This window comes from Poecile atricapillus, chromosome Z, assembly GCF_030490865.1.
Source record: "Poecile atricapillus isolate bPoeAtr1 chromosome Z, bPoeAtr1.hap1, whole genome shotgun sequence".
Lineage (NCBI taxonomy): Eukaryota > Metazoa > Chordata > Aves > Passeriformes > Paridae > Poecile > Poecile atricapillus.
In genome coordinates this window covers 108,641,756-108,930,113 of record NC_081289.1, presented here as the reverse complement: position 1 = coordinate 108,930,113, position 288,358 = coordinate 108,641,756, and the positions used below count along the sequence as shown (strand labels likewise).

General features: G+C 37.9%; 4 protein-coding genes across 9 annotated transcripts; 1 reads left to right on the top strand and 3 right to left on the bottom strand.

Moving 5' to 3' along the window:
• Positions 1–15,733: 15,733 nt before the first annotated feature.
• RASEF (RAS and EF-hand domain containing) lies at positions 15,734–49,103 on the bottom strand. The gene is made up of 17 exons (XM_058827914.1): positions 48,666–49,103; positions 38,394–38,540; positions 37,500–37,590; positions 34,594–34,689; positions 33,844–33,921; positions 33,244–33,359; positions 32,432–32,500; positions 31,464–31,548; positions 30,479–30,570; positions 27,390–27,624; positions 26,266–26,403; positions 26,020–26,167; positions 24,984–25,065; positions 23,375–23,489; positions 22,403–22,522; positions 21,340–21,416; positions 15,734–20,306 (listed from the first exon to the last, which is right to left on the bottom strand). Exons 1-17 carry the CDS (start codon positions 49,031–49,033, stop codon positions 20,198–20,200), a joined length of 2,166 nt encoding a protein of 721 aa, XP_058683897.1. The 5' UTR covers positions 49,034–49,103; the 3' UTR covers positions 15,734–20,197.
• A 39,294-nt stretch (positions 49,104–88,397) lies between these two features.
• FRMD3 (FERM domain containing 3) lies at positions 88,398–228,124 on the bottom strand. The gene is made up of 14 exons (XM_058827388.1): positions 228,026–228,124; positions 161,686–161,790; positions 149,090–149,132; positions 140,377–140,455; positions 127,313–127,410; positions 125,982–126,105; positions 113,924–114,011; positions 112,019–112,107; positions 109,699–109,762; positions 108,605–108,693; positions 105,253–105,327; positions 104,632–104,700; positions 101,259–101,380; positions 88,398–89,994 (listed from the first exon to the last, which is right to left on the bottom strand). The coding sequence occupies exons 1-14, from the start codon at positions 228,122–228,124 to the stop codon at positions 89,399–89,401; spliced, it is 1,740 nt and encodes a 579-aa protein (XP_058683371.1). The 3' UTR covers positions 88,398–89,398.
• Positions 228,125–240,723: 12,599 nt separating this feature from the next.
• Positions 240,724–248,214, top strand: IDNK (IDNK gluconokinase). Of its 2 annotated transcripts, XM_058865024.1 has the most exons (5): positions 240,724–240,881; positions 240,997–241,027; positions 241,380–241,466; positions 245,144–245,187; positions 247,180–248,214. In XM_058865024.1, exons 1-5 carry the CDS (start codon positions 240,841–240,843, stop codon positions 247,538–247,540), a joined length of 564 nt encoding a protein of 187 aa, XP_058721007.1. In that variant the 5' UTR covers positions 240,724–240,840; the 3' UTR covers positions 247,541–248,214. The 2 variants fall into 2 exon arrangements, with proteins under 2 accessions (XP_058721007.1, XP_058721008.1); XM_058865025.1 differs by lacking the exon at positions 240,997–241,027 and having other exon boundaries at positions 240,727–240,881.
• A 7,918-nt stretch (positions 248,215–256,132) lies between these two features.
• Positions 256,133–281,979, bottom strand: UBQLN1 (ubiquilin 1). Of its 5 annotated transcripts, none has more exons than XM_058865021.1 (11): positions 281,682–281,979; positions 270,030–270,181; positions 266,181–266,296; positions 264,552–264,814; positions 263,649–263,807; positions 262,797–263,040; positions 262,155–262,297; positions 261,177–261,260; positions 258,668–258,783; positions 258,186–258,354; positions 256,133–257,428 (listed from the first exon to the last, which is right to left on the bottom strand). In XM_058865021.1, exons 1-11 carry the CDS (start codon positions 281,835–281,837, stop codon positions 257,336–257,338), a joined length of 1,695 nt encoding a protein of 564 aa, XP_058721004.1. In that variant the 5' UTR covers positions 281,838–281,979; the 3' UTR covers positions 256,133–257,335. The 5 variants fall into 5 exon arrangements, with proteins under 5 accessions (XP_058721004.1, XP_058721001.1, XP_058721003.1 ...); XM_058865018.1 differs by having other exon boundaries at positions 256,133–257,409; XM_058865020.1 differs by having other exon boundaries at positions 256,133–257,406.
• Between the last annotated feature and the right edge of the window lie 6,379 nt (positions 281,980–288,358).

Genomic DNA, 288,358 nt, shown 5'->3' with positions numbered 1-288,358 from the left:
TAATTAGTAAGTACGATCGTTAATCAATTTAAGTTTCTTTCTTTTAAATAGTCTCTTATCCTGAAAGATTCCCCTGCATGTTGTGGAAGGTTATATTACCTTCAGCATTTCTTTCAGATGAAGGGCTTGTCAACTTACTATTAGGGACATGAAGTTCAAGCGCAGAAGCTCTGTAATAGCTCTTACATTCAAACATAGGAGAGCCACAACAAAGCTATTATGACAAACAAGGCAGTCTAGTGAGGTATCAGCAGATTTTGTGCTCTCAAAATCCTATTAAAAGAGCCTTCAAGTATATTACTACAAGTCAAATATATCAATGGATCATATAAGAGTAAAGCAATTAAATATTGTCATGTTAAATATGAAAAGAGACTACAGAGAGAGAGCAGTGAAGATTTTGACCAAGTGTTTCTACCTACAATACAGAATCTGTCAAGGGAATGGTGTTGCAAACAATCCATGTTTCAAAGTTATTATCACAGATGATCTGTTGCTCTCTTAAGGCCTGACTTGTTACTCATTCTGTTATTTTCTTGTAGTTGTCATCAGATATCACAATACTACACATTTGCTGAAAGGTTACTCTTCTCTGTACTTAGACAAATTAGAGTAATGAGAGAAGTAGCCATGAGCTGATCTCAATTAAATGTGTGTTTAGGAGTCTAGGATTATTTACCACACCAAAGATATGATTCACACTTGAAAATAAATCAATGCTTACACATGCAATCAGTTTTTCAACTAGAAAAACTTAATAAAATTAATATTTTTCAAACACTACTTGATTTTTTCTTTCATATTTGAGAAAAATAACCAACCAACATGGAATTTCTGCTCCAATGACTGCCCCAGCATGTGTTCTGCTATCATTGATTGCAACACTGCCCTATTTGCTAAAACATGAATTGGAAAATTTACCTCATGCCCAGCAGGTCCTTTCCCCTTTCATTCTTTTATTTATTTATTTATTGGGTCTTGCCTTTTAACACAATTCTGAACCACTGAATATGAGTGAGCTTAAGGTGTGATACTTTATGCCTTAGTTATCAGATACTTCTAAATTCAGGTCAACAGACATGCTTACATTTGATCCAAAAGGCTAAATCCCTCTCTCTTCAACCAAGAGATTTGAGCAAGAAAGCCACAAAAAGGATTATCTTGGCAAGAGTACGTAAAGCTTATGCTTTTACTTGATGAAGTAGAACAAAATTACCTAAAATCTCTGTCACTTAGCAATCTCCATTTAAAAACAAAAATACACATAAATAAAGAAACACCAGCTCTACAACTCTCATACCTAAGCAGAAAAGAATTGCACACATCAACCTGAGCTTTGAATGTCAAATAGCTTGGATTTCAGACACTTTTTGCCACAAAATAAACTTTTCTCCTTGATATAAACAGGGACAAAAAGGCCATAAAAATGTTAGAAAATTTGATGTCAAATCGATAGTTATACAATTGTTTGGCTAGAACTTGTATATTTCTCGTGACAAGAAAAAAGGATAGTCAGTAGAATCAGACACTGATTCTACTGACTAGATTTAATTCATTTATTAAATGACATTCCCATATTCTTAAAATGAAAAAATATTCACTTTCATATTCTATCATTTGCTGTCTAAAATTTGCTATCCTTCTCCTGTGAAAGATATTCTGTATGTCCTGTCAATGATGAGCATACTTCAAGCGTGGCTAAGGTCATTACCTTACCATTATGTATGGTCTTTACCATACATATTCTAGATAAAAGAATTATTCATTCAGAACCAAACAGAGTAGAAGAGAGAGATAATTTCATTGACTTTCCATCTATTTATGGATGGTCCTTAGTACTATATCTAGCTTGATTTTATGGTGTGTTGGGGGTTAGGTGTCCTCTCTTTTGTTCCGTCTCACCTATGGAATTTTTACCATTAATGGCGGGGAAACCCCTGACTGCTGGTACTTGAGAAAGTGGTGGGTGCTTGAGAAACACAAAGAGTTTGGCTGGGCCCTGGGGGGAAGTGGGACAGGAAAAGGGGAGGGCGAGGGCAGCTGGGGGCTGGCTGGCTTCTTCAGCTTCAGAGCGGAACTCTCACTGGGAGCTGTTGCTGTGGAGAGAAGGGAATTTGCCATCACCCAGACGGAGCTGCTGCTGCTGCTTCTCCTTCTTCCTTCTTCAGTGGTGGGCCTCACACCCCCTGTCCTGCCGGGACGTGCCAGTGCCAGGAACACCCAGCTGGAACAGCAGGGATGAGCTGAGGTCCTGGGCCGGTGGTTGAGGTGGATCAGCAGCTCCTGGCACTGTTCTCTTGATTGTTATTGGCAATAACAGTGGTTATTAGTGGTTAATAAAGTGGGTTCTGTTGCCAACAAACTTAGAAATTTTGAGAGTATGATCCATTGCCCACTGCAGGCTCAGGTCTCTGCTGTGTTTAAGGAACACAAATAGGAGATGAGGAAAATGAGGGAAGAGATGAGGACCAGTTCCCATATGGCACCAGTGTAAGTCACAAGCCCCAAAGTCCATGCCCAACATCCCTCAACTAGACAGAGAGTGTACACCCCATGAGCTGAGCTGTGGTTCTTTCTGCATGACCATGGGGATGACATGGGAAAGTGGGATGGTGATGTGGTGCCGGATTTTCCCCAGCCAGCTCCCCGCACCAGGCCAAGAGTGGACTGTTCCCAGAAAGCAGCACAGTCCGGGATACAGCTCAAGGCTTATGCTCTATGGCACAGGCTATCAAGCGTCAAAGGCAGGAGCAAGGACAAGGTAGAGGCCTTCCTTGTGGTTTCCAAAAGGGGCCTATTCTATTGAAGGCTCCAGGAATAAAAGACACAAAACACAGGCATACACCAATTTATATACGGGGAGAGGAGCAAGGGCTGTGTGCAAATAATAAACCAATAGGGGAAAGACTGGGGAGGAGCACAGGGCAGGTTTACAAAATACATAAACCAATGGGGACAACAAGGGGAGGAGAGTGGATAACATGGGCCAATGGGACTTCAAGGACTAGGGGAATTCCAAAGCGGGCAGTCCAGGCAGGAGGGTTGGCACAAGGGAGGACTGACAACTTAATGGGAGGGGGAACATTCAGGGGCAAGGAGCAGGTATCAGGGTGGATTGGCAACCAGGGTAGGAGGGCACAACTGGGACTAAACTATTAACACTGGGGGGCGGGGCGGGGGGGGGGGGTCGGGGGCAGGGGGTACAACTTAACAATACAGATATATATATATATATATATATATATATATATATATATATATATATATTCCATCCAGCCTGGGCTTGAACACTTCCAGGTGACCCAAATTCTCTTGACAGCCTGAATTAGTGTCTCAGCACCACATTGTGGAAAATTCCTTTACCTCATCTAAGTCACTTCCTTTTTGAAGCCATTCCCCCTTGTCCTATGATTACAAACCCTTGTAAAAAAGTCCATCACCAGATCTCTTGTAGCCTCCCTTTAGATACCAAAAGGCTGCTATAACATCTACTGGGAGCCTTTTGTTCTCCTGACTGAACTGTCACAACTCTTTCAGCCCATCTTCATAGGAGAGGTGCACCATCTCTCTCATCATCTTCATGGCTTTCCTCTGGACTTGCTCCAATGTTCTTCCTGCGACAGGGACCTTAGAACTGGATGCAGCACTGCAGGTGGGGTCTCACCAGAGCAGAGCAGAGCAGAGCAGAGCAGAGCAGAGCAGAGCAGAGCAGAGCAGAGCAGAGCAGAGCAGAGGAAGAGAATCACCTCCGTTGCCCTGATGGTCACATTGCTTTGGACAGTCCAGGACACAACTGATCTTCTGGGATGCCAGCTCATGTCCAGCCTCTCATCCACCAGCACACCCAAGGCATTTTTATCAAGACTGCTCTAAATTTATTCTGTGCTCAGCCTGTATTTGTGCTGGGGATTTTCCTGACCCCAGTGAAGGACCTTACACTAGACCTTGTCAATCTTCATGAGGTTCACACAAGCCCATCTCTCAAACCTCTCTCGGTTCCTCTCAATAGCATCCTTTCCCTCCAGCGTGTCAACTACATGCTTTGTGCTGTTCGGATGGACTCCATTCCACTGTCCATGTTGCCAATTGTGTTAGTTTAGCATTTAGGGAAACAAGTGGGAAGCACCCATGGAAGTGATTTCTGGGAGAAGCTGCTGGGAGCTTCCTCTGTGTCTGAGATCAGACCAATAGCTGGCCAGTTCTGAGAACTGACAGCATTTTGCACCACTGAAAAGTTCATCTCTGTGAATACCACCTTTTAAAAACCCAAGCCCAGCAGATTCTCTCTCATTCTTTCTGGCCTTGAAAGGCAGCAGAGCTCTGGTGAGGTTGGCCCCGCTCCCCTGTGGCCTGTGTGGCCTGAGGGGGTCTGAGCCAGAGCCCAGCGGCTCCTGGGCAAGGGATGGAGACTGTGGGGTTCCCCCCCCCAGGCTGGGACAGGCTCTGCTGCAGCACTGGATTCTCCAGGGAAGTTCTCTGGGTCCCATTCTGGTGGGGTGGCCAAAGCCCTTCCCAGGGGGACCCCCAACCCCAGGCAGAGCTGGGCCATGGCTACTGACTCCTCTGCCCCACCAACCCTACAGCCCTCACAGACCTCACAGGTGCCGAGCTGAGAGAAGCACCACCACAGCCTGAAATCAGACACTGTGACTACCTGCCATGGCCTGGGCCAGATTTAACCCTTTCACTACACAGAGAGACCTGCAGACCTGTCACCCCTACCCCCCTACCCCCCCCCCCCCCCCGCCTCCCCCAGGGAGAGAAAAGAGTAATCGACATGTAAAAAGACAAGATGAAACATCAAGGTCAGTAAAAGGAGTCAAGCCTCAAATAGAATGAGGAGATGCTCTAATAAGCTGAAATATTCTTTTGGTAGGGCCGCAGAGATAGACAATAATGTTCTAAAAATAACTCCTTTAATTCATGAAAGAGTATTGGGGGAATGAAGTATTCAGGCTTCTGAGCTTGATCTGAGCAGAGGTATCCATTGATGAAGGCAAGCAATTGTCAAGTACCTGTGATCCCATAAGATGCTTGAACAGATAGAGAAGTGAGAGCTGATGAAGACCCTTTGCCCCAGGGAGAGAAGAAGAAAACCTCTGTTCCCAGAAATGATCACAGAAGTATTTGTAAAAAATCTCCATAGCATGACAAGAGAAACTTGTCAATAAGCTGATGAAAAAACTATTGTATAATTAGTACTGTTTTAATGTCCCAAATTTTGTCTCTACATTGTCGGTTGGGAAAAGAAAAGTTAGGTAAGGGGAAGATAGGTTTCTAGAAGTTGTATTCTAGTTTCTTATTCTTGTAGTCCTTTTAATAATTTTTTTTTTTATTCCTTTTAAGTTTTAAGCCTGTTCTGCCCTTCTCCTAATCCATATCCCACAGCAAAAAAATGAGTAAGTACCCTGGTGATTTTAGCTAGCACTAAAACTCACCACACCAATAAAGCTGTTAAACAGCACTGGTTCCAATACCAACCCCTGAGGACTCAAGTCATCACTGGTCTCCTCTTCGACACTGAGCCATTGACTGTAATTCTCTGAGTGTGGCCATCCAGTCAATTTCATAACCACTGGCACATTTAACTAGCACATTTCCTGCTAGTTAAAAAAGTATGAAGCAAATCATCAGTGTAGATTTCTAGCCATTTTTTGCAAATAGTTACCTCTTATAGACTCTGGAGAGTACTCTGGAGACAATGTAATAACCATGATTTGTCATGTTTCTGCCAATAAGTTCTCTAACTGATAGTCATCTGCTTGTTAGGAAAAAAACCCTTCCAGGCACTCTTTGTCTCTTATTTACTAAATTCTGAGGGGATAAGCCAAGTAAATTTAGTAAACCCTTTAGACATTATCTAATAGGTCCTACTGAGTTCAGTATTAAAAAATAGTTGCCCAGATACCTGTCATATCCCTCTTTTCCTAGGTGCAGTCAGTTGTTTCAGGTCTGGATTGAATTCTAGGTTTGGAATTTCAGCTATTAGACTTCTTATGTATGGAATTCACTTAAAAGACAGCTCTGCTTTGCCATACTTGAGGAATTACTAACACCAGAGTTTGAGATGGAATTTCAGTGACATATGAGAGGACACTGCTGGTAAGACTCTCAGATTCAAAAACTACTTTCTTACTTGTTCCAGATCAGCCTTTATTTGTCACTGGAACACACTGAAAGTTATTGCTGAACTACAAGAACCTGCAGTAAAGAGACTGGAGAATGACCAGTGAGTTAGTTGAAGTATGGGGGCTACCCTTCTGATCTCCTGATCTTGATTAACTTTTGCCTGACGTAGTTTCACTCATCTGATAGGACAGCCAATTCTACTCTGTAAGTTTAATAATTTTGGAATCCTGGAAATATAAGGGTTAAACCTGGTCTTGTAGGCTAATTTAAATTAGCATCACAATGCTTTGTAGTAACTGTTCCACTGTTATCTTGTGAAGACTATGTAAAAGTCATATGGATATTTCTCTTCCTAAAATAACGTTCATATTAAATTCCTAAGATACATAATCAATTACTAAGATCCTATCCATTAGGATATTTTTTTCATTTTTACAGGAATTAAGATCTCTTCTTTTACAAAAACTATGTTTGGCAATAGTCCACATTTCATTGTACCACAATAAAAAGCAAATTTACATCAATTAAAAACAAGTGGTTTGGCCATCTATTTTAATATATATATTTAAACCTAATTAGCCTATTAAGTCAACCTGATTATGTGTTTTTAAATGCCTGCTTTTCTTTGCTGAAAGTAAGCTTTTAAACACAAAATATACTAAGCAGCATTTCATCTGAATCCTATCAAAAAAAGTTATTGAGGCATGAGTTCTATATAACCAGTGAAGCAGAAGACCATGCTATTACATGGATAAATGCTCCAGAACTACTGAAGCAACACAAAAACAATCATAGAAACATGACTTTTGAAACCTCATAAGCAACTAATTTTGAAAAAAAGTGTGGGTGGGTGTGTATATATATTAATAGGTGCATGCACACACACAGATATATAGATATACGTAGATAGATAGATAGATAGATAGATAGATAGATAGATAGATAGATAGATAGATAGATATAGATATATGTATGTTTTGTGTCATATATATATATTGTATATATATGACATTTGACATCAAATCTCCACAAGAGATACACCTGGACTTGCTTCAAAATAATGTTACCTCACTCAACTCCTCCCAAAAAACACTGAAAAAAAGCCAGAAATTAAAGCTTTCTATGAGACTTAAAACCAAAAGAAACCAAATAAACAAACAAACATACAAACAAAAACAAAACCCAAAACCCACCACAACCTTTTTTCTCAAGGTTTAAGTTCAGGCAAAGGAAAAATAGCAATTCACTATCCATTTTGTCTCTGGAAGCACCATCACCTCACAACAGCTTCTGCACCCACCATCTTACAAACTCCTTGTGGGGTCCAAGGGGTCTCTAATGCAACTTCTACTCCGTTACCATCTAATTTGGGATTAGACCCCACCTTTATACAATCAAGATTATGCCCAAATTTGTATGGTGTTTTGGCATTTGCTCCCCAGAGTGACTGGAGAGGTCTATGGGTACTTAAACCTGAATGCCCCAGCTCCCAGTCCCCAGCAGCTGCAGCCACCAACGTGTCCTTCAAAGAGGCAGATGATTTCAAATCTGGGCCTCTTCCAGATAGTAGACATGAAACAATCTCGAAATTCTCTGTTGTAGAAAAAGACCTCAAAACTTATGCAACCCAATGGCATTATAGATAAAACTGACCAGCAGAGTCCCATAGAAGGGCTGTGCCCTGCTCCACACTCCCAGATTGTGCAGGAGCTCAAGGCAGCTCCAGCACCCAACGTGTGGCAAGGACACATGCCATGCACAGCCTGGCTGAGCACAAGATATTATCCTTCTTTATTCGATTCACCTAGCGCTGCAGAAGAGCATGTTTGGAGTCTACAGCCCTGACATCCTCTCAAAAATAGGTTTTGTTGCAGGCTGTCCATACAAACAGCACTCTCTCAAGGCCTCCACTCACCCACTTTGTGGTTTCTGTTCCCATCTTTCCCCATGCCTCTGAGCCTATTCCCTTTCATTAATTATGAAATTATTTCATTCCTTTATATCATATTACACTGATTTCTCTCCACACTCACCATGGCCTCAGTATATGGGAACTGAACCAGCTGGGATAGATAGCTCAGGTGATTTGTACAGAAGGCATAAACCTGAAAACAAGGGAGGAAGGATACTGAAAGGATGGAAACTAGGATGCTACTGGGATCCTTTCATAATAGGCCATGTTTCTGGTTCTGGCTCTCAGTTGGTTCAGGACTCGTCACATATAAGGTCTGGGTGCATATTCACAACTGGACCCCTGCCCTCAGGTACCCCTATATATTGTTAAGTTCACCACAGCCCTTGGTCTTTGGAGCTTGCCCCCAGAACGTGTGGTTCCTGCAGTTTGTTATTTTACCGTCATTAATGTGTTTCAGGCAACTCCATCACTCCCATCCCTCCACTTTGCCATGCCTCCTAGGACCAGTCCCAGAGTCACAAGGAGCTGACTGTAGCATCACTAGTCTGCAACAAAGCAGTGTTTGCTCTCTGTTTCCCACAGAATGGGCCTCTACACACAATATGGGAGAGGGTTGGCTCAAAAAATATACCCTGGGCCTTATCCCCAGCAGTAGATATCAGCACCCACCACCTCACCACACTACTCAGTCCAGGGGACAATGTTTTATGCTAGCTGGGAGAATAGCCCTGTGGCTCCATCCTCCCCCTCCCACTCCCATTCAGCAGCCCCTCTGCTGAGGAGGAACTTTGGATGAGCCCCCAGAGCCAGCATCCTGCTTCACTCTCACTCTCCAGCTCCCAGCATCCTTAGCCCACCGGCACTGGCCAGCACCTTGCAGGGTTAAGACATTTTAGGTGCCCAGAAAGGTGATTTGGGCAGCTCCTTTTCTCTTGTATGGCATATGGAAATTTTTAATTCAAGGACACTATGATCCTGTGGGGGCACCAAGCTCCCCACAGGCAGTTAGCCTAGACCTCATTGTCAAGGGCTGTGGGAGCAGTGGTGAACTAGTTCCCACCTGAGCCCACAGCCTCCACAGGAAAGGCAAAAGCTACTGTAGCATCAGGTCAGTGTCTTTGTTCCAAGGTCAGAGGTTGACCACTTAATGAGTCATTTTTTCTATGTTTGCAAGTGTTTTCTATTGCACACAGTAAGGCTAGCATGGAGCTTATTTGTTTCCAACTGCAAACATTTGTTCATTATCCTAGGCTGATCAGCATGGTAAAGAACTAACACACTAAAATTTCTTCATTGATGAAATGAAGCAATGAATAAACAAATACCTTGTGACTAGCTAGTCTTAACATTTACAGCTGTATTAGTTGAGTTGAGTTAATTGTCAATTAATGCATGCCTCTACACTATCAAGAGCTCTAATCAAAGTGAATGTCTTCTACTTCTAACATTTTTATTAATTGCTTACTCAAAAGTAACATAGTCAGGCTAGCAAGATACACATATATAGAGATTCTTAGAAGTAATCTCTTAAGTCCACAAGATAGTCTAGGACACAAAATGCAGCACACATCCCTCATTCTATGAAATAACAGACAGAGGAGGTAGAATGGGTTTTTTTCCGTCCTTCAAAGCTATAATGAAATGCTTGCCATCACAGAAAATTGCCCTAAGCAGTGTTTTTTTCATAATAATAGTAACCAAAAAGACAAATGAAAGAAATCAAAGAATGAAATTCATCCAACCATTTTTGCAAGGCAGCAGCTGGCACCCATAATCACAAAAGTATCTGCCGCACCACAGACTCCAAGAGAACAGCCAAACCAATCTGTAGCACAAACCCGACGTGTTTAGGGTGGGAAGGAGGTGTAAGATTCTTGAACATGAAGTTTTAGCCCTGGGGGAGTTTTCATAAGCAAGTAATACACTACCCAGAAAGGCTGTTTTACTGAAAACAGTACTGAATTTAACTAACATAGGACAAATGTTCTGCTATACAAACCCACGTCTGGACTGTATGTGTCTCTAAAGTAGGGGGTTTGTGTGTTAGGTTTTGCAATACGAGCCAAACCTGAGGGATAAAATAGTTTTACGTGAGACATTGCTGCCCTCCAGCGACGACTCAGGACATGCAACTGGGGAAGATACCTTTTGCTGCAAAAAACTTCTTTGCTCTCAGGTAAGTGATCAGCTATCATTGAACTATGAGTGAATTTCATGAGACTAGACTGAAATCTTAATTAACCTTAGCTTTGAAATACAGTTTGATTAAACAAAGTATTTGACTGTAGATAAACACATATTTCTGCAAATGGAATGTGTAGTGCAATACAATTACAATCAGCAATACTTCTGTGTTGGAATAAAATTGTGCAAGACAAGCATTTCAGAAAAGCTGAAAGCAAGAAATCTATATTATATGACAGTTAAATAACAAATGGATCTAATTTAGCTATGAAACTTCTTATGAATGTGACAGTGTTTACACAACTGGGGACTTTCACAATAAACATTATCAAACATTTCAATAAAAAGCAGTGTAAAACATAAATGTGCATTGTGCACTTTTGCAGAATTGCCCAACGTCTCAGAGGGGACAAATGACTGCTTTAATTTTTGCTAAAAACTAACCTTAATTTTTTTCTTATATGGTGTGTTATAGGGTAGACAAGTTGTTGGATAGTCCTTAATTTTGTAGTTCCAAATTTCCAATATTTTGTGGCTTATTTTCTCTTTGTTTAGCTTATAGATTTGCATTCTGATGGGACCTTGTCCATATTGCAAAAATTATGGAAATCATACCCTTTGATGCAGTTTCTTGACACAAAATCTTAAACCTACCTGTTTCACCAGGAAACAAGTATGTTCCTCATGGGAAACATGATCAGAGCACACTCATAGGCCTTACAGATTAGTCAGCTGTGAGGACACAACATTCTTTTTTTATTTTGCAAACTTCTCTTCTGTAGCTGGCTTCAGTAAAATTCTCTTTTGAATCAGATTAATAGTAAAAAAAACATGCTCATGCAGTTTTAGTCTTTCAGTTTGCCAACAGCTTTTGGATTCTCATGCACTTGTGCCTTCACAAGCAGAAAACATTCCTTTTTTAGGTTAACTCAGGACTATAATGCTCCAGATGAATGCAGCAAACTATTTCCTCTGTCATAAACCTTTTAGTTCTGCAATGAACCTGGCAGAACAGAGTGTGCTAAATACTAAACAGCTATCTAACTTATAATCAATCTCTGGGACACATAAATGCACTCTCCTAGATTCCTGTTGCTGCTGGACATGAAAAAGGTCACACGAACACAGCTCAAGGTGTGGTGAAAGGAAGAGAGAGCTTTATTTCTCCTCTCAGAATTTATAGGTTTCTGACCAGGGCCAGGGATTGGATGGTCAGGATAACACTTTCCTAACTGCACTAGCCGTGAGAGATGTCTATCAAAGGACCTGTATCAGAAAGAATGTACACATATCTATGTTTACAGTTACTCTCCTGAGAAAGTCTTTAGAAACTATGTCAGCAAGCTCAGAAAACTGAGTTTTCAGGGTGACAGGTTCCTGCACTGCACTTTTCTACTTCACCAATAAGTTGTGATCTGAAAAGTAGTGATAAAAACACACTGCCTACAATATCTCTACCTAAATTCCCCTACCTGAAATTTCTCTGACTTACTACTACTTAGGCCCCCATAGCAAAGAAACTACCACAATTATCTGAGAATATTTTCTGTGATACAAGTCTGGAAGCGTCAGGAGACAAAGTCCTTGCATTGTTAAACAGAAGTGACGGATGTTTGCAAAAATATAGCTACAGGTGAAAGAAAATCCGAAAAGATGAATAATTGCATGTAGAGAATGGAAGGGTGTGGAAAAGCATGGCAAGAGTATGAGAGTGAGTATGGGATGGACAGACAGGTAGAGACACAGGACAAAGCAAAAGATAAAAATATGAAAATGAGAATGAGAAAACTCCAGGACTTGGGAGCAGAACAGAAAATCTTTTTCCATGCTCTGTGCAGACAGACTTTTGTTCTTCAAATATTTGCTTATATTTTTTCAATAAATGACTTTCCTTCAAAAAGAAAATATTTTAAATTCTTGATATATCAAGTACTCACTTGCCTAAATCCTAAATCTCAAATTTAAGATAAAAGTAAAAATGGAATTTAACAAAATATTATGACTTAATAAAATGTTTATAGAATTTGTCTTTAAAGAAAAACATTAAGGTTAAACCTGTTTATACTTCTTTCATTCAAAGTTATATAGGAATGTCCATGCTTCACTGGTTGGGTTTTAAGGTTCCCCATCTAGCTTCAAATGTATTCTTTGAAAGTAAAATTTTTCTATTTTTATTCCAAAAAATCCTATCAGTAAGTAAACTCCAAAAGTAGCTATTTGTTTCATTCACTTTAAATGTCATATTTATTTTGAACTCACTTAAAACCTTGATTTGTCATCATGCTCTCTGGGAAAACAACTATACACAGGCTGCATGACTCCTACCCTAGTACTTCATTATTTGTAAATATACTGAGAGAAAGAAAAAAAGACAGAGAGAGAGAGATGAAAAGACACAAAACTTCCTTTAACAGGAAAAAAACTCCAAAGCTATCCATTATGCACATAAAATGATCTGTGTATCTTCCCCTTTTAAGAAGGACAGGTTTTATGTCCATCACAACACTTTGAGGCTACAATTATTCATGTTGCTTTTCAAAAAGTTCTGTGAGAACTGTAATACTCAAATGGTCTATGAATTCTGTAAAAAAGACACAATTTGCTCCTTAGCACTGCCTTGCAATATTGATTTTCCATGTAAATCTTGAGAGGAATTTATTTTGAGGCATCTCTGTACTCAAATGTTGATACACATTCTCAGGTAAATAGAGAATGGGATACAAAAATTGTTACAGTAGCTTTGCCTTGGGACCTGGTTAAGTCAACCCTGGAAGGATTTAAAGGACAAGTAGATGTGGCACTTAAGGACATCGTTTAGTGATGGCACTGCTGGGTTTATGGTTGGACCAATGATCTTTAGGACCTTTTCCAACCACAATGAGCCTGTGATCCTATACACAAAGTGGCTGACAACACTTTGCAATGAAGCACTAAAAATTCTCTGGGTTTCAAAAGCAAAAGTTGTTGTCAGTACATGTTTAGCAAGACACGGCCTTAGATACAGATCAGACCTACACTGAGAGACAGACATGACAAGATTACTGATGTCACCATTACCTTTTATGAAAACCACTACAGGAAGGCTCCTGTGATCTAGGATTTTAATTTTTTTAAGGGCAAGACATTAGTCATTGTTTCGCATGCACATATGCATGCAGCATACATACGTATACGTGGCTGTATATAAACAAAAAGAAGAAAGAGTATATATTGTAATGTTTATGTGTATACAGGTATGTATAAGTATATACCTCCCTAAACCTGATTTTCCAGAACTGGAACATTGCTATACAAAGCAAGTTTACTCATCATTTCTTAGCCTTACACTATCACTCATGTTTGGTCACTTCTGATGACTTGGAAACAAATGTGGAAGAAGTGTATGTATTCTTGTGCATTTGCAGAAATCTCTTAGTAGAATTTATTCATCTATGCGACTTTGGTACAGATTGCCACCAGTTTGATCAAGTATAATGAATAAGAATTGCAAGAGTTGGCAAGGAGCGTATATAGCTCTGTTAGGATTCTTGCGGCCCAGAACTCAGCCACAGGCAAGTTTAATATTACTGCTCTGACAGTGCCAGAACAATGTTTTCACTTTAGCACAAGCGCTAGCAGAAATATGGAAAATATGAACAACTTCACAAACTGGTACTATAATTTACAGTTTGGGGTTTAGATTAATCTAAAACATTTCACTCAATTAATAGCTTCTATTTTTATTTTCATCACTTACACACATAGTTTAATACAGTACCATCTGTTCTCACAGACCTGGTTTTAGTTTGACATCTTTCACAGTTAATTTGCTTCCTTATTTTATCTTAGAAAATGCATCTATTCAATTTATAAATGTTAAGTGATTTTGTTTTGTGGAACTGTTGCAAATCTCAGGCACTTTGACTTATACAACTGATAAAGACAACTTTGATAAATTTACTGCAAAATGCCTGAAGATTTTCTCCAACTATTCCAATTACAGTTATCTCTCTAAATATATGTTTGTGACATGAAAAGAACAATTCCCTAAAAGCTACAAAAAAGAAACACTCTGCAGGAATGGATACAGACTGAAGTGGAAAGCTACTTTCAGGAAAAACAAACATGAGCAGTCAAGTATTGTGTACTAAATAGTCCTTGTCTTTTTTTCCTGTATCTTACATTTTGTCATTGTTTTTTTATTCTGGTAAAAACACTTCAAATTTTTGGCCTTGTGGAACTTCTCATTTGGCTCTGGGGAGCAAGAAAAATACACAACTCATAGAGTATTTTTTCCATTCTTTTAAGGACTACATGCTTGATTCTGTCTTTGATTTGTTTCCTATTTTTAAGTAAAACTTTTTTAAATACCTTTTTTTAAAGTCAAAAGAATAGCAAGTTCTTAGCAAATCTGTGATTTTTGGCAGAAAGTAACAGAAAGTGTCAAGAGAAAACTACCAGGTGTGTATTTTTGGTTGCAGTAAGCTTATGTTGCTCCACATCTAATTTTCCTTGGATTACACCACTAGTTCGTGAACAAGAACTCCCTGCTGACTATAATATCAGTAAAAAGGTATAGCCCCCGATGAAAGATTATAAAAGTTGTTTCTGATTACATGTTGATAACATCAGGTGTTAAATATGGCTAAATGTTTCCGTTTCAATGATAATTTTTAAATTGTGCAAATAATAAAGAAAACAAAAGCGTATTTAATTCTTAATTCTTTTGTGGCTGGTGAAGAATAGCTCACAATAATAAAAGGGAAAAACACCTGAAGAGCAAAAGGAACACGAAAATTAAATTTGATGTCTTAGTATCTTTGCATTCGAAAAGAAATCAAGTTTTGAAAAGGGCATTTCAACTGTGACACTCCTCACCCCCATCCCATTCTTCCACGGCTTACTGCGCTGTTTCAGAAAGCAGCACACATTCATGCAATTCCAGATCCAATCACCAGTGAAGTCACATGTGAGCTTAGAACAGGACTTGGTCTTACCCAATGAACCAATCTTGGAGGGCTTTTCTAACTTACATGATTTTGTGATTCCATGGTAACATTTAAATTGGCCAGTTTTACCTGATGCAGCTTTTAATTTGTATTTAGTGGCATTTTTTTGTCTTTGATATATGTACCCATATTTTTGGCTTGATGCCTAGAGTGCTATATATAGCGTATTTGCAAGAGACTGGTTATTCTGGGCTACTTACCTTATTTTCTTTCTTACTTTACCAAAATCACATCTTAGTGGTTAGAGACAGCACGGCTAAAGCATCTCTGTAAAGAAGTAGATCAAGATTTATTTGAGAATCACAGCAAGGGACATCTCTCAGCTCAAAGCTGATGATGTTTATTGAGGCTAAAACTTTGTAGGCAGCTATATACCAGTGGTTGTTTGCATCATTCTTGCATGCATTGGCTGCAGAAGTTGGTGAACCGTAACAACATTAAGCTGACAGGTCACAGATGCTGGACTGCTGTTCATAAGCACTAACAAAAAGAAAATACACTGAAGAAGAATGGCTATTGAAGCCTATTTTATTATACAGTAATTTGTAATACAGGAAAGGTGTCAGTTTTAAACGTATATATACAAACTTACAGTAAATGAAGTGATCATTTGTTTTAAGGAGGAACAAGCTGCACTCAATCCAGTTTTACTAGTAAACGGTGTAAAATTTTAAAAAACTTTTCACAATTTAGAACCTTATTTATAGAATATACAGACTTTTATTGAAAGATGAATATACAATGGGCACAAGTTCTTACTAATACTACTATGAAAATGCACTTATATTTCACATACTTCCTTTTATATTCAGTGGGAAACCTCCATAGCTTGGTTTTTTTTGTTACTCAGCCACTTAATGACTAATTTCCTATTAGTCCAGCTATCTGAAGCTGGACTAATCTCAAGGAACCGAATTGTAGAGAAAGAACTTCTTTGTATAAATTCAGTAACACTTTATATATTGAATCAGATTTTCTTTAACAGGAAGTTTTTTCAAAACAAGAGACAGTGTAAAAAAATTAATAATTACAAATATTGATATTACTAGTCCTAAGGAGACCAATAAGAAAGGATTAGGACTGATAGTGATACTATGGAAGTGGAAGATAAATAATAAAATAACTGGTACTCTAAAAACCTTCTCAAATCCATAAGTAGCCTAGGACAGGGTTAGAGAGAATTACACGCTCTATCAAGTCTGGCAGAGGTAGTGGTAAAGACCATTGGAAGTTTACATGAGATATTGGTCCATTTTTATAATTACCTAACACAGCCAGAAACACCTTGAAAATATGTTTCTTGATAATTCAATGAAGTACCATCACTGCATGAATTTATTTCTCCCTTTGGTTTATGAATTGGGGATCACTGACTGCAGTATTTTTACCTAAAATGCTACCCTACCATTGCCGTATAGCAGTGGATAGGGGAAAAATAAGAAAATCTCTTTAAAAGGATATATATATGTGGATTGCATGCACTAGCACAGAAGCCATTTCTTTATTTGGAGATCTGCATGTATGCAGAGCTAAATTATGTTCCTTGCAGGACTGGCCTACAGATATTTTTCTTAAACTACATTTTAACAATCTTATACAGATTTAGAACTGTAACTTTTCTTTTCCTAACAGAGGATTTTCTAATCAATGCAAAAGTAGTTACATAGAAAAATACTTAAGCCATGTAAGGCCATAACAGAGCTTAGAAGCTGCAGTTTGTCTTATGAAGCCACTAATATATGCTAAACAGGCACAAAGTGGTTTCAAGAATTTACATGATCAAAACATTTTTGGAGTGTGTCACAGAAATTATTGCCTTAGAAATGTGTAATAAATTACAATTAAAAAGGGTCAAAAATACAGGATAAAATAAGGTTTCCATGTCAACTGAATAAAAACAGTTTATTTACAGATCATGAGGAAAAACATAAAAGACCTTTCCTTTTCAAATAAATACATGTATTAAGGGAACACTTCTACTTACTAAAAAAATAAATTTGTGCGATTAAATGAATAGCTCTTATATACTAAACAAAACCATAAAAATATTCAAAGGACAATAGTGCAACCATGTCAGAGCATAAAACTGATGTTTGCCATTTTACCTCTTAGGCTGAAGACAAGGTAACCTTTTAAAGTAAAACAACAGGAAAATTTGTGCATTCATTATTTCCATGTATAAATACATGCTTTAATTTCTAGATTTAAATATTTTTCCAAGTTCTTTTGCTTTGACAATAATTCAACATGGTATTTTGTGAGCGTACAAGACATGATGAAGCTGACCATCACAGAATTTCTAAGATGAGCTCCAACTGAGCTACAGCTATATCCCCATTTAACAGTGCTTTTTTTGTCATCTAGACGTTGATCATAAATTTACCCCAAGGTAAAACTTTGTTAACAGCTAACAACCTTCGACCTGAATCTTATTTAGGAAACAACACTGTTTCTAATTAAAGTTGCTTTATATGACACAAAAAAATTACAGAACTTAATAAATGGATTTAGGCTACATAATTTGGCTAAATAACATAGGATAGATTTTGTTTATTAAAATAAACAAAAAACAAAAGTACCCAAAACATCAGTGGCCTGGAGACAAGGAAAAACTGGTGTGAAGGCAGGTCCCTGAACTCACATTCTTCAACCAGCTTCTCTACAAACATGTATATTCACCTGGCACCATCTGCATGATAAAAATATTAGATACGAAAGCAATTACTACACATGCACACATTCCACTGATTCTGGGATGTGGAACCCAGAGATACTTTGCAAGAGATACTCCTGATGTTGTTACACTGGTGGAGAGAAGGCCAAGGGAGATCTACAGATAATGAAAGGGAAGTCACCAAGTTTATAGAGAAATTCTTGTTAGTAGCAGGACATGATACAATGTGGGCAAACTGTTATAAATTTGTAGTCTTCAATCATCAATGCAGTAGGTTAAATTTGGCTTTTCTCCTCAAAGAAGCTATCTGATGCTGTATTTTTTTAGTTTTTTTTAGTTTTTTTTAAATAATACAGTGTTAACAGCAAACAATATGTATGTCATTAGGGATATTCCTGATACACCCGAGTGTCCTGCATTCCCTGTTACCTGCTTCAGATAAGTCTCAGAACTACAGTGTGGCCTCCTGTACTGCTGTGTGGGAAGATGCCACAACCCTGAAATCTCCTGCATGGAATTAGGTAGGCAATGAAGACTCTCTTAGTACTTCAAAAAACCCTCATCAAACATGTTTTGTCTTCTAGGGCTAACTACCTGAACTATTATGATCATATATTATATTGTATGATCATAATAGTATAATGTATAATGTATTGATTATACAGTGAAATAAAATGTTTTCTTCATTCTGGCATCAGATTTCTCTCTCTTGTGAAATTTTTTTCTGATAATTACCCACAGATTAGCTGCTCCGATTACAAGTTTGAAAGGATGCCTAAAAACAATACTTTTCCTAGTTCAAACCTTTTTTCTTTTTCGTAAATTATGAACCATCCTGTTTCTCAGACCCCATATTTTATACAAGAGATGGCACAGTACAGGCTGTTCACATACAGTGCTGATAAAATGCAGTGAACAGCTGCTACTCATATGGGTTTTCCATAAATTGATAAAACTTTATCTGAGTTTCATTTACTGAACTACGTTTCAGCCTGGAGATGTTTTATTAAAGGAAACAGAGGAGACAACAGTTTGCTGGCTCTGAAAATGCCCTATCCTATTTTGATCAAAATCAGTGAAAGTTAGTTTGACTGCTAACTGTATAAATGCCCAAAATTTTTTACTACGCTATGAAACTCTTGGGAACTATTTTAAGCAATAATAACTCAGTGTTTAGAGATGCTGACACCTAAAGCTACCACCTCCTTGAAAGTTTCTCATAACTTTTCTAAAATCAGATAAAGAAATTCTCATTAAGGTGATTGCTGTTCATTCCAGGGTTCTCTTTTAATGAAAAATTTATACAAATGCTTGTGCATGTGCAGTAATTCTTTCACCTGGCTGATTTAAAACTTACAAAAAATGCATTAAAATACCTATTAAATCTGACTCCTGTGTACTATTACAATCCTTCAATTACTGATTGCATAGAAGATATTTTTAAAAACAAGGGAAAAAGTACAACTCGTATAGCTCTGTAGTAACAATAATGATCTAGTCTAAACAGGCACATAGATATTGGATCATGAGTCATTTCAGCAATCCTGAACATACCACAATATGTTACATTCTCTCTGGAATTTTGAACTGTCCAGACAAATGTTTCTTTCAATCAGAGCTGCGTAGGATCAGATGTAAAGTTTACTTCTCAGTTCTTAGTCAAACCCCAACCACTCAAAATGAAGTATATTCTAACTAGCCAACTTTTGAGGAACTACAACAGAACACCATATGCACCTGCCATTGTCTTCTCCTGACAAAGACCATGCTTGTTCCCCTAAACTTAGGAATTACTTGGACCTAGGCAACCTGCAATGGCTTGGAGTTTTCTTAAGAAATGTTTAATCAACATATACTTACGGCTGTCAAAAACTAGATAAGCAGACATGATCAAAAAGAGATTAAACTAACTGAAGCTGTAATTTTTTGTTTACCTGTGAGTGATATTGGATATTACAAAATTCTGTATATAAGAAATACTGAGGCCATAAAGAAACATGCAGGTAGAGACAATAATATATATGACAATATTGTACGCAGTGGCTACTGTAGCACTGATTCTGAGCTCATTGCACTGAATTATATTACTTAAGAAAAGTGAAACCAGAGTCTATGGGGTGAAGTAATTTCACAAATTTGAATGAGTAGAAAGTAGAGTCTGGATTTTGAACATTATGTGTAGCTTCTAAATATACAAATGTATAAATCCATAAAAAGAAAACACTACTGAAATATTTTGGTTTGGTTGTTGGCTTGGGTTTTTTTTTAAATATGCAAGTTATTTAGTTAAGGAAAATTATCTGTCATTTAAACAATACAACAGTTTTTCATGAGTGCCGACTTTTTGACAGGTGTCCCAGCCAGGCTGGTTACTGATCTTGTATCATCTTGATTATCACTTCGCTTTCGCACCTCGCTGTAAAAAAACAAAAAAACTTGCACTCAATTAACATATTTCTATTCATGTTCACTCTTCTGTATGTTGCAGAGTTCATCACCATCCATTGCATGGCTAATACAGTGCAAATTAGCACAGAATCAACATGTCTCACAAGTTTCCAATTTGAGAATCATATTGATGTTTCTATGCAATTCATAGTGATAAAAATATATATTTTTTAATATCTAATAATTCCCCTGCATTCTGATTTATCTTCCATTCTCTTTTGAGAAGTTTTTTTATTTGCTTCTGTATTTTACCATAGAAAAAGAGCATGTTCATAGCTCTAAGTATAAAACCAAATAACTTCAGTTTCAAGTATAAATTTACTTTCATAGAAAAAAGGCATATTTTTGGATGTTTTTTAAAAATGAAGACTTAAAAGCTATGCACATATGACTGATTATGATTACAGACCACTTGCCTTTCAAAATTATACTTTAACCAGAAATAGTTTGAGAAGGTAGTAGAATTTTAATATTTGGCTCATATACTATCACAGAAATACCAGGGCGCTAAATTAACATAAACAGAATTTCTATCTTGTAAATTATTTAGAGATGGGGACATCAAAGAAAATATGTGTAATTAGAATGGTCAGTAATAAAAATGAATACATATTAATATGTGTGAAAGAATTAAAAAATAATTACACATAGAATTAATACATTTCAAAATAAATTATGAAAGAGTTAAGAAATGTGCACGTATGATTAAAATTACAATTCATTCAGCAAACTGGTGTTAAAGTTGTGGGCTCTGTAACTGAGTCCTGGTTTAAATATTAATCATTGAGAGAGCTTTGTAACATTTTCAAGAAAAAAATTCACTTCACTAAACTGAGAATATACCCCATCTTACACTTATCTATAATGATTTCACGGAGTATTCTTTTAAATTTTTGTTAACATTGGTACAATTTTAAAACTATATGTGCATCTTCCTATATATAGTCACATACAATGTCCTTTTTTATAAAATATACTCAGATGTGTACACAGTTACTTACCGGGCAAGATGAAGAACTGCTTCTACAATATTAGATCCATCTTTAGCACTTGTTTCACAGAATAGTGCATTATAAGTCTGTGAGTAAAAATAAAATGTTAAGCTAACTGATCTGAGATGGTTCCCAGGTGAATGGGTACATATAATTACAAATTGTTTCCTGAATAACACAAAGGATGACAGTACAGTTAAATGAACAGGATTTCTTCTAGTGTTCTTTATTGTCCAACACATTCTCTTTAGTACTGTGAAATAAAACAGTAATTGTTTTTTAATTATTCCTGGTTTATAATCAATATATTCTGAATTAATAAACTGAATAAAAGCCATATTATAAGCTTAATGACCAAACTCAACCTTCTTGTGCACCAGAGTGCAAAACAGTACAAAAGTTGCCAGGACAGGTTACTTCATTTAACTTGCTAGCTGCTGTAACTACAGCATCCGGTTATTGTAGGTTAACCAAAAAACATTCCAAAAGTAACACACGATACCTGCCCCAGTATAATCAATCAATCATGCAAGCACTCAGCCACTCAAGACCCTTAATACTCTTCCTATTATTCTACAAGATATGGGATTTGTGCATCTCTTTTAACCCATACAACTAAATGCAAAAAAAAAAATTGTGCATGCTTCTATTTATAGCAGAGAAATCCTTTTTATTTTCAGCACATGTGACAGGAATACAAGAGAGTCTGTTGAAGAGGAAACACTCCACACAATCTGGACAGACACAAATCAGTCAACAGTGTGCCTCATATTTGAACTGGCAACTTCTATTCAGCAGCAGAAAAAACTCAAGTCTTCCGTCCATCCACTATTTACAAAAAAAGACTGTGATGTCTTTCACAGCCAATAATGAAATTCAGCTCAGCAGACACTGAGATGTGTGAGCAAACACCATCAAAACACAATAGTTTACTGTAAAGTATCCATGAATCCTCATCACTTGACTCGGTCAAATGAGCAGAAAATTACTTTTGTTTACTAGGTTCTCACATGGTTCTCAGATTAAAATTCCTAAGACCATTTTATACTAATGAGGTACAGTTGGACCTTACCATAGCCAGCTTTTCTCCATAGTTTATAGGCACGCACTTCTGCCCTTGTTCTGTAACATCTTGACGGAGATCTGCCTTGTTTCCAACCATCATAATTGGAATATTCTCGTGAGTCGCATCCTGTAAAGAGAATTTTATTTCCTTATTGCTAGAACCCTCAGAATACAAAGAAGTGGCTAACATCATCATGTCTCAACAATTTCCCTTCTATAATGTCTTCTACACTAGTAGAAAAAAATTGACAAGTTATGAAAGCCATGCCGAGAACTCTTCATAAACCACTCAAAATGTAAGCAGTTGGCTTAACTATCAGCCTGCAAAGATGTGGTTCCATTCCGATAAGCCTTGTTTCCCAAAAAGGAATTTAATATGCTAAGTTACTCTAATGGAATTGGTTACTCATCCAAATGCTGTATGACAAAATTATTAAGGGAAAAGTAACCAACTCCTATACCATGACTAAAAGAAAATACTTTCACAGGAGATGAAGTATTTTGCTTGCCACTTTCCCTCTTATTAAGCATCCCCAGAACAAGAGAAAAATCCCTTGCACTAAATGCAGATTCACATTCAAATCAAAAATAAGAAGTACAAGTGGAAAGAAATACTGAAAATTTCACTTGAGCCATAGTTAATTTATGGAATCTAATATATTGGTTTAAAATGCAAAGACTCCAAGGAATATTCAAGCCATCCACAAGAAGGTATCTGAAATGTACTGCCACATTCATTTCAGAAGGAAGTGAATGGAAACAGTGTCATTACACAACATCCTTTAACACATGAAGATGTATCAGTGTGAATTCTAACCGAGTATGTCAGGATACATTTAGGACTTCTGTGAAGCTTTTATTTCAATGACAGCCTCCAGTCTGAATAATTACAATTTACATCTAATATAATTTTGTAAATAATAAGGCTAACAATGTGGTGAAACATAGCTTCTAAGTTGCATATATGTAAGGGTCTTACCTCAATCATATCCACCCATTCTCTCACATTAATAAAGCTTTTTTCACATGTTACATCATATAGTAGTAAGACACCATCTGCTCTTCTGAAGTATGATTTAGCAATACTTCGAAATCTTTCAGAAAAAAGAATATATTTGCATAAGGCCACATTATCAAATAATAGTTCAGTTTAACATCATTAAGAACACAGCATTATTTAATTTCACTACTGAGTGCAATTCTCTCCATGTAATACAATGAATTCTTGAAAACTGCTGATGCAGGTCTACAAATGCTCCCTAAGGATCAGTGGGATTCTGTCCTAAACAACAATGAATAGTTTGTATATCAAAACAATCTGCCAGGGGTGGCTGAGGTTAGATAATAAGAAAAATTTCTTCTGTAAAAGGGTGCTCAGGCATTAGAAGGAGTTGTCCAGTGAAGTGGCAGACTCTTCATTCCTGGAAGTGTTGAACAGGCATGTATGAATGTGGCACCCTGGGACATGTTTTAGTGGTAAACACAGCAGTACAAGGTTAACAGCTGGACCCCATGAGCTTGGAGGTGTTTCCCAACCTTAATGTTTCTATGATTCTATGATCCACCTACAATTAACTTCCTAAATTGATTGGCTCACTTTACTTCCTTTGAAAAAGACAGAAATCCAGTAAAATTATTCCAGGACTTCATGATCAATTACAGTCATCTTTGTCAGGAACTTTATACAATCTACTCAACCAAGTACAGTAACTAGGTATTTACACTGGATACTAAAATATTCTTCACAAATTTATTACATGAAAGGAGACTGACTGGATCATTCATACAGCCCAACACAAATCTTGGTCAATGAACATATTGAACTGACTTCCATGGCACTGAACCCAACCTCTTAAAGAGCCTTAAAAGCTGTTGGTAAAGAAGTAATGGCTCTCAAGCAAAGATGTCATAGGATTTTGAGGAAACTTTACACAATATTTTGAAGAACCTTAAATATAAATTCAGCAATATGCAAAGATATTTTTGGCAAAATTCCAAAGTCTTTGGAAAGAAGTTTTTATATATTAATATATATTTTATATTTATATAATTTATATAAATATAATTATTATTTATATATTTATATATTTATTTATATTTTTATATATATTTATATATATATATATATTTTATATAGTATATATTTATATATTTTTATAAATCAGGACCAGGATTTTCAAGGAAAGAACAGGAGATGGGAAAGAAGGGAAGGGAATCTCTAAGAAAAAGCCTGGTTAAAAATACAGGTGTATAAGAACAAAGATAGCTAAAGACTAAAAATTGAGGAAACCATGTGCATCTACTCCATCATTTAGTATTGCCAAGGAGGGACACATGGATTTAATCAATTAATCCTGTGGTGAACCTCAACTATTTCTTTCTATGCCGAGAAAAGGTTACCTCAAGCATCACCAAAGCTAACACAAACATTCCACCTGTCTTGAGGTCTCAGCAGAGAAAAACTGCATCTGTTTAAGGATATTTACATGTGGACAATACAATTAATAGGATTTTTTTCTGCTAGATGAATAAAGGCAAATTACTTTTACAAAATAATTCAAATTAAGTAAGTGCAGAGCATCACTAACCTCTCCTGCCCAGCTGTGTCCCACAGTTGTAGCACTGTAGGTTCTCCATCAACAATTAATCTTTTCATTTGAAAATCCACACCTGAAAAGAATCATGTGTAGAATCTAAAAAAAAACCCACCAATAATCTTAAAGAACCTACAGAAATTAAAGGTAGGGACTATCTACAGCAGTTTTTCTAAACTTAATCTCTTTTAATTGGTTGTGAGATTTCAGTCAGTCATGCACATACTTCTGAGCTGCAATAATCCCCAAACGTATTTTTCTTTTCCCAGAAGAATTGATTCAAATTGCCTTCTGAACAACAAATAAGATCTCTTACTACTTTATTTGGCCAAACAGTTTTATCAAAGAAATGAAAATGTTTTATAAAAAACTTGATTTCAAATACGAAGGAAGAAAAAGATAAATTAGAACAAAAATCGCGACGAGAGGAAATAAAGCAAACATATAAGTATGATTTGATTGGAAGACAAAATTCAGTCTTTGGAATCATTAACACTTAAGTTTGTTAGATGACAACTATTCTAATATATACAAGAAGTAAGTCAGAAATCCCCGAGCTGCATTTAAACCAAAGCTTCAATAACACTTTGAAGAAATCACAACAAAAAATGGAAAGACATCAAAGGATAGTATAAAATACTATGGAAAGAGGGAAGTATTGGGAAAACAGGAAAGCAATGAAAAATGAAGAAAAGTTCACACACACACTGAAAGTTCCTTACACTGACATTCCTTCTCTGGTGCTTTGTGCTGTTCAGAAAGAGGCTTTGTAAAGAAAAACTAAATTAGGCCAAAAAAAAAAAAATTAGAAAATTTTGTAAAGAAAAACTAAATTAGTACCCTACTGTCCACTAAAAATAAGTATTATTACTAAGCTTTAGTACTCAATTAGATCGCGCAGCCTGCATGAGAAACTGCGTGTGTATATCCAGAAAACTCTAGGAAGCAATCACAAAGGCAAGATTATCACTCACTTCACTGCAAAATAACAATGAAAGTCATTTAAATATATTAAGAACACCAACTATACCCAGAGTCGCACTGGTATTGCCTCGAAATTCATTCTTGCAAAGTCTCATAAGAAAACTGGATTTTCCCACTGCTGCATCTCCAGCAAGAACAATCTTGTAAGCCTTCTCTGAACTGGGGTATTTTGGAGCGAATTCAGTTGCATCTGACTGAAAATAAAAATAATCCCTCTATAATATAAAAAAACCCACCACTTTGGAAATGGAATGGAAAATCTTTTCCATTTTTCCCCTGAAGAACTGGTTACCTGAGGGGTGAGAGCAGATATGTGTCTCCTTGTTGAAGCAACTGAGCTGCTTCGACTAACTGGTCGCGAGGGTTTCCAGTCTAAAACTGCAGGGCTGTTAGCAGGACTATATGCTTCTTCATCCCTGATCTCTGGAACCTGAAAGTATGAGTTAGTTCTCTGGTGAGGAAAGTATGCTTCTTTGGAAAGGCAAAGCTAAGACTGATTAAAACATTTTAACAGTTTGGATTAAACACAGATGGATGACCAGATATGGCTGTACAATTCTAATCAAACTACCATGATTATTCTGTCCTCATTCATTTTTGCTGTTTACTATAATCTACATTTTGTCTTTTAACATTTTTATTGTTTGGCATCCATTCTTTCAGTACTCTAATAGAGCAAATTAATTTCTATATGAAAATTTTGACTTAAAACATAGTCACAATAAACAATTGTGACAACACTTCATTTCAAAGCTTATTTTGCAAGCATTAAGAATTTCCCCAAAGACGTTACTCTCTATGTTATTACTACTCAAGCTAAATTAAGTAGAGCATAGCTGTGAATAATCAACATTATTCATAGCAAAGTCTCCACAGAGATTAATATCTACTAAACGCACAGGAAATGGTTTACCTTAAAAAAAAAAAACAAAACACATATTCTGCTGTGCTTGTTGCTAGTTTTTGGTATGTAGTCCTCAGTAACTCTTTCAATATTAGTAACAATAAAAGGGATACAGTAACATCTTCTTAGATTTTTTTAAAACTCCAAGACTTAGCCTGTAAATCAATTGTGTGCACTGAGAGGAAGTGAATGGAAACCTATTTTACTTCCATCTGCTTTTTTATCATTAGAAAATTAGCTCTTTTCTACGTACAGTTTTAACAACCTTCAAAAAACCAAATAAACTTCCAAAATTAAGTTATTACCTGAAAAATGTATCAAAAAATGTAAAAACAAAACGAGAATTATTTATACAATCTCAAAAAAGTTTTCACAAATTAATTTAAATGTGCACAACCCAAATATTTTCTTTTAACTGGCCTGTGGACAAAGATGCATTTTGTTTTAAAAACAGGAAGCTAACTTTGTCTCCAATCAAATGCCTTTCTCAGAGGAGTAAATCTGGGACTTACATCTGTATCAGAAGCATCACCACCAAAGCCTTCTTGCATACACTGTGACCTTTGAAAAATCCTCTGATGCCTATATTCCACTTCTGAATCATACTCATTTGAATCTCTCAGAGTAGACAAACCACTGTCAAAACAGCTCTCAGGTAAGCTGTCAACTTCACAGTTTATCCTTTGCATTGGATCACAAAGGGCTAAAGAATCATAGTCTTCATCGACACAAGATGAATGAGACGATCTAATACGAAAATATTGGAGGGGGAAAAATAAATTATTCCACATAATAAATTCCAGTAATAAATGATTGCTCTCCCCAACAAAATCTGAGCCCTTCTGGAATAGACAATTCTTAGAAAAGTTAATGTTAAATTTAAGACACATGTCAATCCCTATCTTGGCTTTATAAAGAATTTCATTCTCAATCATATGTCTTGGGATGCTCAGAATAAGTTATTTAATCTATGTTACGATGATGACTTTCCAAGTCTCAATAATTATGACTATTTGTTAATTTAAAAAAGCCTATCCAAAAAAAAATTCAGAAAGTGAGGTACTATGAAGATATTAGAAAAATACATATGATGTTTTAGCTAATTTTGGCCTATTCTAAGACAGAAAACAACCCTGACATGCTGTATCTCATCTAAATGAATGCATTTTCTCACAGAGGCACACATGCCAACAAGAAACAGCTATAAATATAGAAGAGAGAGCAGCCAAGTTCAGGAGATCAGTACTGGCAGAAGAAGTTACTAAAAAACTTTCTTACAGCTTGGTACACTACGCAAAACCTAAACTTTTACACTGAATTCCTCTCTTTTCCCTTAACCTTCCTTCAAAGGTCTTTTTTTTTTTCTTTTTTTTTCATTCTGGATATTGTAATATATATAAATGTTTTAGTGAATGCTGCAATGCCAGTATGTCTTACAGAAAAAAAAAAAAAAAAAAATAAGATTTTATTTATGTAAATAAAACCACAGAAAAGGAAAGTTAATAGAATACATCTTAAAAAAAACTATCTTATAAAAAAGGTTACAATGGCTACAATCATTATCATGCTCCTTCAGCAAGACAGGGACAGGCATCAACTAAAGTGAGGCAGTAAAGGTCTCCAAGTCACAGCAGAGAAGATAGGGTCTGGCTTAGCCCTCTTGGGAATGGATGTGATGCACTTAACTGCAGTTCTGGTCTGCAAACCAGACAAGGTCAGCATCAATCCTTGCAATAACAGCTTGCTCCCAGAGGGGCTCCCCTGTGATGGCACAACACAGGAGAGTACCCAGGGGAAAATCACCAAATTACAAAGTTGTTACTGAATCGAGTACCTCCTTGCAACTAGCTAAATGGGGGTGACAGTGGCATCATTGTCCCATGCAGTAGCATTGAGAGCCATCTAAATTACACCCCTTCATGCTAACAAATAATCACATGAATGCATGTGATCTTTGCTGTATGGTATCAAAGCATACATGTTCTTGGTATTCATGCACCTACTAGCCTATACCAAATCACTGAAATACTGAGGAAAAGTGCATGCTACAATAAAGTTAAGCTTGTTAGGCATTCCCTGAAATAAAGCTATTTAGTAGGTAATTTTCAATTTCACTGAGCCATGAATTCAATGCTGGGAATTTCATATATGCTTAAAGCAAGTTAGACCAAGATGAATCTTACAGATGAAGAAAAAAGAAAAATCTAACCTTTTAGAACAAATTGCTTAAAACATGTTAGCATGCAAACCAATAGCTCTTAATGCTGATCTGTTGTCAGGAAATAAAGTGCTGAAAACAAACAGGTTTTGGGACAGTCACATCTCTTTCTGTCTTTTGACACTATCAAGTCACACATGTTCAGATCAAGCTTTACTCCTACCACATAAACTTTCTTCTAAAGTAGCTTGTATTTCTCACTTTTGTGGAAACACAAGGATTGCACCATGTGGCAGGTACTAATAAATATTGATAGAGAACAATATAACTAAACCTCCAGAGAGGTTTTAGTTACTCCCTCAGAAAATTACTGAATGTAATATGCAACTTAAGAGTGGATGTCTCTAAAAGTTTGCACAGGGTCCAGCAACAGGGAATTGGCTTTATGTGCATTCAGAAAAAGGAAACAGCTTGTGAAACCAAAACTTTACAGCCAGAAAACACATCTCACATAGAGACAACAGAATAAGTATGACACTACTGAATGAATGGGGATATTATAAGTGTGAAGCAGAAGTCAATTTAAGTCCAATCCAGATATTTTTCTTCCAGGTAAAAATGTAAAACTCAGACTACTAAGACCTCTATTAGAGATTCTCTATTTTGTGGTTTGGACCACTGAAAGAAAAAAAAAAAAAAAAACCAGGAAATGATCTATTAATTGAGCAAGGACACACATTTTTGCTGATGGATCTAACTTCTAAAAAACCAAGTGGGACAGCATAGCATGATTGACAGCACTCAGGGTTGCCTCCAATACCCACTGTCTTCATTGAGTCTCTGAAATGATGACAGGAAGTTCTGATCAATGATTTGTATCCAGTAACTACCAAAATAGACACGTCTGACCATCTAATTGCATTTAGATGGTCACTGGTTACTGATTTTGTACTCTTATCCCATTAATATTCAAGTGCATTCACTACTCTTGCACATCAGTGTGAGATGAGGTGGTTTATTCTTTTGAAGAATCAGGCCCACACTTGTCATAATTATTACATGGGAAAAAAGACATACAAGCTGAAGATAAAACCAAAAATGTTTTATTTCTCAAGTACAGAGAAAGGCTAACAAAGGCCCTCAGAAGAGTTTTATAGCTTCTTGGAGACAAAGAGTCTGAGAATCAAACTAGAATCAAAAGAGGCCAAGACCGCACAAGAAGCTGTCTGAACTCTCCATAAGTTTATGACTTCCACTGAAGAGGGTTATCCTGAGTTTTCTGAAGTAATTAAGAAGATTCCTATTGACTTCAGGATATTTTGGATCATATGCTATGGTCAGACGTTACTTCTAAATAAGACAGAACTGTTCTCTCTTACTTAACAGCAATCTACTCTTCTAAAACAAGTTATTTTCAAATTAACAAAAGCAAGCCTGGCTTACCTGTCATACCGTGGGTTTAAGGGAGAATGTTCACCATTAAATTTAGGACTGCTTCTAGAAATGGTACTTCCTGGTGAGGTATTTGCTAACCGCTGTAACAGATACATAATATATATATATATATATTTAGCTATTTACATTTAGTTAAACTTCATACTTTATAGATGACTGATGGTCAGAAGGCCTATAACCTATTGCATTCAGGCTTCACCACTGCCTTTATACTGAAACTACTAGACAAGTTCAGCCACAAAAGATTACAGAATTCCAACAGGATGATTTCATTGACTACACCTGAAAACTCTGAAATTCTGTTTTGAAAAGTGGTATTTAGATCATGTCATGCTGACTACTAAAAAAAAAGGGGAACTGTCACTAGCTTTCCTCAGTTTTAAGAGTTTTAACAGTTTTCACAGGATTGTAAAATAACAGTGTAGAGTAGTTTTCTTCTTACTTTCAAGCCTTTCTTTCTCTAGTTTGGAGGATGTCAGGTGATATTTGGTACTAGAGACTCCAATGTAGTTGTGAGAGCTCAAAAGGGTCTGACTATGGTCTATATCAGTAGTCCATGCTATTCATTTTCCCAGTGACTTGCCTGGACAAAAGTTCAAATTAGGGTAAGACCTTGCTACTAAAAAGAGCATTTTTCTGAGAAAGTGTGTTGTCAATGGTAGGCCACTCCCACACACAACACAAATTCATTCCCTTTACCACAAGAGAAACTGTTGCTTTATAAACCTCAATAAATATCACAACATATTAAAAAAATTGTTACTATTTTTTCAGAAAGCACCTACGCACTAACAAAACTTCCATTATTTAACAAAACATAAGTAAAATCTAACAAAACTACACAGGAGTACTCCCACAGTGAGTCCACTGAATAAAATTCAATTTTCTGAGTACCCACTGAGGTACCAATTTAAATTTGCTGTGCTAATTCTTACACCTTCTATGACAATGCAACAAAATCATAAATACATACCAATGATCTGTTGAACTTGCTGAAGCTGTTTTCAAGTGCACTTCTTAAACCATCATTGCTGTCATGTAATTTTCTATTAGCTGATCTAACAAGAAAACACAGTTTAACTTGCAGAACTAAAGAAAACATGAAAAACTATGTAACTTCTCAATAAGAAAAATTTTAAAAAAACTTGTAAAAGACCCATTTTTTTTCTTTAACTAAAAACTAAAGACTAACATGAAACTAGAAATATATTGACAGATACTCAAATTATCTGAAAAAATCACTGTGAATTTTACACTTCAGTGGCAGACCAGGAAGGCCATTTTCATTCATACAGCATGGTCTCTGTCAGCTGAGTGGAAAAAAAGATACTGTAGAAATGGTCACCAAAAGAAAAAAACCCACACAAAACCACACAACAAAACAACTAGTCCAGCTATTTCTGTACAAAACTACTATCCTTTAAATATGGCTGAAGGGATTCTGAAGACAAATAAAATTCATCTGTTTGAAAGAAAGAATTTGTTTAGGATAAGGAAATTAAATAAGGATGCAAAAAGATCTATTCATTGTGACCCTTCTTGTGCATCTACTGTATAATACTGTACACTCTTAGTGCTTTCCAGACAATAACAAGACAGGGAGTTACTGGAGAAGCAAAGCCAACAGTAAAAGGAGCCAGGCAATAATTTTTTTGACAGGATGGATAGACTCAAATTGCATTCAGCATGTAAGAAAGAAATAAAAGTTAGTGGGACTAAGAAAAGAAATGGAAAGAAACCAACTGAAGTGGTAGTGGTTCATACTACAGTAACATTTATTACAGCTGAGAAAACACCTTTTATATCAATTTAGGCCATTTCAGTATTTTCACTAGGCACTTTTTCCCGAATTTGAACCTGATTGTTTGCATACAAAAAAATTTATCCCAAATATGCTGGGACAAAGTTTGACAATAAAAAACTGAATTAGTAAAAACTTACTGAAGTATTTCAATTTGTCTTTCCAGATTATCTCTGTCTTCAGTATACTCTCGGATAATTTCTAGATCTCTGGGGAAAAAAAACAACCAAACAAAACCACCAAACTTAAATGAACTTATATTTAACACGATAGTCTTATATTTTTGCCATACTGCCTTTGGCAGAGTTTACATTTATGCTGAAATACACTGAGAACAGTTTAACGCAGAGTAAGATCACTTGGTGACTTCATTAAACTTTGAAATTATAACGCAACAAAGACTGTGAATGAAAAATGAAAGATGTACAAAATAGCCATAGGAACTCCTTTTCCCTTGAAATACAATTTGTATTATCTGAAGACAACCGCAGAGTGAAACTGCCTTTTATGCTCCCGTAAAAGAGTAACAGTAAGTAGTTTTCATTCACTTCAGAAAAACAAAAGGTTAAGATAGACATAAAAGGCTTCTAAAATTATTCTCCTTAATATACATACAGATGATACTCATGTGAGTGCAAGCCAGGAAGAAAAAAAAATGCCTGATGCTGTACTAGTGTTTTATTTCTAAAAGTCCCACTAAAATCAATGGATATTCTTGCAAGATTGTGAGAGTTTGCATCATAACCAGAACTTGCTCTTTCAGAAACCTGAAAGAACAAGAGAACAAGAGCAAGAGAAGTGAACAGCATAGATGACACAATGTCAAATATGTACCTACTCTTTAAGGCAAATTTAGAAAATAACAGTTGCCAACTGCATACATAATAATTACATCAGAAAATAGATTTTATTTCTTCCCTGGTGAAAATATTATCATGTGGAAGTAACTTACCTCTCAGTGTTCAAAGACTGATCTGCATACTCGCTCTTCAAGGTATCCAATTCACTCTGTAGAAAAGCTATATTTGTCTGCGCTTCTAAAAGATCTTTCTTAAGTCTCTGATTTTCCTTCAAAAAAAAAGGAAGATGTTAGATGTTAGCTGTCATAGTCACCTCCACAAAATATTGATATAATAATAGAATAAAAAACATTGAAGTTAAATAGAAATGAAACACTACAAATTTGGCATAGAGAGGGAAAGAAAATAAAAGAACACTAAATGAACAGAGAAGTCAGAAAATTAACATGCAAGAACCTCTTAGCTTTTAGTTTTTCATTCAGTCACAAAAAAATGGGACTACATCATCTCAAGACATTTCTAAATGTCCTACATAGAATGTGTATACATTTAAGCAGGTACTTTTTCAACTTAAATGCTCCACATACACTTACCAATAACTTTAAAAGTTTACTTTCTAGCTTACCAGTACCAAATGTAAAAAAAAACAAACCAAATAACATCAAAACCTGAATACCCACAAAAATAACAATCTGTACTGCAAACACTAAAATTGAGGCTAAATCAATATGTTAATGATAATGAGCTCTTACCAGTGACATATCATGCATTCTTTTTTTCAGTTCAACTACATCTTCCCTGTGATTGACATTTTTGGATTGCTCCTCCAGCTTGAAGTATTAAAAAAATGCACAATTAATGTATTCAACTGTTTTCATTTAAAAAAAAAACAAACAACCTTATGGAAATCACAAATAATAACCCTTTAAAGATTTTTACAGATATTAAAGTTTTTAAAACTTAAAGAGTTTTTCCAAATGTACTAGCAGACAGGATTATGTCAAAAATTTCTGGCTTCCTAGAAAATTTATATGCATTTTGCACTGTTTAGGTATAAAACATTCCTAGCTAGTGACACAAAAGACAGCTATTAAGATAGAAACAGATAGAAACACTAACTTAAAAAACCAATAAAAACAAATTACTATCTCAGTTATGTAGGATTTGGACAAGAAGCTGCCATGTTTCCTGTGAGAAATTTCCATTTCTACAAATGTTCTTTTAAGTGTTCTTAAAGTACTTTTAAATACAGAACCCAAAAGATACATCCACTTTTGTTGCTATAATTCTAGTAAAACTTACAGCAAAAACCAAAGTCAAAAGTAAGCAGTCTTACAAAATATCCCAAAATGTCACTACAGTTGCCATTTACAAATTAATACAAATTAAATTAGAAACCTATTATAATCATACAATTACGATTATCCATTTTTAGGGAGCCATTTCATAAAGTCAAAACCTCTTAAAACAATTAAAATCTCACCAGACTTCAACTCACTTACCATTTTAAGTTTTTTTATTGTCACCTGAAGATCCCCAACTTCAGCGTCATACTGGCGCTTCAGCTCATTTAGTGCTTCTTCAGCTTTTTGCTTCTCCTGTAATATTATCAATCTCATTAGAAGTTGAGACAGGTTTGAAATGTTTATTAAAAAATTCATTCATCAGTTTGGAAAGCACATACTTTTCGCTTAGACAAACGTGTCTTTCTATTCTTTCCCTTCCTTAAGAACCAGAGAGTCTGATTCTGTAACTGTGGTCCACTTATGAAACACTCATAGAAATAAAATAGCGGCATGAAAGCAAAGATACAGATCAGTTCAGTGTTTTTTACTCATGATTCCTGTGCTTAACATTCTTAATGTCACTTACTTTTTTACTTCTATTTCTCTTTTAATGTTTTAATGTTGTTGCTTGCAAGTGTTGGAAAGTTACAGTTCTGTCGACATGGACATTCAGTGGTGAATGCCCTTTGTTCTGGGTAAAACTCTTTCCCTTATATTATTATTATATTATATTAATTATATTATATTATATTATATTATATTATATTATATTATATTATATTATATTATATTATATTATATTATATTATATTATATTATATTATATTATATTATATTATATTATATTTTCTATTCTATTATCAATACTGTTGTGATTATTGCAGCTTTCCCGTAAACTGCAATTCTAGTTCATAATTTTTCCTAGTTTCCTCTATTACTGGAAGGAGCAGAGGGAGTAAAAGGTGGAAATGTATTATGCAACTAGAGCAGGTTTAATTTTCTCACTGTGTTTGAAACCAGCACAGGTGCTCAGTCTAAATACCAATATCCATATGTTGTACTCAGTCTGAGAATCAAACCAAGTACAGCATTCTAAAACTTATTTTAATCAAAACAAAGAGATTTTGGAAAGAGGCCCCATCAACCACAATGAGAAGAATAGTGTGCAATGTGCTAGACTGGTGGGTTTCACTCACTGCAGTCACTCCCCAAGGACCTCAGTTTCACAACACAAGAAATCAGAATGCAGCAGTGACAAGTGGACCCAATGAGACAGGTTGAGTTTTCACATGGAAGAGGCAGATGTGGACTTTGCTTAGTATTCAGAATTAGAATTTCCCCTGGGTGACACTGACATTCATGTGTTAAAACAATAATCAAAGTAACCAACTTAAGTTGGATTCCCCTCTTGCTGCCAGCTACATAGACTCCGAAGTATTGTTTGGTAACTATTTGCTTCCCTTGAAGAAACAAAATACAGGATAGGCTTATGCAAAAGCAGGTGTCCCGGTGGAATGAGTGAGATCACTCATACAAACAATAGCCTTCATTACAGACATTAAGATTAATGGCTTAGTACATTCCCACAAAGTAAATAACTTAACATTTACTCTCAGGGCGTTTTAGTAGGTTCGGTATGCGGAGTTAGGAGCTACAGGGAGCACCGGAGAGTGAAAATGAAAAAAGCCTTGTGAGAAACAAGTTAACAGACCATCTTTCATACCTATGGCTAGATGCACACAGTGATTGAGAATACAGAGTAGATGTAGATAATACACAGAAGATCGACTCTCGCATAATGCTACTACATAGCTGTAGCCGTTCTCAGAGTAAGCACGCACACATATCCCACTCATCTTTTTAAAGCGGTGAAAAAAGAGTATCCAGGGCTTTTTTTCAGGGATTTATCATTTTTTGAGAACAGTAATTTTTTAGAGAAAATGCATTTGTTTTCTAAACATTAACAGCTTAGCTTTTCTGGAAGTAAAAATTTATCTCTACTAAGAGCTACATTACCACTAGTTAAACATATTAAGACACTTTTTTTTTGCAGGGATGATATCTTTAAAGTTTTTATGCCATTATATTTTGTTTCTAGAAACACAATAGGATTTAGGGTGTGGTAGGACTGTTTTGCATAGAAAAAAGCTATTTGAAGTAAGTCTATCAGAACACCATTTACCTTCACATATCAATTAGTGTGAACTACTTTAAATCAGCAAGTTGGCAGACAGCACTTTGTTGCCTCTGGTTCTGCAAATACTCTGGTGAAAGAACCCATAGCAAATACATATAGCTATTCAGTACACTGTGTGTCCAAACTAGCAATAATTGCGCCCACAGTATATGTTTTAACTAATGCATTTCTTGTGTCCACATTAGAAACTTTCACAACCTGCTATTCTTATGCCCATATAAAGTTTGGCTTATCTAAATGCATGTAGAATTCCAAATGAAGCAGGGAGCTGGTCTTGCTCCCATGAATTATGCAGTCACATGTGGCTCTAATATATCTCTCCCTGGGTAAGAGAAGAGGATTTTTGCACCTTTTCATACAGTTTGCAAGTGGGTTGAAGCAACAGCTAAAATAGACCAGATCAAAACAGAATTTCCCATGAAGTTTGAGAGACCCAGGCTGTCACACACTGTTATCACTGTTACCCTCTCTTAAGTCTCTAAAATGTAGTTGCAGGAGAATGGAGGAAAGAAAGATCACTACTCCAGGTAGATATACAAAGCAGGACCAAATAATCCAATCATTAAGTTCTACATAAATTCTTTTACTAGGAGAACTAGATTGCGTTCTTTAGTGCTGAAATATCATTTTCTCCAGTTTGTTTCCAATATTGGTCTCAGAAAGAAATTCTTCTTGGCCAGTGTGATCCACAAAAGGGAAAGACTTTTTGTTCTCTGTTTATTATACCTAAGCAAATATTCCTCTTTAGGAAAACATTACGATCATTCATTTTTTAACTCATGGATATGGTTTTTTATCCAGGCGCTGCCTACAGCAGCTTTGAGTCAGTCCATCAGGATCAAAACCATACATGGCTATCAATCCTACTTAAGACCACTTAAGAGAGTTCAGTAATTATGAAATTCTGTAAATATAAAATACTCACTTCCTTTTTAACTTTATGCTCTGCAGCCTGTATTCGTAGTTCCATCTCTTCCTCTAACTCGCTGAGTTGAACTGCTGCTTTGTCCTGAGCTCTAAAATTTAGAAGAAAATATTTTCTTAGGAATTGCCCTCTGGCTTGAAAGAAACACTGTGTGAAAGACATCTGCCTACCTCAACTGAAACAAATTAGACAGACAGACATGGAAACAGCTTAACATTGCCCAGACCTTGAAACTGGTACAGCTGGGAACCTAAATTCCAAATTATTTTGAAGATACTGGCAAATTAGATTTTAAATAATAGCTGCAAGCTGATAATTAGCATGAAATACATTACATCTGCATTTTTAAAATTAAGTTACAAAGATAAAAGATGCCTCTCATTATCCTATGAAGAGACTTCAGAAGTAACTTGCATCAACCCACACATATGAGATCTCTGTACAATCTGTTTGGTATTGTACATTGTATTATTACCATTGTATTATGATGCAAGACTGACAATGCCAAGTAGTTAAAACAGGTAAATACACTCCTTGAAGCTCATGAAGCAAAAATATGATTTCTAAAATGAAAGTATAGTGGACATGTATGATAAACCTCAAAGCTGCAGCCAAGGAAGAGGAGTCAAAATGTTTTAAGGCATTTAACTAACAATAGAATCTTCAAAAACTGGTCCAGACTTTATTGAAAGTATGAATAGGTAATCATTGCAGGCTGCTATATGTGCTTATGCACAGGGGTATGCATATGAAGTAACTTCAGAACTCAGTTTACGGAAATATTCTGCATGGCGTATTTTGGCATTAACTCTCAGTATTTTAATCAAAAGAAGCAAGAGAAAAGAAAAATAAGAAGAAAATGAAGAACTGAACTAGAAACACAGTTCACTGTACCTTTTTACTGCTACAGCCAGAGTTTCCATCTCTATGCTTTGAAGTCTGATCTCTTGGATGAAGTTCTTAATGACATGCTCATATGGCTGGATTAATCTTGGTTCTGCTATGTGTATGTTCTGATACAGAACACTGACCTGCTCTTGTCTGAAAAAGAGAGAGATGCACATTTTAGTGCACTTACTTGGAACAATGCTCTAATACAGGTCTGAAAAAATTACTACAAATTAAGATATTCCCCTCTGCCTATTTTTAACATTTAGCAAGCTAGACAAAAGCTTTGAACACTCAGTACAGTAGGTCTGAATTCTTTTAAATTATGTTTGCCATTTCTACTTCTCCACTTTGATATAGCTACTGGAATAAAAAAATAAAAAAACAAACACTGCCTGATGAAATATTTTTTACTTCTATTCATAGTGTAGAGAAGAGAATGCCACCGAAGTAACTCATAATGAATATCAAGTTTCTTGATTGCTCTAACATTAATCATAATTCATGAAGAAACTCAAGATTTAAGGAGGTTGCATAAAATTGAAAATGGGTACGAATGCCAACTACCTAAGTTAAAAGGGAAAGGAGACAGATGGAGGTGGGCTATAGGCAAAGGAAGAAACAGCTCTTCAGTTTTGGACAAATTATTCTGGTCTACAAATAAATTTGCTGTTATAAAAATTTAATACTGCATGTGACTCTTATTTGAAAAATGACAGAAAATTCTCATAAAGAAGAAAGAAAACATTTCTGTAGGTATTTTAGTTGTTGAAAGTTTTCCTGAAATTCATACTGAAAAACTGCCTTAATGCAGGAACAGTATATTCTGATTTCTTTTTAATCTAGACTCATTCACATAGATTGCACAGTTTTAATTGTCAGAGCAAAGAACCTTTACAAGATAAAAAAAAAAAAAAAAAAAAAAAAGAAAGAAAAAAGCGTAAGAGCCAAACCACTGTTATAAAGTCTAATACATAAATAGCACTGCTTTCTGTTCGTGCTACTGGTATGTCATGCAAACCTTTGTTTTACATGCTAAAAGTTCCAACTCCTGGATTACTTCAGGCAACATACCAGAAAACATTCTGCAGCAGAATTTAGTCGTCCTAAGGAAAACTGAATGTGATTGATATAGAATATACTCTAGAACATGAACAAGTATTCAACAACTTAAAAACTGAATGGAAAAAAAAGGAAAGAGAAGATCAAGTCTAGAAAGGTGGAGAAAACAGGCCAGTAATGAGGAAATACACGCTTACCAGAAGCAGAAATACAACCAAAAATAATGTTTTGCAAGTTCAAGTCTAGCACCATATCTAACATCACAATATCTTTTTCATCACCCTCTTTCTGTTGCTAATGAAAGATTGTACTCTGGTTAAACAATCCTCCTTGTTAGACAGCTAAAGTTTTCCTATCTTCAGTGGAGGTAGTGCTATTTAAAACCTTCACCATACACATGGTATCAACAATCAACGTATTTTCTCTTCATTTTTTCCCACCTGAAGCAATCCCACAACTTTGATTATCAATGCTGCAGCACTCTGCTTCTTGTATGTGAGTTCTCCACTGAAGGTCAAACTTACTTTACTAAAACAGTACCATAACTGTTACTGTAGCTCAAATTCCATTTTAAACAATTTAACTACTTCAGGATACTGTAAAACTTGCTTCCAGCTGAAATGTAGACATTCATTTTGAAACAAAGAAACATAAAACCAGAACAAAGAGAAAAGATTTACTGATGCCTGAGAATTTTTGTGTACATAGGTGTTTCCGTCTTGCAAAGGATTTCCTTTACAAAGGCTAATGCTTACCTGTATTTAGTAAGCTAAATATTTTCCAACGTATGCACACAACTTCTTTTTCAAAATGTATTCTAAACAGAGTAATGTTGAGGTTCACAAAGAGCGATAACGAACAGATTTATCTAATCATCAGATGCTACAAATTCTGTATAAATAATATAACATTAAAGAACTCGTCAAATGTATATTTATGCAATTAATGATTTGCATTCAAAAAACTGTTGATGTTTCCAGAATCCACCTGGAGACCAACAGCCAGTGGCATTCTCTGGGATCAATACTGGGACCATTCTTGTTCCACCTGTTTATCAATGACCCCATGAAGGGATAGAATGTACCCCCAGCAAGCTGGCTGATGGCACTAAACCAAGGGAGTGGCTGATCCACCTGGAGGTTCTGCTGCCATTCCATGGGTCCTCGATAGGCTGGAGAGTTGGGCAGAGAGAAACTTAATGATTCAACAAGGGCAGGTGTTGGTCCTGCACCCGGGGAGGAGCAGCCCCAAGTGCCAGCACAGGTCAGGGGTTGCTCCTACAGAGCTGCTCTGTGGAGAAGGATCTGAAACTCTTGGTGGATCACAAGTTGTCCATGAGCTGGCAGTGTTCTTGTGGCCAGGAGGGCCAAGGGTGCATTGGGAAGAGCACAGCCAGAAGGTTGAAGGAGTTGCACCTCTACTTGGCCCTGGTGAGGCTGTCTGGTGTGCTGTGCCCAGTTCTGGGCTCCTTGGTAAAAGAGAGACAAGGAGCTACTGGAGAGGGTCCAGCAGAGGGATGACCAAGGATGACCTGGGATCTGGAGCATCTCTCTTATGAGGAGAGACTGCAGGAGCTGGGCCTGTTTGGTCTGGAGAAGGGAGACTGAGAGGGGATCACATTAACACATATAAATATCTCAGAGGTGGGTGCCAAGAGGATGGTGCCAGACTCTTTTCAGTGGTGCCCAGAGACAGGACAAGGAGCAGTGGCCCTAAACTAAAACACAGGAAGTTTCACCTCAATGTGAGGAAAAGTGTCTTTACATTGGAACATTATGTTCCAGCAGAACACTGGAAGAAGCTGCCCAAAGGTACTGTGGAGTCTCCCTCTCTGGAGACATTTAAAACACACCTGGCCAGATTCCTGTGTAGCCTGCTCTTAGCTGACCCTGCCTTGGCAGAGAGGACTGGATGATCTCCAAAGGCTCCTTCCAACCGTAACTATTCTGTGATTCTTTTCAAAGTATATGCAAACCTGAGGTCAGTTAGTTAGAGCATGGTGCTAATAACACCAGGTTGTGAGTCCAGTAGCTGTATGGGCCATTACTTATAAGCTGGCCTCGATGATCCTTGTTGGTCCCTTCCAACTCAGAATGCTCTGCAATCTGGAAATACACATGCCTGAATTGAAGCTAGAAATCAGTATGCCTGTGATGCTGACCCTCTGCCACACAGCTAAGTCTGCTTTAAGATGCAGTAGTCAGAAATTCAAAGTAGTAAATGTGAGGTTTTATTCTCCCTATGGGATCAAAAAAACCTTTTATATTTCATATGTCTTCTTAGCCCAGTGACCACTTACCACACAGGTGGACTCAAAATATTTCAGAAACACAGTTTTAGGAAGCAGTACTTAGGCTTAAGAAGTCAAGCAATATCCCTAGAACCACAACCATGTAGGATTCTGGAAAGGGCCTGGAAAGATCATAACTGATCACTGAAACTCCCAGTGATACTCATAGGAGTGCTTCTACAGCAACGACAGAGGATGCCTTAATTAAAAAGTAGGCTCACAAATTCTACATCAATAACAAAAAAAAAAAATCACAAAAAATACCAACAACAAAAAAAAAAACAAAAAAAAAAAACAACAGATGAGAAATGAAAGTCATGAAACAAAATTAACAAAATTACTTAATCACTTATGCTTTCAGGAAGACGTAATACACTTTCATGAATTGGAAAGACTGTCAGTGATTTAGTCACTCCAAGTATCCATGAATCCTATGATTAAGGTACCAGCAATTATGTGGACTCTGTATCAACATGCAGTATGCATTTGAAGATTATTTGTTCCAAATTGATATTATTATATTTTTATTTACTCCTTTGTTTCCACATGCTTTGTGAATACCAGTGACGCTGATGCAGCAGGGCAGATTGGCTGCAATGAATATTGCCCAATCTGTTTGTCCTCACTTCCTCTTGAATACATGCTACTTCTTTCTGCAAATTCATCACTTATTCAAAATTAATTATCAAAGAAGATTTTACAAATGGATTTCACCAAGCCGTCTTGAACTCTAAATAGTCTGTCCTTTTGCTGGACAAAATGTTTCAGCAAAACTTGTCTCAAATGCTTGGACTTGCCCCTTAAAACTGGTTTTCCTTGAAATCCTAAATTCATTTTTCAGTGTATTTAGCTGCACACCTTTAATTTCTACATTAACACAACTATGCTAGTATGGAACTTAAAGGTGTTCACAAATACTAATGCATAGAAAGAGCATTTTCTAATAGATGGCATGAAAGTCTGTCACTTTCTTCATCTAGCACTACTCATCATGCATGCATTTAGTTCTGTTTCTTCTTTTGCAGACACCAAACACTACTACCCGCAAAAAGTATTGCACTGTGACCAAGGATTGCTTTGGCTTTACCTTACTTCATGTCAAAGGTTTTATAGCATAAACCATCTGTAAAATTAGTACTTAGAAGAGTAATTAGTCAATATTTGCAAAGCTTCACATGAGTTAACTTAAGCAAAGTTACAGTATTCACATGGTTTTCAGAGAGTTCCTATGAGAACTGCATAAAGGAACTAAAACTGCTCTGATTATAATACTCTATCTAATATGATACATTTAAAATACCATGGTTGAATAGAAGAGGAGAAGAAGGGGGGGTGGGGGTTGGTGCAGTGGGAGGACCTAGGACCCACACCAAAAAAACACACAACACTGATTTTGGGGGATATCAGATATTTAGATTATATTATGTCATAATTTCCTTTAATCCACATAGCTATATTAATCCTTATCAATTTATACTATTATTTCTGGTTTGTTGATTGTACAGTGACCATTTGCCTAATAATCCACACTCTGGATCCAGTTCAGAGGAAGATGATGGGATTTTTCAACTGATAACAGCTCCAGAGTTGCTCAGTATCTTACGTGTGCTCCCTATGTAGTGGCCAGAAAGAATATGCTATGTTACATAGGCCCCTCAGTCTAACCCTAAGGGCAGTGTTTGGTTTTAGAACACTGTTTTAATGATCTATTGTGGGCCAGCTTGTAAAATTGCTCTGATCACTTGCAGAAGTTCTGTTCTGTTATGCATGTGAACAGATGAAGCATAAGCTGCTCTGACCTGGGAAGGTCTGAGCTGGGTCAGAACAAAACAAAGCTCAAGCTTTGTGCATCTGATAATTGCCCCTTAAACTAGAGACCAACAGCCTGTGTGTGTCTCCAAGTGCTCAAGAAAAACCTTTTTCTGAAAAGCAGACACAGTGGATATGCCACTGTAACAGTCAGCAGAAAAGAACAAGCAAATCAGATACAGACTGGAAAGTATCTAACTTTGTCATAGCTGAGTGCCCTAACACTTTCTCTAGATTGAGTGCCTTAAGGAAAAACAGATTATACAGAATTTTAACACAGAGTAAAATTCAGAAACAGGCTGCCTTAAAAGAAGATGAACAAAACGGTAACCCCCAGATGAGACAGCCCAGCCAAGGTCTGATTCCCAGAGGAAAGATTAATTTTAATGTTTTCAAAGCATGAAGGCTGTTCCCTTAGAGGTGTGATTTAGAGCCAGTGGAGCAGCAGTAGAAGAGACTGTGGGACAACCAGGGAAAGATGAAGTCCGTCAAAAAGGAGAACACCTCAAAGACATTATGGCAAATGATCACATGATGATACCAGGAAAATAATCCAGGAAAATGCATGCTACAGTGCTTAAGTTAGTTGGCACAGACGCTGTTTTGATTAAAACAAAAATCAGAAGAGCAGTAAAACTTGACACAGCTCAGAAAGTCTAGCTCACAGAAAGGTAGCCAGGAGAGCACATATCTCAAACCCCTGTCATGACATGTATTAAAAGACAACATTCTTTCAGATCCCCTCTCCACCACTGTGGCAAAAAAAGGACAGAGCATGTGTTTTTCCTCAGGATTTGCCTTTATCCCCTCTCCAGGGAACATGCTTCAGCTTCCAAGGAAACCTCTCCAGTTCTGACATCATGGCTCACCATCTCATTCAAGTAAACACAAATTGCTGACAAAAGTTAACTGTGCTCTATAATGACTTTGGCAAAAATCCATCCTAGTTCAGACAGCAACAGCATGACAGGTTTTGGATGTTTTTTTTATGCAGCAGAGTATCTCTTCTTTGCTGTTGTACAGCAGTATACCCCATGAGCATCGCCTGTTTTCACAGTTTAAATAGCCCACATGCATGCTTTTCTCATTTTATCACATCCCCCAGATCCACATTTTCTATCCAGCTCCAGATAACATGACTGGGGGCACACTGCTATCATAATCACATTAAGAGACTTCGGAATTGTATGAGGCATAAAATCTCACAATCAGGCAGCACTGAAATCCGAGTCTGATGAATAGTCAGCTTGGCTGAAAGTACAAGGCACACAAATAAAACAGACCCAAAGACTAAAAAGCAAAGCAGTGGAGTATGAGGCCCCTCAGAAGCAGCAGATTTAACTTAAAATAGGGATACAAACTTTCTTCTTCTGATTAATCCACCCATTCATGCTCTAATTAGTTCATTTTCCAGTAAGATTATCCAATTTGCCAACTATTGCACAAAAGTTGTCTGGTAGGGCTTAGTCTTTTTGATAGTCCCAAGCCTTTGCTCCTTCTGACTGAAGTCTGATGTTGAAACGTAAAAATCTGTTTTCCAGAAGTTTTTTGCCTGTAATTTATAGAGGAAGAAATGTCATAGCATTCATAAGTATAGGATTTCTCTTGTAGTGTCAGAGGATTTTAGATTGTTCCTTGCTCAAGCTGAGGAATGGAAAAGGATTGCCACTAGGGAGATATTCCCACATGCTTAAACACATCTGCCTATTAGGAGCATGGAGGGAACCTTTCAGTTTTGCCAGTAAAATTCAAACTGCGATTGGCCACAAGAACGAATGCAACATCCAGTAACACCATCAAGGGCTAAACACTTCCAGTGTGGCAGTGCACTGAATCACTCACTGCCTGGAACACCAAAAGGGTAAGTTTCTTTCTGTCCACTCCTGTACCATTGCAAATACTTCTTAGAGGAATAAACTAACAAACATGGCTGACTTCTCATTAAAACAGATCTCCAGCTGGCAACCTACTGTACATACATATAAACGAAAGGCATTTCATTATTCTATGTTTAATTACTCATTATTCTTGAGTAAATGTAACAATGCAGAGGGTAGTTGCATTTTAAATGAAATTAAAAATAAAGAAAACAAAAAAAGAAAAACAAAAAACCAGCAAGCAAACAAAAAAAACAACCCTCTGTAAAATTCCACTAAAGTCTGACCTCACAGATTATCAGCCTGGAAAGATTTTCCACCTTTTTTTTTTTTTTTTAATTTTTTTTTCTGAGAGGCATATTGCCCACCTAACACAAGTAAAGGTGAAGACAAACAATACTTTGACTCACAGTAACCATCTCACCAAGAAACCTAACTTAATTCAGTCAAAAAAAAAATCTGTTCAGGTGAGGAGGAAAGAAGAAAGGCTGTAAAGGGACTCTTTAATGTGACTCTGCCTGTTTAACTGCAAACAATAAAATTTCAGCTTCAACACAGACTTGAATCTTTTCAAGTATAATCTAAAAGGACTGTGCAACTGATACACCAAACTGCAGAGGTATGATCCATCCCATAATAAAATTACCTTTTTCAAAAACATAGTTAAATTCAAAATATGTTTAGTGTAATGTATGCTTATTTTAGTATCTGGCATTTTAGTAAATAATTTTGCTTTAAATGCCTGCTGCTACACTGAGGACTGAGTCAGGGTAAAGATCTTTTACCAGGTTTCACACCTTGTTATGCAGGCTTATTTATGCTTTTAAAAAGTTCAGTCACAGAAACTGAACTTTCCGCTTCTGAAATGGAGACAGAAAATTTGAAAATTTTCGCTGTCATTTCCATGGGCATTCACTCAAGCTGAAGAGTCACAGAGACCACAGGTGTTTTCTGTGGCATTTTCTCCTGACTCCAGCTCACTACTTCTATTTGCTTTGCCTTGTTTCTCTCTGTATAAAGCCCAATAAGCATCAAAGCACATGTGCCAGTGTCTTGCTAGTCTGTGGCCACAAGGCAGAGCATTTTGAGGAACTGAACCCCAAAGGATCAAGACAAAAACCACACAACTGAGATTAAAAAATATGGACTACCAGCTGCACTCATCTGGCTTTGAGGAGTTTCTCCCTTGTAATTTACTTTTCTCACAGATATCAATGTCACAACAAATACACGAAGAGCAATAAAACACAACATAAGGATGCTCATTCTTTAATAGTACTGAAGATGCAGGTGTGTTCCAAGCCAGTTCTAGTTTTCAAAATACTGCCTTTTCCTGAATAAAAAGTTAAAGCAACTAATAACTAAAGCAAGTTAAGTAATTTAAACAAAAAGACAAATATCTTTTTTGAAGTCCAGCTTGTACTTCACTTGATTTTGTTATATTCTTCTGCTTACGACTCCTCAAAGAATTTCAATATATTCATTACTCATGTAAGTGGTCCTAATGATCTTAGTGGGACTACTTACATGAAAAAAACCTTACACATATGTTTCAACAAAAAAAGATATGGGCTACAAAAGGAAAAAAAGCTTAGCTGTAAAACAGACCTGCTTCTAGCACTTCAGTACGAGAGAGAGAACAAACAAAGGGCACACAGTTTTTCAGTTGACACACAATAAATACAGCCAACTATGAAGGATGTTCAAATATGAACCTGAATAAGAAACATTTACATCAAATTACTGCCTGCCTGATAGCATTTAACCATCCAAACTTAGTTTTTAGTTTTTATGTAAAAGAACTGTAATACGAATTACTTTACGTCATGATGCATTTAGCAAAACTACCATATGCATCTGCATGACAGAGCAAATCAAAGCTGCTCCCCTTCCTATTATCTTCTTAGACAATCAGACTACACCGAAACTGCTGCTGCAAACAGTAACCAAGATACTGAAACAGAACTATTACCGAGAAAAGACAGATGTAACAAGTTACCACTGTTCACGAGTCAGATTTTTTTTCAGCTCCTATTGAGTTTCTGACTTGAGGTTATTAACTGTGTCTGCAAGCTTTCAAACAGTCTGTTGTTCTTGTTCTCTTTCTGTAGAAAGCAAGTTTCTAACAGGGAAAGAACCATGAACAAATTAAGAAAGACCTGTATGAATTTACTGGTCTGAGATGAGGCAGTCCAATTAGATTAAAGAGTATTAGTCCAAAAAGAAAAGAAAATTGAGTCCAGATTTCCACATGAGTAGTAAGTTAAATAACTGAAAATTTCTCTGAAGCAACTTTTCATCTCATAATCCAAACAAATTTTTAATTCGGCTGGAACCAAATTTATTGGTATAGGTAGGAATTTAAGTAGCACTGTACAGAGATATATTCACATACATAACTTTTATAAATTCCTTTGACTTTGCCAAGTCCTGAAACCCAGATTACTTGTTTTCCACCATAAATTACAATTTTTAAATGAAGAAGAATCACTCTATACTTTTTATAGCTAACATTTTCATATTAATTTTGAGCACCCCAGCTTTCAGGCAGATTCCTGAGAGTCACCAAAATGTGTCTCTGTACACTGGAACCAGCCCCGTACTGACACACCCGTGGTAAACAGGTTTAATCTCAAACCGAGCTACCATCAGTTGTCTTCATTCCACTGAGACCGGGGACAAAGACTCTCACAAACTTCAGTGAGCTCATCAGACCGGGGACCATAATTTACCAACACCGTTAACGTGGAGGCAACGATGTGGCTGGTCAGCCTTTACCAGGAAAAGGTTGACAGGGCTGGAATAAAAATGCTGGGGGCTGGTCGGGGAATAGCACGGGGAGAAAGTTCCTGCAGAGCCGGCATAACTTTACATATCCCGTGCGTTCTCCCACGTGGGTGCTGGCAGAGCAGAGCAGAGCAGAGGAAGCTAAGAGCGGCTGCACGCTGAAGAACAGCTTAGGAAACCACCCCAGCCGGGAAGCAGGTGTGCGAAGGGCTCTCTACACTTGCAGGCGCAAGGGGCGAGGGGTCAGGCTCCTCGGCCGTTCCCCAGCTGGGATTGCATCAGCGCCGGCGGCGGCTCCGCCAGGAGGGCCGTTCCCGCCCCGCAGGACGGCAGGGCCGGTTCGGCAGCGGCGGCACCGGGGTGCCGACGGCTCAGCCCGCCAACCGCGGGGCCCCGGGCCCGCTCACACCGCCGGGCTCACGGTGAGATGGAGCGGGCGGGTCCGGACCTTACCTGGGGATGTACCTCGCCTCGTCCCCGAGCCGCACCTCGAAGTCCTTCCAGGGTTGTTCCAGCCCCGCGGCGACCCAAGCCGCCGACGCCTCCTCCTCCTCCGTGTCCTCGCCCCTCGGCTCGCTGCCACCGGGCTGCGCCCGCGTGGCGCCGCGGAAGCCACGGGCGAACTCCGGGAAGGTGATGGCCCCGTCACGGTCGCTGTCGAGGCGCTGGAAGATGGCCTCGGCCTCGGCCGGCCGCACTCGCAGCTCGGCGCAGAGAGCAGCGAAGTCCTCCCGCTCGATGCGGCCCGAGCCGCTGGCGTCGCACGCCAGGAAGAGGGCGCGCAAGCGGGACAGCTCGTCCCCCGCCGCCTCGGGATCCATCGGCCAGCGCCGGGGCGCGGAGACTCCGACCGCGGGCAGAACGCGACGCGATCGGGTGGGTGCTGCCCTACCTGCGGCTCAGCGGGGCGGGCCGGGTCCTGCTCCGCCCCGGCGCCCCGCGGGGCCGGGCACGGCCGGGAGGCGGAACGCAGGTGGCGGATCCTGGCCGGGGCCGGTCCCGGGCCGGCTGCGGGCACCCCCGGGAGGGCAGGGCGGTCCCGCTGCCCCGCGGAGTGTAGGGGCACGGGGCTCCCCTCGGGCCCAGCGGGTTGCGAACGGCACAGGTAACTACAGACAGCAAGGCAGGGTAAAAAAACGTGTCTCGTCCCCTGAAGCATTCACGTGTGAGTCCTGATAGTATGGTGTTAAACCTAATTTCCGTTTTCCAATTTAATAAAAATACTCCTCACTTTCATGGAAGACCCAGAACCCGAATGATGACACAAAGTTTGAACAGATAAATTCTCGTCCATACGAATAGTCTTGGAGTTTCATACCATGTGGGTATGTACCGACAGATGTCTCACCACCTGTGATTTAGAAATGTGGATTGTTAAAATACCATCTAAAACAGAAAATGCAAAAGATGAATTCAAATCAATAAACCAGAGGAAACAGTTTTTCAATGCTTTGTGAAGAACTTTGTCCTTCGTGACAGAAGTCAAGATGTCTTACTTGTTGGAAGTCAGATTCAAGACTCATATTCCATTTGAATCTAAGTGACAGTTTTTAAATTATTACTCATTTCCCTACACTTATTCTTGTTTATGTCTATCTGCAAATGTAAGTTGTGTTATATCACAGTTGTGACAAACAGACCACAAATCTGTCAAAACAGCATTTCCTTATTTTCCTTATTGTGTTCCAGAAAAACACAAATAGTCCATCTGACTTCTCAGAATAGATCACATACTGTAAATGGGAAAATGACTAAGATGTAGAATGCCCTCAAAGGGATTTTTTTTTTTTTTTTACAGCTTTTTATTATTAACCCATCAGGATTAGACAAACAGCCAACAGTCTTTCTCTAGACAATAAAAAGTTTTGTAAAATGTTCCCCATACATTAAGGAAATACAGCTGTTAAGCAATTTGGAATATAAGTTTTAGCCTAAAAATATGAAATACCGGAGAGACTTAAATTTGTGATTTTATACATTTTTTTATTACATTTCCACCGCACAATTGCAAAACTACTAATAGTAGTAAAGCGCTCTCATCATCAGTTTCTTAGCATTACAGTAAAACAGAATTAATTTAATGAAAGTATTCTTCTTGTTCTGTGGTCTTTTATCTATCCATAAAATTTTTATACCTAAAGTGTGTCTTGGAGCTTTTAAGGGGTTAATGAAGGGCTGTTCAGCCATCAAAAGAGAGGAATTTCTCCTGCATATACAGCCCATCTCTCTGTTTATAGGAGCTGGGACATTTAGCTTTCAGAGGGGACAAGCTCGTGAGATGAACTGGAGCAGCCTCATACAGGTCTGAGTGTGTCTGACTAGCCAGGCAGGGAGTTCCCACTCAAAATCTATGTGCTCACCTTATTTGCTTTTGTGGCTGCACAAAAGTTGACATTGGTCAGTTATCCTTATCCTTATCCTACCCACTCTTTTACATACTCTTGTGTGTATCTAAGTAGAGGACATAGACTTTGGACACGTAGTCCCTGTTGGTTTTTTTTTTTTTTTTTTCTGTTAGAGAAGATTTGTCACACAAATCTCAGGCATGAAGCACAGTGTATCATTTAGCACTGCCATGGCATAGGTATATTCTGCAAAACAGATCGTGCTTTCAATGTTTCACAAGACTACACAGCACATGCTTGCTTAGCAGGCCGTGGTTTAGTTGAATAGTTCTGATACAACCACACAAAGATAATAAATGGTTTATTTGTTAAGACCAAAGAATAAGTAGTGAGACCAGGATTCCCAGCAGGCAATGGCAAAACAATGGTGTCTTCTGAAATCATGACCCTGTTCTTAGAACGACCTGCTCTTCAAATCCAGCTCTAAATTAAATAAATACACAAATACAAGACACTGTTTATGTGGCATAGTAATTTTAAGTTCAAGTTTAAGTTCATAAGAGAAGTTTTAAATTCATGCATAAGATACTGAAGATACAGATATACCATGCATTCAATTTTCAGTCTATCATCTGCTTTGCTTGACCTCCATGAGAGTCACAAGCTAGCCCAAGAATCTATTTGGCTGGAGGGGCAGAAGAGAAGATTAAATGATTCTCAGGAATTTTAGAGATACCTAAGGAAACAGGTGAATGAGAAAGGATTCACTGTATCACTACTAAAGTGCCTTATTGAACTGAGTGGAAAAAGGTGGATTTTGATACTGTTATACAGACTGAGGTTAAATGTTAAGGATTGGAAGAGACAGGTAAACCAGAAAAGAAAGGCATGGCAATGCTACATAAAGACCTATTGTCCCAGGAAGCAAAAGAGCAGAGGAGCTGAGCTGACTGGTGGGATGGACTGTGGAACCTTGGAATACTATTTCAATGTATGTGATCTCTGAAACTAACAGAGTTATTCATATATATTATATTCTGAAAATAACAGAGTTATTCCGAAGCCCAAGAAGGCTGGAGTGCTGTGCTCCAGTCAGATTCCATGCCTGAAATAGCAGCCCTCTTCCCACCCCTCTCTGTGTGTTGTCTTAGGAACCTTACATACATATTAAAGAAAGATTTTTTACTTAGAACATCAAGCATTTAAAAGTTAGGAAATAGAACATAAATTGGAACAATTATTCGCTGATTTACTTTTCATCATTATTGTTTGTGGACTTGGGCATTATCTTACAATGTCATCCATACTATTCTGATCTTCTACTGGACAGAATATATATTTTGGATTGTTCCTGCATCCTTGTGCTAAATTTTCCCGCAACAGGGTTGGCTAAGAAGGAAAATATATCACTCTGTGCTTGCAACTACTCTCTTATGCACCTTTTTCTGTTTTACGTTTGGACAATTTTAGCAATTTAGCACAAACTGTGCAATCTACTTGTAAAGTACATGACATCAAGTGAGCATAAGTAAAATAGAATCAACTAATGATATTGGAAACAGTTCATATCACATACAGTTATAATATTAACCACAACACCCTGGAAACCAATTATATAAACCTACCCCAAGTTCTTCCCCCCAACACAAAATTTACCACCTCTGCAAGTTACTATACATCTCAAGGCATCACAGTGCCAGTGTGGCACTCCATCTCTACCTTTAGTACCTACTTGCCCATGACCTCTTCATCACCCCTGCCATCAGGAAGGGAAGCAAAGTGTGCACAGGCACATGAAGGAGAGGAGGGTAATGTGCAGAGCAGAGTCTGGGAGGTCTCCAGGAGATGGGCTGTGGTAGTGGGTCTTCCTCTCCACTGTTTTCTATTTTCTGCCATTCTCTTACAGTGTCTTCCTTTGCGCTTTTTATTACTTAGATGGTATTTTCTTTGCCTTGATGCATTAAACTGTGCTTTGATGGCATTAAACTGACTGTTTACCTGGTTCTATCCTGGCATGCACTTTGTGTGAAACACATAGGATAGGTGTACATCTTAAATGCCGAGTCTGGACAGATCATAGAACATTTCTGCATGCTCTCATTCCCTGCTGCATAATTTTAAGTACTACTGAATATGACTCACCCTTACTCTCTGCAGTTGAAAACTAAGGGTAATGTATGTGGTAGCAGACATCATGTAGATTTCTCAGATAAAATGCATCATTATGACCTCTTAAGGGGGAAAGCCATAATCTATGTCTTTAAAAACTTAGTCCAAGAAATTAGAAAATAATATTTTCAAAGAACACAATTGTATGCTTTGACTTTGTGAAAAAATGAGACAAAAAGTGACAATAAAGTTTATTCATCTAAGAAGAGGTACATTTAAAAGCCAAAAATGTTTCTCAGGGTATACGTACTTTTTTTTTTTTATTCTCCTAAAAATTTAGCAGTTCAGACAATGAAGTTGTGAAAAACCTTAATGGTATTATAACACTTTAACAAGCTCCAGATCATGACTGAAGTATAAAACTTCTAGGTGAAGCATCTTCAGCCTGCAAAAGACAAAGGAGACCACTGATATTTAGATATCAAAGTACCCATGGCACTTCTGCAGAAATTATTAAATGTTGGCAGTCTTTTTAAAAGCTTGTCTGTATGATCAACTGAATAGCCAGGGAGATGCTGAAATGACTGATAATGACGGCTGGGCCTAATTAGGACATGTTAGCTGTCACCCTCATGCAGCTCTAATGAGTTCTCCAGCCCCCAAAAAATAACATTAAAAGGCCGTTCTAAAGACATGTTATCACAGTGCCAATAATCAAAATCTGTGATGCTTTTGAATAACATAAGCAGCTAGCAATAAATGCTTATGAATTTCATTTTTTATGAGAAGCCTTCCTTGGTTTGGGTAGTCTACATAGTTGTTTCAATTCTGATAGTCAAAACCAAATCATATCTATTGACAAAATTTCTTTGTTCTTAAAGAAATGGACATCTCAAAATGCAATTCCCTACATACAAATCCTGTTAACAGTGTGCATTGCTGAAGACAGAGGACAGAAGTGTCCTTCTCAGGACAGAGATAAACAGCATTAGGTAAAACAGACATGATTCTTTCCAGTTAGGATTAGCTTTGACCTTTTTCTGCAAAAAAAGGTCAAACTTGATGCCAAACTCCTTCAAAAACACAGCAAGGACCAGGTTTACCTTGCAAACACAATGGCCACTGTTTCACTCTCTTCCTATCTCCCTTTCTTGCTCAATGTCTTGGAACATTTCCCCAGAAGCAGAAGATTCAAGTTTAAATCTCTGCCTTGCCTGAAGGAATTTAAGGTTACCTTTCTTTCTCCTCATGCAAGTGTCCTAACCACGAAGATACTGGAGACACTGATGGAATTGAGAAGCACACAGCTGCTCAAAGCCACTGTTCCAAGCATCTGTGTTTTACAGTGCATTATAAATAGACAAAAAGAATCATTGGTGAAAACGCTAGATGACAATTTTCCATATGCCAGTTGATTGCTAATCCATCTTTTATTTCTCTCTGTCTGGTCCAAAAAATCTTACATTTTCACAGATTCTGACTAAATGGTATCTATTCAATTACTTGAGCAGCTGTAAGACAGTCTGAAAGATATTTGCTTACCTGGAGCAAGAAATACTTTAATCTGCTCAGTCAGAGAGCAAGACTGAATTTACCTCCAATCTTGGGTGTAATGCTCTTACCATCAGGTTCTTCCTTAAGAAAGACACACATATTCAGTACTTCTTCCTACTTTATCCTAGGCAAAAGTGGCTTCCACTGTTTCACATTGTGACACCTTCTGCTATTCATGTTAGGCAAACTCTGTGTACCATCAACAGGGCAGGTCCTAAAAGAATGAGGGAAGAATGTCTCACTTGGATCCCAAGAGGGTTTTTTTGCTGTTGAGGTGTTCAGTGCCCGCAGGGCCACTGGACATTCCTACAACTTGAGGCTTCTGGGCAATATTCCTGGGGAAAACATCACTGGCCAATGTCCCATTGACAGCAGTTTTGGATGGTGACAAGGTTTAACTCCAGCCAGCAGCCAATCCCCATTCAGCCTCTCACTCACTCCTCCACCAGTAGGATCAGGGAGAGAATTGGAAGGGTAAAAGTGAGAAAACTCATGGGTTGAGATAAAAGCAGTTTAACAGGGAAAGCAAAAGCCAAAAACAAAGCAAAACAGGGAATTAATTCACTGCTTCTCAACAGCAGGCAAGTGTTCAGCCATCTCCAGGAGAGCAGAGCCCCATTACACATAAAGTGACCAGGGAATATAAATGCCATCACTACAAACACCCTTCTTCTTCCTCACACTTTATATAATACCGAGCATGATGTCATATGGTCTGGAATATCCCTTTGGTCAGTTGGGGTCACCTGTCCTGGCTGTTTGCCCTCACAAACTCTCAGACACCCCAGAAGACTTCACCAGTGCAGACATATGAAAAAGCAGAGAAGGCTTTGGCTCTGTGTAAGCCCTGCTCAGAAACAACAATTTCTATGTTATTAACTCTGTTTTCAGCACAAATCCAAAACACAGCTCCATGCTACATACTGTATAGAAAATTAACTCTACCCCAGCCCAAACCAGATGGTTTCCCCTTGACTGCAACTAATGATTCTGTAAGTTCCAGCTCCCAGACAAAGACACTGAAACTCAACTGCCTAGGCCGTTTGATTGTTTAGAACAATCCCTGGCATTGGTTGCAGCACAGCGAGCATATCCCATGAGTCTCTGTCTTAATGAATACTGTCTGGGAGATGGGATAATCCAGTTTTAATGTGGCCACTCTGTTTTGGAAGGTACGTCCAGTTCAATAATAAAATAGACACTGCCATGTCCACTGACCTCAGTGCCAGAGAACAGTCCTATTTTTTTTTTTTAATTTACAAGGGTAGGAGAATAACCTGTGTAGGCCTTTTTATTTATAAAAGGTCAGAATAACATTTGAGATGATAATCCTATTAGAATTTACTTCCTTAATATATCATACTTTGACAAAAGTTCAAATCTAAATGCTGAATAATTGTGAACATGGCCAATTTAACTCTTCTCCACCTAAGGAGGGCTAATTTTGTATCATGAGAGAAATAAGTGCATTCAAAAACCCTCAGTAGTTACTTTTTCAGTGTATGATCAAAAAAATATTGCCATAAAATATTGAAGAGGTGGACAAAAATGGAGATGTAGTAAAGCATTCCTAAAGGATCTTCTAAACAGGAAAACATTAAACAAAATTAATGGGGCATTTAAACCAAAGGAGATTAAACATTACATGACTCAGAGCAGAAAAGTAAAACAAACCATAAAATAATCACAAATTTATAAAGCCACACTAATTTTTAATTTCTACCAATATATGGAATTTTCTTTTTTCAGCATGGAAATTGCAGAAAAGACAATCTCAGCAACTCAGTATAAAATCAAAAAGGAAAAACAAGAATTCATTATATTTAGCACTTCTTCCACTAAAGGGTTACTAAAAAAGGGTTGCCTCTCACCTGCCTCCAAAGCATAAAGAAAAACAATATGTTCTTATGAGCTCAAATCCATTAACAGACTTGATATACACTTTCCTCAATATTTTCACAACTGGAGAAGACTACAAAAATAAGTATTCCAATGATTTTTGTTCTATGGGTGAAATTGCCTCCAAGTAAATACTCAAGAACTCCTATGAAAAGGTAATTCCATGTTTGTAACATAAATGGTTTTGGTGACAGGCTGACCCCTCTTCCTTGATTTCTGATACGCAAAAATAACAGTTGATATTCTCTCGGCTTCCTAGAATTAGGCTTTAGCCATGATGAGGTCTAAGTGCTTTAGCTGACTATACTACAGGACTAAAAGCTCTGGGATATTATATTTCATACCACTTTATAGCTGTATGACCATTGAATGTGCTCTGCTGACTCCTGGGGTTTTTCTCAGCACAAGGAAACCACCACATTCTCCCACCTGATATGAAAGTATCAGGAAGAAATAAAGGAGGTAAAACAGCTCATGTGACTTTGTCTTCAGTAGAAGTAAGGACAGCTCTAATTTCAAATAGTCATTATGAACTGATAACTTTAAAACTAAGGATGAACCAGTGGATAATTTTCAATGCAGGAATCTGAGGGGCGAAAAAGAAGAAAATATGTAAAAACTATTGACAAACAATCCCAGCAAGAGAAAAAGTTATGCTCTTAAGAATTTTTTGTATGATCCATTGTAGCAGTGCCATGGATTTTCATAATTGCTCTTTCTTTCATGATAAACTTTTTCAAAAGTTTAAATAAATAATATTTATTATTATAATATTAATACTATTTATTATTAGATTATAATAACAAAACATAATTTTTTATTTAAAAAATCTACTCTTCATGAGTTTCTGAGCTATGCAGTTTTAAATATAGTACTTAAAATAACTATATCATAATGCTGTAAAAAAATCCATCCATGACAGCTGAAATTTTGAAAAAATAATAGACAACATAAAAAATTAATAACAACAGTCATTATGAACTAGTACTACATGAATATAACATTCTGAAGTGCAAAAATATTCTTGTAAGAGTAACACAATTTGACTGCATTTTAAAAGTTAGCTATGAATGACTTCTAAAACACATTTTCCACTTAATGACAACAATAATGCTTTCATATTTGAATTAAATCTTTAGGATATGAAAGGAAATGCTGCAGCCATGATCACAGTATGAAGGATATTCAAGCCTTCTCTTGTCTTCTGTGATTACTAAAGAGGACTTTAACTGTGTCTAAAGTGACATCTCTGCAGAAATTGAGCTTCACACATTCCAGACTGACCAAGAAAAAGCTGGCCAATAGCACTGTTATCCACAAACAAAAACCAAGATAGCCCTACATTGTTCCAGGTGTCTTTAAAAACACCTTCTGTAGGTTCTGTAAGCATAGAGACCTATACATAACACCATTTAAAGGCTGAGTCAGCTTTACTTTTGGAAAACCATAAATAAATATCAAATGCAGAATATTTCAATATTACCAATGTTGATGAGGTTTCAATTTCATGAATCTATGCTTTAGAAAAATCAACGGAAATAATGCATAAGTTGGCAAAGGAAAAACCTCTGGAAAGAAGCAAGATTTAAAGAAAATTTTAACTAAAGGAGAATTTTAATGTATGGAGTTTTAAAGATGTCTTCCAAATGCAACTTAAAGTTCCTTTACAATTCTTCTGAGAAATAAGTAAGTTATACCATCTTACATTATTTTACCTGGCCTTAAGGAGGGGTGACATAAAAGGGAAGGCAAAAGACATTTTTATTTGGTTTCAACTCTTCATGTGTTTCTCTAGTGGTTTACCATTAAAGCTACTGCTGTGTAACAGGAGCCACCAGAGATACCACTCGCAACTCAAGCCTCATAGGGATAAAAATTCCTTGAAAATACAGATTACAATTAAAGACCAACTAGAATTATTCACTAAATAACTTCTGTATTCTGTAACAAACCAGACTGCAGTTTAAACTGTCCATTCATCTGAAAGGAGTCACTCAGGACAAGGTGGTAGGTTTTATAGCTGCTTCCACATGGTAAATATACACCCAGATAAGAAAGTCCCTGTTTAAATTTCTTGTCATAAGCTTACAGTGGAACTTAGTGTGCCAGAAACTTTATGCTGTGATTATTTCCTGAAATTAGTAACATACAAAAAAGAGCATTTCTCCTGGAGAGAGTGATATCTTACTTATACTTCTTATATTACTTCAACCCTTATTCTTTGTTCTTATTACCAGTTTCCTTTAACGTTTCCTTCTCTCTGATAAAAAATATTTTTGAAATTATCATGATTATTCTTTTTGACTCTTCCAAATATTTTCATTCTATCTGAAGAAGAAAAAAGACAAAACCAGTTATTTCATATGCTATGCCTTGTATGCCATTTCTACTATTTTATGAACAAGAGGAGCTCCCCGCTCCATGCTTTGCATGATAACTTCCATCTGTCTTCATGTTTTGCAAGACTAGAGTCACTTCTTTCTTAAAAAATTTGAGGGTCAAAAATAAAAGTGGATTCAACTTCAATACAAGACCTACATGTATGCAGAGGGACAGGTATTTGAAAGTGATCGAAGAGAAGGTGGAGAGGAGCTGTCAGGAGTGCCATTGAAACTTTGATTACAGGATATGGATCCTGTCAGGTTTGTTTATATTTGGTTGCACTTGGCAACCACCTGTCATCCAGTCATATGTAGACATATGGGAAATTGAAGAATTCAATAGTCAAGTACTTGGCATATGATCCCAGTGCTTAACCATGCTAGTTTAAAGCCAGATATCCCTAAAGGACATATTACCAGTAATTCTGAAGAGTTTCCTGGGATAACTGTGACTGAGTTCTCTGACCCAGGAAAGCAGAAGTTTCCCCTGTGCTGGCCTGCCTAGATGCAGCTGGGGCACAGCCCTGCAGGGCTGCCTGAGGGGCTCCTCTGCTCCCGCTTCAATCCAGCCATCAGACTGCCACAGACACCTGCCAACATCACTGTGGACCACTCCAAAATCTACCCAGTACTTCTGTTTTCTTTAACTGTGAAATTCAGTTAGCCCTGTGAAACATACAATGGCTACACAGATTGTGTTTGCCAGTTGTGAAAATCAGGCCAATCTTAAAGTTGTTCTGTAAGTAGCTAATTTTAGATGCCTAAACTTGGAAGAGGAAACTCAAGACACAATCTAAAGATTCACAAAGAAAAAGATCACAAAGGAAAATACAATTTTCATTATGTTAAGAAGGTCTTCTTACTAAAACAGTGTTATTTAACCAATGACTGTGTTTCCTACTGTCAAAACAAACTGAAGCCTGCCACAAAGAAATGTAAAATCACACACACACAAAGATTCCTGAAAGTCCGTCTGGAGAGTTAGATGCTCATACCCAATACTGATATGAAATAGGAAGATCAGATGAAGGATCAGCAGTTTATCATATAAAAACAATTTTATGTTGTAGAATCAAAGAATCATGTCAGTCTAAATAAATATATCAGTCAGATGCAAATTTAACAGAAAATATTTAAGCAACCTCAGAGCTTTTAAAACATGAATGATTTCTTTGTTGAAGAAAATTAGATAGATGGGCAAGGATTTGTTTCCATCAGCTGAATTTATAACACATATTTTTTGCACAGAATGCTGAAGAACTGCTTTGAGGACAGTGCAGCTGATTACTAGTACTCTCTTCTTGCTAGTGTAATTTATTTTAAGGAATGTGCCATAGGAAAAAAAAACAAAACTGTTGAATTATCAACATGTTATGAAAAAAATCTATCCCTGGAATGTGCAGCACAGGTAGTAATAATTTTTATTGGGTGATATTGCTGCAATACCTGAAGTATGTCATTCTTACCAATAAATAATGCATAAACTGATTTCTCAGGGATTAGCTGCTTCAAACAGATAAAAATTGGTTCCTATTGCTCAGTTTCTTGCAATTAGTTTAACTGAAAACAATTATTTGATACTATCATGAAATTTCCCAAAGCTTTTACAAAATGGAGCCTTTAAGAAGTATGAATTGCCTCTCCCTGGGAGGGATCAGATGTTTCCCCCTTTTTACACAGAGAACTGTTTTTCAAATTCATAGGACCTACAATATGATACCCACCTGTGCGTTTAAAGCATCAAGTGTTAAAAAGAAGGAGATGACGCTTAGTAGGGGACTACCACATGTAATCCATGTGCACCACCTTCCCCCAAGGGATCCTTCTTTTTCCCAGAAACTTCATACAACTTGAAATTACAGTTTGGCCATTTATACAGGGTTTTACACATGCCTGGCAGCCTGATCAAAGCAACTGCTTTCTGTGGCTACCAGACATTAGGACATCCCAGGCTTCTGCAAATATAGAGGTGGCGCGTGCATGGAGCCTACACTTCTTCCATGCATTGGACCCTTGTGTGCTCTGTCAGTACAGCTAACACTGAAGGCTCAGATCTTGTCCTACTTGCTGCCTATGTGCTGACCAGAGTGTCTCTGCTCACATGTCAGTGTTTCTCAAGTGAAATTCAGGTAGCTCACCATCTCACCCTATCAATTGAGTGAGTAAATTGTGCTAGTTATTAACATTAGTTAAAAATAATTTTATTATGTGCTACCTTTTGGTCTTAAGATAATGAAGTTCTTTTAATGTGTATTCATTTATATGTATGTATATATATTTCTATCTATTGATGTAAAAGATTGTAATTTTAGACAAGATTAACAAAAGTGAAACCATTCACATGCTTATAAAAATAAGAAAGAAATTACCTTAGAGAACATTGCTTAAAAACATGTATGTTAAGAGGATCATTTAAGTAGTACTTATCTTTTTAAGTAGCTAATAAGTATGGAACAACTCTGTATGTACTTGATTCACAAAAACAAAACAAAACAAAACAGCAGTTCCCACAATCCTAGAAAGCAAAAACGATTTTTTAAAAAATCCTGCCAAGAAGATATGGGCAGAGAAGACTTACACAACTAAGTCATATGGGGCAGTATGTCCAGGGAGGAGTCACAGTCACTGGAGGTGTTTAAGGAAAGGCTGGATGTGGCACTCAGTGCCATGGCCTGGTTGACAAGGTAGTGTCTGGTCAAAGGTTGAACATGATGATCTCAGAGGTCTTTTCCTAACTCGTTCTGTAATTCTCTAATATATGGCAGCTGGTTGGCTAAAATGTGAGGTTAAAAAATGGGTAGCTGTCATCAGTTTGGACAGAAAAAGGCTGACATACCCCTTCAGCTGAAAGAGTTAGTCCACACAAGGAGCACTCCATGCTTCTGTACAGATCCAAAGTGTGCAAAACATGCAGAAATCATCAGTGTAGCCTGTTGTGAGTTCAACAACTGCACCAGGCCACCCACAAGACTGACATTCACTAGTGTTTTCACTGCTTTGCCAAACACCATCAGAGAATTTTTCTGACCCTTTAAGTCAGACAAGTGCTGGAATCAAGACTGGATTTCCTGACTGAATTTTAATTCATTTATACGTTGCACTCTGAGGATGTTCTGATCCAGTTGGATGAACTCCTTATTAGAATAAAATTAGAATAAAGTCAGAGACTAGCATTTCCTCCCAACAAATCACAATGAGAAATTTGTTACTGAATAAAATATATTGACTGAGATATTAAATAATTTGCCTCCTCTCCTGCCAAATAAGGTTTTTCACCTAAAACTCAGCTTCACTACATTTCAGAAGAAATCTATATTAACATCTACATAACCCTTAACTTCATTCACATGATTTTTTTTTTATTTGCTGCTCTCCACCCTATACAAGCATCTGAGGAAAAGGACTGGCCACTGACTATAAACAAAAGACAAATAGGTCTCATCTGGCTGAGCTTCTCTGTCCTCTGCGTCACACTTATTTGCAATAATGAATGGAATGTCAGAAACACACACACACACACATACCAACCACAGATTTAGATGTTCTCTGATTCCATGTATTAGAAGGAAATTCAGCCAGAAAGGCTGCTGCAGAGTATTCTTTTATCTGGATAGTTAAAAAAAAGTCACAATTCATGCCCTTAATTTTTCTGGTTATTCTTTAGCTGCCACACAACCAAGATTCCTTTTATCACAGGGTGACACATACATTCTTACAGGTTACTGTCAAAATAATTTATGGAAAAAAAATATTTTGTTTTTTATCCTGCAACATATGTGTAGCACACATATGCAGAGTGTACTCTTTCTGCTTCTTAGATTTGTGTATTATGAAAAGTATAAAACCACTGACTTATTGCAAAAGTAGCTAGTTTTCTCTCATTTTTGTGCATCTTGTTGCTTTATTTATTCAAATATCATGTTAACATAGCTTTCACTCTTAATGAACTCTTAACATTTCACAGTTTGATTGTTTTTCCTTTTATATATTCTGAAACAAAAAATTAATGTGGGTTGATATTCAGGTTCTTGCACAGCATATCAACCAACTGAAATTGTATAAAGCCAGGAAATAAGCCATTCATACATTCAGTTCTTCTCTTCCCTGTTTGATTAGCTCTGTTACAGCACAGAATCCTTTCAGAGAGGAATTTATGCAGTCTTAAATCTGAACAGTCAAATGGTGACATACTCAAACAGAATTAAATCATGTTATGACTCCTCTTGTTTAGTTTCAATGTAAAACTCATAAACACATCTGGAATGAAACCTGGTCTCTTACAAGTGGATGTAAATAGATGTAAGGGCAAGGGATATTAAGGGGGTATTCCCTACCAGAAAGTAGGGAAATTGATGGGATTTTGCCTTATCACTTGACTTGTCTCAAACCCGTGGTCAGTTCTCAAAGCTCAGTCTACTCTAAAAGCTGTGCCATAGGTTTGTGTTTCTGGAGTGTGAAAAACGCACCTCCAACCAGCTGCAATGATTAATACCCTCAGGTTATCACGACCCAGCTGTCAAAACCACTCAGTTATCACCAGGTGTTATTCTGCATCAAATAAAGATTTACAGTTCTGCAAAACAAGCATTGCTTTGCAGCAGCTACATCCCCATTTCAGGAACAGTTAAAGAAACTTTTCCTTGAACATTATAATACTATTCATATTTCGATGTAAACACAGCTGTGCATACCTTTACTGAGACAGGTCAAAACAGATGATGAAACTTCCAAGCCAAGATTTTAGGCTTTTAAGATGAAATTTTTAAGGCAAAAAAACTGCATTGTCACAGTAAACGGATCATTTTACTACACGTCATTTGAATGGCAGTTATCTTTTACTGTGTTTTTCAACCAGGATATTTAAAGTATCATCAGTAATCTGGCATCCAGGGGCAGAAGTACCTTGAAAACTGAAATGCAAAAATTAACATCTATTTCTCCAGTCTTGGAAGGAAAAAAAAATAAAAAATGAAGAACCAAAAAGGGAACAGAAAAGCAAACACAGACGACAACAACAAAAAACACAACAGCAAAACAACCCACAGCTGAGAATTTCCCTGGGTTCAGATTTTTCTTTTTAAGAGAATTCTACCAGCGCATTTAAAAATACATATGTATGTGTATATATATAATTTTACATATTTGTGTGCTACGTATTTTTCATATGTAAAGAAGAAAGTTGACTTAGATATGAAAAATTAGGTGTTTGCACTACCTTATGTGTTTTTAGATACATATTTTACATGTTGCAAAACTAAATAAGTATTTCTGTATGTGTGAATAGCGTATATCTTTGCAAAAGTCTATCTGTTTATTGATGTGGCTGCATGCTGCAGAGCTTCACTTCAGTTTGCGTTGAAGTTGTTATACCTCAGGGTAATTTTATAGTAATGTCCTTGTTCTCTACATTCTAGTCTAGTATAACTTGTCCATTAGTTAAAGTCACAGATGTTGATTAGAAAATAATGGACAGTAAAGGTAATTTTTGTTTCCTTGGTCTATTGTGACAAATAAAATTATAAACTGGAAGAAGCTGGTACATTCATATTTTGTTCTATCAATTTTGAAAGTCAAAACCCCAGCTATAAGTCTAAAGCAGTTTAAATTCAACTTAAAACAAATTCATTGGAGAAATGCTCTACTCAGGGGTGACTGGTAAGTAGCTACATACACCAGTTTAGAGTGTAAATTGGAACTTGTACCTCCCACACTGCTCTCGTCTCAGCCTCGGTTCAGAAGCACGAGCTGTAGGCAGCAACAAAAAGCAATTACTGTCCCAACCCAGTGGCAGTCCATCTTTAGTTAGTTCTCAGTGTGACAGCACTCACCACACTCACTCTTATGGACAACCAGTGTGCATTTACAGTGTGTGTGAAGACAGCCAGCACCTGGGTTTGTGTCCTCCCTCGCCTCTTGTTCAGCCAGTTAAGTCCCCTGTCCCAACCCCTGTGGTGCAGTGAAGCCTTTGGGACCTGCGCTCCCTCTGTCCTCTGAACAGAAGGCAGGTTCACAGCTGATAATCATATTACAAGGCTGCCCTTAATCACTCCTCACAAAGCAATCTAAAGTCCTTTGTAAGTTCTTTTTTTTCCTCTTGGTTACAGTCCACTGAATGCCACTATCTGTGGACTGAAGCCAGGTATTATGGGCTGCCCCACTCAGATACCCCCTGTGCTTTCCCTCTGGTTGACAATCTGTCCCCATGGCAACTGAATTCTCTCTACCCCTGCTCTGAAACCTATTCACTCCACTAGAATGAAACTAATTGTAAATGCCAGAAACTTTACTGTGGTACCACAAATAAAATCTCTGTAAGACAGGATACAAACATGACTTTCCAATGAAAACAAGAAAACTTGTGTTCATCAGTGAAAGTGATCATTATTATTCTCCTATGGAATAAAGCACTGAAACAGCTTTCTATTCAATTTTTAATAATTTTCAAATTAGTTACCAATTAATAGTTCACCTATGCATTCTTCAAATCACTAGGTACTGTGAAATGTGTTTTTGCAACTGTGTGTTTGCAACTGTGCACTTAACCAGCTGCACATGAAGTACCAGTCTCTAACAAGACTACTTGAGTCCTGTTGTTGAGAGATTTCCCACTACAACAATAAGGAGCAGCAGCTCTGAGATTCCAACAGTCAAAATGTCAAAAGCTATCTTCTTTCTTCACTTCTTTCCTTTTGTGAAGCAATGTGACTCAAATTTCTTACCTAATCCTGACTGGTAAAGCCCTACCACACACCCTCAGTTTGGTTTCAACTACAAAGCCAGAAGCATCATAAGGACCACCACTGAAAACTCTAAGCTATAAAGGACAAAGATTTATAAAGGACAAAAGAGCAAAGATTGTGAAGAGCTCAAAACATTCTTCCTGTACTAAAAGAAATCACTGCCATCTACTCTTGAAATAGATTCAAAACATTTTTTCATTTATTTGTAAATATTTGCACATAACATATTTACCTTGATTGCTTGTGAGAACAACACAGAGAACAGTGCCAAAATCTTACTCGGTATCTACTCTTACTCTCTCTTCAAGGTCTGTTAACATACTGCAGAGCAGGGTAAGATTAACAGAAATAGAGTAGCTATTACCTTTTTTTGATTTTGCTTTTTTTTTCCCCTTCACTATTAATAGTGAAATTTGATTATTTCTCTGAAAATTGCTCAAGGAATGGAAGTTATACATAGCACACTAAAATTCTGAGCTTGCCTCTCCTCCTTTCAAAAATAAGCCCTGGTTATGGGCTTTTAGTCTTCCAGGACCCTTTTCTCCACAATTACAACTTTCTCCCTATGGCTGAGGTTTTATATGCCTGTACTTTAGGAACAGTAGTCAGGAGAAAGCACAGAAGGCCCAATCAATTGCAATCATCTAAGTTATCCAGGTGTTATCTAACCTGTGTCTTCCCTACAAAATGTTGAGCACTTATCCATTCATCTCTGTTATCAACAATTTTATCCAAATGACTGTAGTTACCTTATGCATAATCTGATGTAAATGTTTTTCACACATTGCCTGTCAATCACTTTCCTTGTCCAAATAATACAATTTATCTTCCTCTTATTGCCACTTCTGTAGAATAACTTCCTGTAACTAGGGATAAAATGCTCTAACTACGTCTCCTCTGTAAATATGTGGCTATCTTGTTAATAAATACACTTAAATTGTGTGTAATAATAACGTATGTTTCAAAAATTGAATTCTCTGGGTTATTTTATAGTTCTGAGACGGTTCCCTGGGAAGCCATTATAGATCTAACCTCCCCAGTCTTATATTATGCTCACACTTAGTTAATAGAAAGTGCAGTATATTTTCTCTGTAGCATGAAGCCTTGACAATGGATTTCTTCTGCTTCTCTCTATGTTCCTGTTCACCAAATAAGTTGTGAATGTCCCACATCTCTGGAAGTCCAGGTTGGATGGGGCTTTGAGTAACCTGATCCAGTGAGTAGCATTCATGCCCATGGCAGGTGGCTTGGAACAAGATGATCTTTAGGGTCCCTTCCAACTCAAGTTGTTCTATGACTGTATGTATGCAAAAGTACCTCTGTGACAATTGTTGCCTGTGAACATTTTTCTCTTCAGTGTGGCAACACAGAAAGAAAACTAAACCTAAATGAAATTTGATAGAAAAAATTCTGAACCTAGTAGAGGCCAGCTGAGTCAAATGAGCTTCAGCACCTTTTCTTTCTGGTTTTATACAAATAAGGTTCTTACCTGTTTAATCATTCCCCCATAAAAAGGCAACATTCAGAAATGTATCAGATAACTTTTCACCAGGTCCTGTTGTAAAGAAGGCTGAAGACATGTAACTTCTAAAAAAAAAACATCATGCTTGACTCTAAACCACAGAGGACCATTTGCTTAGTATATGAAAAAAGAAAACAAACAAACAAACAAATGTGATGACATGGGCTCCCCCTCGTGGTTTTTGCTATGAAAGATTTTAATTTTCCACACTAACCCCTTAAATTTACAAGAACTAGTGACAGACAGGCAAGGAAATGCCCTGAAAGTAAATGTGTTCTGTGTAAAAACATTTTTCTAAATCATCTGTAAATTATCAAATTCAAAGAGTTCTTGATTCATCATTTTTTGGATGGATAATTAATTAAGCATACTGATGGGTCATGCTGCTAGACATCTGCATCCAGTTAAAGGCAACCAAAGTTAATTGTGCTTATTGTTGCATTTGCAGGAGTGATAATGGATTTTTGAAACCACGTGTCCAAGATTTCTTACAGGTTCCATACGACTCTTTCTCTTGCATTAATGTGGAGGTTTGTCAATTCCCCTCCCTAGCTCTGGGCTTTTTGAATATTCTTCAAAAGACAAGATAGGTTGTATTAGCATTAAAGTTGCTGTGTTATCATTATTTTTTGTGGAACTCAATTTCCTCACATTTATAATAGTATGGATCAGGAACATTCTCAGTTTGCTATAAAAAATGTGCAGCTAAGAGAAAAATTGGCCAGTGGTTAGCCTCATGCATCCAAGTTAATTGTTCTTTGCAACAGCTGTAAAACCAAGTAAAAAAATATGTGCCTTAACAGGAGTGCTGCAGAGTTAGTCTCCATTTTAATCTGAAAACCTAATTTGTGATACAAATACAGGGAAATATAACAGCTTCAGTTCAGTAAAATGGACCTTTAATTAACCAACAGGTCCTTACATAACTTAGGTTAAGAAATAGCCAGTAATTAATGAAGATCAATAGTTCTGACCTAGGTCTTGGCCTAAAATTGCAAGACTTGTGCCACTGATTTCTCTAGCATGACAGTTCACATTTTTTTGCAGTCTGACAGCAAATGAAAATTGCCTTAATTATCCAAATTTTATTTCACTCACTTAAAGGAGAAGAATTTCTGATATGCCAAAACTAGCAATACAAGATACTAATATTAGCAAGCACTGCTTCTCCTATTCAAATTCAGTATTAAATGTGCAGATTTCTTCACATCCTTATTTCCAGAATGCAACAACATACAGTATACAAAAAAAACCCCAAAATTAAACAAAAACAAAAAACAAAAAACCTCCACCACCAAAAACAGCAAAAAAATGCCCACCAAAAAGACACATTAAAAAAATGAATCTTGATATCTCCAGATAAGACCAGAAAAAATACTCCTTTTTTAATATATTTGTTTGTAATACATAAAAATCATACCTGAGGACTTTAAGTAGATTTCAAATTACTTGTTATACAACACTTTTATTCAATGAGCAGTAAATCATGACATTTATTAATGTTATAGAAGTTAATTGAACAGCAAAGGTTTTACATAAAACAGTAAATAGATCTGTTTTAATCCCAGAGGAATAAAAATTAATGAATTACTAGATTGCAAACAAGTGGTTACTTCAAGATCAGTTATTGTAACACACATGTATTCCTGGAAGTATATGGAAATACAGAACATAGTTCCCAAAAGTAATTTTCTGTTCTAAAGGGCTAAATTCCCCACTACAAAAAAACTGTAAGAAAAGCTACTACAAAAAATAATGTTCAGAGAAAATTGAACTGTGAGCTCTTTAATTAAAATTTGAAGTTACGGCAAATGCTGTGTTTTGCAGAAGTCCTTAATTGTGGTAATTTTTGTCTAAATAACTTATAATTAATGAGAATTGCATTTAGACACAACAATTAGGGGAAAAAAACCAAACCCAATGTAATTAATATTATAAAGAAGAAAATACATTAATACAAATGAAATTATAAAGTGTAGAAAAAAGATTAGAGAACCTAAAGATTTCTGAAATAAATATATAGTCAGATGCAAGGACAGAAAGATAAACACGTTGCCTATAAATTAGCAACAAAGGAAATCATGCCAATTATATAATCCCACTTCCAGATACTGATGGAAAACTATTAATACTGCATGAAAGGAAGACCTGTGATTCCTCTGGACAAGTAAAAGCCAGCAGTTTCCCAAAAGATGTCCAACAGTTGCTTGGGCTGCATTAGGAAAATATCACCAACAGATTGAGTGAGGTGATCCTTCCTCTCTACTCAGCACAGGTGAGACTGACCTGGAAAGCTGGGTCCATCTCTGGGCTGCCCAGTGCAAGACAGACATGGGCATGTGTGACCAACGCTGGCAAACAGCTGTGGAGGAGACAGAGAACTGAAGGAAAGGCTGAGAGAGCAGGGAGAAGGGAAGGTTTACTGTGCATAATTTCCTGATGGGAAGTTATCATAAGGCAAACTCCTCTCAGTGGTATCTGGTGGCAGGACAAGAGACAATGAGCACAAAGTGAAATGCAAGAATTTCCATTAAATAGCGAACTTTTTGACACCAACTACTATCAAACACTAGAACATGTTTCCCATGAAGGCTGTGGAGTCTCCCTGGTGAGTCTCCATCCTTAGAGATATTCAACAGCCAACTGGAGACAGCAGTAAGCAACCTGGCCTAGCTGGCCATCTTTGAACTGGGGTATTGGACTGGCCAATACTTAGAGCTCCCTCCTATTTCAGCCGATCTGTGATTCTGTGAAACAAAGAAATCCAAAGCTATTGATAGGGTACGTCAATTACCAAATCACTTTCTAAAAACTCTCTCTCCTCTCTTCATTTAAAGTCTAATCTCAATGAATATAGCTCAAAGTCTTACAAATCCACCTGTTCAGTGGAAGTCTTGTCAAGGCAGGGTTGAAGATCAGCTGCAGCAAAAGTAACCTGGCTTACCTTAAATGTCCAAGTGTTTCCAGCAGGATATTAATCCTTATGGTAAATTTTCAGATTTTGCCCCTGTCTAAAGGCTTTGTGACCACATCTACAGCAAGAAATGCAATGCCATACTAGGGAAAGAGCTGATCAAGCTATTAATGAACTGGAACACCACATTGCCATACAACAATATTAGCTTATATATCAAAAAGCTGTATCATTGCATCAGCACAATGCTACATCCAGGCTAATTAGCTCTGCCAATCAAAATAATTAGTACAGAGCAGAGCCACAATGAATACCAATTCTATCTTCTGAACTACTAATCAAAACACTCCTAGACAGTGAACACCAAACAAAATGTATTTAAGTATATTCAGCAGTGAAAAATTCTATAATTCTGTCCATTCTGTATGTGTAAAACTTGTAGAAAAAAACTTTTTCTTGGTTTTCAAAACACATTTTTAGCACAGTTGAATTTATTACAAAAAATAATTCAAAGCTTATAAGAATGTGCTTTGCTGAATACTTGTTTTCTGCAAAATGACTAGATGCTATAGCAGATTCCTGTAAGTTTATTTCTCTTAGAAGGTGAATTATAGAAAGACATGGGTTGCACAGATGAAGTTTTGTTTCTTCACATAGTGAAGCATTCACAAAGCTCTGTTTCCTTTAACACAAGTGGCATAAATGCACAGTCACTTTTCTGGGTTTATACTACCACTTTCTTTGAAGTGTTACCCTAATTTTCATCTACATTCAAAAAAACCCAAACAAACAAATAAAAAAAAGGGGGGTTAAATTTTCTGCTGTTTGTTACATTTTTGTATTTGTTTCAAAATGTTCTTATAAAGTTTGGGCTACCTGCTGCTTGCTCAAAATTGAAGGTTCATTAGCAATTTCCTGTAGCATGTCAGACTTACATAAAGAACAGCTCAGCCTTGGTCATGCTCTGTTTATTTCACAGAAAATAATCATGTTGCTCAGGTGGATCATGTTTACTTCATCCACTTCCAAATAAGTAATGTCTTTGATGTCAGCTAATTAGTTCTGCACTGTTTGAATGCTTAACAATATTTGCATATCTGGGCTAACATGATAAAACCTTTCAAGAAAACTCATCTAAAGTACACTTCTCAGGTCATACTTGAGAGAGGATTTCACATTCCACATTTACCTTTTGAATTACCTCCTCAATAAGGTCATGATCTGACAATGGTTTCCATCTAGGCAGAGCCCTTCTGGACTTGATCAAACTTTTCTTAATCTTGGTCTTGAAAGGATCTTAATACCCAAGATTTTAGCGTATTTCTTTCCAGCTGTGACTCTTTAAGCTGCTCATTTGTGAAAGTGCTTTAGCCTTGACTCCAGTTAACTGACTTTGAACAAAATAACCAAGGCAAAATCTGAGCAGAAACTTGAGTTACTTCTGGCATGTATCTAAATAAAGTAACAAAAACTCTTGTAATACATGCTGACATGCTAATTATTTGTTATTGCAAGTGTTATTTTGACTCTTACTGCTGAAACATTAACCTTAAAGATTCAACATTTTCCAGGTTGCTGAAACTTACTCTACGAAAGGGCCCCTGGAAAGTTCAGTCCTTTTTTGTTTGCAGCACATTGTAAACTAGTGTCCATGGCAACCCCATAAGGAACCACCGCTCCAGGGCAGACTTCCTGCTCCAAGCAGACGGCAAGGACTAATAAATGCTACATCAGTTACCTCCCTTTCTCTATTTTAAATATTGTTACTTGGCTGATGATCCCACATCAGGAAGTGCTCTATATAAATACCTGAAATATACTTGGAATTAGCTGCTTCATGTCAAGAGCTCTAGACAGCAAGAAGAAAAGGAAAGAAAATCTTCCAGATCAATAAAGGGTTAAATTATTGCACTTTAGTAAGCTCAGTGCACAAGACAAAGAAGAATCCAAATATAGGACATGAAAAATAAGCCATATTTTAGTTGTGAAAGGAAAATTCTAACTGAGACTACTCAGCAGTGGTAATTTGTGACAGAGTGGTGGGCAGGGAGGCCTTGTTGCAAAAAAGGGTTAAAGTGGCTGGGAGCAGGAATGCCAAGGGCAGAAGGACTCCTTGACAGGGATTAGTTTCCCTTGGTGATGGGATAAGAAACTAAGACTCAGTATTGTCTTGACGTTCCTGGAGCTGGAGAATATGGGGTGAACCTTGGGGCAACTGAGCTAGGCTGGGGAACAAACCCACAGCAAGACTCAGGTGCCCCATGCAACTGCTCAAGGGGTTGGAGCTGCTGATGGTTCAAGTGCCCATGAGTGAACTGCTTGTGAAGCATCTTTGCAGGCTCCATGTAGAATCATGTATTGCAGTGAAACTTTGGCAAATACATTCTTCATTGAATTTTTCTATTTTCTGCACAAATGTGCTGAATTCTCCTCAAAGGGTACCATAGAAATTCTCTAAAAGTTTCTAAAAGAACATGCAGTGGACTGCTCTACTTGCGTACATCAATATTTATGCTGCAGCCAAATAAGGCAATGAAGGATAACACCTTTCTTACACTATTTCATATGGCTTTTCACACTCTCATTATTGCATAGATATTCAATGTAAGAGCAGCCTGAGTTTTCACTTTTGTTTCAAAACAACCCAAAATCTGTTCTAGTAATGAGAAATATTTGAGGACACTAAACAGCTGGTTGCTGCCATTTATGAGTTGCTCATTTTGCCTCTTTTAAGGATCTACAGCTCAAGATTTCAGACTGCCAAAAAAGTATATCAAGATCCTATTATTATTTATTCACTATCCTTTGCTTCAAGTATTGTTAATCATCTTTGCTTCAAGATTAGGTTAATCTAGAACAAATCTAAAATACTTGGCTTACTTTTCCAAAACATACTACATGCATGTCAAGTGGTGTATAAATAGGACAAAAGCAATAACAAACAACTAATAGAATTTCTAGCATCTGCTGTTGCTCACAATATGTATTATATTAATTGAATCCCCTTAGTGTGTTTTTCTGTGTGCCAAAATTCACTCTAGCATTTGACAACAACGCTTAAAGCAATTGAAAGTAGCTACCTTCATTAACTTACATTGCAGTTCCAAAAAGAAAGTACAAAACAGATTCCATGTTAAGTGACTTGATAAACCTTAGCCATTTCAATTCACTGATTTAATATATTTCTTCTAATTCTGGGATGCACATCAGTTCAAACTGTACATATAAATGACCCCACTGTATGTAGTATATAGGGCTTTGTTTGGAGATTATGATAAAATCCCCTGGGCTTTATTCATCTACAGAAACTTCTGGTACTCCAAGATTCTTAGCTTTCTAGAGTTTGTAACTCAAAGATTTATTTCTTTTAAAATCATTGCCCCGATGGCAGTTACAAACCTGTATTTATATACAAACATCCATTCTTTGTATTCACATAAAACTTAAGATAAATCTGTAACTTTTGCTAGGACCCATTTTCATCTGTTTCCTTAACAAGATACAGGATACAATATAGCTGAACTAAACAAGCCACCTATTTTAAAAAGCCAAAATATAGTTTATTTGCTCACATAATACCATTTCCTAGAGATAGCTGCCTGATTACCTGAGATATCCCTACGCTCAGTCTCCAAATCTTTGCTTGAGAATCACTCCCTAAAATTACATTTGTCAATACTACAGACTAGTAGTAATTATATCTAAACAACTGGTTGGGAACAGAAATTAAGAGTATGGGCTAAGCATTACAAGTAGAAAAAGAATGGATTTTCAGCAACATAAGCACTGAAGTGCTGGAACTAAGCAGAGAGATGCCTCCCACTCCACTCCTGTTGCATGAGGAAGTATTTCAGAACCAGCTGACAGATCGCCAGTGAAGCCAAAGCAGCTATCTGCACTTATGATTACAGTGGAGCTAAATGAGGTAATTATTTCTACTTCAGCCTGGTGAGATAATATATTTGTTAGCTTATAAAATACCCATGAAAAGCTAATATAGATATGTAGTTTTTCCTAAAGAAGCCTGTCTTCAATAGAAGATATATGCTAATAACACTAGTGGCTAGATTAACCTACAGCAGCTGATTACAAGAGAAGCCAAGGGTCTTCACACCTTAGTATACTTGGGATACTAGCTCTGTCATCCTGCCATTCTTCCTGTTCCAGAAACTGGGCTTCTTCTATGAATCTTTCCCTCAATACCACCTTGGTGCTAGCATGCAGATTTTGTATACTTGTCTTTGTATAGGCTCCACCTTTTTATTTCCCTACTCTTAACTACGCCAATTATGATACTGGTATGATTAAAGAGGAAAGTAGCTGCAGTTATTAAGCATATGAATATAGGAATTTATGAAAATTTTAAAAATATTCGCATGAAGTACATGATTGTGCTGACAAAGTGGGCCGAACATGATTTTGTGTTGGTGTGAAGCGTTACGGTGAGATAAAGGCGGGCTATCCCTTGAAATTCCTTCAGCTCAGAAAAAAAAATAGTTTCACTTGCTAGAGGCTTTCTATCCAGATAAAGAAGATCCACAAAACCTTCATATTTTCAAACTTTATGCATTATAAGTAGCAGAGTACTGACAGCAAGGAAGTGTACATACAGAAGTATCTGCTGTCAATCATAACAGTAGTCCTTAATCAGTCTTGGAAATTGAGTACATATCCTGTCTTTGGAAGTACTGCAGAACTACCCTCGCCGAGCAAAAGCTGACAGCCTTTCTTTCTCTCACGTGAACATGTACATCTGAAAAGACTTTGCTGAGTTTTGAAGTTTTGGTTCATGAAATGTACAGCAACCAAAGTGGACTAAAGTACAAGAACAAAGAGAAAAATTCCTCTGATGTGCATTTTTGCATGCCTGCCTGATGAGTGCCATTTACCCCTATGTGTGTTACCTATAGCTGATAGCCTGTAACACCAGACAAAATCCTGCAGAGAGGCCTCCTGATTTCCTCTGTCACAAGCTGCTTGTGTGACACCCCGAGGTGGCCCAGGCCTTGTCCCCTGCCCCCAGGGATGTGGTATCCGCTGCTGTGGCTGCTGCTGCTGCTGCCTCTCCAAAGGAACAGCACGCTTCATTGCTGGAACATTTGTTCAGCACTGCTGAAATGCAACCCCTGACGTTTGTTTGTACAAGGTGTATTTGCTCAGGAATTCACTGTGAGAACGTGACATAAGCCATGGCAGAACTACCCTACAGCAGGTGACCTGCAGTTTTGTTTGCTTCTTTAGTCACAGCCTTGAGTTTCTTCTATTTTAGAAACCACCTTCTTCCTTATTAACTGTTCTTCCAGTGCACGCAGGTTTCTTTTGCTTTGTTTCTTTTACTTTTTGGTCTTCGGATAAAAGTCTGATGATATTTTTACTTTATTGTATTTTGACTTAAATTCTTGAGAACAATGAAACAAATGTTCTTTGCTAGTAGAAAACATTTAATTTTCTTTTTTTCTTCTTCTTTAATAATCTAACTGAACTGAAGCAACTTTGGTTGGGTGAGCAATCCTTGTCATAACAAATGTGTGGCAAAGATCTGAATGCAGATTTCCCTGATCCCAAACCTACAATTCCCCAATATACATATATGCATCTAGGTGGTCAGAACCTCTGCTGAAGGAGGAGAAGCAGAAAGCCTTTTTCATCATAGAAAACTTTCCCAAGTAACATTTGTCATAAGTAGTATATGGATCATCCAACAGGATGGCACATATCTATATGTTCTTCTGTAACAATAAAAGCATTTCTTTTACTCTTGTTACATGCTTTCACTCTTGTTACATATATCTAGGTGAGTAATAGCTGGTAGGGTAAGGAAAAAAAATCATCAAAGGCTCAGTAAAAGCAGTTATCCTGTGGGAAATATCAACAAACTTTTGCAGGGACAGTGTTAGCTTGCATTTTACTTAGCACATGTAATTTAAAATATGTATCTCAGTGTTACACAATGCTATCCCAATCTATCTGGGTGACACTCTAGTTGGTTGTGTGTTGTCAGATGGCTGGAGAAATGAGTAAACAGGAGCTTCATTGACTTCAAGAAAAGGGAAGGAAAAGTCCTTTTCCTGGGAAGAAATAACAACATGCATCAGAACAAGCTGAGGAGAAACTTGATAGAAAAATACTTAGGGGCTCTGTGGGCAATTGAATATGAGTCACCAGCATACCTTTACTGCAGAGATGGCCAACAAGCGCCTGGGCTGCTTTAGGAGATGTTACCAGCAGACTGAGGGAGGTGATCATTTCTCTCTACTCAGCACTGGTGAGAGAACACCTGGAAAACTGGGTCTAGCTCCAGTATAACAGAAACATGGTCATAATGGACTGATTCCAGCAAATGGCCACAAAGGACACTGATGTAGATGCAGAGTCTCTGTTCTTGGAGATATTCAATACACAGCTGGACACTGGCCTTGAGAAATCTGCTCTGGTTGTCCATTTTTTAAGCGAGAACAGTGCATGAGGCGATCTTTGGATGTTTCCACTACTTCAGTCACTCTGTGATTCTATGTTCAGCCAGGTGACAATTTACTCTCCAGCCTACGACCTCCTCACCAGCTAAACTATGGCACTGAATGTTCGTCTTCAGGAGGTATGATCTGTTTACTGTTCAATAATGGCAATGACCATAGATTTGATTCTGCCTTCAGTAAAGGAAATTCTTTAATGGGGACAAAGAAGACCCTCAAGATGGAGAGCTCAGAGGATGCCAAAAGACATAAGAACTGTATTCCTTTATTGCAGTTAGACTATATACCTAAAATGAAATAAGTGAGAAGATTAAGGTTGTTTTTTTCAATTACAACATTCACACAATTAGAATTGGGTATATGCACAACTGGATTGTCTCCACCACCTTTTTAAAAGTTACCAAAGTTTGAAGTATTCATAGCAAGTAAGACATCTCATTCAAACTTTCCTTTACTGTCTTAAACAACTAGATAAATTTTTCTTTATTTACTTTTAATCTAGTTAAATAGGATTTGGTTGTATGAATTTATGAATACTAAAAACTAGCTGATATTTAATTTGATGGGTTAGAAAGCAACTGGCTTTTTGCTCAGTATTCTATTGCTACTCTGATATATTGCAAATCAAACCACAATTACATTGACAATTATGTTTAAGAAACAAAACTATGAAGCTATTTCCATAAACAATGTCTTGGAACAGAAACGTTATATAAGGTATTAAATAAAATTGATATTTAGTTGATAAAACAGCTGTGGACCTTAATAAAAACAATAAAACCTGATTTTAAAATAAAATTCTTAATCACAGCATACTATTCCAAGGGTCCAATGAGTGAATCCTCAGTCAAAAAAACTAGAAAGATTTTAAACTGCTAAATATTCAACAAATTCTTTGATATAGATATAGACACATATACCTCTGCAAAATTCTTTTGATCTGCTAAAGCTACATGAAATCCTGACAACCTTGAAAGTGAAATCCTGACTTTATTGAGATCTGCGAATGTATTTCTAGTAGTATGAATGAAAAATCCAGTTTTGTTTGTTTCACAGGTCCAGCTGAGTCTGGAAGTCTCAGAAATACTAAATTAGCTCAGCTTTGAGAAATACAATCAAGCTGCCCTGAATGAGTAGTGCAGTGCCTCAATTCATATGAAATACACAATTTCATGTCAGATAAAATTTATCAATCAAGATGTCATTCAAAAAGGATTATCATATATTTGAATTTAATGTTTGTGTTTAAAATTAAAAGCCACAATAATGCTGATATTACACACATATTTTGTTGTAAATCTAGATTTGTATGGCTCTTGCTGAAAGAAAAGAAATAGTAATGGAAATTTCAGGAAGTCTGGCCTATCCATTCTTCACTTCAGCTTTCAACTTCAAATATATAGCTAGCCTATGTTAAACAAAAAGCTGCCCTCTTCTCTCTCTTACAGCTTAATGCCAACAGTTTTCTTCCAGAATGTAATCAAATAAGGAACTGTTGCTATTGTTATCCTGCGTGGGATTGAATATATAAGGCCTGGGTAAGGGTTCATCTCAAAAAGTTTTCAGTTCTCACCTCTGTCATCATGAATTCTCTGTAAGTTGAAGGAACTTCAGCAATGTCTCATTCAGGCTGAAGTGCTCTTTTGAAAGTAGACATTTTCAAGTAGATACTATTTCAAAGCACTTTCCTTGAGTACTTGAATCTATAGAGTCCTATTGCTACTTTTTATCTTAGGAAACAAGGCAATAAAATATGCTACAAGTTAATCAATCTCAATTTTACTGATGTAATATGAAAAGAAGAATGGAGGGGGGAGGGGGGGGCGGGGAGGGGGAACTGACAACACATCCAAGACTGATTTTGTGTTTTCACAGATCAATTCTGCAAGTTAAAGTAATCCTTAAAATAAATTCATTCAGGCACAAATTTGGGGACAATTTCTCCCAACACGAAACTGACAGCAGATAGTTTCAGTGCAAGCCACATCCCTTAAAGTCTAAAGTTTCCACAGAGCTTAAAGCCACCAAGGTGAATTGATAGAGATTATCAAGAATTATACCTGAAGCACTGAATATTACTGGACTTCTGTTCCCACCTTGATGTTACTCCTGTGCCCAAGTAACTCATCTAAGCAGGCTGACTCATGTAAAACAAATAAGAAGTGAGAATTCACAAGTCATATGATATAATTTTTCAGGTTTAAGATATGTTAGACTCAGTACTGACAAAGGTCTTCCACTTCTTCCTTCTTTGCCCTTCTCATTGACCAGAGGACACATGATTCCAGATATCAAAGGAATCAAGAAAAAAAAATATTATTCTCTTGATTCTCTGCTGTAATGAAGGGTTCTTGCATATCTGCTGACCTCAGGGGCAACATCCATATCAACAAAGTCACTGGGGTGAATCCAAGCAGTCTGCAAAGCCCATCTGGTTCCAGCAGGGCAGGCAGCATGATCACCACAAGACTGTCAGAAGGACAGCCAAATACAAGTGACACCCAATAGTTAAACATGGGAGAATTTCTCTAATAGTTATGGGAAATTAATGGCATCCATAATGAAGTAGGCCCCAAATAAAATCTATAATAAATGAAATGTTAATAATATGGTTTTTGCAGATCTGGGGATTGCTACCTACAGCTATAAGTAATCTGTGTGAGATAGAACAGGAATTTTTAAAAAAGGATTACAGAGAAGACAGTGAGGAAAATCAGGTCTTCTTGTTAGAAAACTTACTTGGAGGTCCTTTCAAAAAATTATTAATTCATTATTTCACATACTAAGTTTTCTTTCTACATTTTCCTTTAAAGAACCGAAGACTTGACATTCCCTACATATTAAGGGTACTTCCCTCACTATTTCAAAGTTCCTCAACTTATCTCTATTCTCCACTTCCAATTTAGAGAACAAGAATAATAATTTCGTGCATTTTTACCTTCTGAACACAATGCTTGGGGCTGATAAGCATTTTCTAAGTTGTTAGAGGTAAGAAAAATAACAAGCAGTTGTCTCCAAATCTTAACCAGCACAGCAAGAAATGCAACCCAGCCTAATGGGTCTGATGAAATGCAAGATAAAACAAATAACTTACAAATAATATGGGCACAGAAACAACACCCAAGAACACGGAAACTAGATTAATCTTGCAAGCACCTGAGCAGTCAAGAAAATTATACTAAGCTTATTTATAATAACTCTTCTTAGAAACCTGGTTTTCAGGTTATCAGGCCACAATAGTTTTCAAAGAGACCCTCTCCCACATGCTTTTTTCTTGTTTGCCTTCTCCAAGGGTAATTCTCATATATCCTTGGTTTTTTGTTGGTTTTTTTTTTCTTGCTAATTTGAGTCTAAAATCAAAGCCCTCTGTCTCAGATAACTTTTTTTTTTTGTGAGTACATCCTGTTCTCTACAAACTAAGTATTAGATAGAAACTTATTTTCTTTTGTATCACCACAAAGATTTTTCAGGGACTAACCAGACACCACAACAATTTTATCAATGGTAGTTCTTTGATAAAATTGAAGAGAACATCTTGATAAAATGATGCAGGTGATGATTTCATTTTTCACCATTTTGTGAAATGCAGTAGAGGCCCTGGAGCTATTCATCTGACCATGAACAGTGCTGGCCAGAACCTTCACACCAAACTTGTCAGTGAAAAATCCTGCTCCATGAAAGTACTGCGAGACATTGTTCTTTCTTAAGTAATTGGCTGTTCAAGAGAAAAAACAATCCCTTATAAATTAAATATTTCATCCTGGCATCATGCCTCATCAACTACACAACTGTATTGGCTCCATTTCAGTTTTTTTTTTCATGTCTACTCTCCAACACTGTTTTAACCCATTTTCCAATGTGGTGTCAGATTCTTGAGGTCTCCCATCCTGCTACAGAGTGGTCAGGGTCAGCTGCCTACACAGAAACGTAGCCACAGTCATCAGAGCAATCAGTGAGATGTGTGCACATCAGAGGCCATCAGCCATGGATGGACAGGTTTCCCTTCTGTGATCCTACCCAATATCCCCATTAACTTCTGGGACCCTGCACTGCAGAAGTCCTTCAGCAAATTAAAAATCACCTGTTACTACTTTGAGTTTGGTGAGAAAAGTAAGTTCAAAGGCACAGGACGGCCAGCAGAAACAGTAACTTCAGAAATATCTGAAGTGTGGCTAGCCACATTTACCCATGATACCATCAGCTAAACATGATAGCATAACAAACACTTTTCCAGGCAGGGTTGAGAGGCATGGGTGAAGGCAAGCTTGACCTGCAGAGCAATGCATAGTGCCAGTGAGAAGCTAGTTAGAACCACACCAACTCAGCCCAGGACCTAAATGCAGGTTGCTCTCACTACACCTGACACACACAGCTGTATCATATATCTATGTATACTATAAGGTGCAAATGCAGGCAGATACATGTGTTCATGGACCTGCAGGGGAACCAACGATGGCAGAGTTCTGACCTGGATGGTTGTACATTCACAGCTCCATCCAGACCCCATCCCCTTGGGAGGAGAAGAAGGCATACTGCTGGAGACCTTTGGCATTATGTCTTCCTGAACCGGTGCAAAAGCTTGTTCCCAGATAAACCAACCTTGAAACATTTATTTCTAAAATGATAAATATGTATGCAAACACATTTGCAAGTATTTATTTAGTATCATTTAAAAAACCAAACAAATGAGACCAACTAACCAAACAAAACCTAAAGAATCCCAACTGAATAACCAACCAAAAATATGTACCAGAACATTCCAACCAGCTCCAGAATCTAGTTGTTAAGAAAAACGTTTCTATACAAGACAACTTCATATGGCTTATTCTGTAGTGCCACAAGAGGACACTCTTGAACAATGGTTTTTCTTTTTAGTGAGGACAGATGCTTTACAAGTTATTTTGTATTCATTGGTAAATACAGATTTCTGATCCCCAGCAACCCAGAAGATAAGGACATCTCTTCATATTCATTAAACCTTACTTAAGCTGAAATTTCAGGCAGTAAATAATAAATTTTTTTATTACAGCTGTGTTAAATTTTTAGATAAACTAACAGCTGTAGCCCCTTATTTAAGTTGCATTAACCTTGGTTGATAGACCTTCTTAGACTCTGCTCACAGCTTTTCTCTGAAATCATATAATGTATTTTACACTTTAGTTACAATGTTGGAAATGTGCTGTTTCCGTATGTATAAAACTCTGGTACTAATACCTGTGTACCTTGTCTTTAATGACTAGAAGCAACTAGGCATGTATACTTTTTTAAAAAAATACAACTTGGGAAACAAATTTTGAGAAATGTAAAATTATGTTCTTAAAATTAGAAATTGTATTTAAAAGTATTGAAATAACTGCAGTGACATTGCTTCACAATTATTTTAAAGACTGGGTAAAAGCTTTTTAGATGGAACAAAGCAAGTGATTACAATATGTGAATTACACCTTAAAACATCTGAGGTGATGTAACCCAATATTCCCTTTGGGACAAAAGTAAAAAAAAAATAAATAAAATATCTTGCTTCTTTATAGCTAGCTCAGTGGAACAAGTGTTTGCAACAACATGTAGAATCTATCTCCATTTTGGTCTTTATATTACCTGCAGTAAGTCCTGGGGCCTGAACAAGAACAAAAAATAAAAAATAGTGGAAGGATAAGTTAGCATATCCATACATCTTAACAGGTGTAAGACAAATGATAGACTTTAAGACAGCTGCTGATGCTGGTTACATTTGGGTTAAATGTGTTTCATATTTGACTTCATTTTAAAGTTTTAATGAAATTGAAAGATACTGTTATCCAAGCTGAGTAGGACTTTAACACATTTACCAAAACAGTTAGTTGTTTTGTGGGGGAGGAGAGGGACCACAAGTTGCTATTCAGGGGTGCCAAATTACTTTTAGCTTTGACTTTATCATGGCAGCAATTAAGTAGGTGCAGGAGATCCCGATTGCCTGAGCCTTACCAGTGTGTCTGGCTGTGGGATATTCTGCTGAGACTTGTTTAGATCCTCCATATCTCTTCACAGTTTTTAGTTCAGTCTGATGTGGTTCTTCCCCTTAAAACTGCTTTTCGCACATTACTAGCTCCTCTTTGATTTCTTGCAGCATTTCCAAAATCCACCACACACTCACCATAAACAGGAAGGACTGGGAAAAAGAAAACATGGAGAAACTCACAGTAAAACAACCCCTGAACACCCAGTTTATAGCTGATAAGACCACTGTGGTTTCTCTAATTTCTACTTCTTGTTTTATAGTCTATATGAGAGCCAAACACTTGGATAAACACAGCTGCAAATAAGATTATACTCCTCACTTTGTATATCTTTGGAGAGAATATAAATACCATAATTATCAAGGCTTTCTCGTATACATTCAGAGTTTTAAAATGTTTAGCTAGATTTGAGGTCTACTTTAACTATCAGTAGTGATTTAGGTTTGATATATTATTTTATTTTAGGTTGCTACTTCGTGATGCATTACTTGAGCTTCTTGCGGGGATTTCAGAGTTTTGCTGATGAATTTTCATTAAAAGCACTTCTTGCTGCCCTGACAAGAGCGTACTGATAACACCAGAAGTCAGTATGCAAAGGAGAGCCATAAAGCCAAAGCTGTTACTCAGAGGCAGCAGTGACACCTGCAGAGCCAAAATCTCTGAATCAGATGTTTTCTAAGGGTCCTGATGTTTCTGAGAGTGCTATTGTAGTATAATTGTCTACTATTGTGGGTTTTTCATAAATATAGCAGAGTATAGCTATATACTCTCTCTCTATATATATAGCTGCAATGCAAGCCATAACAATTTGCACATATTATACACTGTTATAAGCTTTAAGAAATTGGTCATGCTGTCCAGCACAAAATATTCAGGAATAAGTTGTACATGTTTTACAGTTCAAGGGATATGCTGAAGCTCAATACAATTGTTTGTACATCCAGGGTGTGTACTAAATTTGCACCTGAGAGGTGAAAGCAGAAGAGAGGCTTTGGAAATGACATTTTGACATGTGGAGCTCTGTGCTTTGTGGAGTGTAATTGCCTAAACCAGAACAGCCAAGGAGACTTTGATCAGAAGAACAACATACAGTAGAAATTCTGTTTTCAGTTTCTGAGCTGCCTTCCCACATAAAACATGCCTGCTGTGCTATTGTAAGGGCACTCAAAATAGCACAGCTATGGGGCACTATGACAAGGGCTGCTCAAACATTGAAAGATTAGACCTTTCTCTGAGCACCGACAGCACTTCAACTCTTTAGAGATGTGATGTTTTGTCTCATTTCTGAGGTTCCAAAACAACTTTTTGGGAAAACAATGTGTGTGGGAAGGGGCAGGGGCAACCACTGGAGATGATGTCCCATACATCTGAGACTGCAAAATTGTGGGGATATAATAATGGTCTTGAATATCACCATCTGGTGAGCTGTCCAAAGAAAATACAAGTCAGCTATACTGGCTTAACACTAGCTTGAAATTTCAAGAGCAAGTTAGATAGTTATGAAGCAAAATTGACTCAATCTATTTTTCACTACCAATTGACATTTACATTGGTTTAGTGCCAGTTAACACAGCAGAGATATTTCCCTACATTACCTTTGTCATTACAGTTCCCTGTGGTTATATCAGGATCTCAGGCAGAAATGGCACCTGCCATGAGCTAGGCAAAGCCAGTGGTGACGATCACTGTGCTACTGAGTTGGGTATATCCACTCAGTATGATATCAGTGAGTTATACACCTTCTGAGTGAGGATTACAGCTGTTCACTTAGCTTTCAAGAAGAGGATTTAAGCAAACTTGGTGCTCAGAAGCTTTTACTTTGGTTTTGGCTTTGCAGAAGTCCTTTTTTTCCCCATACCCAAAGTATATGCCATTGTGTGCATACAGCCCTTTCTCAGGGAAGAAGAACCTGAATATTTGCGAATCTGAAGATTTGAGCAAAACACATTAGATGACATTTAAGTTTCTATTGAGAGGTTTACTAAAAGTTAATTCAAAAGTTCCTGCAGCCCTATTTAAACTTCTCTTTAGGGAATTATTCATGCGCATAATACTGAAACACAGAAGATATTTTAAAATGGATTTAGAACTAGACTGTTTTCATTACTAATATGATAAGATATATAGCATTACAAATGAGAGGCTTTCCACATTCTTCTGTCTACAGTTTCTTCTAGAAATAGGAGCCCTATTCAGTCAACATATTTAATCATTCTTCTATCAAAGAAATACTTTGATATTTGAAATATTTTGATATTCTTTTCTTTGAAAAGAAATAACTATATAATTATTGTACATTTAAATATATATTTAAATCTTTATATATGATTAAATAGATTCAAACATACTTAATTATTCTTCAATCAAAGATATGCAATCTATTTTACCTGGATTTTTAGTCCATTTAAACCAGTGATGTTTCTTCATCTTTTACAATTAGCAATTTGTAGGTAATGTTTTTTCATCACAACACTGATGAAGATTCTAGGGGGCCACTTTGCATCTCCAAAGTATCTGCCATCTTGTGAGCTCAACAAACATTTCTTCAGTGAAATTAAAAGTAAGCTAATATGGGAAAGGTCAGAATGAAATAAATAGAACAGGTAATTTTTCAAGCACAAGTTGAATTTTTATTTTTATAACTACATTTTGTACTCTGCCCCAATATGATGCTGAAGCAGAAATTAATGTTTTATTGCTCTTCAATGTAACACACAAGCACTGAGCTGTGGTTGGTTACAGTAATTGATGCATGTATGATGAGTGTGATCAGTTGTGCTACAGCTATAAATTCACACTACATCCTTAAGCATCTCAGGGGCAAATAGTGTCCATACTTTCTAGGCATGAGCTACGAGACCTGTGGGCAAACTGTGAACCTTTGCAACAGTGCAAAATGTAATCACTGCAGGAAGTTCATCTGGCTGAGATGAACATCAGTCACCTGCCTTCAGAGAAAGAAACTCCAAGAAAGATTATAAATGTCACAGCAGCTCCCTCAGATTTCTGAGGATAAAGGGGATGAGGGAATCGCCCTTGTAAAGGGGCAGAATGAAAGATGTAAGACTATGAGATCGGTCTTGTAGTATGGCATTTAACAGCTGTGACTGTTACCATTTAACTACCATTCAACTATTTTTTCTTTTTATTCTTGTTCAGGCCACAGGACTTACTGCAGGTAACATAAAGCTGGAATCTTCACAGGGTGTCTCAGACATACTTCTTCCATATGATATGACAGCTTTAAGGAAATCTACAGCAAGTCTATGCAAACAGAAGAGAGAATTACTTCCTTTGGGATTTAAGCACAACAAAAGCTAACACAACTGAACAAAATGTTAAGAAATGTACCTTGACTTCCAGATGAAGTTTCTTGCCTTCCAGTGCTTGTGATACCCAGTTTGGTCAACACATATGCTGTCAAGGACCTGCTGCGACCATTAGCACCAAAAAATCCAGCCTGATTTCTTCAAAGGCACCTCTGACACGACATTTCAGTGAGTTGTAATTTTAGAGAAATTTGTGTGATTGTTCAGAAAGAATTTATGGCAAATGCTGAGTTTCTACCCGAAGTAAAAATAATTTGTTTTACAAATGCTAGTTTCACAATTATAGTAGGGACTTCAGAATACAAACAGTGTTGAGGAGGGTATATTTTATTCTTATATTAAAGCAGGAACACAACCTCTTTTGAAGGCTGTATTACAATCTACATCCTTTTAACTGAAATAAATAGGTCTACCTGTACTATATAGTTCTGATTTTTTACATTTCAAATTCACAGAGTCTATTTAGATATTGGCACTTTCTATACAGTACATTAATATCTTCATCTAAATGTTTTATGTGCTCAGGAAGTAGCTTTTATTTCTCTTAGCTCCCGAGAATTATAATCAATTGCTTCATTGCAGACTGTACATTTCTTACCAAATACATTTGCTCTATCAGAGCTCCAAACTAACTCAATGAAAGAAAGCACAACTTTTCCTAAGTAACACTCTAGCCAGACATGGCTCTGAAAGGTTGCAGCCATATGTCCACTGCCAAGGCCTGACTGTAAAACCAGCCTCTCAGTTTTCACTCTGTGTGTAGCCATTGTATCTCAGGACTCTGACTCGCTCTTATGTGGTAACCAGGCAAACCAACAGTCTCTTGGTAAATGAGCCTGATGCCATGTTAATAACATCCTATTTTAAAGTACCTTTTAGTGTCTCACCAGCTGATGAAGAAAGAAAATCATATTGAAAGCATTGTAAGAGTCGTAAGAAATCTGTACTGTATTATATTCCAAGTACTTTGTGAAAAAAGAAAAAATATTATTTCTAGAAAATCTTTCCCCAGAAGAACTATCATAACTACAGAAAGTTTTCTCCAGTGTAATTTTATTAGGGATTCCTGCCATCATATCAACATACAAAACAATCAGGATGTTGACATATAGAAATGTGAAATTCACTGTACAAAGATAAGGCTCAAGTTACAGGTATATTTTCCCCTTACACTCCATGAAATAAAACCATTTTTAATTCTTCCCAGAGTTGTGTTTATAAATGTTAGACAAACCACAAAATAGATTTCAAGTACATAACATTTTACAATATAATCCAAGCACAGACAGAAATACACAATACTGTACCTATAGACGCTCCATAGTCCAAGTCTGTCATCTTTACTGTTAAAAAGCTGCTACTCTTTCTGAACGTGCCCAGCTCTATCCTTCTGTGTATGACATGGTCCTAGCCTTTAAGTTATAAGACTCTCATGACTTTAGCTAAATTACTTTGATAGAACAGAGAATATCAGGAAGGAAAGGTGAGAATTTTAAAAGGCCAGGTCTGAATGGATGCACATGGTTAGTAAATGCAAGCACATGTGCACACACACTTGCATTTAGCCCTAGATAAAACCTCACTGCACTGCAAAATTTTTTGAGATTATGGTCTCATGCAACATGAGAAAATGAGCATCATAAAATGAGCTATTTTCTGACAAGAGTTAAATCAAACAGTAAAATACTCCTACTTCTGGGGTGCTGTAATTCACAGGGACAAGACTATTGTATCCAATCTTTTTTTTTTTTTTAAAGTGATTATCAGACTTTCTAGGAGGTTGTAAGGAACCATGTCGTCACAGCCCAGCGGGATGTCTTTTCTCACAGCCTTTACCACTAAAAACAGCTTTTCTAACCCCTTTGTTTAGCAACAATGCAAATGAAGAATTTCTGGTTAAGACCAAATGTCTACCTTTGTTCACTCTCCATTTCTATTCACCTGAATGATTATTACCTTGTGGGAAAGGATCATTTAGCTGCAAGTAGCACAGGAAGAAATAGACATTAAATAACTAATCATTCATGATTCTTCTGGGCAACAGATTAGCAAGGACAAAGACAATAAAGAAACACAGCTGTTTAATTTAGTCTTTGTTGGAGGGGAGATGAATAGCAATCCAAAAGTTTTCAGCTGAGGAAAGGAACTCCTAAGCCCCATAACTGTTCTGCCTTTTAAAAACTGGAGATTAGAAGGGAAGGAAAAATCTTCTCTGAAAATTGACATTTTAAAACTAGACACTTGCAAAGGCTTACAGGAGAAAACCAAGCAAAAGATATTCCCTGATATTGAAACTAAAGGAATTTATTTAGTAGGAATTAGACATGTGGTTACAATGTTAAATGCACATCTAATAAAATAGCCTCAAATATGTCTCCAATTCATAAATGTCTAAGCAGGAGAAAGAGTTTGAAGCCAAAATTCAAGTTTCTTAATATGAAACAAGGCTGCACTAAGACTGTGGGAGAGGAGGAATAAATACTTTCTTGTCTTAAACAGAACCTCCGTGGTATATTTGAAGGCCTTCAAATGTTCTCAGCATTGACAAGATTTTACGTAAGTATATTCTCTAAGCTATATTGGAATACCTTTAGATATACAAATCCATGTTACACAAAACAGCATTAGATCTCATAACTGGGCTCATAATAACAAGGAATGAGGATAAGTATGGTGCTATATGTGAAAGGAAGCATATTAGTATGCACAGAAAATATGTTGTCTTAGAGATTAGTCATAAGGGCATCAAGCATGAAGATGCATCTCTTAAAGTGTTTAAGCCTTTAACTGTGAGCCAGTAGATTAATTTTATATGAACTGTACAGCCTAATGCTTTGCTTTTTAAAAGAAGTATGAAAATTTATTCCTTTTTCACCTTTTCATGTCATTTATGGTTTTTAAAAGTAGCTCACTCACCTACTGATTTATTTTTGGGTCTTTTTTTTCTTTTTTTTTTCCTTTTTTTTACTTTTTTTTTTTTTTCCTACTTACTATTATTGTCTTCCATTATGTACAATAATCTACATTTAGACTGAAGACTCAATCTTTCGCTAAACATACTTGGACTATCTTGTGAAGACTTTCTACAGAACTGATAAAGTGGAAGACAATCTGACAGATAAGAGAAAGGATCATTACAGTTCTGCTCACTTCCCCAAGCTTTAGAACTTTACTGCATTTCAGAAATTCTTTTGCATACTTGCTGTCATTTCACCTCCCCCAGGTAGCCCCTACTGAACTTGAGTGAACTTTCTGTGTTTCCCAAACACAATCCCTTTGTATATAGCTACATTAAATTAATTCATTCTCCAGCCATAGTTTAAAAACAAATAATTAGTAAAACACTAAAAACACCCTACATGCCCCTCTGCATCATTCTTACCAATGCGTACATTTAAGTAACATCATAAGTTGCCTTTTACTAAAAATTTACCAAAATATCTTACACACATAAAAATGTAAAAAAACAAACAAACAGAAAAAAACCAAAAAACAAAAACAAAAAACCCCAGCATAAACATTGCTTGTATAGGCATTGGTTAATAGAGATTGTTGCACTAAGGAGTATATTCAAAAAGTTTTTCTTTCAGTATCATCAGTTTTAGTATCATGGATTGAAAGGTTAAGGACAATGAAACTTATTGTGACCCTGTCTTATATAATGTAATAAATGAACTGGAAGCCTGAAATGTATTATAAAATAAAGCTTCTTTTTTGGCTATTGAGAGGTGACTGTGTAAGCTGGTCGCTAAACTGGCAATTTAAGTATGTAAAGGGAACTTAAGAACTGAAGATTCTGTAATGAAAACCATATGTGAAGTTATGAAGGCAGCTGCCAACAGATGGGCCCATGGGCATTAAGGAAAGCTGTCACTAACCGAAACTTTGAATATAGCCCTTAGTTGTATCATATTCATGTAAAATTTAAAAGCTGCCCAGAATATCACGGATGAAGTTTATTTTGCAAGCCATCCACTGCCTAAGGGGGCAGTAATATTCAATATGAAACTGCTGAAACTCTGGCGTCTGACGGATTTCGTGAAGGAAAGAGATTTGAAGGTCCGACTCCAAGAGAACAAGGAAAAGGGGGAACACAAACAACAGCAGTCCAAGGCCTACAAGGAAAAGTCTGGAGAAACTCTTCACAAAAGCATTCACCTCGATGTTGCCCATTAGAAAGTCATAGCTCCACCTCAGGGCTCTCCGAGCTTCTTTCAGTTCTTCCTCCTCTGCAATTAAAAATGCATTTTCATCTGCTTCAAGTTCCTCAAATGAATCGGTATCATCTTTCTCATTCTCTGCTCTTGGACAGGTATCAAAAAGCATGTCAATCTCATCATCAACAGGGGTGGGCAGCAAGCTGGCACTTGGATTGTATACCAGCTCTGAGATGGTTAAGGGTTCCTCTTTCATCTTCTCTTCCTGTTCAATGGCAAGATCAATATCCTTCCCAGTATCTTTTACTGGAGAGCTTGAAGTCACAGGTACTGAAATCTCCTCTTCCTTTGGTAGTTGGATACCTGAAAAAAAATAGATTAAAACAATGATACTAAATTTCTCACAGCCTGGTGCCAAAAGTCAGCCCTTCAATAGTATTTAACAGATATATGAAAAGAAGATTCTGCAATAATTTTGCATATTAAAATCAGACTGTACACTGTTATCAAAAACTGGAAAAGCTTTCTGAAAAGGACAGTATCTTTACAAAGCTGCAGTACATCAGATCTGCTTAAGAGGGTCCCACACAACTATGGATGATAATAGTGTAGTGCAAAGTAGAAAAGAGAACAGCTTATTTGCTACTGGCAACCTGACTTCTGGTATAAATTAATACCTACTACATGTGCAAATTGGTACTCTTTGGTGAATAATAATAATAATAATAGTAATAAAATACCAACTCTCATTGCTTTGAGATGAATGAGTATAGTAAGGTTATAGCTAAGGTTGAGAATAGAGCATGACATTAAAAAGAGACAACAGATGATCATGATAAATTGATGTTAACAGTAAAAAGGGCAAAAGGAGAGGAAGGTTAACATATGATATGAGGATTAGATATCATTGGAACAGGATTCTAACAGCCTCACCAATTAAAAAAGCTCATTCTTGTGTCTTTTTTTTTTTTCTGCTCAACTAGTTTTTTAGCTCTTTTCTCTCTCATCTAAATTTCTCACTCCCCTTTACAGAGACTTTCTTATGACACTGTTTTCTGCTCAAGCCCTTTCCTCTCAAAACTTACTCTCCTTTTTCCAGTCTATCTCTAACAGGACTAAGTTTGCAAAGAAGTCTAGCTGTTTACAGCTACATCAAATCTTCAGTGACTGCTGTTAGTTGTCAGTTGCAGGAGTGGAAAGGAGGACAGTTGGGCACAAACCTGCCTTACAAAGCAGTATTAAGACACCTCCTCATAGAAATTTCCCTTTTTAAGTATTCAAAATGGCCCAGACAGATCTCTTCCTCTGTAATTTGTTATCTTTTCCTTGCTTTCTAGACCTCACCGGCCATGCCTCCAGGTGAGGTTTCACATTTTGGCTAATCGACCAAAAAGACACTTTCTGCTTCCTTTCATTTTGTCACTGGGAAAAGCAGCTTGGGTTAGTGTCTGATGTTTCTTCTTCCTGAGCTGGCTTGTCATGTGTTCTTGTGGAGACAGCACATAACCAGGGATTGAAAAGAGAGCAGGAGAGCTCCTTTCAGCAGCAAATGTGCATAGCTGAAATGAAACCTTGTCTTCAATAATTATTAGCTCAGTAATTTAATTAGTTTAATTTTTGTAGTTTAATTTTACTTCCTACCTAATAATTTCTTGCCTCAACTACTCAGTCTTCTCTCATCACAGCCAATTTAGAAATTTATCACTTTTCAGCATTTTGTGCTGGAACTTAATCGTTTACACCAGTCTTTACATTAAGAAATATATCTGTCACAGTCATCAAGAGGAGGATACAAACCAACTGAAGTGAGACAAAACAGTATATGAACACCAAGAAGTGAGAACAGATTTGGAGGATCTTTCTCCTAAGTACCAGAAGGTAATGCTGGATCATCAAACCATACAGTTACTTGAGAGTACACCCATGATAAATTACAAAAGCCAAAATAGTTTCACTCTGGGGCCCAACATTAAGAACCTATACATATCTTTAGATACACAAGCACTATCATTTGATTCTCAAATATGCTTTTCAATTATTCTTAATATGAGTAGGATTTAAGTTGAGCCACTTACTTAGACATTTCAAAATGGTTGAAAGCACCCAATTTTACTCTCCCAAATTTGAGAATCCTGGCCATAGGCCTCTCTATACCAGCATAGATGCAAGGTCAGTAATATATCTTCATCATGTTACTCATCATAGAGGACAGCTGCAGCTACCAGAAAGAAAGGTCACCCCAATTTATGATTCTTGAGCCTCCTCTTTCTCCCCACAGTAAATTCCAGCTTGCATAAACTACATAGTGAACATGAACAACATATTAACTTTGATTAAAACAGTGTTTTTCTCAAATAACTGGCAAACTTCTACCTATGAGGTTAACCTGTTGATAGAAGGCAACAGAGGAGTCTTTTCAAGTCAGTGTTCTTGCTTCCTGAAGGGTTTGTATTAAAATTGTAATGTGTTGCAGCTCTGATGTGCACATTAAATTTACATTCCACTATTAATTTCAACTGCTAAAAAGAGTTTTCAACTATTTATTTTGATTTAAAATAACTGCATTTTATATTAGTCAAATACTAGTGTAAATCAATATTTGAAAATTTAGAATGGGCATTAAATACTGCTTCTGCTGCAAGCTGATTTCATATTTTAAAAAATTAAATATATAAAGTTATTCTTTTTGGTCCTTCATATTCTCTGTACTACTACAACATTTATTAGTGTTTTTAATGATGAAAGAACAGGCTATTAACCAGGATCAACACAACTGACTGCAGCAAAGTTCCAGTCATGTTGCAATAATATAGAGAAGTATGTCAGGACATTCATATTTTGATGGTTTCAAAATACATAACTGTAACATTATTACAGCAAGCATAATTTACAAAGCTTATGCAGGCCTAAGACTATCACATTAGAGTACCAAAATTCCACAGTACAATGAATATTCCAGTAACACAAATTTAAGAGAGAAGAAAGAATTTGGATTTTTTACTTTTCAGAGAGAAAAGAGAGAGACAGTTATCTGAAATAATAAAATCAAGATAAAATTAAAAAAAAAAACTCAGAATGTTCCAATGGAAAAATAGAATCTAAAGTTAAAGCAAGCCTAACTCCTAATACTCTTTAATTATTCTACAGCTCTACTGCAAATCCTTTCCTCCTATTCATACATAAAAATTATTTTGATACTACACTTATAAGGCTATCATTTTATATCATTTGTTGGCAAGATTTTGAAAAGTCTACCACCTTTTTAACAATAGCTAACATTTTTGTGGTGTTCAGATTTAGAGGAGTATGAGTTGAGAATTAAATTACATTTGAGAATAACCTCTTATTTCCATTTTTTACTTTATATTCTTACTGGCAATTTACTTTCCATGAATCAGAAATTTCTAATACAGATTATTGGAATATCAGGTAAATAAACTCAGGTTTGTTTCTTATATTTCCACAGCAAAGGCTTGCTACACTATTCTGGCAACTGAACAAATTGTACAAAGCCAGAGATCTCATTATCCTGGGTGAAACTCAGTACTCCCCTTCCACCAAATACTGTGATTGCTCCAAACCAGGAACACGAACCGCTGAATAAGACATGAGATTACTGTGGTCATCTGCTGTGAACATGAACGTGCAAGAGATCTGGCATAAAAGTTGTCAGCTGCTAGTATTTCTACGGAGGCAGCTGAGGATTAACAAAATGAGGGACAGCTCTAGCTCCACTATTCTTAAGAAGCTGCAGTTGCTAGATGTACAGCACCTCAGAAAAATGTCTGCTTATTAAAAAAATCAGTTCACACATTGTCTGCTGGGCAGATATCCCACACATGGCTTTTCTTACTAGAAACACAATTACACACTTATGACAGCCTTTTATATTGGAGAAAGGAACAAGTGTGAATATACCCTCATTTTAAAGAAAGAAATGAAAAATTAGATATGGTCCAGAGAGAACAGTGCTAGTAACATTTCATACATGCACATAAACAAAAATGGCCAGCCAGGCTGCAATTAGGAGAAATCCTTCCTGTCCTTTTCACTTCTTCCTCTAGGAATATCATGTATCCTTTGTTTATTTTCCATGTGGACAAAATTCATTTGTACTATGAACAGAATGACTCTTCAGAGGAAAGGAGAAGGTGATTTTCTCACATTCAGGCAAAGTGCCTGAATGTCACAAAGAAAATGTAGAAAAAGAAGACAAACTCTAGAATTACATTGAACTTAAATATTTCCCTACACAGGATCTATGTCAAGCAGGATTTGCATCACAGCCAGAGCTCCCGCCCTCAGAAATAGGAGGTCACAGATTTGTACCATACCCACATCCCATGCCCATAAAAGACACCTGTTATAGCTTTGCAAGGAGAGTTAATCAATGACAGTTTATAGTAACTCCTTTTTAGGCAGTGACCTGCCTTTCCTGCTGGCCATTACTGTTTGCTTTAGTCTAATGGGAACTTCTAGAAAGGAGCAAAGAGCTGTCCCTGTTGCCAGTTGATACGAGTTGCATGTTTTATGGCATTACAACTTGCCTCCCAGCTATGTTGTATCATGGTGTTCAATGTCACGGCTAGTACAGCCACTGAAGGCCACTGCTCTGCTTTTCACACCCCAGAAAGGGCACCCAAGGCACAGAGGCAGAAGCAGAACAGAGCATACCACACAGTGGGCATTCTGGGATGCCTGTCTTCAATCTCCCTTTGGCCTGGAAGGAGCTCAACCCAGAGTTGTTGATCCCCTTCCAGACACAGGAGTAAGCAGCAAGAGGAGAGAAGGAAGCACCAGGGAGAGACAACTGTGTATCATGGGAGCAGGAGTGAGAAGGAAAGATACACCTGTCAGCAGTTCAGAGAAAGAAGGACCTGGTGATGGGACTGCAGTGACTCAGTGCCCAGCACGCCAAGGACAGTGAAGCGGAAAGAGCCGAGCACTGATGTGAAAGCTTAGCACCCAAGCAAAAGGGCAAGTGGGACATTTCAGCATTCCCACTTAGATTGGATGACCCCTCCTGGCACAAGTCAGCGTTGTTCTGAAAGGGTCCCAATGGGGTTCTCCCGAGGAGTTATGTCCCATGTTAGGAGTCTTGCACAGGCTGTGCAAGACTGTCTTGCACAGCTTGCACCTGTGCTTTGGTGCTAGTATACATGTTTTAAATGCTGATATATATATATATATATATATATATATATATATATTTCTTTTTCTTTTGCATGTGTACTTTAAAAGGAACAACAGTACAAATGAACAGTACAAAATCAATGTGTTTAAGAACTAATGTAGTTCCGACATACAAGTATCTTATGATTGGTGTCATTATATTAAACCAACAAGATGTTTTGCATCTATTTGGAGCCAGTATTTAACCTCTGAGATGTAAGAATACAAAACACATGTCAATAATAATGTTTTTTCAATTTTGCTACTGTTTTTGAATCAATGGAATTAGGTGCATTCTCACAGGTTCTACTGTTTCCCCTGAGTGGTGAATTCAAGAAACAAAGACAATCAGGAGCTGTTGCTACTCAGAGACAAATCAATGCAAGAAGCAGTTTCTCCTGTATCTACTGCACTCACCTCTTTCTAATTTTCAGATATCAAAAGAGCAACAATATTCTAATCTTTGCCAGAATATGTTCAGTTAATTCTTTGATTAAAAACTGATTTCTGAAATGAAGATTCAATACAAAGATTTAACAAAGGTTATTAAAAACTGAATTCCACTTATAGGTCCCCAAATATCAAAAGCAAATGGTACTACAGAAACAAGGAAAAACAATTTTTAAAATGTCTTATGACATTAAGGAAATTGACATGTTTACTGACAGGAGAGGCAATGGATCTTTGGAAAAGGCATTTATTAAAAAAACCACCACTTTGCTGTCCAAAGCAATATCGAATGCTTTTTGCTCTTTGGGTTGTAGTCCTGTTGTGTGCAGTAAAAAGGGAGATAAATCAGACTCTGCCCAAGCTCCACCTTCCTCCACCAGCCTTAGTACTATTATTCAGTATATGAAATTATTTAGTATCTAGAAAAATAAACCAAAGAAAGTTACAATCTGGAAAACTGATTGAAGTAAAAAGCCAAGCTGTCTCAACTACTGCATTCAGCTCACATTCAAAATCTACTACCTTCTAGTTTAACAACTGTTTAGTTTTGTCCCAAATTACTACAGTTTCAAAGTATTTCTCCACACCTAAGTCCCAGAAAAATAGAAAGACAAAATTTCAGTCCCTCATTTGTTACCAATTAACAAACAAATCCATAATTTTATGCAAGACAATACAACAAATTTATATTTTGTCTCATTCATCCTTCATTTGCATCTTTGTTCTTGTCAGTAATTTGTCCTTATTATCTGCTGTACATGTCATTTACAGTACAGTTCCTTTCCAAGAGACAACTATTAACATAAACTAGGGTAAGAGGGTTAAAAAAGGAGTTTGAGTAAAATAAATGTAAATTTACCAGCCCTTCTGGCTGTGATCTTGGAGCCATGCCGCAGTAAACGAATGCACACTTCCTTGTTGCAGTGGTTAACCATCCGCAAATGAATGCTTCTCTTGGTTTGGATTTTTACAAGACATTTCACCATTTTGACTATTAATTCCTCTTCTCAAAGTCTTGTAAAAGCTCTAGCCATACCAGCTTTGACCTTTTATTGAGTTCCCACTGAGTTTTAAGAGACTAACACAAGTCGTTCTCAATGAATCAAATGACAAGCTTCTAACATGGCCAACAAAAATATCCCAGCAGGGAACAGAACCAGAGGTTATTTTTAAACATTTCCAAATGCCTCATAATGTACAATACAAACTTTCACAGCACACATCTCAGTTAGCAGTTGCTAGCATAACAGCTGAACCACACACAGAGGCATAAAAATATCTAAGGCACCAAAACATAGTGCCGTTAAAAAAGAGGCCAGCATTCATAGTCCCATTATTTTTCTAAAATGCTTTAATACGTCAATAATGTCAGCTCCCATCACTGCCTGGAAATTATTTGTGAAACATGCAGATACAATGGAAAAATCCTATCCTGTGCTTACAAACCTTAGTCACAAATCAAACCAGTGAGGCAAAAACACGTTAATTTCTAGCCTAGAATGAAAACTGTCCATCCCATGTAAAAACAAGAGCATAAAATTTCTAAGTCTGGAAAAAAAAATTCTCTCTTTACATATGAGCTTCAGTGCCTGCGTGAGGGCAATTGTTGGACAGATTCTTATCCACCAGAGAGAAGCGTTTTTTCAGAAGGCTGGGCACTTCCCTGCTCCTGCAGAGATATACAGGTTCCCAAAAAAAGCACAATGCACCTATGTTGGCTGCTGGTAACTTGCTCCAGCTGGGAGCTGGAAGGCATAACAACACGCTATCCTAGTTGGAAAGAGACTCTTCTCACCAAAGCCACAGGGAAGAAATAAACTGGGAGGAGTACACTGGTGGGGATGTAGTCTGTCACTTCCCAGAATACTCATCTGTAACGTTTATGACATGTTGTGTTGAGTCTTCATTACCTGATGTCCTTGTTCTCTTTGTACCAAAAAAAATTCAGTGATGGACGCAAATATGTGGGAAAGAGAGGAGTAGATGAGGGAGTCCTGCAAATACTTATTTTACACACAAATATTTCGCTCATAAAGGACATCTGCTTCAATTAAGCTTTTGGAAATCATCTTTATGGTGGCTCCCTTCCCTGCACAGCCTGTATAGTACAAATATCCAGCAGAGGCCCTGTTTACTTCTTCCTCTGCCAGAGCAAAGATTTCTCTCTTCCTTTCCTTCTCTTGTGGGTGTGAGGAAAGATCACTCCTTAGCTTCCTATCTCCATTTTGTCACCCCTTCAAAAGTAAGACTCTGTCTTCTTTTCTCATTTTTGATTCTCATAACTGTTGTAGCAACCAAAACAGGGTCATTAAATTCTAACTAAAAGGGGTTGACCCTTTATTGTGTACATGGCTACAGAAACTGGAAAGGATTCTTACAAAAATGTAACCACCAGTGTATTCAATACATAAAGGAAGGCCTCAAGTGTCAGCCAGACATGGTCGAGAAAGATTTCCAACATTTGAAACATTTCCAAATGCTTTGTAACACACATTGCAAACTTCCACAGCATCCATCTCAGCTAGCAGTTGCTAGCATAACAGCTGAACCACACAGAAGCATAAAAATATCCAAGGCATCAAATCCTAGTACAAGAGTAAAAAAGGCCAGTGTGTTCCTGCATACTGATGTTGAGCAGTAAAATCTATAATTTATGTTTCATGTGACCATGCTTATGCAAAAGAGAAATGACCATGTTAATTTCAAATTGCTCCCCATAGTTTTTTTTACACATAACTAAGGGAGAAATCTTAAAATCTTACAACTGACTCAGAAAGACTCTGACTCCTGGTCTATACTAACTCTCAGCAAGAGACTATATAAAAAAAAAATTAATATAGTTGTACCTCTAAAAGCTCCATATGCCTCTCCTCTACAACCAAATCTTACACTGCTGAGTACCCTCACAGACAATTAGACTAATGGTAGCAGGTGTGTGCTTATTTCTGTGCATAGAATCATTAAGGTTGAAAAGTCAAGTCTGCTAACTCAGCACTGCTGTGTTCACCACTAAACCGTGCCCCCAGGCACCACAACCACACACCTTTTGAATGCTTCCAAGGAAGTTGATTCAATCATGCCCCTGGACAGTTTGTTCCAATGTCTGACCATCTTTTTGGTAAGGAAATTTTTCTTATGTCCAAACTAAACCTTCTCAGGTGCAACATGAGGCCACTTTCTCTTATTATCTGGGAGACAAGAACAATCCCCACCTGCCTGCACAGCTCCTTTCAGGGAGTTGTAGAGAGTGATAAAGTTCACCCCAAGCCTCCTCAAGACTAAACAACCCCAGATCCCTCAAAGGTTCCTCATAGGATTTGTGCTCCTTTCCCGTCACTCACACTAATCTGAATACAGGATTTGAGATGCAGCCTCACCAGGACTGAGTATAGCTCAGTTTTTCTCCATGTGTCGTTGAACACATCACATTTCTTGTAGTGCTGCTATTCAGATTTTGTGGCTGCCTTCTTTTACTGTGATTTTGATGAACTAGATTACTGCCTGTCCTGATCATTTGGCAACTGTTTTGCAGGTGGTGGTCCATTGTCTGTGGATTTTCTAGCATGTGATGCTATCACAGTAGCTAGTCACTTACTTGAGTAGACTATTTTTTTTTTAAAAAAAGACAAAACCATACCTCTCCAGCCACAGGATATTAATGTGGTTTTGACGAAGTGATGAAAGCTTCTTTTCAATCACTTGATACCTCTGTGCTGAGGTTTCATGCATGAATTATTGATCTGATAACATAGACTTTTGCCTTTGGAACAACAAAAATGAAAGTATGCTTCACTGGGCTGAGACATATACAGAGATATGCAGAGTTTCATGTCTGTAGCACACTAAAAGCAGTTTCCCAAGGCAGTTGTGTCAGTGTCAGGGCTGGATGCCTCTCCTCTCCTCTCCTCTCCTCTCCTCTCCTCTCCTCTCCTCTCCTCTCCTCTCCTCTCCTCTCCTCTCCTCTCCTCTCCTCTCCTCTCCTCTCCTCTCCTCTCCTCTCCTCTCCTCTCCTCTCCTCTCCTCTCCTCTCCTCTCCTCTCCTCTCCTCTCCTCTCCTCTCCTCTCCTCTCCTCTCCTCTCCTCTCCTCTCCTCTCCTCTCCTCTCCTCTCCTCTCCTCTCCTCTCCTCTCCTCTCCTCTCCTCTCCTCTCCTCTCCTCTCCTCTCCTCTCCTCTCCTCTCCTCTCCTCTCCTCTCCTCTCCTCTCCTCTCCTCTCCTCTCCTCTCCTCTCCTCTCCTCTCCTCTCCTCTCCTCTCCTCTCCTCTCCTCTCCTCTCCTCTCCTCTCCTCTCGTCTCCCCACTTCCTCCTCATGCCCTTACCCCAACACAAGACCTTGGTTGACCCTCTTGATGTGCCACTCAAAGGCTGAGTCAGGCAATAACAACAAGAAAACCCAACCAAGCCAAATAACAACAGCAAACCAAATTAAAGCAAAAAACCCAAAACTTGTTGTTTAGAATTTATTTACTATTTGTTTTGTTTTTAACTCTTTCTCCCAGTTACCAATCACTGGTATGATTACTGCTGGTGCAAGGGAGAAGGTGGGAATCCACAGAAGTGGACGATGGGAAGAGAGCCAGCATCACGGTTGGAGAACCATGAGATCAGTTCAAGCTGCAATTTGATAATATAGCCAAGTTTTCTGCAGGAAAAGACTGTAAAAGTCTAAATACTGTTAGCTTAGCAGCTGGTGATATTTAACAACATATAAAGTATGTAGTTAAATACCACCAGCACACACATTAGCTCATCAGAGTAACAACAATCTGTCTAACATAAAGGAAAGGTAATTTTCAAACCTATGTAACACAAACATTTAAAACAAGCACTGTATGGTGAGCATACACCAGTAAGTCACCAGTTTCCAAAAAAGGATTTAATTGCCTAGAGTTGTAAGTGTGTTTAAAGCAAGGACACGTGGTTATATCCAGCTGTTGTTACCCTACAGTGGTGACAAGTGCCCAGAGGAAACACAGCGGTGGCACTTGGCTGCTAGAAGGCAAATTCTCAGATAAATGTATTTCACAGCAGAGGTAAACAAGTAGCTGTTAAAACTAACAGCTGCTACTACTAATTATAATAAGGTATGCACACAGACAATGTAATTCACCTTGTACTTGCTACATTCAGTGTCCAAACTCCAAAGAATGAACAAAACATGTTCATACCACTCCTATAAAATAAAATTAGGACATACTTCCATGAAAAGGAAGACAGTCACTCAGCTATTTTCTGTTTCCCATTGACAAAAACAAAGCAACAGCAAAGATCTTATTTCCCAACCTCTGAAACAATTATCTCACTACATCTCAAGCAAGAACCAGCATCAGATTTTGTTTGGTTGGCTTCATTTTTATTAGAACAAAAACAATTATCCTCATTTAAGCTGGCAATGACGTTCATGTCATTGTTTGCAGTGACCGTAACTCAAAAAGAAAGGTGTTCCGTGTGATACTATCAAGAAATAAAGAAACACATGGAAAACACTACAGAATAAATTCAAACTGATATTCCAATAACATCCTTTTTTGTCAAAGGAAGACAAATTAACAGAAGATCTTTCCCAGCTGATTTTCAAAGAATGTCTTTTTTTTTGTCAAGGAAATGAAGTTAGCGGACTAAAGCAGAAAGGAAACACAAAAATAAGGGAATTGAGAAAAAAAATATCCAGGAGTAAACTGCCAGTTTTCACTCCTGAGTGTCTGCTGACACTAGTTAGAAAAAGGTGCCATCCTGAGACTATTTATTTCCTAAGATCCTTTTGCCTGAAAATTTAAAAGATTTTTTGAAACAGAAATCAAATAGCGTTAACTTTCTTCACAATGTATCTTGCAGAAGGCTTATGCAGTTTCTTGAGATAGTGATCATTTCTGGGTATGACATACAGAGGTTTAATGATGTATTCCCAATGAAAATTATTAATTTTTTTTCCATATTGCTGAGTCAGTATCACACCTTTTTCCATATGTTTTGTAATAAATATTGGCAGGAATAGGGTGACTCACCTTCATCTAAAGGAACCTCCTCCTCCTCACAGGGAGAAGGAAGGAGAGGCTGCAAAGGTTCCATGTTGATTATGAGTTGCTTGTTCAAGGAGGGAGAGCTGCGACTCTGGGTAATGCTGGTTCTAAAAGAATGGGGAAAACAGGGTCAGCTTGCTTACTGGAAATAGCTGCAGTCCAGTAAGTCTCATCTCAGAATCATTTTGCATAAATTACTAGGCCTTGAGCTGTTGTAAAAAGCTCTACACATTGAATGCTGCTTTCAGCTGTGTAATGCTGCACCCTCTGCAGATGTAAAGATTTCAACATCTGAAGTGTGAGAGGTATTATGCTGGTTTTCCTCCTTTACACTGCCTGACTTCCTTTCGTCTTGAGCAGGATTTCAGTGTGCTGCTCCCCTCCATAGTGTACAGCAAACATTAGTATTCAGATTCAAGGAAAGGGAAAGTTGTTCCTTTGCCTCCAGAACTGGATAAAGGATTTGTTACAGTTTGAGCACCGAGGATCAAAGACTAAAGCAGGAACAACTGTATCCCTTGACAGATATAGAGTGCTCTCACTCATGCCCACACACCCCAGATGCTGCCTCTACACCATGCCTCCCAGCACTCAAGCTGGTTTTCTTTCTTGTCTCACTTCACTCTAAGAGGCTTTCCTGGTTGCAGGTGTTGAATATACTCTGGAAAGTGTTAGGAATGCTGCTGATTTTCTTCAGTCATGATGGTTATTAGCCTAAAAATATATTATTGAGAACATAAAATGGTTCTTTTGAATATTCTATCTAGGATTTACACAATACAGGCCTGAAGTAAATCTAAACCATTATATTATAAAATATATACTATATATATTAAATATAATATAAATTATATATAAAATAATATTATATTATTATATTATTATTATATTATTATAATTTATATATTATATAAAATATAATATAAATTAAATATATATTATAATATATATAATATTATAAAATATTTACTTTGACAAAGCAAAGATGAAATGGAAGAGTATTCTAATTGACTTCAAATGGTATATTGATACAGTCCTGAAGATTCACAAAATGCATTTCAAGTCTGCATAAAAGGCTTAACTTGAAATTCCACATAAACAGATTGAACAAAAAACCTATTGCAAGTCAGAAGATAGAACTGTGTTGCTGAAGGTTTAGGTAAACTTGGGACACAGGTGTCCAATTCTTAACCCACACTACCTGTCAGTCTGTGGGAATAAACAACCTTTCTTGCTCAACTGACATGATTTTTTGTGCTATAACACATGCCCAAAGATACTCATATCCTCACTGAATACTCTCTGTGTTCTCTGAATACTCTCTGATAGCTATTTAGTTTAAATTTTCACTATCCACAGAAGGTTTTCACTCAGATTATTATAATCATTCCAACCCAAAGGTAAACCCATAGGCTTTTTATGCAGTCCCTGAACCTTTGTGCTTGTTGTAAAAAGCTCTCAAGCAACTCCCAAAATAGGGGTTATGCCTGGGAACACCCACAGGCTTCTGCCCCATACTTATTTACAAAGATGCCTCCTTCAAGCATGGAAGCAAAACATTGAATCATTCATTTTGTGCTTGTCAGAAGAACTTGCCACTGCATTAATCCTGCATGACTACACACTCCAATAGATTTTCAGTACACAGTGCTTTAAGTGTAATATCCAAACACAAAGATACTGGGTGGTACTCTCCTCTCAACTGCGTGCTACTTTCTTAGTCCAACCATGGTATAACTAAACTTACTTCGAGGGTGAGGACACAGGGAGGAAAAACTTTATACAGATATATAGATATACATTTACCTTCAATTAAATGGTTTTTTTCCTGAATGTTCTGCTTCTGAAAAGCCATCATTCCCTATACCCAAATCCTCTTTCACAGAGGAACTCTTTTTAAAAAATGCCCTTTTTTTTGAGCTGAAAATTTTCTATACCTTTTGCCTGCTTGAGCTTTTAGAAGAATCAGCTACCTCTGTCTCCCATTTCACAACCTGAGTTATAAAAGCACCTGAAATCACTGTATTTCTTAGTCTTTCTAAGAAACTGAACTTGGAGCTTCATAATATTACAAATGCAAACTTTGTAAGAAGGTTAATGATGAAAGATATGCATTGCTATTTGATGGGTGTTAATACCATATGATGTTGCTTTATAAACTTATTTGCTCTCTGAACTGTTTCTTTATGTACACCAAGTTTTAAACAGCATGTTTAAAATACTTCTAAATGTAGAAATCAAAGAAAAGCAGAATACAGGATAAAAAAGTAAATGTATGAAAATCTTTTCTTATCCTGGAAAAAAAAACCCTCTTGGAAAGTAGGCAAAGTAAGCTATTATCGAAAGTGAAAAACTATTCTCATTTAAAATACATTTGTGTACCCAAATATTTTACGGTGATGCATCTATATTTTTCCTTCTGTGTTATCATTTAACACATTCTAGACCTTTACTTTCCCCATTTTAAAATGTAATCTGGAAAAATATGTTTGAAATATGCCTGCATGGCCTAACTATTAATTATAAACTAGGGCTGGATGACATATTATAAATATTTACTGCAAATATATTCCCATCTTTTAGTAAAGACAATCCACTTTTAACTCAAATACAGACAAAATAGCAATATTCAATTAAAAATAAACAAAGAAAAAAAATCTCCCCAAAACATGAAATCTCACCAAAAATAGGAATATGGCTGTAGAATGTTCAGACTGTTAAGTAACCTGATTTTAAAAAAGGCTTCAAATAGTTTTCCCTGATGGCCTCTTTCTTTTCTGAAGTGCTTTAATCAGGTTCTTAGGAATTTTTACTGTCAATACAATGAGTGATAAGGACCTGAAAACATTAGTTTGCTTGCAAAGTCAAGCAGCTTATTTCTTCCAAGTCAAATTTTCCTCCAAAAAATAAAGATTCTCTAATATTTTTTTCCTCTTCACTGAATGAACTTCATGCTTTTTAATCTGAATACATTATGGAAAAACCATGAAGTATACTTTAAAAAAAACCCATAAGCATATACAAACCAAGAACTTTCAAAATCAAACAAAATCTAGGAATGAAATTAGAACGTACTTTTCTGTCAGGATCATGTAATAACAGTTTATGCCACAACACAAAAAATAATATAAGTTATCAGTCTGACTGATTAGTTAAACTCAGCTTCAAAGCAGCACAGATTAGGTTCTCCTTTATAGGAGACATTTGTCAGAATTTTGTATCATTGTCAGACGTATATTTCCTAAGGCTTGCATGCATAATTGTGGAAGCTCAGAATTACACCAATTGCACCTGATAATATTTATTTAGAGAATAATAATCCTCCTTAGTCCTTAAACTTTAATACTGAGTGTCATACCTGTGAACTTCAGGAGGTTCCCTCTGGATTTTAGAGCTTGCCTCCACAACCTCTTTGGCTACTTTTCCACTGCATTAAAAGATGAAATGAATATTCAAGTAAATACTAAGATACATGCCAAGAACTACATAAATGTGAAAAATTAATTTACATTAAAAAATAAAAAAAAAGGGAAAAAATGCAATAAAGTGCATATATAATGTCCCAGAATAAAATTGTGCTGACTCCTTGCCCACAAAGCTACCAAAGAAAAAGCAACTTTTTGTAGTAGAACACCATGAGTGGAACAGGACTGTATCTCACACCTGGTTGAGAGCTGCCCAGCTGCAAGAGGCATAAAATTTCTGCACTGGCCACACATCCTTATTTTTACAGAAGCTGAACCAAAAGTGGAGCTATCTGCTAGTAGAAGTACTCTTTACAGAAGCATCTGTGCAAAAACTCCTGCTTATTTTTTAAGTGACACTAGAAAAGGCAACAGAAATACTTTCAGATCTTTAAGTCAGCTAGGCATGAACAGACCCTTCAGCAGGAAAAGCCCTGAATTTGCCATGAGTAATTACTGGCATTTTCTTACTTCCTGAAATTATTTTCCACTAATAAGAAACAGCAAACACCTACCTATATCGAAATCTACTGCCTTTAAAAAATATCTTGCTGCTGGACATTGTCTTGATCTGACTGGACTTTGCATACCTTGAAGAAAAATAACGGAGGCTGTCACCTTTTCAAGGACATGATAAGCAAAAATGAACAAGACAAACTATAAGCTTTGTTATTTTTATACCACAAAGTAATATTCCACAAATGAGCTTTTCAACTTTTTTAAGGCATTTATACAAACTACACTATGAAGCACACAGAAAATCATTCAGACAGCACACAACAACTGAACATGGAACAAGTGATTATCATGAGAACAAGAAAATGAAATGCAGATGCTTGCTGTGTCTCTGAATTTTCATTCTGAGGATGAAGGAAAGACCATGGTATACCAAAAGGCTCTGAGACATATGTCCTAACACTACCTTGTTTGTGGGAAAATATGGCTATTTCTGCTTTTCCGCTAGGAAAACAAAGAAATAAAAAAGACAACAGCTTGTCTTCCAAAATAGGTGCTTTTCCAACATCTCTATTCAGTCAACTTCTAGCAGCCTACATCATACCCTACTGCTTCTCTGTAATCAACAAGTACACAGCCTTTTATCACAGTCTAACAAAGACCACAGAGGAGTACCTCATACTGCCATTTTCTTGATGTTCTCTTGAAAAATGGCAGATTGATTTTGTACTGAGTCTCTCATTCCCAGACCCTAGTAAACAACTTTCTTTGATTAATATCTACTTGAATAATTGCAACAGTGACCCCGAACCTGGACCAAGACACGACTAAAGCTCTGTTTTTCAAAACATGTCATGTGATCATGGCTTTACCTTAAATTCCAAGTCTCAAACTCTTCTAGGAAGAGGAGAGGACTGAATTTAACTAAGGCAAAGTGTCATTGCCGTGAATTATTTACACAATCTCACTATGTCTGCTTTAATTTTATTAGAATATCCTGTTGGTATTATACAGAACTTAAACAAATAGGATTTATCTAATGCTGCTAAGAAACAGTTCCCACTGTACAACTCTATTTCTCTGAAATGTGTAGAAACATTTCCTGTTTTGAAACTACTATCTTAAGACTTTACTTATAGATAGTTTTGGCTTCAGTTTCATGTTTGAAGAATTATTGTTATTCTTCTGCACTCTGCATATCAAACATTATAATTTTCCAATCTATTGTTCACATTCCTATCCATTGAGTAACATTACCAATCTTCGTTTCATTAAAGAAGTCCTCTTGAAAGACCCACCAGAACTGAAAGGTGGGCATAACTTCAAGCAGTAATTGTTAAGGAATAATTCCACTCCATAAAGTAATTTGGAAAGTAGAAAAATAGATCAGGGAAACAGCATTGAACATGCTAAGATCAGAGAATAACAAAGGGGAGGAGGTACTCCAAGTGTTAGAGCAGATTCTACCCTGAAGTGAATGGAGAAAAAATTGTGGGGAAGGAGGTTGTCCTGCTGCAGCAGATATCCTCACTGCAGCCCATGGAAGGCCCTGTAGCAGACCAACATGCTCTGAAGGAAGCTGCAGCCCACAGAGAGCTCCAGGCTCCAGGCAGGCATTGTGGCCTATGGAGAGGAACACAAGATGCAGCACGTATGTCTTGAAGGACTGCAAGCCCATGGGAAGGACCCATGCTTGAGGAACTCATGAAAAAGACTGGAGTAAAAAGTTAAAAAGACTGGAGTTAAAAGTTAAAAGACTGGAGTTAAAAAGGAAGGAGCAGCAGAGAGGAACTGCAATCCCCATTCTCCATTTCCCTGAGCTGCTCAGGGCAAGGAGGACATAGAGTAGTCAGATATGAAGGCATAAAGTTGATCCTGGAATGAAACAAGGGAAGGGCTGTTTTAATTTTGTCTCTGTTGACAATTTGAAAAACAGTGAAAAGATTAAAAGGAAATTAAATTAAACTTCTCCAAGTCAAGTCTGTTTTGCCTGTGACAGTAGTTTGTAAGCAATCCCTTTGTTTTTATTGTAAGCTATAAGCTATTTTATCATACTTTTTCCTCTTGACCTGTTAAGCAGAGGGAGTGAAAGATGCTGGTAGGCATCGGCATCTAGCCAAGATCAAATCCCCTGAATCAAGTATTTGTGACCAAAACCCAAATAGTTAATATTACAGCCATTTAACAAGAGCAGAGAGGTGATATTTCTGTGAGTCTGCCTGAGACATTTTTACATTGAACTAATTTCTACTCAAAGAAATTTATTTCTCTTCTTTAGGTGGAAATCATCTCCTATTCCCTATTTATTTCTTGTAACATAACATAAAACTACTCAAACACAGTGCAGTATTTTCCTACTTAAGTCCACTTCCAACAGAAAATGCTTCTGGATAAACTTGAAATTAGTCTTTATTTATAGACTATATTTAGGCTTGATATAGTCTCAAGCACAGTAGATGTTGACATAGAGTATTAACAAACGCATCGTGTCAGCTCCTACTTCCTTTTCTTTTTTCTATCCAATTGAATATATCAGTTGGATAGACTACATATTATTGGATCACTGTTAAAACTAAAGAGAGACTCTCTCCAAATTAAAGCAGATCATTAACATCCAGGTTAGAAGACACATTTTTCCTACTTCATTTTTGTTTACCCTTACAGCAGCCCCCTAGTGTGGCGATGTGCCAAAACAGAAACAGTGATATTTATAAAATATGGGAGAGGCTGTAAGGAAACATTAAGTAGCAAGAATAAAAGCTACACGCCTAGAGGGAAGCATCAATAAACAGATCTAACAAAGTCAGTGGAGGGCAGAGGAGTTTTTAGTGAGGAATTATTATTAGCTTCTCTTTCAGAGAATAGTGAGGTAGATACTACCTTTTTTTGTCTCTTTATGGGCTCTTTAGGTATAACAAGATCACAGGTATCTTTCAAAATGTATCTAAGAATATTTCCTTTTCTTTCTTAAATCATTACAGAGAACTGTTTATTTTTCAGTCAACTTATACTAAGCCTTCAATTTCAAGTGGAAGAACAATTACCTCCTGGCAGAAGAGCCCAGAGAAACAAGCATAACAGATTTTTTTTCCTCCATTCTCAAGATATTCCACAGCAGGGATAAGATTAATAGCTATGTTCCCAGACACAAGTGCAGTAATCTGTCCATCCCATATCTCACTACAGAGCAGCAAAAACATTGTACTGGAGCCAAAACCCTCCTGTCTTATTTAGATTATAAACAATTTCTAATACTGGCTTGAAGCGAAATTATATTCCCCATTAACTCACATATTTTCTGTCTGCATTTTGCCTTATGTTAGTTTAATGGAACATGTCACAATGAGCAATTTCCATGCACATGTACTTTTCTTTACTTTTAGTATAGGTAATGACTTCAGGTGTACATACTTGTAAAAAGCCTGGTTCTCCACACCACACTTCCAAAGATGCTTGCAGGCTGCTGGTGTAGAGGTATGGAATGACAGCACAGCCTTCTTCTAAGTGCAACGAAAAGAAAGCAAATGAAAGCAGTGAAAATGTTGAATTCTCAAAGACTGAAATAGCTGTACCTAATGGCATCACCTTTAACCAGATACACTGAAGATCAAGTTTTCCTGTGTAAGTGTAAATCTGTGGTTCTCGACACCCACAGACACATAATCCATACATAGCTGATATTTAAAGTGCCCAGGCAATTTTTTCAGAAACAAAAGGACATTCTTGGAGGGGGCATGGAAGAACATATGTACAAGTGGCTTTTAAAACTGTAAAACTGGTCAAAAGCAAAGGATGGAAATCTCTGTGTCCAATATTCTACATCACACTATTGCTGCACTACTTATCACGCACCCCTCCCTCCTCCCTACCATTCGATGTCCTACCATCAAAATCTCTTTGCAACCACATGAGCAGTCCTGATACCTCTGGCATTATTTCCTCCCTTAATTTTTTTTCCTCACTTCCATTCAAAACCATAACCTTAGACTATATCACTCTGATCTAGGGAAGGAAAGGATTATAACATACTGTAGGCAATAGTCTGTTGGATTTCAAAGACAAGAGCTCAGTGATAGGACTTTTAATTCCATGAGACAGACTCTAACCTTTTCAACTCACCAAAATTTGAGGATGGGATTGTAATTATCCAAAAATACCTCACATTGACTCAGGTACCAATGCTTACCCAAATTTGCAATCATATACAGACATCTTCTGTACTTTACAGTGGGCAAGTACAGCTTTAGCACTTAAAAATAAATTAAAACTTGACTCCAATGGTGTCCAAAATCATGAACAATCCACAGTGTGAAAATTAAGTGAGAAATGTCTCAACCCTTTGCAAATTAGACATTTTTTCAAAAATTACTCCCATTCATTCATAGTCTGTTTATTTACAATATTAAATACAATTATTGATTATTTACAAGTTTATTTAGTTAAAAAATATTGTCTTATACAAGCTTAATCAAATACAGAAGTTCCGTAAAAATATTAAACATAACCTCTTTCTGAGCTCCAAACACATAAAATGTCTTCCCTTCAAATTTCAGTTTATAGACATCACACCTAGAAAGAGAAAAAATATTTAGGTATAGGGAAAAAAAAGATAGATCTACAAGTAAAAAAAGTAACTAGCATGTAAGTTTCCCTGATTACCAAAGTCAAGCAGGCTATCAAATGACAAAAGTCCTCAAAAGGCCTTACAGGCTTTTAGGACAAAATTATTTAATAGTTTAATTTTTTTAGAGGACATAAGCCCAGAGTATTTCTTTTACATTCTTATGTACCTTCAAAGAATTAACTTTGTCTGCTGGAAAGTGAAGAGGAAATTAAAGGTAGAAAGAAGCTTATATTTATATTATATGTACGGCACACTGTGCAATTCCTCTTATGTCTTGAAATCTTACAGCATCTATTGTAATTAAATTGAGGGAAAGATAATGTTCTTTTCTCTATACTTATTTATCTGAGGCTTCATATCACACATCTTAATAACTAACTACTTATTACAGAACACAAGAAGAAAAAGTTTGACAGCAGTTGTTATAGAGGGGCCTTTTGAGTTGAAAAACCTGTATCAAAATTTAATTTCATCTAGGTTGAGTTCTCAATCTACATGTGGAATAACAGTGCACCATAAAAAGGCAATGTCACGCCTCTGCTTAAATTGTAATGGAAATTTTGTCATTACCAGAGTTAAAATGGAGACACTGTTTTTTCATAAATTTCCCAAAGGGTTTTGCGAGTCAGAGTTGAAACAGGAATAATCTTGGAGGCAAGGACAATGCTATACCTGAAACTTTATAACAAGTTTTCCTTTCACATGAAAAAAACAAAAATCATTGTGAAAGCTTTTACATTGAAAAGAAAATCTCAAATACAAATTTGGGGTTTTATTGTGCAGACCAAATTTCAGCTAAAATTAGTTACAGCTACTTGCACTTACTTCTAGGCCTCTGAAATGGAAGAAGCAGTACATGCGTTCAGATAAAACCCATCAGACTGACCGTTCAGCCTCCACTGTAACTGAGTAAACACTGAGAGTTTATTGGGTTTTCCTCTGTCACTGCTTTATTTTTTATCTGATTTACATATTAATGCACTTAATAAATATGCCTAGGACACATTATCCTCAAATAACATGAGAAGCTAAATGCTTGCTGTGCGATTAATTTCCCACGGTATGGTGGACACATGCTTGGCAAGTGCTACTCTCTCCTCAGTGTGCCATAGACTGACATAACTGTTATATTTTCTTTGTGCCAAAACCACAAACCACTGAAGTACTGTGAACCCAGCTACCTGCAATTAACCCTGAGGAAATTATAGTGTAAATCCTGGATTGCAAATGGATGGCTTTCAATAGGCATGTCCCCAGAGCTCAATAGGGAACTCAACTGTACAGACAGGATGACAATGACTTCACACTTCTGAGGACTTCAGGTTATTCAACACTCAGGGAAATTTCTACAAATATGCAGCAACGAGCCCAGCTTCACCTTTTTTTTCACCTTCTGCCCTTCTTGATCCCACAAGACAGGCTGACAGCTCAGAGATGGAACAGGCATACCTAAGAAACTGTTGTTGGCATGCATGTAGCACCAGGGCTAAAATGAGATTATCAGTGTCTAAGCATGACTGGTCACTTTGCACTGCACTGCTGAGGGTGTGGCTAGCTGCTCTTAGCATCATCTGCAGGAACTCAGTTTTCACCTCTTCCTCAAATGTGGCTGACAGAGGCTAACAAATTAAGTCCTGGAGTTCAAATAAAAGCAAACCTAGACAAACCAAGGACAGTAGCCTAAGTGCCCATTTCTTAAAAAAAAGAGACTAAAAAAATAAAAATTCAAGGGCATTCTCACCTCTACATCCTCTGCTTATCAAATAAGTTATTTTATAGTTTTCAAATTGAGGGTAATTAAATGAGAAACTTGCAATATTTCCAAGATTCAAATAAAGATTAAGGTGAACTTTTCTAAGTGTCCCAGACCTCTCTGCCAATAAACCTCACTGGTGATTTACAGCATAGCTGAAAAATCAACTTACTCAATTTTAGCATTTGTAAATTATGTTGACTAATGTAGTCTGTGGAATAGTTTTCACTGGGAGTTGAATGAGACCAAATTTCTGTTGTTGTTGTTACTGTTGCAGTTGTAGTTGCTGTTATCTAAAATCCTTTAAAACAGAAACATGATGGGGCAGGAGATGTAATATTCACATGGTTCTCCTTAAAGACAACAAATTGATGCGAAGATGGTAGGAAGAGAAGACACAGGAGATAATATGCTTATTTATTAAAATATTCTTACATCATATGCTTACCATTTTAATAAATGAATTCTTTTATTCCCCTGGAAAACTACAAATCCTGCAGCTGTGAATCCTAAAAATGTAGTTGTCCCAAATGAGTCCTTGAAAGAGAAAAAGAAACATAACAACAAAACTTTCCCCTCATCCAATGAGGTATTTCTCACTGGTAACATAAATTATCACTCCATTCTAAATTACCTTTATTTTTTTTTCACCTTCAAAAAAAATTATGCCTTCAAAATGTACACTTCTAAAGGAAAGGACTGCTCTTGGCAACAAAGACCTCATTTATTTCTAGGCCTTTGAGGGACAATATGCTTTGTTTCCATCTACCTGATGACAACAGGAACTCCTTAGGTAGACTTACTAAATTTATTGAAAATGTACTTCTGTGTATGTCCCATTCTTAAAAGGAGGACTAACTACAAACCAGGGATTCATATGTGCTTCAACACATTTTTTTTTAAGAGTTCACAATACATTGTTCCTCTGCAAGGTGTCGTGTTTGAAATACTGCTGACAGACAGCATTTAGTAATATAAGCTTCTGTTTTGTACTCATGTTCTCTTCAGTACAAATCAGAATAAATAGTGGTACCTGCCTTTCAAATAGAAAAGAAAATTTTTAAAATAGAACTTCACAATAAAAGTTCTGGCTTATAGTTTCTGATTAATGATTGAGATGAATTTTATATGAACCAGATTTTCTGTCCATACCAGGTTCCATACCCTCATCTTACTAAAGTTGATTATCTTATTATTATCTTATCTTATCTTATGTTTTACCAACAAAGTAAAGGGGAACAGAAACAGGGATGGTTCTGGAGTATCAGCCACAGCACTGAAAGAAGCATGTCATAAGGAGCCAGCAAAGAACCTTGCTTTGCAGTTCACTTTCAGAAGACAGACAGATTTTCCTTAGGTATGGGTGATGAACCTCTGATTGTCCCCGCTCCGTTACAAGCCCTGCCACGCAGGTAAAGAAGTAATTCTGAGCCAGTTATGGCTCAGTTTCTGGGACGCCTTTTGAAAATCTGTAGTATAGTTTCAAAGGCAAGTTTACTACATCACTGACTTCACTAGGCTCTGAACAACGACCCTGTCTTTCACACAAGAGCACCATTCCTCAAAAAGTACATACAAAATCTTACGCAGTTTTGTATTGGAGCTGACTGCTTAAGGATGCTCACCACCAGAACAGCTAAGTAAACAGCACTGCTGACCCAGAAGAAGAGATAATACACAAGCCAAAGCAAAAGCAGCAGTTAAAACACAAGACAAGTCACTCTAAAAATAAACACTGCAGATTATGCCAGTACAACCAAGTAATTAAAAATGCACGCATACAAGATAATCAGAACTGGTAATTAAGATCACCTTCTTAGAGAGGACCACAAAATAACAAAGTGGAAAGTGGGAATGGGAAGTGGGTTCTCCTGCTTGTACATTTGGCTTGCAAGTCTTCTTAAGCTTTGCATATTTTGATGGTGTTTGAAAAACTGATCTGCCATGGACTATCAATATGTTGCATCTTCTTGTCAAAATAATGATGAATTCTGAAAATCTTGGCAAACAAAAAATATTCATACCTGGAGTAATTAAAATAAACCTTTGCACTAAATGCAAAGGAATTATGGACTATAATGAGAGTTTATGCCGTTACAATCTACTAGATTCTCCTGGGATGTTCTTCTGCTTCCTCTGGGGAGACCTGCTTATTGACTGATGCAGAAATGTTAACCAGTCAGTGTTTTTCCAAGGCTTAAGCATAATATGTAGTTTCAGGGCAGCTTTTTTAGAAACTGCTTCCTATTTGTGCCTGGATAAAAACCAGAGCTAAATCAATTCCATTACTGGATTTTAACTAAATGTTAGTAAAAAGAACATTTTATTAAAAGTTAGCAAAAAGAACTGTTACCTTGCAAGGATGAGGATCAACACCATAAGTTTCCAAAGAATTTGCTTTAAGAAGCAAGTTAAATTCAGCAACAGCTGGGCTCTGACCTCTGAAATTATAAAAGAAAAAGCTGTTTGACAGCAACAAAAAATAGGAGAAAAATACTTTCTGACTGGAGAGTTTAAATGCCTAAAGACAGAGGGAGGTAAAGTTTTTACTGACATTCAAACTATTTCAACCATGTTTTTTTGTAATAAAAAGGTAGAAAACTTCTCCCATCTTTTCTTCTGCTGAATTGTACAGTGCCTGATGCTTTCAGGTAAATTCTGTTTTATTTTTATGAATCCTGAGATAACAACAAAATTATCTAATATTCTGCAAGTATTTCTTGTCTTTTCGATATACCCTCATGTCAGCCTGAATATGAAATAAACCTCAGCATCTTTTTTCCACAAAGTCTTGCTCACCATCTCATTTAAAAGGATTGTGCAGATTAACAAACATTCCTTCCAGTGCAGGGTATAAACACAGCAATCATATTACACTGCCTACTCAGATGTATGCCTAATTATAGCAGTGCCTGCTACCAACATGATAGCTCAGAATTTGTCAGCATTTCCATTTATACACCCCTATTTTTAGGTAGTCTATAATCAACAGCAAATATACACTAAAGCCTGAAAGACGGCATGAAGACCTGGGGTCTAGAGTAACTTTTATCTGATTTTTGGTAACGACTTGTATTACAATAAGCTCTAACACAGATTTACAATGCCTCTCTGTTTCAAGTATTACTTAATTTCTGTATCTGTATGACTAGAGTACATGATTTTGATAGATAGTACCATTTTTTTGATATTGAACAGTGCCTAGGACCTTTAGAAAGCCAAACCTCATAAATACTTTAGATCCAAATTAAAAGAAAAAAAAAAAAAAGCCATAAACAAAATTTCAAGGAGCATAGCAATAGTCATACTTTATTCTACCCCTTTTTTGTTGTGAGCCCAGCCTTACACTGATCAATTGTCCATAGGAATTGACATTTAATACTTCACTATGTATTGTTGTAACATAATTTCCCTGAAAGCCTGTTATTCCCCATCATGTAGAAAACAACAAGTATTGACATACGATATCCAGTATCTGGTCAAAAGTTCAGTTTAACAATTAAAGCAACATCTAGCATGCCTGTGGACATCAAATCCTATTTTGAACATGACAGGATAATGACCTGTGGTAATGTAAGTGTCAATAATCATTTCTGTTGCAAATTTTAAAATGGCTCATTTTCACTTCACTGTTTATCATTTCCTAGTCAACCCCACAATATTTCTTGGGCTTCTTCAGTATTTATCTGACACTACACAACCTTCACTTTATTTCAGACCACATTTTTGAGGATGCTTTTCATCTAAATTTAAAAAATATATATTAGAGAAGAAGTGACCTTCTTTCTCTTTCCTGTTTTGGTCTCTTTCTCACCACTTCCAGTGGGGAAGGACATGTATTAAGGGGAGCACCAAAAAACTACAAATGTATATTTATACAGCTAATATTTAAGGAGAAAGCAGCACAAAAGCAGCATTCAAACAAAAATGCTTACCTTTCCACTCAGATTTTTGGTAGCTCTACTAGGCTTTTGCTTCATATAAATACTACTAAATCACAACTTTATGTGCCTTTACAACTGTGAGACCATAAATGACCTCTAAAAAGGCAACAAGTTTATTTCATGTACTGCATTTGACAGAAGTAATTGACTAGTTTAGACCTAAATTACTTAAAAATAGTTATGTTGCATAGTGAAAAGCCAAATAAGCAGTTCGATTGCTTATTAGATGTTGGGCCTTACAAAAACAAAGGATTATAAAATGCATTTTTTTATCCACTTGTTTGCTGGTACAAAGGAGAGTCAATCTTCTGGTTACAATGGACAAAAAGTGACAAGTAGTTTGCAACAATGTGGTTTGGAGAGTTGGTATATTCAAATGAGGAAAAAAATCTCAACTTGCCAACACTATTAAAGAGACATTAAAATCAGTATTATCAGGCTCCTCTCCCCCACACCCTCTGCAACTATGATGATTTTATGTACCTCAAGTGAAACAAACTGTGTAATTTTGGGGGAAAAAAAAGCAGAAGACATGGGCAAATTTGATCTTATCCGACTACAGACTAATCAAATGCGTAGAGTGCAAAGCCTTAAAAGAACATCACAAAGCACAAGAGTCAAGGACAATATCAAATGAAAAAAAAATCCTCATTCATCCCTTATGAAGGGATTAGCATTTAAGCCTTGATAATATGCTTTTCATGTGTAACTTAGTAATGAAATTTTTCTTAATAAATAAAAATACAACTGTAACAAATCCTACCAGCAAAGTGAACGTTTTTTTATCAGTCACTGATCTAACATTAGATATGCCTTTGATTTTCTTTGTTCAAAAGCCAGTAAGCCTTCTATATGCAACAAACAGCCTTATACAAGAATTTATATTTATGTGTCATGGAGTTACTTTACCTTTAAGAAAGTTAAAGTTGCTGGGGACTCCTGGGAGTCTTTTCTCCAATTATCGGTCATTGCTGAGAATTGACAGCAGTTTTAGCCATTGAAAAGTAGAATCAACTTGTGAACCCCACCTTAAAGTGTACAACCAGAAGTCTGTGGCTCTCTTTGTTTTCTGACTGTGAAAGGTAGTAGAGTTTCGGCTTCTTGCTCTGCCCGGCCACGTGTGGCCGGGCGGGGGCCGGGCCGGGCCTGCCGCGTATCCCGGCCGGGAGATGGGGCCTGCGGGAGCTTGCTCCGAGCCAAGCTAGGCCAGGCCTGTTCCTGGCTTAGCTGAAAGTTTTACCGTGATGAAATTTACCAGAAAACTGTCGAGTAAAGAAGGAGAAGAGCTCTAAGCCTGCTGCAAGCAGAGACAGTGACTATGCTCTCCAGAGCAGCTATGAAGAACTTTCCATCGCAGACAGCTCCAGCTCCTGTTCAGCAGAGATCACCAAACCATCTACAAAAGCTTGGGCAAGATTTTAACTCTTTCTTATCCAGATAAGACTTGCGGATTAATCTTTTTATCCAGAAAGAGAAAAGGAGAGTGATCAACATGAAAAGAGACTTTATAAACTACTAGTGGCAAGAAAGAAAAGAAACTTCAAGAAAGGTAGAGAATTAAGAAGATGCTTTAATTAAGCTGAAATATCTTTCTGTTAAAACTATGGGGATGGACAATGAAGTCCTGAAAAGAACTCCTTTAATTCATGATAGAGTATGGGGAGGAATAGAGTGTTCAAAGTGTAAATTTGAGAAAAAGTAGAGCAATTATGGTATAGTGAAGTGCTGAGAGATTTGAAGCCTTGAGAGGCAATGAGAAAACTGTTTTCTAGTGAAGCTCACAAAAACAGATGAAGAATACTTTTTGCCTTTGAATAACTTATCCTTAAAATGCTATCCCCAAACTAATGACCTATAACACATTTCAAAGTGATGTGAAATAGGAATGAGCTTTGATAACAGCAGCTCTGAGCAGCTGATATCAGAAAAACAAGAAACTATAACAAAAATAGTTTTCTTGTGAAAAACTCCATAAATTAACAGAAAGGAACTTCTGCTTCTTTACAGAAACTGATAGAAAGACTGTAGAAAGAATCGAGATTATTTAAACCATCAAAATTATAAAGTTGTTGTCTCTGTTATCATGTGAACAAAAAAATGGTGGACAGTGAGAAATGAAAAGGTTTTTCTAAAAGTTTATTCTGGTGTTCTTATTCTTGTAGTTTGTCAATAAACTTTCTTTACTCCTTTTAAGTTTTATGCCTGGTTTGCTCTTATTTTAATCCATATCTCACAGCAAGAAATAAATAATTCTTTTTTCCCCTTTTTGTTAATTACTGGTTCAAAACCACGACATTATGCAAGTATTTTGCAGTGGAAAAACAGGGAATATTTAGCAAACACGTATTTATTTTTTTTTGGAACCCAGTACTCTCAGGAAACGCACGTGTCTGAATTTATTGTTCTTGACCTTATTTCTCAGTATGAATTCAGCACTAAGAGAAAAATATGTTCTCTTTCTATATATTGCAGGCAGTACAACACCTGCCTGCTGCATGGCAAAGGTACTGAACATGACCAAAACCAGGAAGAACTACTCAGAAAATTTTCTGCATATCATACAAATGCTAAAGGGTGGAATATTTGTGAAATTAGAGCTCCACAACCATTAGCTATGAATTAATGATTCAACCTAAGAGTCAATCAATCAATCCAAAAGTTCAGAATAAAATTTTAATGAAACAAATACCTCAATAGAACACTGAGAAGTATGCAACATGCTCTGTTTTAACTTGAGGCCCATGAGAAGTATGCATTAGAGGATGTAAGAGCTCTCTTTATTCCCCACAGGGTCCCAACTTTGAAGGACTTCAAAGGCAAAGAAGCTCAACAGGGAATAACTTCCAGGGTGTGTCATAGTGATGGTCTACTTGCTTCACTCACTGCCAAAACCAAATCATTTCAGAAGTTTCTTTCCTTCATACCTTTCCTTTGAAGTATGTATCTGTTACATACTGAAGTCATAAATCTTAGTACAAGTTAAGGATGAAACAGCATGTGATTGAGAATTAACTCCTTTTGACAAAGAAGACCATGTAGAAAAAACAGGTAAGGAAAAATATTTTCAATGCTATTCTCATCCTCTTGGTTCCTTAGTGCCATTAGTGAGGTCATTTGATTTGTCTTTGATTCTCTTACTGACTTATAAAGTGCTGTGAGATACTACTTTTAAAAAAATAATAACAATTACAGTCCACCCTTTTGCCTCATCTCTATGTCAAGAAAAGGTACTTGCTGCAGAATACAGTAGCAATACTTTACTAGAGTATGTACTATCTATGTTTAACTTCTGGACATTTACGGTTTCTAATGGTGTATTAATGTCTTTTAATAAAAGAATAAATAAATACGTACATAATGATCTGACCTCTAGAGACATTACATATTCATCTCCATGCAAACCAGGGACATCAGTCGTAATGCTTTAAACAACATAGGTTCAGTCTCCATCAACCTCTCTTTGCCCTACCCTGCAATCATGGACATATTTCACTGTGATCGCAGGAGAGACAACAGTAACAATTTCAAAAATTATGTCTTCCTATTAAATATTCTTGCTGTTATATCCCAGAGTTAGTAGAGGCCATCTCCAAGCAGAACTGAGCTACCTTGGGTTCCTTTTAACCTAAAATAATGCTAAAACTCTGCCAAAGAGTCAGCACATTTAGCTGCACTGCACACTGAACACACAACTGCTTACCACACAAATAAGTTTTTACTGTTGCACCTTTAAATCTCTTTACGTGTATCTGAGACTCCAGTTGTTATAAAATTATAGCAACTTGATCAGATCTTACTTTATCAGTCTTGATGGTCTTGATCAGATCTTACTTTAAGCTCAGAATATTTTGGCAGATAGTGGGGATGTTTTTAAATAAAGTCTTTTTGCTGTATGTTTAGTCACAATAATGGTGCTACGTAGCATTGAAATAAACCTGCTATGATTCCTAATGTTTTAGTTGTAGTGGAAAAAACGGCACAGTGGTGGTGATAATTTCAAGGAAAAGAACTAAATTAAGATTCTGGTAAAGGAAATTGCACTGTAGTCTGTGGTTCAGTTTATCAGGAATGATAAGGTCAGACTCAGCACATTGCCCAAACAGCAGTGCAGCGCCCCAGGAACTGCCCAGTCTGGCACTGGCAGAGGAAAGCCTTTAAAAGGGTCTGTATATGGAAAGAAACATTATCATATAGGAAGTAAATGAATTGCTGAAAATTGCTGAAATATACTAAACTTAGAAAGCTGCAGAACACTTAAACATCAATTTTAACTTTTACTGTAAAGTTGTTTTTTCTCTCAGACAGACAGAATCTGAGTAAAACCCAAATAACCACTTTAAAATAATAAACAAACTCTTTTACTGAGTCTATTAAATGCTTTTGGGTTTAATTTTACAGCATGCATGCTGTGATGATATGTGCAAATTACATAACTCCTTCTACCAGAACATTTCAAATTACTTGTTCAAATTACTTCAGAGATCAGACTGAGATGGTATCTCTGAAGTCTGTATTCAGACATTTGTATTTCCGCTTTACTTCATAAATTGTTGCAGTGACACAGACAGCTTTACGTGTATTCAAAGACAGAATACATTTACAGAAGAGATGCAGTTTTAATTTACCTAATATTAATTTAAAATGTATTCCCATGATACAGAGATATCTAGTAATCTTTCTGGTTTTATTATCACAGTAGATTAATATTTCTGGTCCAGACACACCTGGCCCATAATGCCTTCTCCAAAGAGAAAAGAGGTGAGAAGGGAGGAGGGGAGCAAAAGAAATATTTCCTTCCAGCTTATGAAAAAATCCTTACATTTTAAAATTTCACACAGGCATTTGAAGATATCAGTGTGTTAAGCATGCAGAACCTGATTCTAAACCTCATCATGAGACAGGCAAAAATAATGATATTTGCAGATCATGATTATGACCACTCTTCCCAGGGAACAAAGAAGTAAAAAATGCAGTGCATGCAGAAGTTCACATATACACAAGAAAAATCTCTCCTAAAGCTAAAAAACTATCAATGTTTCCATAAATTTTACAATCTTTTCAGGTCAAAGAGATTATCCTTTCTACTGAATACTTCTTGGAATTATATGAAAAGAAAATTCCCATGTATTGATATATCTTTTCAGTTTTTCAAAGAAGAATGGGAGTCTTTAGTCTGTGAAGTTCCTTTCTCTAGATTACTGCTACAACTGTCTCTTCCATTAAATTCCCACTCAGAGAAAGCTGTGTATCATCATAAAGCTTCTGGAAATACTCTCTGTACCATGCAACCATTAATGGAATAAAACTACATCTCACTCTTACTATTTTCTAATTAGTGATACCAGACTTACAAGAATAGTTCCTTAATTTGAATTGGTCTTAAGCACATTTCTGTCAGAAGAAATATGGTTCAGAAGAAAAAAGCTTTGAGGAAACCAGCACACATGTAATCCTTCAGGGAAAGGACTAGGCAACTACAATCCAACCATCTCTCTGATTCATCCAGTTTACAACTGATACAAATTCCGGAGTGAAAACACTGGGAAAATGTAGCAGAACAGAAACAAATTATTCACCTATTACACCATCGCACACCATGACATTTTAATACTTAGAGACTTAGTTATTTTTGAAGCAGTGATAGTTGCCAACATATGGCCTGATAAATAAATCTAAATGACTACACTGGAAAACTCTGAGGCAGCATGGGATACCAAAGCTGAAATGAAGAGGACATTGGACTCAGCCCTCCTAAGTCCTCAGTATATTTTGTATGAACAGGAACTGAAAACACTTTGGGCCCTGAGGCCTGGAAGGCACTTATCCCTACAGTAAGCCAAGCCCTTGTTCTTTTCCAGACATCCCCCTCAGCTCCACATAAACCTTAACAGATCCTTGATCCCAAGAAAAGTGGCCTCTGTCTCCTGTAACATGACTTGCAAGTTTTGGAGCATACTGTCTGTCCTTTCAATTGAATTCCCTCTGTGTATACAAGTCTGTTAGATATCAATGTGATTAGGGTAGTACTAGAAGCTAAAGTGTACGAGTGGGCCACCAGCACCACGCATAAATCCATATAATATGTACTTTTAACGGTAAGAAGCACTTAAATGAAATAAATCCACCTTATTCTGCACCAGCTAAATCATAATTTAGTTTTAGTTGTTTTTAATGTATTCAACGTATGCTGAATTTCAATATATTCAGCATGCAAGAAATTGTTTAATCTTGAATGAAATTATATTAACACCCACAAAGAAAAGCATTTTCTAGCAACCATTGCCAAGTCTTCTAGGACAGCCTCCCAGATTGTACCCTGGCAGTAATATTTGTAGTTATGCTTGCCAGTGGCTCCACTGACAGCTGCACAAGAGCTGGAGAGCCCCATCAGTGGAGACCAGGATATCCTGTGCTCCTGCTGGCACCAGTGTAAAAGCCATACGAGAGCTGATGGGATGGCTAAGGGAACACAGTAAGAGTCAAAGCAGCACAAGAAATTGAAACTGCTTAAATCCTCACTGAGTAGCTACAAAGTAAATGATGCAGCAAAGGATAAAAATGTAATATGACTGTCAAAACAAATTTAAACAACATTTCTCATTTAGTCTGGATCAAAGACAAGCATTAATTTGCTACTTTGGTTTTCAAGAAAATACTCCCTTTAGCATTACACTTTAAATGGTTTTTGAGATAGTTATTATCAGAAAATGGCAGTGATTTCACATCCTTTCAGGAAAATTTTCTACTCCCAAAAGACAGTCTTTCACATACGACTGCAAAGCATTTGATACACAGAGCAGACACAACAGCCAATTTAGTAACACTCAGGTATCTTAAGACTGTATCCATGTTGGCCATCCAAGGGGAAAAAAAAATAACTTGTATTTACCTATATGATGTCAGCACTGAAAAGAGGCATTTGAACAGGTCATGTAACTTTGAAAAAGTAAATGTTTGTGAGGGGCTTTCAGATAAATTAAAAGCTTTTTACATAACACTTTCATAAATACATGATGAAATATTTCATATCAGAACTAAAAATGAAATATTCATTTTCAGATGGGATGGAAAAAGGATGTGATTTTCAACCAGCGAGTTCTTTTAAAAAAATGAAAAACAAACAAACAAACAAACACCCCCCAGCCCTCCTCCCAACCCCCCCTCCCCCCAAAAAAAAACAAACAGAAGAAACAACCCTACCAAAACATTAGTCCTATAAATATAAATTCCCTTGTTAGGGATGTATGGCAGAATTTCCCTCAGAAATCTCTGTATTTTCTGGTACCTAGCCTCTGGGGGGGTCTGTCTGAAAGGTATCTTTCCAAAACTTGGGAACTTTTTCAGAGTAAGAAACTCTGTTAAAGTACATAAGACCTGATATTGAGTTCATTAGAAGGTATTTTTGTCTTCTGTCCTTTTTCTTGTTCTGTACCTCCCCCTTCCTTAATGAGTGAAGAATAATGAATTAAAATTCACAAGACAATCACAACTCAACAAACCTGCCATGAATTTCTGTCACATTTATATTTTTGCAATTATGTGCAACAGAAAGTCACATAATGGATTACATTTTGCTAAAATCCAGTGATGTTCTCATAGCCAAAACCAATAAGACACAATAACACATCTGCTTTAAGTAATTAAAAAAGGCTTCTAAATAACACCCAATTAAACACTAGATGCTGTCACAGATTGCTGCTTTGGACACACTCCCCCCTTGATCTTCATGTTCCTTTCTAAAGCTAAATTCTTCCACCATTCTGTAGGACAGAAGAAAAGATGGGACCAATGAGTAGGCCTTAAAGATGCTGACACAGGATTCAGAGAAATGGCCTCTTCCAAGCCCCAGGGCTCTGGTGATATGGGAGCCTACTCCTAGAGAGAGATGTCTTCTTCTTTGTTTACACATGTGAAGAAAACAATCTGGCTTACAGAGCTGAAACTCAGAGGTAACAATTCTGAACACAGACGAATGACAGCTGGATTAAAAAGGCTCTCAGTCTCATCTGTTCTTCTCACTTATTATTACCTGTCAGCTAACATGTCACTCCAGTATCTTGTGAGAAAAGACCTGAGGAACGGAACCCCTTGCAACTTTTAAAAATTTTCACTGAGCAGCACAATATCGTTATCAGAAAATTCGACTTGCTGGAGAACGCATTGAAACACGTGCTCATCAATGCCACAGAGAATCTGTTTTTTCCTATCAGTTTTTTCCAACAAGATGTACCAAAATCTTGTCATCTAGCACTGGAACCCTCCCTATATAGTTGTCATTCATATGTCAGATATGTTTTATTAATTTGTACTGCTAGAATAGAGATCCCTGGAATTAAATATCCAGAAAAAGGTAAAACTTCTCTGTGACTGGTAAATGTCTGGCGTAAAAAAAATGTTAGAGGATGATCAATTTGGGGAAGACAAAGAGCTGCAGTGGGAAATTACCAAATAGAAGCCACCCAGACAGCTCTGAAACTACCATTGTTCTCTGAAAACAGACAAATAGGTAAGGCACGCCAGATGCTGACATAAGCCAAGGAAACAGAAAAGAAAGATGGCAGTTCTTGAGGGCTGCAAAGAGCTACAAGCCACTGAGCCTAAAATTCATCACCTACAAACTGGTAAAATATAGAATAGAAAGCAAATTAAGGAACATATAAGTGGAATATATGAGAAGAATTCTGCTATAAATCATAGCATATGCCTCAAACACCTCTTGGGGTTTTTTGAAGGGACCAGCAGATCCACATACAAAAAATGTCAGCCTGATACCATCCGACTTCCAAAAGACAATAATGAATGGTTGGCCCTTGACAAGACTACTGAAGAAATTCAGGGACATCCTCAGGTGCTCAGCAGCCACTGATGGGAGGTAATTCAAGACCTGGAGAGTCCAAGAGGGATCTGTATGAAAGTTTATAACATTTACTGTCATGGTATCAGACAGATTACACCAACAGGAAAGGGGATTTAAAAGATGAGCTAAAAATGTGTCTGGTTATTCATAACAGGAGAACTAGATGATTACATTTACAAAGGATGTGCAATATTATACATACATGAAAAAGCAAACCAACACAAAAAAATACATCTCTCCCAGTGTTATAAAATACAAAACCCACCAGTACTGGCCTATCAGCTTTCCTTCTCTTCTCCTAACTTTAAGTAAGGCACGAGCCTGTTCTTGAATGACTGAATTTATCAGACTTTTCAATTGCACCTTGGCTTAACTGATGAAATATCTCGGCTTTTAAAGGTTGAATTTATCCTTTGGAAATCTGTAGACACTTTACAGAAAAATACTGACATTAAAAGAAATTATTCTTATTTTAAAATGTAGTTCCTATGGGTCTGTGTATAGTGCAGGCTGGACTGCTTTAAAAAATGCTAGATATAAGCCGTTTAAGACATCATTTCACTGAAAGAAATACAAAGAGAGTATATAGGTCTCAGGAGGGGAAAAATAAAAAGACACATTAATACTGGCAAACATTGTCATGAGTGTTGCATTTTACTTGAAAAACGTATTTTATAGGCTTTTGGAAATAAAAAGTGTTTTAAGCTTTAACTCTCCTGAAAAGGAATTTTTCTCCTCTTTTTGCATACATTGAAATAAGAAAATAAAACACAGGGTAAACAAGTACGAAGGGCCCTGTAATCTTTCAATAAAAACTTTCCTATTACTTTATGTAATTAATCATCTGATTTTCTGCGCATTCTATGCCTTTCCCCATGTTCTGAGGACTATCCTCAGCTAAGCAAGATGCCGAGGGCCTCGAAATCTCCCTCGACATGCCATTCACCAACAGCCCTGAAGAGGGTATAGTTGCACAGCTCACTGCTCCTTCTCTCCTGAAACTCATCTCACTTCAAAACCAAAAGATTGACTGATTGTTTTCTCCTTTGCTTTTTGTTACAGTCTTAAAAGTTTAGGACAGAAAAAAGAGCATGAAGAGAGTTCTGGATCTCACCTCCTTAGTCTTCCAAGGAAGTTACTTACTTAAATATATTTCTGCACAATTCACTACTATGTTAACCACCTACAGATGAAATAACTTAATTATAGCTTCAATCAGGTCAGTATCTATCAAAAATTTTAGAATTGCACTACAGACAGAAACTTCTGAGCAAAAAACATGCTCTCTAAATGAAAGATGTTATTCCACTAATCAACTAGAACAGCTCTGATCATGAGAGCTGTTCCCACTAACCAGACCTACATTTCAAGCAAATGAAGTCTAAATTACCAGCAGTCATGCAGGAATCAACTATGATTAATGAAAGTTAACAGGCAAAGAAAACCCCCTAAGCTGAAACCACATTTTCAAATACAGCCTATCAGACAGCATATTGGTAGAGCTTCTATTATAATTCATGGAACAAACCCTTTTAAGTTAACATGTGCTACTTGGAAACAGATAAAAGTATTTCTTAGCTGTCTCTTTACCAAACAGCATTATAAATTACCTGAATTCATTTTTATGCATTTCAGCTATTTTCTTCTCAAGCTTTTGTGACTGCTTGGGAAAAATCTTAAAGTCGCTGATGTAATTCTCTGGGTGTTCATCAGGATCATAATCACCAAGTTCAGCTGAACAGATCCAAAACACAAACAAAGCAGAAAAATTGAATTGCAGCATTAATTAATGGGGAAAGAAGGCAATAAATGCAGCGTAATTCAAGGTACTTTCACACTCACTAAGTCAGAATCCAACATCTCTCAAGAAATGTTTCTTTGAGTAATTTATAATTAACTGAAATAACAAATCCTTATAACTGTCACTTTAATCAATGAGTTTCAAGAGAAGCTCAATGCCTTATTAACTACAACATTAATTAGCAGTAGTAAACTATTTTCTGTGGCAGAAAAATGCTCTGTGAAACAGAAACATCGGCACTGTTCCCCTCTGAGTATCTATTATTCTGGTAGCAGACAGAACTAAAATAATGCACTCCTGAATCTTCCCTTTTTCACATGATTTATCCTCACTGGCACGGACTGATTCTAATTCTGTTCTAGCAGAGAAACACAGGCCACAGTGTTGACCAAGGTATCAGGCAGAACCTGATTTCTCTTCAAAAGATGTGTCACTTATGTACCCAAACCTCACATCTGGTGTTCTAATTTTCTGAATAAGCCTCGTTTAATAAGGCCTGGACTCAGTTTTGGTTTGGAAACACTGCCTTGCAATGCATCAAGAGCTTTGTTCACCTTAAGGAAGAATAAAGGAAACTTTCACACATATGGTTTCTCTAATCAGACACACTGATGATTATTCCTCTCTGTACAATTCAAGACATATCTATCTGAATTTGGTCCTAAGGAAATGATGGAGAGGGAAAGAAAATAAAAATAGGGGAAATAAAACAAAATTTCTTTCCCCTTGAATTACATCTTCTATTTTTGCCAGAGATTCCATCATCACACAGGTCTTCTTTAACATAAGAAAGGACACCAAATGACACTTTTTCCTGCTTAATTCAAATGGAACAGGCTACTTTCCCATTCAGGATTCAGAATGGAGTTTTTCTTTTTTCGTAAGTGGAATCTAACATTGATGCCGTACTTCTTCACTAAAATGCTAAGATAACTTATTTGGTTTAATTTCTTTTAAGCTCCACTTCATTGGCTAACAGGCTGAACTGCTTACTTCACAGTGCATGTCAATACAGGGAAACAGTACAACAACAACAACAACAAGTTCTTGCTAGCCGTAGTTATACAAGTTTTGCATTGCTGCTTTGACAGAACGAACATATGAGTGAAGTATTTAAAGAAGCCTGCTGCTCATACTTACCTTGGACAATACAGGCACCCAGGTAGGCAGCATCAGAAAAGGAACACAGCAAACGGCCATGGAAAATGTCCCTTTTTATTTGTAGATATAAGAGGTATCTGAAATAAAATTTTAAAGATGAAGAAACAACGTGTTATCTTTTTGTAACGGATTTAAAGTATCGGCATGAAACCAGCTGTGCAACTATTTTGGATCTTTCTTTTTATTTTAATTGGCAGGAAAAAGAGGCAAAACACAACCACAAGGAAAAAATAGAGGTAAATAGATCTTCTTTCAATAATGGTGGAATAATAAGAGCAAAAATTAAAAAAAAAAAACAAAAAACCACTAAGAAATGTTATAGAATGTGCTACAGCTATTATAATGCTGAATAATAATGTGAAATATATTATGGCAATGTAAGCTTGTTTGAGCACCCCTGTTCTCATTACATACAGGTTTACACAAGGCAATCTTCCTCCTGCTGTAGGCAAAATAACACACTGACCAAGAGTGGAGATTTTTTTCTCTTCTATTTTGTGGTTTGTTTTTTTTTTTTAATCTGTAAAGGATCCTAGATGAAGTTTGAAGGCAGAAATAACTTCATGAGGTCTAAAATGCCACAGGCATAGGGCATCTGCCTGGGAAGGTCACCCCTCCCATTCATGTGTTTCTCTAAAGAAATGGTGAGAAGAAAACAAAAGGTTCCTTCTATCTATCCTCTGCCTTCTACCACAGAGGATCTCTAAGCTTTAATAGCAAGTGGAATGGCACAGCTTCAACCACTTTTTCTTCTGCTTTCTCCCCTGCAGAACAGCCTCCCACAGATGGAACAACCCACCTGCACAGTAAGTCACAGCTTCTTTCCCAGCACCAGGCAGGTTTCAGCCACACCACTCAGCCACTTCACCCCTCTGGGAAAATAAACTATTTAAACATTGCTTCAAATAGACAAAATCTAGCATCTAGAGGGTTCTATCAAGACTCAGTGGCTTCTGCAGACCATCAGAACATACCTTGACACTGACAGTCCTCTAAACTTGATCAACATACAGCATAGACAATAAAAAGGTGGTTTATGAGTTATACCACTGTAAGATATATTTTGTCCAAGTTACCTGCTTCTGTTACCTGCTCATATCATGAGCTTCTGCATCAAGAGCAAGTCTGGAAATACTATCTGAAGGGCAAGAGAAACTTTTCTCCTTTCCTTGGATTTTTACTGAACATAGTAAATGGGATAGTTATCAATAAGAAAAGCAATTTTCTCTCATTGTAAACACATCCCTTCACATTACAATATCTACAGAATCTTGGCATTTCAGGACTTTTTTTTTTCTTTTTTATATATATATATATTTTGCAGCACCTTATTTCTCCTCTGTAATCCATGTCCAGTAACAGCTCCTAAATTCACTTCCATATGTTGGTACTGCTAGTCTGTAGGTAGATCCCAGAGGAACTACCTGTAGTAGTGTGCACCAAAGGCCTCAGTGAGATGAAGTAAAAATTCTTAATCTGCAATGACAGCGTACCAGAAAAGGTTCATTATAATGACGTAAATACCATATATAACTTGGGCAGTTGAGCAGTGCCTATGCAAAAAATTTTGGTAAGATTTTCCAGGATAGGAAATAGGATACCATTCTCCAGTGACCATTAGCTTGAGGCCAAACTGTGTTCAACTGTAAGCAGTGTCAAAAAAACACACCCAAGGTTTCAGAAAATGGTTTGTTAGCCAAGCTGTGAGGTCAACATATTGTGCGTAACTTCTAAGCAAATGGTTTGTTGCTGACCGCAATCAAAGATCCTCAGTGTCATTTGCCAATAAAACCAAGCTGTGTGTGGGTCTGTCAACATAGCTGGAGGGAAATGATGCCATCCAGAGGGACCTTAACAGGCTTGAGAGGTTCATCTGTGGAAAGCTCATGGAGTTCAACAGTGCCAGCTGTAAGGTCTTGCACATGGGTCAGGGCAATCCAAAGCACAAGTACAGGCCAGATGGACAATGAACTGAGAGCACCCCTGAAGAGAAGGACTTGAGGATGCTGGTGGATGAAAAGCTCAACATGACCCAAGAGTGTGCAAACACTCTTGCCCAGAAAGCCAGCCTTATGTTGGGCTGCATCAGAAGAGGTGTGAGCAGCAAGCCAAGGGAGGGGATTCTGCCCCTCTGCTCTGCTCTGGTGAGATCCCATTTGGAGTACTGTATCCAGCTATGGAGTCTGCAATAAAAGAAAGAGGTGGATTTGTTGGAACAAATCCAGAGTAGAGTCACCAAATTGATCAGAGGGCCGGAGCACCTGTCCTAAAAAGATAGACTGACATCTCCAAAGCAAGAAGAGCAGGCTGGAACAGGACTAATACTTTAGAATTCTTTCAAATGAAGAAGATAAATGTATTTTCAACTGAAGGGAATTTCTGCACATTTTGCCAAAGGCTCACTAAACTTCAGACACTTCCTGTAATACTTATGCCCCAGGTCAGAAAAAACGTATGAATGTACACCTGACTCCTAAATTCACTAAGGTGTTTTGTATGTACTTAAAACTGTATACACTACCAGAAAAAACCTGCAAAATCAGATCTGATTTTGCTTCTTCGTGAGTCCTTCCACCATAGCTGCTTTTTCCAAGCCCTGGCATATCTTTATAACCTGATTTACAGCCACCTAAGTATTCAAGCTTAACAAGAAGCTAGTAAACTTATGCTTCAGTGCTTGTACTCACAAATGTCTCTCACTGGAATAACCTCATTTCCATCTATTAGCTGTTTGCAATACAGATGACTCAACTTCAGGTCGGCTAAGCCTTTCCTGCCATGAAGATTAAGGGTCAGCAATATCTATTCTTGTTTTTAAGCAAGCAGCATGACCCCCAGAGACCATGTTGCTAGTTGCTTAAAAGACAATTTATCCATTTTAAGATGTTCAGTGAGGCAAGAAAGCTTTCCCACAGCCAAACTTTGTAATTTGGCCACACAGTGTTTTTTCATTTGGTTCAAGTCACGTTACTCAGTTTATTCCCGTAGCAAATGTATCTCCCAGTGTTGTTGCAGTCTTTCCAGCTGACAGATATGGTCATCTCCAGAGATCCAGCAATTCATCAAAAATTGTTATCTTAGCATGGTATCTGACTTTGACTCACTACTCTTTTCCATGGTACTGTGTGTACTCAGGTACAGAGTGGCAGACGGCAAATGAATGTGTATACAGTATTTCTGGATTTGGGTGCCCTTCTACCAAGAAGAATTTTTGAGTTCTTTATGCATATTATTCAGAATACCAACTTTTGTCTTTTACAGTAGATATCAAGTACACTGCAGGAGCACCTGTTTTCTGCCAAAGCATATGAATCTCCAGTAAACACTAACTACTACATACAAGTATGTAATATCACAAATAAGAGAACATATTTTCTACAAAAAAGCTTGAAAATAGGAAAAAAAAAAAAAAAAGAAAAAAAAAAAAAAAGGCTGAACATGAGCCAGCAATATGTCCAGGTGGCCAAGAAGACGCTGGGGGTTAGATTTCCTTTCTTTTTTTCCTTCTTACCTATAGAACTTTTTCCAGAAGTTACTAAGAAACACTAACCACTGAGTGCTTATGGGTACTTAAAAAACAAAAGTGGCCAAGCTCAGGACAGTTAGGCATCTGGCTACACCTCACCCTTTGGGAGTTTCTCTCTAAGGGACAGAGATAACATGAGAACTGGGCATGTGAAGTGGCAGGAGCAGCAGCTAGTCTCACTCTCTCACTCGGCTGCTGTTTTGGGGAGAGGATTTCCCTGCTGCCACCAGAGCCCAGCACGGTCCTGCTGTCTTCTGCCGTGGGGATCCTGAGCTCGTCCCTCTCTGCCCTGCTGGAAGCCCGGCTGCTGCTGTCCTGCTCCCGCTATTTCTTCGGCGATGCTCCGAGCTTTCACTGCACTGTAGCGCCGCACCTCCTGCTTGCCTAGCGGCTCCAGCCACAGCTCCGGAACTTCTGATACAGCTTGCTACCACCCCGGGATTTTTGCTCATTCCTACCAGCCTGTCTTGCTGCTCCCTAGAGTCCTGCGGGGGCACCAGGACCGGCTGTCCCAGGGATGTTTGTGAAGCGAAGCCTCTCTCCCATCCCTTCCCGTCCGGGCCGAGCCACCATCACCGCGTGTGGGCCCAGCCCGCGCCACAGCGCCCCCTGCCGGCCCGGCGGAATCCCCGCCCCGCCCGGCGGGAGCAGCAGCGCCCCCTGGCGGCCGTGCCCGGAACTGCAGTGAGGGGAGAGCGGCCCGGAGGGGTCACTGGGGCCTGCTCTGTTTGCTGTGAGTGCCAGAGCTGCTGATGTCTGCTTTAGTGTACACACCAGTAAAGAACTGACATTCCTATCCCCATATCTTCACCTGACAGCCCCTTAATTGCATAATTATAATAATTCGGAGGGAAGGGGTTTACATTTTCCATTCCAAGGGAGTCTTCTGCCTTCCTTAGCAGACACCTGTCCTTCAAACCAAGACAGATGGCCAGTGGCATCCTTGCCTTTATCAAGAGCAGTCTGTCCAGAGGGACTAGGGAAGTCATTGTCCCTCTGTACTCGCACAGGTGAAGCCACACCTCCAGTCTTGTGCCAAGTTTTGGGGCGCTCAGTTCAAGAAGGACCAGGAGAAGATGCTGAAGCGAGTCCAGAGAAGGACAAAAAGACTGGTGAAGGAACCACAGCACAAGTGTTACAAGCAGCAGCTGCGGGAGCTGGGGTTGTCTAGCCTGGAGAAAAGGAGGCTCAGTGGAGGATGCAGCCAGGCGGGGCTCGGTCTCTTCTCCCATGTAACCAGTGACAGGACAAGAGGACACAGGCTTAAGCTGCATCAGGGGAGGTTTAGGTTGGACATTAGAAGAATTTATTTACAGATTGGGTGATTAGACTTTGGAATGAGCTGCCCAGAGAGGTGGTGGAGTCACTGTCCCTGGAGGTGTTTAAGATAAGGCTGGAGGCACTCAGTGCCATGGTCTACTGAACATGGTGGTTTTAAATCATAGGTTAGACTCAATGATATCAGACATCTTTTCCAATCTAATTGATTCTATGACAGAAAAAAATAATTATATTAGCTAAAATATATTGCTTACTTATTTGCTAATACTTGAGAAGGATTTGGATATCTTTTAAAATAAGGAAAAGTCATCACTCTGAAATCATCAACTCAGGGTACAGCAGCAGCCAAAAACAAAGCCAAGAGAATGTTTGGTATCACTGGGAATGATATTTGAAATGATATGTTGAAAAACAGAGAGGCATTTTGCCACTACTTAAAGCCTTGTAGTAATCACACCTTGAATGTTTCTGGTCCCTGGAGACTGAGTGGGACATAACTGAGCTTGATTAATAGAGAACTAAGATGAATGAGAAGACAGAGCCTCCCTTACAGGGCAAGATGGTGACTAAGGGAGAGTAAGAGTGAGTCTTTTGAAATCATGAGGATGGCAGGAAAGGCAAATGCAGAACTGCTACTCACTGAATCCTACAATACTAGAGCTAGGGGAAAATCAGTGAAATCAGGAAATTGCTTAAGGCAGAGGAAAGAAAGCACCGGACATAGCAGATAGTGAGCCCACTTTCTCAGGAGGTTGTGAAGAAAGACAGTATTACCAAGTACAAAAAAGGAATGATTACACAAATATGAGCAAAATATCCAGAAAATAGTACTAAAATGAATACACATGTTAAAAGTCCTAATACAATTCAAAAAGCCCTTTAGTGAATTTGGATGGGAAGGAGATCATCTAGAAGTTTTCCTGTTTTTCTGACACAGTAGGAAAGTTCCGTTCATGATAGCATAGCTTAAACCCAACTCTCCATTTGTCAAACATGACAATAAGCATGCCACACTGATGCCAGTACAGCAATTTCCCTTTTAACCTATCTGATCAGTCATAAGCCAAATTCTAGCAGTGGAATTAGGAACTGGGGGAATATCTATCATGATTTCAAAGCATAATCTTCATCCAAACTCAAGAAAATGAAAAATTCTACTTCTCTTAAAATATCTAACACCAAAACTATTATAAATCACCTTGTTCGCTTATTTGAGAAATTGCATGACTTCTGTTAACAGGCACCTGTAGAAAGAATCACCCTTCTTGTTCTATGCCTTCTGAAGAAATATGTTAAGGACTCAAAACATAATGAAGGTATAAGTACTCCACATCCCCATTCTGCTTATGCACCTCCTATACTGCCAAAATCGTGGATACCTAGTAATAAAAGAAGGCCCAAAACACCCAAAACTATTCCTTCAGAAAGAAGTACTTCATTTTACACCCTGGGGTGGGGGGTGGGAAGGTGACTTTAATAACGGCTTTCAGTAATCTCAGATCTCTGACTTCTGAGGTCAGTATTATGACTGCTACTTGCATTTAGCAAATAGCTTCTGGCTTCAGAGCTGGTCAGTGCCTGAATTATAGTGTATCGTCTTTCCTTGGGAAAACAGTAAAGGATGATAAATTACCATTCCAGTGAGTTGCTTGACAGCACTGGCCACAGAGGAAAAAATCTTTATTGTTACATAATAATTAATTTCACTAATGAGTAAAGCAGGCAAAGGAGTGGCAAAAGATAAGCATTGTTTTGGCTTCTGGCTACATAAAAATTCCCACCACAGCACAGGAATAGTCTTTTCTGCAAAACATCGTGACTGGACTGCTTCTTCTCTGCCACTCTGCCTTCCCCTCAGAGAACCACAAGAAGAGCTCTGAACATGTACAAGGTCTCTTCTCCATCAGGCACAATCTCCACTAAAAAAATTTGGATTTTTTTGGTAATTTTTTCCCCATGCTGAATGTTATCTGCAAGCCTGCAGTGTCAAGTGCTCTTACTAACAAAACACTCACTTTTAAGATTTATGCTATTCAATCTGATTGTGGCTGCAACACTATTAAAACTATAAACTCACTTGGCAACTGCCAAAGTGGCCTTGACAAAGACAAAATACGTAAGTGGACTTTCATAGATACCAAAGCACAGCTATGACCACAAGAAGAGAAGAACAGGGTACCAGGACGAGCAGAGGTATTCCTAAATTATGTCTGGAACACGACTAGCAGCACAGGCCCAGCTCGTATGAACTTACCTTTAAGCTATTAACCTATTAAGCTATCGCACAACTTTCCAACTTGCAAACAAATCATTTGATATTCAGGCATTAACAACCAGATCCATTCAGGCATTAACAACCACTGTCAACCTCAATTGGCCTCAAGCTTCTGGAGGAAAAAGCACAAGACCCTCTCAGCACATGGCAATATCAAGTACAGCTGATTGAGACTGGACTAGACAAACACTGCGTGTGCCATGCTTACATACCCCAAGTCTTTGTAATTCTATGTGAACTTCCAATTAAAAAATTTTTTCATCTGCTTTTCCTCCTATCAAAATACTCACTACAGTGATTTATGACAGACTAGTTGTTGAAGAAGTGTTTCTTGGGTTAGGAAGTATGGATTAGGGAAAAAGGGCATGATGAAAGCTAGTTGAAATAATCTATCTTCGATTGATTCCACCAGCTATTCACCCATGCCCTCTTCTAAAACTATTTTATTTCTATAATAATAATGGATTACTGATACAGTATTGTCTGTAGCATTTTAGAGCATTCCTTTGGGACCTCAAATGACTTTATATTCTCTCATTTTAATTATGCACACATACTAAAATGAAGAGATTTGAAAATAGAGCATGAGTCCCTTGGATGCTTTCTTATATAAGAAATAAAAAACACTGTTTGATTTATTACCTAAAAAAGAACACTGAAAATAAATAACAAAATATCTGTCTACAAGTATGATGAGTCTTTGGATATATCTGTTCATACTCCCTTGACTGTTCAGATCCTGTTCATGTACAGCATCTCAGGCTTTCCTAGCTGTGGACCCTCTCAGGGCTCTGAGCTGTGAACAAGAACAGGGAAGAAGGGCACAGAGCAAAATATCTGTGCTTTCCATAGAGTCTGCTGGGATGCTGTGTATGCTGTGGAATAAGTGATTTCTGCAGGTTAAACTTTTTTCACAGCAGTTTTATATCTTTGCATGCCATGCAAACTCTTGGGCTTTATAGTGAACTGTAGAATATCCCTTCTTCTCCACACAGTTTAAGGCACATAGCAAAAGAAAACTTCCCCCTATCAAGCTATCATGCTTTCTGGAAAAACAATGGGAATTAACCAAAACCAGAAAATTAAGAGAAAAGGAAATTAACAGTAATACCAAAACTGTATGTATTCAAGGCTTCTATCCCGAGTCCTGTCAGGCTACATTGCAAATGCTGATTTAAAAAGAAAAGAGAAGAAACAGGTATGTGTGGCAGGGGAACAGGGGAGATGTGAAGATCTGGTGCCATGTTGCTATTGCGTAATTAAAAACTTGCACTTATTACTCTCATTAGATATGCTCAGTGATGCCAGTTAAATGCTGCTTTCTAAAACTGAAGGACTATGTCCTGACTTCACACCATCTGTAAGTGATAGACAACCAAACCTAAGAAGTAACATTCAGAAAAGCCTGATATCCTCCACATACTACCCATGGAGCAGAAGTCAAAACCTCAAAGATGGCCATAGCGTAAAGGAGTGTACTGGGTTTGCATGGCCAAGCCTTGGTAATGGTGGGTATAACGGTGGTTTCTGTGAGAAGCTGCTGGAAGCTTCCTCCATGCCCTATAGAACCAATCCTTGGCAGCTCCAAAGACGGACTGGCCAAGGCTGGGCTTGTCAGAAATGGTAGTAACACTCCTATGATAACAGATTTAAGGAAGAAAAAAGCAATTGCACAGATGTAATCATGGCCAGAGAAGAACAGGGTGAGACCACATGAGAGGAACAACGCTGTAGGCACCAAGGTCAGTGAGGAAGGAGGAGCAGAAGATGCTCCAAGCTCTGGGGCTGAAATTCCTCTGCAGCCTGTGGTGCCAACCATAGTGAAGCAGCTGTGGCCCTGCTGAGATCCACAGGGATGCAGAGATCCACCTGTAGCCCATGGACAAGCTCCACACCAGAGCAGATGAATGTAACTTTGATCATGGGGCAACTTTTTACAGCAACAAGTCTTCTAGAGTCAGAGGGACTCCATCTCTCTCAACAAGGGCGAAAGGATTCTAGCCCATGAGTTGGCAGGGCTGATTTAGAGGACTTTAAACAAGGTTTGAAGTTTGAAAGGAGATAAAAACAGGCTCTCCAGAGATGAGCCTAAGGTGGCAAGCCAGAATCAGAGGTGAAATCATCAGCTGACCATAACCCTCATTTCCCATCTCTCTGTGCCATTGAAGGAGCAGGTGGAGACGGGAAGAGTGGACGGGTGGGGAGAAGGCATTTTTAGGGTCTTATTTTATTTCTCATTTTCCTGCTCTGATTTTGTTAATAATAAATTCAATTGATGTCTCAAATTACACCCTCTTTTCCCATGCTGGTGTTTGGTGAGTGATTTCTCTTGGTCCTTATCTCAATTAATGGACCCTTCATTACATTTTCTCTCCCCTGTGAGAGGTCTAGCTGTGGAGGAAAGTGAGAGAAAGGCTTTAGTGGGTGCCAGGCATGAAGCCAGAGTCAACACACTACAAGGAGCACCACTCTTCTACTAAGGCTGAGCATCTTTCTCCATTTAAGATTATACAAACCATTCAAAAAAATATATACACTATTTGTGTTGCAGTCTGCTGAGCCTCCAGTGCACATACAGAGGCCAAATCATTTGAGAAAAATAAGTTAAATCCTTACCACTTTCTTATCACAATTTTTTAAAACACATTGGGAAAAATGCCTAATTAAAAAGAAAAAGTGCATCTTTAGTCTTTTTCTAATATGTTTCAAAGTGCAGCCTCAGTGCTGTGGAAACTATTTCTGAAAATAAGGACAGATCTTCTAAATCCATGTTGACACCCATTAAGATGGTGAGTTGAGAAACACTGAAGTGCGTTAAGATTTGTACTTCATTGATAAGTTGGGTTTCAGGTAGTCTATTACTACATAAGCAAGAGAGATCAAGGCAACAACTCCCATGGCCTCTGAAGATAACTTGTGAACTAGCATCCTAACACCAGCTCAATCCAGAGAAAACAGTGACCAAGGACCACACAGAACCTCCCTTTCATAGTGAGAGGCAGAAATATTTTCTATAGAATTTCCTCTTTGGCAGTAGTATTTCAGAGTGCTTTGACGTCCAAAGGTAGGCACTGATTATATTTCAAAAGCATAGCTATGGAAGCAGTTGTTAATTAAAGCAAGAGAGGATGAAAGTAAGTAGCTGGAAAGTTACAATGTAACTGACAATATTCTTAGCTGTCCTTAGCAGTGTAATAAATGCAGTGGCAGGCAAGCACGCAGCATCATTTGTTGCCCAAGGCATTCCTGGCCTCCGAACACGCAGTGTGCATGTGTTTTCAGACTACTACGGGGGTTTTTTCCTATAATATTATAGACGTAGTGATAACTTCAGATAGGTCATTCTCCACCTTCATTTTCTGAAAATAGTTTCACATGTTAAACCACAGAGTAACTCAAGAATTACAGTCAAGCCCAATTTATAAAAGGCAAGACAGAAATGAAGCATCAGTAATCTGAGGGGACAGCTCTTATATTTTCTTCCTGTCATGCCTAAATCCTGAATAGTATCTCTACTCACGTCACACTGGCTTCACAGAAATCAAACCTTTACGCCACAGACATACAGCTTCATGTGCTGAATGGATGATTTTTTTACATCAGCTATTTCTATGGAAGAGTTGGAAAACCAGTTCTTTTTAAGAACTGTAAGTCTCTCTGATGTCTCTAAAATGCTTACTTAAAGATTTATTCCTATAAAGCTTTTACAAAGACTGCATCGACAATAATCCACATGAGGGATTAACCACAGGGTTAATTAATGTTCTGAACCGGAGAGTGGTATGACAGTATGACAGAATGTTTTACTGTAACTTAATTTCATTATTTAAATGGGGACCACAGCCACCATCAGATTTCCACCCAGCTGAAGAAGTGAAAGAGCGGCTCTGACATGCATAGGCACAGACAATAACAGAAATGTAAAGCACTATTACTCTCTCTCAGCTGACTGTACATACAGCTGCAAAGTACAGATGGCTTTTAAGTCAAAGGGTGACAACATTATTAGTTTATTTTCAAAACAACTTAAGAACACATGGCAAAAAATATGATTGTCAAGTGAACACAGCATTAAAAAAAAAAAAAGCAAAGCAAAAATCTACCAAGAAGCCAACTAGTCCTCAAGGTTTTATGACTGTCCTCTGTCAAATGCTCATCAACATTCTTCTGCTTGAATTTCACCAATCATTGCAATTCAAGGAAAAGAAAAATAACTCCAGCCAATCTAGAGCATCATCTTGAATCTGACCCTCTGCTTTGGTCATTAAGCAAATTCTCAGAGATGGGTTACATGGCTGCACTTCAATTGCTTATTTCAGGAACATATTCTGTATTTTATTATTGTGTAAGACATAGGGGCAGAGACAAAGCAAAGCTTCCTTAGTAACAACACTGGGAAACTATTAAGATGATCAGACTCAAAAAAAGTGTTGAATTAATGATGTCTCAAATTATTTCTCCTTTTTAAGCTCTTAATGGTATTAATTTCTATAAAAAACTGTAACCCATTTTTTACACAACTTGATTTATTCATTTGAAATGTCCTAGCAAAGACTAAAACATACCCACAGCACAATACACATCTGTAAGCCAATTCTTGGTGTTTTGCATTCCAATAAAACGTACCCTGGGAGGATATCCAAGTTTTTAAAAAGTCATTAATTTAGATTCTTAAATGAGAAAGGTCTATACAATCATACTCTGGATCATACAAGGTAAAATGTTCATCCAAGGACAAACAGTAGCAAATACTGAAAATCCATTGACTTCCTGGTTTATAACCTGTTCACTCATCTGAACAGTTTCAGTATTTCATCCAAGATAAACAGCTATAATATGAATGGCATGCTCTGGCAGTTCTAAACAAACTACAAATATACAATTCAGCAGAACACAAGCTGTTTCTGAAACTTTCAGTATGAGGCCAGTGACAATGGGATCACCCACATTCATGAAGTGACTTGTGTGCATAAGCACATGCAGTGCTCAGGGGAGGAACCAATGCAGAACCTAAGGCAACAAGTGCTGAGGCACTTGGTGCTTCTGCAGCGTGCAGCCAACAGTCAGCAGCGAGACCTGCTCACTAACAAGGTGGTAAAGCATACATACAGTCTTGCACAACTGGTACAGAGCTCAAAAAGGCTGTTACTTTCCTACATTCCCCCCGCACCACGTACACTTCTTGGAAAAACGCCCAGAGCAACAGAATATTCACAATTACCAGTAGGAAGGACAAAGCTTCCATTCATTAAGTACAACTCAGCTGTTGTACAACTCTGTTTTCACAGCATAATTTTCAAAATCCCAACATATGCAGCAAGAATCCTTACCCTCCAGAGCAGCTGTACTTGGAAAATAGGAATTTATTGCATCTCTACATCAGTTTGTTAAAGGTCTGTCATTACTTTGAAAAGATATCTTATTTGTGATCCTAAAGATACACCCAAGAGAGAATTAAGTGAGACTACACATAAACCTGTTGAAATGGGGCTGAATTAAACTTCCTAGATTATTTCAGGGGAAGGGGAAAAAAAAATTGAAAGAAAGAGATAAAGGGAAAGAAAGAGGGAAGGGGAGGGGAGGGGAGGGGAGGGGAGGGGAGGGGACTTATCCCTTCCAGGGAAAGAACCAGGATAAATTTTGCCCAGTTATTGCTTCATTTTTTGAAAGTTCTTGTGTAGCATAACTACTTGTCTGCATGTTATAGAAAAGTTCCTTTAAACATCTTAAAAAATTGTATTGCAGTATTTCAAATGTCAGCCTAGGCTAATTTTATCAGAAATAGTGAGAACCCTACCCTACACAACAATCTGCATTTTCTTGAACTTGTTAACAATGCACATTAAATGCAGAGACGAAAAAAAGGAACCAAAACAAAGCAAAAAAAAAAAAAAAAAAAAAACCAAAAAAAAACCCAAACCAAAAACCAAACGAACAAACAAACAAAAAACCAAAAAATACCTGGTGAGCTCTTCTTTAATCTTCAAGGGTTCATGTGGGTAGAATTTCACTCTAAAGCACATGGTGTATGGTGGATGAGCTGAAACATTATAAAGAAAAAGCATGAGAAGAGTAGCAAACAAACACTCCTTAAGTCACTCTGCAGGAGTGGCCTTAAAGATTCTTACTAATGGTTAGTATAGGCAGAGATTCAAACAAGAGCATTATTACATATGCTTTATTTTGGGGTGGTCTTTTTTGGCAAATGATAAGCGGTAAGCAATAATACTACAAAATTGAAGAAACTGTTTAGTTAATGCAAGTAAAGACAGTTGAAATATTTCTGCTCCCAGTATTTAATAAGATTATAATACCTAACTCTGAGCAATGGTATCAATACCAGGCCTGACCTACAATCTTGTCAATAGAAAAGAAAGAGGGGAAAAAGAGAGAGGAAAGGGGTAAAAGGACAGGAGAAAGAGGAAAGAATCACAACAAGAAGAAATAATTCAGTTTTGCACTCAGTGCCTCTTAGGCACTTTCATTCAGAGCAAAGTGCAGATCTATAATATTCTAGCTAGTTTTAAAATATTTTGGTCTTGGTATATTCTCAATGTATGTGGTCAATTTTAAATTTCCAAAACATTGAAGAGATGGTGCTTTTACAGCAGGAAAAGGGAAGGCAGAAGAAAAGAGCAAAACAATACAGAAAAAAAAATACAGAGGAAATAAAAGACACCACCAGGTGAAATCAATAATTACTTTTTTAAATTGTAAATTATAACAATAATTGGTAAGCTACCAGAATATTTGACTCAACCGCGTTCTTAAGCTTGCTAGTTCATAGGCTTGTATAAAATTCATGTTGCAATTAGTTCAACAATCATAGTAGTCTTCAAGCTACTCTGACTGCAGTATTTACCTGTATGGTGCAGTGTTCCAGAAACACATCTCTGCATATCACACAGTTCCATGTGATGTACAACAGCAACAGAAAATAAAAATGCATTAAATCTTTTGTTATATCTGGTATCTTTTGGAAGGCTCAACTCTTCTTGAAGGTATAGGAATATTTTCCTCTTTCAAAATCTCACATTGGACTTATTTTACATACAGTCAACCTCAACAAATCTGCTGATTTCACTTTTTTTCCCTTGTTTAAATAACTATTCATTTAAGACACAAGGAGGAATTTCAGAAGGGATGGCAATGAAAATATGAAAAGTACAGGAAAAGAAAAATATCAAATAATCAATAAAAAATAGAAATTAAGAGGAAATGAAGAAAAAAAAAAAAGCCTTAATTTTTCTCCAGAGATGGTTTGACCTTTCACACTTTTCAAATCTGGAGTAGCCTTCTGAAGGCTAGAAAACACTCAGTCTGTTTTCTGTGGTTTTTGCTGTCTTAGATGTGACTGCAGCATTGTCTTACAGTGACTGGAAACAGTCTGTAAAGCAGAAGACTTTGTTATGTCTTCCCTGCCCTGTAACAGCAAAGTAGAAGGTAAAGTGAATTCACTGTCCCAGAAAGGAAAGCAGCCATGCAGAAACTCACTAAGGACTCGTGTTGCCTAGACAAAGCAGAACTAAAGTCATCTTAAATGGCTCTGTCACTCCTAAATAGCCATGTTAAAACCAAGCAATGGAGGAAAACCTGTGCTTTTAAAGACTTTTAAATGTTTTGGCAGATTTAGAAGTTGTTTGGAAATAGCGATGAAGATATAAAAATAGCTAATACATGTTTCTTCAGGGCCCTAGCAAATACAAGCCTACTGCAAGACCACAAAAATGCACTGAATTTTACCCAATTTTCCAGGTGTCAATAAAAAAAAAATTAAATTCTTCTGTGGTAAAAATTAAGAAAAAAAAAAGTTATAGTGGAAGATCACATTCTGGCAGTATGTGGTAATCACATAAAAGTATCATCTCACCTGTATGCAAAGAGTATCACAGTGAGGAAATGAAAGCACACACAGCACTATAAAAATAGCTCACATTCATATGAAAGGTTAAAGTAGGAAATGTTTTACTTGTAGCAGAAGAACAGTATGTGACAGAAGTGCACACCAATACACAGGACATGCAGGAGATTTGTCAAGGAAGTTTAAAGCCTATTTTGCAAATCTTTTTCTAGACTCAGGCTCCTGTAACAATATTCCTCCTCAGCAGTGCAGCATTACTATAGAAGTCTGCTGCAGCTTGCTAAGCCAAGATCCTTTCTGTATTGCTGTGCAGGAATGGAAAAAAAAACAACTTGAAATTTGAAATGGTAAAAATAATATGAACCTATCCATCTAATTCATCTCTAGAGATAAGAAGGTTCCCTGCAATTACAGAAGGAGATCCTCTTCTTCTGATCTTATTCTCAATTGGAAAACCAGCCACAATGAACATTTCAATGGGTAAGGAGGGAAATCCCAAAAGCTATCCAATTTACTCTCCATCTTAATTTTAAAGATAATGTTCTTCCAAAGAGACATTTGATGATATGTAAACATTAAGCAAAGCCTTTGTCTTACAGATTTTACTGCACTGGGGAAATGCATGTGACGACTTCATGTTCTGTCTTTGGTTTCTCATAGCAGAAACCAAGATAGGCATTGAATGTTATCAGCTCAAGAAACATGATTGTCAAGCCAGATAATTTCTCAATTCTTTGAAAGTAAAATTGCTTTTGACCACTTACATATTAAAGTGGAAACTTTAACAAGAAACGTTCCCAAAACAAAGCAGAATTTTCAGAAGTACATTTCATCAGCACAAAACTAGCAAGCACATAATCAGTTTTTAATAGCTGTTTCTTAAAAGCCTTTTCTTTCAGAAGGTCCTTTGTGTCTCAGATAAGGAGCAGCTGGCATAGCGAAATGCCCAAGGCTCTGACACAATTTTCTACCATTAGAGTTCACTTTCTCACTAAAAAACATTCACAATTACAATAATTTCAAAGGACTTTAGTGTGGAGAATAGTATTGACAGCAAACTCCATTGAAACAGAGCCATTATTTTGCCAGTTTATATGCTAATAGTACTTAAGAGGTGAAGGAAAAAGTACAAATAAAATAATTTAAGTTATGCTGAATGCTGAAACCAGTCATGACCTAAACACTCATGAAGGAGTTACATACAAAGCATAGTTTTCTGGGAAACTGGTTGTATGTTTTTTAAGTCTATTTCACTTACATTTAAGTAAGATACAGCATTCTATGTACATCAAACAGGAAGAATTGCCCTCAAGTACACCCAGACCTACAACACCATGACCAGAACAAAGAGACATATGGGAGATGCTTCCCTTGGTACAGACATCAGTAACTAAGGGACTGAGTCTCACATGAACTATTTTTAAGCAGTCTACAAAAATTTACACACATTCATATTACCATTTTCTCCATAGACAAAGAATCTGAAAAAAAGAGGAAAATATTGATATGTGCTAGTTTTGGCTGGGGTAGAGTTAATTTTCTTTGCAGTGGCTGTTATGGGGTTGTGTTTTGGATTTATGCTGAACACAGGGTTATATAATACAGAGATGTTTTTCATACTGACACCCTAGTTAGGAGACTGTGAGTGCATGGAAAGTTGGGAGGAGACACAGACAGGACAGGTGACTCCAACTGATCAAAGGATGCCATATCAAATGCCAGATGACATGTCATCATATTCAGGATATAAAGCAGAAGGAAGAAAGAGGAAGGGGAGACTTTTGGAGTAAATGTCTTCCCAAGTCACTGTTATATGTGGTGGGGCCCTGCTGTCCTGGAGATGGCTGAACACCTGCCTGCCCATGGGAAGGACTGAATGAATCCCTTGTTTTGCTTTGCTTCTGTGTGCTTTTCCTTTCCCTATCAAATTGTCTTTGTCTTAAACCAAGAGTTTTCCAACTTTTACCGTTCTCTCCCTGATCCTGACGGTGGGGGACTGAGTAAGCAGCTGCATGGGGCTGGGTTGCTGGTTGGGGTTAAACCACAACACAACAAAAGATTAAAATAGCTTTTAAAAGCTGTTGAAAAACTTGATTGAAATTTTACATGTGTCAACCAAATAGAGAAAGATGGGAGATTCTCAGCTGACACTTTCCAAAAGGTTTGTTTTTCACTATCTCCTTTTCACAAAGCACAAATGCTACCTTCTCTAATGCACTGCACTGGCAGTGTTGGGTTTTTTTATATTAAACATGAAGTACAGCTGGATACTGAAAGGCAAAAGATGTTAAAATTATCTTCGTAGTCCTGAGAATGCAACAATGCAGAAAACTTTCTTCATTTCTCCTTGACGTTACATGTTCTCTGAATTACACTATCCTACAAAAAGTTAGTGAAATTTAAGAAACAAACAAACAATCAAGAGAAAATATTACACTCAAATAGTCTTCATGTTCACTAGTTCTGCAGAAGCATCTCTGGGGCACTATTAAGACATACACAGTTGTTTCCATATACCTGTTCCCTTTCCAGACGAATCAGCTGTTTATCCATATTCCTTGCTGAGCATTTTTCTCATTTCTTCTGCTGAGCAGAACATTACTTAGTGTTTCTATGCATAAGGGCTACCTGATCTATCATAAATCTCAAATTAGTGGTCTCCCACATTGCACTCTATTTACAGAACAAGACAGGGCAAGGTGGATTTTTATCAAGCTTAAAATAATGAATAATAAAGCTTAAAATGCTGTTATTAAATCTTTGTTGGGATCATAGAATACACAGCATTCAGATTAGTGCCTGAAGGACCACACAAAATTCCTGTTCTCATTGTACATGCATTTATGAATCTCATATTTGATTAAATTTTTCTTTACATTTCTACTGCAACTCCCTGGTTCATTCCACCTCCTTTCAGGTTTTAGGACAGCATCCTAGAGATCACAAAAAGTAATTGAAAAATTCCTATGACCTGACACAGGAGAACATCCTTTTAGCATTATTCTTTTAGATCACAGAATCATAGAGTGGTTTGGGTTTGAAGAGACCTTAAAGATTATCTAGTTGATGATCAGCACTTCTGCCATGGGCAGGAACAACTTGCACTAGACCAGGTTCCAACCTGCCTTGGAACACCTCCAACGACAGGATACCTACTGTCTTTCTGAGCAACATGTTCCAGTGCCTCACCACCCCCACAGTAAAGAATTTTTCCCTAACATGTAATCTAAACCTATGCTCTTTCAGTTATGCAAGTCAGCAGGAAAAGCATGGGAATTTAGAACTCCTGCACATCAGAGCAACAGAAATGATTCTGTTCCACTGTCATCACGAACAAAATCCATGTATTTGGGTATTTCCCATCAAGCAGGTTATAGGAGAGCTGCATATTACTATGCAGAATAATCTTTGAAATTAATCAAAAAACAGCAAGAGAAAAAGTGCATGGGAAAAATCTTTATTTAAACATTAGTGCTGATGTGACTCAGGTTTTACACCATAATATTCCTAGACAGAAAATAAACAACAAAAAATGTAAGACTGCCAAACAGAGAACTTTACTGCCAGTATCTGTACCACTATACACAAAAACATGCAAAACAAGAACAGAAAAATTTCTTTTAGAATTTCTGTATCCTGAGCCACAAAGATACAGCTTCCTTAAGCAACCTTCCAGAGAGGTTTCCATCACACCCTCGGAAACACACTGCTGGCAGCTGCTGATCATGGGTCACCAACTGGCTTCAATCTGTACAAACAAGACTGGCAGTGGTTCAGGACACTTCTCAGAAACTAAGTTTTTCCTTCTCAGGCAAAATTAGTGATAAAAATGGCTGAGGACCTAGACTTTACACATCACATTAAAACACAAACATTACAATGATAATGGAAAACACAAAGGTAAATGGTGAGACAAAACAGATACCATGCCTTCATTCTTTTGTGTGGTACCAGAACACATTTAAATATAGTTTCATATGTAATAAGACAAAATAGAAAACATTTTAGAAGATTCTTCCTGTTGTATTCAATGTTGCTAAGTATGAACTTAAAGTAATTTTTTCTAAAGCCAAAGAAATTAAAACTGTAGCACATCACACAAGATCCTATGGACACTTCAGACCTTCAAAGACACAACATTGTGTTCCACAGACAGAAATGCATTGTTGCCAGATTGTGAGTTCTGTACAACCTGACTATATAGAGGGATTATGCCTGAATGATTAATATACTACTGAGGTCCATGAAAAGTAGCACCTACTAAAAAGTATACTAGAATACTTCAACTAGTCAAACTTTTTCTGCTTCAAATATTTGCCAGTATTGAGCTGCATGAATAAACAGATTGAAAAACTTGCTGCTGTGCTGGAGGATAAGGAAGCTCCCCACAAATGGCAGCTGAGCTCAAGAACACAGCATTTTTGAAATTTTTCTGCACTTATGCAAGTGCTTCACAATTCTATGTAAATTTAAGCATTCAACTGGTTTTAGAAGTTTTTGAGTCATTAGTATTATCAGAGAAAATTATTCCTTTTTTTCTGAATTCCTTAATGCAAAGAAAGAAAAGGAAACATCCATCTAGTACAGTCACTGTGAATAGCTTTCTGCCATCATTTCTCCCAGAAGTCATGTTTACATAACACATGTGCTATTAAACAGTCACTTCATTGCTTCAGTTTTTAGACTTTCCACCTTCTACTAATTTCAGTTCTCACTTGTGCCACCTCTGACTGGGATGTTTTGCAAATGAGTATCAATAATTTCTTCTTCTGAGTCTAAATCTTTTTATAGTAAACTAAGTATTTTTAGATCAAATATGAGTTAACCTTGCTCCTTTAGAAATTGTTTGATTTTATACATTAATATAGCCTATTTTTAGAAAAATAAATCTAAAGGTTCTTGATACCAAATTCATACAAAAATGTCCTTGAAACCTCTGGCACCATAATTTTCATGGGTTCTACACATGTACAAAATATATATACATAGCTTTATTTTTTTTCCTTAAAGGGTTACTGTAGGGACTAAAGTCCTTCTTTTGTGATATAAGAGAAAGTTAACTTACACTACTATTTTTGAACATAAGTTGCCAACAATATAGTTAATTCAACTTCTGTGTCCTAAATCTAAGGCTGGTTAAAAAAATCCTTTGTTAGCATCTCATTCTCTTTGGCTCTAAAGACCACTTCACCATGATAAACAACCTCATGCTAGTTGCATTTTATTTTGCTTTTTTGGTATGTATTCATTTATTTTTTAGAGTTTTGATTAGGATTCTATCACAAAAAACACAGAAATCCTCTGATGAGGCCATGAAATCACTAAATCTACAGAATTCATGGACTACCATCTATCACATCTAGGCACCATCTATATGCAGGAAAGGTTGTTTTGAATAAGTAAAAACATTCTCAGCACATCTGTTGGCAGAGCCCCTGCATGTGTTGCTATGCAAAGTGCACAAGAGGAATGAGCCCGTATGCTTTTTTGGGTAAAAGCAGTGACACAAATGCATGCCAGAACATACATTCAGGAAACTGTTCTACTTTTGATAACACATTGGAAGGAAGCAAGAGATTAAGAACATTTACAATTTTTACAATTTCTCTGTTCTTCCTTCTTTTCTTCCTTTACTAGGATTTCTGAGGAGCACAACTTAGTTCTAATCTGATATTTTTGAACTTAATTATATTACTGGATATTACTTCAGCCAGATAAACACTACATATAGGAGTTCACAGTGAATATGCCAGATACATGTGTGTTTGCATATATACACATGCATGCATATATTGCAGTATGGCTGCATTAATGGAAGAATTCCTTGAAGTATTCCATATAGTGCAGTCAACATCCAGTATTAACTGGTTTTGCACATTAGACAATCTCTTAAGCCTCACCACATTTTCAAGCAAATACATTATCTCCCACACAAAAAAGTTCCTTGTACTTATGCTTAAAACTGCAAACTGTACACAGCTGTATGCAACCAATATGAGGATAAAATTCTCCTTTATTTCCTAAGGTAGGTAGGTAGGTGGGTGGGTGTGTAGTTAGCTAGCTAGCAAGCTAGATAGATAATGGCCAAGACACAACTTATACCCCGTCAGTTCTCCAGAACTGCCAAATAAACTGTCTTCTGCTGCTGGATATAAGAGACTGAGTACCATAGCAGTTCTGTTTCCCAAAGAAGTCTTCAGAGTTGGACTATTTAATGGAAACCATAGGTCCGACAGTAACATTTCAAACAGATAATTAAAATAATACATTCCTGTTTTAAAGACACTTTTAAAAATACTGATCTTATGTTCATTCCTCCTTTACCCTTCACCTGTGGCAGAAAGCTCACCACTTAGCCCACAGTGCTTGAGTTTGCTGGACAGTAACAATGATCTCAAGCCAATGCTTTGCATTTTCAGAAGGCAAGGGGCAGCAGAAAGAAGGAAAACCAGAAAAGACCCATAAGCAATTGCCATGCTCCATTTTCATTGCCATTTCTCAGTGGCTGATTGTATCTGTCTGAAAATGAGAGCTGGAACATCCTGGTTCATACATCTTCCAACCAGATCTGTCACCCCATGTCTGCTGGCCTCTGGCTCTAGCCATGAGCAGTAAGGAAAACCTTTTGATGTACAGAAGAAAGATGGTAAGATTGGGTAGCATGGAGTGTTCAGGACTCCTTCATGTGCTAACATGAAGGACCTGTTTTCACTGAGAAACAAATGAAACTTATTCTGAATTACTGCATGGAAGCACAAGAAAACCCTCAGTTATTTAAAAATCAGTTTAAAAACATAAGCTTTCAAGACTTACATTTCATTTGCTTGAAGATGGACTTGTTGGGCTCAAGCCAGTGCTGGAAAGACAAAGCAGAGAGCAGAGGTTAATATGGATCACAGTAGACAAAAATAGCCTTGTAAATGTATAAGGTACCAAAAATGAGAAGTAGGAGTTTTGTTTCACTGAGAAAACATAAATGAGAAAAGCACCTCCATACTGGAATTATACTGCATAAACATTCTTGATATCACCAATGCCTATAAAATAGATGTACTTGAGATATAAATAAGACAGATATTTCAAAGACACATTTGAAGGGGATAGGTTATAGTCCTCAGCTAGCAGTAGACATTTTAGTCTCATACTTGCAGCCATTTTTTTTTCCAGAAGAATGGTCATATCAGACAGTAGGACAGATTATTCAGAAACTTTAGCACTGTCTCCTCATTAGTGTTGTCTTCTACATTTCTTAGAACTGAAGAATGTCTAAGTACTATATCCTCAGGCAAAACTAACAGGACACAAGTTATTGTTCTCTTCTGGCAATAACTAAAAATCTCAAGGGAAAAAGATTGCACTTTTCCAGGAAATGTCCACAATACAGACAGCTAATATAAAGCAGAGAGGCACAGATGCTTATCAGTAGGTGCATAACTTCACTGGAAAAGATGCTTTTGGCAGGAAAAGTTTCATATTTTTTAAATTAGAAAAAATACTCAGGTGCTTCTGTAACCAAAAGTTAGGCTCACATTTTAGTTAAGAGGCTTAGCATATCCCCTGCTAGCACTAGCTGACCTGCTCAGGAGGATGTTTTGTCAGACAAAAGAACATGCTGATATTCAAGAGCCACTTCTGACCACAGCCAGCACCTTTTGTATTAATATTTTTCATGTAAGCAAAAATCTCCACAGTAAAATGAGATTTGTGCTGTGGAAGCAGCTGGTCAAAAAGCACAGCATTCAGTTTTAATAAGCATACTCAACACTGGAAGGCCTTGCACTAAGGGGTTTCATTTTTAACCCTTTCGTTCTAGCTCTAAACCCCTTTGGTCAACAGCAAAAAGAATACCTAACATTTATTAAACCATACATAATACATAAAATATCCTACATAAGCTACCATTTATCCACATAACCATTAATAATTCTACCGCAGAGAAAGGCCAGGTGTAGATATTTTGTAGTTGTTAATAACTGACAGAACATTATTACTTTAAAAATTCTGACATTTTAATTCAGATGAAGTCAGGATAACCCTAAATTAGTTTCCTGAAAGAGAACTTTTGATAAAACAAATACTTTGGAAAGAACATTTTCAAATATCTGTGCTTTATGTTCTTTCTATGGTTGCTCAGAAACTTATACACATATAGTTTACAGTAGTATTGGCGATAAGCTCTGCAACAAATTTGTATTTGAAGGTCACTTATCACTGAGAGACAATGGAGCCCTGCTACAAACAAAACAAAAACCCAACACCTTCAAACTTCAAACAACAGCCACAGCAAAACAGCAACCCTCCAACATCTCTTTACCTCTTTACCTATTCCATTTTCCCAGTGTCTCTTTTTTTTAGGAGAAAAGATGAAAGAAACATAAGTGAATCAGCAATGACGGTTTCACTGACTTACCAGAAATATCTAGCTCATTTCATTCTTTTTTTAGATCATACATATAAATTATTTATATGTTTCACTCTGAATAATGGGGGCTGAGAGTCGCTCATAAAAAGGTAAAGACAATCTGATTTAAGAAATCTTATACAGTCTGCAGTGGTTTATAGATACATAATCTAGAATGAATTCATGGATAGGAAACCAGTCAAGACACACATAGATATACAAGTGGACTTTCCTTATCCTCTTCACAGACCCACCCCATATCCACCAGGATCAGGCCAGTCCTAGATAAAGATTCAGACAGCAAAGCGGGACTTGGACAGTCCCCATGCTGCACTGCTCCCAGGAAACTGAAAGTATTCACTATTCTTGTCTACCAGAAACACAACACAATTTTCTTAGTATTCCTTTTTAAAATACCCGTCTAGAATATCAGCACAGACCAGATCAGCATCTAGAACTGCCCGAACAAGTTAATTAACCTATTATAACAGAACAGTCAGAGTTAAAAAAAGCCAATTGGCAAATATGAAACCCTCATACCAACCATGTGAATAATGAAAGGGGGGAGACATGGATGAAATTCCTCAAACCCCCAGGAATGCAGATTTACCTAACACATCCAAAATCAAATATGTTTCACTAAGACCTGACCTTCATGGGTTAAAAACAGATTGAGAAGACACCAAGCAATTAAGCAATCTAGGCTTTCACATGGAGGTCATGGAACTGGCAGGCAGTTTCTACAAGCTCAGATTTCTATTGTGACCTTCTGTTGGTGGAAGATTGCAAATGTGTACACAATTCAGCTGAATCTTCCAGAAAACTGAGGAGTTACTTTATAATTTGTGGAGACTTTCAAAGACACAGCAATTAGATGCTTAATGCTCTTTGACTGTCAGGGGAAGATAAACACCTAGTCATTGCTAATACTTCTGGAAATAGCCACCCCTACATTTGTTTGCATATTTCAATTTGAGTTTTAGGAAAGATTTTCCCTTGAGTACTTATCTTTCAGGCTTACAGCATGGACTATTAATAATTAATACCTGTGCCTCATCTCTGCTATACAGTATCCAAGCTATATTTATTCCATGATTAATTAGCTGTTATAGTTAGGAGGAGATTAAGGTTCCTGTAAATTAATCAAACTGTTTCTGCAGAAACTTTAAATTGAAAAGAATTTGGTTTTCCAAAATGCTTTTTTCATGTAGTAATATTTTTTAAACAATTTTCCTGAAAAAAAAATAGGTGAAAGGAAAATATAACATTTTTAGTTAGCTTGTCAAGATAAATTTTAGAAATATTTTAAATGTTCAGCTGCAAAAGAATGTCATTAATATGTAGACCACAAATATTGCCTTGCAAGAACAGTTCACAGATGTTGTCAACTCTTCATTGTAAAGAGTTATTGTGCCCCTTATTGTACTTGATAAGACTAATAAAAAACACCCAAACAAAACTATTCAGATATAAAACTTTAACTAGAGACAAGAATCTTTTATTTCTTTCCTAGTGTGCAAATCAGGGAGAGAAAAAAACTCCAGCAATTTTAAACAGTTTCATTTCTGTCTCATGTATTTGACACTGTAGTCCACAAAGGCTGCTTTAATTGAAGGATGGCCTACACCCTCAAACCAGCTTGGCTTCATGTGTGAAAGTACTTAACAATCACCAGAAATCACTCCTTTCAGGGGCTGAACTTCTTGTTTCATTGAAAATATGTTAGCAACATGGTTGCTGCCCAATGGGGAAGAAAAGCCTTTGATTCTAATCCTGCTAACACATTGCCAAGCATCCTGAGAAGAGATTCATGTTCAGCACTACTGATTTCTAATCTGTTTGCTAAAAGAGGTTTCAGTAACTGCTGGGTATCTCAGTGATCAGACAGATGCCTTCACAGAAAACAAAAGGGAGAGAAAAAGATACACAGAAATCTTGAAGGTCAGTCATGGGAGAGCTAACAAGTCTTGGTACTTCGAGTGCCAGTGGTGCGTAAGCAAACTATCATGGATATCACTTTTGGTGTTGGGATCCTAAAATATGCTGAGCCTTCTAATATTTCATTGCTATCGTATGCTGTGTTTCAGAGTAGTACAATTTTTACTTCGTAAATAGAGCCTTCACCTCTGATCAGCCCTTAAACGGCGCTGAGTAGTCATTAGCGAGGCCAGGTGTGTTCTTGCTTACCCACAAATACTGAGCAGCTGATGTGCTATCAGCTTTCACAGCAAAAGATCAGGACAAACAGGGACACCCTGCAAGGACAGAAGCACCATTCTACAAAGCCAACACCACAAGCACTGATATGCTTTTAGTAAAAACACTTCAATCTGTTTCAACCTGTTTAAAACCAATTTAAAGCCAGTCACTGAGAAGGTCTGAGAAGACTGAGCTTGGTCTTGATTCAACACAGGGTTAAGAGTTTTAAAATAAGAAGCTGTGAGGAAAAATGAAAGAGTGATAGAATTATGGAATGGCCTGGGTTGAAAGGGACTTTAATGACTATTTTGTTCCACCTCCCATGCCATTGACAGAGATACCTGTCACAAGACCAGGTTGCTCAGTTCCATCTACCCTGGCATTGAACAGTCCCAGGGATGGACCATCTATACGTTCTCTGGGCAACCTGTTCCAGTGCTTCATCACCCTCAAAGCAAAGTCTCTTACCTCTTCCAAGCCAAGAGGCTTTTGATTAAGTCCCTATGTTTGCAAGAGAAGCAGTTAATAAGGGGCAACTGGAAGTGGCCAAATATCATGAATACTTAAATTTTGCTCAGCAAGCAATACTTAGCCAAGTGCTTGGGTGTGCATACAGTAAAACAGAATCAGAAGAACCTGCAGGTTTTACAAAAATGTTTCAGGTGAGGGCTGGATTTGGAAACTTATTTTAATTGACAGAAAAGGGCAGAAGAATGGTATATGGAACACTGCTAGAAAAGTAAAAAAATAATTAATTTTATTTAAAACTCCACCCTACATTAATCTTGAAAATGTGTATCTAATCTTTCCCTTGAATGAAGAGCAAAATCAAGGTAAATTTGCTTTAACTTCAAAGAAGTGACTTGCATGGGGTTATCACCCACCAAAAAAAAAAAAAAAAAGAAAAAGAAATCTGAAGCTCATGGAAGCTTAGACAGGGGAAGTAATTAGGTGTCCACGCCATAGAGATATAAGAGATGCCAAAGGGCCCAGGGCATTATGTGAGTCTCCTTCTTCATGCCCTAAGGCAAATAAAATTTTCTCATGGTTTCAAGAACTTTTATATCAAGAATATTGACATTGTTCTACTGTAGCAAAAGAGCTGCTCCTCTGTTTTTTTTTCCAAAATCAGGGCACCGATGCTATTTAGTGGCATGCTAATGAGGAAGAAACAAACTACCATTGCTACCACAAATCTTTATCTGGTCCCAAAAGAGTAGTCACATACACTGCAACAGAATCACCATTTGTATGATTCTGAACTGGAGTTTATTAAATAAATTTGCTAATTATCACTGCTGTTTGTTGGAGTAGCTGAATATTCATAGTCTCTACATCATTTGAACATCTGGCCATAAAATTTGCATATATTGATGTATGCATGAGCCACCACATTCTCACAGGCAACAGGTTCTCAACTGATGGGAAAAAATCTTTGTTTTTATCAATATATCTTGCAAAATTATTTAGTTTATAAGTATACTAATCTTGACACAAGACATTTAGTTAGTAATATTTCTGCTGAATTAAGTGTATATATTAAGTGTATATATTAAGTGTATATATTCTTTCCACACTACTATTAATCTCTGTCAAATTTTTGTTAGTACATAAATGCAACTCTACCAGTAAAAGCATGGTGCCTTTTAACTCAGCACTTAGTCTCTGAAAATGGTCAGAGGTAAGCACTTAGAAAAAGAACAAGAGCAGTAGCTCCCATTGCGCTCAGTGGGCTTTTTCCACACAGCCTCCATTAAAATTTGTTTGTAAATCTTTGTAGGCTTTTGCCAATTTGTCCAAATCCCCATTTTTAACACTTCTTTCTGATACTTGACAGCCACAATGATTTTTATTACTGCCTATGAATTTCTAAAAACTATTTCTCAAAAACAGTGACTTTATATTTAGTTTTCTTTAGAATGTTTCAGTTCTGAGAATTAGAGGGCAACTTTTCCCTGATCACCTTCTCCAAATTATTTTACATCTTTCTCTCTCATTCACTTTTGCTTACTCTCTGACTCTCTCTTATTAATTAATTCTCTGTCACTCACCTCTTTTCCTAGCCATATTATTCTTGTCTAGTCCACCCCTGGATGAAATCTATTTCTATTAAATATAGTTCTCACAGCCTTCTTTGTTCCTTTTCCAGTACTACTATTTTTTTTTTTTTTGAACTGGCATAATCTGGACTGCACACAGCAAGCATTGAGTTCATGCAAACACAGTAAGTTTAGTGATAACTCTGTCCTGGAGCAGAAGTTCATATGCATGGATAAGGACTAAGATTTTTATTAACCTATGGCTCAGTCACTCTAGGGTTCTGCCTGTAATACTTCTGTTCTACCCCTTCACAGGGACTGGAGATCTCCCAAACATATCTCTTCTCTTAACTGTATGGAATATTGCAACTCCTTACACAAAAACGTAACTCCATTAAACTGAGGTTGCAGGTTTTCTGATGTGTCTTTCTGCCAACCTTCACCACTCTCATGTGGGACTAGGTACATGTCTTCAGAAACATTATTAAATAGCTGCTCTTGCTAAAGCAGAGATCAGCTGCACCAAATTTTCACCATATTTAAGCTTGAAAGCAAAATGAGAATTGTATCTGCAACAGCTTTTTAAGGGAAAATTAGCAGGCAGGCCAACAAATCCATAGTGTCCAGCGTCATCTTTCTATCAAAGCACCAAACCAGGCTCTGTGCTCTGAGGAAGTCAGAAAATCCCAGTGTACTCAAAGCTACCATTCAGGATCAGCTGCATAGAGGGAATGTACTCACAGTAGTTTCACTAATTTGAAAGTTTTCTTTCCATACTGCCATACAGCTAGAACCATTGCACTGCTCTGCTGCTCCCAGACAGCCCTGCAGCACACCCACATGACAAAGCAACTTAATGTTCAAGGGTGATTACAATTTCAAACATCTCCACAGTGACAGGTAAGACTTCACAGTTGCTTCAGGGTCCTACAAAGCCTTTTCATGACACTTCAAATCTACTCCACAGGTAGCTCCAAGGTATTTCTGTCTAATTACCACCTCATACTTCCACACGCAAAAACAAAATCACAAGCATGTGCTTAGACTGATCCACTGTGAGTGAAAAAAAAATAAATTAAAGAAGCATTTCCAAGTTTAAATCATTGCTCAGGTGCCCTTCTGAAGGGACTTAAAGACAATATTTTACCACACTAACATCTTTCTGTTTAATCTCCCCTTGTGCTCAAGTACAATAGCGTCTTTCAACAAGAAATCCACTCTTGAGAAGATGCTGAACAGCAGTTTCACTATATCATTACATTCTCATCTCATACCAGCCCAAAAAATACAAAGAAGTTGCTCAATAAACCCAGGGTATCTGGCACAAAATTAGCCATTCTGCATTTCCACAAGTGTGAGAGTGTGACAATTGGCCTTAATATAGCATCTAGTATATGAAAAGGTACCAGGAATAGTTCCTTGAGTAGAAGAATCAGTAACAGCTCATCCAGGCATGGTTCCTATTTGAAACTGTTAAAAAGTACGAGCTACGAATGATGGTTTTTGGATTCTTACAGTGTACCTCTCTTTACTCTCTTGAGATTTCCTGGGTTGGGTTTGACCTTCAGTGTTTTCATCAGTAAGAAAATAATAGGGTTTTATCCACCAATCTGTCAGCTTATCTTCATGAACTTATATATAGGAACTTAAAACTTGAGAACTATATAGAATCATAAAATCGTCAAGGCATCACCTTTAACATTGTCCAGTCCCATCGTTCATGCAGCATTACCACTGTAACCCTTAAATCACTAAACCACACCACCCAGCAACAGACCCAGACTCCTCCTGAGCACCTCTAGGGATTGGGACTCCACCACCTCCCAGGGAAACCTACTTCCTGACCACCGTAATAGTGAAAAAGAATTTCCTAGTAACTGGTCTGAATCTCCCCTGTCTCAGCCATTTCCTCCGGTCCTCTCACTGCAGGCACAGTAGAGACCAGCCCCCACCTCACTACACCCTCCTTTCAGGCAGTTGTGGAGGGTGATGAGGTCTGCTCTGGCAAGCCCTGATCCCTCAGCCATTCCTCATAAGACACATTTTTTAGTCCTTTCACGAGCCTTGTTGCCCTTCTGTCCTTTTAAAAGGGCCCAGAATGAACACAGGACTATGTGTGGCCTCACCAGAGGCAGGGCAGAGGGATGATCACTGCTGTGGTTAAATTTGACCAAAAGTAGCTTCAAATATTACTACAGTTTAGAGTCAGGGAGAAAGGCAATGTGATCCCACAAATTTTCTCAGAAATCCACATGAAAAAGTCAACAGTTAATATATGAACACTAGGAATTCCTTTGTTCCAGTACCGTTAGACATAAAATTGCATACTACAATTTACTGCATACTATTAGTACACCACTGATATTTTTGAATCTACATTAAGGCAAAGTTTCCCCAAAGGAACATTCAAATGTAATGCTAAAAGATACAGCATGATGGAGAACATAGGATTTTAAATTGCTAGTTCAGTTTGATTTTATTGACACTGTTACTCTCCCATAGACTTAAAGTCATAAAAGAAGATACAATGCTGCCTTCTGTTAAGAGTATCATCCAAAGTTTGGGGGGTTTTTTTGGGTCTGGAATAGAATATGAAAAACTATAGAAAATTTTTTTAAGTTTAAGTATTGCCAAAATATACACACATGTTTATTTATGAAGGAGAAAAGGATTATTATAAAAGTGGGGTTGGGGAGAAAAAAAATATATATTATTACTTACTTGAAAAATAATCTATAAAAACACCAGCTGTTTTCCCACATTTCAAAATTTCTTTCTGACATAAGACAATTAGCTCAATTTTCTACATTTTTTACACAATCAAAAATTCTTAATATTCTAAACATAAATCTTGAAACATTTAATTTTAATCATCTGAAATATTGAAACAATTATTTTTTAAAACTCTCAAACTCAGTCAAATATTTTGATATTCCTAAGTCAAAATACTACATTTCAGTAGCATACTCTACATTTAGAAGACATTTTGGATGAACTAAAGCTGGTATTTTTGCCTGCTTGAGCCCCTTCATTACAACACAAAAGGATTGCAAATAAGCTTTCAGAGCAACTATGAAACCTTTGCACAAAAAAAAATGAGGTCTTAATAAAATGGAGACAAGCATCACTACTAGACTAAATGCCAGCAGAAGTAAATCTGCATAATATTTCATATATATATATGTGTGTGTGTGTGTGCGTGTGTCTTTGTGTGTCTTTGTGTGTGTCTGTGTGTTTGTGTGTATGTACACTACATAATTATATACTATTTTTTAATATAGTTTAACTATTAAAAAAAAAATCAAGAATAATTCAAAAAAAGCCAGAGTTAAATGCATGATTTTGGCAGTTTCATTTGGAACCATTGATACAGCCCTTTCTGTGCAAACACAGAGACCATGTGGTCAAACATAAAATTCTTCAGCATATAAAATACTGCAAAAGAGGCATTTAGCATTTCCAAGAAATTTGACAAAGCAACATCCATTGTGTGCTGTGTACATCAGAGTCAATGATAACTCTCCTAAAAAAAAGTTATGCTTTCTTGTTTCAGCTTACATGTTGTTTGAAAGAACAGTCAGAAGATGGTGCCTAGTCTCTATCTGTGCCAAAATTTAATACAAACTCCTTCCATAAAATTATGGAGAATTCCACTAAGTTTATTTACCAACCTGGTGAAAGATTTTCCCCCACTGCCTCCATTAGGACTGTCTCAGACAGTGCAGCTCTCACTACCTTAAGAACCACCTCCCTTGCCTAAACTTTCTTTTCTATCTATTTTACACTCTGACGCAGGTATAGCCCATTTTTCTAGCCTGTTTCCTACACAAAAAGGGTATGCCCTTCTTAAAATCATTTCATAAACAAGCTCTCCACTCTTTTTATATTTCTTATACTCCTTTCCTCTTTCCTTCTTCAGTTAAGTTGATCTTTCTTGAATACAGGTATCTAGACCAGAGCAGCTGAGGTCTCATTAGAGTCGAATGATATTTGTCCTAAGCGGCAAACAATTTGTTGTATTTTACCATAGCCACGTCATGCACTAAAACCATATTAGTTAATATTAATTTTATTCATTTTTCCACATCACTTTATTTGCCTCTGGGGCACTGAAGTACATTGTGACACACGTTATTAGCTGGTATAGCATGAACTATTGCTTTCCTTCAGAGTAATTGTGCTTGGTCAAACCATAAGGTTTACATTCAGAAAGAAGCTGCTGCTGAAATCCACCTACTGGGCTACTGTAGATGTGTTTTGTGACACAGCTCACCAAGGCCTAATAAGGTACTGCAGGAAACACATCTCCCTTTCTCCTTGGTTGGGACCTGTAAGAATTCCACTGAATCTTGGAAATTTCTTCTACCAAATTACAAGTACACTTATTGCACAGAGCTTCGAAAATTTCTTCTACAGAACTGTAAGTACTCTCATCTGTACAGCGGCTACAATCATCTGACATTTCTCCTGTGACCCCACCATATTTTATACTTGCTATAGCTTATCTCTTCAAACACATACCTAGACAACTACTGATGGTGTATTGTTAGATGAATTCCAGGCATCTAAACCCAAAACTGCTAAAATAAAAAACAGTGAGGAAAACTGCCACATGCCTCACAAATTCAAAACCATAATTTCCTTAGTTTTTTACTGAGCTGTCCTGGTTTTGGCCAGGACAGAGCTAACTTTTTGCAGTAACAATGAGGTAGCAAAACCTGGAGCTGTGTGGGAGTGTCTGGGTTATTATATATTCACATCATTGCTAGAGTGCAGAAGTAAGGAATTCTTTGACTTTCCGGAAGGTGTTCATGACAAAATAAGGCACTGAATAAAAAAATAGCTTATTTTGATGAATGGTAACATAAGAGAAGAATGTATGCTGCTTTCAACTTATCATCAAAGCATTTAAGTCTGTCCAAAGAGGGGTCCCATATAAATCATGTCCTAATACATGACAGAATTTAAAATAAAGAAATAATATCCAATTAGGAAAGTTATCAATATGCTTGAAATCACAACAGCAATTATAAATCAGCACTAAAAAATGCACATATGGAAAATGTAAGTTTGGTAAATCTGTTTAACAAAATCCAACTGAAGAGTGGACCAGCTGATACAAGCCACCATTCTACATAGGATGGCAACAATATTATCTAGCTGTGGGATACAAAGGGAAATGAAAACACATGTTTTTTTAGGTAAGAACGTAATTATTTTTTTTTTCACATTTTCTTGTGCTGCTAAGTAAGAGAAAATTTTAGCTTCTGTACGGAAGATTTTCCATAAACCTAGCACTAAATTAGTTATACTACAAGATGTAAAACAACAACTGCACAGCCAAGATGGATAAGACCATTATCTAACAATTTAGTAAAAATATAGCTAACAGCTCTTTGAAACATGGGAACCACATATGGTATGATATAACGAGCATCACAATGGGTTTGGGATCTTGGAGTTTTTCCTGAAGTATCACTATTTTAAAGTATTCTGACAAAAAACCCTAGATTTTATTTAAAAGACTGTCTTTATTTCAGTTAAGTAAAATAATTTTTCTGTAGCTATTTTGAGTGAATGTCTGAGAAATGCCCAACAGAAATAAATGTTTATTACATCTTATTTAATTATAGACCAATCCATTGCTCCACCTAATTTTCCTATCAATTCCAAACAGATGAACATCTTTATAATGTTTATGATTGTGAAGCATTAAGAACACTAATCAGACTAACTGATAATTATTTTTACTTTAAAAGGGGTATGCATGGAAACTATTTGGTGTAGCTTTGCAAAACTTTTGCAATTCTGTAAGGTTGACCTGATGGTGATACCTAAATTCCAGTGATTTTTGACTAAATTAATTAAGGTGTAGCAAGAGATAACCAGCCAAATTCTTTTTTTCCCTCTTCAATAACAGCAGCTTCAAACTGGTAATCGTTCCCAGAGATTAAATGCCATTATATGTACCCAAGACTTTTAAAGTCACATATCTAAGTCCTAATATTGAGACCAGCAGGACAACATGGTGAAGATGCAGTTCTGAATTTCAGCATCTGAGGACTTCTGCTTCCTGTGTTGACCATTTGCTCCTACTCTCACACAGTAAAAGTCATCTGACGCCACACAGGGGGTAGCAGTAGCAAGTCACCTATAAATACAACCTGCAGAACCACCTAACACCTAGGAAAGATGACTAATTACTGTACACAAAAATACCAAAAACACAGGCCTGAGAATTTTGATTGCAGAAATGCAAAGATGGTTATAGGGAAGATTAACCTGACGAATGCCCCGAAGCTTGACAAATCACATCTGTTTTCTGTATCACAGATTTGAAGTCCATGCACTCTGTGATGGGTGAAACAGAATAACTGCTTTTACCTAATAAAAATAATAAAATTTCTTCTTGCATATCCCAAAAATCATGCACTAAGAGAAAACTAAAAATCCCAAATTCCAGTGCACTGTCAGAGCCTAGAGCTGCTCTGTACTGACTCTGAGTCATGCCTATATATTCTTTTCTAGTTTAAGTGTCCACAACTACACAGATCAGAATATATCGTAATATAACAATAATATAAATAGATGAAGTGAAGGGAAAATTAATTTTAAAATGCCACTTGAGGAACCTCTACAGACAGATTACAGCCCAAGTACAAATACTCAGAGATACATAGCTTTGCATTAGAACTTACATGCTAATTAAAAAAAAAAAAAATCAGTTAACTTTACTTAAAAGCAAATTTAGTCAGAGATTATATACATACCCTCTGCTTCTCAGGGTCAACATATCGAATGCCAAAATAGTCTTTTTCCAGCAAGCTGTAATAGTTGCAGATGTGATCTATAAGAAACTGACCTTTGGTTTCCCTCTGTAAAAAGATAAAGAAATTATACATTATGTTGAGTATTCTGAATTTGCTGTCTAAAAATCTATGCAAAGTGTCAAGGAAAATGGCACTTTTGAATGAAATTTATTGTTATTCAGATGAGGACAAGGATTTAACTGCTTATCTTCTCTAAAACATTCAAGAGATTAAGGATCAATACACTCCCTGCACATAAACACATTGGTTAAGAAAATATAATTATTACTGCTACTTCAGGAAAACTCAAGCTGCTCTAATGGCTACAAATTTATATGTCTTAATATACTACTAGCAATCACATTTCCACAGATGTTATAATGGCATAGCAGACACTCATTTACATATAGAATTTCAAAACACCGTATTTTTTTTTATTCCCCAAATTTGAAAGCAGATCTGAATGTGAGTATTCTACTGGATCTTTACACAGTGCCCACAGCAAGAGAGATCTGATCCTTAGTCCCCTCAATTAAGTCAGACCTACAGTACAAAGAAAAAATGCCCAAATGAATGAAAGAGAGGTTTTCATCTTTGTGTTGTCACTGGGTAACTATGGCCTTATCAAATCTTACTGTCACACATGACATGTCACACACAAGCTAACAATCTCATTCTTTCTTTCTGTTTTCTTCAATCTCAAGACTGTGTGTCTATTCTCCTTTACCTGATGCCTAATACGGAGATTCTATGTGAGTTTCCACATTTCTTGTGACCCAGCTAATGTGAAGGTCCATGTTGGGTTTTTTCTGAAATGTGATTTGTGTCATTTTTAGCACGGGGCTAGAGCTGTTTTCTTAAAACAGTTCACTCCAAGCAGACAAAGGTGCTTCATTGCACCATGATGTCAGGTCTCTGCATTTTTTTTCCCCTCTGTGTGTCTACCCTGGTCTTGCACTGAGACGCCTCTGCTGTGGACCAGGTAGTGAATGTCTACCCTTTGCTGACATGAAACAATTTGTATTAAGATCTTCAATATCTACTGAATAGAAACTACAAAGGACATGAAATTATTTTATATAAAAATAATACTTAATTGTTCTTCTCCAAACTACTCCCTGAAAACTTAAATGTTATGCCTTGTTCAAACTTTTTTTTTAAGAAGTTAAAAGGCATTTTAAGCCTTAAAGAGCATGGCAAGCAAAATTGAAGAGATAGCATCTATATTTCTCATGGTACTTTACAAGGCTAGGTATTGCATCTTCATTTTGCACAGAAGCAGTTGAGCTAAAACCAGCACCATGACCTGTCAGAGGTCACACTCTAAAGGGCAAAGGAAGCGATGGCCCAGGCACCAACACTGTCTGGTGAGACCTACTGCTTCCCACAGGAAAAATGAGACGTGCTTCAAGACTGGAGACTTAGAAAATAATACAATCTGTGAACTATTTTTTTTTTCTCATATCTTTTCAATTAATAAGAGATACTCATGTAGATACATTTGCTTGTCTTTTGGTTTCTATCACTCAACAGATAACTAAATAAAAACATCCTCAGTTAAGGCCCTGACAGGGAGATGCATTGCCCTTCCATATGCTGAGGCTTCTGTGGACATAACCAGCCTGTCATTGGGACCACCTCTCCTCCCAAATTCCCTTCCAGCCACAATGGAATTGCTAATTTATCTACAGATTTCTTTTTCCTTGATGTGGGCGCCTCTGTTTCAAATGCTACTGTGTAAGCCACCTGCTTCCCCTACTCCTCTCTGTCTCCACTTTCTATAAATTTAAGTCCTGTACTCTCCCATACACTCCTCTTTGCCTTGTCTGCACTTGGTGTTTCCATAATTTGTTTCCCTATTTTTAAGCAGCCATTGTCAAAGGATGCTAATACAATTTGTCTGTTCGGTTTGTGCTCATGAAACCTCGTGCTTTGCACCCTGCATTATCTTTTCCCACGTAACCTAGATGCAACAGGTTTCCTTCTGTAATTGCTTCCTTCCAGCCTCAAGACAATTAAAAATCAACTTGTTTATTGTTAGGAGTGGTTAACACATTCACTGACTTTTTTTGTGCTCTACCCAGTTACAGGTATGGGCTTTCTGGAGACAACAAAGAGAACACTTCCTCAAAAGGAAAAGCCCTATCAAAGTCTTAAAAATACAAAAGGAAAAGTGTCACTCTCCCTCTGGCTAACAAAAAAAAGGTCAACACTTACGCAGTCATATTTTAATTAACTGCTTTCTAACTTAAAAACTTGTGTCTGGAAAGTTTTATCACTATGAGAGACCATCGAAATATTGACAAAATTGCATGGTGACATTTCATTACAAAGGCAGTAGGAAAAGTTATAAAGATAGATGTGACATTTAAGTTGCATACAGTTTAAAACGAATCTGCAGCAAATTAAATAGGACTGGGAAATAACAAGCTATTATAGAATAATAAGCTGTTAGATGACTCAGGTACAATCAAACACGAAAACAGGTTTCACCGGCAACAGAGTACAAACTAAATCCATTTTTTAAAACATTGGAAATGAGAAAACCAGACTATCCATATTTTCATGTGACAGCATTAAAAGGTGTTACTGGAAGAACAGTCAGTAATACAAACTCCTACAATAAACTACTAGGGTTTCACATTCTAATCTTTGAATTTTAAAAGCCCTTTGCTTCAGTCACCTAAATAATCACAAATTTCTGAATTCCTGAAGAAACTGATGAAAGGGTGTAGCACACATAATGTTTATAAATCCAGCAACAACGTTCTGCTTCTAAAAGGAATTGATGCCCTAGTTTTCTTCCTTGGAAAATAGATGACGGAAACAAACCATACAAAAAAGAGCAAAAAGCCTCTAAGCTAGATTCACGCTCTAGCAATCTTTAAGCCATCAATAAATAGAAGGGACTAGTTGATAACTTCACCCTTGGTTAGTATACCCTCTTCATTTCATTTTAAAAAATATTCAAGTTGCACAGAAGTGGGCTAATTCAGCACGTACATAATGTAGTGAGAGCCCTCATATGAAATTGTAAATGTTACACTATTAAAGCCTTCTAGACATCTGAAATTTTTGAAAACAAACAGGTCTTAATTGATACACGGAGGGAAATAATTGATCTGGCACACAGCACGTCAAGTCCTAATTCGTAATAGATTATATGATGAGAGGAATAAGCAATGGCAGCTATTTTTATTTTCTGAAAACAACATATATAAACATTTTGTTATTTCTCTAACAATGCTTCACATTCTTCTGAGCTTTAGAATATAATGATTTATTTTTTATTTATTGCACATTGCTACATATTACCATGCTACAAAAGAATTCTATTATATATTAAAACCAAATTTCATTCTGATTTGTGAGAGAATCTGGATAACATAAATTAAGAACAGCTAGTCATTCACAATAGAGCAGAGGAATGGATTTGGGTCAGAGAATAATGAACATAAAACATTGTCTGAAATTTCAGACAGTTGCCATACAGCTTTCCAATTAAGTGATCCTTAAAAAAAAGAAAACAAACAAAAACAATCCTTAAATGCTTCTATATGAAAAAAGTACTTTGCAGCAATTCTGAAAAAGAATTTTATATTACATTTTAGAATGTTTATCAGAACATGAAAAAATTGTATTATAAAGAAAGCCATTATTTCAAACACCACTGTAGAATTTCAGCCACAAACAACACTAATCTGAAAGTAAAAATCAAGTCGTACATTTAAAATTTTCACAGGTCAAATCTTGAGAATTATACAACAGTTCGCTCCGAAGTCATCAATTATTGTCCATTAAAGAAGATATATGCAGGCAGGAAAAGAGTCAGAAAAGTCTGTGAGAGATATGAAATGTCCTGAGTTATAATCAATACATTGTTTTCAATGAAAGAATACCATTAAATTAGCCACTTTTTCCTAAATCTATTAATTCAAATACATTTGTCTATCACAAATGAGAAATATTTTCCTTCAGATTTTTGTAACCCATGCAATGGCTTTAAGCAAAGTCCTATAATGTATATGTATATAATACATGTATATATTATATGTATATAATGTAATGATAAATGATATTCCACACACTCAAAACAAAAATTTGGAGATTTCTATAAATAATTTGAGGAATGACTTCCTGATTCATTTAGATAAATAGGCACAGACAAGATGAGTATGTTTTTCCTAAGGCTGTATTTGAATATCTGACCTTAATACCACTGAAATCCCACAACAAACCCCAACACATATGCAATGGATATAAAGCCATGTAAATGACAAAATCCCCGAACACACAAGGTCAGTTTGCAAATAACTGTTAAACACTGCTTTTTAAGCTGGATCAAAAAACTAAATATGTATCAAACTGAATTTGCAGCTGTGGCAAAAGAATTAAGCAAAACAGGGGATGTTCTCTACTCCAACAAGATATGAAAACATGATCACAGTCTTCCATTAATGGACTCACAGGGCAACCTGAGTTTGTTCCTTTTCTCTAGGAACCAAGTAATAAACTGGAGAAATGCTTCATTTTCCCTACCAGACACCCCTATTACAGTTTCCATTTCTGCAACTCTGCAAATTTATGACTGAATAACCTAATTACTTGGTAATTTCTCTGGTATACAGAAACTAATCCAAACAACAATCTTTGTTGTTCTTTAGCATTATCCCCACATTAACACATTATCCTCATCTCATGCTTGCTTTGGGGATTTATTTTTTTATTTCAACTATCATGATGCAACCTAAAAAGCAAGAGAGTGTAACTTGTTCTACAGATTTAACAATTCTCCAATAATGTAAAATGAGACCACAAAACCTTTGTGACTGTTCCACAAATCTGAAAAGTGAGAGGAAAATTCCTTACAGCAGTTTAAGAACTTACATCCAGTGAAATGTTTTCCCTATTTGCATTTGCTTCACTGTGGAGTTCTGTGTGTATTTATCTGAATGTCGTCACAAGGAAGAGCAAGAGTCACAAGCAGATTAAACACAATGTTTCTGCTCTGTTATCTAACCACTGAAGTCTTGCCAGCTGTGCTTATCTCTGTCAGGAAGCCACTGACATTATTAAGAAGTGTGCAGAGTCATAAACACAGTATTTATTTGTACTGGGGATTTCAATCCTCATCCTATAAGTGTCTTTACTTGTGTGAACAGCTCCCATCAGTGACCCTGTGTGTAAAGCTGGTCATGTACTTAAATGCTTCCTTACGCATAAAGCCATGTGAAAAAAAAAAAAAAATAGAAAAAAACCAAACCAATAAAAAATTATCAATACAACAAACAAAGCACAATGAAACAAATTAATGGAAAGTCAGGCTCTCAGGCAAGGCAAGCATACTCTTTGATTCTGTGTGCTTATTTTCCTTGGGCTGCAACGTATTTTGAAGTTCTATGCATGTAAAAGAATTAAATACATGTATTAAAGAACAATCATAACAGAACCACAGAATGGAAACTCCAAGGAAAAAAAAAAAAAGAAAAAAGAAAAAAGCACTGAATACCCACTGAATAAGATAGTTCTGTTGATAATACCTAACAATAGTTATAAAAAGGAAAATAGCTAAACTGCATCTTCAGCTGCCACATCTTACATTTTTGACTTTTCTTTGGACATCCTCCACCAGTCATAAGATTATCTTTCTTCTAGGCTTTTCATATTAGAAATAACTTGAATCCCAACAGGCACACATCTTCCATTGCATCAACAGTTATTCCACAGTTCAGGATAGGGCCAGCTCTTGTACACCGAAGTATGGCTGTGAAAGGATATCTGGGAGCAATTCTCTGCTCATGTCCATTCTGATACAGCTATCATCACATTTGCATTTGACTCCAGTGGCACAGCAAAAGAGTTCACTAAGCATCACTGGACTGGGAGGTCCCCTGGAAAGGACTCATTTAATATCAACCCATCAAAGCTGAATAGGGGGAGGACTAAAGGCACAGAGAAAGAAGACAACTAGGTATGCCTGAACTTCTCAGTAGCTTCTCAATCAATTTTTAAGTCTTGCCTGAATAACAGAATCTGGAACAGAACCCTCATTCTGCAGCAACCAAAGGCAGTGAGGTGGAACAGACTCAACTCCAACATGGCAAAACTGGGCCAGCCCTAATCCTGATAATCTCCAATGCCCTCTGCAAATTTTTGTGGCTCTTTGGATTTATGGATTCACTGAGACAAAATATGACAACAAATACTCACAAGACAGTTATGCAGACAAGCCCTTTGCCATTTTTTGTTCCTTCTTTGGAAACAACAAAAGGAATATATGAAAACATTTCACAAGAACAGAATACTGAATAATGACTTCAAAATATATGGAACAATAAAAGTATGCCTGTTTCATTCCTCAGCTAAAGTGGTATAATTCTTAAAAGGAATTTTTTCCTTCCATAATCAGCATCCTACAGTATTTTATACTATTTGAAAATATACTTTAAGTCTAGTCTAGTCTAGTACATAACATTCAGCTGGAAAATTTTCTCAGTTGTAAGAAGAGCCAGTTATAATTTACTTCTTTTATTGTAGTTTACATTCCAAAATAAAAAAGGCAACAAACTTTAGCTGAAAGAAAACAAACAAATTTGAAATGGAAGATTCTATTTTAGAAACAAAGTATTAATCACAAATTTTTCTTCTGTTAACAGTGAAGAATTAATTGTATTTCTACAAACCTAAAACAAAACAAAAAAAAGGGCAATGATTTTTTATTTAAAGGCACAAAACATGACACTGCAATAAAATGGCTGGAATTTACTTAATTATAACAGTCCTCTTCCACATGTTATTTTTTATTAGTTATCTCTTGCAAGGTATATATTTTGTTCTATATACTAGTTAAAATTCCTGTGTTAATTAAAATCATTTATATCAACATTATCTAATTCTAGAACTTAGGGAAGGAGGAATTTTTAGATCTGTCATTTAATACACTTTATTATGTATAGATACATGTGCATAGATGATAGAAAACATTAGAGAACTAATGCCCATCTTATTTCATAGGGAATTTAGCAGTTACTAGTGATAAAGAATGCTTCATGTATGAGACACAAACTACCCTTACTCCTCCGGTTGAGAATTAATTTGGTGACCTGGAATGCATCTTAAAGAACATAATTTTTACAAATATATCAGTTTTTAAACTCAAATTTCTAAGCTCTTAATTATCAGTTGAGCCCCAAGCTATAGATACTAATAAAGAAAACTAAGGGGAAAAGAGCTCCATAAACTAGCCTTTATTTACAGTTTATTTTGGGAAAGAAATATACAAATACATATAAAGATAAAGGAGAAAGTAAAGAAAAATGAATAATGTCTATGTTAGGAAGAAGATAAGGGAAGAGCAATTTCAATGATGTATGTGTGAATGTAGCTGTGGAAGTTCTATTAACCTTAAATGAAACTGCATGGCTAAATGTACACAGCATTGAAAATTTATCCAGAAATAACTGCTGCTTTGAGGTCAAAAACATACTTGTCAAATTCCCCTTAGGTGCTAACTTGTTTGGAAAATGAAGATCACTTGAGGTTATTTATTTTTCTTATTTTGTGCTATTCATTTTCCACAGATGGACAGATTTGTCCATAAGACAGCATATTTTTACTCTCTCTTAAATTAGAGGTATGAGGATTGTGATCAAATAATAATAGATGAAGAGGAAAAGGAGAAAATTACACCACAGAAAAAATCCAGTCCCATGCAATGAAAACTATTCCAAAAGCAAAATATTATGAGAAATGAAAAGTATATTCTACTACATAGTAAAACTTGGACAGCAGCAGTGAAGTCAGGTAACAGCTTTCACACAATCAGTTCATGACCTCAGTGATATTCTGCAAGTAAATTACTCTGACCCATGAGTAAGTTATAAAAATAAATAATAAATATAAATATTTATAGCTTGCATACTGCAGAGCTCAAAAGTCCCCACCAGTCTGGCCAGCAAGCACTGAGGAAACCACAAATGCAATATTCATTTACAGGGCTCATGCTCATTTTCTGTTGTGCACATGGGCATCACTTAGCCATTTAGGTTTTGTGTCCCTGAAGGTCAGCCTCACAGAAGGCTTGCAGCATTAACTGCTCGCTTCTGGTAACAGCGTCCATTAGCGCAGCATTTGTGATGCCATCTGAGGCACTATTGATTTCTTAAAAGGAATTTAGTCCTTCAGTCAACAAATCTGTCATTTTATTCAATATCCATCATTGTTCAACAAACCTAACTATGCTTTCTCTCTTTCATTCTTGACGTCATACCACATCCAGGAAAGTGGGTTAGAGATTTCAAGAACGAGTTCTCAGGCTCCACCTACAAAGCAACATAAAAGCCAAACCAAGGTTTTAATAAAAAAACTAAGTTCCCCAGTACACATGATGGTCAGCAATCCTCCCTTGGCCTGAATCTTCTCAGTAGTTTCAAAATACACAGAAAAATCAGTACATATTCAAGTACAAATCCAAGTACCATTCTTTAAATATGCTTTTTCCAACAGATGCATAGCAGTCAGCCCTTATTTTATAAGAAGAGTTTTTAAAAAAGAAAAGCAACCAGAAATTCTTCTAGCCAAACAAGACACTTCTCTGAGCACAGGCAAAAGAAAGACTCAGCACGGTATGGCACAGCTCACTTGTGCTGCCCACATGACAACAGGCAGCTGGGGCTGGTGCAAGAATGCCCCTCCAGGAGCACATTCCAGGGCTCAGCTGAGCACACTGAACCACAACCGTGGTAAGAGTCATGCAGGAACAAACCTTTGCTTCCACACCAAGTGGGAGAGAAGGGTGGCTTGAAAGAAGCTACGAGTACAGCTGGGGAATCCCTGCAAGCACTGGGAGTGGCACCTCAGCTGGTCCCCCTCAAGCCCCTCACAGCTTGGGGCTGTCCCTGTACATTCATCGCCTCACATGAGGAAACACATCATGAATGCCTGCAAGCATGACATGGGATGTGCATGCACTGATGGGAGACATGGAGTAAGAAAAATAAGACCATGGAACATAATCCCTAGAGGGGATGAAGTAATGGCCATTTGAAAGGCTATTAGAGTGATGTGAAAGGCTAAAAGCTTACATAATGAACAGTATATGCAACTAGATATTACAGAAATTTGATCCATCACTATGTAGATTATTCCAGAATCACAAATCCAGCTGTGTAGTCATAGATCTGGCAATATCATCTCTGGAGCACACCCAATCACAGGTGCTGCAACTCACAAATAATGTCTCCTGACAGACAAGACCCTCAATCTTGGTGATGAAGTCACCAGCTCTCAGTGAACCGGCTGAAAGTGCAACTCATACACTAATCTGATGTGATAAGGGCCTAGATAAAACTTTTGGTTAACTGAAGAATCCTCACCATGCTATGCACTTGAACTGTCAGATAAACATACCATATAATTATATTATTATGGCTCAAAGGACACTTGTCATAATACCTACTGTGCATGTTCAAAAAAGTTTTTATGGAAGAGGGTGAGGATAAACACAAAGATCTCCCACCTTCTATTTATTTAGAATCCACCAACACACATCTTTTTCAACTATTCATCTTGCTTACCTGCCTCAGGTAAGTAACTCCTTTCTATCCATCTTTGGTAATATTTCAGTATGCTTAATCACTTTTCCCATGTGCTTTGACTGCAGAAATTTTGTAACTTCAAGGATCATGTTGGCTCATTTCCCACCCAGGAAAGTGCTTTATTCCTGTGCTTTCTTTCAGCAGATTGTAGGAATAATTTTACCACGAGAAACTACTTCCAAGCTGCTCAACTACTGCTTTATAGGCACATATGGTTAAATATATTTTCCTGTCAGAAATAATTACAGTAAAGAATCTTTCATCAGTACTTTTACCCTCTCATAATATTCCCAATTGTTAAATGCTTGTTTTGAAGGAAAACAAACATTAAATTTATAAGATTTGACATTCAGTCTTCAGATGAGCAAATTAATGGTAGATTGAAAACACTGGAGAAAGACGTCCTCCAGAAGAATTCCTTGGACATGGTACCTACACCAATGTACACTAACGGTATTTAATAAAAGCCAGCTATTGGCATCAAAGGAGGAACTCATTCTCTGTGTAATACAAGTTTCTGTCTTCTTGCCAAAGAAAAAGTTCCCATCTCACAATTCTTTTTGTAGTAGGGAAAGCTGGATTGATTTTTTTTTTCCTTTCTTTCTCTCTTTCTGGAGGTCATTCAGTCCTTGAAAGACATACAAACTGCTTCATTAGTATCACCTAAAATAAAATCTCCATTTGATAGCATAGCCAGAACTACCCTTGCATTTGTAATCACCATCTCACAAAATTACAACTATGGTTTGGGTTTTTTTCACTCTTTAAAGAACTATTTATAATAATACAGATTTAAAAAAAACAAGTCCTTCTGAATTTCTTTTAACTATCATCACAAAAAACCCAACACACTATAGAAATTCAAACAGAGGGTTTTACAGACTTACTCCATTAACCACAGCTGCAAAAAAGAAGATAATAAAGCAATACATTTTACAGATCCTATAATTGTTTCACCTTTAGTAGACTTCATTTTGTCCCTTACTGTGTCAGATTCATCTTCATCTTTCTGTCATATGCTCAGACTTCCTGTTCCCACACATTCAGCAGAGATCAAAGGCAAGCTGACCTCACTTTTTACTGTTTCAGTAATTGGTTTGTTTTCCACATTCTTCAGTTAGGGAACATACTGACACGCTATTAAAATACATCCTTTTTGACTAAGTTGGGAACTCATCACACTTTTTTTCTTCTTAGCAGTAGTTACTCTTGTATTTCTTTTAAGACGATCTCCTTCAAAATAAACCCTAGGATGCTGCAAATATTTTTTTCCGTCTAGTAAATGGAAAGCAAAGCCCTGAATCACATACCAAATGTATGTAACTCACTTTTCCTCACCTTAAAGAAATACTATTCTGTCTATTCTTTCTTATCTATTCAGGGCAAAATTTGCTATCTTTGATATTTGTAAAATTTTAGCTCTTGGCTGAAACCAAATGGAAAAAAGAAGGGGAAGAAAAAGACTACAGATTATGTGTTTATATAATTGAAGCTTTCTTATATGCTCCACAGTGGCTGGCATTTGGTGAAAGTATTGAAAAATCAGTGGATGCAGAGAATGTTTATGTACACTGATCAATTTTCCTTAACCACCCATATTGCCTGTTAAAACTGAAGACAAAAACCATTAAAACAAGAAAAAAAAAAAACAAAAAACAAACCAGAAGATACAGAATTGCCTGTATTCATTTTACTATGTGTAGTGGCAGATAAAAAACCATACAGTGGAAGATACTTCCTGTATTCAAAAGAGCACAGTTCTCCTAAGCAAATTTTTTTCAGATGATGTACCTTGTTAACAGGTATTTAAGCATCAAAGCATAATTTTGGAAATAAACTCCTGTTCTCACACAGATGATTATGGAGTGGAAGGAGACCTGTCAAAAATTATAACATACAGTAACTTTCATAAATAGATAGTACAGCTGGTTCCTAGGTCATGGTTGCATCAGAGAGGTCTCTCTTTAAATTCCTGTCACATTTAGAATTGAAACAGAGTAACAGCAAATATCACGAGGACAACTAAGCAACTTGAAAAAAGGAGTGAATGGCTTTGAATATTATTGCAAAATAAAAAGTAAAGTAAGACTTCTTATTGTCCTCTGATGGTAGAAAACCTGTGCTGAACCTCTTGTAATTTGGGAGCAAACTAAGGCTGCATTCTCCTCACCCAGGTCATCTATGGGTACTACAGGTTTATGTAAGTAAAAAAAAAAATCTTAAAAAGCATCTTAAGAAAGAGCTAGATGCAATGCAAAGCTGACATGCAGATTCTGAGAAGCAAAACTCTGACAGCTTTGTACCTGCTCTGCCAAAACTGACTGCAAAACCTCAGGATGAAATTATTTTATAATGAACCTCTTTTTCAAAACTGGAGAAGTTACATAAATGAGCAGATGACATCAAAGAAGAAAAGGCATCTTGTCTTGCAGCACAGGACGACTTTTTGGATTTCTCTTTCTGCCTGACACATTAATGCAAAAATAACTTTTGGAAAATAAAGCAAGAAAAAAGCCAGTGTGGAAATTGGTGAGAGAGCAATCAGACATTTCAGTGGCCTCCTTCATCCCCCTCCTTGTGGGATGCAGCAATCATTCTTAGCCATGTGCCCTAAGTACAAGAAAAGCAGCAAGCAGAAGGAAAGCAGAGAGCAGGGGAAGACCACTAGAATTAGCTCAGCTGGTAAGAGCAGGTCACGTCAAGGCTGTAGGTTCATCCTCATATGAGGCATTCACTTCAGAGCTGGACTTGATGATCGAATATTCTGTTATTCTCTAAAGGCTTCACCACCAACTGCACTGCTGCCATTAATCCAAATCCATCCATCTTCACATGTTCTCTGAAGAGCCTTGAGGAACAATTGCACTGAAAACTCAACTGAGAATGCACCAGAGTTAAGCAAAACTGTATCAGAAACATGAGACTCAGCAAACTAGAGTTAATTTTTCTAGAAAAGATGAAAGATTCTCTTTCTTACAAGGCATTTAAACTCTAGTTTAGTGCAGGAATGACACTGTGCTCTTACGCTCCCCAGTCTCTCCACCTAGTCTTCCCTAACCCTTCCCAGTTCTGTTCATCTTCCTTTTCACCATGCAATAGTGGGTGGCCAGCCTCACCTCATGCAGGTAGGTATCACACATTGAGGTACCCAGCAGCCAATCCTCTGAAGCTTTGTCTTTGTCACCTTCTCTCAACAGCCAGCAGAAACGCAAATATAAATGCGTATCAGCTTGCATGCTCTGAGCATTGAGTCTGTGCATTGGGTTATAGGCATGGCAGGAGGGCAGCACAAGAGAATAACCCAGAACACAGCTGTCAGAAAGCACCAACCTGCTGAAGGACACAATTTCACAGGATGGCTGAAAGGTGTTTCAGTATTCCAGACATTACTACCTATTTAAACACTGAGCCCGCTGAACCGCTGCAGTGCATACTCATACATGGCTGAAGATATTAGGCTTGAAATATTTAATTAAGAATCTCTTATAGCAATGGCCAATAGATTAAAAACGTTGACCATCATCATGCATTTAGCTCATTAAAGGCATTTCCTTTTCTAGCTTATACTGCATCTTTGCTACATCTCAGACATACACACCCCATATTTTTTGTGCATGTGTGTGTATATAGATATATCCTACATGTACACATTTCATATATAAATACAAAAAAGATGTCAAGAAAAAGGACTAAGGGATTCTAATGTTAGAGAAGGCCATTAGATGATTTGGCATAATTTAGAATATACCATTTTATCCAATTAACATATCATACTTGCCAGCCTTATCTTTCAAAAAATGAAATAGCATTTTTTTTCTGCAGCATGTTTTCAGACAAGGCAGTCAATCTTGACTTAAAGCTTTTTTAAAAAGAGGTTGAAAATATGCAGATTCTGATGCTAGTTAATTCTACTGCATTATGAGCTTTACAAAACAAACTTGGAAAAAACATTCTTTGGTTGTACTGGCAACATAGTAACATAGAGCACCATCATTTCCCACAAAGATTACTAAAAAAAAATATACTAGATAGCTACCTATCTAGAACAATCTCTTTTCATCAAATGGATTTAATGAAGGACTATGATCTATTTGACAGCATTCAAAAACTGTTATTTTAAAATGTATATACGCTGTCATATCTAATAATATTGACGTTATCACAAACCAGAACACATTCCAAAGTTTTAAGCAGAGCTTTTCTCAAAAAGTTTTAAGGTGCAGTTTCATCCTTGTTTCACTGAATCCCTAAAAGAGTTATGACCAGTTATAAACAGTCATATTGGGTGAAATTTTTTACATATCAACCAATGAAGTCTTAAAATATACTTGCACAATAATCCATGTCAAACATCTACCTTGTTCTTCAACATCACCCTTCAAAATTACACAAAACTTCACAATCCCAAAAACTCCTCATATACTGAGCAGCTGTAGAGAATATAGGCATCCTTTCCTCAAAAAAGTTTGGAAGGACCAATAAGGCATTTGAAAATTGGGAAAATCTCCTGTGCCCTCTAACAGCCAATACAACTTGGTACAAGATATGTATGTGTGAGTTAGCACCAAGGAAAGAGTAAAGGGGGTGGATATCCTTTTTATATCAGCCCTGGAAACACCCAGTCAGTTCATGACAGACTAATGAAACAGAAAGCAGGTGGGCAGCTTGCCCTTGGATGGAACTGTGCATTCCCTCCTATGAAAACACAGGAAACTAAATGTCAGCCCTGGCTCTGTGACTGTCATGATTCCTGTCTCACTGTGGCACAAATTTTCAATGTTACCCTCTATCAGGAGGAAAAACAGGTGTGGCTCCTCCCTCCTGGCAGAATCAAGGGAAATCCTCAGCGTCATGCACTGAATGTTTAAGCTGATTTTGCCAAGGTTCTCAAAAAAATCTCAGCTATGGAAACACAGAAAAGAGATCCTGCTTACATCAGGTGGCAATTTCATCTACTTTAGACTCCTTGTGACCATTTCAAACTCTCTTCTGTCTTTATTAGAACATTCCCCAGCTCACTTCACCCCCCCTTATCTGCCACTTGGAACTACGGATTCTGTCAAAGGTCTTTGAAATTACCAAAAAGTTAAAACATGAAGATTCTTCTACTGCAAAATTATTATGGGTTAACTACATCGTGCACATGAAAACAAAACAAAACAAAACCAACCAAACAAAAAACCACAAAAACCCAAAACAAAACAAAACCCCAAACAAACAAACAAATAAACAAACAAACAACAACAAAAAAAACAACAACAAAACCCACCAAACTTCTAACAGATTAAGATATAAATTAACATATTTTTTCAGCTTCTTTCTCAAATCACCACAAGAAAAATTACAATATTCCAAAATAGGTTGCAGGTTTGCAACCTATTCCTGGTATATATATATACTACATGTACACACTTCATGAGGTCCTGCAACAGGAGCAGGTCTCAAACTCTCAACTGCACAGTCAGGTTGCAGCTTCCATACCCTTCTCTTGTTTCATACCACTCTCTCTTATGGGTAATACCAGAGGATGACAGTGATGGCTCCCATTATTGCACTGAAATTATTGTGATATTTTAACTCCTTCAGGAGGAATCATTTACCATAAAACTGGGCAAGAATCTCTGGTTGAACATTAAACTAAAATTTTACATGGAAAACATGAGCCCCAAGCTAAGGGAAGTGCAAACATTCCCTCAAAACACCAGAAAGTGAGAAAAGAAGCAGACATGCCCTGTAAATACAATTTTCTTTTCTTAAAAAAACAGTCTTTCCATTTGAGGAGTGATTTGAATATGCTTGGAAAAGAACAGCAAACGTGCCATGCGATATGCAGCAAATGAAATACTGAAATCAAAAGAGTTATCAATAAACTATTAGCCTTCAACAGCATCCTGCCAGGACTACATAAATGAGAATTCAACTCAGCTTTTCTCCTGAACAAAGAGATAATAATCTGTGTCAAGGACAAAGTTTCAGCTTTCCTAGTGCAACACTCTTCTGCCTACACCACGGAAAAGCAAACATCTAAAGGTCATTTAAATCACAGGTTTCAAATTTTAAATTGCAAAATTAATCCCTTTATTACAGAATTATATCTGATCTACAAATCAGTACAATACATTCTACTGGAACAGCTTAATGAATACAGACAATAAAACATAAACTGCAATAAACTGTTTTACTGTGAAGATCAACATTGCATTTAACTGCAGCTGCAAGACAACACAAAATACCTGCTGTCTGAATTCCGTACCAAATGTATAAATAGTCTTTACTCTGATAACCTATTACAAGCATCTGACAATCTTTTCCATTAAACAAATTTTTGTTCTTGGTAATCCAAGGTTTAATGACAAATTGCCTCGATTTAATGAATTATGTTTTGACAGTTTTTTGCCTTACCACTTGTGTTCCTGTCATGTGCAAAAATAGCTATATTACAATCCTCACATTTTGATGCCTATTTAGCTACAGTGAGGAATAAGGTACTTTCAAAACCTATTTTATTGTATTCTTCTAGCACTGAACACCCAAAATACAGCAAGAAAACCATCTGCATTATTCACTTTCATAATCTAATCTTGCATCCATTCCATCCACTTAACAATAATATTTCAGTCAGGAAGACAGTCTTGCTCCAGACTAGCCTGAACCATTAGTCCCTCTGCAGAGGGAAAATTCTCATTAACTTTTCATCTTAATAAGATGACTGTTTCCTGACAATGTAAAAAACCATAGGTATAACATAACTCCTCCGGAAAGGAGCTGCATTAAGGATGTAGCAGGAAATTTGTCTGGTAACAGCAGCATCTCAGTTGCTAGCACATTAATGGAAAACTTCTAAGTAAAAAAGGTATATATTTGTTTTCTTTTTAAGACTGGATTTATTTACTCAGAATTAAAAGGTAAAGAGCAGGACCAGTGGATGCTACAGCATGTCTGCCCTCAGAAACATGACTATGGAAATACACTAGCTCTTTCCTAGATGCATCCCGCGTTAATAAAAACCCTACTCTTGCACCCTCCAAAATCATCACAGGGTAAATAGAAAGGCAAACTGGAAACTTTCCTACCTATACTGGCTTCTCAGAGAAGCTCACAGGTAATTCAAGGTCTTACTCAGACTGTTAATCGCAGTCCAATATACCCTAAAGACCACATAAAGGAAATATGGACAATATTTTTATCCCCCTGACAGTAATTTTTGTTACAACCCAGGACGGGCAGATGATTCCAGTGGTGAGACACTATTATACAGAGTAAAGGAAAGCAGAACCATCACAGAAAACAGAGGAGAAAAAGATTACTACGGGATGCATCCAGCAACTGACTCAGCTTTGTCGTGGTAGAGTTTATTGTGGCTGGCTCTACACTAGCTCTGCTGGTGACATAGAACGCAAAAATAGCATTCAAACATTCAATACTAACTCACTTCAGGGTGTGCCATGCCTAAAACATGTAACAGAGAGAGTGACAGCAGAATCAGCATAAAACAACATACTACTATCGCCTCAGTAACATCAGCTTCTGGGCTAGCAACACAGACATTCAAGTTACCATGACAAATCTTTCATGGCTTTCAAAAATGCATGTGTGAGAAGAATGTTGATGAAGAAGTTCATTAAGCCCTTCTAAATCAGTAAGTAGTATGGCTAAATATACATTCAGATTTCACTTTTAAAATACTAGCTGAAAAGATTATTTTAGGGGATCCCTCCTGCAAAAGGTCATAATTTAAAGTTACTTATTAGAAATCTTGGGTCCCATTCTGAAAGTTCACCAGCATTTAAAAAAAAAAAAACAAAACCAAACTCACAGCTTAATTCTGCAAGGGTCAGTTGCTGAGGTAACTTTACATTTGATGGAGTCTGAATGAGTTAATAGCTAGGAGGAGGAAAAACGAAAAAGAAGTATGCACTACACAGCATTTTGCAGTCTCAGGCTAGCATCTCAGCCTACAATGCAAGCTGCTATTCACACATCACAAAAAGGCTCTTCCTGCTAATCTGTATAGCTCAAATTCATACACAAATTCTAAGGTCAAATATAGAAATCAGTCCACAAATTTTCTTGTCTTAGTCTCAATAAAATTCAATGTATATGTAACATGAGTAAGGCAGGGTCACTTTTTTTGTGTTTCCCTTTGCATATGCTTACATATTTTTGTTAACCTCTATTTAATTTAACTTTTTTCATTTTCAGCATGTTGAACTTTGCAAAATGGCAGCACTGCCCAACACACAGACTTCCAAAGTCTTTATGTGTCATTACCATGCACATATCATGGTATGCCACATGCATACATCATACCTTCTCAGGAGAAGGTGTAAGAGACAGATTTGCAAAGGGAAGATGCATGCCTAGGTCACTGCTCACTGGCATGTCCTCTGTGCAGGGCAGTAAAACTCAGAAAACTGTCAGCAATCACACGACTCAGTAGTAGCACAGTGAAAGTACACTTGAAAGAGGCAGAGCAAAGGCCTAAAGCTTTTTTACCACCACCTGGCCAGCAGCTAGGATGAGTGTGAAGGTTCAGCACTCAAGATACACATGGATGTGTAGCATCCCAAGATACACCTGGACCTGACAAGGATAAAACAGCTACTGACTCCAGATTGCTGTGTCCCTTAACCTACTTGCAGCAGGAGCCTTTGAAAAGTTTACCACATTCCCAAAGGAAAGCAAGAAAAAGTAGGTTTGTTCTCAGTATCAATTGTGCAGTCATGGGAAATTACATCAGAGCCTTGTTCTGCAATGGTATGAACTGGAACCAGTAGAACAAGAGGAACAACATCTTCAAGGCAAAAGGATTGAGTAAATTATGCAATAAAACAGAATGATTAAGCCTCATTTCTTCACTCTGCTTTCATGTATACCAAAGACATCTGTGTAATAATTTCATTATTATTTTGATTTTAAAGTTTTCTACAGATGAAAAAGCCGATTAATTACTGCTCCTTTTATGTTCATTAGTTCAAAAGTAAGCTGACCAATTAGTTGCATAAATCTTAAATATTTTAAAAGTAACAGGGTTTGAAATTTTCTTTAAAATTCCTGAGGAAACTGAGTAACACAACGGATCTCTATTTTGCACAATCCTTCCACTCTTTGATCTTTCTTTCCAGGAAATGCCAGTTCCACTTTATGTTTTAGCACACCTAATGCCACCAAAGACATTTCAAATGAGAGAGTGCACATTCTAAAAACTCAGCCAACAAGAATTTGATATTGATTTTCTTCATGAAAACATTTAAAAGGTAAGAAAGCTCTTTGTATTTAGCACTTTGAGGAATTTAGCTAAGCCATCACTGAATAATTATTGAGCAATCATTGCTTAAAGTCAAAAAATAAAGCCATTTAAATAAAATAAGAGGAACAGAAAATCCATCATTTTCTGGTGGATTGATGGAAAATATCCACCAATCATCTAAATGAAAATCTAGCATTTAGAATCATGTTTTCCTTTGTTAAACAAGCATGAAGCAAATGAGTTTTGCATGAATGATATGAACAGCAAAATTAGCACATGAAATGCTTTCCCAGCTCACAGTAACATTCTGACCACTACTGCCACCGTGCCTCCAGTGCACTGCGGTCGTGGTTTTGAACCAGTAATTAACAAAAAGGGGAAAAAAGAATTATTTATTTCTTGCTGTGAGATATGGATTAAAATAAGAGCAAACCAGGTATAAAACTTAAAAGGAATAAAGAAAAGTTTATTGACAAACTACAAGAATAAGAACACCAGAATAAACTTTTAGAAAAACCTTTTCATTTCTCACTGCTCACTATTCTTTCGTTCACATGACAAGAGACAAAAACTTTATGATTTTGATGGTTTAAACAGTTCTAATTTTCTTATAGTCTTTTCCTCAGTTTCTGTAGAGAAACAGAAGTTCCTTTCTGTTAATTTATGGAGTTTGTCACAAGAAAACTATTTTTGTTATAGTTTCTCATTTCTCTGATATCAGCTGCTCAGAGCTACTGTTATTAAAGCCCACCCCTCCCATTCCACATCACTCTGAAATGTGTTATGGGTCATGAGTTTGAAGATAGTATTTTTAAGGATAAGTTAGTCAAAGGCAAAAAAGTATTCTCTATCTGCTTCTGTGAGCTTCACTAAGAAACAGTTTTCTCATTGCCTCTCAAGGCTTCAAATCTCTCAGCACTTCACTATACCACAATTACTTCACTTTTTACTCAAATTTACACTTTGAACACCTTATTCCTCTCCATACTCTATTATGAATTAAAGGGGTTTTTTTTTCAGGACTTCATTGTCCATCTCCATAGTTTTAACAGAAAGATATTTCAGCTTAATTAAAGCATCTCCTTAATTCTCTACCTTTCTTGAAGTCTCTTTTCTTTCTTGCCACTAGTAGTTTATAAAGTCTCTTTTCATGTTGATTACTCTCCTTTTCTCTCTCTGGATAAAAAGATTAATTCGCAAGTTTCATCTGGATAAGGAAGAGTTAAAATCTTGCCCAAGCTTTTGAAGATGGTTCGGTGATCTCTGCTGAACAAGAGCTGGAGCCGTCTGCGATGGAAAGTTCTTCATAGCTGCTTTAGAGCGTGGTCTTCGTCTCTGCTTGCAGCAGGCTTAGAGCTCTTTTCCTTCTTCACTCAGCAGTTTTCTAGTGAATGTAGTTACAGCAAACCCTCTAGCTGAACCAGAGATCGGGCCGGGCCCGGCCCAGCCCGACCTAGCTTAGGGCAAGCCTCATCTCCCGGCCGGGAGACGAGAGACGCGGCGGGCCCGGCCCGGCCCCCGCCCGGCCGCATGGCTTGGGCAGAGAACCGGAGGCCAGCCGGAGCTCCGCCACCCTTCACAGTCAAGAAACAAAGAACAACTACAGACTTCTGGTTGTACACTTTAAGGTGGGGTTCACAAGTTGATTCTACTTTTCAATGGCTAAAACTGCTGTCAATTCTCAGCAATGACCGATAATTGGTCAGGAGAAAAGACTCCCAGGAGACCCCAGCAACTTTAACTTTCTTAAAGGTAAAGGAACTCCATGACAACTGCCACTAAAAGGAATTGCCCCATGGCTTCACAACTCAGGGATGATCTTACAACTCCTTCCTCAATTCTCCTCTGCATGTCACTGCACAAAGAGCTAACAGGGAATAGCACATGCTCTACAGCTCTGATTTCAAGAGCAGGTCTCAATTTCTTTTGCTGGAGACTTGATGCTTGTAAATACCTTTAGGAAAAACAAGAATAAAACACAAACACATACAGAAAACAACAAACTGACAAACAGAAACAACCAAATAAACCCCTACAACGACAAAAACAAACAAAAAAAACATGCCAGCAAACTGAAAACTAGAACAAGCCAATGTAAAAAAAAACAGCAAATGCAAAGCCACACAAGTATGGGGTGGATATTAGAATTGTACTTGGATCATGCTTTTTTCTTGCTCCTCACTTGTGCCTGCTCATTGCAGGAAGGTTGGATTACAGCACCTTTAAAGGTCCCTTCCAGTCCAAATTATTCTATGGTTCTGTCATGCTGTGATGATGATCTGTGTTAAGGATCTCTGCTTATAGCAGAAGTGACCATCATGGACAGGTGAAAGAATTGAGCCTTCTACTAAAATCAATCACATTCTTCCCAGTTTCACTGACCTGCAACACACTAAGATTTTCTTCTCTGCTCTTTTAGGCAAAATTTGTTATGGACAGCATTGCTGCCAGCACAGCTTCTTTCCACATTTTCATGCTCTATTATTACTGAACACTGGCACTGACCAGTGATGACTTGACAGCACTTATACTCACAAAAGCACAGGGAAATCTAATTACAGTATGTATTTACAAGTGCACATCAGAAACACTTGTTCCTTTCATAGGTACTGACAGTTCCAAGCATTTTTAACTATCACATCAGTACTGAGAGGAAGTTAAAAATGAAAATTGTGTAAATAAGGGCTAAAGATGTTTTTTAAATATATAAGTAAAATCAATTACAGATATCTCTCAATTTTTTAAGATCTTACATTGAATACATATTGTAAGTGAACATAAAAAAGCAAAATGCCTTATTGGGGTTTCTAGAAAGCCTAAAGTGACAGAAAGGCAGGTGGGAATTCTCAGTTTATGCACCCTCAGGGTGGTAAAATGAACAAGAGAGAAAAAAAAATTAATTCAACACCTCTATGATTCATCAGAGAAAATAAAATATTTTCTGGGCCGGAGTATATCTCCCTTTTTATGTTTCCTTCTCCTATCTACTTGTGTATTCACCACTCTAAGCTTGTCTGTACAGAGATATTGTTTAGCATTTCCTGCAACAAAAAAGGAAAAGAAACAATAAAGTGATTTGTAATCTTCCTACTTACAGTTGGTGCACTTGGTTACCAATTATCTGTCCTACAGTTCACAGATATACAAAGTAAGGTGGTGAAGTCATTGCTGCTGACAGAAACTGTTTCTAATAAAACACATCCTAGGGTGACTTTACCATGCTTGTGTCCCCAGTTGTCTGTTCTGCTCGTGCTGGGTGTAAAGTTCTGCCCCTTTAAGACTGGTTCTGAGAGCAAAGAGGAGAAAAAGAAGCGCACAGTTTGTTTTCAGAAACTGCACTTGCTCCCCTACATTCTGCTCCTAGAATGTGTTGTCTGCAGCATGGACCGTGATAGAGAGCTTTCCTTTGCTTTTAGTTAGCTTTTTTAACTAGCTGAAGCAGAAAAGTTCCCCAGACTGTGTCTTCTCTTTTTCTTAGAACTGCTCAAACATACTCTAAACTGAAAACCCAGGAAAAACCTGGGAGCTCAGGCCTGTGGCCCACCAGGGCCTGGGCCTTGGCACTTTCCAGAGCTGGAGGGACTGATAAGAGCCTGAGCAAGCTGAGCTACACCACACAACGAGGACATTCCTGGATTTGCCATCTCTTCAGAACAGCGAGGAGTTTTATTGTTTGATATTATTAATTTTTCATGCCTGTGAATGTTTTACTTGTTAAATAAACAGGTTTTTTCCACTTTTTTCCCAAGAAAAAATCTTTTCCCAAACCAATTAAAAGACGGACCGTTTAAATTTGCTTTCTAAAAAGACCCCATTCAAAAATTTATTCCCAAATATACCCTAAACTAAAACAAATACATTTTTTGGCACCAAACATACAGCTCAAAAAAGTAGAAAAAACCTATATTAATTGCATTTTAGTTCTATTTGCTCTCTATATATTAAAATTAAGCATTCAACAGCCATGTTGCTTAAATTCATGTCTCTCTGAGTAAAAGCCTTCATGTGCCTCTAGCCCCTAAGCTTTTTTAAAGTTTTAATACCTTTTCTAGTCCCTAAGCTTATTTCCTTATCCAAAGATAACTACAATATTGTTCCTAACACATAACTTTTACAGTAGAAGGGCACAGATTAGTATAGCTATTGTGCTAGGTTCAGTGATAATTTATAGAGAGTTTACAAAAGTACTAAAATTTGTTCCAAATATGTATAGTTTATAGTTTCTTTGTCCAACCCTGTGTCCTACTTCCAACAGCATGTTTTAAAGATTTATTAATAATTATACCAAAATTGTTTTTTAAAAATAGCAAAAAATGAGGCTTTTCAGCCTCTTCTTGCCTTCCTCTCCTTTGAACCTATTATGTAACTTTTCAAAAATGTTCAATTTCCCCAAAATGTTAAAAAGACCACCTTCCTAGTATTTAATCTAGTAAGTTTCCTCTATACAGTCTACAGCTTCTCTAGAGTGAGGGCTGAAATGTCCAAAAACTGATAAAACCCCTAACCCAGGAGCTGACCCAGGTGTGGAAAATCCTAAGGGGTATAAAAAATGAGAAAATAATAGGCCAAACCCTAAAAAAAATTTCTAACCCTATAGCCTAGGTCTTCCCGCGTAACCAAATACAAAACTCAACTGAAGTGGAGAAATACCTAAAAAAGTTCCATAATGACTCTAAAGAAAAAAAATCCCATTGCAATAAGCTGGGCCCTGGCATATGCTTGTTGCACACTGTACAGCAGTGCAGGGAGTTGTGGGGAAGCAGACAGAGGCGGGAGGCAGGGAGATAAATCAACAGCTATTCCAGTAACTCAGGCTGCAGCCAACACCCCAGTTACTCAAGTTATAACTAAACCAAACAGTGAGCCTAAACCAACAATTAAACCAAATAGTGAGCCTAAGCCATGAAACAGTAGCCATGAAAATGAAGCACACAACCAAAACCAATCAACCAATAGATAATAATCATGGGGAAGAACCCTCAAAGCCAACTCCTAATACATAATCAGAAGTCAAAGCAACTGACATAAAATCAAAAATCTCTATTAAGTCCTTTTCCCTAAAAGACCTATGTAGTCTAAAAAAGATTACACTCAATGATCTGATGAATCCAAAATTACTTAGTCTGTCTTTGAGACACTGCAAGCCAAGCTACAATTTTAGACAATTTTTAAAATGAAGCACACAACCAAAACCAATCAACCAATAGATAATAATCATGGGGAAGGACCCTCAAAGCCAACTCCTAATACGTAATCAGAAGTCAAAGCAACTGACATAAAATCAAAAATCTCTATTAAGTCCTTTTCCCTAAAAGACCTATGTAGCCTAAAAAAAATTACACTCAATGATCTGATGAATCCAAAATTACTTAGTCTGTCTTTGAGACACTGCAAGCCAAGCTACAATTTTAGACAGTACTAAAGAAAAGCATTTAAAACCCTTACCACATCATCCAATTATAAATCAAAATACGATGGAAAAGGCTAACCCTCACAATCTCTAAGCACAGATCTTAAAAAGTGTGACACAAGGATATCTGCGTGCAGATGATTTCTATATGCAGCAAGCCAAATGAAAAACCATGGAACAAAAAATTTAATACTTGAAAAAAATGGCAGTGGCAAAAATTGTCTTCTCAGATAACCTACAACTAAAAATCCAAACTTAGTACCATAGACATCTGTAACACAGCAAGAACTTAAATGACTTGGGCCACAAAAATAGTGCTGCTTTAGTAATGATAAAACAAGATGACAAAGAAAGTGTACTTAATATGGTGAAGAAGCTCTAAATACATGCAAAAATCACAGATGTAAAAACACGACTACAAAAATTAGAAGATTTTTTAAAAATCACAATAAAACTCAAAGAAAAAAATAAAAAAAAAGCTTTCTCCAAATCTCAGCAGTGCAAATCAAAAGTTCTAGTACCAAACACAAAAGTCCCTCAAAGAAGGAAAAAAAATACACCCCATGAGCTGAGCTATAATTCTTCCTACATAATTGTAGAGAAAACATGAGGAAGTAAGATAGAAAATCTAGTGCTACTCTGGCACAACAGGCGCTTAAATTAAAAAACAACAAAACTCAAAAAAAAGTTCCACAAAAAAAAAAAACAAAACCCATAGCCAAACTGCCAAGTATAATAATAATGACATGTCCAATCTCCTTTAAAAAACCTCCAAAACATAGATCCAAAGAAGAATAATCAGGCTTAGAGGGGCCCTGCTTCTAGCCAGGTTGTCTAGGAAAAAATGTGGTTTTTAGACTATGTAAATTCATTAGCCTAACACATAAAAACCACAAAAACATAAGACTTTAGTCCACACTAATGTGCAATGCACATTGATCCTATCAAGACATGTGGGAACAAAATCTGTTTCGATTGCTAGCACGATAGAAAGATCACCCAACTTTACTTTAATAAAACCTAATGTAAGCCTAACAAAAAATAAGTAGAAAAACACCCTATTGTGACTGGCCCAAAAGACCCATACATTTTAAGCATAAGCTCCCTCCAAAGTTAGTATTTCAAAGACCCAAAAGAACTCAAGTAAGCATTTAAAATAGTGGCTGTAGGGACAAAAAGCATTGAGAAATTAAACACCTTACCTAGAGTATAAAAAAACCCATCTACAATAAAACTTCTGAAGAGAGAAGAACAAGTATCAGTTGCTACTTCAACAGTGCACTGCCAACGGCAAAGAACAACTCAAAATGCTATAATTGCCATCCATAAAACAATCCATAAAATAAAGAGCCAAGGGGTGGTCAAAAAAACCCACTCAGCCTTCAACAGTCCCATTTAGCAAACCTAAAAAAAAATTTAAATTAGCTATCATACCTTAAATAAAATGACTCCACCACTGAGCGCCATTGTGCCAGACAAGTTGGAGCTCCAATATGAACTATAATCCAAGGCAATTAACATTAATCTAAGGCAAATAACTATTATAATAACTATTAACATTGCCAATACATTTCTCTCCATTCCTTTAGCAACAAGATACAAGCCTCAGTTTACCTTCATGTAAAGGGGAGTGCAGTACACCTAGAACCAATTACCCCACAAGTAAAAACACAATCCTACCATCTGCCATAGATTAATTCAGACTACACTGAAAAAAAATAAAGCTCCAAAACATCTGCAATACATCAATAATATCATTATGTAGGGGAACACAACAACAAAAGTGTTTTAATAAAGAAAAAAAATCATCATCTTTTCCTAAAAGCTCGTTCCACCACCAAAAAAAGCAAAATTTCAAAACCTAATAAAAAAATCTAATTCCTAAGAGTAAAGTAGCAAAATAAACAACATCAAGTTCCCACCAACATCATCAATAATATCACAACAATATCTCCACCAACCAACAAGAAAAACCCCACAACCATTCTTAAGGACCATAAGCTTTTAAAAAATACGTATTCCTAAGTACAGCCAAATTATGAACCCTCTCTACCTGGTCACCTGCAAGAACACTTTCCAATAAAGACATAAACAACAACAAACCTTTTTCCAAATCAAACAAAAAACCACTCATACAATAACCCTTAGCTCAATCAAAACAGGACCAGATGTAAAGAATGTACTCTACTCTACAGCCAGGAGCCACATTCTGCCCTAAAGCCTTTAACAAAAAATGACGAATAAAAGTCAAAATAGACCACTAAAATTTTAAAGTCAAAAGTTAAAAAAGTCAAAACACACTCCAACAGAGGAGGAAATTTTGGCAGCCCATAAAAGAGTCCAAGCGACCTCAAAAATAATAAACAGTAAAACACCACTCCTTCTGGCACCCCAATTATCAATACTAAAGTAAATATTCAAAGCAAAAGTTCCCTCCACCCCCCATGCCACCAATGCTACATGGAGCAAGTAGATTGCTCTCATCATATAGCACACATGGAAAACTAAATCACCCTAAAATTTCAAAAATAAATACAAATTAGCCTAAGAGTAAAGACTTTAGTGTCACAAACAAACCAAAAAAAACCCCCACAAAACAAAAACTAACACATTTTAAAAAAGCTCCACCATACAACCAACTGCCAACAAAAAAGCAAAAAATGTTTTTTTTACTAATAGTTCTTATCACATTGTAAAAATGAAATAAAAGTAGAAAACAACCATAAAAATCCCAACACAACAAGTCACAAAAACTACTTTAAAAAAAATCAAGCCAATTTACTAAAGTCAAAGCTATTCAACTAGCTCTAAACTTTGCTAAAAACAAAGTAACCAAAACTCTGTCCCTACACCAATTCATAAACAATATCCAATACTCTATAAAAATGAAAGAATAATGTCAAAAGCTAATTAACAATGTAAGAAAAAAAACAATTTAAGCTGCTAAAAAGGAAAAAACCATCACTACCAAAGTAAAAAAAACTGTCTATAAAACTCCACCATGTCCATGTCCCCAAAAGTAAAGCTAGTGAGGAGCACCAAAATACCGAAATATAAATCAATCTACAAAAAAAAAGAAGTGTCAAAAAGAAACTTAAATTAGCAACACAAAAGAAAATTATTTCTAATGCAATAAGCCCATAATACCTTAAGTCATAAAAATAAAAATACCACCTATACATAAGCACAAAACCAAAAAATTAATTTAACCATAGAAAATATTTCTCAAATTATCCATAATTATAAAACATATGTTACAATCAAACAAGCCAAACAAATAAAACCTCTATAATATAATGAACAATAGTCCAAATATAAGTATAAAAAAGCCTAGCAAATTAATTACATTACACTACCCTGAAACCCACAAAATAAACACTATGTACTCACAATAATAAAAACCACCACAAAATAGGTAAAAACCTACTATATACCTCACACTACAGCACATAACATCATCGTAAGCCTTCAAAAAACAAGTGCTTTAAAAACATAATACCCCTGAAAAATTAAGTCAAAGAACAAAATTAATTTCAAAAATAGCCTTATCAACACCTAAGCTAAAGAACATAACACTAAATAAATGTACCATATCCCCTACCGTGTACCAACTAAAAGCAAAGTAAAAAAATACAATAGATTGTTAAAAAACACCTTAAAAACATTAAGGAAAAAATATTTCAAAAATTAAAAACAATATCTAACAAAATTCACCTAGTTGGTTAACACCCAAAGTTTCACCAACCAAACAAACCCTACCCAATCTAAACCCCTACATACAATAAACAAAAACAAATTCCCTAGAGTACATATCAAAATTTTTTTTTTTTAAATTTAAATCAATTCTACCTCAAATACAAACAAACCCATTCATAAAATTGTCTTTACTCAAAAACCAATTTACATATAATAAATAATACAAAAAATAAAACAACACAGTATATACCTCAAGAAAATTAAATTTTTAAATAAAATCTATATATCAATATCAGAATTTACTAAATATCACTACTATTATCTAAATATAGCTATATATCGATATATATGTATATGTGTGTATAATGTTAAAATATGTATTTGTTTTAGTAATAAGCTAAGAACATGAAAATTAAAAGTAAAATATCCTAAAGTAACTTCACAATTCTTATATCCCCAACTGTCTATTCTGTTTATGCTAAGTATTAAGTCCTACACCTTTAAGACTAGTTCTAAAAACAAATAAAAAAACCCATAAAATTTGTTTTCAAAAACTGCACTCACTCCTCCACATTCTACTCCTAGACTATATTATCTACTCAAATAACAAAAAATAACTCTCCTTTACTTTTATTTTTTTTAAGTAGATAAAACTAAAAAAAATCCCCAAACTGTAGCTTTTTTTAAAAGCTATTCAAACCAACTCAAAACTAAAAACCCCAAAAAAACCAAAAGCTCACACCTATAGCCCACTAAGGCCCTGGACGCTGCATTCCAATGCCAAAAAAACTAATAAAAAAATAAACAAGCCAAACTGCATCAAAAAACTTTTCCAAATTTACCATCTCTCCAAAAAAACCAAAGAAGTTACAATTTAATATTATTCATTTTTCATGCTTACACTTTACTTATCAAATAGTTTTTTCCACTTTTCCCAAACCAATCTAAAAAAAAAATAAACCCACTTAAATTTACTTTCTAAAAAACCCCATTCAAAAATTTCTTCAAAAATGAAACCCTAAAACAAAACATAAATATAATTTTCTTTAAAAGGTGGAAGAGAGGCACACCTCTTTTTAAAAATTATTACTTAATTCATGGAGATTTAAAATGAATGGACAACTACTAGAAAATTGAATGCGTGGAGAGTAAAGAGCCATCTTTATATACAACACTGAACATTCACACCTTAAACCTCTATAAAAGTGGTTTCCTCAGGCATGAAGTGCTTGGCATTTGCCTCCAGCTTCAGCAGACTGTGAAACATGAGCATCCAAGGTAAGAGCAATCTGTATGACAGAGTCCCTTTAAAGGATCTGTATACATCTTTTTTTTGCAGAAGTCAGGTCAAACAACATCTCCACACTGCATTACCAAATAGGCCACATATCACAACACTGCAAAAGTGTATGAATAAAGGGGAAGTCCTTCATTTTAGAGCCTAATACATGCCCCCCATTTTTGTCACACAACACTTCCAATATATATTAATATACACAATTCTCTTGGAGCAGCTTTGTGATGGTAATTAGTACAATGCCTTCTATTTCAGCCAAGAAATTAAGGTATTTTGAGACAGTTGGAGAAACCGAGTTTGGGAGCCTGAGACTAGAATTTCAATGTCTCCTGATGAAAGTAAGTTCAATACTTAGCCCACATAAATATATATCCTGAGGACCTGTGAGTCTTCAGTTTTGAAAACCATAGCCACAGTACTTTTAAATTTGGAGGTTTTTCCTCTCTGAAGGGCTTTCCTAAACTTAATGTAAGTGAATTATCAGAGGTACTCTCTCTACATATAAATCTCTTCTGTATTCACTGCAAACCTGTTCCCAAGGAACTACTCAAACATTTCCAAGAGGATTCCAACAGAGACAAGTACCTTGCTTGGCAGTGTAGGCTTATATTTGCTGTTCACTTCCTCTGTCTCATCCTTCTGCATACCAATTTTAGACCTGACCATCTCAGTGCCACAATGCTGTTAATACTATTTAAAACAAGCCTCAACAGACTAACACTGTGCCAAAATGCCATTTTGTGTCTCCATATGACAATTCTGCATGTTTCAACACCAATCTCCTAGCAGAAATATGATGTGGCAATAGTCAAAGACTATTATTCATTTGTAAGTAATTTTTCTTCAGAAACATACATGAACTAAGAATCTAATCCCTGTAAAAAATACCAGAGAAGTTGCATTAAACAGGAACAAAACAGAAGCCCACTGTTCTTTAAGGATGATAGAGGCATGTGTCCCACTGCTCTCATACATTGTTCTCATACAAGCTCTGCCAAACTGTTTCGGGAAGAAGCAAGAAAAACTTCCCACCACTCATTCAGCTTCCCACTTGCATACCAATTTTCAAGTGTAAGCATGAGAAATTAACGAGTATGACCCTGCACTACAGTGATGCTATTCAGTTCATGGAGGTAAACAACTCTGGTTTAGGTAAATACAAACTTTACAATTGCTTCAAATTTTACAGATTAACTTAAAATAAAAGGTTCATTACTATAACCAAATATTTTACATATTGGAACATAGGACCTTAGCACAAAGAAAACCTCTGTAACAGCTAATATAAAGAGGCAAACTGCATTCCTAAAATTTACTTAAATAAATTGTCAGTAACAAATATTGGTGCCTAACAAGGATAAGTTCACTGATGTAACTCTGACATCAGAACTCAGAGAATTGTTTAGATGTTTTAAAATACTTTGCTTCTTTCAGTCCACCCAAATTGTCTTTTTAAAAAGAATACTAGTATGGAATTTAAAGAGGACTTTCAAAAGTAGGATAGCTGTACATTTTGCAAGTGTACACACTTGTAAATTACCCCAGAGGGAATCAATGTGAAGCATGGGGTAGAATCAGGGTGTGCATTTCCATGTCAGTAAGCATAAATTTCTAAAGGGAGGTGAACAGCACTTTCAAATCTGTAAAATCGTTGCTACAGAGAACCGACCACATGACATTTTGTCAGAAGTGAGTAAAAACACGTATAAAATGGAAGAAAAGACAGGGTGGCACAACAATGACTTTGGCTTTTGCTGCCTGAGTGTTTTCCTTCAGGTCAGCTGTTCAAGAAAATGCACACAATTTAAGCTTTCATGCAGAACTGGAGGAGCAAAGATATTCACCTACACATAACTAAATTCAAAGAAGGGCAGTGGTATGCTTAAATATTTATTAGAAGTGTCTCTCAGCTAACTTCTTTAGCTATAGACCCAATGTTGTTAGTTTCTTCATACTTATTTTTCTGCCCTTAACACCAAATTCTGAATACAGTTAGAAGTGCATCACACCCAAGTGAAAAAGACAGAGATGCACATGGGAGTAAAATACACAGTGTTAGCACTAATCTCCCTCAGTCAGCAGCTCTGGATCACATCAGTAACTACCTTGTAAAAAGGTGCACTACCTCTTGATCCTCCTAAACTAGTATCTACATATTCTAAAGAAGGTCAGTGATTACAGACTTCTATAGGGAGGAAACTGCAAGTTCAAAAATGCACAGCAGATATAATCAAAGAATCATAGAATGGTTTGGGTTGAAAGGGACCTTAAGGATCATCCCATGGGCAGGGATGCCATTCACTAGATCAGATTGCTCAGGGCCCCATCCAACGTGGCCTTGAACACTTTTGGGGATGGGGCATCCACAACTTCTCTGAGCAATCGCAATCCTAAATCAAGCATTTATTCAGTCTCTCATGCTTTGCCAGCACAGTGGTAAACGAAAAAAGCTGGGAGGGAACATAGCCAGGACAGGTGACATACACTGGCCAAAGGGATATTCCACTACATAGAACATCTTACACAGTATATAAAGTAGGGGAGTAACCTGGAAATGGGTCTGATAAGTGTTTGGGAATGGGGTCTGGCATCTGCCAGTGGGTGGTGAACAATTATTTGTACATTACTTGCTTTTCCTTGATTTTTATCCCTTTTCTTAAAAAAAAACCAAACAAACCAACCCAAACCTATTAATTTTATATATTTTACTTTGTTTCAGTTGGTTAATTCTTCTAATCTCAATCTGCAAGTTTTCCTTTTCATTCTCCTTCCTATTCCACCAGGGTGAGGGTGCAGTGGGGGGGTGGGAACAAGTGCATGCCTGGTGCTTAGTTGCCACAGTTAGGCTTACACAATGAAAGTCAGTTAAGCCAATGATATAAAGATACTTGATAAAAACTAAAATTACTTAAAACTGAAAAATATAACGTGATAAAAAAGTGATGAAATGATAAGTGGCAAAAGATAACGTGTGTTTAGCTTTTATGCTTGCAAACTTCACCTCACACTTCAAGTGTTTATACCAAGAAAATGGCACCTTGTTTAGTTCATTATTTGCTGGTACTTGAATTTTCTTAGATAGAGGAGCAGTATAGCCAATTTGAAGTCAGTAGCAGAAACTTGAATTTCATCCAAGCAATCATTTGATTTCTGCCAGAAGAGTCCCATTCCAAGTTGCTGGTGTTTCTTTACTTGGCACTGCATTGTGCTACTTTAATATATGCCAAATGTTGAATCCCAGGCTGCTACTGCTAGTGTAGCATTTGCTCCTAAGAGAAGGAGAAGGTGCAGCTGCTAACAGGAGATGTTAGCAAAAAACAGGTTCGTTATCTTCCTTCTTAGCTCTAGTATTTTCCCATTACACTTTCCTCTTAACCAGAAAATCAGGAAACATTGCTGCTAAATTATCATGGTCTCAAGTGGCTGTTGCATATTTTCTGAGAAATGGCATTGCACTAAGACTTCCACTGTTCCTGAGAAGATTTGGAAGAAGAGTTCAATAATCAAAACATCAGAAAATCACTTATAAACCCACTGGAAACTGCTGTTATTTCAAAACTGGTCAGTAGGACTACTACTTCATGTTCTCGCCTTTGTAATTTCAATATACTTCTAGCTGATATTAGCATCTGAGTCTTAAGTGAGTGGAGATGAACACAGCCTGTCCTTTGAAAGCTCTGATTATATTTCCAGCTGGAATGCACATTTGCTTTAGTTCCATTAATTCTGGAAGAACAGACATAGGAAATAATGTGAGGGTAGGAGAAAAAAGAAAGTAGAACTGAAAATAAGAAATCTTATTTTGCAAAGTCCAATGCCTATTGTTAGCAGATATTACTAAGAATAATTGTCAATCTAAAATTCCAGGATTATATAAAAATCTTTAGGGACTGTAGGTGTTCCAAATTAGACTTAAAATCTCAAAGTACAGATATGCTGGAGATAAAAATGCTGACACCAAAAGCAGTCCAGCACCTTTTAAAACAATAGTAGATATGAAGTTTTATAGTCTTAACATTTTTCTTCCTCCTAACTCTACTCAAACTACTTTCCATTTTCTTTGATTGCTTTGTTGTATTTAATACATGCCAAAGATGAAGGTGAAATTTAGAGAAAGCAAGTATGTATATGTGTGTGCATGTGGGCATATGTGTAGGGAGGAGGAGCAGACACAGCTTTAAATCTGGACATTTCTTCCAGACAGAGGCACCTCTGTTGGCATCAAAGAAAGCTATTTAAGCAATGCTAACAACCGAACTTTGTGAGAAGGCTTATTCTTTACTAAAGCAGACTTTACAGCACAGCATCTGGATCGAGCTACTCGGCTGTCTAATGGTTCAGCCCAATGAGGAGAAGCTGTCCTAAGGCACAAGGATGTCAGACCACGGCATTTGAAGCTCACCTAGGAATCCTGTTCAGTAGCATTCAGTGTGTGTGCTGACAGCACTGGTGGCACAGGGAAAGCACTCCTGCTGAGGAGCTGCTTCCACAAGCAGGCACAGTCCCCATTTCTGGGGGCTTGCTTAGCCAGATGACAAGCTGACATGAAGATCATGCTCAAGTAGTAAGTTCTCCAAGCAGTGTTCTCATAGCTGCAGTAGGACATCACAGTTTGAGGGATCCCGTTAAGGTTTTCTACCAGGAGGGCTGACCAGGAATAAGACTTTTGTTTATTCTTTGCCCATTATAAAAATCTTCTATAGTAAGAATTAGCATCTAAAAAGAATTAGCATTTTAAAAGCTTGCAAAAATGTTTTTTTGTGGTGCATGATGCTAGGATGAGGCAAAAAGAGAAGGGAGAAGTAAGGACAATCCACACCAAATGATAATATTTTATGATATTTGCATGTTCCTAGTTATAGATATTTAAAATTACTCTAAAGTTGGACTTCTAATCTATCCAGTTTATTAAATTTCAAATAATAAGCATTAAATGTAAGGATTAGATCTCTAAAATTCAGAAATTCACAATATAATATGTAAATGTGTCTGTATTTGTTACCCTTGTCCTGCTGGAACATCACTGGACTGTTGACATTTGAAGTATTTAATATTTTAAGATTTGAGGTTACTGTGATATCTGTTAATACCAACATGATGGTGATTATGAGTGGAATTGGTGAGACTTTTTCTTAGCTTTGTTAAGCTAACTGCTGTTCTTAGGAAAGCTAACTTGTAATTGCTTCCATTAGAAAGGAAAAGGGGGAGGATAGGAGGATAAGAGGATAAGAGGAAAATCAAACGTAATTGAGGTTGATTGTGAGAACTATTGTAGTGGTATCACCATATAGTGCTAGCCCTCATAAGTATCATGCAAGAAGAACATTTGGGGTACTGAAAATTCTGATTTTCTGTAATCCTTTGGTAGTGATATTTACTTAAAGTTGCTGAGAGTGCTGCATACAAAACTCTTTTAATATGGTAGATATTATTTTTCCTGTAATCAAAATTACTGCATGTTTTGGATGTATCATATAGTTCTGCTTCATGTTAATATTGTTCCCAAAATCACCACTGACAGAAACAAAGTTCTTCTGTCTTAAAATAGATTTTCTCCTTTTCTTGCCTAGACTTCATCCAGTATTTTGAAAACTATTTTCACTGTTTGTGGGAGGAATGCTCTATAATCATTCATCCTCTTGCCTCTGTAAGTTCTTAAATGTGCGAGTCAGGGGAACTCTGATATGACCATACTTCTCAGATGATCTGTTTATGCCTTAGGGTTTGCATACATGTGGGCTTCACAACGTGTTTGCAAGGGAGAAATATTTCCTGCATCCATATGTACTTTTTTGCATATAAGTAATTTACGATAGCCCCTGAGACTATAAGTGGGAGCATGGGGGAGGAGCCTAATTATATCTTTAGCCTAATTATATTTTGAGTTTCTGTTTTGATGAATTTTTAATCCTGTTATTGGTTGATGTAGATTAGTGGTTTTGATGCAGTATACATCTTCAAAGATATTTCACCAGTTGGCTCAGAAGTGGAACTGTTGCTTGCAGTGAGCTGCTGCTGGTGCACAGCAGTAGGTTCAAGAATGTTAAACTTGTGAATTAAAATGGGGTGTACTAATCAAGGAATCATCAAAATATAGAGCTGGTACTTAACAGCTTCTTTGTCCCTTTAGCCTTTATACACAGGTCATCTGAAAAAATGACTTATGTTTTGTTTTCATGGAGGGGAAGGGAACCATCACCCCCATCTTTAAAAGTAATATCTTATACATATATATACAGCCCAGGAGCCTCATCTCTGTGCCTGGGAAGATCCTTCCTTGAAGCAGATCCTCCTGGAAGATTGCTACGGCACATGAAAGGCAAGGAGATGATCCAAAGCTGCTATATGGCTTTACTAAGGGCAAACTGTACCTGACCACTGAGGTGGTATTTTATGACATGGCAACAACAGTCAGCACAGGAAGACCAACAAATGTCATCTGCCTAGAATTCAACATGGTCCCTCGTGACATCCTTGTCTCCAAACTGGAAAGACATGGATTTTATGGATGAACTATTCAGTGAATTGACTGGATGAACACAGGCAGAGAGTTGTCAATGGCTCTACATCCATTGGATGTCGGTTGGAGGTCGGTGATGAGTGGTGTCCGTCAGGGCTCTTTAGTGTCTTTGTCAAAGACACAGACAGTGAGATTGAGTGCGGATTCAGCAAGTTTGCACATGACACCATGCCAGCTGATGCAGCTGACACACCCACAGGACAGGATGACATCCAGAAGGACCTGAATAAGCTCAAGAATTGGGATCATGGAAATCCCATGCAGTTTAAAAAGACCAAGTACAAGGTTCTGCACCTGGCAGCCCCCAGTACCAACACAGGCTGGAGGATGGACAGATGGAGAGCAACCCTGCCCAGAAGGACTTGGGGGTGCTGGTGGGTGAGAGGCTGGACATGACCCAGCCATGGGCACTCCCAGCCCAGAGAGCCAAACGTGTCCTGGGCTGCATCCGGAGCAGCGTGGGCAGCAGGGGAGGGAGGGGATTCTGCCCCTCTGCTCTGCTCTGCTGAGACCCCACCTGGAACCCTGCATCCAACTCTGGGGTCCCAGCACAGGAAGGACATGGAACTGTTGGAGACAGTCCAGAGGTCAATGAAGATGATCAGAGGGCTGGCGCACCTCTCCTACAAACACAAACTGAGAGAATTGGAGTTGTTCATCCTTGAGAACAGAAGGCTTCAGGAAAACCTCACTGAGGCTTTTCAGTACCTTAAGGGGGCTTATAAAAAGAAGAGAGAGGGACCTGTTATATGGGCATGTAGTGACAGGACATTGGGCAATGTTTTTTAAACTAATAATTTTTTTTAAACTGAGTGCAGTTTTTGCTTGGATGTTAGAAGGAAATTCTTTACACAGAGGGTAGTTAAGCACAGGAGCACAGTGTCTGCCCCTCTTCTTCCCCTCTTGAGGAAGATGCAGACTGCAATGAGCTCTCCCCTCAATTTCCTCTTCTCACAGACCAAGTGACCTCAGCCACTCCTCATACAGATTTCCCTCAAGTCCATTTACCATCTCCACATTGCTCCCCTGGATGCTCTCTTAACAGTTTCATGTCTTCCTCATATTGTGGTGCCCAAACTGCCCCCAGCACTGGAGGTGAGGCTGCCCCAGCTCAGAGCAGAGCAGAACAATCCCCTCCCCTGCCCAGCTGGTCTTGATGCCCCCCAGGACAGGGTTGTCCCTCCTGGCTGCCAGGGCATTGCTGGCTTGTATTCAGCTTGCCAGAACTCCCAGGTGCCTTTCAATGGCTCTGCTTACAGCAGCTCATTGCTCAACACCCAGGGTTGCCCCATCCCAGGTGCAAAATCCAGCACACCTTTGTTATACTTCATACAGTTGGTGACAGCCTATCTCTGGTTTGCTGAGGTCTCACTGCAGGGACCTTGTGTCTTTGAGGGTGTCAACAGTTCCTCCCAATGTAGTAGCATTAATTATCAACATTATTCTCTTACTGAGTCCCATACAGCACTGTACCAGCTACTAAGTAGCAATTAACTCTACCCCAGCCAAAACCAGGACACTGAGGTTCCATATTCAAATTATTTTCTTCTCCTTATCACATTTTGAAATACATCACTTGATTCAAATTACTTTGCAGCTGGCTACAGTACTTAATTGTATAGTACTGAATTTCAGTACTGTAGTTTCTCTACAATGTTGAAATGCTCTGAATACTGTTTTTATGCTATTGTGTTACAACTCCGAAGTTGCCTTGTACCATCTTCTTCACAGATTTGATCACCAAAATAAGGCCTTTCACTTAATAGTACATTGCCTATATCTTGCCTATGCTTGCCAATACTTGCCAATATCTTGCCTAGCAAACAGTATTAACCATGCCTATTGAGCTAGGCAAAAGGAGAAAATTAGCTCATGTGAAAATTAGCTCACTGATCCAATTAGTATTGTTTTTTGACAAGAATTACACAGCAGATGCTGTCTTTTGCTAGCATTCAACTTGGATACAGTTCAGCTGGCCATGCCTGTGGTTTCCCATTATCTGTATTTTATTTTATGTTTCTGTTAAAGGGAGAAGCTGTCTAATACAGATACTTGACCTGCATGCCAGCAGACCTATCCCCAGCTAGAAATGGCTCTTTCTAACACCCCTCCACAACACAGGGAGGTGCCATTCACACAAGAGGGAGGAGTCAAGTTGACTCCGGGAAGACGGACTTCTGAAAATTGCCCTAATGATATGAGCTGAAGTTCAGCCAGACATTTTGCAGGTGCAACTTTCACTTATGCACTACTAATCAACACTGAAAGGATAGTTCAGACTGGATAATAGAAAAAAAATCTTCATCATGAAAAAGGCTGCCCAGGTATGTGGTTGAGAATAACAGCCTTTGAGGTATTTTAAAAAGCACATAGACATGCTGCTTAGGGACATGATTTAGTGGTGGACTTGGCAGTGTTAGTTTTATGGCTGGATTTGAAGATCTTAGAGGCCTTTTTCAACTCAAATAATTCTATAATTAAATGCAGAAAATGTCACTAATGCAGTTGTCTCATAGTTTAAGTATGATAATATTCTTAATTGTACAAAGCACTTATTATCCAACAAGGGAACAGAAAACTTCAACTCAACAGTCCAGCTACTAAAAAATAATGATGACCCTTTGAAAAGATTAACTGACACTGAATTAATTGACAGAAGTTAAACAGCAAAGCAATAAAAAGTTGTAACCTACCATCTCTTAAGCTCATGTAAAGCCTTAGAAGTAGGTGCTTTCCTCCAGCATCACTTTCTACATTCTCCTTAATTTCTTACTTTTCTTGCTCTAGTTCATTGTTCTCTTTCCTTCTTTCCATTTTTTCCAAGTAAGATTTACCAGTAAAAATCATTAAAAATTAGTAAAAGAAGTTACAAAGAAAGCACAAAATATGTAGGAGTAAGAAAGCAAAAGTGAAGGTGACTGTCAGTAAGAGTAGGCTGAAGTTTTATATTTTGACTATACTGCTGTAATATGTTGCAAAATGACAGCAGTATCTGCCCAACAGTGCAAACACAAAAGTAAACCTACTACATGCATAAAATCCTATATTTATTTTGAGATTTTTTTCCAAATTAATTCTTCAGTATTTTGAAAGCAGTGGTGGATGCTGAACAATTCTATTTGCTTTCTGGTTGCTACTGCTTATGGGTTTCCAACATGTTAAACCAGGCATAAAATTATTTTAAATGGCAGATTCTGGTCCACAGCCAGCTTGTACTTTTTCAAGGCTCCACCAATGGCCCAGATATGCAATGCCTTTTACATTCTGGCAGGAAATTCTTCCCCCACTCTCCCAGGGCTTTGGGAAGTAGCTGCAACATGCTGCTTCAGTTCCCAATTGCTTAGAAAACATGCAGTGGTTTTTGGCATTGCAGAGCTGGAATCAGTACAGAGTAACTGCTCCCTGATGCCTGTCCTTGTGGACAGTGAATTAATCAAGGTCTACTTTCAGTAGACTCAAATTAATTATGTAGTTCTTTGTTAACTGTGATATTCACACGGTAAATATCTCAATGACCAAGTCAGTGTGATACATAAAATAATTACAGATTATCATCAGGATACAAGATTTTCACCAAAAACCTGTGAATGGAGCTTGGGGAAGTTGCTCCTTGCAAGCCATTCCAGTGGCGCTGCATCCAGCCCTCTAGAAAGAAACTTTTATAATCTCTCTACAAATCACCTTTTATGAGAACTTGCTTCAAAACAATTTGTTTTCAGTGTGTTAGGAAAGTACTAGTTATTTATACTAACTTTATTTAAAGTACAAAATGAGTTTCAGGGAGAAGGAGAGATGAGAAGGAAGAGCAAGAGAGCTCAACTAGTGACAGATAGTACAATACTGGCTTCAAGCTGATAAGTCACAATACCGTGCAGAATGAGGCAGCAGCAACTGAAAAGACATACTTGTAATTGCAAATTCAGAACCATTCCAGACTCTGAAATTGGGCCATACAAGTCATTAATTTTCTTCATTGAAGCAGGTGTTATATCACCTGTGCAAACTTCATGTGGTTGGTGATTGCCCAGACCCCTGATTTGTCAAGGTCACTCTGCAGGGCCTCCCTGACCTCGAGAGTAAACATCTCCCCCCAGTTTTGTATCATCTGCAGTCTTGCTCAGTATCCCTTCCAGTCCTGTGTCCAGGTAATTTATGAAGATGTTGAAGAGCAGAGGGCAGAGGATGGGGCCCTGTGGAACCCCACCAGTGACAGGTTCCCAGTCTGATGTCACCCCATTCACTGTGACCCTTTGTGCCTGACCCGTGACCCAGTTGTTCACCCATCCCAAGATGTGTTTATCCAGCTGTGGGCTGGACATTAGGTCCAGAAGGATCCTGCGAGAGACAGTGTCAAAGCCTTTACTGGCTTCCCGTGGTCAGCTGGGTGGGGTACCTTGTCATGAAAGAAAATTAGGTTTGGCAGAAGATTGATTAGACTTTGCTCTCAAAGCTGTGCTAGCTATGACCAGTGACTGCATTACTTTTTGTGTGTTTTTCAGTAATTCCCTGAATAATCTTCTCTATAATTTTACCAGACACTGAAGTGAAACTGACAGGACTGTAGCTTCCAGGATCCTCCTTTTCATCCTTCTTGAAAATCAGGACATTTGACACATTTCAGTTAACTAGGAACTCTTCAGATTCCCAAGATCACTGACACTGAATTACTCAAAAAACATTGAGAGAAACCTCACAATGGCAATAGGCAGCAATGAGTATTTTGGTATTCTCAGAAGTATCCCATCAGGCCCCATAGATTTGTTTCTGGAGCAGCAGATCCCACAGGGTCAGCTGAGGGTTTGTGATTGTCATACCCAGTTGTCCATCTCAGGACACTGGGATTCCCAGAGCCCAACATCAGTGTTGAAGACAGAGGCAAAGAAGGCATTTAACAACTCTGACTTGTCTGTGTCCCTGTGCATGAGGTGACCATCCTCCTTTTACAACAGGCCAATGTCATTTTTGCACTCCCTTTTGCTATTAATGTATTTTTTAAAACTCCTTTTTTTTGTACCCCACAGTTTTGATCAGCTTCAACTCCAGTCAAGCTATGGCCACCCAAATTTTCTCCCTGCTGTGATGAACAGCATCTCTGTATACTTTCCGTGTCATCTGACCTTGCTTCCTCTGAGCTCACAGCTTCCTGTTTTGCCTTATCACCAAAAGAACATCCTTGTTTATCTAGACCAGCCTCCCAGTTTGCCTGCTTGACAGGTGACATTTAGGAACTGCTGCTCCTGTGCCCTTCTGAGAAGGTGTTTAAAAAGTGACTACCACTGATGTACCACAGCACCTTCAAAAGCATTTTCTGCAGGACATCACTAACTAGTTCCCTGAGAAGCCTGATGTCTGATGTCCCTATGCCCAGGTTTAGTTTTGCTGTCACATTTCCTCCTAACAACAGAAATTTTAAACTCAGTCACTTCATGGTCACTGTGGCCGAGACAGCGCAAATGACAACTTCACAATTGAGATCTTCTCTGTTAGTGAGCAACAAAAAAAAATCAAACCTGAACAGGCACAAACCAAAGAATTCCAGGAAGGATTCTGCTAGATTTGATTCTTTATCCACAGATTGACTATAGCAGGAAATATTTACGATATTACATATAAATGTGAATATTTTGCCTTTTGTGAAGATATATTCAGCATACAATTAAAAAAAAAAATGGGCCAACAATTGAGAATATAAACTAAATTGAAACAAATGCCTCTGAAGTAATACAAGTTAGGAATAAATTAGAGAATTTAGATTAATATAATAAGATTGCTTACAACCTGGCCAAGAATTATCCATAAAGCAAAGAGGCAAAGGCGCAATTCAGATTTGCTGAATTTTGCCACTACCATGTTGAGCAAGTTTTGAGTACTCAGTGTGGCTTAAATCAATGAGTCTGTCCTGTTGCTGAAGACTCTTTGTACCCCAAGTATATCTGCAGCCATAGTACAGATACTACCATGAAAAAACTCCCAAGATATAATGTTAAACTTAAATATAAAAAACAATATTAATCTCACACTGAAAAAGAAATGTTCCTTGGATAATTTTTGGTAGAACTTGCTCACTACAATTAAAGTGTAAGCACTTCTTAATATTCAACTACAGCTATACCTTGAGGCATCCTATAACGACTGGAAGGGAAATACACCCAATTTGTATGTTGTAACTGGACTGCTGCCAGCTTGAGGTGTTGGAAATGGCACAAAGTGAACTCAAACTGTTTTGCAAGCATTCTGTAGTCCCAAAGACAAAATATATCTGCCCAGTGAAGCTGATAAGGAAATGCATAAAGGGAATGAAGTCAGAGGAAGTTCAAATGTTTCTACACAAATATAATCCTGTCATTGTTGCATCAACAACAAATCAGGTCCTTGGGGTCCCAGCTCCCACTTCATGGACCCGTACCCAGAAAGATTCAGGAGCACCCCAGCTACACAAATATTTTGCCCCAAAGACACCTCCACTGCCTAATACAGGTGTCATGGCAAATTATCCCTATCCTGTGTAGCCCCTCACCATCATCCCAGTGAACTCCATCCTTCTGCAAGCTATTGATGAAGCACTATCCTCTGTCTCAAGGCAAGGAAGCAGCCATACCTGCTACCAGCCAAGGTAGCAGAGGCCACTAGGGTGCAGTCAGTAGCCCTAATGGCACAGCCACAGGCCACCACTGTCACCCCTCCGTCAGATCTTGAGGCACAAAGGGATGTGTGAAATATGTGTAGCAATGCCGTGGCTCCTGTTCTTCATGCTACATTGCTAAAAACTTCAGCAAGAACAAAACCTGGGTCCTGCCTCCATCCCAAGAGACAATCCTTACAAAGCACACATGTGCAGGTATGAGGAAATGAAAACACTCTCTGATCAGTAACATCACAGATAGGCAGAACTGATTCAAGACCAAAGATGTTAAATGACTGAGAGTTTAGTTACACAGCAAAAGGTAAGGGGCCAGAAAGGTATCTATTTTGAAGTGGTTCAGGAGCCAAATAATTGAACTGAAAATTTCAGATAAAGATAGCAGCTTCCAGCTTTCAAGAATTTTCAGAATAATTTAAATCCACTGCCCCTAAATAAAAATAAAAAAAAAAAAAAAAAAAAACAAAAAACTATAAAGCACCTTAAAAATAAAAAAACAGATAAATACGTTAAAACACGTCCTTTCTGCATATGGCTGAGACATACCTCAGTGCAGAATTTCATACACATGCACTGTATGTGGTAATACTAGCAGTGGACGTGGGTAATACTAGCAGTGGATAAAATTGCTCAAGGAAGGATAACTTTGCTAAATTATGCTGAGTTCCATTAAAAATTAAACATTCTCCACAAGCAACACATATACTCTATATGCACTTCCTTTTTTTTCTTCCCTCAGACACATATAGTTTATTTAAAATACACAAATAAATACATTGAAATCCACAAATAAACAAGTAAATGTTTCTACCAACAAGCAGTAAAATGTACCGATTCCCATTTATCTAAAAATCTTTGCTGATACAAGGATATCTTTTGTGGTCAGTAATTCAACCTTTAATATTACTATATAGAACTCAGTGAAGTACTGAGCAGGAATCAGAAAAACGTTCATAATAATCCTTTCTATGAATTATGTTTCATGAGAAAGTGCATGCCCCAAAACTTCTCTCTCTTTAACTGAAATAGGTGTGTTTAGATTCTCACACTTAAATACACTTTACTAGTTCTTTCATAGAGGATAAATTAGGTCTATGTAAATGGAAGAAGCCAAAACCTTGCTCTTAAATACAAAAATAATATTATTAATGGGCTTGATTACTTTTAGTTCATAAGCAGAGTAAGACTTGTATCTTCAAAAACACTGATGTTCTGTTCTCAGAAAATTATTTATCATTAAAATAAATTTCCACTCTAACACCAGCTCTCTCCTGTGAATTCAAACATCATTTTGTTACGATAAAAAGAAAATAATACAAAAATAGGACTGACACACTTCTGTGACCTTTCTTTAAAGATTATTACCTACATTGAAAGATCTGTTTCAGTAAATGTGAATAATTGGGACCTTTATATTTGTCTCCTCCTAAGCACAACAATTAATTAAGGGAAACACAGCCAACACAGCCTTGCAAATTCTCTTTAGGTTGGTAATTCACTCTGTTTACCAGGGCAGTGGCAGGAGTGCCCAGAGACATAAAGCAGTATAGCAGCACAGTGAGTACATGCACCAGCATTCTCAGCCCTGACCTACCCTGCAATGTGCAATCACTGGCTGCAATCACAGACATTTGCATTTGAAGGCAGAATTTAGCCCACAAGATGAACTGCAAAGGTGGAAATGTTTACAAAAATCCCTCATCAGGCATAATTTACAGTAGCAAGGAATGATCTTCAGTTGCAAACTAGTCAGGACTTCTGCTTGCTAATTTTTGTCAGTAAAAACTCAAGCCACACTGGCACTTCAGTCATTACACATATTGAAAACCATTAAGCAAGTACACTTGATTTAAAATAGCAACCAGGCAACTACTGATACACAAAATAAAAAATTCCATTTTAATATTTGCACTTTTTTCTTTTACATTAGTTGTCTATAGTTGCTAATATTCAGAAATGTTATCCAATTTAACCATGTCATTACATTGAGTATACATAACTAATTATTTAAGTAATTAAATATCACCAAGTCTAGGTTCAGTACTTCCATTTCCATTTGGAATACATCATAAAGCTAGACATTATTTCCATTTGTGATCTGTTTTAATGGGATAGGCACTAGGATTCAACTGAAAAGTAAATTAAATAAATGCCTACTAATTAAAATTAAAATATGGCTTGGAAATGACTTGGAGGTCTACAGTACTACTTTAATGTATCTTCCTAGGCTTATATTTTTTTCTTATCATTTTTTCAGATCTTATAATTTTCTAAAATTTGTACAAGACATTGAGGTGAACAATCTGTGTAATTTTTCAAGGAAAAACTATTGCTGTAAATATTGTATATAGAAATACTATGAAAAAATAGACATCTCTCTTAGGTTTGCCATCTTGGAAAGGGTTGTATTTTTTTAATTTGGTACTATTAAACAATTAAAATTTCTGATTCCACTAGGTATTTAATTATTTAATCCTTAATATTGTGCAGGGAAAATGAAGCAAAACATCTATAACAACTATTGATAAAACTGTTATGACAATAGGATGATTTCTAACTTTCCCTTTTTCCTTGATTGCAGCTCAGAATTCCAGACTGGACTAACCTCATCACAGGAAACTCCAACTTATTATGTTTGCATCAGGCGTAAAATCAGCTTTATTACAGTACATAAAGCAAACCACCTTAGCATTCTGAATGCTTGACTAAGACTTTATTGTACACTTACACAAATTATTTATTTATTTGGCCTGACAGCAGTTCAGAACTGTTGCATAAAATTAACTTTCAAAGCTCATGTGATGCTCATGTGAATCCTCAGTTTCTTGAAGAAACATTACTGAAGATACTAGGTGTAACATTTAAATTAGCTATTGTTCTTGATAGAAGTCCAAGACTGTCAGTAGGTCTGCACCAGCAGAGCTGGATACAATATTCCAAGCCTCTGTTAAATTCAACACAGCAAGCTGAGGAACCACTTACAGTACATTTAAAAAAATGAAGACCACCTCCAAAATGAAGTCATGCCTCTGAGAAGTCATGACCCTTTTCAGTGTAAGCTAACAAAACTGTAAGAATGCACATGTATTTCAGAGCAACTGCTTTTATGTACTGTTTTATGTACTGTACTGTGCAGAGTCCAGATTCCAAGCATAATTCAGGAAATAAAGGTGCTCATGTCATTATTAATCATGTGATTATTTACATGTATAATTCATGTACCTTCCACATATCCTCCACCATGTTGCTTCCACTGATGGCACTGGAACCACTCAGTTGGTTTCACTCACCTTAATGCACATTGGAATATTTTTTCAAAAAGAGCTAGCCATTTCTCCATACTAGAACTGCTAGATAGAAATTTCTGTTTCTCGCCCAGAGCTTTTGAAGTGGTTTGCACCTGAAAACTTATCTATTTCCTTCATGATGTTTTGCATTGAAAATTTGCTTCAAGGGGATGTTGCTAACTGGTTAAACAAACAGAAGTTGTACACACCTTAATTTAAAATTTAAAAAATTGTGCATGCTCTGTGTATTATCCATGGTATGGTTTTGCCTAAAGCTGATGTAAATCATAACCCTATTCCCACAGTACCATAAAATAGCTGTTAAGCACTACACATAACTTCTAATTTCCCTCCAAATCCACTCTTTGGGAATTGGACAAGCATGTATCCATCCAATTAGTTATGTGCTTTCTTACCTGTGCATCAGTGCATTTTAAGGTACCTAAACTTACGTGCCTTCATATTCAAAGACTTGGCTCAATTAACTTTTTTGTAGTTAATGAATATGTAATCTGTCATACAGCTTACTTATAACTGATGAAAAAAACCCCCACATTTTAAGTACACTAAAATCTAGTTGCAATGAAAGGTCCATGTATTTAAATATCCCTCTCCTACATCTATGGTATCTGCAGTAAGGAGAGCACTATGTACCCCTACATTCACTTCTGATTAGCTAATGAAGTTCAGGAGAAATCTGCTGCAAAATAAGGAAACAACTTTCATAAATCAGGCATACCACACTGAACTTTACACATAATGTCTCTCAGTAGTAAATGAACAATGAAGTAAGCATAAAAATGGTTTTCCTTCACATATTTGTTCAGGCATAGAAAACTGACACAGAGAGTTGGCATTCTTCACCCCACAATATTAAAGCACACTAAACAATCCTTTAAAGATAAATGTGCAATGTTAATTTAAAGATACTGAAGTTATTTAACTTTGCAATTTTCTAGCAGACATTCCTTATATTTCTGTCTTTCAGCAATAACATATAAGCTGATTGCCTCATGCTGAAAGCCTGTTATCTAGTCTAATTTTAACTATTCTAGTTTAGTAAACTAATCTAGTCTAATTCAACTTAAGCTATTCAAATACCTTATACAAATCAACAGAAACAGCTTTTTTTCCTAAATGGAGTTCCATTTTGCCTAAAACTTTTTTCTCCAAAACAGCAAACTACATTGGAAGTCAATAAGCAGCTCACCTGCACTTGCACCTTATGCAATGTTCCCTAACACTTTGCTAAGCCAGAGTTTTTCACATAACACATTAGAGATGCCAACTATTTTTGATTGTCAAAAAGTATAATATTTTTTTTAAGAATTGAAAAGCATATCTCTCAAGGTGAGATTACATATGATTTGTTGTACAAAAGCATAGCAATTTTGTAGAAATCAAAGTGCTCAATAGAGTTGAAACTCACCTTTCAAACTCGTAGATAATATTAGAGACAACCCCAAAACACAGAAAATATAAATCTAGATGATGTCATCCAGAAGACTGTGACCCTGCCAGCACACAACAGGGCAGTAGCAATCAGTCAGAATTCTCCATGCCAAATACAAAGCAAAGAAGTATTAAAATATCATTTATTAATTGCAAATGGGATTCCACTACTAAGCATCCAGATATTTATTACTTTATTGGAAGCATACCTAATACACAATCATCTTCACAGCCCATGCATCCTTGGCCTGTCAGGGAACACTTTTAAAAACCTCTTACTTGTTTAGTTAATTTTGAAGTATGACAAAGGTCATGCTCTCATAACACACACCTACTTTGTTTCCTGAAATCATATTCTTACTACAAATAACCATTATTCATTCTAACCCCTAAACAGACAAAAGTATAATAAATGAAGACATTACTTCACTATTATTATGTGACTATGTTATCCCAACATCCTACCCTTGAGCCTGCCAAATGTCATTCTGCTCCACTGGTATCTTTCCAAAAAATGATGCAAAGATCTTTTCCACGGTCTCCTGCTTCAGCATATTCCTTTATGTAGTCAAAGTCTCTGGTTCTCATGGGGACTTCAAGCACTCTAACATCTGTTGTAGGAACAACACAGAAAAGCACAAACAATCCAAGTGGTTGCAAAGCACTAATGACAGCTTTCTGCTACTAGTGATGGAAGGGCCAACCAGAAAAGCTGTGCTGCTGAGCATTAAGATACATGATAAGGAAGGTCTAGCTGCAGATGTGAAGGCTCTGGCAACCCTCATAACAGTGACCGTAAGATCATAGAATTAATTATGTATTCTTGAGGAGGAAACAGCCCTGGGCTTCAGGAGAGTTAACTGCAGTCTCTTCAGGGATCTTCAATAATTTCATGTGAACATGATCTACAAAGAAGTAGGATCCTGTAGAGCCAATATTCAATGCAGGCTCAAGACCAGCACATGATGAGCAAGGAATTCCTGTCAAAACTCAAACCCAGACAGGAAATATATAGGAGGTGAAAGCAGGGACAGGCCACCTGGGCTGAATACTGTGATGTTGTCAGAGTATGTAAAAATGCAACAAGGCCCATTTGGAATTAATCTGCCCAAGAACATCCAGGATCACAAGAAGGGCTTTTTCTAACACATCAAGAACAAAAAGAAAAGTATGAGCCTGTTTCGTGCAAAACAGGAACCATTGCAACAGAGGCTGCTGAGAAAGCAGAAATACTGAATCCTACCTTGGCTTCAGCCTTCACTGATAAAACCAGCCCTCTGGAATCCCTGACCCAGGAACAAGGTCTGAAGGAAGAAAGACTTTTCTTTGGTTGAGGAAGACTGGCTTAGAGATTGCTCAGGTAAGCCTGATATCCAGAAGTCCATGGGCCCTGATGGGAGTGATGGGAGTCCCATGAATGCTTGAGGGAGCTGGCAGACACCATAGCTGGGCTACTCACAATCATCTCAGAAAAATTGTGGTGATCAGGAGAGGTGATCTTCCAGCCTGAGGATGCAAATGTCACTTTGGTCTTCAAAATGGGCAAAAAGGAGGATCCAGGGAACTATTGGCCAATCAACCTCACCTCAGTCCCTGAAATGTGATGGAATGGCTCATCCTGGATACCATCTCTGGGCATGTGAAAGACAAGAAGGTGATAAGTGAGCATGGATTCACCAAAAGGAAGTCACGCTTAACCAAACTGATTACCTTCAATGATGAGACAGTTCACTGGATGGATGAGGGAAGAGTGGTTGATGTTGTCTACCTAAACTTCAGCAAGGCTGTAGGTACCATGATATTGTAAAAGGCAAAGACAGGAAAACCATCTTGATGAGTGGATCTGAAGGTGGATGGAGAACTGGCTGAACAGCAGATCCCAGACAGTAACAGTCAGTGACATCGTCTAGTTGGAGGCCTGTCACAAGTGGCATCCCCAAGGTTCAATACTGAGTCCAATCATTTGGACAAAGGGACAGATGCCTTCTCAGCAGGTCACTGACAGCACAAAGCTGGGAGCAGTGACAAGTACCCCACAGTGAAGAGCCTTGACAGAATGGAGAGATGGACAGAGAACTGTCTGAAATTTGACAAGAGCAAATGCAGAGTCCTGCACTTGGGGAGGAATAACCCCAGGCACCAGCTCAGGCTGGGGCAGATCTGCTGCAAAGCAGCTCTGAGGAGAAGGACCTGGGGCTCCTGGTGGACAACAAGCTGTCCATGAGCCAGCAGTGTGACCTGGTGGCCAAGAAGGTCAATGGTGTCCTGGGATGCATTAGGAAGAGCACTGCCAGCAGGAGGAGGGGGGTGATCCTGTCCTTCTACTCAGCCCAGGTGAGGCACAACTGGAGTGCTGTGTCCAGCTCTGGGCTCCTCAGGACAACAGAGACATGGAGTCCCTGGAGCAAGTCCAGCTGAGAGCCACGAACATGATTATCAACAGATAACCTTCACTCATCAGTAGGTGCTCAGCCTACCAGGTGCCTATCAGGACCCTCTCACTTTAAGCCTCCTTGTCTCCTTCCTCTTGAGTGAGGAAGGGTAACAATCATGTATCCTTCTCAGCTCCCACAGTACATTTCTTAAACTGCCAAAACAAGGAACTGCATTTCCTTCAAGGTCAGACCTTTGGCAGAAAACAACGGAATGCAAAACACATTTCATTATAATGTTTCAATCCCCTCTTTTCTTGGCAAAGATGGCAATATGCAGAGACCACTACACCACACTGCCCTGTGTAATTTCTTCATCTACTGGTGCCCATCTAGGCAACAATCTCAATTTAAGGACTTAAGCTCAGAACCCTGGCTCAGTTGCATTTGATGATTCAATAATTATTGCCTGCCTTTGTGAACACTGTCCAATCAAACATATTAATATGTATTGGCAAAAAGATTTCAGACTGCTATGTTTTCCCTCCCATTTATCATGAACCAAGAGCACACAGAGATTCAAATACAACTTCTCATCTAAACAGCAGCAAGCTATTTGATGTATTTACATAATATACTATTCCACTTTGTCTGTGTCCTTAGACATGACAAGGAAGTGCATCTTACTTTTTGTTTGGACAGTACAATGGGGTCCCTATCCATGCCTTAGGCTCTGTGGCACTATTGTGATAATGTGATAATGCAGTAAACACTGCTGTCACTGCCCATGGAAATGGACTTCACATGTTTCATTCGGTTTCAAGCTGTCATTTGCATGTTGGCCCTCAGTTGCTTGCATTCATTAGATGTACAGAGACAACTGAAGCATCTGAGTGTTAGTTGTCCGGTGTGGCTTTTTTTAAATTACAGAAATTAAATAACAGATATTCTTAATGAAATTTGATCAAACTTTTTTGTTTTAAAATGGCAAATCCTGAAAAAATAAAATGGTAATATCATAGAGAAAATAAATTACAAGTATGGAGGAAAATTATTATCAGCCCCTTTTGCAAAAAAAGAAGAAAAGGGTAGACTGATAATCTGCAACAATTTTGGCACTGAGGAACAATGATCTCTGAAAGAACATGATTCTGCTTTCACCAAATTATAATCCCCTGAGAGGCATATGGTGTGATTTCTGGAAATTCTGAATGTTTCCTGTGCTGTGCTCTCTATTTGTATTCCCAAATGGTTGTCTTGTAAACAATATCGAAGAACAGAGTGCTTCAGAGGATCTGGTGCGCCTGAGGTCTGGTGGTAACACTGCTGAACACAAGGTCATAGCTTGTGAGAATGTTGAAGATACAGGAAAGCTTAATGCTTAACATTCCTCAGGGACATGATATCTACCCTGCACAGCAGAAAAGCAAATTTTTCAGTTAAACCCCACCAACTCTGGAACAGTGACAGTGTAGAAACAGCCTGCATGTCTGCTTCTCTCCTGAGCACTTTGGGGGGACACGGTGACCTTGTGAACCTGGGGTGAATATTACAGCTATGCTGTGATCAATGCAAGTTTCATCTCCTCTCTCGGCAAAATGGGAGAGACTCCGAAGGCAGACCACAAATGAGAATGGTAACTTGTTTTTCCACACTACTCACAGCAAAGCACATTCTTACTCATAAGCTCTGCAGAAGACAAGTTCCAGTACAGTGCAAGACACTCTGTCCTGCACGATCACCTGAGAAACAAAACGTTTCTTTTGAAATACAAATCTCAGAGAGCATATTCCCACATGAATGTATTTCCAGGTATAGAGGGGAGAGCATTCTATCTCAGATTTTTGAATTTTATAGTCATTCATGCAGAACTCAGAAAGTGCTTCAAATTAAACAGCCATTACAGCCTCTCTCCCAACAGCAGCTTTTATCTTTAAAATCTCCTTTAATCCTTAAAATCTACACCTCTCAGCATGCCCATGGGAACACTATAAATAGATATTAGGGGATGAATAGTCCCACTAAAACCACAAAATTCATAGGAAGTATCCTTTACTTCTCTGAGACCGGACCATCACTCAGCCCACTTCCCAGGCGTAGCCCTGGCAATGACCCCGGGTTAATGCAGCCCCACTTCAGGCATTCTGCAATCTCATATTGTAAGCCCATTAAACTGAACTCTAATACTGCCCAGTCTGGCTAAACATTCCTATTGCTCATGTCTAATTTTTCACCAACTACTATTGCAGTGTCCTAAAGGCTAAGTGTTCCATCAAATCTCCAGACCAAGACCAAGGCAGATGGAAAGCAACAGGCGAATTGTGCCTCCACACACTTTCATATTCTTTCAGGGATAAAGGCAGTCACTCAATATACAGCTTTAGCATTATGTCTTGAAATATTTTATTAATGGCCTCATTGTCAGAGAACTCTTACACAATTTGGCTAGTCAAATTCTCACACTGGCTAAGTCATAGTATGTACCCAGTGCACAAAAATCAGAGTTGTAAACATTTTCAGTTTTCTTAAGTGAAAGCATGTTCCATACCAAATCTGTAGCTGTAGCCCACATCCTTTTTGTAGCCTTCAACATTTGTGGTCTCCCTATATAATGAATAAAATTTGACTTCTAGCATATGCTCTTTTACATTTGGGCCACTAATAAGGTGAAGGATGTCATTAATATTGCAGCAGATCTGGCACCAGTTAAAGCAAATCTGCATAGATGAAGGAGCAATCATTAAGGCTTTAGAGACACACTTTCCTCCAGAGTGTCTAAAATCCTCCCCACATGCCCTCAAGTGCAGGAGTTCATTTTGATCTCTGATGTAGCCAAAAGATGTGAAAAAGCAGGCACAACATTAACCAGAGACTAAGTGCTTGAGACAGCATTGTTTTGTTTATTCCAGTGAGTGCATAAAATATCTAGCATTCATGAATCATGTCAGAATGATGTTTACTTTGAACAGAAATATACAATTACCTTGTTCATAAAGCAGAAACCCCTCTCTCAGCAAGACAACTCAACTTACGGTATTTCTGCAAAATCCCTGCTACAGAAATCCCACTGAACCTTTGGGAGGACAGTATTTTCCATTTTATTTCCCTCCTTTCTTAATCATACATTTAGCTGATCTATTTCAGGAATGCATGGGCAAAGCTTCACAGTTCAAAATGAGAAAAACAGTATCCTGCAAAAGCATTCAACTAGATTCAACTTTAATTATAAAGCAAAATCAAATTTGTACGGGCACAATAGGAAAACAGAATTTGTTAAACTGGCATCCCCATGGATTCATAATCTTTCTGCATCATTCAGTCTGCAGGATAAAACACTCAGAATCCTCCTCCAGCAAACATTTTGGTTACTGCGTAAGCAGGAAATCCTCTGGAGACAGAGAAGGCAGAGGGAGGTTAGAAAATGCAATTTCTTCTGCATCTCTCAGAGAAGTGCCAAACATTATGTAGGGCACAAACCAGCTCTGCAGGTTCACCACAATCACAGCTCTTCTTGTCTTCTCTGAGTACTGCACAGTCAGTGAATCGGGAATTTCAGGAAGAATTTACATGTCACCGTGCTTACCTGTTTGTTCTTTAAAAAACCAGAAACTAGGAGAGCAGTCTAAAACCCACTTTGATGCAGTGAACAGAACAAAGAAATCCTTTTCTCAACAGATTACCTTTGTGACCAACTGTGAAAACATAGAGTTTTGCTTCAAGGGAAAGAGGTTAATAAAAATTGTACTAGTGATACTTGAGACAGGCAGCAAGGGAACCACAGAGCTGTCTCTGGGGCAGGAGAGGAGCAAGGACACCACCAGCAAAACCAAAAACTTCCTTGGGAATCAAGAATAATACAATATTTCTTGGGCCACACCTGTCAACACCTGGTAGAATTTCAATCCTTCTTGGAATACCACCAAAGTACGCTTGGCTAAGCAGAAGAAAGGCATCAAAATAATTTTTAGAAATTGGTGCCCTCAATATTATCAAAAACTCCTCCTCTGAAGGGTGGGGAGAAGAAGAAAGAAGGCGAAGGCAACTAAATCCACATCTGCATCTCCCCTGTAATTTTTCAGACAATAAAAGATAAAGCTTTTAAAAGCAGGTTAACGGAAAGACATCAAATGCAATGTAAATTCTTCCATCATCAGAATGCAGACTATTTATGGAAAATCTAAAAAGAAAATACAACTTTCTTACAGGCTTTGGATTAGAGTGGTAGTTCTGATCACAAAGAAACAAGAGCATTCACGGAGTGAAAAAGAAAGGTGAAAAAGCAGATGTTGGAGCTGTGGATAAAAAAACATTCAGTTTGTGTCTATTTTTTCGGAACAGAGATATCCACTGAACTACTTATGATCTCATGACAGAAAGCAATGTACCATTTCCTGGACATGTTGTGTAAATAAATTCTAGCATGAACACACACACACAGAGAAAAGAAACATTAAAATACATGAATATTCACACCAAATAATACATTAGCAGTGCTGAGTTTTAACAGGAAGAACAAGAGGTTTAGTTATCAAAAATTATTTTTTTGCTCATGCTTTGTGAAAGCACCTACAGGACCTAGAAACCTTTCCATTATTTCTGAAACACCCCAGTGTCATTCAGGATTTCACATGACAGTGCAGATAAAAAGAACAGGCAAAATTCTGTACTTAAATGCTGTAGGTTTTTAACTGCAAGTTTTTTAAATCTCAATTTAAAAATGCATAAATACCATTAAAGCTTTGGAAAATATATTGTTAAAATGTTATTTGGGTTGAGAGAGATCAGCCAAGAAGACCATGAAAATTCAGATTTTTTTTTCTTATTTTAAAATCAATTAAATTAAATTTGTAAGGATAACCTAGATAAATGAGCAAGAAGGTGTAGAAATTGGAGTTTTTAAGGTACAATGTAGTTATTGCAAAACCTGATTCATATAAAAGAATTGCAAAAAATCCCCATAGAGACAGCTAGGATATTATAAAAGCCTTACAAGTGTACAGACTATTATAGGAAAATTATAGGGTGTGCACAAACATGCAGATAGACATGTTACCCTATGCAGAGAGTATGTTACAAGAGCAACAAAATATAAGAAGCGAGTCAAGATAATTCACAGAGCAAATAAATTCCAGAAGTTTACCAAAACACATAAACAAGCCAACCAAACAAACAAAATAATAAAAAACCACAACCAACCAAACCAACCAAAAAAATCCAAAACCAAAATAAACACAAAACCCAAAACAAACAAAAGAACACCCCCCAAAAAAACCCAGAGAAACAACCTCCATCCAAAAGATTGTGTGGAACTTCTAGCCATCACTGTCCAAAGACTGACTCCAGGCCATTATCACCAAAATGATGATCAAAAAAAGTACCTTGGTTGAAAAAAGTCAATGGGACACAAGTAAGCAATGATTTGCAGAATCTATTACAATTCTTTGAATAGTTCCTGTAAAATAATTAGAGGAATTAATAAACTGGGGAATTGTTTATCAACCGATCTAGGTTTCTGCTTCCAAGATGATATAATACCCTACTTCCAAAGAAAAAGTAGAAATCATAGCCTGGAAGTGCCACTAAGAGAATCTGTGGAAAGGACTGAAAACTCTCTGGTGGACTGAAGAAACAGATAATGAAAAAGAGGTGCAAGTAGCAAATCAGATCCTGGCCTCAGAAAGGAGTCTGTGTTTAGGTACAGATTTGATATCTTTACTCACTTCAGAGAAGACAGTAAGAAAGGAGCTGCCAAAAGGCAGGAGTAGCAATCAAAACCACTGTGGCAACAGAGAAGAACTGAAATTTCTACTTCCCCTTCCTCCCCAGTCCAACCTAGCCTCCTGTAGTTTGTCCTACATTCACAAGATGAATGAGCCTCTAACAGAGTCAGGAGAGAGCAAGTTATTTACACAAACCTAGCTGAAACAGAACTCACCCCTTAACACCTGAAAGCAAATGTGAAATATGAAAAAAGGAGGGGAACATATTAGATTGAGTAAAAATTACCTCAGTGGCTGCGATTGTAGATTTGAAAACTATGTTCTTTCACTGGAAAGAATTTCTACATAACAGAATGCAATAGAAGTACAGGTGCAAATGCTGGTAAGATGTAACCAATACTGGTATCTTTGCATTTTATCACATAACAACCGAAACCCTTACACAACTGAAGTTTTGTTCTCTTCCCCATGAGCACAAAAGAGACAGAGGGGTCTCTCTCTCTTTATTCAAATAAAGTTGATTTCTGCCTCTGTCTCCTCTGTGGACATTGGGCCTTGGCAGTATGATTTTCCACATACCCATATATACCAGCATCCTGCTACTGGAATTTCTCTTCTACACCAGCATTTTTTCACACTTAAGTTAAAACTCAGGCCATCTGCATGAATTACTTTGTGAGGTCTCATCATCACAATATGAATTAAGCATTTCCCTATTGTGTTTTCACTGAAATGACACCATCAATTCTTCTGGGCAGGATACAAACCAGCCTCTGATTCTCAAGAAGGTAAGAGGATGAAAACTGCTACTTCTTTGGTGCTTATAATCCACATACAAAAACCAGAACTGTCCTGAACACGCTGTCCTGAAACTGTGTGGATTGGTCATTTTCCATTTAGATGTGCCACTCTTCTTGCTTTAATCCCACAAGCCAGAAGCATGGTCTGGTTTGGGGACTGACAACTCCTGCTCAACTCTTCTCCATTCTGTTAAGAACCAAGTGACAGACCATATGAGAAAACTCAGAAATCCTGGAAATGTGAGTGGATTCTCCATCCAATACAGAAAACCTCCCTGGATATGCACCTAGCAACTGGCAGGGGCACTGCAAGCTGCCAGAGTGATTTTATCTGAATGGCTGTATCTGCACACTGAATCACTCACGGCACCGTCTGTAAAAAAAAGCCTCTGCTGCTTCCTTCCCTTTCCAAGGATGGAACTAAAGAAAACTCACACGGAGCAGGAGCGAGCAGGGTCAATGTGTGTGGTGCATTCCACCGACTGGCACACTGAATGTCTCAAGATAAATTCTTGAAGTCACTAAAGTTCAGGCTGGCACAGCACAGCTTCAGAGTTTAACTCACACGCTAACTGTCCCATCTAACACAAGAGCAGCTATCATCCTCTGAATGTGCAGTATTTATCTTTGTTCCTCAATTTTAAATTAATAGGGTGAATGTGTAAGATCAGCTGCCTTTTGTTCTGAAAAGCCTAAACAAATAGGATTAGAAGTATGTTCTGTAGCATTTCTGTGGCATGCATAGCACTCCATAGAGAATCTCATCTGCATTTTTGCAAGTACTCTTCAAATAAAGAAACACCACATTTCATCTATTCCTCTACAGGGCTTGGAACTTGTGTCCATAAATTGAAAACTGAACACCATTAACTGAAGTCACACAGAGTACTTCTGTATTAGACTCTACTGCTAAGAGCACTCAAGTGAAACACACACACACATAAAACCCCCACCCCCCCTCCCCCAAAAAGTCAAGACTGTCATCACAGAACAGATTACAGGTACAAATCCAAGATTACAGCTGCATATCCTAAATGCATATGTTTTGTAAGCACCTACTAAAATCAGTGTGACTCCTGGTTTAACTACCAACAACTGTTCAGATCCTCCTCACAGTTCTTTAGATTTTTCGGTTAAAATGAAAGTGCCATGAACAGAGCTACCATTTCACATGTTTTAGTATCAAACTATAAAATGTATCTTCAGTCATTAAAAAAAGATCTCCTTTTTCCTTTCTTTCTTTTTTCCTTTTTAAAAATGGAGATTGCATTCATGCAAAGACTACTAAAACCCTCCCAGTAAAACACTCCAACATTTTGGAATGTTGAAATCCCATCACCAATGCCAGGCAAACTGCTAGGACACTACCTGACAACAGTACTGTTTTTCCTAATTAGCATTCTTGCTGACTAGTTCCCAGGTAATGACTGGTAGATAGGAGAGTCCAGGAACCATTCCCAAAAGGTAGTTCACACACAGACACTGTTTTGGAGACAAAAGTGTTTGAATAGTCTCTGCACCTGGAAACAAAAGAAATGCACACCATTGCAGTACAAACTTCATGTATCAATAGACTCACAATTTCACATTATTTATATTTAATAAATTATTATGTACTGTTGTAAATTCTTCTGACACTGTTTGGGTTTGGAAGATGAGGGTACTGCTTACTTTGTTTTCATTTTGTAATCCCATTTCTTTTTAGATTTCTGGTATGTGAAAAACTTCAAAAGCAGGCATACAGATTAATGACATAAAAAAGATTTTACATGCTGCTGTCAAAAGCTCCAAAATTATCTTTGCAACAAGCTTTTATAGCAAGTTTACATATTACAACATCAGGAAAAAAATGGTCAGATGGAAATTATCTTGGTTTGTGTTTTTAAAGTACAATTCTAATCCAAAGAGAGTTGCTATGGGAAAAATATCATTGTGAAATAATATATTTGAAAGGAGCAAAATTCATCTTCAATACAAATCATTTACTTCTTCCTAGGGTTCAAGTAAGCAAGGGAAAAATAACAGTATTTTTAATGAATGTGTTGAATCATTTGACATATTTTCAAAAGAAAGCATGTAAAGAGCAATGATTTTGCAGCCACTTAATACTTATGTATCTTACTGAAATTATTTTGAATCGCTGGGCTTCCAGCTGCTAGAGGAGTTTTTTCCATTTGTGAACATTTCTGCTGAAAACTGAACTTAAGGTATACAGCCCTTTATCTTTCATTTCTGACCATGAACAGACTTGAGAAATTTTATACATCTACTTAACCATGTATGGACTGGTATGATACATTTTCTCTCAAGTTTCCAGAGGGAAAACTTCTTCAAAATGTAACAGTACTAGATCATCAGCGTTTATTCTTCAGTAACTCCCATAAGCAGCAACTAGAAATATGATGATTACTGTTCACACTTGGCTTGCTACTGCCATAGAACAGCACCTATCTTGAAATGGCAAGCACACTGAAATGGCAAGAGCTGGTTATCAATATACCTCCACCAAAAACATGTTAGTCCCTGAAAAGAGGAAAACAGAAACAATTTTAGGAATTGAATGCATGTAACTGGAAAAGATAACATAAACTGACTGTGGAGGAGTGAAGAAAGAAAAGTGTGATATTGCTAATATTATATTTATTGTTGTTGTTATTATTATCATTATCATAATCATTATTATTATTTCATGCCAGAAAGAAGAAGATTCAATATTAATTTATTTACTGCTGAATTATTAAAACTGTGTTTTCACTATCAGACAAAGAATTAAAGCACAGTGAAGAAGGAACAAAAATGTGACTTGTAAGGTCTAGATGTGTCTCTGAGAAAGCAAGGTTAAGGGAAAAAATGAGGCAGTATTTAAGCAATAAAAAATGAAGGAACAGACAAGAAGCCTCAGCTGAAGGAAGAACTATAAGGAGATACATTCCATATGCAGCAGGGAAAGGCACAGCCAAAGTCATATGCTGACAGCTTGACTTTAACAAGAAAAGGAAAGAAGGATTATCTGGACTTTATGAACATTGCCAACAGGTTGACATTACCTACACTAGGGAATGGAGGAAAAGCACAAAAAGAGAGAGAGAACAGCAAGAAGATGAAGAGAACCATTTCAGTTTGTTTGATTTAATAAACCAAAATACCCATAAGAATAAGGACCTGTGCTACAGAAAACAAACATTTTATCACAGAGATAATTACTTTCCAGTCTTCCTATCCATCTGCTCTTTTTGAAGTGGAAGAGAAAAATCAGCTACCATTCTTCCCATTCTTTAACCTAGGTGTTTAAAATTTGAATTTTTAAAATAATATTTGTTACAGGGAACCAGCAAAAACCATTCAGACTCTTTATTTCACCTTCCCATAGGAAAAGCATTAATATCTTCTTTTCTTAAAGCTCAAGGTTCAGGAACATTGATACACACTATTAATTAGTTTCTGACATCTACAGGAAATTCAGTCTAGAAAAATATAACCAAAACGTGAAAATACATTTCTTCCTTACAAATTAATTATTTTGGCCAAGTAATTCTGCCATATTATTTCTTCTTGGCTGCCTCCTCTGTTCTGTATCAGTGCACTGAAGATGCTTATTTAGACAAGGGTGTCTCAAGATACAAGAAAATTGTGGTGAGGTGACAAAAGTCCTTTCAAGGCAAAAAAGTGCATGAAGCTCCTGAAAAACGTTCCATATCTCACAGGAGCCACTTTTCTACCGCACAGGATCAAAATCATGATTTGCAGTTTGGAGATACAAGCTGTGCTGCATTGTGCTATTGATTTTCCAGTTGCCTTTTATTATTACTTCAACTCCACCTCTGGTGTTCAGCTAGTGTCCAAATATGCCTGACCACAAAGAATGTAAAAATTTTTAGCAAAGATGAAAGAAAAATGAAAAGAGGGTAAAAGTGAAAAGATTATACTTACATTTTAAACTGGTGACTCTCCTTTTAGCTTGTTCCTTTTATATAGACAGCTTTGTGTAAGGATATATGTATTTTTTACAGTTTTTTTCCTCTAGGCTTCAGCACCAGATCCAGCAATACATTAAGTTATTTATCACCTACATTGTTTCTTTTTTACTGAAACACATGTTCATCTTCAACCATGGATTGGGTAAGTTTTTAAGCACACATGCCTTTATTTACTAGCAATCAAAATATGAATTGCAGTGTCAATCACAACACAAAGCAAACAGGCAGTTAAAAATTAAAGGCAAGATTATGGTCTGTAGGACAGAGAATTTTCAGATTTTGATCATTAATCAGATAACAGGAGAGTGTGGAAAAATAATAATTCATCATTAATAAGCTTTAACCAACAGTAAAGCTGTTCAGCTGCAGCTTAGTATACATTGGACAAAATCCTGTACAAACCAGCTTTGTGAGTATTTTCATTTAAAAATAGCAAGAAAGAACAACAGAGTTCATGAATTGGTAGCAATAAAGCTATTGCTATTGCAATAGGTATGTGCCTTTTCTTTATCAGGGACAAAGAAATTAATGTTAAGCAAATACCAAGTTTCAGAAACACATATCAAAATCCATTGAGGGAATTAATTTCTTAATTTTTAATGAAAACTCCCAACACCCTACTAATCTTCTAGCAGCACACCTGTTTCTGTTTCCTTTTCAGCCTTGGAAGGAGCTAAGAGCACATTCTTAGGAACTATTAATGTGTAAAAACAAAAACCAAAAACAAACACACACAAACAAACTCCAACAAACACACACAAAATAAATACATTACAGCAACTTTAATCAAACACATGCAATTGCAACAGAGATGGCTTTAACCCATAGGCTTAGCTTAATTAGAAAGTCTTCTCATGTACAATTCTCACTAAGGGTACCCCTTGTAACTGGACCATTAGTGGCTCAAGCATGAAGTCCAGAATACAAGTCCTAGTGAGCAGTTTCTAAAATGTGTCAGCAGAAGATAGAAAATAAGTCTTCCTAACCTGCATCTCCTTCCTTATCTCATCTTACTATTTTGAACCGCTGTAGTATCAATCCAGCAGCTCAAGGCGCTTGCTGGTTACGCTTCTGACATCGCTTACAGGATAAATATAAATTCACTAAATCTCCTGCCTTCTGTCTACATAATCCCTTAACCTCTCCCTTTCCACAGCTATGATTCTCTGCCTTCTTTTCATCTCTGGCCTCTCCACTATTTTCATTCTGCCTTCTCTTTTCATGCTGCTTTCCCTCTCCCACTTATTTGCTTTAACTCATTGACATTCAGCATACCTTCACAGTGAGACTTGTGGTCACTACTCTTTTACTTCACAGCCTGCTTCAGCATGTTGTTTTGGCTTTTACATTTTACTGAGGGATGAGAATTTTAAATAGTGTTCTCTGGTTAGCAGATTTTTATTAAATTTAGCATGTGCCTGCAAGACACAGACCGAGCAGATAATATTAAGCAAGTAGGCAACTTTTCAGTGATCAATGTGCTACAAAAAGAACTAGACAGAACAGTGCATGTCACATTTAAAAGAAAATTGGAGGAAAAAAAAAGAGTCAAACAAGTAAATTATTAGCTGAAGTACAGGCAGCAGTATTCAAACTGCACAGAAGCTGCTCCCAAAATTAGATTAGTAAAGCACAAGACCATTCTACACTATTGAACCATCAGTAGCAGAAGGAAGCGAGCTTTCTCAGATTTTATCACCTTCATTTTGAATTCTGAAAAAAATGTTAAAAGGTATCACAGATCTGATTCCTAAACCAGATTTTAAAAATAACGTCCTTTCAGTGCTCAAAATCTGGACACACATAGAAATTCAAGTTTTTTCTTTTAAGCAACAATCAAATAACTATTTAGAAACAATTAAAAAGTAAAAACCAGTATTGTAGCAAATTGATATATTTTGGAATATCAAAACAGATTTTTGTGCAGGAAAGCACATACAAAGCAAAACCTGTGTAGTTAAAAAGGCCCCATTGTAACACAATTTTACATATGGGCTGAGGCACAAGAAGACCCAGTCATGCAGTATTTCTACGAACACAGACAGCAAAGTTCATACCATTTTCAATTACAAGCTCCAAATGAAAGAAATCTAGTCATGCCAAACTCATCTCCAGTTGTACACACCTGGACCTGAACAACTTAAGGAGTAAAGAAAACTTGAATAAGGACTGACCAAGTGGCATGGGTTAAACCAAGATTTGGTCTAGAATATTGTTACTAAAAGGCTAAATTGCTGCATTAATTTATTGCTTGAAGTCTGCAAAAATGGAAGTTTTACCTATTATGTCATTGACTCAGAAGAGAAGCATCTCATTAATACCTCCAGAAAGGACGTCTTCTTGCTGCTCCAGACTCATTTCCAATAGTTTTGAAGACCTACTTCCCCCACTGCCCTCTTTCAAACCTTGGTTCTGTGTTTTATCAGGCAGGCTGCACAAGCAGGTCACCTCTTTCTCTTGCAAATGGAAACAGACAGTGGCCACTGGCCCTTCAGGCTGTTTTTCATAACCTCACAATTTTAACCGTGCCACAGCAGCTTCACCCTTCTGCTGCTGTAAGACTGTCTGACTACAGGTCGCAGAGAGCCTTCACAAACAAACATAATGGAAAAATAAACATCACCACAAGAATTAGTTAGGTGTCCCTTGGGCCCCAGCCCCTTCATGTGTCTGTCACCACTTCATCTGTTTTGCAGTCACAAAGTCTCTCAGATGAGGAGGATGATGCACTGAATCTTGACCTTTGAGCTGGAAACCTAGCCTTGAGCAACTTGGTGACCTACATGGCAGCTGCACAACTCGATAACTAGTTGGCTGGAGTCTGAGAATGCATGAATCACTTCTGACTCTCCCCACACCACTCCATATGCTGTCACTAGACTATTTGCTAAAAAAAAAGTAATTTCCAAAAGCAGAGTTTATTAGCTTGGTGGCTTGATGAAACACTGCTTTGAAAGGACTTAAATAATAAAAAGAAAAATGTATTTTCTTTTCCTACCTAAATACTGAAATTTGCACAAGAAGGAAAAAAAATAAACAGATACGAATATGCACCTTTTAAATATATCTGCTCCTGCTTATTTTTTCTAAAACTACCTCACAGTGTTCTAGATGAGCAACATACAATTCTGGTTGCATACTTTGTAGGGCCAAAGATTTACAGTGCATCTGAAAATCAGCATACACTTCTGCCCACAACTGGTACCAGGGCCCTGTGATACTAATCTAATGTGTACAAGCCAACTGCTGGAAAGATAGATTTCAAAAAAGTAGGATTTGGTAAAACTTGGTGTGCTAAACTGCAGCAAATTATATCTACACAACCCACCATCCATTCTAGCTATGTATCTCCCCTCCCTTTTCCCTGAAAATGCACAGCTAGAATTTCAGTTGTCACATTCCTTACTGCATCCTGTGTCCCTAGGAGACTCTGATGGCATTTCTCAGTGTGGCAGAATTAGGCTTTCTTATCCTCTTAATGACCAAAAGACAGCTGTCCAACATTTTCCAGCTGGCACAACCCTGGCATCTCTACTGTTAACCCAGCAGCACATCATCTGGGCTATTTTGCCCCAGTGAAAATGCATCAATATGCACATAGAAATCTAACAGTCAAGAGGGTGCTTCTTTCATTAAAAAAAATTTAGTCTTGCTAAGGCTCCTAGCAAGTTTTGTCCACATTATGAAGTTCAAACACAGGTCTGACAAAGAGACTAAAGACAAAAAGTTGAGTGGTTTGGGATCCATTAGTCTAGTGTCTTAAAAGCTATGCCACACAGGAGGATAGAGAAACAACCTGAGATATTCCCACGTTTAAAATGTTTTTGTCAGTGTGCAGACACAGGAAAACAAGTTCTAAATGAGATTACAACAGAATTCAATCCTCAGAATTATCTTTAGAACTCTAATAGGTAAAACATTATCAACAGTGATTTTTCTCCTGCCTGCAGAATAAGCCACAACAATGCAATACCATACAACTGGTTCTGAGCTCATTGCCTCACCTTGCCCAACATAACACCTAAAGTAGCTCCTTTTTTCTACCCTGTAGGCATTGAAGGGAATGCTCTTAGTACGTGTAAATCTGTTGAATACTCAAACCTAAAGAGCTGTCATAACACCGTCTCAGATTCTGACCTTAAATTTATGATTGTTTAAAAAGACTAATTTTTAAAGGCGCCAAATAAGTTATGCAGACTTGCATTAAGCTCCAAGAAAAGACTCTGAAGGCCATGCTGCTTCTTACCCAGTAAATCTTATAACCATGCTCTTCATTAATAAGAGCACTGGAATGATACATGTACAAAACGCTTGTAGTAATTTCCTTTTACTTCCAGGTTACATGCTGTTCAAGAGTAACTAGTACACAATTGCTGGCTGGGAGAGGAGTGTGTGTAGAGCAGCCCTGCAGAAAGGGATCTAGGGGTGCTGGTCTGCAGCAGCTCAGGGTGAATGAGCAGTGTGTGCCCGGGCAGCCAGGAGGGCAAAGCCCATCCCGGGCTGCATCAGACACAGCATCACCAGCTGTGACTGGGATCATCCTGCTGGATTCAGCCCTGCTGCAGCCTCACCCTGACTCCTGTGTGCAGTGCTGGGCCCCACAGCCTGAGAAGGGTGGGAAGGTCCCTGAATGGTCCAGAGGAGGACAACAGAGCTGGTGGAAGGGCTGGAAGGCACATCCTGTGAGGAGCGGCTGAGGGCTCTGGGTTTGTCTGGTTTGGAGAGAAGGAGGTTCAGGGGTGACCTCATTGCTCGGTACAGCTTCCTTAGTGGGGACCTGGAGAGGGAATGCTGGCCTTTTCCTGACATCCAGCAACGGGGTCTGTGGAAATGGTTCAAAGCTGTATCCAGGGAGGATCAGACTGGACATCAGGAAACATTTCTTTATCAAGAGGGTGGTCAAACACTGGAAAAGGCTTCATGGAATTGATACCTCAAACCTGCCAGTGCCTTAAAAAGAGACACTTGGGCAATGCCCTCCGTAACAGGCTTTATGTTCTGGTCAGCCCTGAGCATAAAGTCTGGAGCAGTCAGACAGTTAGACCAGGTGACTGGTTTAGATCTTTTTTAACTGGAATTATCTTACTCTATTCTGATGTTAAATAGCTTTGCTGGAACTAACAAAAACCATAGTTTGGTCCAAGCAAAAATGGAACTTGAATTTCACGGTACTTGGAGTTTTTTCAGCCATTATGGTCTTCGTATAAGCTTACCAACTCAATTTAAAGCTGTAATTCTTTCTGTCAGAGAGACACAAATACCAGCTATGAGTGACAAACAACTTCCTAGAAGACCACCCACATCTTCTGATCTGGATGCCAAGTTCATCTCTATTATTCTGTGAATGCTATGGAAATTTCAGAGGGTAACTTGATTTTAATACTTGCACAGGTAAATCTGTAAGAATCTGTAAATCTTCCATAGTGTAACCAGAGTTATGGTTCCTGTTAGAGCACCAGAAATACCCTTGCTTTCACACATTACAAACATTGCTGCTCCACCAGAAAATCACAGACTCCTCAATGTTCCCATCTTTAGCCTTATTATTTGAAGGACTAAAAAGAGGGACTAAGTAATTAGGGACTACGGCGAAGCTGGTTTTTTTTCCCCAGCCACACAGAAACTACTACCACTGAAAACCCTGCTCCAAGTTCTCTTTTGTCTTGGATGAAGAGGGGGCAGAGCTTCATTTCGAACTCTGCCCGCTATCTCGGTAACGGCGGTTCCCGACACCGCACGCCGCGGGCCTTGCTTCCAAGGCAGGGTTTTCCCGGTACTGGAAAGCGAGTCCTCCCCCACATGGGCTCCGCAGCCTGCGGTGCCGACCGGGGCGCCCCGTTACCGCCTCGCGGGACGGGAAAGTCGCCGCCGGGATTTCCCTCCTCTCCCGGGCCACCGCAACCCAGAGCGCTCCTCCCGCCCGCGGGGACGCTGTGCCAGGGGTGCCGGAGCCCGACGGATCCGGCGGCTCCAGCAGCGGCCGGGCGGGCTCCACGCCGTGCAGTGCAAAGCCGTGGCGCAGCACCGGGAGGCGGCGGAGCAGCCGCGGCTGCCGCGCCGCAGGTGCGCGGAGCCCCCGCCGCGAACGGGGCGTGCGGGGAGCGGAGCTCCTGCCGCGGCCGAGCCCAGCCCAGCCGAGCCCAGCCGAGCCCAGCCCGGCCGAGTCGAGCCGAGCCGAGCCGCCGCCCGGGCCCTACGACCCGCGAGCCGCCGCCCGCACCCGGCCCCCCGAGCCGCCGCCCCCCGAGCCGCCCCGCCGCCGCCGCCCCTTTCCGCGCCGGCACCTGGATGTGGCAGAAGATCTCGGAGTCGTCCAGCAGCCGCACGGTGCATTTCATCTCCGCGCTCAGCGACCTGATGCTGGAGCTCCGGAACCGGATCATCCCGGCAGCCCGCCCGCCGCTGCCGCCCCGCAGGCAGCCGCAGGGGGCCAGCCTGCAGCGGCGCCCGGCCGAGCACGGCGCGGCACGGCACGGCGCGGCACAGCGCTGCACGGCGCGGCACGGCGCGACACGGCGAGGAGCGGCGGCAGCGCCACCCCTCAGCCCCGCGGCGCCCCGCCGCCGCCCGCCATCCGCCCGCCCGCCGCGGCTCGGGCCGCCGCTGCGTCAGGATGCGCTCCGCTGGCCGGCCTCAGCATCCTCCTGCGCCCGCCCCCGGCATGGCACGGCACGGCGTGCCCCGCGGGGACACCTCTCCGCCCTCACCTGCTCCTGCCGCCTCTCCGCCCCACCGGTCCCGGCTCGGCTCCCTGCGCGGCTCCGTTTCGTCGGGCTAGCAGCGCCGAGAGGGGAATGGTCAGCGCGGTTGTTTGCCTTCCCCGCCACGGGCGTGCCCCGCATGGTTTTGAGTGCACCTGAGCGACTGGTACTCGCTTGGGAATGCCCGATGCCCTGCAAACGCGGGGCATCCCCCGGGCTGCCGGCGGGGAGTGGAGTCCCCACGCTGCCTGGCCGCCCTTGGCGGGAGTCTCCGGCGTGTGGCAACACAGTCCGAGGCAGAAGGAGAAGCCGGTGGAACACATATATGGAGTCATACAAAGAAACCTAACCAAAGATGTGTGTACCCTAATGAAACAGAAGAAAACAGAATGCAACTTACTGTTAGAGCACAAGCCTTGGAAACTTGTTTCCTCTGGGAAAAAATGACCTATTACAGAGCAGCAGTCACACCCCATTTGTTGTCTAAGTGGGAAAGAAAATAAAGCATCCAGTGGTTTCACTATTATGTTCTCCATCACAAAAGGACACATTTGTGTAAAACCTCGCTGTCAGAAAGCAAGTAGCAGACTTAATCAGCCTTGAAACAGGGATCAGCACTGTGTTAAAAATGAGCACTTTCCTTTGAAATATGAAATGAAAAACAGTCAGGGCAAAATGGGACATGACTGGAAGTTTACAAATATAAAGAAAGCACTGACAGTCACACAGAAGATGCGTTTTAGTTATTTTGCATAGTTTTCTGTGATTACCTGTACACATCCATATTTTGAAAATAGTTTTCTGTGAATGTGCTGTTCTTTTGAAAATCCTGTGTAAATGCCTAAAGTGCTGTAAGCTCTTCCTTTGGCTTTCTGCTGGACTGCTAACAGCAGGAAATACAGGCAACCATAAACAAATGAGAAATATATAATGCTCATTCCATCAGCTAATAAATATGCAAAGCCCTTTAATGTGGAACATAAAAGAAAAGCTATATATATGTGCTTCTCAGAAATGATAAATGCTTTCAATTGCATAGTGAATAGTGAAGCAAACCAGTGAGTATTTAAAATAGATTATTCACCTCAGCAGCCACAGTCAGCCCACAAGTTATGGAAGAAGGTCCTTATCAGCTGAGACACCAGATGTGGCCACCCACTCATTAATAATAAAATAACACTTTATGTATTACAGTTCTGTAACATGGGAACTCAATAGCAGGATTTAAGCCCACATGCAGATTGACTCTCAGGTGACACAGATTTTCCTGCTTCTCACAGAGAAGGAATCTTTTCTTTCTAAGCCAAGTATTTTAAGCTTCCCTTCAGTCTCTGCAGCACACACTTCTCCACCCAAAAGGGAAATTATAAGAGGGACCTGAGCCAATGATGAAGATTTAGTGAGTAGATCATAGTCTACCACTGTCTGAAAGGAGGTTTTGCTTTACCTCCAGGACCACATGGAGAGGGATGAGCTTTCCACGAGTTTTCAGTTACAGCAACAGTGATGACTACATGAAATCTGCATCCCCAAACTGTTGCACAGCAAGTGTGAACTTGTGTGTACCAACAGCAGCACAGCTGCCTGAGCACAGAGCTCAGCAGAATTTTACTTGCCTGTTGTAAAAACAGGTCACTCTTGTCTTTTTGGTCACTTTATTTGCATTTTTAATACTTCATACCATGCAGACCTGAGGTCCCTGAGAACTCTGTGAGACAAGTAACTCATTTCTATGTTTCAGATACTGAAGCAATAGTTTTTACTGCACAGAATGTGGCAGCCATCTAACAGGAAGACAGGACAGGACACCAGATAAATGAAACATTCAAAAGCAAATACTCCACCCAAAGAGAAAAAAAAACAAAGTACAACCAAAAACACCTAACCAAGCAATGAAAGTTTTTTGGTTGAAAACCAAACACTCTTCCCAGCTGCAACTTCACAAAGTAAATCCATCAGATGAATTTTGCTTCACATGTAAGGATTACCACCCCTTCCTTATTCAAAAATCATTCCAGACTTTTTTTTTTTTCCCCTTACAAATAGAAGGCTCTTAAAGGTCTCTAAGCATTGTGAATTATGCAGAAAAAACCCACAAACTTACCTCAACACATATCATAGTGCACCCTTTTTTGCTGGATCTTGGGGGAGGCCAAACAGTCCTTATGCAGCTAGCGTTTGGAAAGATCACCTGAAAAGTCAGGTACTTGAGAAACTGGCATTAAACAGCATGGCAGATATAAGAAAACACAAGGTAACAGATAGATAAATTTAGTCCAGTTATCAGAAAATGCTGAGCTGATGGAGTATATAAAAAATTATGCTGCTTGAACTTGCAGAATACACTTCTGGCTCAGGGGAACATTATTTGCTGTTGCTGTTGCTGTTGCTGCCAAGACCACGGCATGTTATTGAGGGGTTTTTTGGAGCACTCACCTGGCTTTGTAGTGCAGACGTGGGAGACGTTCTAACAGGACATCATAATATTGGGTAATGCCAACTGCAAGAACTGGTTGGTGGTGGGCAGACACATGCTTGAAATGCATTTTAGATTCATCAGTCTCAGAACCAATCAGTGCAATAGCCACATTCCCATTCTTACTTCATCTGACTGGTCACAGAATGACTTTGCTTTGGGATGAGTACATGTGGATGGCCTGAAGGACAGTAGCCTACTTACCTAGGAGGTGTTGCCAGATACAAAGTTATATTTAGGCACAGCAGGGAGCACTAATGAGCTTGAGTAGTACTTTGATATCTGGATGATTCTGCACAGAGCCAAATTACAGAATATAATAGTCAAGAATTTTCCCTTCAGTAGCTGATAATTACAGCAACTTTAGTTATTTCTGTTAATATTTATAATTTAACCAAATATATAAACATTTGATTTTGATTTGTTTGGGTTTTTTCCAAATACTCGAAGATCAATCCAAAAATACAACTGTTATGGCTGTAAACACCGCCTGCCATGGGCCAGCCACTGAGTTACAGCATGCATAGGCCAAATACACACACCACTGTTCCCAGAGGGGTGCTCTGCGTGACGCACTAACCTCCTTCCCCAAGGCCCAGACCTCCCCATTGCCTCGGCCGTGGGTCCCTCATGGGGCTCTCACAGCCAGGTCATTAGCACACACAGCAATTAGCCATTGCTCAGAGATCATGGTGCCATAAGTAAATGATGACTTATTTGTGAAGTCTGTGACAGTTTAGATTTTACTCAGTTCCCTTCTACAATAGAATTAGGAATTCCAACACTAAAATATTGCAGGTGAAGACAGATGGTCTGGGCATTAGGCTTCTCCAGAACATATCCTACAGAATGGGAGGTGGGGGTTGAGCCAGCAATGGCTCAGGGAGTAGGTTCTTGTAACAAAAGTGGGAGTTGTGCTGTCAAAGGCACAGAGTCCACAGGAAAGCTGGCTTCCTAGGTGTCTTAGAGATTCTGTTACACAGCAGAAGGTTTGAATGACCTCTGAAGGACCTGGCTGACAAGGCAAACAAATCACTCATACCAAGGCCACAATTTTTTTTCATACACTTTGTTATCTTCAAGGGGATTACCTTTGAGACACACACTGTATAATTGTAAAATATATCTGCTAACAAAGCTGACATTAGCAGTGAGGTAATTGAAGGGCTGGGCATACCAGGCAGCATGCAAAATCTGAAAACAAATAAGAGATACCACACATATTGGACCACTTTTGTTCCTGTCTTAAGTGGTTATCTAAAAAATCACTTCAGAACAAAAAAACAATTTTAAAAAAATAGGGGGTTTGCATCTTGAAATAAAAGGTTTCTTACATGTAAATATTACACCAGGAACTTGAAAACTGCACATAAAATATTAATGCATATATATATAAAACCCTAAGAGTATTACACTATATATAAATTACAAAGAAAAAGATATTTAAATAGCAAAAGTTCTACTGTTCACTTGGGGCAGAGTTGAGTCAGAAGGTGAAACCTGAATTCACAGAGGGTTTCTACGTTCTTTTGCATTACAAAATCAGTACAAAAACCATCACATACTTGTTGCATGAATGAGAAAGCAACAAGATACATAAAATATTACATTATTTGACAGCAGTATAAAAACATTCAGGATTTTCATGCTTGTACTCCAAAGAGAGCTGTCACTCCCTAAAATCCACTTTAAAATGTAGGGCTATCTCTGAATATTTGGCCACAGCTGGACCAGTAAAAAAGACATAGACTGTTATTGAAATCTGCAGGTCTCTATCACAACCTGCATGGCACTGATGGTCCTGCTGGCCTCCACATTCCTTGGGTACACTTGTGCACCCCAACCACAGCTTACAGGGGGGAAACCGGTGAGTCAGAAGTAGGTATGTTCTTCCACTGCTTAAGTTTAGCAATCAGATCTAGAACAAAGTACAAGAAGAACATTACAGTACTCTCTTCCAGCAGAGAATGACAGGTTGAATTTACTGTACAAACTTCTCAGCAAATTTCCTGCATCTGGAAGCTCAAACTCCAATCAGCAGTTGTCTCAGTTAAAATGGATTGCACAATACCGCACTTGAAATTTGCTGATGGGAGAAAACTTTACATTGATTTTAATCTACATAGTACAACTGCCAAAAAGGCAAATGTCAGCTTTCAGCCTTTGGTTTGGAGTGTACAAAGTCAGTGAGATGATTCTTGTGATTCACTGGGTCCTGGGACTTGCCAAGATTTTCTTATCAGTAGGATCAAGATGGTTCTTTGGTATGCTCTTCTCTCTTCAGGGAATATGTAGCCAGTTATTCTAATCTAATTCTAATCTAGTGAGTCTAATATCCTTTTCTGAAGTACACAGGCTGGCAGTGTACTCTCTCAGTTTCCCATGCTGTATCTCCAAGAAGTGTCTCTCCTCTGAGGACCAAGTTTGTTCCCAAAAACTTCTTTCACTACAGGTTCTCTCTAGCTGCTTTCACAGAATCCATGCATACTCTTACAGGCTTGCTAACACCCCCAGATAAACCCTGCAGCTACCCCTGCATGTGACACAACCAGGGGTTTCAGAGGTCTACAGTTAATGCAGTACCTAGAAGAAACTGATTGTCTCACATTGAATGCAGAGTGGCTGCCTCATCCACATATCTCCTTAGTCTGTAATGAATTAAAACAAAATGACTATACCAATGACTTGGTAATCCAATAAAAAGGTGCTCTCTACCTCTTGATCAAGCCACAAATCAGAGCTCTGTTCTCCTGATTGTATTTATGCATAGACAAAGAATATAGAGATCTGACCAACAAAAAAGTTCGGTTTTTAAGCAGGTAGCGATACATTTGCAGGCAATGTTGGCAACTGGAGAAAAGAGGTATTGACTATCTGTAGCTTGAACAGTTCTTCCTAAATAAGTTAGTAAGACTCCAATTCAAATACAGTCTAATGTTACAACAAGTAACCACATTTTTTGAACATTATTATTGCAGGTAGGATTAAATTTGATCCTTACTGTAACAATAGCAGTTATCATAAAATATATAAAAACTACATGAGCATCAGCTAGCTGGTGGCCAGTCCAGCAAAATATTCAGAGCCAGACTTTAAAGAGCTCTCACATCCCATAAGCCCTGCTTAAGGAGTGCACAGAGAAACAGGCCCCACCACACACCTTTCTGTGTATCCCTCTATACTTTTCTTGTTACTGGGTGGAATTTGGATGCTCATGGACAGAATTCTCTTGCAGTAACATCCTGTTTCCATGGCTGCTGCACATGCACTTTGAAAGAGCTCCAAGTGCGTAGACCAGTTTTGGCTGGTTTTATAGTTCCTTTTCCTCTTTTAGGATTATTCTGACTTACTACTCGCATCATATTATTTGAATATCACATCATTTATCTGCAGTGGTAGTTGTCTAACTTCAAATGTGTTTACAGCACTTTTCACCCAGGAATGATCTTCAAAAGTTACATCTATATGAGGAATCATATTTTACACCATTTCTAATTTGCATAAATCAAGGCTAAGTCCAGCAAAATAAAACTTCTGCTTTGCAAAATTATGTCAGGTTTCTAGTGCATTTTGTGAGCAAAGTTAGTATTACAGGAAAAACATGTCTGATATACAACCTGTATTTCAAGTTTGTTCATCTTGTCAGCCTCTAATCTGTATCCCGAATCTGTTATTAAAGTAATAAGCACCATGATTTTTAAATAATTATACGCAAAAAAATATTCATTTTCTGATACAGCTTTCTTTATAGCTCCTGGGTTCTGTCACTAATTCCTTTCCAAATTATTGTATGGACTGTTGCTTTTTTATTGGTCTGGCTCTTTTAATTATGTAAAAGCTAATACAGGCAGGATTTGAAGTTGCAATTAACTTTGTTGTTGAAACTCCTTGCACATGAGGGACTCTGTGGTGTAAGAGCTAAGTGTGTTCATAAGTGATTGCAAAATGGAGGCTTGGCTACCCAGGGAAGAAATGTGGACTAACTACATGGAAAAAAATAATCAGAGACACTAAGACAGCATACTTCAAAAGCCTTCAATAGTAACTACTCAGAAAGAGTAATCTTATTACCTACTTGTGGAAGCAGAATTTTAAGATACATATTCTCCCTGATACTTTCCAGAGCCAGCGGGTGGCTACATCTTACTAATGCTTTGAGTGCTTCCAAAATTAATGATTCTACATCAGTGCATACTATTGGTATCATAAGTGATGTTGAAATATAGACTGCATAACTTTTGCATCCTGAGTCTTACAAGAAAAATACAAGATGAGAAGATAAAATAATAAATCTGTTGCAAAAACCTATATTTCCAATGGAGGCCAGAATCTTTTAAATTATCTGTCCTGTAGAAGCAACTTTAATTCTCACATGGACTGGAACAGAAATAGTAAAGCTCTCCTGGATGCTCTTTTCAGCTTTCCCTGATTTCTTTTTGAAGATACTAAAGAAAAGAAAATAGTCTTTCTGTAACTCAGTGGTCTTCTTTATTTCCAGTCTGTCCCTACAGTAACACTGAAATTACTCCAGACTGCACATGACTGTGGCCTGCAAGCAGTAGCTTGCACTACTCTGCTAGCAGCCTTCCACACCAAGGCAGAAAAATCCATGTATTGTCCTGACTATGTTCCAAGTGTCTGACATAACGCCTTGCCTCGCACTGTCACTTTTGAATCAAACTGCTGTGGCACTAGTTGCTACTCGCTACTGAAACTACTGTAATGTTCACATTTTTTTATACTGTCAACATGGCAGATAAATAAAATTTATTTTATAAACTGTTTCAGACAATTTTGTTTTTTTAAGTACTTCTCTGGAGTATTTATGTTAATCCACTGATTTTGGTCACATCAGATGAGGAAATTTTTTATGTGGTAAAACACCACAATTTCTTATACACAATTACATTTGGTATGACTTTCATGTAAACCTGGGGTTAGAATCGAAAGATTTAACTAGGATTACACTGATAAAACCAATAAAATGAAGAAGTTTTTAAAACCTATGGAACAGCCATGTAAAAAACCCAACTAATTTACCATTTATCTACATTAATTTTACTGAATGTCAATCAGCTAGCCATTATAAGCAAATCCTAGTATTTCCTTTGCTGTTGTTAGGAAAATTGAAATAATTTTAAAGTAACTTCTCTGTTTAGAGCTATGTGTATTTAAACTTTAGATAAACGTTTTCTTAGGCTTCCCTGTACAGAAATTAGTGAGCTAGGACATGTTCCGATTGTAGTATGGTATGAAGTTCTGCATTCCTCTTCTACCTATACCTAGGCTCAGATGATTTTGTCATTCTTTCAGCTTTGCAACCAAGCTGAGAACATACTTGTGTCACAGAGAAAAGCTGCTCCCACTCCCTTTTACTGATTTGTTTGTTTGTTTGTTCGTGTTTGTACTGCAAACTGGAAAAATAAGAAGAATTATTTACAATGCGCCTTTTTCATTTTGTGAATATCATACCCTAAAGCTCTGAGCTTCAGTATAAAAAAAAAAAATAGGGATGAGGTAATATATACAAATATTTAATGTGATTTTAAAAACATTTAACAGCTTTAGTTTGATTTACTAATCCCAAATGTCTGAGAGTCTGACTCATTTATCAAATTGATTATTTTTTTTCTCAGAACTGGCAAATTCTGTTGGGTGTAGAAAGCCATTATGCACTGAATTCTCCTCAGAAAGGACTTTAGACAATGCATTGGCTGACTTTGCATAGCATAAAAAAATTCTGAAAATTGTTGGTAAAGTTCCAATCAACATAGCTTAATTTGATGATTATTTACTTCACGAGGACTAACTGTGACCAACAGAACACAGCAGTATAGCTTCTTTCAGTTACTCTCCTCAGAGTGAACATATTGTATTAACACTCTCCACCTTGTATTTACTATCAATGCACATTCAGGATTTGATTTGAATCCCTATGACTCCATAAATGTGGGCCTTAGCTCCTTGAAAAACAGTCTTATGCTCTTAAGATTCAGAAAGCTCAGATTACCCAATGTATCTGAGCCCCCACTTATATAAGAAGCAGATATCCATGATAATGGATGTTCCTGGCAAGCTTTAAGAGGCCTGTGTACTTTTACAGTAGCTCACCATTATACTGTGATGAGTTACCATTGGGATGCTTTTTTTCTACTTTCAATTTGGCAATATTCTGGATGCAACAGACATTTCCTAGTATCCATGGCTAGGAGGTAGATACAGTAAAGGAAAACAGAAATAACTCCAGGAAAAGGAAATTCTCTCATTGATATTTCATATTACCCTTCTCTAAAATTAGGCAGCTAATTTAAGTAGAAGATGAAGCTTTACTGAATTCCATAAATTCAATAGTAGTCAATTAATCAAACCAGAAAGGCTCAGAAAGGCACCGAAAATATTCCTAATAGCCATAAAACATACCAAATGCCATTTTAAAAGTATTTAAAGATATAGTGTCTGGAAAATTCTTTTGGAGCTGAGAAGTACTTGGCGGGTTTTCCAGTAGGTATTCTTGAGTTTTTTTGCCTTTTAATTCTAGGATGTTCATCCTTCACCATTATATTGTAATTTCACCTTTTATTAAATATAATAAATGAAACATCAGAAGATGTTTACATTCCATTTCAGTCTCCTATAGTCTCCTATTTCAGCTTCCTTTTTCAGCTATGTGAAGGTACTCTGGAACTCATGAAGCCATACAAAATTTTTTATATAACTATGTAAGAGATTCAAAACCAAGTTCTACATTCTGACACCATTAGAAATAAAAATAAATTTAAAATATAGGGAGAAGGTACTCATACCACCTCCAGCAAATGATCTTCAAAGAATAAGCATTTAGGACAAATTTCCCAAGATGTATATGTATCACTAAATGATGAAGACTAATATGAAACTCTTCCATGTTATTAAAGGAATAATAAGTACAAAAATACTGAATAGTCCTATGACTAGAACAGTGTGAAAGGGAAATCCTCACTCAAATGAAAAGGATCCACATATTATCTAAATATACATTATATATATAAATATCTACATATATCTATAGATATATATGTATATGTATCTATCTTTATCTATCTCTCTATATATGTATATCTACAATTTAATTAAGCACATCTTAAATGCTTAACTAAAGCATATACAATGCAATGCTGTTAAGTCAACCATTTGGCTGAGTTTTATCCAGTCATCTCTCCAGCTGACTACTAACATGAATTACATCTGCACAAATTATATCAGCCACACAAGCAGGAAGTCTGAATGTAATTGCATTCTTCACATTGCCTATAGGCTCTTGTGTTTGTACAATTAAATCAGCTTTCTCCAGATCTTTTTCTTCTCCCTGCAGCAGCATCTGCAGACCACACTGCTCCCTGTACAGTGCATGCAAACCTTGCCAGTGCATGCCCATATTGTGTTATCCTGAGATTGAGTAAAAGAGAACTCCTGGCCAGACTTCCTCCACTAAAAAGGATGTAAAATAGCTATTAGGTAACATCACACTGGTCTAACATGGCTCTTTTTCCAAAATGCAAGTATATGAGCGATGAAAAGAAAAGGTATCAAATAGAGAAGCTTGTTAAAGCTGATTACAACGAAAGCCATTGAGCATGCACTGTAGGCAGGCTAGTCAGTGCTCTTCATGTTAGCAAAATCTGGGGAATTGTTGTGACAGAGCAATTAAAAGTTCTAATTCTGGGAATGGGAATAGCAATTGCGATGTTTTTAGGGTCAGAGTGACTGCTGGCACTTTTGAGCTTGCTCATTGGGATATCCCAGGAACTCTCATCCAGATTAAGCATTTTTCCCTGTCTCACAATTAATAAGCCAGCAAATGGAAAAGATGTACGCAAATTCAATGACTTTAGCACAATCGTACAGCTATTACATCAAAATAGGTATCCAGTCACATGGCACCTTGAAGAAATCATTGTAGTCTGTTATTAATTTGAGAACTGACCTGTTTGAGTAGTAGCTTAAAAACTTTGAAGGTTCTGGTCTTTATCAAGAATTTTTTAATAGATATGTGAAATACAGGCAGTTCCACATCTCAATTAAATGGTCAGAGACAGGCATCAGTTTAAAAAAAAAAACAACAAAATGTTCATAATGTCATTTGAAATGCTGAGCAGAGGCACACAAAATTTCATGCAGACTGGGAGACTTAATGTACATCCTGAGAATTTATTCCATGGTTTGATTGATGCAAAAAATAAGAAGGGGCACACATCATGCCCTCCTGAAGCCACCGTCATCAGATGGAGCAGCTCTTACAGACGCAGCAAATGCTTCTCCATCACACAGGAAAACTTCAACACTGGTCAGCAGCATCACTGCATTTGATCCTGGCAGAGCTTTAAAAATGTTGCTATGTCAGATACATGATAATAGCAAGTATTTCACAGACTCACAGAATCAATAGGCTGGAAGAGAGCTTTAAGATCATTGAGTCCAACCCAGCCCTAACACCTCAACTAAACCATGGCACTGAGTGCCACATCCAATCTATTTTAAACACATCCAGGGATGGTGACTCCACCACCTTCCTGGCCAGACCATTCCAATACTTTATCACCCTTTCTGTGACAAACTCTTTTCTAATACCCAACCTATATTTCCCTTGGTACAGCTTAAGGCTGTGTCCTCTCACTCTGTCAGTTGCTGCTTGGAGAAAGAGACCAACCCCCACCTGACTACACCCACCTTTCAGAGATTGTAAAGATTGGTAAGGTCATCTCCAAGTCTCCTTTTCTCCAGGCTAAACTACTTGTTATCTAAGAGAATTTCCACAGTTTTCCACAATCTTGCTCCTCTTCTCAGCCCTGGTGAGGCCACATATGGACTGTCATTCCAGTTCTAGGCTTCGCAGAACAAGAGAGTCATGGAGCTCCTGGAGCAGATCCAGAAAAGGGCTACAACAATGATTGAGGGACTGGATAATTTTTCTGGGGAAAGGCTGAGTGACTGGGGCCTGTTCAACCTCTAAAAAGACAACTGAGAGGGGACCTCTCAATGTTTATCAGTATCTGAAGGGAGGGTATCAGGAGAGTGGATCCAGGCTCTGCTCAGTGGTGCTGAGCAATAGCACAAGAGGCAATGGGCACAGACTGAAACACAGAAGTTCCACTCACACCAGGAAGCATTTCATTACTGTGAAGGTAACAGCACTGGAACAGGCAGCTCAGAGAGGTTGTGGAGTCCCCTTCACTGGAGATACTCAAAAGCTGCCCGGACAGAATCCTAATGTGCTCTGTGGGGTCCTGCTTGAGCCATGGGGTTGGACTAGATGACCCCATCAGTGGTCCTTCCCAGCCTTATTCACCAAGTAGTTCAGTGATTTAAAAATATGACTGGGTCAATGCTTTAAGAAATACTAAAATGGATTTAGCCATGGCACGGTTGGTGCCTTAATTAAATTTCAAAGGCAGACCTTTATTACCAAAGGGTAATACAGAATTCAACGGGCATCAATGCATACTTTAACACGCACTGCAGAAATGACTGTTTCTATTAAATTCGCGTGTGTTGATGAGGCTGCAATCGGTGAATACCGTGTTAGGAACCGCTGGAAGAAACACGCCCGATCAAACTGAAAAGCCTGAGACAAAGAGGGTTCGGGAGAAGATGAGGTAACTTCGGCACAAGGAGCGACTGCGGGGAAAGAGAGCGGGAGACACGCCACGGGTGTCCCAGGTTCCCACAGGAGGGGAGCGGATGCCGATCCCGGGCAGCCGCGCGGGTCGGCGGCGGCGGGGCAGGAGGAGGCGCTTCGGCCGCTTCCCGCACGGCCGCGCTGGGGCCGCCCCGCGCCCGGGGCCCGCGGGCGGGCTCGCACCCGCCTCCCGCGGTGAGGCCGAGGGCGGGCCGGGCCAGCGGCGCAGGAGGGCAAAGGGGCAGAGGCGGAGCGCGCCGGGCCGCCATGGTGCTGCTGGTGGTGATGGGCGTCAGCGGCTCAGGGAAGTAGGTACCGGGCGGGGGGCGGCGCTGCGGCGGTGCCGGGGGATCGGCGCTGCCGGAGCCCGGCGCTGCGGCTGCGGCTCCGGGTGCGTAACCGGCCCTTTGTGCTTCCCCGCAGGACCACGGTCGGGTCGCGGCTGGCAGAGAAGGTAGGAGCGTGTGGGAGCCGCCGCCTGGGAGGCGTGCCGGGGCGAGCAGGCACCTCCCTGCGCCAGGCCGGCGGCCTTCGCCCGGGCTGCTGCTCCCCCAAGCCGGGTTTGGCTGGCGCAGTGTCGCCTGCACCGACTTCGGATCGGTGCCGTGATGCAACAGCTGTTGCTGCTACCAAGCTGCCTCAGTGTTTTGTTGTTTTTTTTGCTAATCATCATGCTGTAAACGGTGATTCATACTGTGGTGCAGGAAGCCTGTAATTTCTTAGGTGTCCTCTTTGTAAATTCTGAAGTCATTGTTACCTCACCTGATTTAGCTGAACAATCCGTAATTAATTTATTTTTTTCTTAGTTGGGATGGAAATTCTACGATGCAGATGATTATCATCCTCTAGAAAATAAGAAGAAAATGGAAAAAGGGATTCCACTAAATGACGAGGTACCTTGAATAAGCCCTGAAAAAACCATCATCCACACATTAATCTCTGTAATTTCATGCACACCTTGTTGAAGTACATTGTGGTTTACTATGTAGACTAGTCCGACTGTAAACACAGGTGTGTGTAAGGTGAGGGAGGCTTCTTGTGTCAAACTGCATAAAAAAGTAGTTCATCAAATGCTTGTGAGCTCACATGCATTATGCTGTTGTTTTAAGATTTGTGAGAAATCTCCCCCTCTACAGTCCACACAGAGAGTTGCAGTTTTGGATGAGAATCATAAACTCTCAGAATATCCTGAGTTGGAAGGGACCTACAAGAAACATGGAGTCCATAGCGTGCCCCTGCACAAGAAAACTCAAAAAATTTGTTATCCTTCTCTAAAATCACTTTTCATGATTTATCACCACTCCTGGTTAACTTGGGAGGTCCCAGGATGACTGGGGGTTGCCAATGTGGCCTGTCTACAAGGAGGATCCAGGGAGCTGCATGCTTGCAAGTCTGGCCTCAGTGTCAGGGAAGGTTGTGGAACAGATTGAGTACACCACATGGAATGTGCAGGACAACCAGAGCATCAGGCCCAGCCAGCAGGGGTTTGGGAAAGGTACCCTTACCTCCTTCCATATCCAACTGAACTAGTGGATGAGGGAAAGGCTGTGGATATAGTCTGCCTGGACTTCAGTAAAGCCTTTGATGCCATTTCCCAAAGCATCCTCCTTGGGAAACTGGCTTCCCATGTCTAGAATGGGTGCACTGTTTGCTGGTTAAAAACTGGCTGGATGGTCAGGCCCAGAGAGTGTTGGTGAATGGAGCTACAGTTGATGGGCAGTCACTAGTGGGTTTCCCCAGGGATCCACATCACAGCCAATCCTGGTTAACATCTTTGTTAATGATACCAAGGGGATTGACTGCATTTAGTAAGTCTGCAGGTGACACCAATTTGGAAGGAAGTGTTGATATGCTGTAGGGTGGGAAGGCTCTGCAGAGAGATTTGAACAGGCTGGATCGATGGACTGAGGCCAATCATGTAAGTTTCAACAAGCTGAAGTGCCAGGTCCTGCCCTTGGGTCACAGTAGCGCCGGGCAGGACTACAGGGATGGGGCAGAGAGGCTGGAAAGCTGTCCAGCAGAAAAGGGCCCGGGAGTGCTGGTTGGCAGTAAGTGAATATGGGCCAACACACACTCAGGTGGCCAAGAAGGCCTATGGCATCCTGGCCTCCATTAGCAACAGTGTGACTAGCAAAACCAGGGCAGTGATCGTCCCCCTGTACCTATACCTCACACTGGTGAGGCCACACCCTGAGTGCTGTGTTCAATTCTGGGACCCCTTAATTCAGGAAGGACATTGAAGTGCTGGAATCAGTCCAGAGAAGGGCAACAAGGCTGGTGAAGGGTCTGGAACACAAGTCCTGTGAGGAGCGGCCGAGGGAGCAGGGGTTGTTTTTAGGCTAGAGAAAAGGAGACTCAGAGAAGACCTTATCATTCTCTACAATTACCAGAAAGGAGGTTGTGGTGAGATGGGAGTCAGCTTATTCTCCCAGGTAACAAGGAATAAGACAAGGGAAAGTGGTCTCAGGTTGTGACAGGGGAGGTTCAAGGTGAATATTACAAAAAATATAATCACTGAAAGAGTGGCTAAGCATTAGAACTGGCTGCTCAGAAAAGTCACCATCCTTAGAAGTGTTTAAAAAAAGAAAAAAAGTAGACACTTAATAGTATAGTTTAATTAGCATGGAGGTTTTCAGTCAAAGGTTGGACTTGATGATTTTGAAGGTCTTTTCCAAGCCTAATGATTCTAGGATTCTGAATTGCAGCATGTGCCTGAGAGTGCTGACCAAATGCTTTGGAACTCTTGTCAGGCTGGTGCTATTACCACTTCCCTGAGGAGGCTGTTCCAGTGCCCAGCCACCCCTGGGGTGGGGCCTTTTTCTAATATCCAACATAAACCTCCCCTGACACAGCTTCAGGCCATTCCCTCACATTCTGTCACTGATCACCACAGAGAACAGATCAGTGCCTGCCCCTCCTCCTCTCCCTCTCAGGAGGAAGTTGTAACTGCAATGAGGTCTGTCCTCTGTCTCCTGTTCCCCAGGCTGAACAGACCAAATGACTTCAGCCACTCCTCATACACCTTCCCCTCAAGGCTCCTCAGCATCCTCAAGGCCCTCCTTTAGATACTCTCTAGTATATTTATATTCTTCTTATACTGTGGTGCCCAAAACTGCACACAGGACTCAAGGTGAGGCCACTGCAGAGCAGACCTGGACAATCCCATCCCTTGACAGGCTGGCAGTGCTTGAAGTACTAGTAACTTAATGGTACAGCTTGAAAAAAGGTATTATTCCATTTGCCATCAATTAGGACAGTGGTTTTACAGTTAAAGCCACTTTTCCTGTACAGAATCGGGAAGAATTAAAAAAGCTCATGTCCACTACTTCTAGAGAAATATATACTTATGAATGTATGTCTCTTTAAACAAAGAATATTAAATATAAAGAATATAAACGAAACAATCCTGGTGAACATATGAAATAAATCTAAAAGTATACAGAGCTTAAGAACAGGGCAAGATGCAGTAATGGTATATTTTTAAAAAGACCTTAAGAATGCAATTAGAATTGAAAAATTTTGCAAAGCTCCTACTTTTTTTTTTTTTTTTTTTTTTTTTTTTTTGCAAGGATTCCACTTTTATTTTTTTCAGTCCCTCAGATCTTTTGGGAGATGTCCTTAGACAATCTAGACAAATATTCAAGATTCTGGTGAAAACCTTGGATCTTTCAGTAGCAATTGGAAGCCTGTATGTTGTCTGTAGCAGCATTGTACACTTGAATGACTAAACCATTCATGTGTGGTGCCCAGCAAGAGGAAAGCATCTTTTCTGAAAAATGAGAGGTGCAAAATTGTGAGGGCCATCTTGAATGCCAAGGGGAAGTTAATGTGTCATGACACCAACAAAACATTGTTGCATTTATTTGTCCATGTTATCATTTGTTGTGCTCACCCAGCAGTAACAGCATTCAGAAATTAAATGGGAGCAGTTTTTAAGTGCTCATTAGGCATGACTGAAGTTTGTGGCAGCTTAACATTTCAGATTTTTAAGATTTTTTTAAGTAAGCATCTTATCAGTCACTCGTGTTTGCCTAAGTAATGGGCAAAAGTTTTGGGAAATTTTGGTTGTGATTACATTTATTTGTGACTGCTACTGAAATAAATATAGTTATTGAAGATAACTAAATTTAGATCTGTCTGTTTCTGGAAGCTTCAGCTTGAATCCAAAACGGGGATGGGGTGTGTGTATGACACTATCAGGGAAAAGAAATAACAATTCTAGCTGTATATTTTAATGGTATAATAGAAGCAAGAGATAAGCTGACTATCCTTCAGAGGTTTACAAGGTGCTTGCTACACTTGCATAACTATTATTTCCATCATATACCTGTAGGGACCTGTAACATAAAAAGTATTATTCCACTGAAAGCTTCTTATTCATAATATGCCTAGCAGTTCATATTAGCCTTCAGGCAGTAGTAGCAAATCTATATATAAAGAAAGATTAAAAACTGAACTTCCTGATGAGTTTAATGCTAATTTTTACCTCTAGTCAAATACCTGAGATGCTAGAAGCAATTGTTTCAAATTAATTTCTGAAGAATTTTTAACTAACTTGTTTTCTTTCTAGGATAGGATTCCTTGGCTTTGCACATTGCATGATATACTAAGGAGGTAAGACAATGTCTAGTTTTAAAAAGTTTTAGCTAAAGACAGAAGTACCAGAAGTGTTTTTCCCCACTGCATTGCAAAGCAGAAATATAAGTGGTAGTGTAAAGAACTTCTGCAAGTACTAAAGTCATTCTATTTTTACTAATCCAAACTGTCATAGTAATTGCTGACGGTGAGCTAATCCCTGAGAAATAAAGTGGAAAATTGTTGCCACTGATTTTTTTTTTCCTACTCTCTGTGTAAAATAATTTCAAGGATCCAATGTATTAAAAAGCCTGGCATTAACTACTTACGAAGAACATAACTACAAAATACACCAATAACAACAGTAAGAAAAAATTCTGTTATTTTGAATAAGATACAGTGTCAAGTTTGTTTGACACTGTTCACTTGCTTGAGTGTACTCTGCTAATTTGCAGATGACACCAAAATGGGAGGAGTAACTGATGCAGAGGAACCTTGAAAGGCTGTAGAAACAGGTTGGTAGGAGCCTTCTAAAAATGCAAAATCCTGCCTCTGGGAAAGAACAACCCCAAGCACTGCTATGGACAGAGGGCCCTCAGCTGAAAAGCAGCAGAAAAGGGCCTGAGGGAGCTGTGATGGACAGCCCCAGTTGGATGTACCCCAGCAATGTGCTCCTCTGGCAAGGCAGGCCAGCAAAATCCTGAATCCCAGGCTATATTAGACCAAGAATTGCCAGCAGGTCAAAGGAGGTGGCCCTCTCTCTTTGCACTGGTGAGGTCACACCAGACTGCTGTGTCAGTTCTGGGCTCCTCATTATGAGAGAGGCATGGACATACTGGAGAGCATCCAACAATGATGAAGGGACTGGAGTATGTCCCAAAAAAGGAAAAGGTTGGGAGGGCAGGGACTGTTTAGGCAAGCTTTACACTTGTTTGTGTGCATTAGGTGAGCATACCTCATTGGAGCACAGGTTAATCCAGAAATTTGTCTGGATTGATATGCTGGATCCATTGCTTTATATTATGTGATAGCTTAATGCCACTGCCCAGCTCTGGAAACTTTGTAAAATCAACTGTATTTTAAAAGAGCCTAATGCCAATGTTTAATTATTAGTTCTTATTAATAGCTGAGGCTGTCACTGATTTACCTAAGTGAGAATGGTAGGTATCAGAAGTTCTTACTTCCCTTTGAACCAAAATCTGACCATAGAATGATATTTAAATAGGTTCATACCTGATTTTAATTTTATTACAGAATATATTTTCTTAGGCAGGAATTTTATTCACTCCTCTTAGAGACAACTAATTCTGGATTTGCTTTTTGGTGGAACAGACACACCCAGAGTTGAATGCTTTATTTTAAGAAGCCTTGTCAGCAGAAAATACATGTGCAAAGCATTCACTGACCTGCAATCTCTTGTTTAATCTGAAGTGAGTATATATGCAATGCTGCCAGTGAGTTGCAGAAAACATAAATTACAGTCGAGTCTGAGACAGTGGCAACATGTATTGAAAATACTGTATTTCAGAACAGTGGTCTGTACTGTTCATCAGCCACTTACCTTTAGAGAGAATAGTACAGTAATTTTATAGATAATGGATAGGTGTTTCTATGGATATTTAGTTCCTATTGTCAACAATTAAGGAAATTATCTTGACACTTCCTTGTGCTAGAATTTAATTTAATTCAGGAAAGAATGGTGGCTAATAGACAAGCTCCGTAAGACTGAGATTTTGCCAGAAGGTCGGCTAGCTTGACCTCACTTTCAAATCACATCTTTACCTGGACTAGAAATTTGGTTTCAAAATCCCATCAAAATTATTCAAATACCTGTCAAATATATTCAAGTATATTCAAATATACTATATATATTCAAATATACAAGTATATTCAAATATACTGTCAAAATGCCACTACTCCTGTGGCTGTCCTTCTTGAGGAGCTAGGGCTTGTCTGCCTTGTTCAGTAGAACTAACAAGCCATTTTTGTAGATGTATAAAGGTTTTTATTTTTGTTTTTTCTTTTCAATAGAGAAGACGCATCTAGACAAGATACAGTTCTGGCCTGTTCTGCACTGAAGAAGATGTACAGGCGTGTGTTAATTAGTGGAGCATCTGCAATCAAAAGCAACCAGCCAGAGCAACCAGGAGAAAACCCAGCACTAAAGATCCTCTTTGTTCATTTGGATGGACCTATGAACATCATTGCTGGCCGCCTGGAGAAGCGGAGAGGTCATTTTATGCCACTTAAACTTCTCAAGTCTCAGTTTGATACTCTAGAGCCACCTAGTGCACCAGAAAACTTCATTACTGTCAGTCTAGAAAAATCTCTCCCAGAAATAGTAGCAGAGATTGAGAGCGCCATTCTTCAGGGTGAGGCTTTGCCAGTGTAATTTTCTGAATGACACATATAGAAATTCCCTGAAGGATAGCTAGGCTATGAGATAGGGTTTTAATTATTAAATTGATTATTAAATCAAACCAGCTTATTTTTAAGAGCTCGTTTACTGCTTGGTTTTTTTATCGTGGCTCTGTAAAAGACATACAAGATATAATTTGCAATAACTGTTAACTTTTTAAGCCCTTCACTCTGTGAAGTTAAAATTCTCAATTTTGTAAGAGCCTGCTTTTGAAAATCCTTGCAAGGGTCACACAGAATAATTTCTTTTCTTAATTTTAATATTTTCTCTGTCAGATACTGAGATGGGCACATCTGCTATTACAAGATTAAATAATTTACAGCTTTGTTAAAAAATAATGTCATTTTCCTAGAAGAGGCAGGAACATGTGTGATAAAGTTCCATACATGACACTATCTCTGTCTCACTGCTGGATTTTCATCAAGTTGTAGATTCTGTGTTTGTATCCTTGTTTACCTCACTAGAGTACTGATGACTTCATAAGAACTTTCCTGATCTCTTACTGAATGCATTGACCACCAAGCTGAAAAATGTTTGAAAGAAAAGGCAGTGGTGGTGATGCAATATAAAAAATTTAACTGAATGGAAAGCTTTAGAAATAAAGCATAAGAAATACTTAGAAATAAAGCTTCAGAAATAAAACATCATACTAGCTCTGAACTTGGAGCTTTCATGTACAAAGCGTATACATTGCAGCTGAGTGTGAGTCAACTAGTGATTTAAGGTAGTGAATGCAAGGTTAATAGACACTTCCTTCTTTTTGAAAACTTAACTCTTTCACAGCTGGACCTTCTTCTTCACTTCCCAATGCTGGTGGGCACCTCAGTGCATGTCAATACAATTGCTTTAAAGCTTTTGATCAAACTATTCCTACTACATATTTTTCTCATCTTTTTTGATGAAGACAAGAAAATTCCAAATACCTAATCAGTCACCTAGCTACCAGAACTTAAGATTGAAGACCTTTTTTACCACCAAGGTGTTTTTCAAAAAGTACTTCATGTCATGTTAGACAAGATATGCCTTTTCAGCTTCATAAAATGAAATTTTCTGTTTTAAGTTTCTGTATGAAAGATTTGAGTCTTGTCCGAATGGAGACATCTCCATGTGCTGTCACACATGGATTATTTTTAGTGCGTCATGCAATTTTTTTTTATTTCTGGAATGATGGATGAACTCCTGTAGAAGAACACCTCATGAAAGCATCTTTAGTGTAATTTTTACCTGGGTAAGTACTTGAAAAATATTAATCATGTTCTCATTATGAATGAAAATAGTAAGGGCTTTGTGGTGTACTAGACAAACTACTGTGCTTAAATTAGTGCAATAAATGGGCTTTATCTTACTGAAAGCAGCAATTTTTAGACACAGAATTGGAATTTTAGGCATTAACCTATCCAGAAATGGTGTTTTCCAGTTTATTTGTGACCTGAAGGGAGAATACCAGGCAATTACTAGTTTTAGTCTGTTGCTGTACACTACGGGGTGCTCTCACCCCAGATCCTGTTTGTTCCAAGAGCCGGGGTGCAAGTTTAAGACACAGAAGCAAAGTTAAGTGCAAGAGGCAGGGTTATCTGTAAGCTTCTTAATACCCTCAAATTTCAGAGACCTCTTCAGACTAAGTGGCTTGTCAGACCTGTACAAATTTTGTAGCTATGAAAATCAGAGACACAGCACCCTCTTGTGGCATCTATGCTGTTAATGAGGTCTTCATCTTTTCCAGTACACCATTTTACAAACACTTGACTAATGTACCCATTATTAAATACAGAATTATGCTTCCTTCTTTCACACACAATAAAGCCAGACCAGGATGCTCTACAGCAGCACCATCCTGTCACACACAGATATGATCAGACCTTTAAATAATTTTTTTTTTAAAAAGGGACATTTTTGAGTACTGAGAAGGCCAGACTGATTTTCAGATCTACTTGTCCGCATTTATAGAACACTCACAAAGTGGCTTCACTGACAAAATTGTACTCAACAGTAAAAAAAAATCTCATTAAGAGAGTTTTATATAAGAAGCTTGGATTTTTGAAGGCTTCTAAACAAAGTAGTATGTTCATACTTACAGGCAGTTCATGCTTCAGATTAGGTCAGGGTATTTCTCAGTCTTTGTTTTTATGTTGGGAATCTTTCCTTCCCTTACCCTTTTAATATATTTGCATCTTGCTTTTACTTAAAAGATACTGCAGAGAAGGTTGTTGTCAATCTAATCGGTTGTCTGGTTGTTACCTGCTATTCTGAAAGACAACAAAGCATTACTTCTGTTCACTTATATTCTGTTCATTACAAATTATTAGATTAAGATGTGAATTATCCCAATATTAACCACATAAAACTACTCTCAGATTTTAATCAAGCTGTGCACGTGTGCAGTGGAAGAAAAAGGTAGCAGAACAATCCCTGCCCAATGACAATCCTACAACATTTCATTTACTTGATTTAGGTTTCATTTGGTTGTTTTTGGGTTTTTTTTTTGTTGTGAGGGTTTATTGTTTTTGTTGTTTTGTTTGAGAGTTTTGTTGTTGCTGTTTTTAAACTAACACCACTATTCTAGGAATGTCATATTCAGGTTAGTTGGACAGGCTATTAATATTATCTGGATGCAAGTATTTTGATATGTATTTAGCAAATGCAGCAAAAACTGAGGAGGAAACACCTGGAGTTTGAAATTGCTTACTCTGTCTCTAAACACAAATTATCTATGCAAGGTACATGCACTATACATCCTCATAAATTTATGCTAAGCACAGTTAGTAACATGATGTGTAAATAATGCACCTACTACAGCATAAACATTTTTCAGTGAGGAAATAAAAATGAGGAAATAAAAATGAAATGCGCTATCCCAAACTGCACAAGTTCCTTTGCACAGGCAAAGTAACAGACTAGCTGCCTGCCACCTCAACTATAAATTGATATGTGTTGTGGGTTTTTTTTATTAATAATTATTTTGTTACGCCAGGTTGTGGTATTTGGGGGGGGGGGGGGGGGTGGCTACAGGGGTGGCTTCTGTGAGAATCTGCTGGAAGCCACCCCCACCCCCTGTTGAAACAATCCCAGCTGGCTCCCAGACAGACATGCTGCTGGCCAAGGCTGGGCCAATCAGAAATGGTGATAACGCTCCTGTGGTAACAGATTTCTAAGAACAGGGGAGAAAAAATGTGATTGCGCAGATGTAACTGCAGCCAGCAAAGAATGGGGTGAGAACACGTGAGAGGAACAGCTCTGTAGGCACCAAGGTCAGTGCAGAAGGAGGGGGAGGAGGTGCTCCAAGCACCAGAGCTGAGATTCCCCCACAGCCCCTGGTACAGCCCATGGTGAGGCAGCTGTGCCCCTGCAGCCCAGGGAGGTCCATGGGGATGCAGAGATCCACCTGCAGCCCATGGAGGAGACACACGCTGGAATAGGTGGATGCCTGAGAGGAGGCTGTGACCCCATGGGAAGCCTGTGCTGGAGCAGGGTCGTGGCAGGGAACTGCAGACCGGTGGAGAGGAGCCCATGCTGGAGCAGGCTTCCTGTAGGATGTGACCCTGTGGGGGACACACTAGAGCAGCCTGTCCTTGGAAGGACTGCGCCCCATGAACAGTGATCTATGTTGCAGTAGTTCGTGGAGAGCTGTTGCCCACAAGCTGGACTGAGATGGAGAACTGTCACCCACGGGAGGGACCCCACAGTGGAGCAGGGGAACAACTCTCCCTAAGCAGCAGCAGAAAAAACTTGTAATGAACTAACCATAATCCCCATTCCCTGTCTCCCTGCACTGCTGGAGGGTAGGAGGTAAAGCTAGGGAGGGAGGAGTAGGGTCTATTTTTACTCCCCATTATCCTGCTCTGATTTTGTTACTAATAAGTTCAGCTAAAATCTCTAATTCCAGGCTGTTTTTCCCATGACAGTATATGATGAGCAATCTCTCCCAGTCCTCATCTCTACTCATAAACCCTTTTTTATATATTCTCTCTCCTGTCCAGCTGCGTAAGGGAGGTATACAGTGACTTTGGTGGGTGCCTGGCATCCAGCCAGGGTCAGCTCAGCTCATGCAGTCACTGAACCAAAAAGATAATTAGGCAGACCACATCCTTTAAAAAACTAGCCATCTTCCAGTCATATTCCCAATAGTAAATGCATGCATTTTGAGTATTTTAAATTATATCTGTCAGTTCAGATATCATAACTTCTAGATTTTTTGCTTTGGCATCAAATGATGGCAACTTTTTCTAGCAGGGGTTTGATGATCAGGCAAGGCAGTTTTGCAGACAATCCTGTCAGGTCACTTGGTCCACAGCAAAGGAAAAGAAGAAAGCAGGAAAATGAAGAGACCTTTAGGCACACATGCCCTCTGACCCAAAATGCAAGCTGCAGATTTCAAATACAAGTTATCTAAGTGCTCATCTGAAAAAAGAAGTAGGTAACTCTGAAGAGAGAATTTTAGAGAGATGGATAAAGGGATGAGGGGTAGAAGTGGGATGGGGTGAACAAAGAGAAACATTCTAACATAATCTAAAACCAGTAAATGCGGCTTTTCTCTCACCATTAAAGATGAAATAAAAGGTCTATCCTATCTATAAAGCTTGTTCTGCTTGCTACATTTTCTGACAAAATGAAAATTCCTAATAAAAAACAGCTCAGTGTTTTTACCACTAGTTACCAGAAAACTAGTTTGACAGTAATTACTGATAAATATTGATTCTTCTTCATTAAGAGAGCTTAGCTGAAGGCTCTATATAGATTATAGGTCAAACTTCATCTCTTGCTGAATTGCAATGAAATTTTACTTCAAATGCATTGTCTCTTAGTTTGTAACATGCAACTGAAATGCTTAAAAATGGTGAGATGAATGGTGTCTCAACAAAATATTCGTGCTGGTTAGATTCACTGATTTAGTGTCTTGGTAAAAACTGTTCCGTTCCCCACATCACCTTTGCCCTTCCATCTGACAGACTTTTTGGATGTCATGGACTGTATTCTCAAAAAGATCTGCCTGTTGAATGATGAGGGAGTCTCAACTTTTTTTAATGCAAGGTCCAAGTAAGGCACACTTAAGTTGAATTAGTTTCTCTGGAGATCCTAATAGTCACTGTGAAAGTAACTGTAAAAAAGTTAGAGATTATTCTACAGAAACTACTTGCTCTCTATCCTTTCTTATCAGAGGGTCCTGTAACCTCCCTCTACCTGAAGGTCAGAATAAAATGATGAACAAAGGCAAGTCCTTGCCTGGGACAACAGACAAGACACCTCCTTGCCCATCTCACCCTCCCTTTAGGTGCCTCTCTGTACAGTAGTTACAGATAAGGAAAGTCATGCAATGGATGATAAGGATGAAGGTCCTTCTCCACTGAAGATGTTATCAAGGCCAGACAGGCCTACAGCTCACAATAACATCAGTTCCATGAAGAAGAAAATAATAGTTGTAGTGGTAGATGGTTCCTTTCAAAGGGGAAGGTCCAATATGCTGGAAGGATATTCCCCTCAAGGAAGTTTACTGCACTCCTGGAGTCAAGGTTAATGATGTGACCAGGAAGTTTCCCAGCCTGGTTCAGTGCTCAGACTACTACCAATTGCTGATCCTCCATGAAAGTGGTGATGAAGTCACAACATGTAATCAGTCCAAAGGCCATGAAAAGAGACCTCAAGGCCTTGGGACAATTGGTAAGGGAATCATGGGCATAGGTTATTTTTTCCTCCCATTCTTCCATATGGAGGTAGTGACTGGAAGAAACAGATGGATCGAGTCGATTAATGTATGGCTCTGAAGCTCATGTCACTGCCAAAATTTTGGGTTGTTTGACAATGGGATAGCTAAGGTAACACATTCTTGCTTGTATCAGATGGGGTCAGAAGCATCAACTCTCTCAAAAGGAGAAGAGGGTCTTTGGTCAAGGGTTAGCAGGAATCACCAATACAGCTTTTAACAATTTATGACTGGGAAGAGGGAGGTTACCATCCTATTTAACAATGATAAGGTGTGGGATGATTTGCCATCCTATTTATATCAGTTAAGTGCTGGCCAGAGCCAGCAAGAGACACCCAGAGTCTAGAGAGGGACTGCAGGTCAGTAGTACACCTGGAAGATAGCACAAGGGATTCCAGCCACTCCAGAGATAAAGTGATTTTCACTGGAGGGGTGGGCTAACTTAAATGCCTCTATGCTAACACATCCAGCATCCAGGGAATAAAGGAGACAAATGCATGCCTGCAGGTCTGTGATCTTACTGGCATGATGAAAACATGGTGGAAACTCCCATGACTGGAATGTTAGAATGGAAGGATACAGTCTCTTCAGGAAGGGCAGGCAGGGGAGACAAAGTAGAGATGTCAACCTCTCTGTCTGTGACCATCTGCATGGAGCCCCTCCTGGAATAGATGAGGAGCTAATTTACAGCTTATGGGTGAGGATTAAAGGGAGGACAAGCACAGGTAAGTTTAGAGTGGAGGCCTGCTACAGGCCACCTGACCAGGAAGACCTAGCCTCTGAAGCCCTCCATAAGCAGAGTAGAAAAGCCTCACATTCACAAGCCCTGATCCTCATGGGGGATTCCAACCACCACAACAGCAATTTGGAGGACCAGGCAAAAGCAACTTACATATATTTTGGCCCAAACACTCTGACTGTTACAACAGGAGAATGTTGATTGGATTGAGAGGGTCCTGCAGAGGTGGGCCAGTCGGTGCTGTTCTGAGCCAACTTCTTTTTCCTTCCTAAGTTGTTAAGCTTGAAAGTCTGCCTTAAGACTCATTCTTAGTGCACCTGAAGGTTTAACCTTCAACAGAAGGGTTAAATTACAGACACCTCACTAGAAGTTACTCCAGGACATCACAGTCTGCTAACTCCCTCATTTCCTGGAGAGCTCTAAATAACTCAGTATGCACATATGAACACTACAGCATGAATGGCACACAATATTTTACATGAGAGGCATTTACCAGGTAAACCATAAAAGGAAGGGGATTGGTCCCCAGCATTCTCTCAGCTGACCCCAGATCCAGAGCACCCACAGCAGCAGGACCAATGCAGGATCTAAGGACTGACTTTTCTTCTTCCTCTCTTTTCCATAGATTCTCTCCTGTTTTATCCCAGCAGTTATATTCCACTTTACTCACTTACTGAACACCTGAAGTTTATTGTGAGATTTGGGAACTAATTTGAAAGTTTGTTGTAGAAGTTGGACCTTGTTAGCCAACCCTTGTACAGATAAATTAGAGAAATTAGTGGGCTAATTTCTGGAATAAGGCTACCATATAGATATGCGGACCTTGTCTAGACAGATGAAAACTTACAAGAAACATCACACACACTTCCAGGTTATGACAGCCTGTTGGAGGCTCAGGACAGTAGAGCACACGTATTCCAGGGGGTTCACTAATGACAACTGCCTCCTCCAACTCAAAGGAGCCAAAGAGGAAAGGTGCTAGGCTGGATCTTGTTCTCAGCAACAAGAAGCTGGTGGGGAATGTGAAGCCCAAGGGCATGTTGGGCTGCAGTGACCATAAAACAGTGGAGTCTGAGATCTTTGGGGAAACGAGGAGAGTGAGAAGCAATATGACTATGCTGGACTTCAGGAGAGCTGAAGTTGGCCTCTTGGGAGGATCTCCTTGGCAGAAATACCATGGGACAGAGCCCTGAGCATAGAGGGCTGAATGACACTTAAGGATTGTTTCCTCAAGATTTATGCATGAGGAGGAAACTAGAAGAGAATGTCAGGAGGCCTGTACAGATGAGCAAGGAGCCCCTGGACAAATTTAAAACACAAACAGGTAGCTTACATAGCTTGGAAAGAGGGAAAAGTAGCCGCAGAGTAATATCAAGAAACAGTCCAAAGATCCAGGGAGATGAAATTGTTGTTGTTGTTATTATTAGTATAATGAGAGGAAGAGAGAGGAGTAAAACACAAGAGAAACAAATGATGCACAGTACAGTGGTTCAGCACCCACTGACTGTTCCCTTCACTGGCAAGTGTTACAGCCACACTGCCCAAGTTGCAGAAGGTAAAAGCAGAGAGATGGTCAGGAAAGCTAAAGCATCTGGCCAAGAACACCAAGGGTAACAAAAATCTTCTTTAAGAACATTAGCAGTAAAAGACTAGGGAAAATGTGGCTCCTTTCAGAAGGGATCTGGAAGACCTGGTTATGTAGGACATTGAGAATGCTGAGGTACTCAATGACTTTTTTGCCTGTCTTCACCAGCAAGTACTCCACGCCCAAGCCACAGAAGGTGAGAACAGAGACTGGGAAAATGAACTGCCCTGTGCAGGTTTGAGAACATCAAAGGAACCTGAAGATGCACAAATCCATTAAACTGGCACAAAAGAGCAATAAAAAGCAGATTCATTTCAACTTCTGTTCTGCTATCCCAAATTAATCTAAGCTGGAAGTCTTCAACATCATCCATCTCTTACTCTCCTCCCTCCACCTCACATTGCAGGAGTTGTTTACTAGTTTTAGTGCAGAGCTGGTAAGTACTGCCAGAGCTTGAGCTCACTCAAATGCTTTCAGGATGCACTGTCACCTTGATTTTTAGGCAATGATCAACTGCAAACACACTGAAACAAGATGCTTAAAGGTTTTTTAAATTCATTTATTACCTGTGCACAAGAGAAGTAACTACCAATAGAACTCAAAAGCTATACAGTATTTTTTTACTTGGTGGCTAAAAGTAATTTGAGTATCACATGACCATGAATAAAGGTAATTTCTCCAATTACAAATCAGAATACATGTTAAAATCTTAGTGGAATAAGCCAAGTAGCTATAGAAGCAATTCCAGAGCACAAGGCCGTGGCTCTTTAATTTGGACAATGACAAAAGTAATTTACAGTAAATCTGTGAATACTGAGATAATGTTATAATGCAAGTTTCTGTACAGTTAAATGTAAAGAGACAACCAGAACAGTAATTCTAGTATATTTTAACTGAAGTTGCTCAAGCATTTTTTTTCAGATAGCTACCAAAGATCCTGGGCAATACTACTCCAAATTCAAGTCCTGTGATTTTTTTTTTCTTACTTCCCTTTGTTTGTTTGTTGTTGTTAGTTTTTTAGTTTTGTAATTTTTTTGTGGGGTTTTTTTGTCTGTTTTGGTTTGGTTTTTTGTTCTTTTTTTGGTTTGGTTTTTTTGTTTGTTTTTTCATTACCTGCTATTTCACTCCATTGTATTGTGTAAATCTCTAGAAACGAGTTGTATATATTGTGTTTATACTTTACACAAATTAAAGCAAAAGATGGTAGATTATTCAAGTGGTATAAATCTTCCAGCATTTTGCTAGTCAAGAAAAAAACCATGCCAAAATCACAATAAGCAGTATTGGTATCCACAGCTTCAATTAATTTGTTTCCTTTTTAATGTGTAATCTACATAAATTACTACTGAAGGATACTGTTTAAGTAGTAAGTAAATTGGCCATTTGTAGGTCAGACAAAACTAGTTCATCCAACTGTGAAAGCTGATACTGTTTCCAAAAAATCACAAATAATGCTGAACAAAAGAACTGATGCACTCAAAAGTGAAAATGCATTGATTCCCACTGTCTGAAGAAAAACTATTGCACTCCACCTTCAAATGCATCAGACTGGTTTTAGTTGTAACAAGACAATCCCAAGAGTCAGAATGAAATAAAGCAATTTAAAAGATTAAAGAGCTGTTATCAAAAATAAATTACATTTTTTCAAGTTAAAAGAAACACTGCTATGAAGGCTGAGAGCCAAGCAGCCTTTCAATAGCTGCATTGATGTCTCCTCCTGTTGCTATTAGTGCTTGTAAATTTGCTTCACGGTTGAGAAAGCCCATTGCGCTCAGTTGTTCCAGTTGTTGCTGAAATCGAACTTCTGGATTTTGTAACTGCTAAGAACAAAATTTCAAGCTATAAAATATAACATATATTTAGCAAAATACACAATTTAAACATAGGTGGGTTTCTGCACTCTCTCTTTTCTAATTTTTGACTACACCTTTTTCAAGTTTCCATAAAATATATTCAGACAAATTCAATTAGCAATCAAAGAATTTTTTTAACAAGTCAACACCATCAAATTATCTACACTTACATAACATTCCTGAGCTCCAGGAAAATCTGACTGTTTGATAGAGGAGGATTCAAATTAAATTGGGTACCTGTATGTCCCATTAACAGTTTCTAAAAGATATGCATATAGGTGTTTTTTAAAACAAAACAGAATTCAACCTAGCAATGTGGAACTGCAAAGATCATGCTGTCAGCAATCTTGAACATTACAGGCTTTATTTTAACTTGACATAAAGATCACCTCTTCTGTAATACCCCCAAGTATTTGTTGACTAAAATTACCAAAATCCTGATGGTTAGAAAACTTGAGTCTAAGGCAAACTGTTAGCTGTGCTTCATAGGAAGATCCTGTTTACACAAACTCATGGCAAAATTTTGCACTGTCTCAATGGTATGACCATCAGAGGCATGTTTTCAACCAGGACAGAAGATGTTTTTTCAGCATTTACTTGCACAGCTGCAATAGCACGTTTAAGCCTCCTCTACTGACCTTTGACCAAAAGCATCCAGTGGGCTCTTCCCTCAACTATCTATCTTCTTTCCAGTATTTTACAATTAAAAGTAAAAATACCTAGAATATAATGATGTACTTTACCTGAGCATTTGCACTAGCAAGTGCCTGCAACATCTGGTGGACAAACTGCTGGTGACCAGGTTCAGCAGCTCCTGAAGCTGGACTTGTATTTTCAGTGGAAACAGAACTAGGTACAGTGGACGCTGTAGGAGCTCCACTGCTTCCCACTCCACCCAAACCAGGATTAAATCTGTGTAAATTACAGAAAAAGAAATACACCACTTGAATAATAAACACTAGTTGGTCTCTTATTAATTAGTGGGTACAAATTCTGTCAAAGAGAGGATAACAATTTGAGTAAAGTACTGAGACAAAGACCAGTTATCAATATTTAGAATAACAGCAGATAAATGTGACAGATTCTAAAATGAGTTTATTTAAACTAAAAAAGGCGAGAGGACAAGTCTTTACAGTCTTTAAAGACTGTATGAATCTCTAAATCTAAAAAGAATGAATAACACAAGGGAAGACTTTCTGTCCAAATTTGTAAGATCAATTCTTACCCTGGTATAAGCCCCGGTGCTTCTGTTGCCAATGTCTGCAAGCCCTGCTGAATCTGCAGCAGAGCCTGCATTGCTCTGGGGTTTGACATAGCTGATAACGTGTCAGGATTCTGCATCTAAGAAAAGGATAGAAACTCTTCACTATATGTAGATGATCCAAGGAAATTTTTATTGCTAGTTGTCTTACAGAATCTGAAATAATTTCAGAACTTGGCTTTTGATTTTGTAGTTGAATATTACAGGAAATCCTTCAGTTATTTTTTCTTCTGTGAGAAAACTTCCATAGAAGGTGATCAATGAACTCTCTAGATGTAAGAAAAGGCTTTTGAATGAGAATTATACAAGGACAAGTATTTTTCATTACAGATCTCAATCTTTTCAAGTCACACCAGACTGTGTTAGTACATTACTCTAGAACTAGTCTCTTATAGTACTGCTAATCAACAATTCTGAACATGATTAAACTTGACCGATAAATACATAAGAAAAAGTACTAAGTTCTTTTTCTTGAGCTAATTTCAGATCACAGCAATTTGATTGTGACTATTGGTACATATCTTCTTATCTGTAGTTCTTACAGCCTGAGATGTAAACAAACACACTGCAAAATATACCAGCAAGCAAACATAAAATAATCAAATGTTCTCAATCTACTATGACTTCAATTACAAATTTGCTTTCACATCATCAAATAATTCAGAAGGCAAATAATTTTCATTTCTGAAATGAAACATCAAAAAAACTCATTATCTTAGACACCAACTCAAAACTAATACCTTAGGCTCACCTTTGCATTGAGATGCAACAGGTAAATGAAAAGTAATGTTTCAGTTACAAATAACACAGTTCTGGCAATCAGGCCAAAGAGCAGATAGCCTTATTAATATTAGAAGCTTTCCCCTAGCAACTAGACCAGATTACTTTTGCTGAAAAAACACATTTGATTCATGCAGAAATCACAGGTTAAGGTGAAACTTCCTCTAGTGCAGAGCAGAACTGCAGAACAGAACATGAAGAACTCTGATCTGACTGCGTAAAGAGACTTTGGAAGAGCAATTTCCATTTTTTTTCATTCATCTCTTGGACTTCTATCTTCATGAAAGCTAAAAGTCAACTAGTAACTAAATGTATAGTAGATGAAGATTACTCCAATTTAAAGAGGTAAATATTTTGGGGTCTCCAAAGAAAACTGCTGCAACTATTTTATGAAAATATTTAAACCTGTCTTACATAAATGGTGGCCCAACAATTCTTAGAGCACTAAGGTGACCTGGATCACATCTCTATTAATGTTATTAATTCCAGTAGCAGACATTCTTCCCTAGTCCTGGTGGGCAATTGCCCTTAATAGCAAAAGACTCCATTATGCAGATTCCATGGTTTCTGTCTCCCAGACCCCTAACATAAACACAGGTAGATAAACAAGAAAACACAAGTTGAAATATTATCAGCATTCTGAGAGTATCCAGATATTTCTCCACACCTCATCTGCTAATGCTGTTAATCATCTAACTTTAGACAGTGAATACAACAGAGAACTATTTGTGCAGATGAATTCCAAGGCAACAGTAACAGAAGGAAACAGATATGATTCCTACTGTGCCTTCATTAATTACCAATTATTCACAGATTTCAAAACATAAATGTGGTACTAACTCCTCAGATACTACTGAGTCATTACAAAGGGGTGGCAATATGAAACACCACAGCCATTCCTGTGGTTCAAACAATATAAACAGTATCTTCTGAACACTGAACATGCTACTGTAATTCATGCATGTGCTCATTTACGCATAAAACCTCCTGTGTGCAGTCCAATCTTAGCAATGCATATTTACAGTAATTTGCAAGGACTGCCTAATGACATAACTCACGTAGTGGATTAGGTTTTCAATTTCTACAAAAATCTTGCTTGCTTCTATTTAGGAAATGTGGTACTACTACACACTGGCAACTAATACCAAGCAGATAACTGGGCTGCAAACATAGTGCTGGTATGAGCAGATGACAATGGTAGAGCAAGCTTTCCAGGAAAGACTTCAGAACCCACTTCTTTTAAATTAGTTAATGACTTGGGTCTTTCAAGACATGTTCTACGACCTCTTTTCCAGATATTTAAGGCAGGTTTGAATAGGCATGAGAAAAACATACTGAAACTTTAACTAGTAGTGTGAAAACTACCATTCCTTTTAATTTGTGAAACAAATCTTGTCACAAAGAGGTATGTTCTGGCTGGTGGGCAGTCAGAACATTTATTTCTTCTAAGCAAAGAAGCAAGAACAAATCTTAGTGGTTGTGCTAGTCATAGACAACAGTCAGGTTTAATTTTTCAAAGAGATGGAGACATTAGCAAGAATATTATCAAGGGACAATCTAACTTCCTATCTAAAACTAATGAGAATATATTACAGAATCGAGCTATTAGCCAAATCAAAGACAGGCACCAATTTACTAAAAGTATTGCTCATTGACTTGAAGACCTTTATTAAGAGCTAGTATCTCATCTTACTTGCTGAAGGAAAGTTGGAAGTTGTTGTCTCATTTGTTCCTGAAGTTGAGGATTTCCAACAAATAAAGGATTATTCAACATCATCTATAGAACAAAAATATTTAACTTCAACGATCAAGCAGTAAAAACCACTGGAGGTTTTAAAACAACTATTGACAATACAGTAATAGTCTATGAAAATCACCTCATGGAATAATAATTATCTACTCTTTTGGCCAAAACTTTAGGGGAGTGTTAGCTTTTGATTCTGTTTATTTGTTTCACTTTTGCTTCATTGTAGTTTTTTCTCCTTGTACATGAATGGATTTTCAGATACAAATTAAGCAGTGTTGCCAAGTATTAGATGAAAATCCTTTTCTCTTGAGCCTCCACTACAAATCTAAGTAATAGCTTTGCTATTACTAATAACGTTGCTATTACTAATATCACCTGAAGTCAAGGATATTTCAAAGTGAGCATTTAACACAGAAGAGATAATATTTTTTCAATCTCAGTTCAGAATTTGACTTTCAATATTACCACTTTAAATAAAATTCATAAAACAGTGTCTCCATTTTTAGTGAGCACAGGTCACAAATAAGAAGTTAAAAACAGTGTCATATGCGGTCATACAGCACCAAGTCCCTTCCCTTCATTTCTCCCAAACTAGTGCAGTTATTTATTTACTGTTAGCTCTACCTTAATCTATAACCAAAACTTGTTTTGTCTGTTTCTAATGCTGGATCACAAGTTTTGGGCTGTGCAAAACATACATAACTCCACCAGTTATTTTAGAAGCATGTCAGGCATGATATCCAGCTACAAATTGAAGAAACTCACTGCAACAAATCATTGAAAGTAAGCAAGTAATAATTTCATTAAGTTAGGAACTAACATTAAAAACTGGCCCTTTTGCCATAGGCAATTTTTGACCTTTGGGTTTTGTCTTTTTCCCTTAAATACACACAATGTATTACTGTACCAAGTAGTACAATTTACCTGTACTGCAAGATCAGGATTCTGGCTTAATGATTGCATCATGCTTCTCATGTAGGGTGCAGACAACATATTCTGCATAAGTTGTGGGTTTTCTGTTATCTGCTGTAATAAGCTCTGCATTCCTGGTGTGTTGAACATACCAGCTTAAAGAAAAGTTAAAGGGCGCTTTAGTAAACATCCTGACTATCATCAGAGAAAGTAGACTATCTAAACCAGAATACAACCACTTGGTTTTCATGAGTTTAAGACCCTGAAATTTACCTCAGTATGGTTCTGCTTACATAGACACACCTACCCTGGAAGTTAAGACAGACATTGTACCCAACACACGCTTCATCAACTATCCACATTATTAGCTGTTTTCCCATTTGCTCCAAAACAGGAAAAAAACCTACAATTCATCTAAGGATTTGTTACCTTTGTTATTTTAAGGCAGTATACAAGTATTATTATCACTAAGATTATTTTTGATCTTTTTTTTATTTTTCCTGATTTTCTTCAGAGGACTTTCATAATAGTAAAATGTTCTACAAAAGTAAACAGCAATAAAAACTAAACCAAAAACTCTCTTCCTAACAAAAGAATCATTCCAGCAACTTTGCAAGTATGTGCAAATATATACAGTTGCAGCAACAAACACACCTCCAAGTCCAGGTCCCAAATTTGGTCCAGTTGAGCTCTGTCCCGTAGTGCTAGAAGTGCTATTTTCAGCATTGCTGCTGCCACTGCTCTCACTACTAGTGCCAGTGTTTGTTGTGGAAGTCTGTGAACTAGACTGAGGAGCCCATGGATTTGGCAGAGGATCTCTATTTTCTGTACGAGATGGCTGATTGTCCCCTCCTGCTGAAGCATTGCTTACTAAAGAAGCGAACGGATTACCTCCAAACTACAAAGGAAAGCAAACACTTAAAATCTACAAATTTCTACATCATACATGAAATCAAACATTTATGGCTCTTCATCAATTATACATACCACTCTACAGTAATTAAATGTAAATATTGTGAAAAGACACTAACACTGAGAGATACTAGGACCCTCCAAAAAATTAAATCACATTTCTTTTTGAAAGCAGTGTTGCTACTGCACTGTATTTCGATCACAGTAAAATTGTGTCTTGCACACTGGTTTTTCAATTTGAAGCCTTTTATTCTTCTCACCTTCAGTTAAAAGTTACTGAACTTAAAAGGATTTTACTAGACCTCCAAATCTTAAAGCAATTAATTAAAGGAACCAAAAATTAAGAAACAAACAAATTTATGAACCTTAACATAACTTCTCAATCACACAAAGTGATAGCTATATTTCTTCAGGCTCAGAAGAACACAGGATTTTTAAAGTTCTTTCCTCTCAAGAGTAAAAGGCTATATAGCAACTTCAGGTTTCATGAATTGTCTTGTCAAGTAAACATCTGGAAATTCAAATTACTTAAATTCTTTTATTTAAAAAAAAAGTAATTTTTTCCTTTCTGTGTAATTTGTAATCTTTTCTCACCTGCTCCTGTGCTGCATTCAGTATTGGCTCCTGAATGTCTGTGTACATACGCCGCAAGGCATTGTATCCCCCTGGTATACTTTCAAGGTTGCTCAAGGCTCGGTCCTGGTTTCGCATCATTTCCTGCATCATTGCAGGGTTTCTAGCAAGTTCTAGTGTCTAGAGAAGTGGAACGTTTAATCTGTATTAATAAGAAATCCATTCTAAAGTGAAAACGTCAGCAATACCTCAATATTGTCAGCAATATAGTTTGGCAATATCTCATTTATCCTTGTATAAGCCAGTTTAAAATTATGATTTAAACTGAATCAACTGTCAGCTCAGTGTGAGTCAACATAATTCTGTATTTAGCCAGCATTCTACCATAATTTTTACTATTTCTACCATCACTACAGCAGGCAGCCTACAGTATGAAATTTAAAATAAATACATACAATTTCAAAAGCATCTATTAATCTCTTCGGGTTTTAATACATTTTGCCACACAACGTATATTTTATTTATCTTTTAATTTTAAAAGCATTTCGAACTACCCACAGTGAGACACAATGAAAATATGCAGTAGTTTGGAGAATTACTGCTTATGGTAAAATTGCTGGCTAGACAACCAGTTTCAAGGGCAGACAGCCACATCCAGTTCTAGCCTCAGAAGAGATGACTACACAGTATTCAATTGCTTTCAAAAATGCTGTGCTGCAGATTTTCTGAAATATCAGTCTATTTTGGACATTAAGAACGAGAAATGTAGATACAGGTTATCTATGGCAACCTTTTACTGATTCTGAGTAAGACTCAATACTTCAAGAATGTTTACACACTCCATTAAGCACATCCAATTCCTGCCCTGTTGTTTACAGTAACAGCAGAATCACAAGTCATGAACTAATAGATATTTTTACATACCTGTCTCATTATATCTGGATTATTTAGCATGTGACTGATTTCTGGATTTCTCTGTATCAGTTGCTGCATTTGAGGGTTAGCCATAATTAACTGCCTCATCAGGTCGGGATTTGAAAGCATGCTCTGAACAAATGGATTCTCCATTATCTGAACCATCATTTCCGGGTTGGACATAAGTTGTCGTTGCATCTGACTCTGCAACTCTGAGAAGTTTGAAGTATTTAAGCCCAGGCTACTCAGGCCTGCCAAACCTCCAAGGCCACCTTTAAGAAGATGAAAAATTGTGACTGACTATCCTTCCAATCACATCCACATTTTTTCTGAATACAAAACACTTGAACATATACTTCAAAATAATGGAAGTGAATAGAAAGTCCCATCCTTTGCAAGGCTGTTCAGGAGTTATTCACTAAGGGTTTGCTTCCTTAAATAATAATACACATACCTAAAAATCCAACAAACTATATTCTTAAATAAAACTTGTTATCAGTCTAACAACTTTTTTTCTCATTTTCCAAAGCCAAGATTTGGGGGCTTTAGGTCCATGTCCCACCCCCTCCAGTAACACTTAACAATTGCATTTGTAATAATCAATTATATGTCTCATCTTGGTTAAATGATAAGAGGGAACTCCCAATTTAAGTGGTATTCCCTATTCTAACTAAAAGCAGATCCTGTGCTCCTCTTGGTAGCAATGCACCAAAAACTAATTATGTTTTCAATTTTGTGCTTGGCCAAACCCAGGTAAAAAAAATTCAAAAGGTACTAGAGAGACCAAAGAACCGTTTAAACATAAGAAATCATCTGCTTACTATAATGGGCTTTTCCAATTCTACCTCTTCCCCACTCCCAAATAAAAAAAAAAAAAAAAAAAAGACAAAAAAGGATGAAAAAAACCCCACCACAACTACGGAAAGAAGTTATAATTTTTAAGTCAATAGACTGCAGCCTCTTCATTCACAGAGGTGGAAGCTGATAATACTATCAGACTTGAAACCCGAGAAATACTTAATTGTCAGATTAGCAATAATTTTGTTGCTTTTATTGAAGATCTTGGCTTCATGTTACAGGTCCAAACTTCTATGATTCATCTGTATTCAGATAACAGGAATTCAGATGCACTTTTAAGAAGTACAAGGACACTGGAAGGAATTTAATTAACCATAGTGCCAAAATATAAAATCAGCAGCATGTTACCACTGAAGGTGAAACAGTACAAATCTTAAGTTTTTGGTGAAACACTGGCACAGCTTATCCAGGGAGGTGATGGATGCCCCATCTCTGGAAACATTCAAGATCAGGTTGGATGGGGCTCTGAGCAACTTAATCTAGTTAAAGATGTCCCAGCTAATCGGGACAAAGTTTAGACTAGATCACCTTTATGGGTATCCCTTCCAACCCAAACTATTTTGTGATTCTATATAAAACAATAAAGCAGCTCTCCTCTGGTAACTGACTGATCAGAAACCTTTTACAGCCAATTCAATATATATCTGTAATCAGTTTTTGGCTGATGTGTTTATTTGGGTTTTGTTTTTCAAGTTCTGTCTACATTGTAATACAGCTTTGGGGACAATTACCTGAATCCAAGAGAAGATACCCACCATTTTACCTGACAAATATTCTTACCCAAGCCGAAGGGGCTACTGTTTGTTGATGCTGGTGTTGAGGTGCTACTGCTTGACGTTGATGTGGTAGCAGTACTCCCACTGGTGTTTGCCTGTTGAGCTGGGTTGTCTTGTGATCTAAAAAAGCAATTTTAAAAATTTTAAGAGTGTAACAAGTTATTTTAAGTAGTGCCGTTAAATATAGCTGTAGTATTATACTGGAGAATCTTAAATTATATTTTGATTCTTGATCAAAACCCATTTATCTCCAGATGGCTTACTGCAATAAATCTTTCTCAGACCCCGTCATGTCATCAGTTTTCCAGAACAGTAGTTTCAAATAGAAAAAACAAATAGGTATTACTGCAGCCATTACCACCTTCTCATCCTACTCTGTGATGCCTGCCAATGAATTGTTTTCTCTGTCCTTACCTTGCTTTAAGGATCCATATCTTATTTCACTATACTCACATACTACTGACAACACGCCCACACCTTGAAGAAATAAAGCCTGACAAATTCAATGCAGAAATTATTTCATGCCACGTCTCTAATAGGATGCTTTCTTGAATATGAAATTCAGTTAATGTCACGTTTTATTACAAGACAAATCTCAGACTCCCAATAACCTTTAAGACTTCAAGGACAGGCTGATAATGAAACCACATGAAGCTAAAGCCAGCATAACTTAGCACAGGCACTAAAGGCTGCCCAGGCTGTATACTCACCACACCCTTCTACTGCAGGCAGAAAGACAGATGTTGCCATGTAGTAAAGGAGATCAAGGAACTGAGCTTGAATAAAGCTAACCTGGCCTCTCTGTTCTAAAGAAAAGAGACTACTTTTAAATCCAAATCAATTCTCCACTGTGGTTCAACAATCAATAAATGCCTGCATTTGCAGTACTACAGAATAAAATAACTTTTAAAACTATGAATTCAGACTTCACAAAAAGATCTGAGAATTTGACAGTACACTAGACTTCATACCTCAGTTCACCTTGGAGGACCTTTCTCCTATAACACAAGTCTGTGCTTACTCAACTCAAGCAAACATCAGGAAAAAAAAAACTCAACTGTACAAAAAAATTCAGAAAGATGCCTTCAATGCAGAGATCCTCTAAAGGTTTTTAAGAGTTCTTTATCTTCATTATCAGCAACTGCAAACTTTGAACACAAGATGACTATAATTAGCCAAGCAGCTGTAACTTGAATGAGAAATATTATAGACTGTATACTGATCATGATTCTCCTGCTAGAGATATTTTGGTTTTCTTTCATCTAGAAAACACACACATCTTTCCTCCATAAGTAAAAGAGAAGTAATAACCATAAAATCCTATTAGTATTTTCAACTGAGAAACTATTCTGAGAAGCAACTATGCTGCTCCATGTAATAGACAGGAAAGGTTCTCAGAAGTATAACAGAAAAGTATATGACACTAAAACTTGCAGTTCAACAGTGCTCCCATGTAAATTGGGGAATATTCTCTGAAGACAGTGGTTCATGTGAGTGTCAAGCCTGCTAGCCTCCAGTCTTTCAGTGATATTCCTGTCAAGAGCACATCCTTTTATACCTGTTTTGCCATTATGTTTCCTCACAGCACTTGTAAACAAATGATACCTGTTGACCTAGATCTCTATTTGGAAATTCAGTGTATCTTCACTGCCCACTGCTAATCACTCACTGCTACTCTGACACTGTAGAATCTAGACAGGTTGGAAGATTTCACTGAAAGTGTGCAGCAGTCTGGAAAATGTAGCATAGCAAAAAAAGTAATCCTTTTTTTAACAAGGATTGGCTGGGATATAGGAGGATTTCTATTTTGAAATTACACATTGAACATAGCTTAGAAGGGAAAAGACCACTGTCAGATCTAAATTTGGGAAAGAACTTTTACTTTATTCAGATATATAGCAGCAACAGTAACAACAACAGAAAAGTAAATGGCACAGCATCAAGTAGCTGGGAACAAATCAATCTTGATATTCATGGCCAAAAATCAGCACATTCTAGGCCACACTGGCAGGGTCTAAACTTGTCTTTTGAGACAAGCACAAAATATAGATATTTTAGCAAGAACACTACAGAGAAATTTCAGGACAATGCTATACTCTCTCAGAGGTGATTTTCATTCTCTCCAGAAGGTTTTAGCATGTTTTTAGTTTATTCAAGCAAAGCTAGTGGAAAACTAAAAAAAATTTCAATACATCATTTGAAGACAGCACAGGTACATGCAAAGGATCTGTAGCTCTTTGTTCATACTTCATTTTCCCAGATATGATTAAAACATTTTGCAGATCATAGAAATACACTCTTGTAAAATGATTCAAAAAAAAGCAGGCACGAGTGAAGACATGGAGTGCAATGCTGGTAAGACAGATGCAGGAACACTGAAAATTTCCCAAAAGCCACACATTTGACATTAGTGCTCGTGGGGGGTTTCTCTGCTCAGAGGCAAAACACAAGAAGGACCAAGAGGCTGGCAGTGGTATTTCAGTACGTATAGCTACAGCAGATATACATGATGAAACTACAAACTATCTGAAGACTGTATAAGTCAAAAGCATCCTGCTAATACTACTCATGATGCCTCTCTGCCAGCAGACTGCAGGCAAAAAAAACAACAAAAAAATAACAACAGCAGAATACCCATTCAGTTGCACAAGGCACAGAATTGCAGTATTACCTAATACTGTATTCAGTTGTATCAGCATGAATTTCAGGTGGAAGAGACACAGGGCAGGAAAGGGAGACCTCTGACAGTACAAACATGTATTTTGATTCCAGGATAGAAAACATAATCCTTCCAGGGCATGAATATAGAACTGTAGGTATCAATTTCAAAAGGTACCCACATTTAATGCTAATGCTACTAATTTCAATGTGAATTTGTTATTTAATGCTAATGTTACTAGCTGGTCTTTGTGTAAGACCTTGAAAGGAAAAGCCTATTTCTGTTCTCTCCTACACTCCATGCTCTTTCCTTCAACAATGAACATTTTCACATCAGAAGGGATCCTCACCACAGACAGAAAAGACCTAAGTAGAACAGGAGCAAAACCACTTTCACACTAAAAGAATGAACATGTTATTGACCAATACCAAACTGCTTTTGAGTGATCTATTACTCTGTTAGTTGGAAGGATTTTTGGGCACTTCACAGGAAGTGCACACAACATAGCTAACTGATACAACTTTCTAATTGTCATTCTAATGCTTCTTCACCAAAAGGAAAAAAAAACAAAAGCAAACAAAGAAAACACCAAAACCAAACCAAACAGACAAAAATAAATCAATAAAAATATCCCAAACCACCTTAAAATCTAAAGTCTATTCAGACAGATAAATTCACAGCATCAAAGCAGTTCTCAAAAATTTTCCTTCTTTGTTTTACCAAAACAGAGAGTCTTTACTCACTGTGTTAGTAAAACAATGAAAGAAAATTCACTGCAGAGAAAAAAAGAGAAAGAAAAGATTCACTCTAGGTCTTCATGTGTGAAAAGACAATCGGCATAACATATATTAATGGACAATAAGAGATGATATCTAACAACTATGAAGCCAAAGCACAGCCAGAACTAACTAAAAAAAAAAAGTTATATAACAAGCAAGTAAGCAACCCCCCAAAAAAACAACCAAAATAAAAAAGACATGCATTTAGAAACACAAACCAAACTAAAATACAAGATAAATGAAAAAAAACCACTGTAATTTCATAATTTCACTTTTGTCCTGCAGCAGCTGTAACTAAGGAACCAATTAAGATAATTTAGTCAAATATAGTTTTGCCCAACAGACAGCTATTAATAATCCAGAGTACTTTTACTCCTCTAGAGGTAAACAGAAGACCACTTGTTATTAAGGTTACCTGTTTTGTGTTTTGATAACCAGGTGAACAGTGAGTCCATCATGAATTCCATGCTGAATCAAAGTATCTTGATCTTTTAAAATTTTTCCAGCAAATATCAACACAAGCTGATCAGTGTGGGACTTGAAACGCTTAGAGATTTCTTCCTTGAACTAAACAAAAAAATGATAATTTATGTAATTAAATACTGAACTGCAATTTTTAAAAATAATTTAAGAACCATCTATTTTTCACATATGCTATATTACCTCACTTGAACTCCATATTCTGTATTTCACAAACTAGAACTACTTTTGTTTCTTGGACTTCTTTTTGTCCACAGGAAGATAGGAAATACTTCTCTGTTATTCAGAAAAGGAAATCAGAAGAATTTCACATCTAGATCATTAGTTTCATAAGTCATGACAACAAAAATCTGGTTTCTCTTGGAGACTGCTGTGACTTCAATCAGGCATGCTTCCATCACAGAAATACATACTAGTATATACAGTACTTAAACACACCCATATGTACAGACATACAGGTAAAGTATGCATATAATTATATACTAGAAAGTACACACATACAAATGTGCACACCACTGAAGCCATCCATTGCTGAAGGATGGATGATGCAATTCACAAAGAGGATAAATCTATCTAGACTTTTGAAGGAACTGAGTATACTCTCTCCTTAGATGTATTTTTGCTGCCTTCCTTCCATGTGTCAAAACTAGCATTCCTTTCCACACAGACAAAAGTTATACCTTAGGTGGCTCTGCTTTCTCATTCAGTGCATGACACAGCTATACGAAATGCAGCTGCAGCCCAGGGCACAGTGAAAAACACATTTTTCATTTAATTGGGAAATCACCACCATACAAGACCTTTTATAAAAGAGGCTGCTTGCTATGTGTTGACTGTCAAAAACAACTTCAATAACAAATTAGCTTCATACACTTAGTATTTTTTTTGCTGAGGCAAGGAAGAGAATCATCTACACACATGGAAAACAGAATCCTAAAAACTTTGTTGAAAAGGAATATAAAGATCACCTAGTTCCAACTCTTCTACCTCCTCTTACGGTCCTCTTCTACCTTCTACTTATGGTAGTAAGTAGAGACACCTTCCACTAGAGCAGGTTATTCAAAACCTAGTCTGGCTTTGAACACTTCCTGCAATTGGGCATCCACAGCTTCTCTGGGCAACCTGTAGCACTGTCCTAACAGCAAAGAATTTCTTCCTAATACGAAAGAGGGTAAAGTCATTACCCTCATACCATCACTCCATGCCCTTGTAAAAATACCCTCACCATCTTTCATGTAGGTCTCTTTTGGCCATTGAAAGTCTCCTCTAAGGTCTCCCTGGTGCCTTCTCTTTTCCAGGATGAACAAAAATCTCTCAGCCTGTTTTCACAGGACATGTGCTCCAGCCCTCTGATCATCTTGGTGGCCTTCTTCCTGGCTCACTCCAACAGGTCCATATCCTCCTGCACTGGGGTCCTCAGAGCTGGATGCAGCACTCCAGGTGGAATTTCACCAGAACAGAGCAGAGGAGCAGAATCCCCCTTGCTCACCCTGCTGACAATGCTGCCTTTGATAAAAACAACTTTCTGGGCTGTGAGAATACACTGCTTGTATGTAATGCCTCTCATCAACTGGAACCCCTAAGTCTTTCTCCTCAGGGCTGCTCTCAATCCACCCTGCCAGTATTTGTATTTGGGATTGCCCCAACCAAATGTAGGACTTTGCACTTGGTCTTGCTGAATTTCATGAGGTTCTCATGAGCCCACATCTCCAGCCTGTCAAGGATGGCATCCCTTCCCTCCAGTGCTTCATTCACATCGCACTGAATGGCACAGGCTGTTGGAGTGCACTCAATCCCACTGTCTATGTTCCTGACAAAAATGTTAAACCATGCTTGTCCCTGTACCGATTCCTGAGGATACCACTCAGCACTGGTCTCCACTTGGACAATGAGCCATTCACAACTCTTTAAATTCGTTATTCACTGAGTAGTCCATTTGTAAAAATCGTATCTCTCCAGTTTAGCAACAAGTCATGTGGCACAGTGTCAAACACTCTACATATGTGCAAGTACATGATGTCACTCACTTTTCTCTCATCCACCACCACTGCAACCACATCAGAGGCAACCATCAAATTTGTCCTTAGTGAAGCTGTGTGGACTGTCATTAAACTTCTCCTTACTTTCCATGTTCCTTAGCATAATTTCCAGGAGGTTCTGTTCTATAATCCTACCAGGCACTGAGGTGAGACTGACCAGCCTGTAGCTCCCTGGGTCTTCCCAATTTCCCTTCCCAAAATATATGGATGTTCTCTTTTGCATTTCCCAGTATGTGGGAACTTCCATGGGGAAGTGCCATAACTTCTCAAATACAATGGCTAGTGGCTTAGCTATTTCCTTGCCCAGCTGCATCAGGGCCTATAGATGTAGCTCATCAGATCCTACGGGTCTCAAACCTGATCTTCAACAGAGGATGGTTCCTCATTTTCCCAATCCCTGCTTTCACCAAGTTGGGCAGTGTGGCTGGAGCACCTGCCAGTGAAGGGAACAGGCTGGGCATTGGAGAGTGGGTGCTGAGCCACTGTACTGTGCATCATTTATTTTTCTTGGGTTTTACTCCTCTCTCTCTCTCATTCATTACTATTATTGTTGTTGTTGTTATTATTATTGCTGTTGTTGTTTTAAATATTAAACTGTTCTTACATTGATCCATGAGTTTTATTTTTTTTTTTCTGATTCTCTTCCCATTTCACTAAGCAGGACAGAAGTGAGGAAGCAGTTCCATGATAATTGCTGACTGGGTTTAAACCATGACAGATTATGATGACAAAAATTAATGCATATTCAGGCAGGTCTAAAAAAATTAATTTTTGTGTTATGTTGTTCTTCAGTTTGCACAACATAACTAAATAACAGTATCAGTAAATTACAGTTAAAATACTTCACCCACTGGGAAAACCAAAAGCAGAAGGAGTTCAGCGTCACCGGCTGGAAATCATGAGCATTTCTGTCCAATTCTCCTACTGCGGTGACTCATCCTTTTAATTATCATGTAACAATCCAACCAACAATGTCAGCTCATTTGCTTTATTGTTGTAAAATACAAGTTTTACTTCATTGTAGTAATACTATGCCTTGTGGTATTATAAATGTGTTCAGTCATATCTGGGCATAGGAGAGCACTCATAGTTGTGAAAATAATGTTTCAACATACTTGACACCCAGTGTATTCATGGAAACTAGTTCATTGCACTTCTCTAGTAACTAACTAAGGTGAAAATAATGTAAAATCATGTCAATTTTTTACATGATTATTAGAAAAATATGTGGAGACAAAACGCAGTAGGAATCAGACTAAAGTACTAGACTAATGTCTAGACAGAGGTCTGGTTTTCCTAGGAAGAAAAGTAAAAAGTATTCTTAACCAGAGTGAGTTGATTCAAGCTTATCTTCTCCTCAAAGCATGGCAATTTGTAGATTTGACAAGAATTAGAAGAAATCCAAAGCTCAAAGCACTTTATCCAAATTGCCATTTTATCTCAAGTTAACTTGTTTACATAAATGTAGGGGTTTTTTTGCTTTGAAATACAGGAGCAGTAGAGCTTTTCCTATTGAGAACACTCACTGGCTTTTTAACAGCACATCAGCACTTCTTGTTTATACTCTCAATCCCATGCCAAATACCCTTATCTTCACAGGAACTTTAAAATAATCACCATTAAAAAAACCTGCCTTTTCTTGTTCTATGTTACAACAGGTAGAAAGAAACCCCAACTCTCTGTGAAGCAAGCTAGGATTTTTACTACACCTGCTCAACTTGATTGTCTCTGAAGGTTTCTGAAAGGTAAGGATGGAGACCATAACATCTTGATACCTAGTGCTGAACAAACGCATACTGGTACCCAAGCTAGTCGAAGCAAACATTTGTCACCAAACAAAGCAAATATATTTTGCTTCATACACATGAAGTAGAACAGCTGACTAAACCAGGTATTGTTTTGCACTGTCACTTTGCAGAGCAGATCCATAATTTAAACATTAACCTATCAACAACTGACAACCTGGCCTTGGAAGAACCTGGTAAGGTGTTAATCAAGGTAAAGTAAAAGTATTAACATTCAAACTATCTTTTGACATATTACCACCATATAATGATTCAAAAGCTTCAGTTTACTCATTTTATGACACCAAAACCAGCAACCGTAATAATCTTACTATCCACTCACAAGACAAAGTATTGCAAAAAAATAATAAAAAAAAGATAACAAATAAATTAAAATATACTTTCCCAAATTCTCTCAAGTTCAGCTTAGTAAGTCATATTTAAAAATTAAATTACAGTAACAACCTGGAAGAGGTCTTGGGCAAATAACACCCATGTCCCATTGAAAGTAACAGAAAACAGGCCCCTAAAACCTTCAACTACTTTGAAAATATTAAACTACTATTTTATCTAGATGACTAAAAAAAAAGTATGGTTGCTGACTCTCTCCACATGAAACTCCATTCTGAACACAGTAGAGGATAACATGGAAGCAAATGTTTGTACATAGAAAGCTGAACTGCAGTTTTCATCCCCAGCAGTCCCTCAAACAGTTCTACTACAAAGAAAGATTTTGAAACAGCTTTACCTTGTTTGGCATCACTGTTTCAAAACACACCCATAATATTTAAACTTTCAACTGTCTTTCCTAACAACATACACAGTTAAGCATATTGACTGAACTCCAGTCCGTCTTACACCCACACTGAGCAGTCTCAGAAGCAAACTTTGATAAGCTCCAGCTTTCTTTTATACAAACAGAATTACTGGTTACAGGTCATCTTGACTCAAGAAGTAAGGAGCCAAACACACTCATGGCCACAGCTGATAGCTGTGGTTTCCTTTTGTGATGAATCATGACCTGGTCATCTTATGACTGGCTTGAAGTGAGTCAGTAAAAACAGGGTTCAATTGCACAACTCTAGGATGCTACAGGAAGGAAGACAAGAATTTGTCATTTCAAGCAGGAATACAAGCATTTTGGCCCACAACAGATAATACATAGCTAGAAGAACACACAAAATAAGGCTTCTATATAAGTGTACTCTGTCTTTCATGTCTCAATGAAGTTACTATCCTAAGGTGGCTTTGCCAATGACCCATGCTAGTTTCACAGTCAAATTATTTCCTCAAATGTCTGCAACCAAATCTAACTCATAAAACCCGCACATTTCAAAACACAAAGTCAGATGTAGCAGCCCATAAACGGTAAACTGCAGCAGCGCACAGTAGTGTAAAGGGCTCACGACTCAAGCTCTAGCCGTTTCTATTCATTCCAGGGATCCTTCAGCAAGCCACTGCACTTCTCCAAGCCTTTGTCTGGAGAAGCAATGCTTCTCCATAAAAGCACTTTGCAATCTACTCCTTCCCTCTTCATTATGTACCTGATCACTGACAAAGCAACACAAACTGAAAACTCCATTTAGAATAAGTACTGTCCTGGCTCAAGCTCAAGCCAGGACAGGGTTAATTTTTGCTGTATCCAGGAGGGGGCATGGCCAGGACCCAGAGGTTATTCCATACCACCTCTTGTCATTGACGGCAGCCGGGAAAATGGAATCTCTTCCAGGGAGAAGGGGCTCCTTCTGGTCAAGAAAAAATGGTGGAGGGAGATGTCCAGTATTGTCTGTTATCAAAGGAGTTTTTTCCATGTGAATCATTGATTTTCTTGCACCCCCTGTCATTAGTATTGTTGCTGTTAATATTTGTTTTCTTATCTCATTGCTGTTTCCAGTAAATTGCTCTTATCTCGACCTGTGATCTTGACCTTTTGTGCTTCCAACTCTCCTCTCCAGCATGCCTTGGGTTGACCGACAACTTAAGAAGAGTGAAAAGAGAAAAAACAAACTTTGTAAGTTACAGGATACTAAGGTTACACTCAATCCATTGAGGATTTTGTGCGGCATAAAGATAGAAAATGCTTCAACTCCTCTCTTTCGCTGTTATTTTCATCTTGAAAACTCTCACCTGTATTAGAGAACTCAACTTTAATTTATACAACATTCAACATTATTTTACAAACAAAGCGCTGGCTTAGGGGGGAGAGGGAGGACAAAACATGGCAGATGGAGAAGTGGCAGTGTGGTCTGGAAAGTGTCTGAGTAAGGGAGTAACATTCTTAAAAAAAAAAAACAGCACTGTTTAGCAAGAACCAAAATCAGTGTGTTACCAAGCTTATTCTTGCACTTAATACAAAACACAGTACCATATCAACTACTAAGAAGAAAATTAACTCTATCCCAATCAAAATCAGAACACCATGTCACCACATATTCCAAATTCTTAAGATTTTACCCTAACCTTACTCCTATCCAATGACGCTTTTTACAGAGACAAGGTTTATAGTCACTAGATTGAAATATTCATTGGTTTCAAAAATCTTTACATGACACCTCTACCACAGCTAATTATTCATTACAGGTTTTTCTATGCTGTTGGCAATTTTGAACTGTACACAGTGCAGTTTTTTAAAACTACGTGACAGCCCCAACTGACGGTGAGGGATTTTAGCAAAACAAACTCCCATGACAAAGGCAGGCCCTATCTGATGAAGATAACATCAAAAAATCATATAATATATGATTATTATTATTATTATTTTATTATTCATATAATAAAAATAAAAATGAATGTCTTACTTTTATGCAGAAAAGTATCTACACAAAAGACACTTCACACTACTACTGAAATAGGTTTTCTTAATTTACTCTGTCTGCCAGCCATTTCTCAGAAAACACTTGTAGAGTACTATACTCAGATAACTGATACCTTTGAGTTACATCTAACTAAGCCAATAGTCAGGAAAGTCAATACACTTCTACTTCTGAAGGTTCTTCTATCAAATAACCACCTACCATCACTCTAAAACAATTTTGATATCACAAAATGAGGGGAAAAAAATCCAGGTTAAGAAATATGTAAATATGTATAATCAAAGTATATCACAAGGCAGACTCCACAAAGAATCACACAGATGTGTTACAATGCACTGAGACATCAGATGATGGAAAACCTAACACTAAATGCTTCATGTATTCAAGTGCCTTGAGACACCTGAAAAACAGCAGAAACCTGAATCACAACCCTGGAAACAAAGAACAGACTGGATTCCAATATATAGTTTCAACCTATTTTCAATTCAACCTATTCAACATTCAGTAATCCCTGGATTACAGAAACATAGTGAAACAGAAATGGATCATGTTAGAAGAATTGTTTTTATAAAGTTTCTTAAAATGTAAAACATTACATAAAATATTAAAAGCATATGCAAGCCAGGAAAGATGCTCCACTAGCAAATTACTCAACGCTTTAACAATTTAACATTTACACATGTGTGATCTTTATATAGCAGAGGACTCCCAATTTGGGATTGCGAGAAGCAGGTACAAAAATGAAACCCTAGATTTATAGATTTAAAGTTTCAACCATAAACTGTACACAAATTTTAATAAAAAAAATTAGAAGCTCTCCACTTGACAAAAATCAATCTCAACACAATGGATACGTTCACACTTAAGTAGCTCATGGGTTTTATCTGTAGCTTAGTCTAGTGCAGAAAACACATTTGTGTTCCCCTACTTTAAAAAAACAAACTAGAAGCTGTTAAAGATGCAGCTGTTAGTGAAAACTGTATTCCCTACTGAAGAGATACTCTATTTAAAGGTTGAAGCTAAATAAAATGGGGGAGGGCCGGGGGGGGAAAACCCTAAACCTGCAAAAAGATCTAATTTGTTGTCTGTTCACTAACGCTTCCTGACGGGCATTGCTCTGAAATTTTCATACAATCAAAGGACTGACTATCATTCTCTGCAAGAACTTCAGGTATATGAAATTATTAGCACAGATTTATTATATCCACTGTTTGCGTGTCCAGAAGTTAATAATAACACAGCTAGGCATGTTACTCTGTTTCAGAGTTGTAATGCTCACAGAATGGACAACTCTGTATCTTACAGTGTGCTACACAATGGCAGATAGCCTCTCTTATAAACTCCTGAATACTTCAAATGTCAACACAGGGCACTAAAACAGCACCAAGAAGCATCAGCAGGCTTTAACTCTTCTAAAACTCCCTCATTCTAAATGATGAGGGTAAAAAAATTGCTTTTCCATGTAACTGGTTCCAGCACCTCAACACTCAAACAATTAAAGTCATTCGCTAAGACACGAAGGCATGAGTCGTTCCTAAAATGAGCACACTTTCAATTTGTACACAGGCTTTACCAAAATACATTAAGACACCTCTGGCTAAGCAAGAAATTGCAAAGACCGTATTGCCACAAACTCAGAAAATAAACCGAGGGAAAAAAACACAGGATAAGAGACAAATGAGTTGCAGTATCCTCGTTTTAATGAGCTGGAGTATCAGCAATGTCAGGGTCAGCTAAAGTCAACAAGTTTAGAGGTATTCATCTTTTACCCCCCATGTATTCATTAAGTCCATGCTCAGAGCAAGACCAGTTATCATATCCAGTCAAGAATACAAATATTTGGTCCTTGTCCTAATACTGAGACAAACTGTGCTCAGTACAATCAGATAGTTTTCAGAAAATAAAAGACAGATGGACAGCAGCTGCAATCAACTGACCTTCCAGAGGGGCAGTTTGTTTTCCATACCAACCTGTATACTCATTATTCCAGCTGTACACCACAGGATCACAGTAATAAATCTATTTTGCTGAAGTCTTCCAATACAGAAAAAAATCTTGACAGAAAAGTTGCAGATCTGGCTTACATTCATGGAGCAACATAAAATACAAGTTTTTTAGCCCTAAATTTGGCCCTGATGACACAAAAATCTAGATTCATGTTCTAGTAGTATTCTGAAATTACTGGAAAGAAATAAACAACTCAATTACTTAAGTTCTAATGTTAGCTACATAAATATACTGAGGGCGTTTCTTTTGTTGGGTTTTTTTTTTTTGAGTTTTTTTCAGCCTACAAGTTACTGGCCCACCTATCTCAACTGTACAAACCACCTGCTGATTCCAGATGCATTTGAACTTGCCTGGTATTTGAGATTAACCTATTTTCAAGGTTGGCTCTAGAAACATTATATCTACTGTTGATGCTTATTATTATCAACAGCTCATTTTTTGCAGTTTAAGAGAAAAAGCCAGAGTAAAAACCCCAGCCACACTATGGGGACAGTGCATTTTTTAGTCCCACTGCCTGGGACTTCAATCCAACGGTCAACCCAGCAGGGCGATCTTACTTGACAAGAATTAAGCTCAAAGTGCAGATCTAATATTTTCACAGCAGTTCCAAGAGAGACAACGCTCAGAGTCTAAGATATCTGTAGACAACAAAGACATCTGAAGTATCGTCCTCTGTTAATTCCCTAAGCTTGCATGACTGCTTTCAGTAAAAATTCATGCTCTTAATTGGTTATACAACTATTTCAGTTTATGACAACTGTTTATTTGTAAACTTCACAGCTCCACCAGTATTCAAATCTGAAACAAACCCATTGAAGTCAAATATATTACAAAATTCACAGCTATAGTAAATCTGTTTATTATTTCCAAAGGACCCAAACTAATGGCTGACTGCTTTTCAGGACAAACACAATTCTCAGGCTAGATTCAGTTTATAAATCTCTCTTCTGAAATATCCTAACAAAACAAAAGCCCCAGAACTGCAAAGACTTTTACAAAAACTGCATTGATGCTGCTTACAAATCTATGGAGAATAGAGAAGCGAAAAGCAACCCTTTCAGACTGAGATTGCTGGGAAAGCAGTGGACAACATTAAAAAGCAAACACGGTCATTTTACTTTTGGGAGAAATGCCTAGATCAAGCTTGCAGAGAGAGTAGCTCACAGCACACAACACTGCAGCTGCCAAAGGACTAGAGAAGACAAGAGGGCAGCTTCAATGCACTGGCAGCTGGAGAAAACCTCAATGAAACTCAGGTCTAGGATACTTCTAGCCAAATACTCATGTATAAAAGAGAAAAAAAAAACAAAAAACAAAAACAACCAACACAAGACCGAATTGTATCTAGATTAGACATAAGGACAAAAAAAAATTTAAGAAATATTAGGATTTTCTCTATTCACAGCAACTAGGTGAAACAAGTCTGTCAGTCTAGCTGAAGTGCTAGCACTACATTTGAAATTTTGGAGCCTCTTCTTCTATTAACCAGAGTGTCCTTTAGCTCACACTTCAAGGAAAGATGTCAAGTTCTGTATCTATACGTAAGTGGCGCTTTCAGACATATTCGTTTGTCGATGAGGTCTGCAATACCAATGACATCAAAAAACTCTGGAACAGCACAAAGTTGCCACATTTAAAGCCATTTGAAGGAGAAAACTGGAAAATCCTATGGAAAATGAAAGAAGTTCTGAATCTTCTGAATCTAGCAATGTCTACACCCTTTACAAGCAGGAGACTCTGCGCTTTTACATTTTGATAGCATCTTTTCTATGATTTGTTCCTTTATAATTTAAATAAATGAAGTAGTAAGGAATATTTTAAGGGCAAACCTTAAAACCAAAAACCTTACAAAACCAAAAGACTTGCAGGAAACAGTGTGGATGAATCAGCAGGTGTCACCAGTTCGAGACTTGTGACACAGTCTTAGGGAGCACAGACTTCCACAGGAAGGCACAAAATCCCTAATAACTTGGTTATCTGATCGTAGTTATATACCATCTATAGTAGTGCCATGCTAAGTACCATATCTGTAACTAGCACATTTAAGCCCAGGAGACTGCATATTTTACACAGTACAAGGCTGTGACTTCCCAAAGTTGAAGGCCTACTTGCTGTTTTCAAAGACAGTGTTAGACCAAAATAACCACTGGAAATACAAGAGATATAAATGATTAATATATTTTCTACAGTCATGTTAATCAGCCAATGAGACAACTACCACCAAAACCAGTCAGCTCAACAGGAGAACTCACAGCTAGAAAATGAGAAAAAGAAGGCTTTGGGAAGGCCTAATTGTGGCCCTTCCAGTAGCTGAAGGGAACTTACAAGAAAGATGAGGCAAGAGTGTTTGCAGGAACATGTGCTGACAGGACAAGGGGCAACAGCTTCAAACTGAAAGAGAGCTTAGATTAGCAATTACGAAAAAATTCCTTAGTCCGGGGGTGGTGAGGCACAGGAACAGGCTGCCCAGAGAAGCTGTGGATGGCACATCCCTAGAAGTTCAGAGACAGGTTGGATAGAGCTAGCTGAAGGTGTCCCTACCTACTACAGGGGAGCCGGAACTGGAAGATTTTTTAACGTATCTTCCAACCCAAGCCATTCTATGACTCAACGACTTCACAAATGACCTACATCCACCTTCCGAGCCACCCCTCTGCAGTGCAACAGAGAGAAGCCGGTGAGAAGGGTACGAGGCGGCACGTCTCTCCACCACCCCCACTAGCCCCAGATGGCAGCAATCCTCTCCTGGGCAGGGATCGGTGCTGGTGCTTGCCCAACAGCGCCCGGCGCGACTCGGGGGAGCAGAAGCTGCTTTGTCACGGGAAGGGCCCTGGCCCCGCGCTGCCGGAGGCGGGAGCCGCGGGTCGGCGTTCCCTTCCCGGGCGGCGCTCTGCTCGGCCCCGGCCCCAATGCGGCCCCCTCAGCCTGCTCCGCCGCCCCTCACCTGCCGGATGCTGCTGGTTTCGGAAACGGCGAACTCCTCCTTCTCCTTGGGAGTCTTCACCGTGACTTTGATGATCCGCGGCTCGGAGGCACCGGCAGAGTCGCGGGTGGGGGAGCCCGGAGGGCCCGCCGCGGGTTCCTCCGCTCTGTCCGACATGGCCGTGTCCGGACGGGGCAGAGCAGAGCAGGGCAGGGCAGGGCAGGGCAGGGCAGGGGGCCTGGCCGCCGGCTCCCGACTGCTCCGGCCGAGGGCTCGCACCGCGCCCGCCACACCGGAAACGGCCTGGCCCGGCGGCCGCGCGCCGTGATGACGCAGCGCAACGGGGAAGTTACTAGAAAGGGGCACCGCCCGTGCGCGCGGCCGGCACCGTGCGCGCCCCCAGGGCCTGCGTGTGCCCGCGGGGACGCGCCCCGGCCCTCCCGCGACATTTCTGGCCTTGGGCTGTCACATCCCTGCCCTTTGGCCGTCCCCAGCCTCCACGGACACGTCTGGGGAGCCGTGTCCAGTTCTGGGCTCCTCAGTACGAGAGAGATAAGGGAGGCAAGGAGCTTCTGGAGGGGGTCCAGTGGGGGTCACAAAGATAATTCGGGGTTTGGAGCATCTCTCGTATGAGGAGAGACTGCAGGAGCTGTGTCTGTCCGGAGAAGACTGAGAGGACGTTCATCAATGCATACAAGTATTTATCAAATTAAAATCTCACAGGTGGGTGCCTAATAGGACAGTGCCAAACTCTTTTCAGTGGTGCTCAGTGACAGGACTAGGAGCAATGGCCATAAGCTAAAACACAGGAAATTCCACTTAAGCATGGGGAAGAACACACTCAGGGTGGCAGAGCACTGGAACGGGCTGCCCAACAAGGTGATGGACTCTCTCTCTTGACACACTGAAAACCCGACTGAACGTGTTTCTGTGTAACCTGCTGTAGCTGACCGTGCCTTGGCAGGGGGCTTGGTATGGATGATGGTCTCCAGAGGTCTCTTCCAACCCTAACAATTCTGTTACTCTGTGTGATTCTAGATTTTAGTCCTCTTTTTAGATTTTAGTTTCCTATGTATGCTTTAATCACTTAGTTAAGGTGGTTTAAAGTGGTACTTACTTTAGTGGTTGGTATACCATTAGTGGTGCTAAGGTGGTACTATGAGACCAAGCCTTTTCAGTAAACGTTATCATGCTTTCACTGTGACAGGATCCAAGGGAACGGCCTGAAGCCATGTCCTTTAGGCTGGATATTAGGAAGAGGGTTTTTTGCCCAGAGGATGGTCTGACCCTGGAGCAGGCTCTCCAGGAAAGCGGTCACAGCACTTCTTGTGGTCACTCACACCTGGTTTTGCTGATGCCTTTGCTGGTGATTTTGTTGAGTGACATAAACAGCCCCGTTGCAGCAGCCCCTCACCTGCCTTTCCAGGACCTTCCACCCCTACAGGCAGCACAAGCTGACACAAGCCATAGGAAAACTTAGAATCTATTGCCAGGTGCAAGGGATGTGTGCCTTGGATTTTCAGTAAATCCATGCAGAAGGTCACCAGAAGTTTCTCAACTAGGACCTGGGAGTGCAGGTGCTACATACACATGCAACTGTGGTTTGCTGGAGCTCCAGTCTATGAGGTCTGTCATGGGGTTACTTTACCTTTAAGGAAGTTAAAGTTGCTGGGGACTGAAAGGAGTATCTTCTCCTGACCAATTATTGGTCATTACTGGAGATTGACAGCAATTTTAGCCATTGGAAAGGGAGATCAACTTGTGAACCCTACCTTAAGATGTAAAGTCGGGGCACTTAAGTTCTCTTTGTCTCCTGGCTGTGAAAGGTAACAGAGCTTCGGCCTCTCGCTCTCTGCCCGGCCATGCGGCCGGGCGGGGGGCGGGCTGGGCCTGCGGGGGATGGGAGATGGCGGGGGGATGGCGGGGCTTGCCCCGAGCCCTGGCCAGGCCAGGCCAAGCCAATCCCTGCAGTTTTTGCCGTGATGGAATTCACCAGAAACTGCCGAGTGAAGAAGGAGAGGGGCTCTGGGCCCGCAGCGGGCTGGGGCGGCGACTACACTCTCCAGAGCAGCCATGAGGAACTTTCCATCGCAGACGGCTCCAGCTCCTGCACTGGCCGAGGCCACAGAACTATCTACAAAAGCCTGGGCAAGATTTTAACTCTTTCATTACCCAGATGAGACTTGCGGATTAATCTTTTTATCCAGAGAGAGAAAAAGAGACTGATCAATGTGAAAAGAGGCTTTATAAACTACCAGTGACAAGAAAGAAAAGAAGCTTCAGGAAAGGTAGAGAATTAAGAAGATGCTTTAATTAAGATGAAATACTTTTCTGTTAAAACCATGGAGATGGACAATGAAGTCCTGAAAAGAACTCCTTTAATTCATGACGGAGTATGGGGAGGAATAGAGTGTTCAGAGTGTAAAATTTGAGTAAAAAGTAGAGTGATTGTGATATAGTGAAGTGCTGGAAACAGTAAAGCGAAAATTGGAAGCCTTGGGGGGGCAATGAGAAAAACTCTTTTCTGGTGAAGCTCACAGAAACAGATGAAGAAGACTTTTGCTTTTGAATAACTCATCCTTAAAAATGCCATCCCTAAACTCATGACCCATACACACCTCAGAGTGATGTGGGCTCTGATAACCGCAGCTCTGGGCAGCTGATATCAGGGAAAAGGAAAACTATAACAAAAATAGTTTTCTTGTGAGAAACTCCATAAATTAACAGAAAGAAACTTCTGTTTCTCTACAAAGACTGGTGAAAAGACTGTAGAAGGAATTAGGACTGTTTAAACCATCAAAGTTCTAAAGTTTTTGTCTCTGTTGTCATGTGAACAAAGGAATGGTGAGTAGTAAGAGATGAAAAGGTTTTTCTGGAAGTTTATTCTGGTGTTCTTATTATTGTAGTTTGTTAAACTTTCTTTATTCCTTTTAAGTTTTGTGCCTGTTTTGCTCTTGTTCTAATCCATATCTCACGGCAAGAAATAAACAATTTTTTTGTTAGTTACTGGTTTAAAACCATGACAGGTGTTACAAAGGCCTGTAGTGAGATGCAGGGATTTGGTGTTGAAAGATGCAAAAATCTACCTTGGCATAGTTTGTGAACCTACATCAATGAATTAATTCAGTAACTGTTGCTTTTAAGTTACTTGGCCCAGCTAAAGAGTAATAAATACTAGACGTTTACCACTTTAAAGGTACTGCTAAGGTAGTATTCCGTAGCTGGAAATCACATCTTCCTCAAACTTGGACAAAAAAACCCTTAAACACAAATTAAATTTGCATTACCAAATTAGGCATTCTCCGCAAGTATTCTTGCCTCTCAGGAAATTCAAGATGTCTATTCCTGTTTAGCTGTGAAATATATATGTGGTTTTGAACTGTAGAATCAAATGTCCTTTTTTGGTTAGATGAGAATGGATGTTTCCCACAGTAGCCTGAATCGTGAGATGATTTGCTGGTTTGGTCTGCTCTTGGGATAACATCTCAGACACCCTTTGTAGATTGGTTCATCTGGTACTAAAAATAGTGTAACACAGCATGGTAGGCTCCAAAACTCTTAACATTTTTACAAAAGGAATTGAAGACCAGCTAAGAGACCTTAAAAGAGAAATACCAAAGATTGGCTGAAGGGAAGTCCAGGTTTTGCCTGTTCTAGAACTTTTGTTTGTTGCAGATAAGAATGATTCCAGGTATACTCGTATGGAGGCCAGTGGGCCAATTAACGATGAACCCACAATTCTCCCTTGGAGGGAAAGCTCCTAGAAAAGTTCCTTCTCTTTTGGGGCAACAAAAGGAGTCACTTCCAGCGTGCCTTGCAGCCCCTGCAAATTTTATGTACTCTGTGCAAATGCTATTGGTCCTTCCCCTTTGCTCTGCCCCCAAACCCTCAGTGGACTAGTCCTGATGCTCCTGTATAAGCCCCTGTTTCCCTCTGACTATCTGGAGTCTTTTGTCCCTGACCCCTTTGTGGTAGCCAGAGTGCTCCTTGTCCCTGGATGAAGAATAAAGGCTTGTTGTGGAACACCACATGAGACTCCCGTCCCTCCTTTTGTGTCTCCCAGATATCAACTGAAGAACTGCAATGACTCAAGAGCCCTTTTCAGGGCTCAGAGCTGAGATCATTGTCGGCAGGGCAGGGAGTGCCTGAGCACCCGAGAGTATCCTTCCAGGGGCGCTTCTCTGGGAAGGGCATGGCACCCAGACCACTGCCCAGGTTGTGACATATTCAAGTATTTAGACTTTCTTTGGTCACACGTTTTATTTTGTGTATTGGTTGTGATGCTACAAGGTGTTGACTTCTGCTGCAGCAGAATGCTTGGATGTGTGCCTGTACCACATTATCTTGTTGACTGGCAGAGTGAGGAACACCATACAGTAGCATCCTGTAGCACTGCAATCAAGCAGTGATTTCAAGCACCAATTAGATCTAAGAGTAAGGAGATAGTCCTCATCGCAGGCTATTTGCAGTTTATAGATATAGCTCATGCTGACTGTATCATTCCATGAGTAGACTTTGTACAAGAGTAGCACAATTTCTACCTGGTTATAGCTAGCAGAAATTTACAAGTTAGGGGAATAATCATTTGTGTTATTTACTGAAGTATATTTGTTATAAGTGGAAAGGATACTAAAAATTTATAGGAAATAACTTGGACGTTATTGAAAGTTCTTAACTAAGCAAAGAGAGAACTTTGACAAAGAATGTTTTTATCTTCATGTTAATTTTGGTGCAGATAACAGGAATATGGGATCTCATTTGCCAGAACTGAACGGGTCCAGATGGAAATACCCTAAACCAGAACAACATGCATATGGCTTCTCAGTCATAGTTGAGAACATAGCTTATAAGCAGTGCATGGAAAATGGTAACAATATAGCAAAGAATTTTGAGTTCTTAATCATCTTTGCCACACGGATTTTTAAAAACATTTCTTTCCTCTTGCTTTTTCTTTTCTTTCCTACTTTCTTCCACCTGTGCTTTTATTTCCCCTTTCTAAAGCCACCTGTGCAACTTTTCTTCATTAATTGCTGATATTAAGGAACAGAATTCAGCATATTTATTAGACCATTAATTTTTATGCCACTTCATTTTCCTCACGTACAGTTACTGATGTTTACTGCAGAAGTTCAACCTCATTCCCAACTTTGACTAGACAGCATCAATTTGGTATTTTTTTCCACAGTTAGTTGATGCCAAGCCATCTAACTTGGCTTCAAACAAACAAACAAACAAAGAGAAAATGGACATGCAGTGACCAGACAGTATTTTGAATCAAAGTGAAAGTAGTGGGTCACATCAAGCTGAGTCAAATTAAGAACATTAGCAAAAGGTTTTGAACCAGTTTGGCTGAATTCTGTTTAATGTTTTACCTGACATTAGTGACACAGACTTGAATTTAGATGAGGCCTCAGGTGGTCTAAAGACAGTAAAACTTATATACAATGTCTCCAAAGTTCTCATGTAAGTGATGTATAACATTCCTTGTATTTCTGAATATTCAAACCAAACATAATATAAACACCTGTGTTTTATTTTTAATGTAAAAGGTAAGAGTATAGACTTCTACTTTCGTATGACATTAAAAAGATATTCTACACATTTTTTTTCCATTCCTGATTTGCCAGAACAAAGGTTAGGGCTCTTGCTTTAGACTCAGTTAAAGGGGTTCAATTAAAAAAGCTTAATACTAAAGCATAACTGGGTAGACAGTAATTATCTCCTGCTGTAGATAGGGGGCTCACTGTGCAGATTCTTTGCCTTTGGTACAGCAAATTTCAAGCACATGCCCTTGTTAGGTCTCAATCAGAAGGCAGCATCCTTGTCAGGTCTTCAATAATTCTAATAAATTAAATAATCTTGTCTCACTTTCAGTATGATTTGTTTCTTGGTGATTGCTTTTCTAATTCTTACAAGGAATCACCCTGTCAAAAGTCTAGGAAAAAGACTTTCATTTTTCTAGGAAAATCCATTTCATTATCCCAACTCATTAGCAGGTGTTTTCCAACTGTACTCTATAACTTTTACCCTAACCTGAGTTATTTTTGTTAGTTTGATTCACAAAAACCATATTTAAAGTTTTGTAGTTGTCTTTAGTTATATCCATCCCAGAATTTTCTCTAGCTCCTCTCTACATGTACACTGTGCTTTGGCCTTTCCAACAAGCCTCTTTGTCTCCCTAGCCTCTGTTACATGGAACTGTCTGTTTCGTTGGGAAAGTTCCTCTCATTTCAGGACTTTAACTACATATTTAAAGGTAGCACTGAATCTATGCGGTCTAAACTCTTTCAGTATTCAGTAAATGAGAGCCTTTTGCTGTTCATCTTTATTCTAGCTTTCCTACCTCAGCCTTAAATTATGAGGGTTCGATTTTTTTTAACTAACCTTTTTGAAAAAGAAAAGTTTTTTGTATTGTGACACAATTTACAGCTTATTTCAAAGTAACTAGAACAGATACAAATTACTGTTGAATATTTGTACATGAAATCAAAAGCATAACAAATCTATCTATTGCCAATTTACATACAGCCACATTCCAAAGTGACTCATTGTGAGAAAATAATATTGAAACAATTGCTGAATTTTCCAAAGAAAGCATACGAGGAATATCCTTCCTGAAACAGACTGCAACAGCTAAAAAAAAAAAAAAAAAAAAAAAAAAAAAAAATCTTTGTCTTATTACAAATGTAAAAGGAACT

Coding starts and splice junctions, on each gene's coding strand:
- FRMD3 (XM_058827388.1), bottom strand. CDS start 228,124: ATGATCCGGTTCCGGAGCTCCAGCATCAGGTCGCTGAGCGCGGAGATG. Junction 109,763..112,018: donor AGAATTCATTTATTAAAATG/GTAAGCATATGA, acceptor TTCTCTTTCTAG/GTGTGATGTCTATAAACTGA. Junction 101,381..104,631: donor GAACCTCCTGAAGTTCACAG/GTATGACACTCA, acceptor CCATTCTTTTAG/AACCAGCATTACCCAGAGTC.
- UBQLN1 (XM_058865018.1), bottom strand. CDS start 281,837: ATGTCGGACAGAGCGGAGGAACCCGCGGCGGGCCCTCCGGGCTCCCCC. Junction 266,297..270,029: donor GTTATCAAAACACAAAACAG/GTAACCTTAATA, acceptor TTGCTTTTTTAG/ATCACAAGACAACCCAGCTC. Junction 257,410..258,185: donor TTGCTAGTGCAAATGCTCAG/GTAAAGTACATC, acceptor TTTTGTTCTTAG/CAGTTACAAAATCCAGAAGT.
- RASEF (XM_058827914.1), bottom strand. CDS start 49,033: ATGGATCCCGAGGCGGCGGGGGACGAGCTGTCCCGCTTGCGCGCCCTC. Junction 31,549..32,431: donor AGACAAATTGAAATACTTCA/GTAAGTTTTTAC, acceptor TTTTCTTGTTAG/ATCAGCTAATAGAAAATTAC. Junction 27,625..30,478: donor TTAAACCCACGGTATGACAG/GTAAGCCAGGCT, acceptor TTTTCGTATTAG/ATCGTCTCATTCATCTTGTG.
- IDNK (XM_058865024.1), top strand. CDS start 240,841: ATGGTGCTGCTGGTGGTGATGGGCGTCAGCGGCTCAGGGAA. Junction 241,028..241,379: donor GGTCGCGGCTGGCAGAGAAG/GTAGGAGCGTGT, acceptor TTTTTTTCTTAG/TTGGGATGGAAATTCTACGA. Junction 241,467..245,143: donor GGATTCCACTAAATGACGAG/GTACCTTGAATA, acceptor TTTTCTTTCTAG/GATAGGATTCCTTGGCTTTG.